The 265,758-nt window shown below is 42.2% G+C and overlaps 4 protein-coding genes across 4 annotated transcripts in view; 2 read left to right on the top strand and 2 right to left on the bottom strand.

The window, feature by feature from the left end:
- Positions 1 to 22,316: 22,316 nt before the first annotated feature.
- ADAMTS14 (ADAM metallopeptidase with thrombospondin type 1 motif 14) lies at positions 22,317 to 111,797 on the top strand. Its single transcript, XM_070753951.1, has 22 exons — positions 22,317 to 22,436; positions 30,876 to 31,261; positions 42,133 to 42,289; positions 45,352 to 45,542; positions 63,725 to 63,808; positions 66,662 to 66,818; positions 74,483 to 74,588; positions 77,516 to 77,659; positions 78,890 to 79,022; positions 80,172 to 80,285; positions 82,012 to 82,160; positions 83,964 to 84,139; positions 86,155 to 86,288; positions 86,773 to 86,896; positions 89,995 to 90,069; positions 92,332 to 92,495; positions 94,746 to 94,911; positions 96,807 to 96,939; positions 100,237 to 100,444; positions 104,631 to 104,760; positions 107,246 to 107,356; positions 111,144 to 111,797. Exons 1-22 carry the CDS (start codon positions 22,346 to 22,348, stop codon positions 111,752 to 111,754), a joined length of 3,744 nt encoding a protein of 1,247 aa, XP_070610052.1. The 5' UTR covers positions 22,317 to 22,345; the 3' UTR covers positions 111,755 to 111,797.
- A 9,645-nt stretch (positions 111,798 to 121,442) lies between these two features.
- Positions 121,443 to 158,966, bottom strand: LOC139167592 (microsomal triglyceride transfer protein-like). The gene is made up of 18 exons (XM_070752213.1): positions 158,815 to 158,966; positions 155,595 to 155,782; positions 153,728 to 153,856; positions 152,505 to 152,612; positions 151,155 to 151,271; positions 149,174 to 149,313; positions 148,692 to 148,842; positions 145,342 to 145,499; positions 143,338 to 143,506; positions 135,482 to 135,589; positions 135,163 to 135,375; positions 132,031 to 132,245; positions 130,235 to 130,335; positions 127,619 to 127,740; positions 125,872 to 126,093; positions 125,557 to 125,681; positions 122,960 to 123,130; positions 121,443 to 121,612 (listed from the first exon to the last, which is right to left on the bottom strand). The coding sequence occupies exons 1-18, from the start codon at positions 158,879 to 158,881 to the stop codon at positions 121,468 to 121,470; spliced, it is 2,649 nt and encodes an 882-aa protein (XP_070608314.1). The 5' UTR covers positions 158,882 to 158,966; the 3' UTR covers positions 121,443 to 121,467.
- A 39,360-nt stretch (positions 158,967 to 198,326) lies between these two features.
- Positions 198,327 to 261,431, top strand: SGPL1 (sphingosine-1-phosphate lyase 1). The gene is made up of 14 exons (XM_070752212.1): positions 198,327 to 198,752; positions 209,705 to 209,870; positions 215,356 to 215,423; positions 226,778 to 226,919; positions 228,498 to 228,577; positions 230,806 to 230,934; positions 238,482 to 238,570; positions 242,310 to 242,415; positions 242,619 to 242,717; positions 245,928 to 246,077; positions 248,663 to 248,901; positions 251,180 to 251,326; positions 258,391 to 258,511; positions 259,492 to 261,431. Exons 1-14 carry the CDS (start codon positions 198,750 to 198,752, stop codon positions 259,636 to 259,638), a joined length of 1,686 nt encoding a protein of 561 aa, XP_070608313.1. The 5' UTR covers positions 198,327 to 198,749; the 3' UTR covers positions 259,639 to 261,431.
- Positions 261,432 to 264,240: 2,809 nt separating this feature from the next.
- Positions 264,241 to 265,758, bottom strand: part of PCBD1 (pterin-4 alpha-carbinolamine dehydratase 1) — a 10,910-nt gene continuing 9,392 nt past the window's right edge. Inside the window, exon 4 of the mRNA XM_070753950.1 lies at positions 264,241 to 264,658. Coding sequence (XP_070610051.1) covers positions 264,560 to 264,658 — 99 coding nt within the window. The 3' untranslated portion in view covers positions 264,241 to 264,559. The remainder of the gene's footprint in view (positions 264,659 to 265,758) is intronic.

Raw genomic sequence — 265,758 nt, 5'->3', positions numbered from 1 at the left:
GCTTTGCTGAAAGAGGCACAAGTCAATCATACAGAATAAAGAAGGAGCAGAGATAGGCAACACAAGAGTATTATTTATTACTGTATTTATAACCCTCAGAGTGTGAGATGTTTTCCCCCTTAAACTCCAGGATCCAATTTGGACCATCTCATGGGTTGCAATAGCCCAGATGGCCATTAGATGGCAGCAGAAGGGCTTTGCTGTTGTCCAGCAGTTGTTTGTGTTTATGCCTCCCAAGCTGCAGGAGATAGGACAGTGACGGTGAACCTTTTCCCCCTCAGGTGCCAAAAGCGTGTGCGCACACACTATCGCACCCACACCCATAATTCAGTGCTTGGGAAGGGCAAAAATTGTCCCCCTTGACCCCTCAGAGGCCCTCTGGATGCCGGAAACCACATGTTTCCCAACTTCTGGTGGGCCCTGGAGCCTGGGGAGTGCAAAAAACTCTCTCCCCCATCCCCCCGGAGGCCCTCTGAAAGCCGAAAATGCCCTCCCAGAGCCTCCGTGCGAGCTGAAAATCAGCTGGCTGGTGTGCACATGAGTGCTGGAGTTGAGGTAAAGTAACAGCTCATGTGCCAGCAGATATGGCTCCGAATGCCACTATCACTGAGATAGGACATCAATAAAAGCCAGCAACTGTGGATTTCCTTCTTCTGAAACTCTTCATGAGTTATGTTATGTTTATGAGTTACCCTTCACTCCTCCACTCAAAACAGAATACCCTATGAAAATAGACTAACAATCCTGGGTCTAGAAAGCTTAGAACTACGGCGCCTAAAACCCGATTTAAGTATTGCCCACAAGATCATATGCTGCAACGTCCTACCGGTCAATGACTACTTCAGCTTCAACCGCAATAACACAAGAGCATGCAACAGATTCAAACTCAATACTAACCGCTCCAAACTTGGCTGTAAAAAATATGACTTTAACAATCGAGTCGTCGAAGCGTGGAACTCATTACCAGATTCAATAGTGTCAACCCCTAACCCCCAACATTTCTCCCTTAGACTATCCACGATTGACCTCTCCAGGTTTCTAATAGGCCAGTAAGTTCACTAGTGTGCCTTTCGTCCCCTGTCCAATTGTCTTTCCTTTATCTCATATATCATATATATTTTCTTCCTTTCATATATCCTCTCCTCTATTTTTACATTTATCTCTCTATATATTACTTCATGTCTGTTCTTTTTCTATGTATTTGTGTATTGGACAAATGGAATAAATAGATAAATAAATAAATAAATAAACAAACAAACAAACAAACCATTCAGTACTAATTTATAATCGAATCAAGAAAGATAAAGTCAGTTGCATGGTTCTCTGTGCCTTTCCTGCCTCAAGGATGGAAAATCTGTAACATTGGTTTGCAGTCATTTTATTATAAATCATTTTTGCCTGGTAATTGACACAAGCGAGGGAAACCACAGACATTTTCTTCTTATTACAGTGTAATTACTGAATTTGCAATCACATCGCTTGTTCTGCAACTTTCTGGGTGGTCTTAAGTAGGATTTTCAATTTTTGGATGTTACAAAAGTGCCCTCAGCTGTTTTACAGTATACTTATGGTCACTCATAGGAAGGAAAGGAGTCTAGTAATCGATGGAACATCATATTCTCCTTCAGTATTATTATAAGATCTTCTTGCAGAGAACCTTTTTTCCTCTTGGATGCTTGATTGATGGGTCCAGTTTTAAATGTCTCAGTTGTAAAACTCCATTCCACCATGAAAATCTCCCCATAGATACCCTCTATATGAGCAGTCCATTTGTTTATCAACTATTCAAGCCCCTCATATTTTATTCTGCTACTCATTGCTGACTTGAGGGTCATGCCCATCTCTATTTCAAGGCCATTGAGCCAGTGTTGTCAAAAGATGTTTCTGCATTCATGTGGCCAACATTACATCATGGAGCGCCATTACCTTCCTGCCGAAGTGATACCTATTTGTTCTGTCAGGCTCTCTGGTAGACTCCACCCAAAAATTCACAGGTACAAATTTCAGACACACACATATTTGAAAATTCAAAACAATGTTCTTTATAATGAAAATTCACTTAAACTAAGCCCTCTTTTGGTATAGCAAAGAGCACTGGTCTCCAAACAAACTGGTAATTTGTACAAGTCCCTTATCAGTTCTGAGATACTTAGCTTGCAGGTGTGAGGCAATTCACAGTCCTTCTTCTTTCACAAAGTGAAACACACTTTGCTCTGGTTTAGTTTCAAAGCGGGGGAAAATCAGCACACAAAAGGTCCAAGTCAGTAAAGCAGTCACGAAACACAACGATCAGATAATCCTCCACAATGGCCAAACCCACAGGCTGCTATTTATAGCAGCCTCACTAGTTACCACAGCCCCACCCAACCACAGGTGGCCTCATTTTCTTTGATAATAATCTCTCAGTTGTTGTTGCCTATGCATCGCTCTCCGCATGCGTGGCTGTATCATTAACTCTTGTTCTGAATCCAAGGAGGAGCTAGAGAATTGATCTCCTTCTGAGCTGTCTGCCACACTCTCCTCCTCCCTGTCACTCATGTCTTCTTGGTCAGAGGAGCCTTCATCAGCAGATTCCACCGGGAGCAAAACAGGCCTGCAGCATGTAGATGTCTCCCCCACATCCACAGTCCTTGGGGCAGGAGCTGGGCCAGAGCTAACCGCAACACCTATTTATCTACTTGCATTTGCATGCTTTTGAACTGCTAGGTTGGCAGGAGCTAGGTGAGTACCGGAGCTTACCCCATCATATGGAGGTTGGGTCTGGAATCTTTCCAACCAAGCCCAATGTTTTAACTACTGAGCCACTATGCTGCACTTTTCAAAGTTAAAATGGTACTAAAACATGTTTTATTATCTGCCCTCACACTTATGACCATTGCAGTATCTCCAGAGTCACGTGTTCAAAATGTGGATGCTTGGCAACCACATCTATAATGGTTGCAGGATCCTGAGGTCATCATTCATAAACTTCCCTTCTGCTGCACGAATCCCAGCGACCGGTTAGGTCCCACAGAGTCGGTCTTCTTCGGGTCCCATCAACTAAACAGTGTCATCTGGCGGGACCCAGGGGAAGAGCCTTCTCTTTGGCGGCCCCGACCCTCTGGAACCAGCTCCCACCGGAGATCAGAATTGCCCCCACCCTCCTTGCCTTTCGTAAGCTCCTTAAAACCCACCTCTGTCTTCAGGCTTGGGGGAACTGAACTACCCTTTTCCCCTTAGGCCTATACAATTTTTGCATGGTATGTTTGTGTGCATGTTTGGTTTTAAATAAGGGTTTTTAAATTATTTTAAACATTAGATTTGTTATATGCTGTTTATTACTGTTGTTAGCCGCCCCGAGTCTATGGAGAGGGGCGGCATACAAATCTAATCAATCAATCAATCAATCAATCAATCAATCAATCAATCAATCAATCACAGTTGGGGTGGAAGTTTGATTTACCGAACAATTGCATGCTTCACTTAACTGCTGTTTGTCAGGATGTGTCAGGACCATGATGTGAACTTGTAGGTGTGGGATCATTAGAATGAACATTAAACTGGGTGGAGACACCAACGGGACCTCAGATTCCGGTTTCTCACAGATGTGCTAACATGGCTTTTCTAATAATTGGACCTTTGAGAAAAGATACTCCTTGGACTCTGATTTAGTTTTGAATGCTGTTGGGAACCCTGACACTGTTGTTTGCTTATCAACCATGGCCCAAAAGGTTATAAAATCAGGTATGACTCATTTATGAGCCATCTTGCTTAGCAATGGAAATTCTGGTCCCAATGATGGTCTTAAGTCAAGGACAGTCTACAATGCAATCTATACAGGTTTTGAATATGCTAACTGGAATAATAGAAGATACAGTCTGTTGTGGTTAGCTCTGGCCCAGCTCCTGCCCCAAGGACTGTGGATGTGGGGGAGACATCCACATGCCGCAGGCCTGTTTTGCCCCCAGTGGAATCTGCTGATGAAGGCTCCTCTGACCAAGAAGACATGAGTGACAGGGAGGAGGAGAGTGTAGCAGACAGCTCAGAAGGAGATCAATTATCTAGCTCCTCCTTGGATTCGGAACAAGAGTTAATGATACAGCCACGCATGCGGAGAGCGATGTATAGGCAGCAACAACTGAGAGATTATTATCAAAGAAAATGAGGCCACCTGTGGTTGGGTGGGCTGTGGTAATTAGTGAGGCTGCTATAAATAGCAGCCTGTGGGTTTGGCCATTGTGGAGGATTATCTGATCGTTGTGTTTCGTGCCTGCCTTGCTGACTTCGACCTTTGTGTACTGATTTCCCCCCGCTTTGAAACTAAACCAGAGCAAAGTGTGTTTCACTTTGTGAAAGAAGGACTGTGAATTGCCTCACAGCTGCAAGTTAACTATCTCAGAACTGATAAGGGACTAGTACAAATTACCAGTTTGTTTGGAGATGAGTGCTCTTTGCTATACAAAAAGAGTGCTTAGTTTATTTGGATTTTCGATATAAAGAACATTGTTTTGAATTTTCAAATATGTGTGTGTCTGAAATTTGTATCTGTGACTTTTCGGGAGGATTCTACCAGAGACCTCGACAGAACACAGTCCAACCTATCTATCAGTTTGAGAAAAGTTTTTACTATGCCAAAGCCTGAACAAATCTAGTGGTATAGAGGAGGTGAAAAAAAAAACCATTATGAATTTTCCATAAAATCCTAATTCTAACCAGAGTTCCTTGTAAAGAGTTATAGCCCATAAAATTGGTAACAGATTTGATACTCCATCATGTTTTATTTTTGACTGTTCACTTTGGTAGTTATAATTTTAGGAGCTGCAAAAATCCTATTAGGATTCCAGGAATAACCCCTTCTCCAACTATTCCTCCTCATGCAACTGTTTGCACTTAATATCATATGGCAATGATCCTTCACTATTCATTATTTACATCGTGTCAAAACAGATGTTGTCAAGGCTCGACGCATTATTGTTCTGTACATGAAAAGGAAAATTTCTGTCATACAGAAGGGAGAACATTTTCCTTCCTTGAAAATATTGTGTGGCATAACTAATTTTAGATGAGCTGGAGCTCACTGGCAGATAACGCTGTTTATTTAAACATTTATAGGGCTCCTCAATCAGAAAATATGTCTCTGGGTAGAGTAATAAAAGGGAAAAAAGAGACAAATCATAGTCAACTAATACACAAAGGTGCTTTTTCAAGAGGCAGCTTTTCTTTGAAGACATTTCACTTCTCACCCAAGAAGCTTCTTCAGCTGAGAAGCAAAATGTCTTTTAAAAATAAGGAAATCCAGTTGCCTCTTGAAAAAGAACCTTTGGGACAACTATGACCTGGATGACTGAGAATTTCCATAGAAAATCAACGAATCCCAGCGACCAGTTAGGTCCCACAGAGTGGGTCTTCTCCGGGTCCCGTCAACTAAACAATGCCGCTTGGCGGGACCCAGGGGAAGAGGCTTCTCTGTGGTGGCCCCGGCCCTCTGGAGCCAACTTCCCCCAGAAATTAAAATTATCCCCACCCTCCTTGCCTTTCGTAAGCCGCCAGGCATGGGGGAATTGAGATACTCTTTCCCCCTAGGCCTTTACAATTTTATGCATGGTATGTCTGTATGTATGTTTGGTTTTTATATTAATGGGTTTTAATCGTTTTTATTATTGGATTATTATTGTACACTGTCTTATTATTGTTGTTAGCCGCCCCGAGTCTCCGGAGAGGGGCGGCATACAAATCCAATAAATAAATAAATAAATAAATAAATAAATAAATAAATAAACAAACAAACAAACAAACAAATAAATAAATAATTTACAAGATAACTTATTTCAGTAAAGATGCAACAATACCAAGGTGATCCAAACGGACATCTCCTAAAATTGTTCACATTGGGAATTCTGGTCATCCTGATCTCAAGGCTTGAGAGAAATAGAATAGTAGAATAGAATAGAATGGAATGGAATGGAATGGAATAGAATATAATACAATAGAATAGAATTCTTTATTGGGTAAGTGTGATTGGACACAGAAGGAATTTGTCCTTGGTGCATATTCTGTCAGTGTTCATAAAGAAAAGAAACATTTGTCAAGAATCATGGGGTACAACACTTAATGATTGTCATAGGCAAATAAGTATTCAGGAAACAATCAATATTAATAAAAACCTTAAGGATACAAACAACAAGTTATAGTCATACAGTCATGAGTGGGAGGAGATTGGGTGATAGGAATACAATGAGAAAAAAACTAGTAGTAATAGTAGTGCAGACTTAGTAAATAGTTTGACAGTGTTGGGGGAATTATTTGTCTAGCAGAGTGATGGCGTTTGGGAAAAAAACTGTTATTGTGTCTAGTTGTCTTGGTTTGCAATGCCCTATAGCATTGTTTTGAGGATAAAAGTTGAAACTATTTATGTCCAGGATGTGAAGGGTATGTAGATATTTTCACAGCTGTCTTTTTGACTGGAGCAATATACAGGTCCTCAATGAAAGGCAGGTTGGTAGCAATTGTTTTTTCTGCAGTTCTGATTATGTCTTGTTGGGTCGGAGAACCAAACCAGACAGTTATAGAGGTGCAAAAGACAGACTCAATGATTCCTCTGTAGAACTGGATCAGCAACTCCCTGGGTAGTTTGAGCTTCCTGAGTTCGTGCAAAAGGAACATTCTTTGTTGTGCTTTTTTGATGATGTTTTTGATGTTAGGTGACCATTTTAGGTCTTGATATATGATAGAATTTAGAAATTTTAAAGTCTCTACTGTTGATACTGTGTTGTGTAGTATTGTAAGAGGTGGTAGAATGGGAGGGTTTTTCCTAAAGTCTATCACCATTTCTATGGTTTTGAGTGTGTTCAGTTCCAGGTTGTTCCAGTTGCGTCATGAGGCTAGTTGTTCAACCTTCCATCTGAATGCGGTGATGACGATTGAGAGAATGATTGAGAGAAATCACCCTTCAGAAGGCTTGTAAGGTTGAGGCCAACTATATTCTGGAAAAGATCATTCCAAAGGACAGGATCACCAAGGAAAAGAAATTCCCCCTGAAGATCTGGAGTACAGTATAGCTGTGGAGATGGGCAACAGCCTGGAGAACAGGTAGTCCTGAAAGTAGTCTGGTACTACGTTATGTAGGGCTTCATATAGCACTTTGAGTTGTACCACAAAGTCTATTTAGAGGCAATGCAACCTGCAGAATAGAGGTGTTCCATGGATATAGTGAAGGCCGGCCATAACTATTTGTGTGTGTTGCTTTATGGAATGATTGAAGCTTTTGAATCATTTCAAGCACAACTCCATGTAGACTGCATTGCTGGATAGATAGTCCTTGACTTACAACTACAATTCAGCCCAAAACATCTGTTGCTAAAAGAGACATTTTGAGCTTTGCCCCATGTTACAATCTTTGCACAGTCGTTAAATGAATCATTGCACAGTCATTAAATGAATCTAGCTTTATTTATTTATTTATTTATTTTTACATTTGTATGCCGCCCTTCTCCGTAGACTCGGCCTGGCTCACAGCAATAATAAAAACGATGTACAACAAATCTAATATTTAAAAATACAGTATCTAAAAAGCAAGACATACACACAAACATACCATGCATAAACTATATAGGTCTGGGGGAGATGACTCAATTCCCCCATGCCTAACGGCAGAGGTGGGTTTTAAGGAGTTTATGAAAGGCAAGGAGGGTGGGGGCAATCCTAATCTCCAGGGGGAGCTGGTTCCAGAGGGTCAGGGCCGCCAGAGAAGGCTCTTCCCCTGGGTCCCGCCAGATGACATGGTTTAGTCAATGGGACCCGGAGAAGGCTAACTCTGTGGGTCCACCTAACTGGTTGCTGGGATTCGTGCGGCAGAAAGCGGTCCCGGAGATATTCTGGTCTGGTTCCCATTGACTTTGTCAGAAAGTCACAAAAGGAGATCACATGATCCCGGGACATAGCAACCGTGATAAATATGCGTCAGTTGCCAAGTATCTGAATTTTGGTCATGTGACCCTAGGGCTGCTGCAATGGTCATAAGTGTGAAAAAGTCATTTTTTCCAGTGCTGTTGTAACTTGAACTGCTGTTTGTTTGTTTGTTTGTTTGTTTGTTTATTTATTTATTTATTTATTTATTTATTTATTTATTTATTTATTTATTTATTTATTTATTTATTTATTTATTTATTTATTTATTTATTTATTTATTTATTTATTTATTTATTTATTTATTTATTTATTTATTATTTGGATTTGTATGCCGCCCCTCTCCGAAGACTCGGGGCGGCTCACAACAAGTGAAAAAACAATCCAATACATAATCCAATTAATTAAAATATTAAAAGTTTTTTAAAAAACCCCTATACTAACATACACACACACAAGCATACCATGTATAAATTCAGTTGGCCCAGGGGGAGATGTTTAGTTTCCCCATGCCTGACGGCAAAGGTGGGTTTTGAGAAGTTTACAGAAGGCAGGAAGAGTAGGGGCAGTTCTGATCTCCGGGGGGAGTTGGTTCCAGAGAGTCGGTGCCGCCACAGAGAAGGCTCTCCCCCTGGGGCCCGCCAATCGACATTGTTTAGTTGACGGGACCCGGAGGAGGCCCACTCTGTGGGACCTAATCGGTCGCTGGGATTCGTGCGGCAGAAGGCGGTCTCGGAGATATTCTGGTCCGATGCCATGAAGGTATGTTCTGGTCCGATGCCATGAAGGTATGTTAGGCGAGGACTACCCATAATCCATGTGGGATGTAACTAAGGCATGAATGAACCCCACCCCCAGTTCAGGAAGTGGGACAACTGATGCACAAGAATGAATCTTGCAAAACTAAGAGAGAGCTACCAGCTCTTCAAACAGGTGGTGTTGATTCAGGAAAACCCCAATTTGCACACTGAATCCAAGCAAAGTAAGGTAATAGCACCCAGATTTAAGAGTGGAACTTTTCCAATTGCAGGTTTTATTAGACACCCAAACTCTCAGCTACTTGATTTTAACAGAACCAAGCCAAAACATATCCGAAAACGCCTTATGGGAAATCCCAAATTCAAACCCTGGTATCTCCAATTAGGATTAAAACTTTTAAACCCTGGATCTCTAATCTGATTTAGGACATTGAAGTTAACTACAATTTTATTTTATTAAATAAATATTCCTGGAATCAGGTACTGTTTTCCATCCTCATAATTCCAAGCACATTTAAAGAATAAATAATGTCAGTTTATTCATAAAGAAGCCACAATGAATTCATTGGTGCTTGCACTCAGTAGTTATTCAGGACTGCAGCCTTTGTTAAATAGGGATTATTCTCAAGAATGTGTGCAAACACATGACTGCAACTTGATTGTAATTTCAGTCACTTGTGTAACAAATGTGATTAGTTTGATTGATTGATGCTATATTACCATCAATAACAATAACAATAATAAACAACCCGTATCAACCATAAGCACATCAGTGGTATTTGTGACACTTTTAAAAATGTTCAGTTGACTGAGTTTCATGTTTAATGAATAAAAGAGATGATAATAATAATGACAATAATAACCCTAACAACAATAACAACAACAATAATAATAATAGCAGTAAACTGCAATTAATTAATTAATTAAAATTAAAAATTTGCAGCTTCCTGCAATAACACCAGCAGAACTGCAAAAAACTGCGCTCCTTGAAACATCATATATTTTAAGAAGATACGTGGTTGGCAGCAACCCACATCAACCATTAGCACCAGTCAGTGGTATTTGTGACACTTTTAAAAATGTTCAGTTGACTGAGTTTCATGTTTAATGAATAAAAGAGATGATAATAATAATGACAATAATAACACTAACAATAACAACAACAACAATAATAATAGCAGTAAACTGCAATTAATTAATTAATTAAAATTAAGAATCACTAAGGAAATGGCAGTACTAGTAAAAAGTAATGCGATGGGAGAATTTAGAGAAATAAAAAAAGCAGCAATACAAAGCGCTCAGGCAGTAATAGTTTTGGGTTGGAAGGATGCGACAAAATGGACAATGCAAAATTGGTATAGGTATATGGTGGACCATATTCAATTTGAAATTATGGAAAAAAGGATAAATTTGGATAATGAAACTGAGTTGGGACAGCTGATGGGACGGTGGGACAAGGTAAGATGATATATGACGAGCAGAATCCGAGACCAAGCTACAAGAAATAAACTGGAATCACTCTATAATATGTAAACAGATATATTGCTCTTGGGTTAAGTGGATTATACAAGAAATACCCCCAATTTGGTGGTGGGGAATGTGTGTATGTCGGGGTGGTGGGCACAATTCACAATTCACTACGCACTGTTTTATGTTGTGTGATTTTAAATTGTTAAAAATCAATTAAAAATATATTTAAAAAAAAAAGAATTTGCAGCTTCCTGCAATAACACCAGCAGAACTGCAAAAAACTGCGCTCCTTGAAACATCATATATTTTAAGAAGATACGTGGTTGGCAGCAACCCACATCAACCATTAGCACCAGTCAGTGGTATTTGTGACACTTTTTAAAATGTTCAGTTGACTGAGTGTCATGTTTAATGAGATAAATTAATAATAATAATACAAGGAGGTATGTGTAATTTTATCTAAAGAAGCCAAGCTCAAGAACAATACTCTTAGAATTTTATAAAGCAAGGAAAAGGATGCTCAAAGGATTGTGGGATTTTTTTCTAAAAGAAATACTACTGGTATATGTGTTCATTATAATTTTATTTATTTATTTATTTATTTCTTTATTTACTTACTTACTTACTTACTTACTTACTTACTTACTTACTTACTTACTTAACTTATTTATTTTGTCCAATACACAATACATATTGAAGAGAATAGACAAGTAGTAATATATATAAAGAAAAGGATAGAAGAAAAGATATAAAAAATAGAGAAGATATATGAAAGGAAGAAAAGATATATGATATATGAGATAAAGGAGAGACAATTGGACAGGGGGTGAAAGAAATTATAAGATAGAAAAGTCTCTTGTTCCCTCTTCCATGAGGGAAAAATTCAGGACCGTGTTTTCAAGGAACTTTGGTTCTCCTATAGAAAAGTAAGTGGGTTCCTTACGTGCTAATAATAAATAAATAATAAATAATAAATAGTAAGGGGCGAGTACAAGTGCACTAGAGTGCCTTCCGTCCCCTATCCTATTGCTCTCCTATATCTCCTATATCTTTCTTCTATTCCTATATCTCTTCTTCTATTCTTTAATTGATATGTTCTATTACTATATCTTCTTTTCTATTATTTCTTAGATATATTTTACTATGAGTATCTCCTCTATAACCTTCATCATGTATTTTACTATGTGTATATAGATATACACCCACTAAAACCCTCATTGTGTATTGGACAAAATAAATAAATAAAAATAAATAAATTGGTTTCAACATTCAAGCAGGAGCAAATGGTTGGTAGCAACTGTTGCTCACATCCCAGAAGAGCACATGAGTTGCATTTGTTACTGAAAATGGTAATGATGAAGGCTATTTATCTTCATCATTAAAATAATTCCCTGCCTATCAAGGGGAGCTCCAGTCTAATAATCTAGCAATAGATTGAGAATTGTCTAGTGCTAGGAGCCTAGGACAATTAGACACAGTCAACTCACCATGGCCAACTCACTGTAGGACAAATTGCTGCAGCACAATTCAATGCTGTATTAATAATTTATTTCAGTTACTTTTATTATTAGTGACCACATTTTCATCAAAATTATTATAACTCTTGTATTTCTGCCTTGACTTTATTTATTATTATTGGCCACAGATCCTTTCAAATTAATTTAAGTTTTGTATTTGCTGAATTGTTCTGTGGTGAATTGTCCCACAATGAGTTGGCTGCAGTGAGTTCTCTCATACTGATTGAGGAAGGCTGAGAAAAATTATTTTATTCTAGGATCCTACTGCTCTGTTTGGGGATTCCTGGGTTAGATAGCTATCCTGTCTATAGTACCAGTCAAAATAAGAGGGGAAAATGAAGCATCCTGAAGTAGACCCAGAGGCAGGGTTTTGAGCAATCGGTACTTTTATTCAGCTCAGAGAACAAGTGACAGCTCAGCAAGGCAAAGTGACAATTCAGCGAGTACCGACTGGCTCTGCCTGGAGAAAACCGCTCCTTTTATACATTTGCGGTTCCCGCCAAAGCTAGAGCCGGCCGCGTCTGAGCCAATCAGGAGCGACTTCCTGCTTGGGCTCAGACAGCGCTGGAAAGAGGAACAAACTATTTACAGAGTTACAAGGTAGCCATTTCAGGATACAACACCCCTCCCCTCATAGTTGGACACATCCATCAAGAAAGCCATGTGACAAAGTCGTCCAATCGGTGGGGCCTCCGAGGAGCTCGCGCTGACCTGCGCAGTTCAATTTCTCCTTCGCCACTGACTGTGGAGGATGGCTCGCCGCTGTTCTCCCGGCGCGGCGGACTTGGCCTGGCGGGCCCAACGAAGGCTTCGGAGGACGAGGATGGCTCGGCGTCGCTGGATGGTTCCCCCTGGCCCGATAAGTCTCTTTGCGTGTTTCTTAGCTCGGGCAATGTACTAAAGTCTGTTGAAGGGGGAGAGTCCATGTCAGCGGTTTGTGGCAATTGATTCTCTGTTCGCTTCCGAATGTGGTCTATGTGTCGTTTCCACAAACGACCATCCTCTAGTTTTACAATATAAGTCTTAGGTGCATTTTGCTTAACAACAATTCCTTTCATCCAGTTTACATTTCCATCAAAACTTTTTACATATACATTTTGTCCCAAATACATTTCCCTTTCAGGTTTTACACACATTTGGTTATTATTAACACAGAACCTTGGGTTTAACCTGTCTAGTGGTGACTTCAACTTCCTTCCCATCAATAACTCTGCAGGGCTTACATGTGTGTGCGAGTTAGGGGTAATGTGTTGGGTGAGTAGGAATTGGTCCAAGTTTTGTTGCACATCCCCAGGGCCTGACCTGCGCAATGCCTCCTTTGCCACCCGAACGTAGCGTTCTGCCAATCCGTTAGCCCAGGGCGAATAAGGTGAGATGAGGGCATGCCTGACCCCTAGGCCATCTAAGAACAATTCGAATTGCCTGGCTGTTAGCTGTGGCCCATTGTCAGACACTAAGATATCTGGGCAACCATGGGATGCAAACAGCCTACTCAATACCTTGATGGTGGCACTTGTGGTTATGTTGTTCATTGCTATTATTTCCACCCATTTGGAGAAGGCATCAACCGCTATTAAAAAATACTGGGACCCCACTGGGCCAGCAAAATCAATGTGGATTCTAGACCAAGGACCACCATGCTGTTCCCACTCAGCCGGAGTTGTTTTGGGGGGACTAGGCCGTGACTCTTGGCACGGGTCACACTTTGAAACCCAATTTTCAATATCAGCATCCAGCCCTGGCCACCATAAATGCCCCCTTGCCAAGCTCTTCATCCTGACAATCCCAGGATGACCCACATGTAACATTTTGAGTACCTTTTCCCTTAGGCTTTTGGGGATGATCACTCTATCTCCCCACAACAGACAACCCTTTACATACGATAACTCAAGTCTTTTGTTTTTAAAATCACACAATTCAGGTTTCACAACATCATTTTGCCATCCCTTTAGAACACAGTTCACCACTTGTTTAAGGATTTGATCTTGCTGCGTGTGTGCAGCTACCTCTTTTGCTGTGGTTAGTGGGTTTTCCTCGAGTTCTATCATTAACACATCTGTGGAAGGAACAGGGTCTTCCACTAAGTCTGTTATGGGGCACCTGCTGAGGCCGTCTGCGTGATTGATTTCCTTCCCCCCCTTGTGGGTGAGCTCATACTGATACCCTGAGAGGAAAAGAGCCCATCTGATTAGTCTTGGAGACATAAAAGGTGGAGTGGGCTTGTTGGGGGCTAGCAGACCTAGTAGGGGCTTGTGGTCAGTGACTAGCTCAAAACTTCTTCCAAAAATATAATTGTGAAACTTCTTTACCCCTGCCACTAATGCTAGAGCCTCCTTGTCTAACTGGCTATAATTCCTCTCTGTGCTGGTCATGGTTCTTGAAAAAAATGCTATCGGGGCCTCTGTCTTATTAGGTAGAACGTGAGCTAGGACTCCTCCTATGCCGTACGGCGAAGCGTCGCACGTGAGCCTAATGGGTAGTGAAGCACTATATTGGACTACTACACTTTTAGAAGTTAATAAATTCTTTATTTGAGAAAAAGCTTCACGTTCAGTTTTCCCCCATGTCCAGCGGGCTTCCTTCTGGAGTAAACGATGGAGAGGCTCTGCTACTGTTGCCTTCTGCTTTAAAAAAACGGAATAAAAGTTAAGGAGGCCTAAAAATGCCTGCAACTCATTCTTATCTCGTGGCTCTGGGGCTTCTCTAATTGCTCTCAGCTTCTCTGTTGTGGGGTGGATACCTTCCTTATCTATTTTATATCCTAGGAATTCTATACTGTTGGTTCCCCAGACACATTTATCAGGCTTGATTCTTAAACCTTTGTCCTGTAACCTCTTAAGTACTTCCCTTATTCTTTTGTTTACTTGTTCCTGGTTTTCCCCTGCAATTAGGATGTCATCAAAGTATGGAATGGCCCCATTTACCCCTGACAATAGGCGTTCCATAATGCTCTGGAATATTCCTGGGGCTATGCTTACCCCAAACTGTAACCTCGTGCATTTGAAAGCCCCCCTGTGCGTTACAATTGTTTGAGCGTTTGCTGTTTGTTCATCGACCGGAAGTTGCTGGTAAGCTTGCGCCAGGTCGATCTTTGCGAACCTTTTCCCCTCCCCCAGGGAGTGTAGAAGTTGTTGCACAACCGGGATGGGGTAGGGGTGGTGTTGGAGTGCCTTATTCAGGGTCGATTTGTAATCAGCGCAAACTCTTAAAGAACCATCTGGCTTCAGAGGTGTAACTATTGGAGTTTCCCATGGCCCCTGTTCCACAGGGACCAAAATACCTTGGCTAATGAGTTTATCCAGCTGTATGTCTAGTTTGGGGAGAAGCGGAAGGGGGACCCTGCGAGGTTTTAGTCTGATCGGTGGGACCTTGGGGTCAATAGAGAATGATATAGGGGGCCCCTTATACAATCCCAAGGTGGGGCTGAACACTTCAGGGAATTCTTTAACAAAGTTAGGCATATTATCACAGTTTACATTATACACACCCGAAATCTCGATTCCCAACGGTTCCATCCACGCTAACCCCAGAAGAGAGTGCTTGGCCCCCGTTACAATAAGCATTGGAAGGGTACATTTAACATTCTTGAATGCAATAGGTACATTTGCTGTTCCCAGGACCGAGATTACCCCCCCTTGGAAGTCTCTGATCACCAAAGAGGTTTGATTTAGGTCAGCCTTAGACACATTAGGCATATACAGTTTAAATTTTTCCCAGGGCATGATGGTATATCTAGAGCCCGTATCCAGCTCCATTGAGCAAGGCTGGTTATTTAGTAACAATGAGATAACAATTTTAGCCCCCTTTTTGGTTGCCGTGTTATTCACGGAAAATTGAGAGTTACCTCTATAGTAGTCGCGGTTAGCGGTTGAGTAGTTCCGTTGACCCGAGTTGCGGAACGGTCTCCTTTCTCTCGATTGGGGGGTCTGGTTTTGTGGTCGCTGGTATTGTGGCGTGGCGAAAGTTTCTTCCGGTGTTGTTGCTCTGCAAGCGATGGCGATGTGGCCTCTACGGTTGCAGCGGCGGCATGTAGCGTCTCGGAAAGGGCATCGATGGCGCTGGTGATTTCCCCGGCAGCCCGCGCAGGGGGCTGGGTGAGTAGCTCTAAGGTGTCTTGGCTGGTCTTGCACCAGGAGGCAGTTGTCCCCGCTGTGAGTTGGTTGGTTGAGGTCGTCTGATTCCACGGCGCTGGAAGACGCGGAGTCAATTTTGGCAATGAGTTCTCGCCTTCCGTGCTCTTTCAATTCTCTAGCCGCTGCGTCGGCTGCTTCTGCGGTTTGCGCTAGTTTAATCACGGTTTGTAGAGTCGGCTCTTCTTCGGTGAGGAGTTTATTCCTCACTGTGCTGCTTTTCATGCCGAAAACCAAGGCGTCGGTTAGGCGAGCTTCCGGGTCTTTAAACTTGCATTGGGCAAGTACCGTTCGAAGCCGCGTTGTAAACTGGTTGATCGACTCGGTTTCCTTCTGAGCCATCATGGAAAATTGATGCCGAAAAACCATGGCCGGTTTGGTCGGCTTGAAGTGGCTCGCTAGCTTTTCCTGTAGGACGTCCCACGCTACGGTTCTTGCTTGCTCCGGTTCGGTGAGAGTCTGGGCAAGTCCACGGATTTCTGCGCCGCAGTAATTAAGGAAAATAGCCCGTCTGCGATCGGCTTCGGCGTCCTGTATTCCCGCCGCCTCGAGGAAGATCTCGAAGGTGGTCATGTATTCGTCCCAGGTCGTTTTCTCGGGATTGAAGAGTTCCGGAGCCTGGCCGATCTGGACTTTGTTCATTTTGCACGCGATGTTTCTTCCGTCCGTTCGTCGCCAGTGAAGTAGACCCAGAGGCAGGGTTTTGAGCAATCGGTACTTTTATTCAGCTCAGAGAACAAGTGACAGCTCAGCAAGGCAAAGTGACAATTCAGCGAGTACCGACTGGCTCTGCCTGGAGAAAACCGCTCCTTTTATACATTTGCGGTTCCCGCCAAAGCTAGAGCCGGCCGCGTCTGAGCCAATCAGGAGCGACTTCCTGCTTGGGCTCAGACAGCGCTGGAAAGAGGAACAAATTATTTACAGAGTTACAAGGTAGCCATTTCAGGATACAACACATCCTTCTCAACTATTTTTGGTTGCTACCAAACAGCATATTGTTAGAAATTGAATAATTTATGGCCTATGTTGAAAGGCACATTTGTAGGGTCATCTGGCTCACAGGGCAAATGGTGGGCAGTGGGTGGTGGTAAAATTCCATTGGACTTGAATGGGCAAGTGCTGTTTGCTTCTCTGATTTTTTATGGAAAATATTTGGGGCCAGTTGTGCCCATTTCTCAAGAAATGTAAAAAAAATTATGGGCAGAGAAATTGGGAGGCTCTTCCATGAATTTGTCCAAAGGGATGATAAAATATATCTTTAAAGAAGAGAATGCTGCTAGGTAGCCTTTTATTTTTAAGGAAAAGTAGTAAAAGAAAAAAAAATTAAAAGTTTAGCTAAGATCTATTTTTCTGGATTGGGATATAAGCTATTCACACTTAATTAATTGTGTATTTTACCAGGAGTAACTGCAACATGCAGCTGGGTCTTTTATGAAAATATACCCAAAAAAATGATATTCATGCTCATTATATACTTGCCAAAATATAGACGATAGCAAGATCAGATGAGTTGCCTTGAGTTGATCTTTTAATAATAGTTTGCTGTGTCCATTATTCTTTAGTTGTGTTAGGACTCTGTCCATAACTGTTGGATTGGCAATATATTGGCTGCAGGTGTTACAGACTGACGCAAGAGGGAGATAGCGGTCATAGGTTATTTCTCTGAGTTATCCTCTTTGTTTCTGTTTGTCTGGTTCAGTGTTTTTCAACCAGGGTTCCGCGGCACTCAAGGGTTCCACAAAGGACAGCCAGGGGTTCCGTGACTTAATAAGAAGGCAAGGCAAGGCAGGTCCCCCCTTCAATCCCACCTGCTTCTGCAGCGGGACAACCTCTTCCTCTGTCTCGCATTCGGCAGATAAATCATGGTCAGCAGCAGTAGCCGCCGAGCAGGAGGAGGAGTGGCAGTGGCAGCAGTGTTGGTGCCAACAGAAGCAGCAGCACCCCTCTAGCCCCTCTTTGCAGCAGTGGCAGAAGGAGGAGGAGAAAGAGGAGGAGGTGGGAGCGGTTGCCTCTCCAGCACCTCTGACATGGAGCTTCTCAGTCCAGGGCCGAGGCTCGCCAGGTGGCTCAAGATTCTCTCCCGCTCCTCCTCACGCCTCCTTCCCGCGAGTGTGTACATGCCACCGCGCTCAGCCAAGTGGCCAACTCGTTATCTCCCCTTTCCCTGCACAGGGCATTATAAGAGAGCGCACCCTATTACTCCTCTCACATTCGGGACCTGAGAGGGCAGGAGGAGCAGAAGGCGGAGTAGAAGGCATCCACTCTGGCTTTGCCTTCAATGCTACCCTCCCACTGTCCCCCGCGGCCGCCAAAAATGGGGAGGGAAAGCGGGTGGAATGGAGTGAATGGCCTCCGCTTATTGCCCCGCTCAGGCCCGGCACTTCTGCCGAGGGTACGTAGCACAGCCTCTCTCTCTCTCTCTCCCTCTCTCTGCTAATCAGCAGCCACGGAACCCCATGCGGTAACAGCACTTGCTGATTCTGCCTTCATCCTCTAAGGCTGCATTACTATTAGTTTTCTCATCATTCTTATCACCGATCTCCCACTTATGACTATGACTGTAACTTGTTGCTTGCATCCTTATGATTTATATTGATTGTTTCTTGATTGCTTATTTGACCCCTATGACAGTTATTAAGTGTTGTACCTCATGATTCTTGACAAATGTATCTTTTTTTATGTACACCGAGAGCATATGCACCAAAGACAAATTCCTTGTGTTTCCAGTCACACTTGGCCAATAAAATAATTCTATTTCAGCTTCAGGATGTACAGCTTAATGCAGTGTTTTTCAACCAGGATTCCGCCAGAAATCTGACAACACCAAAGGGTTCCCCTGAAGAAAAAAGGTTGAAAAACACTGGTCTGGCTACTCACTGTTAGGTTTGCTCTACATTTTCTCTGCAATCTCTCTGTATTGTAGTTATATATTATAGCTAAATATATTTAGGCTTGATATCCTGTTTGCTGATTATGACAATGTACTTGGTAATATTTGGATTGTTATTCTGATTTATTATGTGTATGACTTTAGATTGTTTATCTGAATATGTTATTTCTCAAACTAAACTTTAATTCAAGTTAGTATATCTGTGTGTGGCTGAGTAGCTATTCGTAACTAATCTCAATATAAACGTTTCTGTGTTTGCATAACTTGGTAAACAAGGATTATTCTGCTCATAAATTAACAAATTGGCTAAAGTTTTGAGATTTCCTGGTGTTTCTCCATCCTAATATAAAACAGATTCCCATTTATTTATTAAATGTATAGTATATACTTAGTCAAGATGGTCTAGGTGACTTAGTTGGTCAGGGGGCTGGACTAGAAGACCTTCAAGGTCCTTTCCAACTCTCTTCTCCTGTTATTCTATCAAGCTAATGTCTATGAGCAACATCTAAATTTGCAATGGAATAATTATCCCAAATCACAACTAGAGCAACTCTCAAGCAGGCATCCCTCTACATTCAGGCAAAACATCCTTAAATATTACAAACCTTCCCCTGGCAGACATACTAGAGAAAGTCAGTTGTTCTGCTTTTTCTGTGACAACATCTCCCGGCTGGGAAAAAATAGGAACCATCAGTCGGGAGAGACCAGGTCTATCTGTGAAGGCCCAATTAAGTTGATTTATTGCTAAAACACCTATGCACAGGAATCTTCTAAACTTAGGATTCACACCTGCTTGGAATTATAGCAAAAGGTCAAAGGAATTCAAGGGCTGGACTTAGTTTGTGGCTATGTAGGGATTCTACGCTGATCCCACTTTTAACTCCACCTCCCGGTTCTGCCATTCCTCCTTCTACAGGAACCTCTTGAGCAATCAGGAGCAACCTGTTCCAAGTTTCAATAAATGTGGTCTCCAATCCTGGGCAAGTCACCCAGAATTGGGTAAAAAATGGTCTTTCTTTTGGTAACCGCACACCGACCAATTGTCCATCAAAACAGGGACGCTTAACCAGTGAAGGGCTACCAAACTTTTTACTTATGCAGGACGCCCAGCATTTTCTTTCAATATCTTTCAGTGTAGATTGGGTGCTCTGGGGTGGAGCTCCATTTTCGCTACCCCACTGCGTTTCCCCCCCCCCCCCGCCCGGGCAGTAGCCCACCCCTGCATTTAACTAAAGACTTTCTGGTACTGCAAGCTGTCCAGTATCATTTGACAGTGAGATGGGCAGCATGCAGCTAGTTCTTGACTTACAACAGTTCATTTAGTGACCGTCCGAACTTACAAAAGCACCGAAGCGACTCATGACTGATGACCGTGGTGACATGCTATTGGTCACATGATCGAAATTTGGATGTTTGGCAACTGGCATGTCTTTATGATGGTTGCAGTGGTCCCAATGATCACCTTCCAAGAAGGAAAGCCAGTCATTTAAAAGCCAGGTTACTCACTCAACAACAGCACCAATTCGCTTACTGGGGGTGGCAAGAAAGGCCAGAAAAACGAAGCAAAATTCATTTCACCATCTTGCTTAGCAAGGGGGAATATTAGGCTCAGCGGGGGTTGTAAGCCAAGGAACACTTGTATACAGTGATGGGCTGCCAAACTTTTTACTGCCATGCTATGGGTGTGGCTTATTTTGTGGGTGTGGCTTGATGGTCATGTGACCAAGTAGGAGTAGCTTGCCAGCCATGTGACCAGGTTGGAGTGGCTTGACAATCATGTGATGGGCTTAAAGGTCATGTGACTGGGTGGAAGTGGCTTACTGACCAAGATAAGTTTTCAAATAGGTTCTTGGACTGTTTTCTCAGTCATTAAGTCACATTATTTGAATAGCCATAAAAAAGGACAAATGATAGACAGCTTTATTTGTTGAGGAGCACAGTAACATTTTAAGGTTCAGTATGATAACAGATTAGGCAAGCAGCTCAATTTTCTTGAATTGCTATAAAAGTTCAGCTCTAGATCATGATTAAAATGATTAAAGCGTTTATGGGTAAAACCTTACTATTTAATTATTTTCTATTTTAAAAGTAATTAAGGATCATACTAAGCAGAGGTGGGCTGCTAAGGTGGAACGGTGATGTGTGCTCGCCCCCGTGTGCAGACATGCAGGTCCCCCCATGGTGCACATGCATGTCCATGCACGATTTTGCCACCTGCCCAGGTGCAGTAGCATAATTGCGCTGGACTCCACTAACACTCAGAGCCACGGGGGCGAGCACACGTCATCATAGAAACATAGATGATTGGCAGCAGAAAAAGACCTCATGGTCCATCTAATCTGCCCTTATACTACAGTATTTCCTGTATTTTATCTTAGGATGGATATATGTTTATCCCAGGCATGTTTTAATTCAGTTACTGTGGATTTACCAACCAGGTCTGCTGGAAGTTTGTTCCAAGCATCTACTACTCTTTCAGTAAAATAATATTTTCTCATGTTGCTTCTGATTTTTCCCTCAGCTAACCTCAGATTGTGCCCCCTTGTTCTTGTGTTCACTTTCCTATTAAAAACACTTCCCTCCCGAACCTTATTTAACTCTTTAACATATTTAAATGTTCCGACCATGTCCCCCCTTTCCCTTCTGTCCTCCAGGCTATACAGATTGAGTTCACGAAGTCTTTCCTGATAGATTTTATGCTTAAGACCTTCCACCATTTTTGTAGCCCGTTTTGCACCTTAGCAGCCCACTTCTGATACTAAAGTACTACAGAAGGAAGGACAATTAAAAACTATTAAGTATTCAATAAGTGCATAAACCTACTACCCGCATTGCGCCCCCCCCCCCCCCACAGGAGCAACATCCCATTACGGCCTTTATACATTTAATAAACAAAATAAGCATTTCGGGTATTGAAGGAAAACGGTTCGGGGAAGCGCTTGCGTGAAGGACGGAATCCTTCACTCACCCCCCCCCCCAGACGGGACGCGGGCACGGCAGGATCCCACGAAGCAGCCGCGCCAAAAAGAAAGCGCGGGAAGAGCTCCGCGTCCTCTTTCCCGGCCGCCGCCGGGAGCCCACCGACGTAAATTCTCGGGACCCTTCGGCAGCGGGCCGGGCAGGAGGCAGCGCTTGGCTCGGGGATTGGCCCTCGGGCAAGGCGAGCCGCGTCGAAAGCGCCACGTGCAATGGAAAGTCCTCTTTCCCGGTCCAGGGAAAGGCGGGAGGTCTCCTCAGCACTAAACTCCCACCCCAAACTTCCACCACGCTCCGTCGCGCGCGGGTCAGGTTGCCGGCCTGGCTGTCACTCAGGAGGAGCTCCTCCGGGACCGCGCGTGCGCGTGCCTCCCCGGCTCCCCTCCCTTACCTCCCCGCGGCTCCCCTCAGCCTTGCAGCGGGAAAGCGGCGCCTCCTCCGCCCCCGCGGCCGTTTTCGCCTTTGCATGGAGGGGACGCGTCCCGGCTCGGGCTCAGTGCGCTGCCGGGAGGACCAGCTGGCGGAGCGGCTCCTTGTTCCTCCCGCGGGGCTTCTTCTGCTGAGGGGGCTCGGCGAGAGGCTAAGAAGGAAGGAAAGAAACGCAGCGGGGGCTCCGTTCGCCTCCTGGGGGAGCGGCGCGTCGGAAGGAGCCACTTTTAATATTTATTATTATTTTGCCCCGCTCTGGAACGGCTGGGAAGCGCGTGGCGACCTCCCGGGATGGATTCTCTCGTCTTTTATGTGGCGGTGCTCTCCTGGGTGATGCCTCGGCGGTGCTGGGTAGCCTCGGGCAGGCAAGCCAGGGTCCAAGGTAGGAAACGGGGCGGCGGTTGAGGAAGGCGGTGGATGGGTGGGAAAGAAGAGGACCGTCAAACTGGGCTGCGGACGGGGAGCCGATGGAGAGAAGCCGGGTCGCCCCTGTCTACTGACTCGGCTAGTCGATTGGGCGCGCCGGCTTTGGCTTCGTCCGGGTAGAGTCCTCGGTCCAGATCGTGGCGAGGAAAATAGCAATAGCATTTAGACTTATACACCGCTTCATAGTGCTTTAGAGTCCTCTCTAAAGCGGTTTACAGAATCAGCTACTTGCCCCTAACACTCATTTTACCTACCTCGGAAGGATGGAAGGCTGAGTCAACCTTGAGCCGGTGGTGAGGTATGAACTGCCAAATTGCTCCTTTGCAAAGAGGCTCTTTGCAAAGCCAGGGACGGTTTGGGGACCCGGCTGCGACAGAGTTCCATTGGGTGGCAGCGTGGCTCTGCGAAATCAAACCCGTTTGGCTTCTCCCGGCTAGTCATCCATCAATGAGTGTAACTCTGCTACTGCTTTTCAGTTTAGACGTTTTGGTGTGTGTGTGTGTGTGTGTGTGTGTGAGAGAGAGAGAGAGAGACAGACAGACAGACAGACAGACAGACAGACAGACAGACAGACAGACAGAGAATAACAGAGATGGAAGGGGTCCTTGAAGGTCTTCTAGTCCAATTCCTGCTCAAACAAGAAACCCTATATACCCCATTTCGTACAAGTGGTTGTTCAAACTCTTCCTAAAAAGCACCCACAACGTCTCATTCCTTGCCTCCTTGCCTCGATTTTATGGCCAAGGGTTTCTTATTCTTGAAATATGAACCACCGGAAAGTAAGCAAATGCTTGGCTTAGTAGCTTTAAGCAACAGGCAAAGCTGGAAACTTTGAAATTGCAGAAAGGGGCAATGCTTTGTTTGTTTGTTTGTTTGTTTGTTTGTTTGTTTGTTTGTTTGTTTGTATGTATGTATGTATGTATGTATATTTTCAATCAATCAGAATAAAGCTGGAAGTGACCTTGAAAGTTCTCTAGTCCAACCGCCTGCTCTGGCAGGAGATCCTATTCCCGTGATGCATGCCAGAGGTGGTATGCAGAGCCCTCTCTGTGGGCATCTGCACTGTCACCAGCTTGTCCTTTGGCTTCCGGCATTCCGTTGCACGCATGCGTGTTCATGCTCCAGTTTGGGCATCACTGTCCTATATCCAGTGGTGGGCTACAAGCTGGAACACTAAATTGTGCTCGCTGCCCTGGCTCGTAAGTTCATGTGGGACCAGTGCGATTTTGCTGCTGCATCTGTGGAGGAAGCAACGTTTTGCCCGTGTTTCGCCGAGGTTTTACCTGTGGCTCCGTGCATGATTTTGCTACCTCCACAGGTATAGCAGCAAAATCACGCTGGTCCCACAAGAACTTATGAGCCGTGGTGGTGAGAGCAATTTTGCGTTCCGGCGCGTAGCCCACCACTACCTATACCATTTCAAACAAGTGGTTGTCCTTTCTCTTCTTAAAAGCCTTCAGTGATGAAGCATTCACAACTTTGTTGTGGATCTCTCCTTGGCATCTTCACAATTCCCATACAGTGTTCCCTCGATTTCCACAGGGGAGGCATTCCGAGACCACCCGTGAAAGTCGAATTTCCGCGAAGTAGAGATGCAGAAGTAAATACACCATTTTTGGCTATGAACAGTATCACAAGCCTTCCCTTAACACTTTAAACCCCTAAATTACTATTTCCCATTCCCTTAACAACCATTTACTCACCATTATTACTGGTACTCACCATTGAATAAGACACTTAGTTATCCTGATATTCATAAACACAATTATTTATTAAAAATAATTATTATTTTTTGTTATTTAAATTTGCAAAAATTATTACTTTAGCGATGATTTATGATGTCATTGGGTGGGAAAAACCATGGTATAGAAAAAAAAACCCCGTGAACTATTTTTTGAAAAACTGTGGTACAGGCCATTCACGAAGTTTGAACCCACTAAAATCGAGGGAACACTGTATATTGAAAATGCTGACTATGGGTCCAAATTACTTGAGGGACCATCTCACCCCACTGGGATTGGCCCGTAGCATTCGTGGCAGCAAAGGAGGCATACTGTGTGTCCTGTCAGCCCAATTATTCCAGCTTTTGGGATCCATGAGGAGGGCCTTCTCTGCTGTTGCTCCTGCCCTCTGGAACATGTGATTGAAAAACTGCCTTTTCACGTAAAGGATAAATTTTGTCCTACCTGTGCTTGCCTTTCTGCAAACCCTCCTGCCCAGCTGATGGGTAGGATATCCCTTAATCCCAGTGGATATGGAAACAATTCCCTGTCTGCCACATGTTGCTAGTTACAGTGCTATTTGAGCCTTTCTTAGAACTGGCCCCCAAATTTCTAGGCACCAACTTCCCATTTCATGCAGTATCTGATCTGCCCTGCTTTAGCTTTCCTGTCTGGAAACTGTAAAGGAAGGCAGGACTTTCCTTCAATTATAAGGGGGAACACGACTGCCAATCTTTTAAAAATCCATCTTCAGCCTTGCAACAGACATGAAAATAAAGAACAGGTTTACATTTGACCATTGACTGTTATTTTTAGCCCCTGTCAATCCAATTTTCTCAGTGGTGTCAAACTTAAAAAAAATAAACATATCATACTAGACAGGTTTATGGATTTCAGCTGGATTGGTTTGTTTGTTACAGATTATAGTAGATCTCATGTTAGAGATCTTTGGGGTGTCCTTTTGATGTCATCAATAGGCTGTAAAGCAAAATAAAGTACAGTAATACCTCGTATTATGAACTTAATTGGTTCCGGGAGGAGGTTCGTAAGACGAAACAATGTTTCCCATAGGAAACAATGTAAAAGCGATTAATGCGTGCAAGGGGGGGAAATCGCAAAATGGCGCTCCGCTGGGCGCCGCCGCCCGGCTGTCACCTTTTGAAACAGCCGGGGGGCTTCTCGGCGTTTTCGCGAACCCAAACGTGAACCCGAACTTTTGCCGAATGTTTCAGGTTCGGGTTCAGGAGGCCGCCGAGAAGCGTCGCTGCCCGCCTGTCACCTTTTGAAACAGCTGGGGGCTTCTTGGCGTTCTCCCAAATGCCGAACCCGGATGTTCGGTAAAAGTTCGGGTTTGGGTTCCGGAGGCCGCCAAGAAGCACCCGGCTTTTTCAGAAGGTTACAGCCTGGCGCCGCCGCCCAACATGGCCTCCAGGAAGGACGTCTTCGTGACGTCAAAGCTCCGCCCATGGAATTCCCTATTGGGATTCCCCACCTCCGTTTGAGCCTCCAGATCGGCCAAAAACGCCACCGCCGATCTCAAACACAGCGCTCCGCTGGGTGGCGCTGCCTGGCTGTAACCTTCTGAAGTGCCCGGCTGTTTCAGAAGGTGACAGACGGGCGGCGGCACTTCTCCCGAACGCCGAATCCGGAAGTTCGGCAAAAGTTTGGGTTCAGGTTCTGGAGGCCGCCGAGAAGCGCCCGGCTGTTTCAGAAGGTTACAGCTGGGCAGCACTGCCCAGTGGAGCGCCGTTTATGCGATCGGCGGCGGGTTCGTAAGGCGAAAAAAGTTTGTAAGAAGAGGCAAAAAAATTCCGAGCCCCGGGTTCGTATCTCGAAAAGTTTGTATCACGAGGGGTTCGTATCACGAGGTATCACTGTACAATGGAGAGAGATATTGTTCGGTCATATTCTTAGTACTGTATGTATTATTTAAATGTTTAAATGTAAGGCTATTAATCTTATTTTGACACAAAGATACCTGCCTTAACAATAGTTTTCCTGGAATGAGAAACTGGAAACTGCTGTGGAGTGTATTCCAAGATTTTTCAGTTTTCTTGTTAACTTGCTGAACCATTATTTCATTTCAAAGCATTTCTCCAAAGTAATACATAATGTTACAAATACATTATGTGTTACTTGGGGGTTGCAGAATGAATCACTTGGATGCTTGGTGTCAGCCGTAAGCGGCAACAGTGTGTGTCAGCGCAATTCTCTTCTGCTGTGTTGAATGTACTGTATTCACTTGGCAAAACTTTGTTTTGTAACTGGGGATGAAACAGCAGTTCCTCTTTGCTTCAAAGCTCCTTCACCTGTGTGTGTATGTGTGTGTGTGTGTGTAAATCAGAGTGGATAAAAACTGATGATTTAAAGTTTAAAAAAATCAGATGTTTTAATTTAAATCAGGTTTTTTTATTTTTATCAAATTTATTTTAATAAAATGCTTTTGGAGTAAAAATCTATCCAAATATAATTTCTATTTAAGATACATTAATAATTTAGTTTCTTCAGTGTGAAATGGAGCTTATTTATATAGCATGAGCCCTTATATTCTTCAGTATTTAACTTTAACCTTAAACTGTCTACCGTCGACCTCACCCCATTCCTAAGAGGTCTGTAAGGGACGTGCATAAGTGCACCATTATTATTATTATTATTATTATTATTATTATTATTATTATTATTATTATTATTTATTAGATTTGTATGCTGCCCCTCTCCGTAGACTCGGGGTGGCTTACAGCAATGATAAAAACAATATATAATGACAAATCTAATAGTTAAAATCTAAAATGACAATAATACATTTAAAAAGTCTAAAAAACAAGAAACCCCAATATATAAAAAACATACATACAGTCATATCATACACAAAGAACTACATAGGCAGGGGGAGATGTTTCAGTTTCCCCACGCCTGACGACAGAGGTGGGTTTTAAGGAGTTTACGAAAGGCAAGGAGGGTGGGGGCAGTTCTAATCTCTGGAGGGAGCTGATTCCAGAGGGTTGGAGCCGCCACAGAGAAGGCTCTTCCTCTGGGTCCTGCCAAACGACATTGTTTAGTTGACCCGACCCGGAGGAGACCAACTCTGTGGGACCTAACCATCCCTCTCCTATTGTCCAAATTTACCTATACCTACTTTACTTTTGTTTATGTTTATACCTGTTATCTTGTACATGTTTTGACAAATAATAAATAGAATGGAATAAAATAAAATAAAATATTGGGTGTGTCAGTGAGTCAACAGGGAGCCAGAGGACAGAGATGACAGTTGCTCTTTAAAAATTATGATTTTTTTAGTGACTACTAAAATCATGTTTTAAATTGACTTGATTTAAAACAAATCCAACCTGGGGTAAATCAAAGATAATGGCTACAAATGGGAATGGGGGAATGCTTGAGAACAAAAAGCTGAAGATTAGGTACGTTTTTCTGCTGCAAGAATGAAGATAAAAGAGCAGAGTCATTTTCACAGGCTTGTACAATAATTAACACCACATCAAAATATTTTGTTGTGATGCCTGTATGCGTGTATCACTATCTGTACAATGTAGGGGGAAAAAGGTGCAAAATGCATTGTTGGGTGGTAGCATGGCACGGAATGGGCCTTTGTGAGCTTTTTCAGTTGAGAAAGCAAGAATTTATACAATACAAACTTTGGCAAAGGCCTTTGATGTGAAAATATGCTTTAAAGTATGCAGCAATGCCTGGCATTTTGAATTTTCAGTAGTCAAAAGGCCTATATCATTATTTTTGTCCTTTTTGGTGAGATGTAAACAACCGGAGGCGGGCGGCGGGGAGTTAGTTACATAGGAATTTTGCAAATTTGCAAACTTTTGCAAAATTACATAGTTTTGCAAACTACCATATTTTTCAGAGTATAAGATGCAATGGAGTTTAAGACACACCTTAGTTTTGGGGGAGGAAAACAAGGAAAAAACAAATTTGCCTTTTTCTCCCAGCAACCAGAAAACAGATGATATACAGTGATCCCTCGATTAGCACGGTCTCGATTAGTGCGAAACGCTACAACACGGTTTTTCACAAAATATTAATTAAAAAATACTCCACGGTTTTTTTGCTATACCACGGTTTTTCCCACCCGATGACGTCATACGTCATCACCAAGAGTCACTTCTCTGTCTCTTTCTCTTTCTTTCCTGTCACTATGCTTCAATCATTTTCTCATTTCTCTTTTTTCTCCCCTTTTTTCTATCATTTCTCTCTCTCTTTCTTCCTCTCTCACACTCTCTTCCTCCCTTCTCTCTCCCCCCCTCCACTTGCCCACGAGAAGAAAAAAAGCAGCCTCTGCCGGGCAGCTCCCCTTGTGCCCCCGCTTTGTGCCTGCCTCTTTTGGGGATTTTTTTTTCTTTTCTTTTTTGCGCTGGCGGCGGGAGCTGTTGGGGAGGGCTCTGCCGGGAAGGCCTCTCAGCTGCAGAGCCGAATGGGGGCGGAGGCAACAGCGGAGCCCGGCGCTGGGGCCATGCGAGGCTGTTCATCCAGGGGGGCGTGGACTGGCAAGTCGCCCTCCTTTCTCTCTCTTTCTCAAGATCGCTTGCCGCTTGCCTATTGCAGCGAAGGAGGCGAAGCAAGGCTCCAAGCTGCAAAGCGGCAAGCGGCAAGCGATCTTGGGGTTTCCCCTTTGCCTGGGCGGCGGGAAGACCAAGGGAAGGTTCCTTCAGCCGCCCAACACCTGATCCGCTCCGCAGCGCGGCAGCAGCGAGGAGCCGAAGATGGGGTTTCCCCTTTGCCTTTACCCCATCTTCGGCTCCTCGCTGCTTCCGCGCTGCGGAGCAGATCAGCTGTTGGGCGGCTGAAGGAACCTTCCCTTGGTCTTCCCCGCCGCCCACACGCAAACTCCACCATCTGCGCATGTGCGGCCATGAAAAAAATGGCGCACATGCGCAGATGGTGGTTTTTACTTCCGCATCCAGTATAACGCGGAAATCGGTTAGCGCGGGAGGTCTTGGAACGTAACCCCCGCGCTAACCGAGAGATCACTGTAGACTGTTTGGTGTGTATTTCTGTGCAGGTGTTTCTGACCCATAGAAATAGCAAAGAATTGTAGAAATGTACATAATGACAGTATATTAATGCCAGTAAGTTTTCTGTAGTCATACTAACTCCTCCCAATTATTTAAATAGATGCACTCGAAACATGACTAAATCAGGGTTTAACTCAGGTGCCTTACCGTAAAATTAAACAGGGCATTGCTACATTTCAGATTATACTTTTATAGAGCCTGTTAAAATTAATGTGGCTTTCTGGAAGTATAATTATTTTCTACTACTTAAAAGAAGATACAATTACACTGGGCAGTGGTGGGCTATTAGCTGGAACGCTAAATTGTGCTTGCCGCTGCGGCTCGTAAGTGCTTGCGGGGCCAGTGCGATTTTGCTTCTGCATCTGTGGAGGTAGCAAAATCGTGCACGGTTAACCACAGATGTGCCCATGTTTCGGTGAGGTTTTTTTTTTGCTTCTGTGCATGCTGAAACACGGGCACACCTGTGGCTCCATGTGCAATTTTGCTACCTCCACAGGTGCAGAAGCAAAATCCCACTGGCTCTGTAAGCACTTAAGAGCCGCGGCGGTGAGCGCAATTTAGCGTTCCGGCTACTAACCCACCGCTGTCACTGGGACTCTTCAGATCAAGCATTTATTTAAAAAAGCGTCTTCATTTTGTTAGGTTGTCTAAATCAATAATAAAGAGCCAGGGTGGAGCAGTAGGTAGAGTGCTGTACTGCAGGCCACTGAAGCTGACTGTAGATCTGTAGGTCAGCAGTTCAAATCTCATCACCGGCTCAAGGTTGACTCAGCCTTCCATCCTTCTGAGGTGGGTAAAATGAGGACCCAGATTGTGGGGGCAATATGCCGGCTCTATTAAAAAGTGCTATTGCTAACATGTTGTAAGCCACCCTGAGTCTAAGGAGACGGGCGGCATAAAAATTGAATGAATGAATGAATGAATGAATGAATGAATGAATGAATAAAAAAATAAATAAAGCAGTCTTTTAAAAATAAGCATAATAATTTGAACATTCTATAGGCATTTATAGTTATTGACTTATCTCCTTGAAGCAAACAACAAACAGCCAATTTTAGCACAGTGATTAGCACAAGAAAATAAAATTCTGCCTTGCCTCTCCCTGCCAGCAATTTTCCTCGGTACAGCTTTAGTTTTTAGCATGTGGGCTTGCCTGAAGATTCAATCAATCAGCTGAGGGGCAGGAGGCATATAATCAGTGGCTTGTGCTAATCAAGCTCTGGACTGCGTGCTGCAAGGAAGTAAATTGCTGGGAGGCAGAGACCAAAGTGTGGATGCACCCACATTTTCACCCTCTTTTTGGGGGTAAAAAGGTGCATCTTACTGTATATGAAAAATATGGTACATTTGCATTAACGTATCTGTATTCACCCATTTTAATCGTATTTTTTTCCTTTCCTGGGTACCTACAACATACAAAATATAAAATGGCCACACATACTAAATTAAAATATGATTTTGGGAGATCATACAAAATTCAACTTTCTTAGAATTTGCTATAACCAATGAAAAATGTTCCATGTTGCCAAAATTACAAGTGTGGTTATTTGGGGAAGAAAGAGCTCTTTTCACACACAAACGTTGTTTCATTTGAATGTATTGAAGTTTTTCTATTTGCATTATTTTCCATAGAGCTGCTCCTGTCTGGAAAGTTAAGTGAATATGATGTGATTGTGCCCTTCAGTGTAGATCACCAGGGACGGTTCTTATCACACGTGGTGTCGGACTCACCAGCTCCTGCACAACACTCAACTCGACACAGGACGGTTCGCAGCATCCCTGTGAAAGACACCATCTCTGGGAATCCCCTTTACTTCTTCAATGTTACTGTTTGGGGCAAGGAACTTCATCTCCGTGTGAAACCCAACCAGAAGCTGGTATCTCCTGGTGCTTTGGCTGAATGGCAGGAAGATTTCCAAGAAGTCTTTCGAGAACCCTTGAAACAGGAATGCGTCTTCACAGGAGGCATCACAGGCATGCCAGAGGCCACAGTGGCGATTAGCAATTGTGATGGATTGGTAAGAAAAAAGACCGACCACTTCATTCCATTCTATTTCTCAAGCAAAACATTTAGACTTTCTTCTTGTATTGCTCACAATTGCTTTATCGTGAGTTTTGCAGGTAGAAATTCCACATGTGGACTAATAAAAGATGTGCAGTCTTTGAAATAATTACCCATTGAATTTTTTTCCCCAGAGCAGAATAAGATTAGCATAAAAATGACATAATTGCAATATCTAGTTGGTACAATATTGTGGTGGAAAATAGGTAGGAATATTAGGCAGGTTTGCTGTCTTGAATCAATCAAAATAAATATATACAAAAGAGGTGGGATAAAATAATAATATCTCAGGTCCTTGGGAAGGCCTCGATAGGTGGACAAAAATGCAAAATCCAGTGTTCTGGTCCACCAGCGGCCTACAAAGCTGGCAGCAGAGTCAGATAGTGAGGAGGTTGGGGAGGATCATTGGCTGGGCCTGGAATCTAGGGAAGGCTCGGTGCCAGAGGGAGGGATTAAGCCTGGGCCATCTGGGAGGTCTATGCTGACTCCAGAACCTCTAGAGGCTGACATGAATGAGGCAGAGGAACAAGGGGTGCCCATTCCCAATGCACGCATGCACAGAGCTGCCGGAAGGCAAGAAAAGTTATGGAGGAAAAGGACTACTATGGAGTAAGGCTTGGAGATGATCGGCCCCTCCCATAGGACATAAACAAGGAGCAACCGGATGTTCTCATTGTAGGCAGCAACTTGGTTCAATTCTAGTCGGTGTACCTCAGCATCTCTGTTCTGACTTTGTGTTCTGTTTGGCCTTGCAAAGCTTCTTGCCAGTTAGGCCTTTGACAGCATGTCAAGAGAGATAAAGGTTAGTGCTTATCAGCCTTCTTCTGAAAGACTGTGGCAGACTTCTGTCGGACTAATTAACATTGTTTGGGACTTATTATGGCTGGGAATGAACATAATTCACAGCCGTTGAAATAAAACAGGTTTTTGGGGGGATTCCGCTTGTACTTTATGCTTTATAGGAAGCCTAGGTCAAAACATCCATTCTGAACATCTGGTTGACTGCACTGAACAATACTACTACTACTACTACCACTACTACTACTACTACTACTACTACTACTACTACTAATAATAATAATAATAATATAAACACATCAAATATCAACATCTGCCAATCCCAGGTCCTTAGCAAGGACTTTATAGGTGAATAAAAATGCTAAATGAAGTCTGATTGTTATGATGAATCATAACTATAAAGTGCTTTGAAAATAATTAGTAGCTTCGTGTAGCTCTTTAAAGCTGCTGCATCTTTTCCTGGGCTCATATGGCAATTTTAGAGGGGAATAGTGGAAAAAAGATGCAACAGCTGATATTGTAAAAAAATTCACTGACAAGCAGTCAATGGGAAAGCGACTCACTTAACAGCTATGTTACTAACTTTAACAACTCCCTCATTTAGCAATCAACATTGTAAATTGTACCCAAGTTACTTCTCTATAAACTTCTTATAATGAAGACTTTAGTATAAGTACATTTATATTAATATACAGGCGTTTCTTTAAGACTAAAAGAAAGACAGTTATTCCTCAATTTACCAACACAATTGAGCCCAACATTTCTGTTGATAAGTGAGTTTTGCTCCATTTTGATCACATGGTGATGCTGCAAAGGTCATAACTCTGAAACGGTCATAAGTCGTATTTTTCAATGCTGCTATAACTGAACAATCACTAAAAGTACTATTATAAACTGAGGGCTTCTGTAGTGGTGTCCAAACAGTAAAACTCAACACCAGGTTGTTAACATTGGCTAATCATTTATTTTGGAACATCATTCCTTATAGAAGAGAGGTCTTCAAACTTGGCAATTTTAAGACTTGTGGACTTCAACTCCCAGAATTCTCCAGCCAGTTATGCATCATTATGATTGTTATTACAGAGTAATAACAATCATTATTACGTAAACAAATAAGAGAGGGTAGTAATGATGAGGAGAATAATAGTAATACAGCCTTTTGCATGGGTAAATATATTTAGACTTATAATACAATCTTCAACCACATCTAATGCAATCTTCAACTGTATTTTTTTGTGCGTGCGCATGCGCGCGCACCCACACCCACACAGCATTTTTTGTATTTGTAGATGAGCAAAAGCAATGACATTTCTGTTTAGGAATTGCCAGAGATGCGATTTTATATTTTCCTGAGGAATCTGATGTATTGTAAATGATCTGTATTACAGATGTGGTATTTTAAATTACCGGTACCTATCATTGAGTAGACATTTCTGGAGCATTGTTTGGACAGGCTGGTACTTCATCAAAGAATCAGCTGGATTTTCTGGGTAGCAACAGCAGTAAAGTTAGAGTAGCATTTGATGGCTTTGATCTACATTAAAGGGAATTTTGTGATCACTGCTTTCCTCCTACCTCATTCATCCTTTTGCAAATCCTATTGCTGTGAGATCAGTAAACTTCTGTGGAGAAATTGGCTTTTACCCATGGTTGTGTGGAAAAATTCAGATGGCCATTTTTTTTATGGCAGTTGTGATTGTGTTTGTGTTCCTTCCATCTAAAGTTCACTTTACATAGTACTGTTCTGGAATGCATTAGCAGAACATTTCCTACTCTCAGACATAAAATAGAAAAAAGATGCATCAAAAAAAGGAAAAGAGATGGGGTGGAGTGCACACTGGAAGGAAGGAGATCTGTATCTATACTTAAATTTGGTGCAACTATGGTAAGTTGAATCAAAGCAGAATTGTGAAGCGTAAGCAATGCACATTAATTAAAATAGATGCCCATGAAAAAAAGAGCTTAAAAATATAAAATTAAAATTGCATTTAATTGAACGCTAAGTTGGTTCATGAGTTCCAGTTTGATCTAGTGGTTGAAACACCAGGCTAGAAACCAGGAGACTATGAGTTCTAGTACTGCCTTAGAGAACAATGCTTTTGTATTTCTGTATTAAATTTTGGAAGAAAGTATTGGAGTATGAAAACGTTGTATAACAAAAGCTAAAATTTTCAGATTCTGTTCTTTTGAACTACATACCTGGTACAGTACTTGGAATTTGACAACACACAAGATACATTTTAACCAAAAACTTTAATCTTAGATTGTCTACAGTTGACCTCTCCCCGTTTCTAAGAGATCTGTAAGGGGCATGCATAAGCTTACCATTGTGCCTTCCATCTCTGTCCTATTGTCCTAGTGTCCTTTTTAAAAAACTTATAAATGAATTCTCTGTGTCTTAATTATAGCCAAAAGACTGATACCGTACTGCTATACTGGAAAGATAAATGTATTGCCACATTCTCTCAATGGAGTGAAGACCTGATTACTTGCCACTTATGAGCAGATTAACTATAGATGTTCATTTTGTATTGATAAAGATAATGAAAGACGGGACTCATTTATACAAAATATAGCTAATACAGTATATATATATATACTGTATAGTTAAAAAGAATGGTAATTATATAAACTCCAATGCTCTGCATCTCGCGTGAAACTAGGAAGTAAGCAAAGGTGCTCAGTAGGGAAATATTAATGCAATAAAGTCTCCAACAAATTTATTTCCAATTCTTTTTGTCACTAACACTGTTGCATCACTGTTTAGAACTAAGATTCCTCTTCCCCTTCAGGGAGAATTCTTGAGATAAAACCTCCAAGCAGCCAAATGCATAGTCATATACTAATTCAAAACCTCCTGCAGAGTTGCTTGGATAGCATCTGCAAGTATCTGCAAGTATCAATAGGATTTGGCATGGAGGGTCACTTTGAGATTAGATTGTTGGCAAAATTCCCTTGTTGGAGGTGCCTTATGTTTGGTAAAGTATCCCCTTCCCACAGCTGCTGAATTTCTCTTCAGGAAGATCTACCCTAGGTTCAAACTTTGACAAAGAAAGATGATGCAAAATGGCTTTTGACTTTCTGACTCTGCTTTGGAATGTTTAGCAAATCTTAAAAACCATGAATTTGAAGTTGTAAAAAAAATTCAGAAAGGGCTGTTGTATGTGCAATAGATTAAAGCATTGTCTGTGTTCTGAAACAGCCTGCCTCCAGACCATATTGGCATGTGAAACAAGATCTCAGCAGGCTGGGCCATGCATTGTATCATTTGCTAGGCATTGTAATACTTGGTATTTTTGAATAACATCCAGTATCCAGTGGGAGTTGTGAGTTTAATGGGTAAGATTTATCCAGTAGCAAAGAAAATCACCTTCTGGATAGTTTCTGCTATCCAGACTCAGTAATAGACATTCCTTTATTCCTATTTTATTTCTTGGGGAAAAAAGCTAAACTACAAAGTAGCAAGAAGTAGATAGCAATGCATGTAGTAAGTGAAAAAGACACTGTTCCAAGAATAAAGTACAAACTCTTGAATTTAAGCAAATTATTATTGTTATATACTCCTTAGGAAGATTATTTTTAGAACTGTTTTATTATGACCGTATTTAGTCTATCCAGGAGGATTTGTGGAGGTAATTAAAAGAATTGTAATTAGTACTAAGTAAATGTGTATGTGTGAATTAAATGTATATAGGATAGAATTATAGCAGGGTCAGATTTGATTTGGAATTACGTTGCAGACATTGGTACATTGCTTGTTCAAAGATAAATGCAATTGATCATTTGAAGATAATTCTGCATGGCAGATTATGATTGATCACCTACACCAGCAAATCAATTGACTTGCATAAAGGATTTTACAGTGACACCGAGAAAGTCATAAAAGAGCTAATAAGGACTCAGACCAGGGTGAAATGCTCCTGGTTCACTCGTGCCTGTCAATTGTTGGAGAGCCAGTTGCAAAGGGAGTGTGAGGCTGTGCACACCCTCTGTGCATGCGCAAAGCATTCTGTGCATATGCAGAGGGTAAAAGAACCCAAATGGTGGCATCTGGCCTCATGCTCCCTTCACGAGCGAACCGGAAGCATTTCACCCCTGATTTAGACAAGAGATTAGGCAGCCTAGAGATTGAAGGATGCTTGAGAAAGAAACTCAGAATAACTTGAATCTGAACTGCACATAAATTTAAATAAATAAATAAATTGGCTTCCAAGATTGAGGTCAGTTTATAGCGGTAGTCCAGATCAAGATGTAGACATTGCAGAGATTCCCTAAGTGCTACTTTCTTGTTTTAGGATATAGTAGTATCTTAAAAAGTTTATCGGAGCCTAATCTCCTTAATTACTAACATGAGAAAGAAAGGAGTAAAGTACCAGTTTGTTGAATGAGGGTGCAATATTCTTATTTTAAATTTTGAACCAAAGACTTTTTTTTCTGGGCTGGTGGAATTGGCATTTTGCAAGTTAGGAAAATTCACATTCTGAGCTGTTCTTTTTTTGTATGCCTTATTTAAATGAAATCAATTGGCACACATAAAATTATTCCATTTATAGCGTAATGACAACTTACTTTATTTTGATAAAAGGATAATGATGGGAAGTTACTCTAGTCTGCAAAAATACTGTATTACCATATCTTCAGCTGGATAAAACCTGCCTTAATCATACCCAATAAATACACTATGTTAGACACTCTTTATTATAAGACTGAGCTAAAATAGTAAGGAGGAATATTTTTCATTAAATATTTTTCATTAAATATTTACAAAGGTTCTCCCATTATGCAATGGTGATCATAGTTTTAATGTCAGTGAAATGACAATAGCAAAGAATCATCAAAATGCAATGACAAGTCTTCAAAGGAGCAAATATTTGTTTGGTTGCTCTGATTGACAAGTCTGAGATTTCTAGTTAATTTTTTTAATCTCTACTCTTTTCTTTAAGAAAATGTATTGCTCTTGAATAAAAGGGGCAAATTGAGAGGAGGAGGATTAGTTTGATAAAACAATATATATGAAATTTGCTGGAATATTCAGAAGGAATATATTATTGATTTATGAAATTTGTATGCTATGTTTTCATTGTTGTTGAATAGTGCATTTGTTCTGTGTTGGGCCTAAGTTTGCTAATTGCAAAATCAATAATTGTTTGACCTGGGCTGGCTAGGAGTACATCACTGGGGAAGATAACATTATATGCACACTGTACTGCCCTATTCAGTATAATCTGAAATGTAACAGGGTCCTGTTTAATATTAAGATAAGGCAGCTCAGTTAAACCTTGACTTAGTCATGTTTGGAGTAGATCTCTTTAAATAATTGGGAGGAGTTAGTGTGACTACATTTAAGAAACTTTCTGGCAATAATATACTACCATAATGTACATTTCTCCAATTCTTTGCTATTTCTAATAAGTCAGGCACACATACACAGAAATACACAACAAACAGTGTATATTATCTGTACAGTTTGCTAGTTGCTGGGAGGCAAATTGCTGGGAGACAGAGGCCTTCTTTCCTTGTTTTCCTCTCCCAAAACATCTTGTAGTGCGGTGCATCTTATACCCTGAAAAATATGGTACATGATGTAATACAATGTTAGAGCAGCATATAATATTCTTGTAAAATAGTTGATTGAATGTAATGCTTGATTGATAAGGATTCAGAAAATGTTTTCATAAACAGCCACCTGAAGACTCCTCTATTATAAGTGAAAACTATTTCTTCAGTGGTTTACAGCAGTGGTTCTCAACCTGGGGATCGGGACCCCTTTGGGAGTTTGAACAACCATTCCACAGGGGTCACCTAAGACCATGGGAAAAGACAAATTTCCCATAGTGTTAGGAACTGTTGTGAATGCTCCTCATCCACCTTTGATAATGATAGATTCTGAGGAGGATAAGCCAGGCTCATCTTGGTACCCTGGGCCGGTGGTGTTGCCAACTGATGCAGAGAGTGAGAGTAAGGCAGAAATAGACCTGGATGAACCCAAATGACCATCAGAGGTTGCAGATATGCCAATGACAGTAGAGTCTGACTTAGAGGACGAGGAGGAAGATCTGGAACCTTTGCTAGATGCCTGCTTTAGACGAAAAAGAAAGAGACAGGAATACTTGTATGGAAAAAGGAAGTAGTCTATGGTTTGCTAACTCTAGGGAAATAACTATAGGTATTTAAGGGTGGAGTATGGTTAATTCAGGCTGGGGTTACAACATTTTGCAATGGAGTTGGATAATGATTTGAAGTCTCAGTGATGTTATGTTAATCATCTGTTATTTCCCTGCTAAGAATCCTTGGAGAAAAAGTGCCTTGTCTGCTGAAATGCTGGAAAACTGTATGTAAGTCTGTGAAACCGGAGAATCCTTATCCCATGAAGGAATTTGAACAGCTTTGATCTTTGGCAGCAGCCTAACCATGAAACTGTTAAATCTTAATTAGCCTCACTGAGAAACCGCCGAGATTTATCACATGCATAACTTTAGCTTGTAAAAATGAGACTTTATGTAGAAATATCTATGTGTGGATTCCTACTTTGTTTTCAAGCTGTGTAGGGCAGGATAGAACAGGAACTAAAGCTTCTATTCTGGTGCCTTGGAACATATTTTTACAATCCGACCAATCAGGGGTTTACAGTGGGGGTTCCCTCTGACCTTCCTGCCAATTAGCTTAAAGCTCTGTTGGGAGAATTGGCACTAGACGTATGGTTGGGGGTCACCGCAGCATTAGAAAGGTTGAGAAACACTGGTTTACAGGAAAGCAGTAGGAGAAGAGCAGGCAGAGTGGGGGGGGGGAGTGCAACAGCAGTTTAGAGTCATTATGTTGCCACAAGCAGTCAAAATTCAACCCCTCCTGAACTCTATTAACCTTTATTTGGCACCAATTGATTGATTAGAGTCTTGAATATAGGCTTCAATAAACCTTTAATGCAATCTGCAATCTGCAAACTGCAATCTGATGGATGATCCTGATTCTTTGCGCCTGACAAAAACCATTGGAATGAAATGAAAGTCTCTACTCTAGTGTATTGGGAAATACGTTGGTTCTGAGGTGGAAATAGTTCAGTTGCTGAAATATTTATAACTCTGTTACTTTCATATCAATAAGTTTTGGTTAAGACTTCAAGAGACCCCTGCCTGGAAGAAATATTTTTGGCTTGAGACAATTGCCAAAAGGGAATATGGCACCTTATCTAGATTTGTATAAGAACAGGATTCTCTTACTTGTGTTCATATTATAAAAGTCAGAGTAGAATTAAAATGACTGGAGAAAACATATAAGGAATTCCCCTCCCTCCCTCCTTCCCTCCCTCCCTCCCTCCCTCCCCCTTCTCTTTCACATATACAAATACTGTATATGTATATGTATATAGTTATTGCAATGTGACATAATATTGTCCATCCCTCCTAAGATAGTATGGTTTTGTTGTATTAGAAACCACAAAGATTAGAAACACCCATCTTAAATACACAATTAATACTAATAGCATATAGCATTTATTGTACAAATATTGCCAACTATTAGTCTTTGGTAACATAGACATACAAACAAATGAGACTGAAAATTTAATAATTACAGGGCCTCAGTGGCATGTACAGGTAACACTGAAGTAATAAATAAATGTATAAATAATGATAAATGGGAGGTCACCAAGTAAAGTAATATGGCTTGTTTTGGTGTCATGTTTCTGTTTTAGCAGGGCCAGGATATGTGTTAGAAAAGAAATTTTGCCTAAACGACAGATATAGTGAAAGAGTCTGGTGACCAAGCAGATTTAGTGATAGCTTAAGTCAGCACTGTGAATGTTAGCAGTCATGGTATAATTTGACCAGCCTCCCATTTCAGCTATTTTTCCATTTGCATTTCAGCTATTTTAATGCCTGCTAACATTTCTACTTAAAATATGTTGTTTCATGTAGTAACCTCTGCCTAAGGATGCTACTCATTAACATTTCTATAGCATGCTTTTTTGGACATATTTTTTAAAAACCTGAATAAAGCTGTCCTGAACTAAAACTAGAAATCCACTTCTCAATACAACTTTAATGAAGTTGAATATTTCAATTCCCGAAGCTCTTAAATGCACACTAAGAACAATATAGCGATAAATAGGAAATAACATATTACAAAAGACAAGAATTGCATTGGCACAAAGCCTCCATAGTCAGATAATTAACTCATTATTTATGAATAATATTCTCCTGATGCTAAATGCCCCTGAAGAATCACAGTTGTGTATTCCTGATTTTTTCCATACCTACAATTTCACTAATTAATATATTTTAATGGCTGTTGCATTGTTTTTAACTGTTAGTTGCAATGGTGGGTTTCTACCGGTAGGTCTGGTGTGCTGCTCTAGTAGCAGCCCGCCAACTGCGCAATTTATTTATTTATTTATTTATTGGATTTGTATGCCGCCCCTCTCCGTAGACTCGGGGCGGCTAACAACAGTAATAAAAACAGCATATAACAATGCAATATTAAAACAGTTAAAAACCCTTATTATAAAACCAAACATACATACAGACATACCATGCATAAAATTGTAAAGGCCTATGGGGAAAGAGTATCTCAGTTCCCCCATGCCTGGCGACAGAGATGGGTTTTAAGAAGCTTACGAAAGGCAAGAAGGGTGGGGGCAATTCTAATCTCTGGGGGGAGTGGGTTCCAGATGGCCGGGGCTGCCACAGAGAAGGCTCTTCCCCTGGGTCCCGCCAAGCAACATTGCTTAGTTGACGGGATCCGGAGAAGACCCACTCTGTGGGACCTAACTGGTCGCTGGGATTCGTGCAGCAGAAGGCGGTCCCTGAGATAATCTGGTCCGGTGCCATGAAGGGTTTTATAGGTCATAACCAACATCATGCCAATTCTGGCATGATGGCTCCAGTCTGTCTTTGCCAGTCCATGAGTGCCACAATCTTTTTATAATTTTCTACAATTTTTGACTCTCTGAGCATGTGCAGAAGGAAAATTGTCCCTCTGCGTGCACACAGAAGCAAAACTCACACTGTGGACATGTGTGTGTAGCAGGCATGCGCATGCACAAAACATTGCAATGCACATGTAGCGCACCGGTAGGAAAAGGTAAGAAACCAACCCCTGGTTTGTTGGTTGCAGGCCACACAGTCCCATTTAGTGATACGGGCTGCTATATAAATCTGGCTATGAATGTTTGCTTTTGACATTTGATCAAACTGCATGTTGTCTAATTTGTTTCCGTCAAGAAAATAGAGGGAGACACTACTGCTACATGGTTGAATTCATATTGTCTGTAATTTGTTTCCATCAAGAAAATAAAGGGAGACACAACTGCTACATTGTTGAATTGTGATAGAAAATAACATTTGAGTATTCCTTTAATGCCAAGAGAAATGATCAAACTTTTGGCAAGTGCAAGGATGTGTCTAAATAGTTCCTTTAGAACATATGCAGAAATTACTGGGATATGGGGTGGGGAGGAGAGAAAGAAGAAAAAATAACATTCCTGATAATATGCATCCTGGCAAGGACCAATATTTAATAATGATAATAAGAATAAATAATTTATTAGATTTGTATGCCACCCCTATCCGAAGACTTGGAGCGGCTCACAACAAAATAATAACAGTGTAACAAATCTAATATTTAAAACATCTAAAACCCAACATTAAAACCATACAACACAATCATACCATGTGTAAACTATATAAACCTGGGGGATCTCAATTCCCCCATGCCTGGCGACATAGGTGAGTCTTTAGCAATTTACAAAAGGCAAAGAGGGTGGGGGCAGTTCTAATCTCCGGGGAGAGTTGATTCCAGAGGGATGGGGCCACCACAGAGAAGGCTCTTCCCCTGCGGCCAGCCAGACGACATTGTTTAGTCGGCGGGATCTGGAGAAGGCCAATTCTGTGGGACCTTATCGGTTGCTGGGATTTGTGCGGGAGAAGATGGTCCCGGAGATATTCTGGTCCGATGCCATATAGGGCTTTATTTAATTTCTTATTTAATCACTAAGAAAATAACACAATAAATATTTTATTTTTCTTTTACCAGGCTGGTCTCATTAGAACAGACAATGGAGAATTCTTCATTGAGCCTCTGGAGAGAGGAGATTGGCAGAAGGAAGAGGATGGGAGACCTCACGTGGTCTACCGCAGGTCGGCTATCAAACAAGAGAGAACAGAAGCATTCAAAGATTATCATAATGAAGGTATGACCCAGGAAATAAACACAACAACGCATTCATCTTATTTAGGAGACTCTACAGAATTTATATCTGATCTCAATCTGCATAGCAACAACTCCAAAGAAAGTGTAATTGTTCTTGAAGGTCTCAAAGCAAAAACACATTGACAGAAATGTGTTGTTTGGTTGTTTTTTGAGTTAGTAGGTTGCATAAACCTAGTTTTGTAGTTTGAAAAGCATCATTTATAGTAATATGTGAATCCAGAGTCCATTTTGGGGAAGGGCAGGAGTGTCTATCTCAATTTCATTGAGGGCCACATCAGGGCTGTGGTTGACCTTGTGTGTGTGTGTGTGCATGGCCGACTGGGTGGGTGTGGCCATTCCCCAAACTGCTGGCATGTTTCCCTTTGCATTGGGTAGACTGGGCTGAAGCCATGCTGGCCTGATCTTTCCTCTTTGCACTGGGTAGACTGGACAGAAGTGACGTGGGCTGCCCCCTTACATTTTCCAGGACAGCCCCACAGATCGGATATGACCACATCACAGGCCAGATCAAGCCCGCGGGCCTTGTGTTTAACATCCCTGGCTTAGATCTTGTTCTTCCCATTGAACTGGCTCTTCAGAACCTGCTATATATATATACACATGTATTTATGTATGTATGTATGTATGTATGTATGTATGTATGTATGTATGTATGTATATATATATATATATACAGTGATCCCTCGAGTTTCGCGATCTCGATGTTCGCTAAACGCTATATCGCGAGTTTTCAACCCGGAAGTAAACAACACCATCTGCGCATGCGTGCCCTTTTTTTTCTATGGCCACGCATGCGTAGATGGTGGAGTTTCCCCACCGGGCTGAGCGGCTTCCCCTGGGTCTTCCCCCTCTTGCCCTGGTAAGTGGCGCGAGCAACGGCGTGGGCGCGCGCACGGGGCCCGCTTCCCAGCTGGGAAGCAACAACAGCAACCGGGTGGGTGGGGGAAGCCCCGGCGGCGCGCGCGCGAGGCCCGCTTCCCAGCTGGGAAGCAACAACACTAACCGGGTGGGTGGGGGAAGCCCCGGCGGCGCGCACGCGGATAAGCAGCAGCAGCGAGGCGGCGGGGAAACCCCAATCTTCGGCTCCTCGCTGCTGCGGTGGAAGTAAAAACACCATCTGCGCATGCGCAGATGGTGTTTTTACTTCCGCACCGCTACTTCGCGAAAAATCGATCATCGCGAGGGGTCCTGGAACGGAACCCTCGCGATGATCGAGGGACCACTGTATATATATATATATATATGTAGATCTATCCTAGTCTCCCTTAATTTTCAAATTCAGCTTAAACATATATATATATATCAGCTGGATAGAAGGAAAAGGAAAACATATGTATGTATGTGTGTGTTCCTTTTCCTTCTATCCAGCTGCTATATATATATATAGCAGGTCCAGCTCAGTCAATTAGCAGCAATTAAGCCCCAATGAAGACTTGGAATCCAAGCAATATGTACAATAGTCTTATTTACAGAGCAGCATGCTGAAAACAGTGAGGAAATCAAAGGAATAGCACTTCGCCTGCCAAGAATCCAACATTATTTATTTATTTATTTTATTTTATTTATTATTTAGATTTGTATGCCGCCCCTCTCCGCAGACTCGGGGTGACACAACAATTCATCATAACAAATCCAAATATAATTTAAAATATTTTAAAAAAAGAACCCCATTTTACTAACAAACACACACACAAACATACCATGCATAAATTGTACATGCCCGGGGGAGGTGTTTCACCAACTGATAATGAATGTCCAAAACAAAGTCTTAAATTAAAGCCATTAATTCTCAGTGTGAAACAGGTACTCAGAAATGTTTCTAAAGACTAGATTTTGCAGGGTGGCAGACAGAAAACACTTTGGCTATTAGCTCTCTCTCTCTTCAGAAAGGAAAGTTGCAATTCTGCAATGAACATCCCTTTCCCCCCCTTTTATGCTACCTCTTGATGTGATCTGCGTTGCCAGAAATACTCCTGTCTCCCTTGCATTTTCGCATCTAAAATGGGGCCTACCATATCCTCCTCCTCTGACCCTGACACCATCACAGGCCCCAACTCTCCCTCGCTTTCACTGTCCAACTCCTCTGACAAATAGACTTGCCTATGATCCCCCAGATGGACCCGGTTCATTCTCCTCAAAGTCCTTGACCACAGGAGCCGGACATGAGCCAAGAACAATATATATATCTATATCTTAGTTTGAATGCCTGAATGTGTGTATGTATGCAGGCATTATGGACCAATGCATTTTAAAGATACTAGCTGTTCTGTTGGGCTCTCTGGTAGAATCTTCTCAAAAATTCACAGGTACAAATTTCAGATACACACACGTTTGAAAATTCAAAACAATGTTTTTTATAATGAAGATTCACTTAAACCAAGCCCTCCTTTGGTATAGCAAAGAGCACTCGTCTCCAAACAAACTGGTAATTTATACAAGTCCCTTATCAGTTCTGTGATACTTAGCTTGCAGCTGTGAGGCAATTCACAGTCCTTTTTCTTTCACAAAGTGAAAGCTCTGGTTTAGTTTCAAAGCGGGGGAAAATCAGCACACAAAAAGTCAAAGTCAGTAAAGCAGTCATGAAACACAACGATCAGATAATCCTCCACAATGGCCAAACCCACAGGCTGCTATTTATAGCAGCCTCACTAATTACCACAGCCCCACCCAACCACAGGTGGCCTCATTTTCTTTGATAATAATATCTCAGTTGTTGTTGCCTATGCATCGCTCTCCGCATGCGTGGCTGTATCATTAACTCTTGTTCTGAATCCAAGGAGGAGCTAGATAATTGATCTCCTTCTGAGCTGTCTGCCCCACTCTCCTCCCTGTCACTCATGTGTTCTTGGTCGGAGGAGCCTTCATCAGCAGATTCCACCGGGGGCAAAACAGGCCTGCAGCATGTGGATGTCTCCCCCACATCCACAGTCCTTGGGGCAGGAGCAGGGCCAGAGCTAACCACAACACTAGCTTGCTTATTAAGGTGACCCCATTCCATCCATTTTTTATGCTTTCATTTATTTTTAACCCTTCTAATTCCAGATTTCACCTTGAGTCAGCTCCCCCAAGCTCTGAATCTAATTGAAGATCAGATTGGTGAAGCAGCGAGGAAGAGGCGCCATGCAAAGAAGGATGACTACAATATAGAGGTCCTGTTGGCTGTGGATGATTCAATTGTACGGTTCCATGGGAAGGAGCACGTCCAGAATTATGTCCTCACCCTGATGAATATAGTGAGGCTTTTATGTTTCTTGTCTTGAAGGGGAGGGAAGGAAAGTAAAAAGGAATTGGGCATAGTCACAGAGTGAGTGTGATCACACAGCCTTCACGGAAGCTTTTCACATTAATTGCCCACATAAGAGGCCAGATGTGTCTCCTAAAAATCTGTGTATCCAGGATGAAATCATAGTACACAATGTAATATCTTGAAGCATAGCATGACAATGTGGTACAGTGTTCCCTTGACTTTCGCGGGTCTGACATTTGCAAAAAGACTATACCACGAGTTTTCAAAAAATATTATTAAAAAAATACTCTGTGGTTTTTTTGCACCAAGGGTTTTCCAGGGCCGCCCGATGTACAATACTGTGTGTTTTAACTCTCCTCCCCCCCAGTTGTCCTGCTTCTTTAAATAAAAGTTCCGCTTCCACCCCAGCCTCCTGACCCCTCCCCTTTAATTCTCGGAGTGTTGGTACACTCCACTTGAAGCCTAGTCTTACTGCCGCCTGCTGCCACTTCAGTGAGCGCAGTAAAGCCCCCAGCTTGCCGCCCCATCGCTCCTGCGGGTTCTGGGGAGTAAGTAAAACCAGGAATGGAGGAGGGAGGGGGAGGGAGGAAGGAAGGAAGAGAGCGTCTCTATTTCACAGAAATTTGACTTTCGCGGGCAGTCTTGGAACATATCTCCCGCAAAAGTCAAGGGATCACTGTATTACACATTGCAGCCTTCCCTGATGCCTTCAAAGCATGTCTATGCCTGGAACATGTTTTCAGGTCTTGCTGCCTGAAAAATTTGATACCTATTTGGCGCTCCAAAATACACACAGAGAAAAATTGTCAGATGTTTTATAGAACATGGCATTCATGAAGAAAGGATCTACTTCAGTGAAGTATAACAGGATTGTAAGTTTTATGGAAGATATTAAAGAGTTTTGCATGCTTTGGAGCAGTTACAACCTTAGCCATAGAACTTTCTCCCTGTAAAAAATGTTTAAATGGGACTTTAAATATTCTATGCAGTTTTGGGGATGAGTCATTCTTGTATGGGTGGACTGAGCTAGGACTTTCTTCCAACCTATATCAAAATATATGAAAGCTGATGGGCTGTTGTCCATGGCATTCATTGGATTCATTGGGCAATACAGTGATACCTTGTATTACGAACTTAATTAGTTCTGGGAGGAGGTTCGTAAGGTGAAAAGTTCGTAAGACGAAACAATGTTTCCCATAGGAAACAATGGAAAACTGATTAATGTGTGCAAGCCCCCCCCCCAATCACAAAAACGGTGCTCCGCTGGGCACCCCCCCCAGCTGTCACCTTCCGAAACAGCCGGGGGGCTTCTTGGCATTCTCCCGAATGCCGAACCTGGAAGTTTGGCAAAAGTTCGGGTTCGGCGTTCAGGTTTGGAAGAATGCCGAGAAGCGCCGCCACCTGGCTGTCACCTTTGCAGAAGAGCCGTGGAGCTGTCGGCTGGTCAAACGGAGCCGTGGAGCTGTTGGAGGCTCAAACGGAGGTGAGAAATCCCAATAGGGAATTCTAGGGGCGGAGCTTTGACGTCACGAAGACGTCCTTCCTGGAGTCCACGTTTCGGCCAGCCAGGAAGGACGTCTCCGTGATGTCAAAGCTAGACCTCTGGAATTCCCTATTGGGATTCCCCACCTCCGTTTGAGCCTCCAGACCGGCTGACAGCTCCATGGCTCTTCTGCGAAGGTGACAGCCAGACGGCGGTGCTTCTCGGCATTCTCCCAAACGCTGAACCCAAACGTTTGCCAAATTTCCAGGTTCGGCGTTCAGGAGAACGCCGAGAAGCCCCCTGACTGTTTCGGAAGGTGACAGATGGGTGCCGATGCTTCTCGGCATTCTCCCGAACCCGAACCCGGGCGGCGGTGGGTTCATAAGGCGAAAAAAGTTCGTAAGAAGAGGCAAAAAAATTCCAAACCCTGGGTTCGTATCTCAAAAAGTTCGTATGACGAGGGGTTCATATCATGAAGTACTACTGTATTGATTATTTATTTAAGGTTAAATTTTTTAAAGATTTCAATAAAATATGGAGTCATGGGATAGGAGAATTCATAGACCTTTTCCCTCATTTTTTCCCTTGTAGATATTGAAAGTATATGTAGAAAGATATATACAGTATCACATTTCAAACAAACCTCCAAGTAGGTTGGTTTCTTTTTAAATTTTTACTTTGGAGCTTCCTACTTTGTTGGCTGATTCTATTTCTTCAGAAATATCCTCAAGATTATTTTCCTCTGCTTTCTTTATTGCATTGTAATGTTGGGATTTTTGTTTTGTTCGGTAGGGAGTACACATCCTATTGTGGTTGCCTAGCGTTTATTGTTGCATTGCTTTACCCAGTGAATTGCCTTTATGATTTTCAACCCTAGAAGTTGTCCCTTTGCAGTCTAAAAAGAATGAAATGCTGGATCAGCTTCACATGATAGTATGTGAATTCCCAACACAGCAATGAAAACAAAAGATGCTGCTTTCACTACCATGCCAGGATAGGTGAATTTAATGAACATATTTCAGAGAGGCAAGTGTAATGGAATGTAAGTGCTTACATTGGAGCAGGGTATGCCTAGTCTAGTGAAAAGAAGAATAGAATGTTCAATCCGGTTTTGGTCACCATATTATAAAAAAGATGTTGAGACTCTGGAATGAGTGCAGAAAAGAGCAAAAAAGATGATTAGGGGTGTGGAAGCTAAAACATGAAAAATGGTTTCAGGAATTGGGTATGCCTAGTCTAGAGAAAAGAAGGGGTAGGGGTGACGTGACAGCAGTGTTCCAATATTTGAGTGGCTGCCCCAAAGAAGAGGGGTTCAACCTATTTTCCAAAGCAGCAGGAGGCAAGATGAGAAGCAGTGGGTGGAGATTAAACAAAGAAAGAAGCAACCACGAGCTAAAGAGAAAATTCGTATCAGGAAAGACTTATGAACTCAATCTGTATAGTCTGGAGGACAGAAGGAAAAGGGGGGACATGATTGAAACATTTAAATATCTTAAAGGATTAAATAAGGTCCAGGAGGGAAGTGTTTTTAATAGGAAAGTGAACACAAGAACAAGGGGGCACATTCTGAAGTTAGTTGGGGGGAAAGATCAAAAGCAACATGAGAAAATATTATTTTACTGAAAGAGTAGTAGATCCTTGGAACAAACTTCCAGCAGACGTGGTTGATAAATCCACAGTAACTGAATTTAAACATGCTTGGGATAAACATATATCCATCCTAAGATAAAATACAGAAAATAGTATAAGGGCAGACTAGATGGATCATGAGGTCTTTTTCTGCCGTCAGTCTTCTATGTTTCTATTCCTGACAGGGAGAAAAATAAACCAGTGGAACTCCCTGCCTTCAGAAGTTGTGGGTGCTCCGTCATTGGGAGGCTTTTAATGGAATAGAATAAAATAGAATAGAATTAAGAAGAAACTAGATAGCCATTTGTCTGAAATGGTACAAGGTGGGTCTCCTGCTTGAGCAGGGGGTTGGACTAGAAGACCTCCAAGGTCTCTTCCAACTCTGTTATTCTGTAAGTCACATGTTCTAAAATTGCCATGGACAAATCGTCTGTTTCTGCTTGTGTACTTGGTCCGCTTTATTATCTATTTATGTATCCAGATGATGGTGATATACTAGAATAAACATTAACACAAAAACATTATAATTACACATATACATTTGTGTTGGTGTATAATGCTTTTGTGTTGAGGTTTATATATATATATATATATATATATATATATATATATATATATATATATATATATATATATACAAACCTCACATTTGAGATGACCTTTAAATCCAGCCTTCAGCATGAATATCTTTCATCCTATCCAAACGATAAACGGCTTTTCTCTTTTTCCACAAAGAAAAAGACCCTCTCCCTTTTCGGCCCTGCTGTTTATTGTTTTGCTGTCTCTCTCCCCCATCCCCAATTTGTGGCCGATAGCATGAGAAGCCCAAAACAGATCAGGTTTAATCCAAAACTGTATTTCCAAATCCATTTCATGGTTCACACTCAGAAAGCATTTCAGTTTGTCAGTATTTGGGACGCTTCAAGGATGGGCCCTGAAAGAGAGGTTCAGTGGTATTTGGGATGTGCAAAATCTCCCTCAAAGAGCTGAAAGAAAATAATAAAATAAAACATGACCTTTGCCGAAAGTGCAAAACGAATCGTTTCCCAATCCATTATCTCCTTTGCTAGCTTTGAGGAGGGTCTTTCCCTTTCCCTTGGCTTTGTTTCTGGTTTTGAGACTTTCTTTTTGCAACCTTGTCAAATTTCTGGCAGACTTGGTGAGTGAGGAACACCCACAGTTTCAGGCCCTCCTTACTTAGTTATCCATCAAGGCTGGTGATCTTTTCAGAAGTCTGTCTTTGGGCTGGATTCCCATTAAGTGGTCATGTCACACAAAGGGCAGCAGTGTTTCAAAAGGCATTTGTTCGAGCCCTTGGCAGCTTCTGAAGAAGCTTTTCCCCAGAATTTGACAAGGCCGCCTTCGCTTTTTCCTGCTGCTAAAATAATTGCAGAATAATAACTTCTAGATTTTAAAGAAAAACATGCCTTTAAAAAGGCTAAATAAATGGAGACGGAGCCCTGAGGGGCAACTCAGAATGCGGTAGGAGTTGGTTATAAAGCCCCCATTAAAAATTATGCTTTTGCTTTGATTGATTCAAGTACAGGTAATCCTCGACTCACAACAGTTCGTTTAGTGACCATTCAAAATGACAGTGGCACTGAAAAAAATTACTTATGACCATTTTTCATAGTTATGACCTTTGCAGCATCCCCCACATTCACGTGATCAAAATTCAACTGGTTCATATTTATGACTGTTGCTGTGTGATCCACTTTTGTGACCTTCTGACAAGAAAATCAACGGGGAAGCCAGATTCATTTAACAACTCAGCGATCAATTGCAATGATTCACTTAACAACTATGGCAAGAAAGCATGTAAAATGGGGCAAAACTCACTTAACAAATATCTCACCTAACAACAAAAATTTTGGGCTCAGTTGTGGTCGTAAAACAAGGGCTACCTGTAAAGGCGAGCAAAAATGACCTTGATTAATGAGTGGATAGATAACGAGATATATTCAGGTTTCCCTGAAAATAAGACCTGGTCTTATCTTAATTTTTGCTCCAAAAGATGCATTAGGGCTCATTTTCTGGTTAGGGCTTATTTTGGGGGAAATACAGTACTAAATGCAGTCGTCTGGCTGATCATCCTAACTGGTACTTATTTTTAGCGTTGGGGCTTATATTACGAACATCCTGAAAAAAACATGCTATGTCTTATTTTCTGATTGAGTCTTATTTTCAGGCAAACACGGTATCATTCTTAATATTGAGAACAATGGGTTGACATCCAATTTTTTTGAGTCTCAGAATGCTTAAATCCTTGAATCGTCTCCATTTTGGTTTTTCTGGTGAATTCTCATAACTGAGTTACAAGGCTTTTTTTCTGGTTCCTATCAGATTTGTTTATTAGAACATTTATTTTGGGGAAATAGTGCAACAAAAGCACAAAAAGCCTTAATAAACCTAATACCCTTCTCAACAATTAAGCGAGGCGGCTTAATAAGTTGTTATACACCATTAAAAACACAAATCATAATCAATAATATATTCTAAGGTTTGATCCACTAAAAAAATCTTGTTGGATAAAAATGGAAAAATAAAATAGTTCTTGAAAATCCTAACATTAGTAGAGGGAATAAGTAATGCTAGATGTTAAGTTTAATAATTAATTTTGAAAATAATTTGTAGATTGTTTAGAATTTTACCCTAAAATTATGAGCCATTTAGCATCTTGCAACTGTTGAAATTTTAATTGTACATAACAACACATTCTAAGATTTGATCCATTAAAAATCTTGTTGGATAGAAATGGAAAAATAAAAGAGTTCTTTAAAAACTTAACATTAGCACAGGAAATAAACAATGCTAGATATTAACTTCACTCAAAAACAAGATACGTTTTTTGTTTATTTAAGTTTTGTTTTGCTTTGGAATGGTCTTTCTTTCTCAAATAGGAAATAATTCAGTGGAATGTACACTTAAACCAAGTGGCCTGCATTTTTGCAGAGGGAGGAGAAAAACTATGTTCAGAATGTATCAGAATCTTGCCCACAAATACAAACTGCAACGTGATCAAGGCCTGACAAATTAATGGTAATCCTGTTAGTTCACACCGAGAGAATCTCCTGCCAGATTGTAAGAAGAAAGAAACTGATGAACTACCAACCTGGGTGAGCAGAAATTATAACACTGATAGCAAGGAGGCTTAAAAGTCTTTTAGAGATGTCTAGGTGTTGTGATGTGTTATTGAAGGAATCATGTGGGACCTTCACTGAAAGCTCATCAATGAATACAGAACATATTTTGTTTTTTATATTCCTTCAAGGATTCCCATGGCAATTAGTTGCCTTTGATGTGCGGTTTACTTGGAGAACATTCATGTATGGATTTAAGCAAGGTTTTTTAAAAATAGTCACACTGACCAAGTTATAACAGAAGCACTCATATCAGATAATTGTTGTGCTTAATTTAAGGAGTGTTTGTACTGCTTTAAAACAAAAGTTTTCATTCAGTGCATATCAGTAACTGCAAATTTAAGCAAAACTTAGGAGAACATCTTTCCCTTCAACTGAATTGGGTTTCTCCCTACTTTGCATTCAAATAATATTTACAGACTATCTTTGTGAACAGATAAACTGTTTCAAGAGCAGACTTTGTTTCTGAGAAGCAACATCTATAATGTTTCCAAAGAAATACCAGGCTCAATTCTGAAATGGACCCACTGGAGTTTTTCCAAAACCAGCCAACTTCAGACATAATTTTGGGGTCAACAAGTTATCTGATTTTGTTCAAGAGCAGCTATGAATGAGAGGTTTATACAATGGGAACACTGAGTAGTGTTCTTGTTGGAAGAAATATCCATATTGTTCATTTCTAAGCTGGGAGAAAGACATTGGAAACATGGGGGCTGCTTGGAAAGATGGTGTAATGTTGAGGCAGAACCACATGGATTCTGGGCAACTGACCTCATGGGGTTGAGAGTGAGGGGGTTTTATACCTTCTATTCGGCTGTGCACTTGAGCTTCCTGTTCCTGTGCTACAACATGTATTCTATTGGCTGTTGTCCGACTCTCCTGGGGCCATGTAGGAGTCATATTTGTCTGAGCTATGTTTGGTTGAAGTTTGCACTGCTGATGAAATGAAGGGGCGTTGGGAAATTCCTATTGTGCCTCAGGGCTAATCCTACCTTTGTTTGGACTTTGCTGCAGGGAATTTCAAAATATCCTATCTTAAATGGATTTCTGACTGCAGTATTTGCTTTGTCTATGAATTTAACTAACTATCTCTTTATCTCTTAAGGGCTGACATCTGCTGAGGGCTATTAAGAAAGTTGGGGGATGCTTTCTGCCTCCAAGGGCATGTTTCTCCATTCCTTCTTTAGGGAAATATAATATTCTGTCTTTTTAAATATTTCTCAAAATATTTTATTCTTCTAGGAGAGGCGTAGGTGGTAACTTTCTACATTCTTCTTACCTGAGATGTAATGTAATAAGTTCACAGTCCCATATAAAGGACTCACAAAACTAAGTCTGCAGAGAGGGGCAGCATACAAATCTAAATAATAATAATAATAATAATAATAATAATATACTCACAAAATTAATCAGAGTTAAATTTAAGTTTGTTGTCTGCAGTTGCAAGTTACACATATACATAGCATAGCATTTAGACTTATATAACCACTTCATAGTGCTTTTACAGCCCACTCTAAGTGGTCTACAGAATCAACATATTGCCCCCAAGAATCTGGGTCCTCATTTTACCCACCTCGGAAGGATGGAAGGCTGAGTCAACCTTGAGCAGGTGGTGCTATTTGAACTGTTGAACTACAGCTAGCAGTTAGCTGAAGTAGCCTTCAGTGCTGCACTCTAACCACTGCACCACCCCGGCTGGCTGAGCTGGCTATATTTTCTTATGCAGGCATGCTAATGAATTAAATTTATAGTCCCAAATAATGGATGTGCTCATATGTGCAGGTTATGTATGCCATTTCAGTTGAAGATTGTTTTTGACCATCACAATCTTTCCCTGCATGGAAATTGTCCAGAAAGTCTTGAGTTTGGCTATCCAAGATAAAGACAGGTTCCCCAGGGAGAGGAATCCCTCCCAAAACAAATTGTTTCACTGGATGATCTTCATGTTGTAAGGATATAATTGCAGGGCAGCGATCTCGGCTGGAAAGGGAGGCGTGGGTGGCGAGCATACCCTAATATAGGGTGGTAGCGCCTTTTGCAAATGCAGATTGCTTGGCCTTTCAATTCTAAAAAAAATCAATTTTTTTTAAAAAGATGGTGGTACACTGACGAGCACTGACCAATTTGGTTCGATGATGTCATCATGATGTGAGCCGGTCCAAATCAGGAGGAACCCACCTCTGGTGCAATTCTGTAGTTTCTGCACAAGAGATATAAATACTGTGAGAACTCTGGAAGTTCTGCTTTGCGTGAAAGAATGAAGATTAAGGTTGTTCTCTTCATCAGAGTAGATACAGTATTTTTAAAAAGACATATTTGTTATGGTTGGGAAAAACAACAGACACTATTGTTTTACATACAAGACTCTCAAAACATATTCTGGTCTTGAACCCAACAACATCTGGAGTGAAAGAGGACAAAACTTAGTCTTAGGACTTCCTTATGCTTCAGAAATACATTGGTCTTTCAAACAATTCATCAAAAATGTTTATAAACACTTGTTTGTACTATTTGAAGTAGTGCTGTAAACGCTGGTCTTTGCTTTTAAAAAAGCAAACAGGATACCTAAAGTACATTATTTAAGGGTATAATTATTTGCATACTATCTCAAAAGTGAATGTCATCAACAGTTTCTTGAACAAGCAAGTTCAGCTATTGCAGGACTATCCATGTGGCATTTTCATTAAAAATAATTCACTATGGGAATCAGTTTTTGCTTGCTTGCCTGGATTTTATGGCCAGAGATTTTCAGTCTCTAAATATGAAATAAATATCAGTCGTAATAGAGCTGGAATGGACCTTGGAGGTCTTCTAGTCCAATACTCTGCTCAAATAGGAGACCTTACTCTATGTCAGATAGGTAGCTTAAGTGATGAAACCCATATAACTTCTGAAGGCAAACCATTTCATTGGTCAATTGTCTTCGTTTTGGGGAAGTTTCACCTTAATTCCAGGTTGCTTTTCTCTTTGGTTAGTTTCCAACCATTATTTCTTGTCCTGCTCTCTGATATTTTGGAAAATATGTTGACCCTACTTCTATCCTGTCACCTATAGTCCTTCTTTTCTCTTGACTGGCCATACCCAATTCCTGCAACCATACTTCATATGTTTTTGTCTCCAGGCCCGTAATCAATTTTTAAAATTTTTAAAATTCAATTTGTATGATTGTCTATCTTACTAAATGTTTCTGAGCAGTTCACAACAGATTTTAAAAAGCGATCAATAAAAAAACCAATGTAGAATTGTATAAAAATTATCCACCAATAATTTAAAAAACACAAAATATGATCAGCAGCAAAATTCATCCTAGGACAGCTCCGTGCAACTATTGTAAAGCATTCCCCATCACTGCCAGCATTCCAGGCACAGTGGCACAGTCCTGTGCTGGTATTGCTTATGTATTACATTCCTAACAGTTGTGTTTACAAATGAAAGGATAAAGATCTTTACACATTGTTTGCCTACACGAAGCTGAGAGATGGCAACTAGCTCCAGCAGCTACTAGCAGTTCCTGCCACCTTAATCTGATTAGAGGGGAGGGGGTAGGGGAAACCTTCTTGTGATACTCTTGAAGAGAAAATTGTAACTGGTACATTTTAGTACTAATTAAGTTGCCTGATTACTTACTGTGCAGGAGTGGAGACATTTGTGCTGGGCTATCTGGAGTCCCATCGGAACCTGGGAAAATATTCAAGTAGCTAGTTTTTTAAAAAAATTACTGCCTTACTATTTATTGCACCTGTAAATCAGTTTTTCTCAACTTCGGCAACATAAAAATGGATGGACCAATTCCCAGATTTCACCAGTCAGCCTCGCTGGTTGGAGAATTCTGGGAATTAAAGAACTCCCATCTTAAAGCTGCAAAAATGAAAAAGGTCTTCTGCAGTCATGACATTAAGCCTAAGACTGAAAATCAGGCCTGTCAGATGTTGCATCTTTTCTGTCCTGCTCTATGCAGTGTGTTCTGTCTGGGTCACTCCGGAAGCTATGACCAACCCAAAAAGATAAGCCAAACACACCAGTAGAATTCACACACAGTTTTATAATGAGGAAGAGAAAAATAACCAACAGAAAATGTCCTTACAAGTCAGGAAACACTGGAATTCCAAACAAAGACACAGAGGCAATTGTCCATACAAAAACACAGGATTCTTGATGCCAAGAAGAGGCTGTAGATAACAGGCATACACCTCCCACGGGTCTTCAAGACTGCTGAGCCACGAGCCAGGAACAGAGACACCGAGAAACAATGCAGGTTACAGAAACTCCAACTGATAACACTCCACATGGCTTCAAGAGCTTGCCTGCCTTATAAACCCTTCCCTGCTAATGAGGACCACGCCCAAGCCCTGGTGTTCCTTATTCAATGCTGATAATATCTCTTCAGTTGCTGCCTCCTTTGATCTATGCGTCTCTGTCGCATATCAATGACAGCTTGTGCGTCATCATCCAATGATTCTAGAGACTCCAAGCTACTTGCTGAAGAGAGCCCTTCCCCAGGGCTCCCAGGCCCCTCTGCCTCGTCACATTCCTCTTCGCTCTCATCCTCCCCCGGGCATGGAGCCAGCAGAGACGCAGCTGGTCTTTCATCTGCCTCAGGCACAACACAGTGGAGAGTCTAGAAACCAGAAGCATTTGAAATGTGGATTTACAGATGGCTGTTACGTATAAGCTGGGTTAACAAAATCACAAATGAGGAGGTCACAAGCCATAAGCCTCCTCAAAGTAATTAAAAAGTGGAAGTTAGAATATTTTGGACATGTGATGCGACACCCAGAAAAATACAGCACTCTTCACTTTGAAGGTTAAAGGCAAATGAGATCCAGGCAGAAGAAGAGCATCATGGCTTTAAAACCTAAGGGACTGATTTGGACAAAACTCAGCAGCACTTTTTCATGCAGCTGTTGTCAAAAATAGGATTGCCAACATGATCACCAACGTCTGATAATGGATATGGCACAAGAAGAAGAAGATCCTCCACTTAGAGAATTTGTTGGTTTTTTCCCCATTAGTTTAATTATAGTCATGAGGCTTGTTATTTGTATCATGCTTACAATTTTGCTATTGGGATGGAACACTTTTTTTGTTGCAAATTGTTAGGAGGAAAAAAGCTTTATTTTCCTTGGTTTGACTATATAGGTGACAAAACTTTCCACTGTATTCCTTATGGGCCCCAACCTTTGGGCACAAGGGACTGGTTCCGTAGAGAAAGATTTTTCCACAGACCATGTTATGCCATGGTCTGTGGAAAAATCTTTCTCTACGGAACCAGTTATGCCAGGCCCTTCACTAAGACCCCCCTAATGAGTTAAGAATGTAAATTCAAACACACACACCATCTCAGAGTAAAAAGAAAATCAGTTTATCCAAAAATAGTGCTATACGCACGCACTTTAAACAAAGCCAAATTACTCTCACACAGATAACAGTCCTGGAATGCTGTGAGAGGCAAAACCAAACACAGCAGATAAAGGCAGCTGTGAAAGTGTCACAGCCACCCACCCCCTTCAATGAGTCCACAAAATGTACTTAACTGTGAAATATCCAAAAAGTCTGTGTAAGTCCTGGAACAGTTCAAACCAAAACAATGGTCTCTCTCCAAATGGATAAACGCCCACATGCGCACTCCGCAACATCCGTAATTTATCAGCAACCCCATTAACCTGATTGCCTCAGCCACAGGTGTTCTCCCTTATCTTCTATGATACCTGCGGCAGTTGTTCCCTTCTAGCTATGAGCCTGCGTCAACAGATCCTCCTCCGAGTCTGACGTCTCACTAATGGGGTCATTACCTAATGGGATGGCTGCATCCACCTCTCCGTCAGATTCCACTCCCCCAGCGTCTGACCTTGGCAATGAATCTGCACTATCAAAAGATACTGGCAATAAGATAAGTCTTTGGGAACCTAAGGATTCTCCTAAACCAACGTCCAAATTCCCCGTTGCAGGAGCTGGCCCAGAGCCAACCACAACAGACCGGAGGGTGTGTTGTTTTGCATGCTGCTTGCATCCCTCGGATGGAGCTTCGCTTGTTTGCTTGGGCCGGTTGCTGGCATGCAAGATGGTACCAATCTGTGGACCAGAGATTGGGGACCCCTGCCTTCTTGTTCTTGCACATTCAATTACAGCAGCAGGTTTTAGTTGACAATACATAGTCTCTTAAATTTCTTCCTATTTGGTTTATCAAATGGTGGACTAAATTCCCTTAGGGAAGTATCAAGCTTTTGACAAAGTTGAATCTTCCTCTGCCCTCTGTGAAAAGCCGAAATAAAGGTAACATCCTTTCATTATTAAGAAAAACTGTGGGGAGATGGGAGTTCAATAAAGACTGCTCCAGGATAAACAGTTACTCTTCCTTCTATGGTATTCTTCCAGCCCCAGTCAATTCTCCTTTTGTGCCAGATATTTAAACAGCCCGAGGCACAAAAAGACCTTGGAAACAAGAGGAGTAGAACAGAAGAAAGCCTTTAATTGTGATAGAATTTGGGAACGTAAAAAAAAAAAAGCATTTATGGGAGAATTAAATTCTGGAAGTTTCTTCCCATGTTCTCATTCTCATACTAAATCTTGTAGCATTTGTGCATTTCTACATCAGTATGATGTAAAAGTTGGAAAATGTAATCTATTAAATGTAATCTGCCCCGACTCCTTGGAGAGCGGCGGGATACAAATCCAATAAAATAAATAAATAAAATGTAGCCTTGGAAAGTCCCTTGTAGTTGTGAGGGGAAGCTATCTGAAGATATTTTCATATTGAAAATGCAGATAATGCACTAATAATAATAATAATAATAATAATAATAATAATAATAATTATTATTATTATTATTATTAGTGCATTATTATTATTTATTAGATTTGTATGCCGCCCCTCTCCGAAGACTCGGGGTGGCTCACAACAACGATAAAAACAATATTATAATGGCACAAATCTAATATTAAAAAACTAAAAACCCTATCATAATTAAAAACCAAACAGCACATACATACCAAACATAAATTATAATAAGCCTGGGGGAAAAGATGTCTCAAATCCCCCATGCCTGGCGGTATAGGTGGGTCTTAAGTAGTTTACAGAAGACAAGGAGGGTGGGAGCAGTTCTAATCTCCGGGGGGAGTTGATTCCAGAGGGCCGGGGCCGCCACAGAGAAGGCTCTTTCCCTGGGGCCCGCCAGACGACATTGTTTAGTCGACGGGACCCGGAGAAGGCCAACTCTGTGGGACCTTATTGGCCGCTTGGATTTGGGCGGTATTTTAATACAATTGCATCTCTTTTTTTAAAAAAAACCTGAAACTCTTTGATTTAACATTTTGAATATTTGTCCTTACTTGCCTGAAACTTACTTATAATTACTTGTTTTAGCTCGCCCTCAGGAAAGTGTACATCTAGGCACAGGTGTCCCCAAATTTCGCAACTTTAAGTCTTGTGGACTTCAACTGCCAGAATTCTTCAGTCAGCCAGCTATGCATAACTGGCTGGAAAATTCTGTGAGTTGAAGTCCACAAGTCTTAAAGTTGCCAAGTTTGAAGACCTCTGATCTAGGACGAACAAGAGATACTTTGCAAACACAGAGATTGATGCAACAATAAAATATGTTCACCGTTATTTGATTAGTGACAATCAAATCTTGTGAATGCCTTGATGTGCAGGAAATGCAACATACTGTATTATTGTAATTTTAAACTTTGTATCTAAATTGGGTCTGATTAGAGCTATTGAATGAGGCATAATGGATTTTCAGAGCAGAATTTCTTTGAAGAATTAATAATGTACTTTTCTATTCCGATATTTGACGATTCTTGATGTATGAATATTGCTAACTTCATCTCTGTCAGTCAGTCAGGTGATGACTTTTGACTTAGGAATCACAAATGGAATAACTTTTCTAATGATCTTAGTCCTTGATGAAGTTATTGTGCTTTTAATCCTAACAAAATGCTTGTGAGATTTTTGGAAGAATGAATGGATGTCAACAACGTAGAATTCTACATCCATTAACTTTTCACAATACAATGATACCTTGTCTTACAAACTTAATTGTTTCTGGGATGAGATTCTTAAGGTGAAAAGTTTGTAAGATGAAACAATGTTTCCCATAGGAATCAATGGAAAAGCGATTAATGCGTGCAAGCCCAAAACTCACCCCTTTTGCCAGCCGAAGCGCCTGTTTTTGCACTGCTGGGATTTCCCTGAGGCTCCCCTCCATGGGAAACTCCACCTCTGGACTTCTGTGTTTTTGCGATGCTGCAGGGGAATCCCAGCAGGGGCATCCCAGCATCACAAAAACGGGCGCTTCGCTGGCAACCGAAGTCCGGAGGTGGGGCATCCCAGCGGCGGTGGTGGGTTTGTAAGGTGAAAATAGTTTGTAAGAAGCAGCAAAAAAATCTTAAACCCCGGGTTTGTATCTCAAAAAGTTTGTATGACGAGGCGTTTGTAAGACGAGGTATCACTGTATTCCAAAGTGAAATTACAATTGAAAGAATTAAAATAGATTTCTTTTTTTAAAAATAAATAAATAAATCCCACTTAAGAAGTTTAAAAGTGTGGAATGCACATCATGTCACAAAGCAGTGTTTTCAAACTTTAAGATGTGTGGACTTCTCCCAGAATTCATCATTCCCATAAGGTTGCCAAGCTTCCTTAAAAGATAGTGATGCTTTTATTTTACAAAATATTTTCCTATGAAATCTTGGCCTTTTAAGAAGTTATCGAGCACTTCCTTGTTACCTGCAATTCCTTATTTGTTCCTCTGGCTTTGCAAAGCATTTAAAATGTTGTGGTTAAAATTGGGTACCTCTTAAAGCATTGAGGCAGTTGCATCTTCCAGAAAAGTCAACAAAGTTGGTCCAATTTACTTCTCCAGATTGTCCAGAAGTTAAGCAGCCCGGCATATAAATGCATGTGAATATCAGTTGATGAAGTTTGTGAGATAGCTATGTCAAGCCTGCCAAAAATATGTGCCAGAAAAACCAGCTCCCTCAATGCTTCTAGGACATGTCAGTGCACTTGTTTGGACACTTGACAACGTAGTTATGATGGTGGCAATGTCCCAGGGTTATGTGAACATCTTTTGGGATCTTCTGACAAGCAACTGCAGGGATTCACTTAACGACTGTGGCAAGAAAGGTGGTAAAGTGAGACAGAACTCACTTAATAACCATCTTACTCAGGAGATAGAAACGTTGGCCTCCATTGGGGTCAGAACAGAAGTCGAGGATTATCTGTCTGACCAGTGCACTCTTTTAGAAGCGGATCAGCAGATCAGGAGTCCCATTTTGAAGCTTTACAGAAAACATCTAGGGGGGAAGGCAGGTTGTCCTCGACTTACAAGGGTTCATTTACTGACTGTTCAAAGTCCCAACGGCCCTGAAAATTGTGATTTATGCACCCTTTTCACACTTAGGACCTTCGCAACAGCCCAATGATCGCAGGATCAAAACATGGCTGCCGTTTCATATTTATGACCGTTGCTGTGTGTCCTGAGGTCACGTGACCCCCTTTTGTTTCTAATTGATCCACGGCCAGGCATGAAAATGTGCTGCTCAGACATTATGCTTTTCCGCCCACACCGAAAAGAAATTAGAGGGAACATTGCTTGTGTCAATGCACTTTGAATCTGAGATGCAGATGTGTTGAATTATGATCTTTTTCCCTTTTTGCTGGCTAAGTTCCATTCACATTTTGACCATTTTATTTACAAAATCCTTGCAGGAAGTTCATGGCTAATGAACTCCCCATAGGGAATTGGCATGTACTAAGTTCATTTTGGTGATATGTCACCTGTTTTTTTCCCCCTCCCTAATTTGTACATTTTATTTATCAAAGGCTGATCTGTTTATTGTAAAGGAAAAAGGTTTCCTTAGCACCTGACAAAATAGGAAAGAAGAAATGTTAGTAATCCAATAACATTTTGAAAAAACAAACATATTTATACATGTGTTGTTGTGCTTTGAATGTTTTGTGTAAACTGTTGCTATGTCGTTAGATGTTTTGATAGATGAAAGAAGAAAAAAATGCTGTTTGTTCAGTCAGTGACCTGCCACACACACACACACACACACACACACACACACACACTGTATGTATCACATGTTTTTGCTGATTTTTTTTTAATTAAGGGAGACTAGGATAGCACTATTTTGGCCTTGTTCTGGCCTCATCAGCTAGCCATACCCTTACTGGGATTTGATCCTGCAGCTTCTGCCTTGTAAGGCAGAGAATTATCCTCTAGGTCAGTGATTTTCAACCTTTTTTGAGCCGCGGCACATTTTTTACATTTACAAAACCCTAGGGCACATTGAGTGGGGGGGAAGGGGGTGGCTAAAAAAAGTTTGGACAAAAAAATTATCTCTCTCTCTTCCTCCCTTTCGCTCTATTTCTCTCTCCCTTCCACTTTCTCTCCCTTCCTCTTTCTTTCTCTCTCTCTCCATCCCTCTTTCTTTCTCTTCCTTCCTCCCTCTCTTTTTTTGCTCTCTTTCTCTCTCTCCTTCCCTCCCTCTCTTTCTCTCTCTCTCTTGCTTTCTTTCTCTCTCTTTCTCTCTCTCTTGCTTTCTTTTCCTTGTTCTCTTTCTCTCTCGCTTGCTCTTTCTCTCTCTTCCTTTCTCTCTCTGAGCTTCGCGGCACACCTGACCATGTCTCGTGGCACACTAGTGTGCCACGGCACACTGGTTGAAAAACACTGCTCTAGGTCACAGGATCTGATCCCTTTCAGCTTTGTACCAGGGAGGGGCTATATGTTTTTTTTCTGTTGGATCACCCTGGTATATTAAAGGAGCGTCACAGTTCCTTTTTGCCTCAAATCCCAGTAAGGGTATGGCTAGCTGATGAGGCTAGATTAACATTGTTCTGGGACTTTCTTTTGCAGGATTGTAGAAATGTTTATCTAGTTAAACAAGTTAATTAAGATGGCAGGGCTTGTGTTAGTACTTCAGAGTTAAATTTCTATGGAGATTCTCAGCCATCCAGGTCATAGGTGTCTCAAAGGTACTTTTTCAAAACTGTTTTTTCCTTGAGGGAGAAAAATACTTTTCATTTCTGATACAGGAAGCTTCATTAGTTGTGACTGGATGGTGTGTGTGTGTGGAGGGAGGAGGAACTAGAAGGAATGTATTTTTTTGCAGTCATCTGGTCATTAGTACTCTCTGAGAATTGTTGAGGCCGCTTGAATGTTTATCTGTGCCCCCAGGGTCACCTGAATCAGTGCAAAAGGCTGTGGAATTTCCTTGGAGGTGTTGAAAGAACTGTGCTGTAGAAAGGAGATAGATGTGTAGTATTCTCCCTCTTATGTACTGACTATGGAGTATGGATTTGCATAGCCGCCGCTGATTGGCTGATCTAGCAGTGGGAGAAATAAACTGCTGTCAATGGCTAGCAAGTTGCAGGGAAGTCTTTAAAAGCAGCTTCCCTGCAGCCTGCCAGCAGTCCATATTAGTTCCAGTTAATAGACATTTAAAATGCTGGACTGTTCCTACGTTTTGCCTCTTCATTCCTGCGCTATTCAATTTTAACACAGATGGACTCTTTCACTTCTCTTTCAAACCAATGATCCTCTATATCCAAGATGTGGGGGGGGGGAGTCACTCTTTTGAAGACAGCAAAGTTCACATTTTGGATAGAGGGGATCAAGTCCTTGCAGTTTTCTTGGAGATGTTTTTGGAAGTGGTTTGCCATTCCCTCCTTCCTAAGGCTTAGAGAGGGTGACTGGGCTAAGGTCACCCAACTTTGACTTTGCGCTTAAGACAGGACTAGAGCTCATAGTCTCCTAGTTTCCAACCTGGTGCTGGAACTGATATTGAGACTAATAATCACAGGGTTAATGTGTGGTCAAGTGAGGGGAGGGGAATCTTTCATGTCCAAAACTGTTTGCATAAATAATTGTAATTTGTGGGTTCCTTACATGTTTTCTTTTGCTTTAGGTAAATGAAATTTATCATGATGAATCCCTGGGAGTCCACATAAATATTGTCCTTGTTAGAATGATCATGGTGGGATACAGACAGGTAAAATGCACACAGTGCGACTCTTGCCCACATATTTCATTTAAATGTTTGCTTATGATTTAGAGCAGTGTTTCCCAACCTTGGCAACTTGAAGATATTTGGACTTCAACTCCCAGAATTCCCCAGCCAGCAAATGCTGGCTGGGGAATTCTGTGAGTTGAAGTCCAGATATCTTCAAGTTGCCAAGGTTGGGAAACACTGATTTAGAGAGAAGTAAATATTTTTTTAATTTTTTTAATTTTTTTTATTTAATAAGTTTTTATTCACAAATAGAAAAACAATACAATTCAAAAAGAATAGTAAACGACTATTACAAACATGTAATTAAGAGAAATAAAAGAAAGGCTAGGGAGAAGAAAAGCAAAAGGAAAAACCTAGGAAAAGAGAAGAAAGAGAAACAAGAAAGATGGACAGAGAGAGAAAAAGAGAGGAAAGAAAATAGAAGAAAAGGAAAATAGAAAAAGAAAGGAAAATGGTTACATAGTACATCATTTCCATTTTGTTAGAGAGAAATAAAGATTTTTAAAGAAGTTTATAGTGGTGTAGTAATAGTGTTTCCTTCTCCCTCCCCTTTTCCTCCTGTAAAAGCTGCTTTTAAAGTGATGTAATACAAGCATTTCCATTGCCATAAATAAATAGTACTTGCCCATCATCCTTTAGGTGAGATGATGCCCAAAAATAAGGGAAAAAGGTGTGTGTCAAAGACAAAGAAGACATAGCCTTAGTGGTTATGTGTAATCACAGGATACTGGAGATGGAATTAGTCTTCCAAATGCTGCCTGGAGTTTTGTTTTGTTTTGTTTTAAAGGACATTCTTGCTTGAATGTAGAATGCATATTGGAAAAAGACTGAGAAAACCAAAGACTCTTTTTTTAAATGGAGTTTTATTGCTTTTCTCCATAACATATACCTTTATTCTTAACAAAATACACATAGCATAGCAGAGTATTTAGATTTATATACCACTTCACAGGGCTTTACAGTTCTCTCTAAGCAGTTTGCAGAGAGTAAGAACATTGCCCCCAACAATCTGGGTCCTCATTTTATCAACCTTGGAAGGATGGAAGGCTGATTCAACCTTAAGCCTATTGAGATTTGATCTGCCAAACTGCTGGCAGCCGGTGATCGGCAGAAGTAGCTGGCAGTACTGCACTTTAACTGCTGCACCACCGATGCAGTTATACGTTTCAATTTAATAGTATATGGACCAGTATCTTAATTTGCACTTTTATACATTAATTACCCACCTATTTCCCCCTTTATATCATAGCCGGGGTGGCGCAGCAGGTAGAGTGCTATACTGCAGGCCACTGAAGCTGACTGTAGATCTGCAGGTCAGCGGTTCAAATCTCATCACCAGCTCAAGGTTGACTCAGCCTTCCATCCTTCCGAGGTGGGTAAAACGAGGACCCGGATCGTGGGGGCAATATATATGCTGGCTCTGTTAAAAAGTGCTGTTGCTAACATGTTGTAAGTCGCCTTGAGTCTAAGGAGAAGGGCGGCATAAAAATCGAATAAATAAATAAATAAATAAATAAATAAATAAATAAATAAATAAATAAATAAATAAAATATTACTCCCCTTCCTCTATCTTCCTCTCTTCCCCCTACCTTTTTTCTCCTTCTCTTCCACTTCTTTACTTCCCTCCTCTCCCCTTCTTCCCTTCCTTCTCTACTTCTTTTTCTCCCTCTTAGCCTTTCCATAAGTACAGTATATGTGTTCACAGTACATCCTATAGTTAACAAACAGGTAACTCATGCCCATAATTCGGTGCGTCTCTTAAACTTAACCCCCCCCACCCCCCCCGCTATCCATATCTATGCTTAATTCTTAGAAAACCAAAGACCCTTAATGAAGGTGAAAGATCATACACCTGCTCTTGGCCAGTAAAGGACTTAATGGTGGCCAAAAGGTTCTGTTTCATGTGACAGAATCTTTTAATTTATTTATTAGATTTGGTTTTTTAAAAATAAGTTTTTATTCACAATTAGAAAAACAATAAAATTCAAAAAGAATAGTAAACGACTATTGCAAACATGTAAAGATGGACAGAGAAAAAAAGAGAGAAAATAAAATAAAAAGAAAATAGGAAAAAAAAGGAAAATGGTTACATTGTACATCATTTCCATTTTGTTTGCATTCCTGATGAATCAAAAAGCAAACTCTATATATCTCCTTATTGCTTTATCTAATCCATATATCAATTGTTTACATTTTATTGTGTTATTATCAATTATATCCATATATTATTTACTTGTTTATTAGTTATTTCTTCTGGTTTCAAGCCATTCATACAGATTTTCCCAAATTGTGTAAAAGTCTTCCTCTTGTTTATTTTCAAAAGTGAGCCTGGACATTTCAGCACAATCCGTAATTTATTAGATTTGTTATCGTCTTCAGTCCCCAAGGTTTTGGGTGGTGGTAAAACATAGGAAATAACTGTGATATAAAATGTAAACCTGTTTCTAGAAGTGTAAAATCCAAAAAATGTGGTTGATTTAGTCCTCCTAGATGGGGTGTCTGCAGAGAGGGTAGATAAAAAAATCCATCATTTGATTGCCTGGTTATGGCTGCCATTTTTATTTTTATTGACTCTTCCCTGGGGATATTCCTGCTTCTAGCCTTGTCCATAAGCATGGGATTTCCGGTACAGCTCTGTTTTTAAATGTTTCCCAAAAGGCAAACTTTTAACTTGGAAGCTATTCTTCAACATAAGTGATGTGACAGAGAAGTGAAAATGAGGGGCTAACCATTGGACAAATTAGTTGGATTCATTTTGGTTGGAAAAGGCAGTCAAACGTCAATCCATGCAGAGATGCTCCCTTAACCTTGTCTTTTCTTACTCCCTTTAGTCCATCACTTTAATAGAGCGATGGAACCCCTCTCGAAGCCTGGAGCAGGTGTGTCGCTGGGCTCATTCTCAACAGCGATCAGATCCTGCACATGCTGAATATCACGATCACGCTGTATTCCTCACCAGGCAAGATTTTGGTCCTGCAGGTATGCAAGGTACTGTATTTACTCCAATCTGATATGTGCAGTTTGGTGGATACCACCAGGAAGGCCCTTTCTTTCTTTCTTTCTTTCTTTCTTTCTTTCTTTCTTTCTTTCTTTCTTCCTTCCTTCCTTCCTTCCTTCATTCATTCATTCATTCATTTATTTATTGTTAGAGTTGGAAGGGACCATGTGGGTCATCAAGTCCAACCCCCTGCCTAAGCAGGAACCCTATAGCATCCTAGCCAAATGGCAGTCCAATTTCCTCTTAAAAATGTCCACAGTATTGGAGTTCACAACGTCCGCTGGTAGGTTGTTCACTGGTTGATCGTTCTGACCGTCAGGAAGTTCTTCCTTATTTCCAGGTTGAATCTCTCCTTGGTCAGCTTCCAGCCATTGTTCCTCGTCTGGCTCTCCGGTGCCCTGGAGAATAAAGTGATCCCCTCCTCTCTGTGGCAACTCCTCGTATACCTGAAGACTGCTATCATGTCTGCTCTGGCCCTCCTTTTCTCTAAGCTATCCATGCCCAGTTCCCGCAGTCTCTCTTCGTAAGTCTTGGTTTCTAGACCCCTGATCATTTTGGTTGCTCTTTTCTGCACCTTCTCGAGTTTCAATGTCTTTTTTGAAGTGTGACCAGAACTGAACACAGTACCCCAGGTGTGGTCTGACCAGGGCGTAGTAGAGTGGTAATAAGACTTCCCTGGTCTTGGAGTGTATTCCCCTGTTGATGCAGCTTAGGATTGTATTGGCTTTTTTGCCTGCTGCTGCACATTGTTGGCTCATGTTTAGTTGATTATCCACCAAGACTCCGAGATCTCTTTTGCCGTCACTACTGCTGAGAGGGGTTTCTCCCAGGCTGTATGTGTGTCCAGGTTTTTTTTTACCTAGGTGAAGGACTTTGCTCTTGTCGATGTTGAACATCATTTTGTTGGTGTGGGCCCACTGTGTTAGTCTGTCCAGGTCTTTCTGTAATTTGAGCCTGTCTTCAAGGGTGTTGGCTACCCCCGCCAACTTGGTGTCATCTGCGAATTTGATTAGTTGCCCTTCTATTCCCTCGTCCAGGTCATTGATGAAAATGTTGAAGAGCACAGGGCCCAGGACAGAACCCTTTTATTTGACCCAGGCCTTTGTAGTAGTGAGTACCGTATTTTCCGGCGTATAAGACGACTGGGTGTATAAGACGACCCCCTAACTTTTCCAGTTAAAATATAGAATTTGAGATATACTCGCCGTATAAGACTACCCCTCTTCTGACTGTCAAAAACTGAGTCTAGGTCTATGATGTACTTGCATTGAGAAAAAAATCATTTCTGAACATGATAACACAATATTTTAATTACTAATGATGAAGATCTTATTGTTAAAATTATGAATGAATTATTTAGAGAGAGAGAGCCAAGTGGGAGCACTCTTCTGTCTATCTCTCCATATGTCTCTGTCTATCTGTCTTGTCTGCCTCTCATATTTCTCCTCACCACAATTAAGTTTATTATTATAACTCATCATAATTTGTCAACACAAAAAGGTGAACCTGGCTATTTTTCTTTCTCCTACCATCTATTCTGTAGGTATCTTTCAGTCTAACATGCAGCATGCTGACACCTATGTGAGAATCTATTATGGAATGAGAATCTGTATGTGATATCATGATATGGCAATCCAAACAGCCCATCCATTTTTTCCTCTTTCTGCACTTTCTGTCTTTATCCACTTGCAATGTCACTTAAACAGATTTTAACTTGTCGGGTTTAATTAGTGACCCTGCCAATTTTCAGTACTGTGCAGTGTGCTATGATACAGAGCAGGGTGAATAATATGACCTCAGCTTTTAAAGTTATTTTAAAATGTTGCCTAAGAAATATGAAAAGATGATTCTTTTTGGAGGAAAAGTACATTTTCAATGGTTAAACATAAGAACAAATACAAACAGGCAGAAATAAATGCATCCAGTTTAACATTCAATCATTTCCCTGGCTCTTTTTATTGAAATGAACAAGTTCATACATTCAATTTTGCAACCACTAATAATGTTGGTCAAGTAGGTACAAAAATACCTGGGGAAATGATCAAAGTCTTTCTCTCCCCCCCTCTCTCTCCCTCTCTTTCTCTCTTGCTATCTCTCTTTCTCTCTTTTTTTTTGCTTTCTCTCTTTCTCTCCCCCCCTCTCTCCTTCTCTTACTATCTCTTTCTCTTTCTATCTCCCCTCTCTCCCTCTCTCTCTTGCCATCTCTTTCTCTCCCTCTCTCTTTCTCTCTCTCTCCTTCTCTTTCTCCCTCTGTTGCTACCCCCCTCTCTCTCCCTCTCTTGCTATCTCTTTCCCTCCCCCCCTCTCCCTCTTTTTTTCTCTCAGCAGCGGCAGCAGGGTGATCAGCTGTGAGGCGGAGCTACGGAACCGAGTCACGGACGGCGGCGGCTAGACATATCGCGTGTGGGCGAGCCTGCGCTTTGCGCAGGCTCGCCCAGCTGGGAGGCGGTGTTCTCGCCCCCCCCAGCTGAAACTGACGTCCGGCCGGGGCGATTCTTCCCCGGCCGGACAGGCACGCTTGTGCTGCCAAAGGCAGCGTGTGGGCGAGCCTCAGCGGAGCGCAGGCTCGCCCAGCTGGGAGGTGGTGTTCTCGCCCCCCCCCCAGCTGAAACTGACGTCCGGCCGGGGCGATTCTTCCTCGGCCGGACAGGCACGCTTGTGCTGCCAAAGGCAGAGTGTGGGCGAGCCTGAGCGGAGCGCAGGCTTGCCCAGCTGGGAGGCGGTGTTCTTGCCCCCCCCAGCTGAAACTGACGTCCGGCCGGGGCGATTCTTCCCCGGCCGGACAGGCACGCTTGTGCTGCCAAAGGCAGCGTGTGGGCGAGCCTGAGCCGAGCGCAGGCTCGCCCAGCTTGGAGGCGGTGTTCTCACCCCCCCCCAGCTGAAACTGACGTCCGGCCGGGTGATTCTTCCCCGGCCTGACTGGCACGCTTGTGCTGCCAAAGGCAGCGTGTGGGCGAGCCTGAGCGGAGCGCAGGCTCGCCCAGCTGGGAGGCGGTGTTCTCGCCCCCCCCCCAGCTGAAACTGACGTCCGGCCGGGGCGATTCTTCCCCGGCCGGACAGGCACGCTTGTGCTGCCAAAAGCAGCGTGTGGGCGAGCCTGAGCCGAGCGCAGGCTCGCCCAGCTGGGAGGCGGTGTTCTCGCGCCCCCCCCCAGCTGAAACTGATGTCCGGCCGGGGCGATTCTTCCTCGGCCGGACAGGCACGCTTGTGCTGCCAAAGGCAGAGTGTGGGCGAGCCTGAGCGGAGCGCAGGCTTGCCCAGCTGGGAGGCGGTGTTCTTGCCCCCCCCAGCTGAAACTGACGTCCGGCCGGGGCGATTCTTCCCCGGCCGGACAGGCACGCTTGTGCTGCCAAAGGCAGCGTGTGGGCGAGCCTGAGCCGAGCGCAGGCTCGCCCAGCTTGGAGGCGGTGTTCTCACCCCCCCCCAGCTGAAACTGACGTCCGGCCGGGTGATTCTTCCCCGGCCTGACTGGCACGCTTGTGCTGCCAAAGGCAGCGTGTGGGCGAGCCTGAGCGGAGCGCAGGCTCGCCCAGCTGGGAGGCGGTGTTCTCGCCCCCCCCCCCAGCTGAAACTGACGTCCGGCCGGGGCGATTCTTCCCCGGCCGGACAGGCACGCTTGTGCTGCCAAAAGCAGCGTGTGGGCGAGCCTGAGCCGAGCGCAGGCTCGCCCAGCTGGGAGGCGGTGTTCTCGCCCCCCCCCCCAGCTGAAACTGATGTCCGGCCGGGGCGATTCTTCCCCGGCCGGACAGGCACGCTTGTGCTGCCAAAGGCAGCGTGTGGGCGAGCCTGAGCAGAGCGCAGGCTCGCCCAGCTGGGAGGTGGTGTTCTCGCCCCCCCCTCCAGCTGAAACTGACGTCCGGCCGGGGCGATTCTTCCCCGGCCGGACAGGCACGCTTGTGCTGCCAAAGGCAGCGTGTGGGTGAGCCTGAGCGGAGCGCAGGCTTGCCCAGCTGGGAGGCGGTGTTCTTGCCCCCCCCCAGCTGAAACTGACGTCCGGCCGGGGCGATTCTTCCCCGGCCGGACAGGCACGCTTGTGCTGCCAAAGGCAGCGTGTGGGCGAGCCTGAGCGGAGTGCAGGCTTGCCCAGCTGGGAGGCGGTGTTCTTGCCCCCCCCCCCCAGCTGAAACTGACGTCCGGCCGGGGCGATTCTTCCCCGGCCGGACAGGCACGCTTGTGCTGCCAAAGGCAGCGTGTGGGCGAGCCTGAGCGGAGTGCAGGCTTGCCCAGCTGGGAGGCGGTGTTCTTGCCCCCCCCCCCCAGCTGAAACTGACGTCCGGCCGGGGCGATTTTTCCCCGGCCGGACAGGCACGCTTGTGCTGCCAAAGGCAGCGTGTGGGCGAGCCTGAGCGGAGTGCAGGCTTGCCCAGCTGGGAGGCGGTGTTCTTGCCCCCCCCCCCCAGCTGAAACTGACGTCCGGCCGGGGCGATTCTTCCCCGGCCGGACAGGCACGCTTGTGCTGCCAAAGGCAGCGTGTGGGCGAGCCTGAGCGGAGCGCAGGCTCGCCCAGCTGGGAGGCGGTGTTCTCGCCCCCCCCCAGCTGAAACTGACGTCCGGCCGGGGCGATTCTTCCCCGGCCGGACAGGCACGCTTGTGCTGCCAAAGGCAGCGTGTGGGCGAGCCTGAGCGGAGTGCAGGCTCGCCCAGCTGGGAGGCGGTGTTCTCGCCCCCCCCCCAGCTGAAACTGACGTCCGGCCGGGGCGATTCTTCCCCGGCCGGACAGGCACGCTTGTGCTGCCAAAGGCAGCGTGTGGGCGAGCCTGAGCCGAGCGCAGGCTCGCCCAGCTGGGAGGCGGTGTTCTCGCCCCCCCCCCAGCTGAAACTGACGTCCGGCCGGGGCAATTCTTCCCCGGACGGACAGGCACGCTTGTGCTGCCAAAGGCAGCGTATGGGCGAGCCTGAGCGGAGCGCAGGCTCGCCCAGCTGGGAGGCGGTGTTCTCGCCTCCCCCCAGCTGAAACTGACGTCCGGCTGGGGGTGTTCTCGCCCCCCCCCAGCTGAAACTGACGTCCGGCCGGGGCGATTCTTCCCCGGCCGGACAGGCACGCTTGTGCTGCCAAAGGCAGCGTGTGGGCGAGCCTGAGCGGAGCGCAGGCTCGCCCAGCTGGGAGGCGGTGTTCTCGCCCCCCCCCAGCTGAAACTGACGTCCAGCCGGGGCGATTCTTCCCCGGCCGGACAGGCACGCTTGTGCTGCCAAAGGCAGCGTGTGGGCGAGCCTGCGCTCCGCTCAGGCTCGCCCAGCTGGGAGGCGGTGTTCTCGCCCCTCCCAGCCATCGCAAATATTGGCGCCACTGTCCTATATCCGGCGTATAAGACGACCCCCGACTTTGGAAAAGATTTTCAGGGGTTAAAAAGTCATCTTATACGCCAGAAAATACGGTACATAAAAGTTTTAAAGCCAAAGTGGTGAACAGTTGCATTTATTCATTTTCCTTTCTGAACAACAAACTGGAACTGGCTTGCTATTGCCTTCTTCAGGACTTTTCAAAATTTTATTTTCCAGTCTGATCCACAGTTCTTCTATTCCAGGCGATGGGCAGAGTGATGGGTTTGGACAAGATGGCCATTTAACCTATAAATAAATGTTATGGGAGGTCCATTGCAATAAGCTCTCAGGGCGAATTTCAGAGAGCAAAGAGGTCAGAGTTATTTGCAAATATTTTCAAAAAATGCAGCAACTGTACAATATTTGGATTTTGCGAAGGGACATTCATGACTGATTTTCCAACTATATTTGTAAAAAAGATGGAGACCTCTGTTATGCAGAATGTAATGCTTAGGACAGTTGTTTATGTGGAAGGGAAAATATGTATTTCTTTACCATCTCCTTTCAATTATGGTAATTTTGTTAAACTCCTTCCACTGCTTAATATTGCTTAGTGTATTGGGTCTGTTGGTTGAGAATTCTGGAAGTGCAGACTTTTCACAGTACAGATTGTTCAAGTACATTGACTTTGTAGAGATTATCTCAATTGGCTTGAGGGAGGAACAGAACAGAGAATAAATGGCAGTCATATTTTAAATTATTGCCTCACTGGTGAAGGCTATTAACATTACATCATGGAAAAAACAAGGACTGTAATGTGTAACACATTTCCCGTCTTGTTCTTCGAAATGAAAGCAGGATGATTTAACAAGAAATTTAGTCTTCTTTGCCCTCTTGACAATTCACCAAACCCTTCACCAAAGAAGATATTTGGCAAAGTCCTTTGGCATGTGCCTCTTCCTTAATGACATTCATTGTGCCTTCTATCGATAGTTCTGCCAGCTTTTTTCACGCATGCTTTTTCCTCCTAGATTTTTCTGCCTCTACAAATATTCAAGATTCAAATTAGGGTTAGTGAGTATCTAAAATTACAATAGGAGATAGATAATAGGAAGGATGAGAAGAAAAATAGTAATGCAATCTTAGTAAATAGATTCAAGTCAAGTCAGAGAACATAGTGCTACAAATTATGTTGGCCTCTTAAACCCATTTGATTTGATTTGATTTCTTATCAAATGCACTGTAAACTCTATTCTAACAGTTCTCAAGCCAACATAATCAACATTTTTGGAAACACCAAACTGGGAAATGCTATTTTGTGATATAAAACATCTCAAGAAAAAAGGAAAAAGCAGGCATGGGGATGAGTAATATAGAAACATTGGTGTAGAATATGTATTTCTTTTTCTGCCTGTGTTAAAATGTGAAGAGACAGATACAAAAGTCATTTGTGTCACGCTGAGTATTGCCAGCCACAGAGACATTCAGTAATTAAAGAGTTAACATGTGTGCCTTGTCATTAACCACTCCCATATTACATGTCATATCCTCCTATATCACTTCCGTCCTCCTCCTGTTGTAGTTCTGCCTTTATACTCTTCTTCTCCAGACGCCATCATGTGAGCGGTTTACATTCTTTTGTCTCTCATGACATTGTTTGTTTTCTACTTTTGTAATAAAGAAATGCTTGTTTTAATTACCACTGATTGGATATCTAAAATCCATCACCTCCGCGGGAGTAGAAGTTCAAACGGACTTTTACTATCCGTGACATGGTAGCAGAGGATGGTTGCGATGCACGTACACTTTTCTCCCCTTGCCAATGGGCCTTGTTTTTTGTTTCCTACTATAAGCTTACACAGCTTGTAACTCATCAACCTGAATGTAGCACACAGCCATACATGTTGGTCCATAAAAGAGCCATTGAAGTTTCTGCTTTTTTGCTTTCTGCCTGGGGCCCAAGAATCTAAACTGGCAACAAGACCCTAGAAGGTCAAAATAACTTAGTAAGTGCTCTATATTTTGCTAGGGTATGATTTGGGGGCAGGAGGGGATTGATATTTTTTCCTGCTATTAGATAAAATTTTGAGGGAGAGGACTGATACAGTATAAGCATGTCCTTAGATTTAAGCCATTTATCATTTGATTAATGATGCAAAGCATGGTTGCTTTTATGAAATATGTGGAACAATCTTATAGCTTCCTTTTATCTGGCTATGTAGCTTTGAAACACATGTTTTTCCCAGAGGAGAGCTGGGTATGAAATATGATTAAAACAATTCCAACATGAGATTCCTTTTTTCTAATATTTTTTTTCATGTCCCCCTCTCTCTCCTTCTCCCTTTTTGACTCTCTATTTTGTTCTTTGTTTTATTCCTTCATCTTATTTCAGGTTATGCTCCTGTCACTGGTATGTGCCACCCTCTGCGTAGCTGCACTCTTAACCATGAAGATGGATTTTCTTCAGCCTTTGTAGTTGCTCATGAGACAGGACATGTGTAAGTTACTGGAGAGGGTTATTCTTTAGTTATCAGGTGTCCTTTGTTGTGGGTTGTTGCTTCTTTGAGGGAGCAGTGGTAGAACACAGGATGTCTCAAACTCCAGCTGCTGTTGAAATTTTCCAGAATAATGAGAACTTCTCTAATAGCAGGGCCTTGTTAAAAAAATCCGCAACTCTTGAGGTCAACTTCTGGCTGTCAACCATCACACTAAAAAAAATTTCTCATGCAAAGCTGTGGAAAAAGCTATTAAGTGTGCAGTCTCAGGTGTGCTTAGAAAACCTTGAGCTGACTTGACCTCTGCCCATGTAATTTCTCCCAAGGCTGTGAAATCAAGTAAAGGAAAATTGTACATTGCTGCTCTCATGGGTCCTGCATAGCTTATAATACATTGACTGTGATGGTTTGAAAACTCAGCTGTGGAAATTTGATTATGGAACTCATCCCGTGAGAACATTCTTAGAGGGTTAAAATGAATTTTTGGCTTTCGTTGGGTCAGAAATCTTTCAGTAGATGTCATCCACAGTTCAGTATATAGGTAGCCCTGGTGTTACAATCACAATTGAGGGCCAACATTTATGTTGCTAAGTGTCCCATTTTATTATTTTTCTTGCCATAGTTGTTAAGCAAATCTTTGCATTTGTTAAGTTAATAACATGGTTGTTAAGTGAAATTGGTTTCCCCATTGATTTGGCTTGTCAGAATGTTGCAAAAAATGATCACATGACCTCGGGACACTGCAACTGTCAAAAATATGAACCACTTGCCAAGCATCTGAATTTTGGTCACATGACCATGGGGATGCTGCGATGGTTTTTAAGTTTGAAAAATAGACATAAGTCATTTTTTTCAGTGCCATTGTAACTTTGAACAGTCACTAAATGAACTGTTGCAAGTCAAGGATTACTGTATTCGCTATCTGGAAGGCAACTGATTGGGGAAAAGAGTCTTCACATTGTAGCAACCTTTCCTTAATACAGTGATCCCTCGATTTTCGCGATCTCGATTATCGCGAAACGCTATACCACGGTTTTTAAAAAAATATTAATTAAAAAATACTGCACGGTTTTTTTGCTATACCACGGTTTTTCCCACCCGATGATGTCATACGTCATTACCAAGAGTCACTTCTCTGTCTCTTTCTCTTTCTTTCCTGTCATTCTCTGCTTCAATCATTTTCTCATTTCTCTTTTTTTCTCCCCTTTTTTCTATCATTTCTCTCTCTCTTCCTTCCACTCTTCTCTCTCTCTCTTTCTTCCTCTCTCTCACTGTCTTCCTTCCTTTCTCATCTTTCTTTCTCTCTCTCTTTCTCTATCTTGCTTCTTCCTCTCTCACTCTCTTCCTCCCTCTCTGATCTCTTTCTTTCCTTCTCTCTCTTTCTCTATCTCTCCCCCTCTTGCTCTCGAGCGGCAAACGGCGGCCGGGCGGGCGGGTGAACAAGCGAGCGGCAAACGGCGGCCGGGCGGGTGGGTGAACAAGCGAGCGGCAAACGGCGGCCGGGTGGGCGGGTGAACGGGCGAGCGGCGAGCGAGCAGCCGGGCGGGCGAGCGGCGAACGGCGGGTGGGTGGGTGCTGGGGGGCGGGGGCAGCCGGCATTCAAAGCAATCTGTCGGCTTCCGCACTCTCGTCGCTCCCTGCCTCCACCATCTGCGCATGCGCGGCCATGGAAAAAAGGTGCGCATGCGCAGATGGTGTTTTTACTTCCGCACCACTATACTGCGGAAAATCGATTATCGCGAGAGGTCTTGGAACGTAACCCTCGCGATAATCAAGGGATCACTGTATATAGATCAGGGATGTCAAACTCAAGGCCTGGGAGCTGGAACCAGCCTGCGGGGCCACCCTAGAAATAGCGAGGGTGCTTCTGCCAGTGAAAATGGAGCTTAGGCTTTGTTTTTCCTGGCAGAGGGTTGCAGGAGGCCATCACTGCCAGAAAGAGAGCTTGAAAGCCCATTTTCGCTGGCAGAGCACTCAGGCCGCCAAAGGTGCCCCTGACACCTGTGACGTTGAGCTGGTCATGCCCACCCAGGCCATGCCTGCCTCAGCCCCCCGAGATCAAACACATTTCTGCTCGGAACAGAATACAGTGGTACCTCTGCTTAAGAACTTAATTTGTTCCGTGATGAGGTTCTTAAGTAGAAGAGTTCTTAAGTAGAAGTAATTTTTCCCATAGGAATCAATGTAAAAGCAAATAAGGCATGCAAGCCCATTAGAAAAGAAATAAAAACTTGGAATTTGGGTTGGAGGAGGAGGAGGAAGAAGAGGAGGAGGTCAGTCGCTGCCGAAGGAAGAAGGTGGTGTGAGGGGAATTTTAAAAATCCAAAACTTTAAGGCTTAAAAAAAGGGGGGGACTCTGAGGCGGCGAGGAGGAGCACACACCTCCCATACATTGCGCCAGAGAGAGAAAATCAGGGGGAATGGCAGGAAACTGGCCGGACCTTCATGCCGTTCTCAAATTTCCTGGGAATTTTTTCTGGGCTTGGGTTCTTAAGTAGAAAATGGTTCTTAAGAAGAGGCAAAAAAATCTTGAACACCCGGTTCTTATCTAGAAAAGTTCTTAAGTAGAGGCGTTCTTAAGTAGACGTACCACTGTACCTTACTCCACCAAACTTTGGTCTTATAAAATTTAGAACTATGTCGCCTTTGATCTGATGTAAATGTAGTTCATGAAACCATCTGCCACAGTGTCCTAGCTGTCAATGACTCCTTCAGCTTCAACCACAACACACAATAGATACAAACTTAATGTAAACTGCTCCAAACTCGATTGCCGGAAGTACAACTTCAGCAACAGAGTGATCAATGCCTGAATGTAATGAATGTGCTGGGATACTCCCTGGTATTCAGAACACTGGCATCATTTCATGATTTAGTGCTTCATAGACCTTAGGAAATACTGTAAAGCCCCTCCCCATATTTTTTAACAGGTTAGGTATGGAACATGATGGCCAAGGTAACCAATGTGCTGATGAGACTGGCATGGGCAGTATTATGGCACCACTGGTGCAGGCTGCATTTCACCGTTATCACTGGTCCCGATGTAGCAAACAGGAGTTGAACCGTTATATACAGTAAGTTTGCCAATGAAGGAGAATATTTGTAATTCGGGGTTGGAACGAGGGGTTCTTGCTGCTCTGTGAATTTGCTTGTTTTCTTGCAAACTTTTCATTACCCAAACTAGGTAACATGTTACTGGGGAATCTATTTTGGGTAATGAAATATGTGCAAGAGAACAATGAGGCTCAGAGAACATCAATTGACCCCTAATAAAGTAAGTTTAACTTCTTTTTTGTTTTGCTTTGAAATCATTCTGTTTCATTTTGTATAGGATAAATTATTGCGTATGACATGACTGTATGTATGGGTTTTTTTAATATATATATATTGGGGTTTCTTGTTTTTTAGACTTTTTAAATGTATTATTGTTATTTTAGATTCTAACTATTAGATTTGTCATTATATATTGTTTTTATCATTGCTGTAAGCTGCCCCGAGTCTACAGAGAGGGGCGGCATACAAATCTAATAAATAATAAATAATACAACAACAACAATAATAATAATAATAATAATAATAATAATAATAATAATAATAATAATAATGGGTAGAAAGAATACAGTTGAAATAAAAAAGCATTTGTTAATTTACAGAACCATTAGGATGGCAGAATCTGATACAAAATACTAAACAGCTTGAATATTGGGGTTGGAGAAAAATACCACTTAATCCAAAGTTTGTTTTAGGTCAGCTGACTAATTAGGAAACAGTTCTTAAAGTTGTGATGTAGTTTGCAACTCATGTAATGTACACTGCTCAAAAAATAAAGGGGACACTTAAAGAACACAACTCCAAGTAAATCAAACTTCTGTGAAATCAAACTGTCTACTTAGGAAGCAACACTGGTTGACAATCAATTTCACATGCTGTTGTGCACATTCAACTTTGTACAGAACAAAGTACTCAATGAGAATATTTAATTCATTCAGATCTAGGATGTGTTATTTGAGTGTTCCCTTTATTTTTTTGAGCAGTATATATGTATTTAAGAATACTGGAGAAAATTTGCCCATACAAATATGGATAGAACATGCATACAATGCATATGCATGGAGTTTCTTGCAGATAAGAAGAAAATATATACATAATTCAGAAACCGGGCGAAATAAATTTCTCATCTGGAAAAAAAAAAGGAAACTTATAAGTGTGCCAGGATTTTTAGATCAGTTGAATCTTTAATCTGCAATCTTTAATCTCTAATGCACAATCTCTGGTGGTTATTTGTTTGTTTGTTTGTGCTGCAGTTCTTACGACTGCCTCTTAGATGACCCTTTTATGCAGGACTGGCCCAGACTCCCAGAATTGCCAGGAATTGATTACACTATGGATGAGCAATGCCGCTTTGACTTTGGTGTGGGATACAAAACATGCACAGCTGTGAGTATGGAAATGTTGTTGCTTGAGGGACCATTTCTTCTTCCTTCTGTTAATTCCTAGGGTTTCTTTTCTTAATGAATCACACGTTGGCTTTGATCCACTGGTGGCTTTGCCTTAAATTTGTCCACTTGCCTTGTCCTGCAGCTGCTGATGACCTATTCTTTTCAGTTCCACAGAATCCTTTCAGGCTCTGGAGTAGATTTTCATTTATTTATTTTATTTTATTTTATTTTATTTATTGGATTTGTATGCCGCCCCTCTCCGTAGACTCGGGGCAGCTAACAACAGTAATAAAAACAGCATATAACAATCCAATATTAAAACAGTTAAAAACCAAAACATACAGACAGACATACCATGCATAAAATTGTAAAGGCCTAGGGGGAAAGAGTATCTCAGTTCCCCCATGCCTGGCGGCAGAGGTGGGTTTTAAGAAGCTTACGAAAGGCAAGGAGGGTGGGGGCAATTCTAATCTCTGGGGGGAGTTGGTTCCAGAGGGCCGGGGCCGCCACAGAGAAGGCTCTTCCCCTGGATCCCGCCAAGCGACATTGTTTAGTTGACGGGACCCGGAGAAGACCCACTCTGTGGGACCTAACTGGTTGCTGGGATTTGTGCAGCAGAAGGCGGTCCCTGAGATAATCTGGTCCGGTGCCATGAAGGGCTTTATAGGTCATAACCAACACTTTGAATTGTGACCGGATACTGATCAGCAACCAGTGCAGACTGCGGAGTGTTGGTGTAACATGGGCATATTTGGGAAAGCCCATGATTGCTCTCGCAGCTGCATTCTGCACGACCTGAAGTTTCCGAACACTTTTCAAAGGTAGCCCCATGTAGAGAGCATGATAGTGTGACGTTTATGTACAGAATATGTACAGAATATAGAATAATCTCTGACAACTGACAGGCACGAGCGAAATGGGAGCATTTTACCTCTGATATCAAATCTATTGGATCAAGAGTTGTGCAAATAAATCCTTAATTTATAAGATTATTTTTTTAGTGGATTGCACACTATTTTTTTAAAAAACCCTTTAATAATGTAAAGTTTAAGCTGCACTAAATGATAAAATATTGTTCAAAGCAAAGTGCACATTGGCTTAAATGGAGCAAGAGCAATAAGCTTTATGTGGTCTTTCTCCTTTTCAGTTCAGAACTTTTGAACCTTGCAAACAGCTGTGGTGCAGCCATCCAGACAATCCTTATTTCTGTAAAACAAAAAAAGGACCACCTTTGGATGGAACGGAGTGTGCTCCAGGCCAGGTATGTCTGCTGTTGAGTGGGATGTCAGTCTCATTTCAGCAGGAGGCCGAACAGTTTTACATCCCTATATGGACAGGCAGACAGACAGACATTCTGTATGTCTTATGGGCCATAATAGACAATGTTATACATTTTTTTATCCTTTACCTCATATGCATATTTCTTTTCTTTTCAAATTGACAGTATAAGTAGTCCTCATTTAGCAACAGTTGGGACTGACAACCCAATTACTAAGTGTCACATCAAAAGGAAGAAGGAAGAAAGGGGAAGGAAATAAATTGATCAAATAATTAAATAGCAATATTGGTTCTTATTTTTGATGAATTGGTTAATAATTGTTTTCAGTTTTAACCAATTATGTTGATTAGCTGTTAAATTTGTTTGCCTATTGCGATTCATATACCCATATCTCAAGGTCCATCTTTAAAATGGATTTTAGAATGCTTGAGCAACCTTCAGTCCTGGTTAGATGCAAAAAAAATTGGGGGTGGGAGGAAGAAAGCTGCATCTAAAGTCATGGAATTCCCAGAATTTACTTCTAAAGTCAAAGGAGTAACTTCCTTACTTTTCTTTATAGCCTTTCCCAAGCTTGGTATTTCTCACAGATGTGCATTTAATTCATGCCATTCCTATTCTGGCATTTTGTGCAGTTTGAGTGGCTGAAAATAACTGGGCCTTCATTTAATTTTTGAGTTCCTGAGTCAGCTGGATGGGGTATGCATAGCAATATCAACAGCACTTAAACGTATATACTGCTCCACAGTTTTTCACAGCCCTGTCTAAGCCCCTTTTACAGAATCAGCATATTTCCCCCACAATCTGCGTCCTCCTTTTACACACCTCAGAAGGATGGAATGCTGAGTCAACCTTGAGCTGATTAGGATCAAACTGCTGGCTGTGGGCAGAGTTAGACTTGCAGTACTGCATTCTAACTACTGCAGAATCATTGCTGATAAATAACTAATGATTGAAGTCTCACGTTCAACCACTTTGCACATTTTCCTAGCACTTTGCACATTGTTAGTTTGCACTGATAGGTTTTCCTTGATATTCCCTGCAACATTAAAATGCTACAGGTGACACCGCCTGGTCTTACTAACTAGGAGGTGTCACCTGAAGCATTTTAGTGTTGCATATGATTATTGCTTTTTTTAATGTATGGCTGTTGGCTGTTTGTACTTTGTGTTCACTACGTTCATGAAAGATAGATATGAAAGTTAAATGCAGGGGTCTCCAATTTTGTTAAGATTTGTGGACTTCCACTCCCAGAATCCCCCAGCTAGCCATGGCTGGCTAGAGAATTCTGGGAGTAGAAGTCCACAAGACTTAAATTTGTCAAGTTTGAAGTCTCCTAGTTTAATGCCTTCCCACTAAATCCTTTTGGTTTTCCCACTGGCAAATACAGATGTGTGTGTGTGGAGGGGGGGGGAAAGGAAAGTACGGATAGGTGTCAGCATGTTGTTGGATTGTGCTAAGATTCAGAGTTGGTGCTCTAGACGTGATAAGGTTTTTTTCATGACTATCCTGTGCCACCCAGGCCCCCCTGAGACCTTTCTTTATTGCTCCACAGTCATCCTTGTCTGCCTGACCAATGAAAGTGGGAGGAACAGATCCCGAACCCTATTGTAAAGCTGGGTGCTTCTGTGGCGGTAGAACTGCTCACTAACACTGGACAGATATGAAGAGGCAGGTGTTCAGGTAACCCTTATTTCTTCTCCTGTTCCAGTGGTGTTTCAAGGGTCACTGCATCTGGAAGACTTCAGAACAACCTTACAGCCAGGATGGCAGCTGGAGTTCCTGGTCCAAATTTGGCTCCTGTTCCAGGACTTGTGGGGGTGGGGTGCGTTCCCGCAGCAGGAACTGCAACAGACCACCGTAAGTCTGGTTTTCCGTGGGATAAAGGTGTTGAGAGCACCTACCCTGTTTAGCAGAGTAACTCTATATAGTTCTCTGAACCTCTGTGGGTGTGGATGTGCCTTTGAGTCAATGTGGACCCCTGACAACTTGCTGGATATGTGTCTGCAATTTTCTGGGCAAGATTTTGGAAGTAGGTTGCCATTGCCTGCTTCCTTGGGTCTCAGAGAAAGTGACTGGCCTAAGGTCACCCATATGACTTTGTGCCTAATAATATGGGACTAGAACTTATGGTCTCCTAGTTTCTGACCTGGTGCCCTAACTACTACTGTTTTTCCCAAAATAAGACCTTGCCTTATATTTTATTTGAACCCTGAAAATAAGTGCTTGACCTTATTGCCATGCACGCAAAATCCTGATTGCTCTTATTTTCAGGGGACGTTTTATTTTGGGGGAATCAGGGTACACCAAATAGCTTTCTTCCCAATACCATCTTCTTCTTATGCCATATCTGTCATTGGACGATCATGTTGGCGTTCCTATTTTTATCAACAGCCGCGTGAAAAAATGCTGCTGAGTTTTGTCCAAACCAGTCCCTTAGATTTTGAAGACATGATGTTCTTCTTCTCCCTGGATATTGTTTGCCTTCGATCTTTCCCTGGAGAATTATGTGAAGTATGCTGTATTTTTCCAGGTGTTGCATTACATGTCTGAAATATTCTAACTTTTGCTTTTTAATGGTTTTGACGATTTCCCTTGGCTTTCCCAGTGGGTTTAACACATTAACAGAGTTGGAAGGGACCTTGTAGGTCATTTAGTCCAAACCCCCCCCGCATTCATGCAGGAGACCCTACACCATTTCCGACAAATGGCAGTCCTGTCTTTTCTTGAAAATCTCAAGTGATGAAACTTCTACAGCTTCTGAAGGCAACTTCTGTTCCACTAGTTGATTGTTCTCACTGTCAGAAAGTTCCTCCTTCTTTCCAGGTTGAATCTTTCCTTGATCAGGTTCCATCCCTTATTCTTTGTCTGGCTTTCATGTGTTTTGAAATGCCATCTCATTTCTGATTATAGCCAACAATAAAGAGAATATTTTGTGCTAAAAATCATAGAGCAATTAATAAAGGCCAAAATATGAGAATATTCTCTCTTCCCCTTATGGCCTTTTGGTATATGACTGTTTGCAATGTCAATTCTAACAAAATCAGATCTGTAAATATTGTGCATTTTTATGGATTCATATAAATAAACTATGATGTACAGCTAATATAAAGCTGGAGCTGGAGAGTGGCTGCTTAGCTAAGCCAATCGTAATTATCAGCAAACATCTTCTCAAAGTTAATTCCTTCATTAACTTTGGTTCTGCTCCTATCTTCAGAGCACTGTTCAAAGAACAACATATTTTCATTAGTTAGTTCCACAGCAGGATGCACTGTTCTTTCTTCAGGGAATGTAAATGTTCATAATATGCTATATTCTGATTATGATAAATCAGTTCTATTTGCCTTTAGTCAAAGGATGATCGGATGAAGCTACTGTAAAACTGAATCTCATTATAACCTGAGATACTACCTGTATCTTCTTGGAGCTTATTGTTAATAGTAAATATGCTTTACTTGCAAATATTTTTTTTACTTTTTTTAATACTGCATTTACGTGCATTGTATGCCTGCTTTGAGATTTTTTAAAAATAATAATGTAGAATATAATTTGTATAGATTTATATAAACCAACAAAATAAAAGATTAAAATGAATGCTCTTCCTGCTTGCAGAACCTGAGTGCCCTTAATTGACACTTAATTGGCTCTTTGTTTCTTTTCCAGCCCAGTTTATGGTGGCCGCCAATGTCCAGGTGCTATGTATGAATATCAGGTTTGCAACACCGAAGAGTGCCAAGGTGGCTATGAGGATTTTCGTGCTCAGCAGTGTTCCAAGCGGAACTCTTATTACACTTATGAAAACTCTAAACACACCTGGCTCCCCTATGAGCATCCTGAGGGTAACTTTATTTATTTATTTATAAATTCCTTATAACTGTTCATTTCAACCAGTGACTCTGGGTGGCATGCATTACAAAACATAAAAACAATTACTGTACAACAATACAAATAAATAGATATGGCACCAAGTAAAACTGTCACTGTGGATATAAAAACAATGATAAACACGAAAACAAATTAAAATGGCAACACAAATTGGAAAACAAAGCCTCCATGGGTTTAGAGCAGAGATAGTGTCTTCTCTATCAGTGCACCAACCACCTCCAGATTTAAGAGATTAACAGAGTTGGGAGGGACCTTGTAGGTCTTATAGTCCAATCCCCTCCCCAAGCAGGAGACTCTAGTGTTGTCAAACCATTTCGACACTGAGTGCTGAAACAGGACTATGTGCACGCATAGGGGAGAACACCGGAACCCGGAAGAGCAGCTTCCTGATGCACATGTTCTGGAGTGCCGGAAACCGGAACAGTAGTTCTGAGCTGAGCTTCCTGTTTCCAGTGTTCACATGCGTGCCAGTCACCTGGTCTTCCGGTTTCTGGCACATGCATGCCAGGGAGCTGCTCCTCCAGTTTCCTGTGCTCCTGGGCATGTGAAGACCAGCTGGTTGGCATGCATGTGCATGCTGGAACCCGGTCGGGAGGCTCAAACGGAGGTGGGGAATCCCAATAGGGAATTCCCTGGGCGGAGCTTTGGACATCCTTCCTGGAGTCCACGTTTCGGCCGGCCAGGAAGGACGTCTTCGTGACGTCAAAGCTCCGCCCATGGAATTCCCTATTGGGATTCCCCACCTCCATTTGAGCCTCCCAACCAGGCCGACAGCTCCATGGCTCTTCTGGCAAGGTGACAGCCGGGCGGCGGGGCTTCTCGGATGCCTCCCGAACCCGAATGCCGAACCCAAACTTTTGCCAAACTTCCAGGTTCAGCATTCGGGAGAATACCGAGAAGCCCCCCAGCTGTTTCAAAAGGCGACAGCTGGGTGGCGGGGCTGCTCAGCGGCCTCCCAAACGCCAAACCCGGAAGTTTGGCAAAAGTTCAGGTTTGGCGTTCGGGGGAACGCCGAGAAGCTGCTCAGCTGTTTCAAAAGGTGACAGCCGGGCAACGGTGCTTCTCAGCGGCCTTACCAACCCAAACGCCGAACCCAAACAGTTGCCGAACGTCCGGATTTGGCGTTTGGGCGGCGGGTTCGTATGGCGAAAAAAGTTCATAAGAAAAGGCAAAAATTTTCCGAACCCCGGGTTCGAGTCAGGAGTGCATGTGTAAATTTTGCGTTTCTTCAGACAGATAGTGTAGCTGCAGCAGTGTTTCGAAATGGCGTCTGTAAGTGATGTGCGTTACAAGCAGTGTGTCATCATTGACTTTCTCACTGCGGAGAAAGAAACTGTTGGGAACATTCACAAACGTTTGTGTACAGTTTATGTTGAATCTGCAGTCCACAGAAGTATGTTTAGTTGCTGGGCACAGAGGGTGAGGCCATTAGAAGACGGTTCGGCAGAGCTCCAAGATTTGCAGTGTTCGGGGCGGCCAGCCACGGCTGTCACACCTGACAAGACGCAGCTTACTGATGTGCTCATTTGCGAGGACCGATGCATAACGACTCGGTGCTGTTGGCGCTGAAGCTCTCAATCAGCAAAGGAAGTGTGGAAGATGTGATTCGCACGGTGCAGAAATGGCTTTGTGATCAGAACAAGGAGTGGTACCGACAGGACATACACACCCTTGTGTCTTGCTGGAGAAAGGCCATAGAACGGGACGGAGATTAGGTGGAAAATTGGGAGTGTAGAAGAAACATCATTCTTTCTTGTGTGCGAGTTTCATTGGGTTCAATAAATAATTGTTGAAGAAAAAGTTTTGGTGCATTACTTTCTGGGCAAGCCTTGTAACGTACATCACTTAGATTGGTTTTCTTGATTTCCAGGAAGTTGAATTGTAAATACTGAGTTCCACTTTGCATCTCAATTTACCAGAACATAGAACCAATCTTTTCCACATACAGTATTTCGTTTTTTTCCTGCAGATGCCCAGAAATGTGAACTGATTTGCCAGTCTGAGGAAACTGGGGATGTGGTATTTATGAATCAGGTTGTTCACGATGGTACAAGATGCACCTACAGAGACCCATACAGTATCTGTGTAAGGGGTGAATGTGTGGTATGTAAACTTGCCGGTCTATTCAAGTTTTAGAAACTTTTCTGAAGGACTTAAAATAGATATGGGACAGACGTTCTCTGATTTCAATGCCAGCAGGAATAAATCACGAGGAATATCTGAATAAAATACATTGGCAAACCAGGAAATGCAATTATATAGATTTTTTTTTTAAAAAAATTAAATTTTAAAATAGTTTTATTGATTTGTTTAAAGTATAAACATAAATAGGCTTTGTTGGTTACATTTGATCATCTGATGGCTGCCCACAAAATAAATCAATGCTGACTGGGGAATTATGGGAATTGAAGTCCACATAGCTTAAAATTAAAAAAACCCCACTGAAGTAGATCATCCCGTTATACAGAGATAGAGAGTTAAAAGTATTCTGCAAGGCCTGTTCTGTGTTCATTCGGGAGATTGCCATTTTGAATTTGCACCCTTAACTCCATTTCTTAATTTTGTGTTTTTCTTCTTCGAATGGCAGCATGTTGGGTGCGACAGAGAAATTGGCTCTCTGAAGGAGGATGACAAGTGTGGTGTTTGCGGGGGTGACAATTCCCATTGTAGAACAGTGAAGGGGTCTTTGGTCAAAACCCCCAAGCAGTCAGGTGAGAATGGAAGAAGAAATGTACTTGATTTGGTATCACAATTAAAGGTAAACACAATCTTCTATTCTTCAGCATATGTTTGACTACTTGGGATACCACAGCAGTCTTTAACATCAATAATGGGCTTTAGCCCTCTTTAAATTTGTTGAGGTCTTAATAGTTATGGGGGATAATATAGGGCAGGGGTGTCAAACACAAGGCCTGCGGGCTGGATGTGGCCTGCGGTGTGCTTAAATCTTGCTTGTGGGGCTGGCCTGGAAATAGCAAAGGACTGGCCTGCAGTGTCTCTGGCAGTCAAAATGGAGCATGGGAGACAACAGCATTCTGCTGGCCAAAATAGAATGTGTTGCACACACGCAAGGCCACCCATATCTCATTTTGTGCCCTGGATAGCCTCCTGCAGCACTTTGCCAGCCAAAATGGGATGCGGGACCCTATGCAAAATGGGGTGCTGGGGGTCCATGTTTTGGCTGGCAGGGTGCTGCAGGAGGTGTCTGACCCATCTCCTTCCCCTCCCCTCAGGCCAGCCCATGAAGGAGAACTACAGTGCTGATCCAGTCCTTGAAGAATTCCCCTTCTATAGGGAACGCCTATGGGCAATTGGCAATAATATGAAAATGGCTGATTTTTTGAATGTTTTCTCAGCTAACTAGTTTAGCTAATTACAGTGGTATCTCTACTTATAAACTTAATTCGTTCCATGACCAGGTTCTTAAGTAGAAAAGTGTGTAAGAAGAAGCAATTTTTCCCATAGGAATCAATGTAAAAGCAAATAATGCATGTTATTGGGGAAACAGCAGGGAGGGTGGAGGCCCTGTTTCCTCCCAGGAGATTCCTAGAGAGGCCCCATGGAGGCTTCTCCCTGCCTTTTCTGGCTGTTTCCTCCCAGGAGATTCCTAAAGAGGCCCCACAGAGGCTTCTCCCTGCCTTTTCCGGCCCTGTTTCCTCCCAGGAGATTCCTAGAGAGGCCCCATGGAGGCTTCTCCCTGCCTTTTCCAGTTACAGTTTTGGAGGCTTGGTCTTGTAAGTGGAAAATGGTTCTTGAGAAGAGGCAAAAAAATCTTGAACACCCGATTCTTATCTAGAAAAGTTCGTAAGTAGAGGCATTCTTAGGTGGAGGTACCACTTTACTCTGGCCATCCAAACCATCATTTTTTGATAGTGCAACCCTGTTTAGATGTTTTTAAGATAAGCTAAAGTCAGCTAGATCCCGCTAGTCACTCTACTTTGGATAGAATTTTAGACATGAAATTTTTCAAAACATGAAATTGCTCAAAAAAAGTAGCAATTCCATTTTCTTGCAATGAATGCCATATCTAATCTGCTTCTAGTCTCAATTTTGATTTTGGGCAAAATTCTGGTATTTTCCCCATGCAGCAAAAAAGTTTTTAGACATGACATTTTTCAAAACATGAAATTGTTCAAAACAGGTATCAATTCCATTTTCTTACTCAGAATACCATCTCTACTCAGTTTGTGGTCTCAATTTTGATTTTGGGCAAAATTCTGGTATTTTCCCCATGCAGCAAAAAAGTTTTTAGGCATGAAATTTGAAGTACCTACAGAAAGTGGCAGGCTTTTGGAAAAAAGACAATTGGAAAAGTTCAGTAGTAGACATACAGTAGGTGGTAGTTATTGGCAGTCTGAGTGGAGATCTGAACTGAATGTACTACAAGTGAACTCAACTGTAAATAAAAGTTTAGCCAATTGTTTTGCAGATAATCTCCATTACAAGAGATAAAGCTCTAGAGCATGTCTTCTTTCTCCAGCAGAATATGGATGATGGGCAAAAAACAAATGAAAGTTTACAACCACTAGTTAAAATGGAACTTTCCAGTAAAATACTATGATTCTAGGGCTGTGTGAAATTAATGAGCAAAGATGCAATTTCTGGTAAATTGTTGAATGAAGAGCAAGCTGTTCAATGACAGGTGAAGGGACATAATGGAATGAAATAGGCCATCTTAGGTGACTGCCATGAGAATAACGTTTAGACTTTTATTTGTGATAGTTCCCCAGGAATTTTACTCAAGGACTATATGGACAAGGGATGCATCACTCCGAGTGAGATTAGAATAAATGTAGATCTTGATGTTTGCTATAATGTGAGGCTACTAGAAGATAGCTACTAGAAGATGGTAAGCACAGCTGCAGCTTTATTTACCTCAGAAAGGGAGAGAAATATATCCAGTTTTGGTGCAGTTCCTCCTATTCCCCACAAAAGTGACCCACTAAACATGTACCGAATGCCCACATACGAGCTCTGGTTTTGTTGAACATGGATTGAATCAGTCAGAGAATGAATTTCTCTTCTTTTCCTAAAAGTCCCGACCATGAGGAAATGGGACATACTTTGCTGGCTACAGACTACAGACTTTTAGTTCAGATGCATTAATGTATATGTATATGTTGAAGCATCAGTCTTTTGTTAACATTAAAAAAAAAGAAGTAACTTGACTTGAGTGAGCCTGTGAGAAGTTTATAAATGTCCCACATTCTTGTGGTTAGTTCAGACCACACTAGGGTATTCTGTGCCTTGCAGGAATCAGTACTGATGCCAACAAGCCTGTTTTATGCCAAATGTCCTTACTAAAAGAAAAGAAAAATGTACATACATGGGAAATATTATTCATCAATTTCTGAAAGATTAAGGGGCTGCCTGACAGTTCTGTAGTAGGGTACTACTATATTTTCAAACTTAACTCCCATGTTGGCAATTAAAAGCAGCTAAATATTCCTCTTAACCCTTGATTCAGGAAGTGGCTTATTCCTAAAAGTCTCTGAAATATGTGACCAAGGAATAAAGGCACATAAGCACAGAATATTTGCTCACTGTGATGTGAAGAAACCAAAGCCTTACATTATTTTTTCCCTTCAAACTATTTGTAATCAATGCATTCTTTGTCATTTTCGTTATCAAGAATGCATTGTGACCATTTTCGTTACCAAGACACCATATCTGGGTTAACATAACAGTTCTTTGTCGCCTAGAATTACTGGTTCCTGTCTCAGTGGTTTCACTTTTTTATATGTAGGACTCATCCCCAACGATACACACTGCCCATGTTAAATATGACTTATTTCTTTTGCAATTTCAGGAGGTCCTCTGAAAATTCCAGTAGGTGCCAGGCATGTTCAAATTGAGGAGATGGCGCCTGTATCCCATACAATTGGTAAGAACAGATTGCTAGGAAATAGTTATGTATTGTACTGTGTAGTCTGAGGGATGTTTTTTGCTCATCAAAAAATAGAAGGGTTGAATCTAGTCAAAATTCAAGTTCAAATAAAAAAGATATTTAATTGACACAGTGAACTCATTGAGGGTGATTTTCGTCTGAGTTAATGATTTTTTCAAAGGCTGCCTTTGCATTTAGCCAATTCATATTTTAATCAGTCTCTTTATACCCTATAATCTTCTTTATCCAGTTGTCATTTCCAAAATACAGTGGTACCTCATCATATGAACTTAATTGGTTCCAGGAGGAGGTTCGTAAGATGAAACGTTCGTAAGATGAAACAATGTTTCCCATAGGAATCAATGTAAAAGCAAATAATGCATGCAAATCCTTCAGGAAAATCTCAAACTTTAGAAGGGAGGCGAACAGAGTGCAGGGAGGAGCAGCTAAAGGGGGCGGGTGGAAGAAGCAAGGCTAGGCTAAAGGGTGAGTGGGAAGGAAGAAAGGCAAGGGGGGCGCCCCTCCCTTTTCTTTCTTCAAAAGACACCGTTTCAGTGCCTTTGCAAGCATGCAAAAGCTTTACTCCTCCAAGCTGCCCCTCCCTTTTCTTTCTTCAAAAGACACCGTTTCGGTGCCTTTGCAAGCATGCAAAATCTTTACTCCTCCAAGCTGCCCCTCCCTTTTCTTTCTTCAAAAGACACCATTTCAGTGCCTTTGCAAGCATGCAAAATCTTTACTCCTGCAAGCTGCCCCTCCCTTTTCTTTCTTAAAAAGACACGGTTTCAGTTCCTTTGCAAGCATGCAAAATCTTTACTCCTCCAAGCTGCCCCTCCCTTTCTTTCTTCAAAAAAGGGGAAAAAAAGAAACCCCTTCATCCCAGCAGCAGCTGCTTGGGTTCGTAAGGTTAAAATAGTTCGGAAGAAGAGGCAAAAAAATCTTAAACACCGGGTTCGTATCTTGAAAAGTTCGTTAGAAGAGGCATTCGTAAGATGAGGTACCACTGTATAAATAGGCACTGCAAGATTAAAGTAGGCAATATTAGAGTAGGCATTCATTAAAGTAGGCAATATGCAAAAGTTAATTTTATGTCAGTAGTATTTCAATCCCTAGTGACTGTATGGAAAATGGCTTCTAACAACAACAATGAAATTTCAATATAATAAAATAGAAAAATTTGTCTCCAGCTAGCACTTTGATGGAAACTAAGAAAAGTGGCTTGCGTATTCTACTGCTACTAGAAATTCTAATTAAATTATAGAGAAAACATGCTTTTTCAATGCACTGTATCCCCTTCTTCTTACAGTATATTGGTACTCAGTAAAAGACGGAGTGCACATATCACATTCTGTTGTTTTATAGGTGCAAAAAAAAATACTGAAATGGCTGCAAATTTTAACTAATAATCAAAATAACATTCAACAGGGAAAACATGTTCCTTTGTGACTTCAGGGCTTTCTGTATTTAAACAATGCCTGTATCATTTTATTCTCTTCCTTTTGAAGGATGTTGATGGGAGTCATAATCCAAATAATGTCAGGTACAAGAAATCAGGACCATGGAAAGAGTTCAAAAATACTACTGCTACCTATATACAAGAATCTGAGCTACAAATGGTCAAGACAAATTGGTGCTAGACTAGCATGGAATTTCTGGCGGTTGTACAGTGATACCTCGTCTTACAAACGCCTTGTCATACAAACTTTTCGAGATACAAACCTGGGGTTTAAGATTTTTTTGCCTCTTCTTACAAACTATTTTCACCTTACAAACCCACCGCCGCCGCTGGGATGCCCCGCCTCCTGACTTCTGTTGCCAGCAAAGCATCCGTTTTTGTGCTGCTGGCTCCCCTCCATGGGAAACCCCACCTCCAGACTTCCATGTTTTTGTGATGCTGCAGGAGCAGTGCAAAAATGGGCACTTCACTGGCAACGGAAGTCCGGAGGTGGGGTTTCCCAGCGAGGGGAGCCTCGGGGAAATCCCAGCAGCGCAAAAACGGGCACTTCGGCTGGCAAAAGGGGTGAATTTTGGGCTTGCACGCATTAATCGCTTTTCCATTGATTCCTGTGGGAAACATTGTTTCGTCTTACAAACTTTTCACCTTAAGAACCTTGTCCCGGAACCAATTAAGTTTGTAAGACAAGGTATCACTGTACTTAGATCTCTTGTGAGAGCCTAGTGACTCCAAACTGATGATCCATCTGACCCTGCCCTCAGACCTAGCCTATTGTCTGCTACAAATAATTTATTTCCCTTTTCTAGCTGTTAAAAACCAAGTCTCTGGTGACTTCATTTTCAACCCCAGCACCAAAGTTGTCAAGAACCATACCTTTCTAAAGGTGGGTTTGGAATGGGAATACATCACTGAGAATGGCAAGGAAAGCTTGAGTACTAGTGGCCCCCTTCATGAAGCTATCAATGTTCTGGTAAGTCCTAAAGACAACTTAGGCTGCCACACGTCTATCCAAGAAAAGCACAAGTATTGTTTTATTGTTTGGAACCAGGGATGAGAGAACAGCAGCCTGCATTACTTTCTGTGATCCTTCCCCAGCTTCCCCCAAAGGGTGTTGGACTGAAAGTTTGGATTTCAGATCTTTTGTAGTGTTAGAAGTAGGGGGAGTGATGTATGCTTGTTGCTGTTCTGAACAAGTGGAAGAGAACTACTTGAGCCACAGTGACCTAGTGGTTAGAATGCAGTACTGCAGGCTATGACTGCTGGCTTCCAGAAGTTTGGCAGTTTGAATCTCACCAGCCTTCCATCCTTTGGTAAAATGAGGACCAAGATTGATGGGGGCAATATTCTGAATCTGTAAACCGTTTAGAGAGCGTTGTGTAAAGACTGTGAAGTGGTATATAAGTCTAAGTGCTGTTGCTATTGCTACTTCCCTCTTCTGTTTGCTGTTCTGTCCCATCTACAGGTAGTCCTCAACTTATGAACCACAGTTAGAGCCAGAATTTCTATTGCTAAGCAAGGCAGTTGCTACATTAAGTCATGCCAAATTTACGAGCTTTTTTTTTACCACTGTGAATCACGGAAATTTTTAAGTGAATCATTTGGGTATTAAGCAAATTCAGCTTCCCCCATTGACTTTGCTTATCAGAAGCCGATTGGGAAGGTCACAAATGGAGATCACATGATCCCAGAACATGGCAACTATTGTAAATACATACCAGTTACCAAGTGCCCAAATTTTGATCACGTGACTGTAGTGATGCTATATGATGGATATAAGTATGAGAGTTGTCCCCTTTTTTAAAACACTGTTCTAACTTTGAATGTCACTAAATGAATGATTACAAGTCAAGGACCACTTTATATTAAAGAAGAAAAGGCCATATTATTTGTTTCATATCAGTAGAGGGAGCTACGATACTGGAAGTCTTCAGAGAGGGGCGGCATACAAATCTAATTAATAATAATAATAATAATAATAATAATAATAATAATACCATAGTCCCCCCCACCATACTTGCTAATGACATAAAACCTTGTGCAATAATAAAATAAAGCAATGAATTTAAAATAGATTTTAAAAGATGCCATACTCATTAGGGAGTGCATTTCTCAAGACGCCTATACAAATCACACTAAACAGCCCTGAAGGGGATAGAAGTTGTGTACACTAAAAGTTGTGTTTCGGCAATAAATCTCTCTTGATTTTGTATGTGCGTTTGTGTGTGTCTACTTGCATGTGTTCACCTTCGAGCGAGCTTTTGACTCCTGGTGACTGCTTGGACTAATGTGTTGAAGTTTTGTTGGCAATTTTTTTTTAGTAGTGGTTTGCCATTGCCTCTTTCCCAGAGCTGAGACAGAGGGACTGGCCTAAGACCAACCAATTGGCTTTGACTTAAGAGAATAGAATAGAATTTTTATTGGCCAAGTGTGATTGGACACACAAGGAATTTGTCTTGGTGCATATGCTCTCAGCGTACATAAAATAAAATATACATTTGTCAAGAATCATGTGGTACAACACTTAATGATTGTCATAGGGGTCAAATAAGCAATGAAGAAGCAATATTAATAAAAATCTTAGGATATAAGCAACAAGTTACAGTCATACAGTCAACATGGGAGGAAATGGGTGATAGGAATGATGAGAAAAACTAGTAGAATAGAAGTGCAGATTTAGTAGAAAGTCTGACAGTGTTGACGGCATTATTTGTTTAGTAGAGTGATGCCGTTTGGGAAAAAACTGTTCTTGTGTCTAGTTGTCTTGGTGTGCAGTGCTCTGTAGCAATGTTTTGAGGGCAGGAGTTGAAACAATTTGTGTCCAGGATGCGAGGGGTCATTAAATATTTTCCCCGCCCTCTTTTTGACTCGTGCAGTATACAGGTCCTCAATGGAAGGCAGGTTGGCAGCAATTGCTTTTTCTGCAGTTCTGATTCTCCTCTGAAGTCTGTGTCGGTCCTGTTGGGTTGCAGCACCAAACCAGACAGTTATAGAGGTGCAGATGCAACCAGAACTCTCTTAGTTTCTGGCTTGTTGTCTTAACTACCACATCAGACTAGCTCTCCATCTCTGTTGGACAACTAGTTCAGAATCCTTGTACACAGTTATCAGGTAAGCAAGTGCTGGTAAAACAGCCCTCCAAGAAAGCTAGGAAGAAAGGCAGGAAGAACTTAAGAACATAAAGGAAGCATTTTCTTTATTATCCCGTTTCCTTTGATTCCAGGTCATCCCACAAGATGATAGTGCCAAAAGCAGCTTGATGTATAAGTACATAATTCATGAAGATCTTCTCTCTGTCATCGGAAACAATAATGTCCTTCTTGAAGAAACGGATATCTATGAGTGGGCTCTTAAGGGCTGGTCTCCGTGCACAAAAGCTTGTGGTGGAGGTATCATTCTCTCTATGCTTAGAACTAATTTAGATATACAAGTTTGTCCTGGAATGGCCCAACTCAGATAAGTCTATATTTAAGTATATATGGGAATTCCTTTCTAGAATAGGCCCCTTAATTATCAAGGACAAAGGCTAGAGGATCTGGAGAATCAAAAAGCAATAGCACTTAGAGTTATATACCGCTTCAAAGTGCTTTACATCCCTCTCTAAGTGCTTTCACAGAGTCAGCCTATTGCCCCCAACAATCTGGGCCCTCATTTTACCCCCCTCAGAAAGTTAGAAGGCTGAGTCAATCTTGAGCCTGGTGAGATTCGAACTGCCAAATTGCAGGCAGCCGGCGGTTAGCAAAGGTAGACTGCAGTACTCCCCTCTAACCATTGTGCCACCATGACTCCAACACCAAAGGTTTACAATTTTTTACATTTCATTCTTTTTTTAAAAAAAGAAAATCAATTTTCTTTTAGAGGTATTCAAAAATACAATACCCCCCAAAAAGGATAATAAGACAAACGAAAATAAAAAAGACATACATGCACAATGAGATTGAACAAGCATTTCAAAGTAACATTAGATTAGGGTACATATTAACATTTCAGAACTATATTGAAGAAAGTCAATAGATCCTAGAAAGGGTGCAGAGAAGAGCAACAAAGATAATAAAGGGTCTGGAGACAAAATTGTATGATGAACAATTGAGGAAAATAGCTATGTCTACCCCATTAAAGAGAAGAATTGGGTGGGGGACATAACTCTCTTCCAGTGTTTGAGGACCTGTCACAATGAAGAGGTGATTGACTTATTTTCCAAAGCACCAGAAGGCAGGAAGCTATGGGTGGAAGCTTATTGAAGGGAAATCCAACCTGGAACTAACTGGAGGCTTTTTAAAATAGACTGGGCAACCGTTTGACTAGAGTGATAAAAGTTCTCCTCCCTTGAAAAGGGGTTGGATTAGAAGACCTCCAATCAGAAAGATAGCTGCTAATCCATTTCGAAGTTGATTTTGATTTTACAACTACAATTGAGACCAGAAGTTTTGTTGCTAAGCAAACAGTTGCTAATTGAGTTTTATAACCTTTTCTACCCCTTGCTGCTAAATGAATCACTGCAGTTGTTAAGTGAATCTGGCTCCCTCTCATTGACTTTGCTTGTCAGAAATCAGCTGCAAAGTTGGCCAATGGCAATTCTGTGACTCCAGGTTCCTACAGTCACAGGAAAATGCATGGCAGTTACCAGGCACCTGAATTTTGTTCACATAACTATGTATATGTATCATGTAACTCTTGTCTGTGTGTGTATGCATAAAAGGTGTAAATTCCAACTTTTTTTCATGCAGAACACAAATAGTAAAGTTACAGCCTCGGTTTTTTACTTCTACATATTTAGTAAATACTAATCATTTCTATAACAACAAACTAATCAACAAATTCCAAAGTCAAAATTTTTATTTTTCCCCATCTCAAGCACAAAACCTAGAAATGGATTCCAAGTAGAAACAAAGCCGGGTATATTCTTTTCTTCAATCAAAACACTTAATTTGGCTATCTCTGCTAGTTCCGTCAATTGTTCCATCCATTATTCCATTGTGGAGATTGACACAGCTTTCCATCTTTGCAGATGAAGAATTCTTGCTGCAGTCCACATATACGGGAACAAAATTCCCATTTTTATTTTTATTTTTTTGCAAGTTTTTTATGGGCTAGTCCTAAGAGAAAAAAAATCTTTAGTTTCAGGTTTATATTCATTTTAGGAATCTTCTGCATTAAAATACTCAGCTCAACCATACTCAGTAAAAATGCTTTCTGATCCAACAAAGAGGATAAAGCATTCCTCCGTTGCAATTGCATTTCCAACATGCATTTGAAATGTCTTTATCCTTCTGTGATCTTACAGGAATACAATATGCTAAGTATGGATGCCGGAAGAAGAGTGATAATCGAATCTTACACCGGAACTTCTGTGGCAATGGAAAGAAACCAAAGCCAATCCGCAGACGGTGCAACATGCAAGAATGTTCTCAACCGATGTGAGTGCTGCTTTCATTAACTGTACAAGTGGTCATCGACTTAAAATCTTCCATTTAGCGATCGTCTGAAGTTACAACAGCATGGGGGGGAAGGGGGACTTATGACTGTTTTTCCACATTTACGACTTTTACAGCGTAACCCGCGGTCACGTGGCAAAATTTAGGGACATGGCATCTGCTGTGTATTTGCCACAATTGCAGTGTGATGGAACCATGAGTTTGTAACCTTTCAAGCAAAGTCAATAGAGGAAGCCAGATTTGCTTAACAACTGCACGATTCACTTAATGTCCACAGTGATTTGCTTAACAACTGTGGCTATAAAGTCATAAAATGGGGCAAAACTCAATTGGCCGTCTTGATTAGCAACAGAAATTTTGGCCTCCCTTGCAGCCATAAGTTGAGGACTATCTATTTTGTTGGAGGGGAGAAAGAACTGATGTGTTACAATCCGCAAATCACTATTGTCCATTCATGTCATTTCTTTATTCTCCTAAATGTGTGTAACAAGTCTAACTTGTAAGCTTACATAAATGCATAAGTAGCATTTTTGGAAGATTTGTGAAAAATCTTGGATGCCAGGCCCATTGAGAGAGAATTGAGAGGCTGGGTGAAATCATCGCCCGGCCGACATTTGCGGAGGTAGGGAGGGGCAATAAACACTGCCTCCCAGCTGATGCAGCTGATGCATTAACTCCCAGCTAATGCAGCACTCAGATGCATTAAAGGGGCCAGACGAAAACATTCCTATGGCTGGGAGGGGCGATAGCACCGCCTCCCAGCTGATTGCCTCCTTCGGGGAGCGCCCTCAAGCCATAATTGGCTCGCAAGGGCTGCCGGGAGAGAGGGGCGTGGTTTTCAGGCCTATTTCAGGGCCTGCTCTTCTCCTCCTCTCTCCTTTTGCTCTCTGCTCACCTCCCGATTGGTCACCCACCCACCGTCCACTATATCCAGGATGTCTTTCAGAAGTCGCCCGTAGGGGCCGAGAAGGAATTTTTTGCAATCTAGTAAGTTTGTCAGATTGTTTTTTCGCCTTCTCCATCCTGGTCGGGTGTGAGGTTTAAGGGTTTAGAGTTCTATTGGTTTGTAAATAGGTTGATATGAAATTTATTTTATTATTGATCGCTATTTGGCAGAAACGGGGCGGTAAGGGTGTCAATAGCAACTGTGTTTTCTCCCTTGGGCATCTTTTGAAAGATGATGGGTTCCTTGGTCACACAACTCATGCTTCCTCTCCGGACGGAGCGGTGTGAAGGAGGAACGCTTGGGGCTCATCCACATCATTTCCGGTTCCGGGTCATGGGGGAGAGCCCTGCCACACGCTGGCCATGGCTTTCACGTTTGAGTGAATGCATGTCATGCTTCACCCTTACCAAGCAAGGAATTATGCCCATTAGTTGCCCACGTATGTTGTGTTCATGTATTCCGCCCCATTTAGCTTCCTCTGCAGGTCTCTTTCTGTAATTCAATAAAGTGACCCATTTTCATCCAGCTCTTGTGTTTGAGTGTTCATTCCCCATCCAACGCAAAAAGAAACCCATGTTTTCTTATTTTATTGTATAAATAGGGAACAAATTGAACTAGTGACCAGTTAATCTTTATATGTATAATAAGAAAATATATTTTCAATGGACAATTTCCTGCACACTGGTATAATATTTTTGTAACACACTGTATGACAGAATTGCAAATCAGCAAATCTTGAATACCAAGAAAAATGTAGTTCTAATTGTGAATATTAAGACCAAGTACCATTCAGCTACAACTTTAAAAAAAATGGCTTTACCAAAAACAGCTTTTTTGTTGTTGCTCATATTAAAAGTTTATTCTCTGGTTAATAGCCTTATTTATTGCTGACAAGCAACTCATTGTTTCCCAAATTCAATGAGGTTAAATAGAGGTCTGTTTAAGGAGTTCCTTTCTTTTTGACTGGGAAATTCTGAGGGTTGAAGTCCACACATCTTAAAGACTTCGAGGTTGAAAAACCCAGATTATATGAGCTCCCAAATACAATCTCAAATACAAGTAGTCCTCAACCTTCGACCACAAATGAACCCCAAATTTCCGTTGTTAAGTGAGACATTTGTTAAGTGAGTTTTGCCCCATCTTACAACCTTGCCACAGTGGTTAAGTGAACCAGTACAGTTGATAAGTTGGTAACATGGTTGTTAAGTGAATCTGGTTTCCCCATTGACTTTGTTTGTCAGAAGGTCACAAAAGGTGATCACACGACCCCAGGGCACTACAACCGTCATAAATATGAACCGGTTGCCAAGCATTGGAATCACATTATACCACAACGGTTGTAAGTGTGAAAAGCGGTCATACGTCACTTTTTTTCAAGTCCATTGTACAGTGGTACCTCCACCTAAGAACGTCTCTACTTAAGAACTTTTCTAGATAGGAACCAGGTGTTCAAGATTTTTTTGCCTCTATTTAAGAACCATTTTCTACTTAAGAACCTGAGCCCAGAAAAATTTCCCAGGAAATTTGGGAGTAGCACAAAGGCCCGGCCAGTTTCCTTCCATTCCCCCTTTAATCCCGGCCATCTGGGCTGCCAGAGGAGCCTTTTGGTGGCGCTTAAGGAGGCTGTGGCAGTCCAGAGCGAACAAAGCATTTTCCTTTCTCTGGGCACTTGGACAGGGAATAAACCTCTGCCAGTGCCCAGAGAAAAGAAACGCTCCCTTCGCTCTGGGCAGCCGAGGAGTCACCACAGCGAAGGGAAGGCGCCGGCTACAAAGCGAGCATGTGAGAGGGGAGGGGAGCCCTTCAGCCTGGGAAGAAAGAGGCAGCAGGTAGCAGCAGCAGCAGCAGCAGCCAAAGTATGGGAGGCAGTGTATGGGAGGCAGCCTCGTGCCGGGTGTATTGGAGGCGCATGCTCCTTCTCGCTGCCTCAGAGTCCCTCTTTTTTTTTAAGCCTTAAAGTTTTGGATTTTTTTGATTCCCCTCCCCTCATCTTCTTCCTTCGGCAGCGACGGTCCTCCTCTTCCTCCTCCTCCTCCCACCCAAACTCCGAGCTTTTATTTCTTTCCTAATGAGTTTTCACGCATTATTTGCTTTTACATTGATTCTTATGGGAAAAATTGCTTCTACTTAAAAACATTTCTACTTTAAGAACCTGGTCATGGAACGAATTAAGTTCTTAAGTAGAGGTACCACTGTAATTTTGAACAGTGACTAAATGAATGTGTAAGCTGAGGGCTACCTTCACTACCCCAGTTGACATTGGTCAGAAATAATTAGGATATTAATTGTTAGGAATTCACAATCCTGTTTTGTTTTTGTTGTTCTCTTGGCAGCTGGGGGACTGAGCAGTGGGGTGCTTGCAGTAAATCCTGCGGCAAACTTGGGGTCCAGGCCAGAGTGGTGCAGTGCATACAACAGCTACAGAACGGTACCAACCGGACCATGCATTCAAAATATTGCGCAGGAGAGAAACCAGATACTCGGAGGCCTTGCAGCCGCATCCCATGTCCTGCACAATGGAGGACAGGGGCGTGGTCTCAGGTAAGATCCCATCACTGCCTTAACAGCTTATGGAGATACTGGATCTGGCATCACCTCCTCCCACGAGTACTCAAGAAATGGAGATGGAAAAGAGGCTTTGTTTTAATCATCTCAAAACATCCTGTCCCAAGCACAATCTGTGGAAACATTTGGAGGTGGCTCTATTTCCCCAAAACAAAATGCAAACTGTTTTTGACTGTTTTGGACCTAGGAAACATAGTAACAAAGCTTATAGGAGAGCCATGTTAGTATATGGTGGTAAAATAAGAAATCAAGAGTCTAGTACCCTGTTTTCCCCTAAATAAGACCTCCCCTGATAATAAGCCCAATTGACCTTTTGAGTGCATGGCAGTAAGGCCGAGGACTTATTTCAGGGTTCAAAAAAATATAAGACAGGGTCTTATTTTGGGAAAAACACGGTAGCATTTTATCTACGTAACTAACAAACAAAGCCCTACAGGACCTTGGACCAGAATACCTCCAGAACTGCCTTCTACCGCACGAATCCCAACGGCCGATAAGGTCCCACAGAGTTGGCCTTCTCTGGGTCCTGTTGACCAAACAATGTCATTTGGTGGGCCCCAGGGGAAGAGCCTTCTCTGTGGCGGCCCTGGCCCTCTGGAATCAACTCCCCCCCAGAGATTAGAACGGCCCCCACCCTCCTTGTCTTTCGCAAATTACTCAAGACCCACCTATATCGCCAGGCATGCGGGAACTAAGACATCTCCCCCAAGCTTATTATATTTCACGTTTGGTGTATATGTGCTGTATGGTTTTTAATTGCTGGGGTTTTTATATATTTTATTCTTAGATTTGTCCCATTGTTATACTGTTTTTTTAAAAATATATATGCTGTTGTGAGCCACCCCGAGTCTTCGGAGAGGGGCAGCATACAAATCTAATTAATAATAATAATAATAATAATAATAATAATAATAATAATAATAATAATAAATAATAATAACAAATGTTATGGAAAGGCATAATCTTTCGGGAATTGCAGCCTACTTTATCAGGTGGCTTCAGTGCTGTTTGCTATACATTTGCTAATTGGGTCAGGAAATGCTACCTGCTCCATTCTTTTCACTCTATAACCAGATTAACTCATGAGATAGCAGTTCCTAAAATCCAGTTTAAAAAAAAGGCAAAAGAACAAAAATTGATTATATATATATTTGATGGTGGGGAAACTTTAGCACCACCTTCCTCTTGTGTTGTCTTTCTCAAACTCAGCAACAAATGAATCCTCCTTTTACCCTGGGGGTAGACTGATTGAAAATAAACTAAAGAAAGATTAGTTGTCTGGTTCCCCTTTCTCTCTCTTTTGTTTCTTCTGTTTTTTAAAAAAGGACCCTAATCTCTCACTTTTTAATCAATCGCCATTACCAGAGGCACAAGATGTTCTGCAGAAACTGAATTCCACCAGGCCACTAATATAAATGCAGTCTTCTTTTTTTAAAAAAAGATTGATGTACATCTGTTCTTACAGGGGTGTGACTGGTCTATCTTGATCAAGGATCAGAAATGAACATTCAGAAAATAACACTTAAGTTCCAAGAGGCGAGATAGCTTTGAATTACATCAACTGAAATAGTACAGAACATCCAGTTGTCCTGCTTAGAATGGCTGTGTTTTTGTGTCACCCGCAACCCCATATTCACACAACACTAGTGTTTTGTTTGGAATGCAAATCCCTGAGACCTCTGTTTTACACTTTAAACATGTTGAGTTTGATCCATTTTGTAAATCCTTTCCACCAGAGATGGGTTCCAATTTTTTTTACTACTACCACTGTGGGCGTGGTTTATTTTATGGGCATGGCTTGATGGTCATGTGACAGCGGGCATGCCTTTGTGCTCATGTGACTGGGTGGGAGTGGTTTGACAGTCATGTGACTGGGTGAGAGTGGCTTTGCGGTCATGCGGCTGGGTGGGAGGGTTATGCAGAAGGAATTCGTAAAAAAAAATCTTTTTTTTTTTAAAAAAAAAAGATGGCAGTGTCCATGGACTGGCTCCAACCGAACTGGATCCATGACACCATTGTGACATCACCAACAGGTTGCTACTGCTTTGGGTGAACCGGTCCAAACCGGGAGGAACCCACCTCTGCTTTCTACCTAGTGATTGTATCAAGTGGTGGCTTCTCAAAATGTAATGTGAATGTGTTTGCAAATGGAATTTGTCAAATCCAATCATTTATGTACTATTCTGGTACAAATCAACTTTTCCCAGTCAGATAACTCAGCACAATGAAATATCACAGATCATTTTATTACAGGCATTCTCACAATAACTCACAGTTATGATGCGATTCTTCTGCAGTATAATCTTTCCCATTGTGCAGGTAAAAAGAGGTTGAATTTACCTGGGCTCTAGGTGTAGTATCTACATGCTGGCTGGCTTAGTGGGTGAAGACAAAGACCCTCTGGAATGTTCTCTTCAATTACCCCTCATGCCGAGTCAGAGCCAATAGGAATACACAAATGTGGTCACATGTAGAACTACATTACCCAGAGTGCAATTTCACTACATTTCCCCTAATGCAATATCTTAAAGAGACATGCCTAAATACAGTCCAACTATCTCTGTCTCTGGGGACAGCACATGTACTTTACTTGGAATGTTTTATTCCAACTTTTTTCACTGTGTATTCCACAACCTCTTCAGATATATTGGATCAACAATTTATTTCAGATAACGGAAGAGAATGTAATGACAGTCCCCATCTATTTCCTTCAGCTGATTGCATGGTTAGAATTAATGCTGATCTGATATTTCTCCAAAACTTTGACTTGGCACTATACTTTGGAGTGTAAACACATTGTTATTTTATCTCTAAACCTTGGTGAGCATTGATCCTAGCATTGTTAACATGTGAATCCTTTAAATCAGGGGTCCCCAACCACCGGGCCGCGGACCAGTACCGGGCCGCGGGGCATGTTGCACCGGTCCGTGGAGTCAGCAGCTGCCGGCCCTCATGCCACCACCCCCTCCCTCCAGCGCTTCGCCTCCCGCCGGGCAAGAGGCCTCGGGAGGCAGGTTCTGCCGGCCACAGGACGATGGATGGGACAGAGGGGCGGGAAGGACCGAGAGGCTCAAGCCTCTTTTGGCTTCTGCCGCGGGGCACTTTTGCGTTTTTGGCTGGGGGGAGGCAGGAGGGCCAGCCTGACCCCCTCTCTCCAGCGCTTAGCTCCCGCTGGGCAAGAGGGCTTGGGAGGCAGGTTCTGCCGGCCACAGGACGATGGCGGGAAAGAGGGGCGGGGAGGACCAGCACCCCCATGCTTAATCCCGCCTCCAACCACGCCCCTTTCCGCCCCCACTGGGCCATAGAAAAATTGTCTTGCTGAAACTGGTCCCTGGTGGAAAAAACGTTGGGGACCACTGCTTTAAATGATTAATCCTCATATTGTCAATTTTAATTAATGTTTTTAATTTTTTTATGCTTTGGTTTGGTATTTTTTTTGTATTGTTAGATATCTTGGCTACTTGTGTTTTAATTGGGTCTGCCACCCAGAGTCACATCAATACAATATAAATTCAACAAATAAAAAGGGGAGTAGAGAAAGGAAAGAGGGAAAAAAGAAAGGAAAGAAGGAAAGGAAAATCCAGCTAGAGCAGCATTTTTCAAATTGGGCTACTTTAAGATGTGTGAATTTCATCTCCCAGTATAATGGCTGGGAAATTTTGAAAGTTGAAGTTCACACATCTTACAGATGCCAAATTTGAAAAACACTGAGCTAGGAGAACTGTTTGTGTACCCGTTTCTAAACATAATTACATTTGTGGAGCCTCTGCCTTATTTGTTTATTCAATTTCATTGAGGGTTGCATCAGGCTTGTGTTTGACCTCAGTGGGGAGCTGTTGTGTGGCCAGGGGGCATGGCCAGCTCAACGTCACTCCTGTTGGGGGCGCCTGAGGCGGCCTGAGTGCTCTGCCAGTGAAAACAGACTCCCAAGCTCCGCACACAGCCCTCGCGACTTCTGTTTTCAATGTCAGAGGGTTGCAGGAGGCCGTGGCAGCCAAAAATGGAGCTCGGGGGGGGGGGGGTTCCATTTTCCCAGCAGAAGCACTATTGGCTGGTCCTTCACTGTTTCCAGGCCCCTGGGCCTTGAGTGTGACAGCCCTGGAATAGCTACAGCTTTCCTTCTTTCCACCTCCTTGATGGATCTGTTTTCCTCCTCCGGCAGTGCTCAGTCAGTTGCGGAGAAGGCTTACAGCAACGCCAAGTGGTTTGCAAGTCCAGTGACAACAGCATTGGTCAGTGTGACAGTGAGAAGCCAGAGGCTTTCCAAGTTTGCCAACTGGAGGAATGCCAAGGTGAGAGAACCTGGAATTGTGCAAGGAATTAAATAACTGTGTCTATACATGTGTAGTGAAATAAAATGGATCCATTGTTAGAAACAAAACAAACCAGAATGTCAGAATGCTGATCAACATATATGTGAATGGCTTGATGGTTGCACAGACATATCAATACATGTTTACATTTTTCTGTGGCTTTTTTGCTCTCTGTTTGGGAGTCTATATTCAAGGCTTTCAGGGACAACTTGGTGCAAGAAACCCCATACCATTTCAGACAAGTGGTTATCCAATCTCTTCTTAAAAGTATCCAATGTTGAAGCACCCATAACTTCTGGAGGCAAGTCATTCCATTGTTCTAACTATCAGAAAATGTCTCCCTACTTCTAGGTTGCTTCCCTCCTTCATTAGTTTCCATCCATTGCTTCTTGTTCTGCCTTCTGCTTCTGGGGCTTTGGGAAATAGGTTGACACCCCCACCACCCCCATCTTAGTGGCAACCCCTCAAATATCAAATCACCCCTAGTTCTTCTCTTCATTAGTCTAGACCGGGGGTGTCAAACTCATATTGTCATCACATGATATATCGCAACTTTCCCCCCTTCACTAAAATGGGTGGTGGTGACTAGCATGTGACATACCCAATCCCTGAAATCATTTTTCACAAGATTTATAAAGAGAGTTACAAATAAATGCTACAAAGGCTGAAAACACTTTGTAGGCATCCATCTGTCTTGAACGAGCCACATCTATGGTAATGTATTTGGGTGTCTATATGTGTGGGGAGATTGTGAGAGTAGTGTGGCACTATTATAAGTTTCACCCATTTTATATGTTAATTACGCATCGCATATATATTTCAAAGAGGTGGGAGCTTATATCGATAATGCAATGCTTAAATTATGTTAATGAAAGTGGTAGAGTCTACAGATACAGTACTTTTGTCGTGATATCCTTGGAGCTGCTTCCAAAACAATTATTTTAAGGAAGGCTACAATAAGTTGTGTAAAGTAGAAACATAGAAACATAGAAACACAGAAGACTGACAGCAGAAAAAAGACCTCATGGTCCATCTAGTCTGCCCTTATACTATTTCCTGTATTTTATCTTAGGATGGATATATCCTAGGCATGTTTAAATTCAGTTACTGTGGATTTACCAACCACGTCTGCTGGAAGTTTGTTCCAAGAATCTAATACTCTTTCAGTAAAATAATATTTTCTCATGTTGCTTTTGATCTTTCCCCCAACTAACTTCAGATTGTGTTCTCTTATTCTTATGTTCACATTCCTATTAAAAACACTTCCCTCCTGAACCTTATTTAACTCTTTAACATATTTAAATGTTTCGATCATGTCCCCCCTTTTCCTTCTGTCATCCAGACTATACAGATTGAGTTCATTAAGTCTTGCCTGCTACGTTTTATGCTTAAGACCTTCCACCAATCTTATAGCCCGTCTTGGACCCCGTTCAATTTTGTCAATATCTTTTTGAAGGTGAGGTCTCCAGAACTGAACACAGTATTTCAAATGTGGTCTCACCAGCGCTCTATATAGCGAGATCACAATCTCCCTCTTCCTGCTTGTTATACCTCTAGCTATGCAGCCAAGCATCCTACTTGCTTTTCCTACCGCCCGACCACACTGCTCACCCATTTTGAGACTGTCAGAAATCACTACCACTAAATCCTTCTCTTCTGAAGTTTTTGCTAACACAGAACTGCCAATACAATAATCAGATTGAGGATTCCTTTTCCCCAAATGCATTATTTTACATATCATTTTACAGTAACAGTCTCAGGAACTATTTTTTGGTGCCAGGGACTAGTTCCATAGGGTACAGTTTTTCTGTGGACCAGTGGGGTAGTTTTGTGCATGACCTGGATCCTTCGCATGCACATGTGGGACTTTGCTCGCTTGGGCCATCCAATTTCTGGTGAGCCATGGAATTTAGCTGGTCTACAGCTGGGTGGGGGTGTTAAAGGTTTAAAGAAACAAAGTACCCTGTACATGTAATCCTTGATCACAATGGGGACTGGAATTTTAATCGCTAAGCATTGCAGTCATTAAGCAAATCATCAATGACCAGACCCAGTTTTATGACCATTTTTAGTTAAGTGAATCATCACAATCATTAGGCAAATCCGGTTTTCCCAACTGATATTGCTTGTCAGAAGTCGGATGACCATAGAATGCTGCAGCCAGTTGCAAATGCAACCCAGCTGCCATGCACATGAATTGAGATCATGTAACCATGATGCTGGTTCAACAGTCACAACTTCAAGGATGGGTGTCATAAATCACTTCTTTGGCACTGTTGTAACTTTGAACCATCGCTAAGCAAAAGGTCATAAGTCACGGACCTATATATTTGTTTAAGATTTTATTCAGAAGGCTTAAAAAGTATTCCCACCAAAAGTAGAAGATTATTCTGGAGAAAGGTTTAGTGACCCTTCTACTTCCAAGCTGAGATCCAGATGTCTTCTTTTACTCCTCTTCTTTCAGGGAAGCCACCAGATGTCACAGCGAATGCAAACACCAGCAATCACGTGACTCCACAGGTTCAGTGGGTTTCCGAGGAGAGTGTCAAATATCCCGTTAGCAAGGTATCATCAAGTAAGTACAGTCTTTCATATTCTGAGTCAACTTCTCTTAACTCTTCTATTCTCCTCATCATAAGAAGATTCAGTTCAGGAAACCTTAGAATTTCCATTCAGGTTGTGACAGCTTTACCATAATTTCCTGTACTTAGTCTATGTGAAATAATAAGATAGAAGAAGATTTTTCTCAGAACAAGGAGAATCGATTCCCAAAATGCATTTGGGGTTTCTTGTCATGTGTCTGATCCCCAAGCTGAATTTTGGAAAGCTGCCTTCCAGGAAATGCATTATCCCAAACATTTTCTGGAATACTGAGAAGATGGAATGTTTTCAATCTCATTGTATAAATGAATGAATACATTTACTAAAATCTACTAAACCCTTTTAAAAAAACAATTGCTTTCTAAACCTTTGTTGTGAGCTGGCCCGAGTCTCCGGAGAGGGGCGGCATACAAATCTAATAAGTAAGTAAGTAAGTAAGTAAGTAAGTAAGTAAGTAAGTAAGTAAGTAAGTAAACAAACAAACAAACAAACAAACCATCAAACATAATTTGGTTTGCTAGCTATCCAAGTGTGCAAGTGAATGAAGCACATTAAATTAATAAAAAGCGTAATAGCCAAAAATGGATCTTTGTAAAACAAAATCCTAAAGATGCTGCTCTTATTGTACAGACAACTATCATCTGACTAACCACTAAATGGAAATAATGAGAGAAACAATTCTTGAGAAGAACAGAACGATCTTATTTTCCTGGGGACAATAAATTGTTCCTTATGTTACAGTACATCAAGCTTAGTAAATACTTTTATAATGTGAAAACTATTTTATTTGCTTCCACTAAAAAAATGTATAATCCCAAGTGAGATTAACACGGGTTCATTAGTATAATTCTTTATACATGTTTATGGCACATGTTACAAGTGTTTGTGGCCTTATATTTATGGCAGTGACATTTATTGCTAGAAAAACCATATAGCCATGATGGCGAGTGGCATGGGGAGCTATATCTGAGGGCACATCAGCTGTTGCCCCATGTCAGCTCCAGAGGACATGTGTGTGATGGCCAGCTGATTTTTGCCCTCCCCAGGCTTCAGGAGGCTTCCCTGAAGTTGGGGAGGGCGAACAATGGCCCAACAGGCCTACCAGAAGTTCAGAAACAGACTTCCGGTTTGCCTGTTTGGCTGTTTCTTGTACTCCAAAGACTTCAGGGAAGCCTCCTGAAACCTGAGAAGGTGAAAAACAGCCCATGCATAGGCAAGTGCGCATCCACAGTGTGGCACACGCGGAGAGGATTTTGTGCTGGCATGCACATGGTCTAGCACATGTTTTCCAACCTTGGCAATTTGAAGATATTTGGACTTCAACTCCCAGAATTCCCCAGCCAGCGAATGCTGGCTGGGGAATTCTGGGAGTTGAAGTCCAGATATCTTCAAGTTGCCAAGGTTCGGAAACACTGTGCTAGCGCACATTTGCTAGCTCACACATGCACTCCCATTTTTGGCACAGAAAAAGAAAAATCACTGCCATATAAGATTAAAGCTTTCCAAGACTTCATTCCTGTTTGTTTAGTCATATTAGGCTAATATCTCCTCGGAAGCAAAGTGGATGAGTTAGGGAGGCGTAGTCCAAGATAAATATATGCAGATCACAGCTTTTCTTTGAATTTTTTTCTCCATTTTTTTTTTCCTTTTTAGTAAAACACACTGCCATCCTTTTAGGTATTTGCAAATAGCGAGATCTATCTATTCTGTTCCAAAAGATGTTTCTTTGCATCTAGTCTAATGACATCTCCGTGTTGCTGTTTATGCTTGCCTGGTTTATATTTTGTAAGCCTTCTTAAGCCAGATTAGTGTAATGGTTAAAGGCGCTGTGCTAAAAGTCAGGAGATATGAGTTCTAGTCCTGGTTTAGTCACAAAGCCAGATTATTTTGGCAAGCCATTTCCCCTCAACCCTAGGAAGGAGACAATGGTGACCACTTCATGAAACTATACTAGTTGCTCATAGAGTGAAGATTGACTCAAAGCTACGACCCCAAAAACTATAAAGATGTTCCTCAGTATCTTTTCTGTTCATCTCATCATCATTTCTTCTGAGGCTTCTATGTAATATTTTAACTTGCTGTGCTACTGATAAATTTAATGCTGTTAAAGTGTTTTGTTCTTGTCTTCCATAAGCAGTGAAGGATAGCGTGTTTTTTTCCTGAACGGGCATCAGTTTAAATTGAATGTCTATTGTTGCAAACTTCATTTAAAAAAATTGTTTACCATGAGAAACAGAAAATGCATACCACACTTTTAAAGCCTATATAACAATATTTAAAGCCTAAATATTGTTTTTATTATTGTTGTGAGCCGCCCGAGTCTTTGGAGAGGGGCGGCATACAAATCTAATAAATTATTATTATTAATAATAATAATAATAATATCATTAGAGCAAGGCTTTTGATGTTGGAATTGACAATTTCTTCAGAGCAAAAGATTATGCGAATGCTCATTACTCATTTATGAATCCTGATGGAAATTGTTAGTAACAAAGATCATATCACAAATACCATTGACGTCCTGAATTTCTGATAATCCTGTTTAGTTTACTCCATATGTTTCTTTTGAAGGTTATTATGTAGTACTAAACAAATCTGTAGCTCCTCTTTTGTCTAATTATGTCTTTCTTCTTTTTCTTTCTCCTTGTTAATAACTCCTGCTTCTAGCCATGTTCTAATTTATTTGGGTATGCATCCATGCTACTCTTTCATTATTGCAAGAACAATCTAGATGTGGTTGATTTAATTTGGATGTACTTGTATATAACAGGGGGGTTGTATTTGCACAATAGTGTGCCATGAAGATTTGTATTTTTTTTTCCTGTCGATGATTGTACAATCCAGAACGTTCATTAGCTATATTTGAGATAGTTACAGGTATTCCTCAATTTATGATCACTATTGAACCCAAAATTTCTGTTGGTAAATGAGACATTTGTTAAGTGAGTTTTTCTCCATTTTATGACCTTTTTTGGCCACAGTTAATAACATGACTATTAAGTGGATCTGGCTTTCCCATTGACTTTGCTTGTCAAGAGTTTGCAAAAGGTGATCTGTGACTTTGCAATCGTCATAAATATGAGTCAGATACCAAGTGCCTGAATTTTGATCACAGGTCTGTGCTGCAATTGTTGTAAATGTGAAAAACGGTCATAAGTCATGTTGTTCAGTGTTGTTCAGACAGTCACTAAATGATCTGTATTTGTATTTGTATTTATTAGATTTGTATGCCTCCCCTCTCTGAAGACTCGGGGTGGCTAACAACAATAAAAAAGACAATGTAAACAAATCTAATATTAAAAATAATCTAAAAAACCCCAATTTAAAGAACCACTCATACATACAAGCATACCATGTATAAATTCTATAAGCCTAGAGGGAAGGGAAATTTCAATTCCCCCATGCCTGACGGCAGAGGTGGGTTTGAAGGAGCTTGCGAAAGGCAAGGAGGGTGGGGGCAACTCTGATATCTGGGGGGAGCTGGTTCCAGAGGGTCGGGGCCGCCACAGAGAAGGCTCTTCTCCTGGGTCCCGCCAAACGACATTGTTTAGTCGACGGGACCCGGAGAAGGCCAGCTCTGTGGGACCTAACCGGTCGCTGGGATTCGTGCGGCTGTTATAAATCCAGGGCTACCTGTATGGTTGGTTTTTTAAAACCCTTCCAACTCTGGGCATTGGGCAGCAGACAGTGTGCCTGAGCAAAGAGTATTTTCACTCCACTTCAAGAAACCTTTTTGTGATTTTTTCTCTCTCTCGTCACAGAGGTGTCTTGCCTTGGGGACAAGTCTGTATTCTGCCAAATGGAAGTCCTAGCTCGATACTGCTCCATTCCTGGCTACCACAAGCTGTGCTGTGAATCCTGCAGCAAAAGAGTTGCCACCACTTGGCCTCCTGGTGTTGACCGTACAGCCCCCGAGACTGAAATACAACAGGGAGCTGTCCTTCCCAGCCCTTTGCCACCACTGCCTTTCTACCCCACGGCTGCGAGTCGCCTGCAAAGGATAATGGCTACCACTGCAAAGGAGACAGGGGCGGTTCGTCCCTTGCCCACCATGACGACCAGTTTAACAGCCCACAGTATATGTCGGGCGACTATCCCCTGGCACTGTCCCGGCAACATCACCACAAGAGTTAGAAGATCAGTCCGCCTGCCTTCTCCTCGCCAGCTGACGGCTCAATGGATTCCTGAGAACCTCCAGATTAACTCAACACTTCAGGGGTTCCCTGTGATGCTGGACAAAATTTTAGCAGCATCGCAAGGAGACAGCAAACCATCCCGTGTCTCTTCAGGTGTAGCAGAACGGAGAAAGGACAATGGGGTATCCAAAGAGCCAGATGCCATTTCCAGAACCACTTCCTTGACATTGACATGAGCATGGCTATTCTTTGCTAGAACTTCCTCCCCCCTCCCTCTCCCTCTCTCTGTCTTTTGCTGTCTCTTTCTTTCTTTCTCTCCCCTTCTCTCTTCTTTCTTTCTTTCTCTCCCCCTCTCTCTTCTTTCTTTCTTTCTTTCTCTCCCCCTCTCTCTTCTTTCTTTCTTTCTTTCTCTCCCTCTCTTCTTTCTTTCTTTCTCTCCCCCCTCTCTTCTTTCTTTCTTTCTTTCTCTCCCCCTCTCTCTCCCCCTCTCTCTTCTTTCTTTCTCTCCCTCTCTCTCTTCTTTCTTTCTTTCTTTCTCTCTCTTTCTTCTTTCTTTCTTTCCCCCTCTCTCTTCTTTCTTTCTTTCTTTCTCTCCCTCTCTCTCTTCTTTCTTTCTTTCTCTCCCCCTCTCTCTTCTTTCTTTCTCTCCCCCTCTCTCTTCTTTCTTTCTTTCTCTCCCTCTCTCTCTTCTTTCTTTCTTTCTTTCTTTCTCTCCCCCTCTCCTTTCTTTCTTTCTTTCTTTCTTTCTTTCTTCCTTCCATCCTTCCTTCCTTCCTCAACAGATTCTTTGGGGCACCATCAAGACATTCTCATTTGAAGGATTCAAAGCAAACGCCCATTCATTTATAATAGCATTAACATTTTTACTCTTTTGTAGCACTTTTCTAAAGGCTTAAAAAAGCCAAAGAAAACCAGAAGCAAAAGGATACAGCTGCCATTTTGCTTACAACAAGAAGCCAAGAGTCACTGCCTCTAGATTATTTAAGAACATTATCTTCAGTAAGCAGCTTTTTCCTTTAAAGGTGCTAACAAGGTATTTTTTTAAGCAATAAGGGAGCACCCAAATCCAGGGATCCTGTTTTCTTCCTCTTTGGTTTCTTGCCCATTTCTGCTGCTATTCCTGTCATTCTGAAATGGGCCTTTTATTCCATAGCTTTAGCCTGAGAGGAGCATGGACATGGCAGTTTTAGGCCACATAAGGGAGGAGGAGATGTGGAGGAGAACAATGAAGAGAATTACAGTAGCTTAAAAAATAGGAGAGGTGTACATGTACCATTTAGATTAAGTAAGACTCCTAAACCCACAACACAGCATCAAATCTGATTGGTTGGAAGTCTTTGGGAAATTAAAATCTTTATTCCTGTGTTTCCCTGAAAATAAGACCCTCTCTTATATTTTTTTGAACACCAAAATAAGCGTTTGCCCTTATTTGGGGGGGAGGTCTTTTGGGTGCATGGAGCAAGATTATTAATTATTAATTACTAATTACTAATTATTAATTGCTAATTATTAATTACTATTATTATTAATTAATATTAATAATTATTTAATAATTATTATTATTAATAATTATTTACTATTTATTATTAATTGCTAATTATTATTATTAACTATTATATAATAATAATAATAATAATAATAATAATAATAATAATAATTTTGGGTGGAGGTCTTTTGGGTGCATGGAGCAAGACGGGGCTCCTCCTGCCATCTTACCTGGTTCCCAGGTCTGTCTCCCTAACCCTAACCAGAGGAAACGGTGGGGACTGGCTGCACATGCGTTTAAATATTTTCGGAGAGGGCTTATTTTCAGGGGAGGGATTATTTTTGGAGGGAAGGGTTTATTTTCAGACAAGGACTTATTTGGGGGGATGTCTTATTTTGGGGAAAACACAGTAGAAACCAAACAGGGAGAACGTACGAACATAATGGTTAATTGGCTGGATCAGATCAAATGACCATTTGTTTTAAATAAAAAAAGGTTGTCTAGTTGCCCACCTTATGAAAGCTGATTTATTTTTAAGGCATCTCACCTCTGTGCTCAACCTTTAGTGGGACATGAGTAATGCATTTAGAAGGGCAGAGGGGCAGTGGGTTGAGATGGTCATGGGTGCCAGACTAGAAACAGACAGGATGCTGCCCTCCTTGCCTGGAGTCTTCATGGAAGAGTCAATCTGTCTACTGTAGGATGCAATATCTGAACGCATGTTTGGCTTGGGCCAACACTTTACCCATTCAGGAAGTGCTTGTTACCTAATTCAGACAACATCTCTGATTCCAGGACTTCGTCTATAGCAGCACTTGGCTAGACAACCACGAGCAATGGCTTTCATAGAAAGAAGCAAGGATGCACTAGACTGGTTTTGCTTCTGAAATAATGTTAGAGGGGTAAATAGGTAGTGTGGAGGACCATTTTTTAATTTTTAAAATGTTTTGGTTTCTTTTGTGTTTCACGGTTCAATTTTCTTTGAAAGTATTATTTTACATTGGTATGGTGCTGTTTTGGATTCTGCTGGAGGTGGAAAATGAGAAGCCCAATCTTCCTACTTTTAGTACGATATGTGCATCAAGACATCCAGTATACATTAGATGTCCAATCTTGGGAACTTTAAGATATGTAGACTTCAATTTCCAGAATTCCTCAGTTACCAATGCTGGCTGGGGAATTCTGGGAGTTGAAGCCCACAGGTCTCAAAGTTGCCAAGGTTGGCCATGATTAATTAGATAATTGACTGCAGGTCCATTTAAAAACTGCTCAGGGTGACACATAACCAAGAACATTTGGTAACTTTGACCTTGATTTTATTAAGTATAAGAACATAAGAGGCATGTGTTATAAGATTACTGTCTACATACAGGGAATGATATACAGGGAAGCTATTAACCTACGTATTTTAATGACTAAATCAAGCCTGTCTTAATTCCCCATTTCATTCCATTCCATAGATGACTTTAAATCTCTTTATTTTCAGGCGATCTGGTTGGTTTAGATTTTATAGCAATCACTTTTCCCTTTCCTAGGAACATATATTTGCATTACACATGCAAGTTGAAAGTCCTAAACTATCTAGCCTTTTTTGTCCCCTTTTAAAATGGTACGAGCATAATCTCAGGGATCAGAACAGCTTTTATTTGCAGTAATCGAGGTTAACTTCTCAATTCTCACATTTTTGGGGGCTCTGTGAGTTTATTTGGGTATTGCTATGAAAAGACTTCCTTTTTTAGATGAGTGGGACGAATACCATGTTTTTCTTTTTTGCAAAAATAAATAAATTACTAGATCTCTGACAAACCTATAGTTGTTTGCATTCAGAATAGACGTTTAACATTTGTTTCCAGTGAAACTTTAGAAAAGATAAAAGTATACCTGTCACATTTTGAAAAACTGTCTTGAAAGTCTGCTGTTATGGGAAACTGATACTGATTATTTAAAATTGTGGGAAAAGAAATAGAAAGAAGATTGGCATCATAGTTTTATTTGGTTGAAATGATATAGGAAATCCCTTGTTAGCAGAGGTCAGAAGCATTCGTATATTTTCAGAGCCAGCAGCTAAACACTTGGATGGCTAGTATTTCATTCAATATTGTGAGGCTTGGTGAGGCCACACTTGGAATATTGTTTCCAGTTTCGGTCAAAATAATACAAAAAAAAGATACTGAGAGCCTAGAAAGCATGCAGAGAGCAGCAACAAAGATGATAAAGGGCCATGAGGCTAGACCATTTGATGAACAATTGAAGGAACTAGGTACATCTAGTCCAGTGATGGCGAACCTTTTTTTCCTCGGGTGTCGAAAAGGCATGGGCGTATGCTATTGCACATGTACAAGTGCCGACACCCAAAATTCAATGCCTGGGGAGGAAGAAAACAGCTTCCCCTGCTGCCTGGAGGCCCTCTGGAGGCCAGAAATGTACTGTTTCCCAACTTCTGGTGGGCCCAGAAGGCTCGTGTTTTGCTCTCCCCAGACTCCAAAAGCTTCCCTGGAGCTGGGAGAAGGTAAAAATGCCTTCCCCCATCCCCCTGGAGGCTCTTTGGAAGCAAAAAACACCCTCTCAGAGCCTCTGTGTGAGTCAAAAATCAGCTGACCAGCACACACATGTACGTAGGAGCTGAGCTCGGGCAACAGCTTGTGTGCCAGCAGATATGGCTCCATGTGTCACCTATGGCACCCATGCCATAGGTTCGCCATCATTGGCCTAGTCTAACAAAGAGAAGGATTAGGGGTGACTTGAATCTTCCAATACTTGAAGGAGAGACACAGAGAAAAGTTATTGACTTATTCTCCAAAGCACCCGAGGGCAGAACAAAAAGCAACAGGTTAAAGAGAGATCCTGGTTGGAAGTAAGGAGAAATTTCCTAGCAGTGAGAGCAGTAAACCAATAAAACAGCTTGCCTGCCAAAGTTGGTGGCTGTCTCATCCCTGGAAGTTTTCAAGAAAAAAAATTGGAAAACCATTTGTCCGGGATGAGCGGTAGGTTGCTCCTGATTCTGCAAACTGGTAGCAGTGGCAATGGGAGGCTCTGCCCATTCACCCAGGATGCTTCTGCACATGAGCAGAAGCACCGTGCATGCCCACGAGCATGTGAGCATGCACAAGCAAACTGGTAAAATGATGGGATTTAGAACTCACTACGGTCCAGGATGGAATAAAGACCCTGCATTGGGGAGCAGGTTAGACTAGAGGTATAAGGTCCTTCCATCCCTATGATTCTAAGAAAAGAATGTGATCTTTGGCTTCCTTTAATCTCACATGCTGCCCTTCTCTGTGTCCACTTTCCTTTTATCTCCTTTTATTCCACTATTCACTTTATTCTCATTCCTTTTATGGCATCATGGCCTTTAATAAGTTCTGTCTTCTAGCTTCATAGCAGACATGCTTATATGCTACAATTTTAGTTTCATTCCTCCTCCTCCTCCTTCAGCCTTATCTAACTCTTTTTTCATCACAACAGCTTAGTCAACAGCCAGTAGAAATTCAAGATAGAGAACAGGAGGATAAGAATAAAATTCATTTCCCAACAGTTACGTCACTGTTGGTAAAAAAAAGAATTCTCCTTCTGATCCTCCCCGTATCGCAATGCTGCGATAAGAGCTTTCATCCTAGCTATAGTCAAGTTCTTTTATTATAATGTAAATACTTATCCAAATCTTTAAGAGCATTTGAAAATTCTTGCCTTTGGGATCCAGTTTTCACTTCATCTGTTCCTCTTGAGTGTGTCAAACTGAGTTTGAATTATGAATGCTAATCCATTGAAGCAAAAGGGACTGGTGCAATGAATGTCATTTAAATTTTATCAAATTATTGAAAGCTGCTGTGAATCTATTAGCAAAAAATGCCTATGTTAGCTATGGAGTTTTTCTCTTTCCTAACAATTTTCATCTGCTCTGTTCACCATTTGTAGTAGAATCACCAGCAAGGTAGATAAAATTGATGATTTTAAAAAAAATCAAAATCAGATATTTTTGTTAATTTCAAACAGATTTTTTAAAAAATAAATTGGATTTTTTTTATTTTTATCAAATTTATTTTAATAAAAGGCTTTTGGAGTAAAAATCTATCTAAAGGTAGTTTTCCATTTAAGATACATTAATAATTTAGTTTATTCAGCATTAAATAAAATTTATGTAGCATGAGGCTGTATATTCTTCAATATTGGGACTGTTGGGGAATCAACAATGGGTCAGAGGAGGAGCTGCTGAAGGACAGAGATGACACTCTGTAAAAGTTATGATTTCAATTGAGCTCTTTTAAATCAAGCCTTTTTACTAGTGATTTAAATCATAATCAACTTGATTTAAATGAAATCCACCCTGATCACTAGCCTCAAAAGAGTCTACCTAAATCTTTGCAGCCTTCTACTCTGGACTTAGGTTCCCCCAAGACGGGGTTGCAAAGAGTGGAGCATGATTCTCTGCTGAAGCCAAATGTATGTTTACTCTGCCACCTTATAGAAATAGTTTTGGATCTAAGAAAATGTGCTTTTAGGGCTAAATGCATTAGAGCCATCAATGTAAGTACAGTGATACCTCATCTTACGAACCCCTCTTCATACGAACTTTTCATGATACGAACCCAGTGTTTAAGATTTTTTTGCCTCTTATTCCGAACTATTTTCACCTTACGAACCCGAGCAGCCGCCGGGATTTCCCTGAGGTTCCTCGATTCCCTTCATTTTTGCCAGCGCTGCTTTGAATCCCAGCGACAAACTCCCCCCTTCCAAACTGCATGGGGAAAAGACTCATGGAGCTCAAAAGAGGAGAAAGGTGTGGGAGAAATGAGCAGAACGGGATGGGCAAAAACGGGAGGGAAAGACTCATGGAGCTCAAGAGAGGAGAAAGGTGTGGGGAAAATGAGCAGAATGGGGTGGGCAAAAACGGGAGGGAAAGACTCATGGAGCTCAAGAGAGGAGAAAGGTGTGGGAGAAATGAGCAGAATGGGGTGGGCAAAAACGGGAGGGAAAGACTCATGGAGCTCAAGAGAGGAGAAAGGTGTGGGAGAAATGAGCAGAATGGGGTGGGCAAAAACGGGAGGGAAAGACTCATGGAGCTCAAGAGAGGAGAAAGGTGTGGGAGAAATGAGCAGAATGGGGTGGGCAAAAACGGGAGGGAAAGACTCATGGAGCTCAAGAGAGGAGAAAGATGTGGGGAAAATGAGCAGAGCGGGGTGGGAAAAAACAGGAGGGAAAGACCCATGGAGCTCAAGAGAGGCTCTTTTCACCTTGCTTGGGACTGCTACCTCTCCCTCTCTCCCCCCACTCTGTTCGCCTCAGCTTCGTCTGCCCGCCACTTTTTTTTTTAAAGCCTTAATGTTTTGGATTTTCCTAATGGGCTTGCACACATTATTGGCTTTTCCATTGATTCCTATGGGAAACATTGTTTCATCTTACGAACTTTTCACCTTACGAACCTTGTCCTGGAACCAATTAAGTTCATAAGACGAGGTATCACTGTATATAAAACAGTTTCTGAATGCCAAACTATGTTGTGTCAGGGTTTATGTCACTGAACACTAAAAAACAAGAGTATTTTTAGTTTGATCAATGATCCCATAGTTCTCTTCCCATTCTCAGTTGCTTGGGTCTGTTGGTTGCTCAGTAACATTGAACTCCTTATTGGAAATTGTTGGTTGAATATTTCTTTTGTAAGGAATGCAATTTTATCAACAAAATTATATTTGACTCTCCATTTGACCTTTAAGGGCTGAAAAAGAATCTGGTGACAATTTTGACATCAGTTCTTGTAGACCTCTTAATAACCACTCCAAGCAAAATGAGTGAGGATGTGGCACAAGTGGCAAGTATGTTCTCTTAACCTTGCATTTGTGAATTCAAACTGTCACCTCTTGGACTAACTGGAGTGTTATTTTCAAGACCAGCCTGAGAGTGACAAGGTAATTCTCACACTTCAGCAACTTTTGTAACACAAAAGTAGATTTGTATGTGGGAATGTTGGGAATGTTTCTTCTCTTTAACTCAGAATGTTCCTGAATTTGTTCCATTAACAATTAGGGTGTTACCTGTACCAATATAATAAATAGAACTCTTGCTTCAATGGTCCATACACAAAGAGTTTGGCATCCTTACAAAGAATTGTTATCCCTGGCCAGGCTATTATTTCCTCAGTCTGTCATAGTCTCAGCCATTTTTCCCTAACAAAGTTTTTTGTGCCCCCACCTTCTATTTATTCTTATTTTTAAACCATTTGGACATGATCCAGAGACCTGTTTCTCAAAATAGTACTAAGCATTGAAAAGTTTGTTGCAAAATCAAAGTAAAATGTTCTACCTTCATGTTAACTCAACCCTTTGAAGATCTCTGGGCAAAGTAAACATTAGGTGAACCCACTCCAATAGCCCCCAGAAGACAATTGTCCATTTATATCACTGCTACCAGGGAGAGAAAGTCTCAACTGACATGAAAATAGGCAGAAGAGTCCAGTTAAACCATTTTATTAAAGACAGATTTTTTTGTCTCTGGCTTCCATTCAGGGGAATGCTATCAGACAAATCCAATAAATGAAGAGTTGTAAACTTAATGAATATTATCATATGTAAGACTTTTGTAAATATGAGATTTGGATTTTTAATGGTATTTATTATTTTTATTATTTGGGGGCTGGGGGGTGAGAAGAGATATGTTAACTCTGTAAAAGAAAATGGGCAATTCATAAAGGACTAATGTTTTCTTTATAAAAAGAAGGAATACAAACTATGAGTAACTTAAAGTGACTGAATGGTCATTGATATAGGGCCATTTATGTTTGATTTCGGTGGCATGGAAGGATCAGCCTAAAGCTAAATTGCCAAGGGATTATATGGAATATTGGAATTTGTATAGGATATATCACATGCTGTGAAATATTGAAGCTTGGATAGACCTCAAGAAATATCCTCAAGTGTTAGTTGAGGTGGGGGAGACATCACCACCACCAAAAATTCAAAAGAAGCAGAGATTCTTTATTCTAAATAGAGAGTCCTCCATCCATACGCAACTGATTAATGGGAAGTAATATTCAGTATTTCTGGAAAGACAGGTGAAACAAGGGTGTAGATCGTGGGTATCAAACTCAAGGCCCATGGGCCAGATATGGCCTGCTTAAATCTGACCTGTGGAAATAGTAACGGACCAGTCTGTGGTGCCTCTGGTTCTTTGAGGCCTCTGTGCCCCATTTTTGGCCTTGATGGCCTCTTGCAGCACTCTGCTGGCCAAAGGACGGCATGAGGGGCTGTGTGAGACCCTCTCATGCCCTGTTTTGGCCAAAGAGTGCTGCAGGAGGCCATCCAGGCGAATAATAGGGTGTGGGTGGGCTTGTGAGCCCCCCATACCCTGTTTTGGTCAGCAGGGTGCTGCAGGGGGCCATGTAGGCCAAAGATGGGCTATGTGGAGATCCTTAGCCCGTGCCCCATTTTGGCCCAACAAGATATTGCAGGAGGCCATCTATGCCAAAAATGGGCATGGGGGGCATGTCTGGTCCCCGCAGTCCATTTGGCTGCCAGAGGCACTACGGCCCAATCCTTTGCTATTTCCAACATGGCCCTGTGGGTCAGATTTAAACACCCTATAGGCCTTATCCAGCCTGCAGGCCTTGAGTTTGACAACCCTGATCTATAAAATTTTAGATTGATGGTAAGAAAATCCATCCAGTGTCCTACTTATAGTGGAAAACCAAGCATGAAGACAATAATTGGTCTCAATTTGAAATGTGACATTTCCATAGAAGCATTATTACTCAGCTGCTGGAGGAATTATCTTCCTGAATTCAAATGCAACTGACCTAATATTTGTGGAAATTACATCTGGGAGTGTGATTTCCACTGAGAAATAATGAATTCATTACAATGATTTTAAAATTAGAATACTGTGCCAGTATTATAAACATAAATCTAGATGGCATGGATTCAGACTTTTCCTTAGGATTTCTTAAGGTTTCCACCCATTTAATTTCTCTGCATTTCGATGAAAATGCATGAATTTTCATATTTCATCAAAACTTCAAGCCAAATTATGTCCCTCTGGAGTTTCAGGAATACGTTTTTCTCACTTGAACAGTTTTAACTAAAAATGCCAAATGTCTTTAAAATACCAAAAGCCAGAATAGTGAAATAAAAACATTGGGAAATGGTATTATGGAGTATGCACAAAATGCATTTTTATACAATCAAGCTGTGTGAAGCGATGCTGTTTTGAAATAATATTATGAAAGGAAGGAACTTATAGGCTTCTGTAGATTAGTGATAGGTGTGACCATTGCAGCACAGATCGACCAAGGATTGGATAGATGGGCTTCAAAGATTCCAAGTCTGCTTTGTGTGATATTTGGCTTTGTTTTATCCTCCCAGTTAAAATAAGGCTCTGGATTCCCCATTTTAAAACTACAACGTAGATCAGATATGAAAGGAGAGAAAAGGACCAGTGAGCCTGCAATATAACAAATCAACACTGCTTTTATTATTATTTTTTCTCTGCAAGCAGGAGTTTACACATTTCAGAGTTGGCTCTATGGAAAGGAAATCCATGCCCAGGTATCGTACCTGATCTCCCTTTGCGAACATGAGTGCTGTAGTTTGCAGATGATTCAGAGATGAAGAATTTTTCCCTGCAAGGAGGAAATAAGTGAAACATACATGAAATTAATCTCATCTAATATGTAGCATCTGGACAGCATACTAAAAAGCAGAGACATTACCCTGCCAATAAAAGTGCATATAGTCAAGGCCATAGTTCCCTCTAAGCTGAGCAGTGAGCTCACTTAAAAATCATCATCAACTCAGAGTTTTTCAAACCTGCCCAGAAACCGAGAGGGAAAGAGTGAGAGGGAAGGAGAGAGAGAGGAAGAGAGGAAGAGAAAGAAACAGATAGAAAAAAGAGAGGAAGGAAAAGAGAAAGAAAAAGAATGGGAGTAAGGAAGAGAGAAAGAAAATCAAAATCTAATTTGAAACTAGCTCAACTATTTAAGTGGCATTTTGATATTGATAGAGTTGCCCTATTATGAGCTCACTGTTATAGACACACAGTACAGTATTTTATTTTGAAATTCTCTGAGGCAAAACAGGGTGTTTTTTTTTATTAATTTGTTTGTTTAATATTTCTGTGCCGCCCAGTCCCGAAGGGACTGCTGCTCAGACACTATACTTTGTTGGTCTGATGTTAATCTTGAAATTAATCTATCCTCACTAACTAATTAATTAATCACCCTCACTAACACTGACAGGACAAGCTTCTAGAATATAAACTGAGAGCAAACCCCATTCCTTGCTAACGCTGTTGATGTTACCTAGTTTGGCTAATGAAACATCTGCAAGAAAACCACCAAGCTCAGAGAGAATCAAGAACTCCTCATTGCCATTTGGCTTAGAATTTTATGGGTTGGGGTTTTTTTTAATACTGTATTCTTGAAATTTACACCATGAAATTTCTTGACAAAATCAGGTGGTTTAGCATCTGGACTGAACCTGTTTTGAAGTTTGATCTGCGGTGATCCTTACATGTGCTAGAGCCTGTTTAGTTCTTTGGCAATTGGGATAGACATTGCATGCTTCAACTGATCTATGGCTACAAGTCAGGAACAGCGCATGCTGCAGTGCTCACAATGGGAAGGTCATAATTACTTAGGCGATTACTTTTAAAGCAAAGTAAAGCAGTATTCATAGCAATGTCTAAGATTACTTCCTGGCCTTCTGGAAGGCTTTAAAAATATGGCTTTGCCTGCAGGCCTGGGGCTGTTGAGCTATGGCACTATGCTCTGGCCTAGAAATGATGAATGTTTTTGGAAAGGGGTTTTATTGTTGTACAGTATATGGTTTTATTATGTAAGCCGCCCAGAGTCCATCAGGAGTTGGGCGGCCTATAAATTAAATTAAATTAAATTAAATTAAATTAAATTAAATTAAATTATAGTTTTGGACACCATAGTGTCTTGCCTTAAAATTTAAATCTAGTTTACCTGTAAGAAACTGGTTGCTCTGCAAGCTGAAGACACATGGGCATAGGGCCCAAAGAAAGCCTAGCAAGAATGTCAACGTTTGTGCCCAGTTCTATGTCTGATTGGCTTTTGAGTGTGGCTTGAAAGAAGGAAGTATCCACTTCTGTTTGGAAATCAACAGTCATAGCACCTCTGTATTTGAGAGAAAAAGAACAGATCAATACTGACACCAGAGGGACACTTTTTGTTTTTTCTCCCCTTTAATTTGCTTTCTAATTTACAGAAATGTAAGAAGATTCCTGCCGGATCAGAATAAACATCAATTTGGTATTTGCCATAATGGGGTAGTGGGGTGGTTAAAACACTGGGCTTGTTTGAGACCTGAGCGCCACGGGACAAGAGGAGTTCCCATTTTTACCTCCGCTCCTGCCTACTTAGCAGTTTGAAAGCATACAAATGCAAGTAGATAAATAGGCACCACTTCAGTGGTGGGAAAGTAACAGTGTTCCGTGCTGTCATAATAATAATAATAATAATAATAATAATAATAATAATAATAATAATAATAATAATAATAATCCGCGGAGAGGGGCGGCATACAAATCTAAAAAATAAATAAATAAATAAATAAATGAATAATTAAAAATTATTATTATTATTATTATTATTATTATTATTATTATTATTACTTGGATTTGTATGCCGCCCCTCTCCATAGACTTGGGGCGGCTAACAACAATGATAAAAACAGCATGTGACAATCCAATAATAAAACAACTAAAAACCCTTATTATAAAACCAAACATACACACAGACATACCATGCATAACTTGTAATGGCCTAGGGGGAAGGAATATCTCAACTCCCCCATGCCTGGTGGTATAAATGAGTCTTGAGTAGTTTACGAAAGACAGGGAGGGTGGGGGCAATTCTAATCTCCAGGAGGAGTTGGTTCCAGAGGGCCGGGGCCTCCACAGAGAAGGCTCTTCCCCTGGGGCCCGCCAAATGACATTGTTTAGTCGACGGGACCCGGAGAAGGCCAACTCTGTGGGACCTTATCGGTTGCTTGGATTCATGCGGTAGCAGGCGGTTCCGGAGGTAGTCTGGTCCAAAGCCATGTAGGGCTTTAAAGGTCATGACCAACACTTTGAATTGTGACCGGAAACTGATCGGCAGCCAATGCAAGCCACAATGTCATCCTAGCCACACGACCACGGTAATGTCTTCAGACAGCGCAGGCTCAATGGCCTTGAAAGGAAAATGAACACTGTTGCCTATAGTCAGCAATGACTAGTGGAATAAAATCCACAGGGACTCCTTTTACTTTTTACTTCTCATAATGGCCAGATGGAGATCACCAAGCAGACCATGAGTGCATCAGTCTTCTCTTATTGTCACCCAGCAACTGATATTCAAAGAAATTGTGTCTCTGATATGGCCAATCCTGTAAGGCCATCTTTCATATTTACTGTTGGATCAATTTGAATATAAATGTGGAGAAGAAGTAGTTTAAAAATAAAGTGGGCCTTGTAGCTGACTATGTCATTGCCAGGGTAAATTTTCCTTGGAATGACACTTAATACTCTGTACATTTCCCCATTTGTTGGACAAAGTTTCCCAGATTCCCATACAAGTATGGTGTCAACTTCGAATTGAATCTGGGAGAAGCCATTTTTCTATTACTCAGTTGCCACACAGAGTGGGGAGGGGGAAGGAGGATGAAATGCGTGGCTAGACAAAACACAGAATTTTCTTGTGAGAACCAAGGTCATCTCTAGTGCCTGGAGAGCCCGCCAATTAATCTAATTGGCGAACATAACCTGTGACTTTTGGGGAATGTGACTTATACTGAAACCATGGGAAGTTGGTTTTGCATATGATTTTGCCGATATTATGTATCCAATAAATTCTTTGAGGAAAAACTTAGTATCAGAGTTCTGATTTGCTTGGAACCATGACATATTGTTCTTCAGCAGGAATTCTCAAGAGCACTGGTATAGGTCATCCGAAGGGCACCATATTGGCGAAAACTTCCATGATAAATAATGATATCTCAGCAGTGGCAGCCACTTGACCAAATTGCTATCAATGACTATTTGACCAAATTGCTATCAATAATAAGTGTATAACCAGAAAATTCTTCCTATACGTTTTCATTAGTGGATACAGTATAAAGACTTGGTTTCATGAACTTTGTCAGATAACTTTCATGAACTTTGCCCAATAAACTGTTTCAACTTGTCCCTCAGGATACCACAACAGAGCATTGCACACCAAAACAACTAGATACAGAGACAGTTTGTATCATCACTACTGAACACTTCAATCCCATATACCTATGTCTAAGTATATTTACCCATATAGGATAACTATTGCTTTTATTCCTCTCATCTGTTCTATTACCTTCTCTTTTGATATCACTGTTATGCTTTGTTATTATGCTTATTATTATTTTGTTGTTTTGCATGTACACTGAGAGCTTTTGTACCAGAGACAAATTCCTTGTGTGTCCAATCACACTTGGCCAAATAAAGATTTATATTCTATTCTTCCTATTCCTCAATCCATTCTATCCCATTCCCATGGTTTAGAGGTGAAATTGGTACCTATTCACATACCTTGATTTAATACTTGTATTGAATTCCTGCTCCCACATATTCATGTTGATATCAGCTGAAATATCTAAGCCCAGTCCAACTTGAAGAGTAATCACAGCTTGCAATCCAGATTGAAGTGGAACTGCCTGGAGCAATAATATTCTGTTACAGTTAAGTTGCCTTGGACATAGTCAGTGCAATCACTAAAGGTGCACAACCATTCCAAAATAAATCTAAGTTCAATTGGGCTTACTTCCAAGTACAGATATAAAAATTTCCTATTCTTAATGAGGTATAAATTTTAGAGTTGTCATAAATATCCTATGGGACTAATACCTGTTGATGATCCACCAAGAGCAGGTTCCCTTTAAGCACGTTCAAAGGCTCTCCTGAGCTCATAAACATTTTCGACATTAGATCTGAATATCCATCAAAGAAGACCATTGGCCGCAATGGGACATCAAGCAAACTGGCAGACATGCCAGCTGAAAAGTCGATTTGTTCCTCAGTTGCATCTCCACCCAACAATCCTTCAAGCCCTTTTGCTTCAACAACCACCTGCAGGATGCACAGAAAGTATGATAGCAATAGCACTTAGACTTATATACTGCTTCATAATGCTTTGCAACCTTTTCTTAGCGGTTTACACAGTCAGCATATCTGGCTCTAACAAGCTGGCTCCTCATTTTACTGACCTCAGAAGGATGGAAGGCTGAGTCACTCTTGACCCTGGTGAGATTTAAACTGCCAAACTGCAGATAGCTGGCAGTCAGCAGAAGTAGCCTGCAGTACTGCATTCCAACCACTGCGCCACCATTGCTCTGATGCACAGGTTTTTTTCTATATATATTCTGGTATGTTTTTAAAGGTTATGTACCTCTGTTTCCAAATTTCTACCAGGTTAGCCCATTAAAGGCCATTTAGGTCTTCTGCTAATGCCTGCTAGATTCCCCCTGCTAGTAGAGAAACTATTGATGACTAAAGCAAATGAAAGGCTTTGGTAGAAAACTAGGATATCTTTCTTCAAGTTGTTGTTAGACCAGGTGTCTCCAAACTTGTAGACTTGTGAATTTTAACTCACTGAATTCTGCAACTAACATAGCTGGCTGAGGAATTCTGGAAGTTGAAGTCCCACAAGTCTTCAAGTTGCCAGGTGTGGAGAACCCTAGTCTAGACAAACCCTTGGATTTCAACTCCCATCATCTAGAACTATACCATGGTGGGTAGAGTTCATAAAAACAGGGACCCAAAATATTTGGAAGGATCCAAAATAAGGAAGATAGACCCCAAACAAGTGACAGGAGTACAAGCATCGCCATTAAATTATGATATTTAATATGATCAAAAAGACATGTTGTTCCAGTCTACTTCTAGAATATCATCCTCAATATGTCACTTGGAGCAATGTAAATTGGTTTGAAAAAAAATCTGCATCATTGTTCCATAGCTAATGAAGCACTTTAAATTGCAATAAATTGTAATTAAAAATAATAATATTAATTTTAAAGCAGCTTGGATGATATCTGAGCAATCAATTGTCTATCTGGTTCCTAGTTAGTGAGTATGGATATTATTCAGGGCGTTCAGAAAAATTTTGGAATGACTTTATGATAGAAATACATCTTGTAGAAATTTAATGGGACACTAAGTAGCTGCCAGAAGGTGATGGCTAGGTAGCTAGCAGAAATCTTAACAACTGTGTTTGGACAGAGTCCTTATGTTCTTTTTCTCTGATCATAGCTTGCTCTCTCTGATATTTTCTCTCTAATATGTTTTGTTAGACATTCTATGTTGTAGCTAAACTGACAAAGAAAACTGGTAAGAAGACTTTTTTATTTGATATTCTTTGGACTGTTATTCTGACTGTGTATGATATGGACTGTTTATTCGATTGTGCTATTTCTTAAAGTAAACTTTCACTTACGTTAGTGTATCTGTGTGTGGCTGAATGGTTATTCATACCTACTCCAATACAACGTTTCTATGTCTATATCCTTGCTATTCAAGGGTTATTCTGCACATACGTTAACAAATTGCCTTCAATAACAGAAGAGACATTGATCAACTACATAAACTATCTGACCTGAGCTAGTTGGAGGTGGTGGCCGTGACTTTCAATATCAAAATTAGTGGTGCTCCTTTGAAGTAAACCAAAATCTGAGAATAAGAGTTCCACACCAAAAGTAGAAGATGCGTCTTCAGTGGCTAAAGAGGTGGGAATGGAGACAATAATGAATATAAAGGTTGCTGTGAGGTTTTATAAAGCAAATAAGAACTCCATCACTTTTTCAAAAGCTTTCCTAAAAGGAAAACCACATAGGATGTATATATTGTAGTGTAGGGAAAAACACATTTTAATACCAGCAGCAATTTTTAAAACTATTTTAGATGCCTGCAAACAAGGGTTGTGTGGAAAATGGCACCATGAATATCACATGGTAAGTAAATTTTTAAGAGTATTTCTAAATGTACAGTGGTACCTCTACTTAAGAACTTAATTCATTCCGTTACCAGGTTCTTAAGTAGAAAAGTTCTTAAGTAGAAGTAATTTTTCCCATAGGAATCAATGTAAAAGCTAATAATGCGTGCAAACCCATTAGGAAAGAAATAAAAGCTTGGAATTTGGGTGAGGGGAGGAGGAGGAAGAAGAGGATGAGGACACTCGCTGCCAAAAGAGGAAGGTGAGGTGAGGGGAATTAAAAAAATCCAAAACTTTAAGGCTTAAAAAAAAGAGAGGGACTCTGAGGCGGCGAGGAGGAGCATGCGCACCCTTCCGTTGGCTCTGGACTGCCAAAGCCTCCTTAAGTGCTACCGAAAGGTTCCTCTGCCAGCCCAGAAAAGTCCAAGATGGCCGTGATTAAAGGGAGAATGGCAGGAAACTGGCTGTGCCTTCGTGCCACTCTCAAATTTCCTCGGGTTCTTAAGTAGAAAATGGTTCTTAAGAAGAGGCAAAAAAATCTTGAACACCCAGTTCTTATCTAGAAAAGTTCTTAAGTAGAGGCGTTTTTAGGTAGAAGTACCACTGTATATATCTTTTATAAGTTCTGTCTCTCTAGAGTGGGTGAAGGATTGATAAGAGCAGTGAAATTTGACAAAAGGAGTTCAGGGTATGTGCAGCCCATGGCAGAGTGTTTTACTAGAGCACTGAAATCCATCTCAAGTAAAATATCAAACTCTCTCTCACGCTGGAAGTGTTTTTGCATAAAAGTACTATTTAGGATTTCTAAATGGTGAAATCCTAGAGAGGAGTCTATACAGTGATCCCTCGATTTTCGCGTTCTCAAGCTTCGCGAAACGCTATATCGCGATTTTTCCACCCGATGACGTCACTCCTTTCCTTTCTCATCTTTCTTTCTCTCTCTCTTTCTCTATCTTGCTTCTTCCTCTCTCACACTCTCTTCCTCCCTCTCTCATCTCTTTCTTTCCTTCTCTCTCTTTCTCTATCTCTCCCCCTCTTGCTCTCGAGCGGCAAGCGAGCAGCCGGGCGGGCGGGTGAACGGGCAAGCGGCAAGCGAGCGGCTGGGTGGGCGGGTGACGGGCAATTGGCAAGCGGCAAGCGAGTGGCTGGGTGGGCGGGTGAACCGGCAAGCGGCAAGCGAGCGGCTGGGTGGGCGGGTGACGGGCAATTGGCAAGCGGCAAGCGAGTGGCTGGGTGGGCGGGTGAACCGGCAAGCGGCAAGCGAGCGGCTGGGTGGGCGGGTGAACGGGCAAGCGACAAGCGAGCGGCTGGGTGGGCGGGTGAACGGGCAAGCGGCAAGCGAGCGGCTGGGTGGGCGGGTGACGGGCAACGGCAAGCGGCAAGCGATCTTGGGGTTTCCCCTTTGCCTGGGCGGCGGGAAGACCCAGGGAAGGTTCCTTCGGCCGCCCAGCAGCTGATCTGCTCCGCAGCACAGCAGCAGCGAGGAGCTGAAGATGGGGTTTCCCCTTTCCCCTTTGATACTCGAGGGATCACTGTATATTTAAAATGTATTTTCTGTGGTTATTTTATTCCATTAATAACCATAGCAGTACACTTAGGGATAAAATTGACCTTCATTTTCTGAAGGTCAAATACTATTTGTGATTATGGCATGTAGCATATTCATTGAGAGAGAAAGATGAGAGACAGAGAGACAGAGACAGAGAGAAACAGACCTATCATTGAAAAATAGTGATGAAGATAGATATAAAGACAGACAGATGGATGGATGGGTGGGTGGGTGGGTGGGTGGGTGGGTGGATGGGTGGGTGGGTGGGTGGGTGGGTGAGTGGGTGGGTGGGTGGGTGGTAGGTAGGTAGGTAGGTAGAGAGAGAGAGATAATAGATAGATAGATAGATAGATAGATAGATAGATAGATAGATAGATAGATAGATAGATAGATAGATAGAACCAACTAAGGGTGCTGATGCTTGATTAATACTTGGGAGGGAGAGTATCAGAAACCTCCTAGATTGGTTTGCAAAAAAATTAGCAGAAAATAATGGCAAGATAAAGTTTTATTTAATTGCTAAGAAAATTACCCAGATATATTCCATGAAATCATCATTACTGTATTTGACTTCAACTTTAAAAGAAACTTTACTTTAGCTCATATTCTTGATTGGCTAGAGCATTTTTTACCACATTGATACAGGACATCTTCATATATACTTCTGAATATCAAGGGGATTATTCTCTCATTTTTTTAGAGACATGATTAAATAGTACCACATTACTCACCTGCTAATAATCCTGAGAAAGAAATGGATCTGCCATCTTTAGGTGAGAAGTAGTGGTAATTATTTATCCTTGCATCCTTCATGACATCTTTGATCAGCTGCCTAGATCAAAAGGAGAGGTGGAGAAAAAATCAAAAGAAGTCATGGATGGACTCCAGCAGACAATGTTAAAAAAAAAGAAGACCACCTGCACTTTTTTGCCAAAATTTGTTAAATGAATCACTGCAGTTGTTAAGTTAGTAACACGGTTGTTAAGTGAATCTGGCTTCCCCATTATTTATTTATTTATTTAATTGGATTTGTATGCCACCCCTCTCTGAGGACTCGGGGTGGCTCACAGCATGTCCCAAAACAGAACAATAATATGAATCCATTTAATAATACATTAAAACAACCATTAAATTGTAATTAAAAGAAAACCTATCAAACCAATCATTCAGCAATCCTACTGAAAACATTCATTGTTCAGGGGGAAGATCTAAAAAATCCAAGCCTGGCGGCAAAGATGAGTTTTTAAACTCTTTTGGAAGGTGAGGAGGTTGGGGGCAGTGCGAATCTCTGGGGGGAGTTGATTCCAGAGGGCTGGCCCCCCCACAGAGAAAGCTCTTCCCCTAGGTCCCCCCAGCCGGGACCCTAAGGACACCAACTCTGTGGGAACTCACTGGTTGCTGGGATTCATGCGGCAGAAGACGGTCTTGGAGATAGTCTGGTCCTATACCATGTAGGGCTTTATAGGTTATAACCAACATTTTGAATTGTGCCCGGAAACAGATCAGTAGCCAACGCAGTCCGCAGAGTGATGGTGAGATATGGGCATTTCTTGGAAGGCCCAAGACTGCTCGCGTGGCTGCATTTTGGACGAGATGAAGTTTCTGAACACTCTTCAAAGGTAGCCCCATGTAGAGAGCATTGCAGTAGTCGAACCTTGAGGTGATAAGGGCATGAGGACCTGGATTGTGGGGGCAATATTCTGGCTCTTTAAAAAGTGCTATTGCTAATATGTTGTAAGCCGCCCTGAGTCTAAGGAGAAAGGCGGCATAAATAAATAAAACAAACAAACAAACAAATAAATAAAATTAAATTAAAAAAAACAAATAAACAAACAAGCAAACAAACAATAAATAAGTGACCGTGAGCAAAGACTCCCTGTCCAAATAGGGCCACAACTAGTGCACCGGGCAGACCCGGGCAAACGCCCCCCTCGCCTCAGCTGAGAGATGGTGTTCTAAAGTTAGCTGTAGATCAGGGGGACACCCAAGTTGCAAAGTTGTGAAAGAAGAAGGACTGTGAATTGCCTCACATTGCAAGCTAAGTATCACAGAACTGATAAGGGACTTGTACAAATTACCAGTTTGTTTGGAGACAAGTGCTCTTTGCTATAAAAAAAGAGTGCTTCGTTTATTTGCATTTTCGGTATAAAGAACATTAGAAACATAGAAACATAGAAGTCTGACGGCAGAAAAAGACCTCATGGTCCATCTAGTCTGCCCTTATACTATTTTCTGTATTTTATCTTAGGATGGATATATGTTTATCCCAGGCATGTTTAAATTCAGTTACTGTGGATTTATTTACCACGTCTGCTGGAAGTTTGTTCCAAGGATCTACTACTCTTTCAGTAAAATAATATTTTCTCACGTTGCTTTTGATCTTTCCCACAACTAACTTCAGATTGTGTCCCCTTGTTCTTGTGTTCACTTTCCTATTAAAAACACCTCCCTCCTGGATAATGCTGGTTGTCATGGAGAGGTAATATTAGGTATAATATTATGTAATGACATTCAGTATATAGTTTACCTGGTTGGATGGTTATCAGAAGATATAATGCCTTGAATTTTGGACAATATAAATGTTTGCATTTCTGGTGAAAGTCTTCTGCTGGCCAACAGGATATTGATGAAGTCCATGTGTGAGGGACTGTTATCCAAGAGAATTTCTGCAGCTGCCAACCTTGAATTTCTTTGATACTTTCTCTTAACTTGATGGAAAATGCGTCTCATTGCCATTTTAACCTGGTGCCAGAAAGCAGAGATAAACCATTGGGGTTTTTTAGTGCAATGACAATAACTTGATTTGAATGGCAAATTTTCTTCCATTCGAATGAGCTTAAATCCTTGACATGCTAGTTTTCTGTATTTCAGGAAATTGTTAAACTCCACTTTCTTCCAGATCTACGTGACATGGCAAAGTGCAAGGGATAATGGGGACATTATTTAAACATTAGATATTTTTAAATCCCTTTTTTGGTTTGGTTCAATCAAAGTATGTATATATCTAATTATCCTACCCCTTTCTTCCCCTACATCAATAGTCCTATGACTCAGTAGCATGGTGGCCTAATGGTGCAAATGCTTGCCTGCCACTTAGAAGGTTGAAAGTTGGATCTTAGGGAGCATTACATGTTTTTTCTCTCAGGGTGCAAAGAGAAAATATCTGTTGTGAACTCTGCATAGGTATCAGGAAGGGGATCTGGCCAGTCAAAGCTCCATCCAGTTGCCCTGACTCCAGCCCGAATCAAGGGATTACAGGGCTGTTAAAAGAAAAACAAAACAGTCCAACGACTGGTTCAAATGCAGTTAATAGCACAATGAAGGCCATGCATTATCTATTTCTAGCAAACCTATTTTCTGAAGTGTTAATGTCTGAAAAAGACTATGTCAAATACTTTTTTCAGAACAATAATACTGTCATTTAAGTCCACTATTCAAAGTCTGAGACTCTTTAAATCTGTGGCATTGCAGTTCTCATAACTGCAGTGCCACAGTTGATCTATTGTAACCTGTCTCTGGATTCAACCAATAGGAGAAACAGTCAAAAGTCCAGTTAGGAATAATAGAAACATAGAAACATAGAAGACTGACGGCAGAAAAAGACCTCATGGTCTATCTAGTCTACCCTTATACTATTTCCTGTATTTTATCTTACAATGGATATATGTTTATCCCAGGCATGTTTAAATTCAGTTACTGTGGATTTACCAATCACGTCTGCTGGAAGTTTGTTCCAAGGATCTACTACTCTTTCAGTGAAACAATATTTTCTCATGCTGCTTTTGATCTTTCCCCCAACTAACTTCGGATTGTGTCCCCTTGTTCTTGTGTTCACTTTCCTATTAAAAACACTTCCCTCCTGAACCTTATTAAACCCTTTGACATATTTAAATGTTTCGATCATGTCCCCCCCTTTTCCTTCTGTCCTCCAGACTATACAGATTGAGTTCATTAAGTCTTTCCTCATACGTTTTATGCTTAAGACCTTCCACCATTCTTGTAGCCCGTCTTTGGACCCGTTCAATTTTGTCAATATCTTTTTGTAGGTGAGGTCTCCAGAACTGAACACAGTATTCCAAATGTGGTCTCACCAGCACTCTATATAGCGGGATCACAATCTCCCTCTTCCTGCTTGTTATACCTCTAGCTATGCAGCCAAGCATCCTACTTGCATTTAATAAAAAATGTAAGGCACTGTGGAAACAATGGAATTAATTGCTGATGAAAATCAAGAAACTATCAAATTACTGTATATAGCAGTGATGGATAACCTTTTTGTTGTTGCGTGCCAAAAGCACGCACGTGTGCTTTTGCAATGCATGTATGACCCACCCCCTGTGTGCCTGTTGTGAGTGCTCCTTGTCCACCTCAGGTCATGTCAGATTCTGAGAAGGATGAGCCAAGCCCCTCTGGATACCCTGGGCCAGAGGGGTTGCTAGCTGATGCAGAGAACAAGAGTGAGGGAGAAAGTGTCCCGAGTGAGCCTGAGGAACCACTAGAGGGGGCTTGATATGACAATGAGGGAGTGGTCCCAGCCAGAGGATGAGGAAGACATTAGAGGGGATAGCCAGTAGATTGACCCTCGCTATAGGAGATGGTTGAGAAGGCGAGAGGAATTATTATTATTATTATTATTATTATTATTATTATTATTATTATTTATTAAATTTGTATGCCGCCCCTCTCCGTAGACTCGGGGTGAATCACAACAATAGTGGCAAAACAATGTTGCATAGTAAAAGGTATTAACTTACAGCCTGAGCCTCTTTGGGGTGTGATGTCACTTCCAAGCAGTATAAAGGCAAAGGATTTTGGGTAATTTAGTGTGGGATTTCAACGCCATTCATGGAAGAGGTTGTAGAGTGGGGATGTGCTTGAACAAGGCTTCATAACCATGATTTCTGCCTCAATAAAAGACATTCTCCACTGGAGGATTTTTGCTCGGAATCTTAAGGAGCTGATTCATATGTTTAAATGATAAGTGGACTGGTTATCTAAGGAATTCCAATTAGGCTGAGTTTGGTGCCTTTCCTAGACTATGTTGAAGCTTAGCTCTGGAGAGAGAGAAATAACTCCCTTTCCCTTGCCGTTTCAACTCTGCTTGCCGCTGTATGTGCTTTTATCAATAAAGAGTTTGATTTTACCATGAAATAAGGGTCTTTTGAGTCGGTGGGTTCGTTCTAAGGGCCTTGCACAGAACAGTGCCCTGCCCTTGAGCATGCAAACATGACACCTTGTGACCCTGTGACCCCCCATGCATGCATGCATGACCCCTGTGCTCCCTCTGCCCCCGTGCATGTGTGCATACCTCTCATGCTCCTCCATCCTCATGCATGTGTGCGAGACTTCCCTGCATGCACCCCACCCACTATGTATGTGCATAAAACCCCCAGCATACATTCATGACGCCCCCCTCTGTGCATGAGTGGCCGAGACCTGGAAACCAGCTAGCGAGCAGGTAGTGCACATGCACGCATGGTGGAGCTGACTCAGGTGACGGTTTATGTGCCCGCCTGTGGCCCATGTGCCATAGGTTTGCTGTCATGGGTATATAGCTTCTGGACTTCCTGGCAGAGAATAGCAGCAATGTTTCATTAAAGCATTGGCTTTAAGGATTAATTCTTAGCAAGGTTTGTTTTAGCGACAGGACATTCCATACCATGCTTGTGATGTGCTCCGTGCTGAATCTCTTTAGAGCTGTCACCGCTGCAGCTGACATGGTGGGTGAGCCTTCCTCTGCATAATACAAGAAAGTGGGGATGAATTCTGGGAGCAGAGTACTTTTCAGAGATGACAAGTGTATCATCTTCACCGAGTTTGTCTTGGAGCCATGAAGCTTTTTCAGGATGGCTTCCTTTGTAAGGCTGACTTCCTAGTTTATTTGAGAGATGGAAAGAACGAACCAAAAGGAGCGACATTAGTCAAAACTCTAATTGGCAATCCAAAGTGGAAAGGAGAAGAATGCTTTATCAACTCACCTCCAGGTCACATTGATTCATCTGACACAATTTGCCCACGAGACTGCCAATGATGGTGTTTCCTGTTTCCCAAGTGGCTTTATTTTGGCCTTTTTTGTTTAGTCTGTCCTATAAGAAAGAGAGAGAAGGGCCATGGCAGTGGATCTCTCTTCATTCAAGGGTGCATTAAAGCGGATTATCATCTCGAATGGAGTTGAACAATTGTGAAGAATTTAAGGGTGGGTTGTTTTTCTTTTTCTTTTTTGCACTCGGCATTTGATTGAGATGACAATACTGAAAATTCTCCAATCCAGATGCCCTCCCAGTAGTGTTAACTTCAATCTCCAGAAGGGGAGATGCCCAAGTTAGCAACATCTTGCAAATCTTGACTTGATTCCCAACTACTAAGCACAGTTGAACCTGATAGGTACTTGGATGGTAGATCCTCCCAGAACATTCAAAGGCTGTAGGGACTATTGAAAAGTCAAAGAAACATCCCATTAAGTTCAAAAATAGTAATTCAAACACACACAGTTGCAAAGTCAATAACACTGTTTTATCGAAAGGAAAATATGAGCCAAACACACTTTTAGTCAGTCAAAGTGCTCACCTTCAAAGCGACAGCCTTGAATGCTGTGAAGAACAATAAACAAACACAAAGCAGATAAAAGGCAGCTATAAAGACGTCACAGCCACCTTCCTTCAAGAGTTCTCAAGTCACAAACCTAACTATGATTTAGTTCAAAAGTCCTGGAAACAGTTTAAAGAGTCCTTGGAGAATCCTGATGCAAAGTACATGTCTCTCATTCACCGAACGGATAAACTTCCATGCCCAGAGGAAAGAACATTGACAATTTAACAGCAGCCCCATTAGCCTAATTTATGCCCAGCCACAGGTGATCTTCCTTATTTCCTGTAGTATTTACTCAGTTGCTCTTTCCTAAACATTGCCCTGCATCTGCGTACATCAATGAATGTCTCCTCTGCCAAATCCAGTGATGATAATGATGATGAATCACTCACCGGGCGTCTATCTAATGGGCTGCTTGCCATTACCTCCTCTGAGGATCCCACTTCACTTTCACTATCTGCTACAGATGCTTCGCTGTCAGAAGCAGTCGGCTGTAAAACTGGCTTCTGACAATGGGAGGATTCACCCACATCAACCCCCACAGTCCTTGGAGCAGGAGCTGGCCCAGAGCCAACCACAACAGAATAGAGCAATGCACATCTGACTCGCTGCTAAGAAAGCTACAGAAAACTGTATCCATGGAGTTGCCAAGAGCTCAAGGGAGTATTTACAGTCTGGAAAGACTCTTTTATGACAACAGACACTCATAAATAACTCAGGATCAACCTGGCAGGAGATCTCAGGTGAACCATACAGTAACTGTTCTATTCAACAGTTTTATACATCAGTGGTCCCCAATTCCCAGTCCACAGACCAGCACTGGTCCTTGGCTTGTTAACTGGGCAGCACAGCTGGAGGTGAGTGGCAGAAGAGCAAAAGCTGTACATGTATGGAATCCAGATCACATGCTCCTCAATGGGAAAATTATCTTCATGAAACCAGTCCCTGGTGCCAAAAACTTTGGGAGCCACTACTTTACAGTATATGATTTGGATGAAAGTGTGGAAAAGTTGCATATGCCATGGAGCTTGAAAGTGTACCTGTTGTTATGAAAACAGAGTGAAAGTTTGTAATGAATTTGGCAAGCTGAAAATACTAGGAGGAAATCAACAACATGAAATTCAAGAAGTGTTTGTCTGAATTATAATACAGATCTGTGGTAGACACCCATATTTCAGATTTATTTATTTATTATTTATTTATTATTTGGATTTGTATGCCGCCCCTCTCCGAAGACTCGGGGCGGCTCACAACAAGTGAAAACAAATCATAAATAATCCAATTAATTAAAATATTTAAAGATTTAAAAAAACCCATATACTAACAGACACACACACAAGCATACCATGTATAAATTAAACGTGCCCAGGGGGAGATGTTTAATTTCCCCATGCCTGACGGAAAAGGTGGGTTTTGAGGAGTTTACGGAAGGCAGGAAGAGTAGGGGCAGTTCTGATCTCCGGGGGGAGTTGGTTCCAGAGAGCCGGTGCCGCCACAGAGAAGGCTCTTCCCCTGGGGCCCGCCAACCGACATTGTTTAGTTGACGGGACCCGGAGGAGGCCCACTCTGTGGGACCTAATCGGTCGCTGGGATTCGTGCGGCAGAAGGCGGTCTCGGAGATATTCTGGTCCGATGCCATGAAGGGCTTTAAAGGTCATAACCAACACTTTGAATTGTGACCGGAAACTGATCGGCAGCCAATGCAGACTGCGGAGTGATGGTGAAACATGGGCATACCTGGGTAAGCCCATGACTGCTCTCGCAGCTGCATTCTGCACGATCTGAAGTTTCCGAACACTTTTCAAAGGTAGCCCCATGTAGAGAGCATTACAGTAGTCGAACCTCGAGGTGATGAGGGCATGAGTGACTGTGAGCAATGAGTCCCGGTCCAGATAGGGCCGCAACTGGTGCACCAGGCGAACCTGGGCAAACGCCCCCCTCGCCACAGCCGAGAGATGGTTTTCTAATGTGAGCTGTGGATTGAGGAGGACGCCCAAGTTGCGGACCCTCTCTGAGGGGGTCAGTAATTCCCCCCCCCCCCAGGGTAATGGACGGACAGATGGAATTGTCCTTGGGAGGCAAAACCCACAGCCACTCCGTCTTATCCGGGTTGAGCTTGAGTCTGTTGACACCCATCCAGGCCCCAACAGCCTCCAGGCACCGGCACATCACTTCCACCGCTTCGTTGACTGGGCATGGGGTGGAGATGTAAAGCTGTGCATCATCGGCATATTGATGATACCTCACCCCATGTCCTTGGATGATCTCACCCAGTGGTTTCATGTAGATGTTAAATAGCAAGGGGGAGAGGACCGACCCCTGAGGCACCCCACAAGGGAGAGACCTCGGAGCCGACCTCTGACCCCCCACTAACACTGACTGCAACTGGCCAGAGAGGTAGGAGGAGAACCACTGAAGCACAGTGCCTCCCACCCCCAACCCCTCCAACCAGTGCAGAAGGATACCATGGTCGATGGTATCGAAAGCCGCTGAGAGATCGAAGAGCACCAGGACAGAGGATAAACCCCTGTCCCGGGCCCGCCAGAGATCATCCATCAACGCGACCAAAGCGGTTTCCGTGCTGTAACCAGGCCTGAAAGCAGACTGCTGGGGACCTAGATAATCGGCTTCTTCCAAGGACCGCTGGAGCTGGAGTGCCACCACCTTCTCGACAACCTTCCCCATAAAGGGAAGGTTGGAGACTGGACGATAATTGTTAAGTACGGCTGGGTCCAGGGAAGGCTTCTTGAGGAGGGGGCGCAGGAGCGCTTCTTTATAGAGTGTTGGAAAAACTCCCCTCCCCAAGGAAGCATTGGTAATCTCCTGGGCCCAGCTCCGTGTCACCTCCCTGCTGGCCGAGACCAACCAGGAGGGACATGGATCCAGTAGACAGGTGGCGGAACTCACAGCTCCAATGGCCTTGTCCACTTCATCAGGTGTCACTAGATCAAACTCTTCCCAGACAGGTGGACAAGTACGTGCCCCAGTCACCTCGACTGACTCATTGTCAGTCGACTCTGTTTTACAATTGGAGTCGAGGTCGGCCCGGATCTGAGCGACTTTATCAGCGAAAAACGTGTTAAACTCCTCGGCGCTACTCTGCAAGGGCTCCCCAACTCCCCCCTGGTTAAGAAGGGAGCGGGTCACCCTAAACAGAGCGGCCGGGCGGGATTCTGCTGATGCAATCAAGGCGGCATGGTACGCGCATCTTGCCGCCTTGAGCGCCACTTTGTAAGTCTTAATAAAAGCTCTTACAAGTGTTCGATCAGATTCAGACCTACTCTTCCTCCATCGCTTCTCTAGACGTCTCTTTTGGCGTTTCAACTCCTGGAGCTCCTCGTTGAACCATGGGGCTCTACGGGGTCTAGCACCACGGAGAGGTCCCAAAGGCGCAATCCGGTCAAGAGCCTCCACAGCAGCCATATTCCAGGCCTCCGCAAGAGACTCCGCCGAACTGTGGATGAGTGCCTCTGGAATAACCCCAAGCGCCGTCTGAAAGCCCTCTGGGTCCATCAGGCGTCTGGGGCGGAACATCTTCATTGGTTCCGCCTCCCTGCGGGGAAGGATTGGAGCCAGGAAGTCAAGCCGTAGTAGAAAATGGTCTGACCATGACAAAGGCAATGCTTCTAAGCCCCTTAGTCTCAGACCATTTCTCAATTGCTCGGAAAGGAATACCATGTCAGGTGTGTGCCCTCCCTCGTGAGTCGGACCCTGTACTACTTGAGTCAGGTCTGTCTCAGGTCTGTACTACTTGAGTCACCCTGTACTACTTGAGTCAGGAGTTCATGGCTGTCATGGTGGCCATGAACTCCTGTGCCAACCCAGAGGTTTCGCCGAGTGACGGCAGGTTGAAGTCCCCCAGGACAATGAGTCCGGGGAACTCCACCGCCAACCCGGCTACCTCCTCGAGTAGCACAGGCAGGGCTTTTGACACGCAGCTGGGAGGCAGGTACGTGAGAAATAAGCGCACCTGGACCCCTAAGTCCAACTTCAACAAGAGAGACTCGCAACCCGCAATTTCCGGAGCAATGAGTCTACGCAGGCAAAGGCTCTCCCTGGCTATAATAGCCACTCCTCCCCCCCTTCCCTGGGGTCGAGGTTGATGCCATATCTGAAACCCGGCTGGGCAAATTTCAGAGAGAGGAACACCTCCCTCCGGGCCCAGCCAGGTTTCAGTAATACATGCCAGGTCGGCCTCCTCATCCAGGATCAGATCCCGGATGAGGAGAGCTTTATTTACCACCGACCTGGCGTTAAGCAGCAGCAACCTGAGTCCAGGGCCAGAGTTACACTCATCACCAGTACCCAAGATTGGGCTCACAGAGCCAGAACAAGGGACCGTTATTAAGCAACGGTCCCTCGTTCCCCTGGAACGGCTAGCTCTGTGGCCCCCGCCATATCTGCCTCTCCCCAGCAACACAGGGATATTCCGACCCTCTGCCACCCCAGAGATCGGTGCCCCTTCCTCTCCTGTCTCCCGAGCGTCAGGTGGGCCAAATCTATCATTCACACTACTATCAATCAACTCATCCATACCATAACCCCCCCCAACCCAATTATACCAATCATTCCATTTATACCCACAAGTATACTTATCCCAGTCATCCATTACTTAGCACCCCAATTATATTAAAAAACAATTAAATTAGTAACAGTATAAAATAGCAATTGATAAAAATTTAAAACACTAAAACATTAAAATTATACTTATATAAATATAGGATAAAAATTATAAATTAGTGATCAGTGGTCACCAACCTTTTGGGCACCAGGAATTGATTCTGTAAAAAAAACAATTTTTCCACAGACTGGTTTGTGTGTGTGTGATTTTGCATGTGCAGATGAAGCTTCACTCGTGCGGTCTGGTTCCTAATGGGCCATAGATCAGTACCCGTCGACAATCTGGGGGGAAGGGGGTTGGAGACCCCTGTTTCAGATTGAACACTGACATAGTGTACATTATCCAGGGCATGGTGATCAGGATCATGTGAGATATAAAAATATTATCTGATGAGTTAGATGGGTTTGGTCTGGGGCATATTAACAGAAGGAAGCAAATAATCTTCTACGACTATATGAGCCGCGATGGCACAGTGTTTAGAGTGCAGTACTGCAGGCTATTTCTGCTGACTGCCAGTTTGATTTGATTTGATTTTATTGGATTTGTATGCCGCCCCTCTCCATAGACTTGGGGCAGCTAACAACAGTAGTAAACAGCATATGACAATCCAATAAAAACAGTTAAAAACCCCTATTGTAAAACCAGACATAGATACAGACATACCATGCATAAAATTGTAAATGCCTAGGGGGAAAGAGTATCTCAATTCCCCCATGCCTGACGACAGAGGTGGGTTTTAAGAAGCTTACGAAAGGCAAGGAGGGTGGGAGCAATTCTAATCTCTGGGGAGAGTTGGTTCCAGAGGGTCGGGGCCACCACAGAGAAGGCTCTTCCCCTGGGTCCTGCCAAGTGACATTGTTTAGTTGACGGGACCTGGAGGAGACCCACTCTGTGGGACCTAACTGGCCGCAGGGATTCGTGCAGCAGAAGGCGGTCCCTGAGATAGTCCTGTCCGGTGCCATGAAGGGCAATTTGGCAATTCAAATCTCTTTAGGCTCAAGGTTGACTCAGCCTTCCATCCTTCCGAGGTGGGTAAAATGAAGACCCAAATTGTTGGGGGCAATATGCTGACTCTTTAATCCGCTTAGAACTGTAAAGCACTGAAAGGTGATATGTAAGTCTAAGTGCTATTGCTATTGGTACATCAAGACTGAATTGTAAAAGATGGAACAGATTTGATTTTTTTGAGTGGACCAACCGGAACCAATTGCTGAACATCACAAAGAAGCAGATATTAGTAGACCATTAGGGATAGAACTTAATCTTAAGAACCATTTTTTTCAATGGAATAGCTTCCCTTTAGAGACAAGGAGCTGGATCTCTGCTTGTCTGAGATATTGTAATATAATTTGTGCAGTGAAGTTTTTACTTGTTTTATTAATCTCATTAAGCTCTTTGCCATGGAATTATTCTCTTTCAATGTAGACAGCTCAAATATTCATCAGAAGGTACCCAAGTACTGAACAGAAAGCATCGGTGAATATATGGGACGACCATAGAAAAATCATTGTAGTGTTCTACTTTTGTCAAATTCAACATTTTGATCAAATCTGTATGCCATTCTTCTATGGGGCTGCTTAATATAATTGTTGCTGTGTGTTGTGCTTGGCTCTGGGCCAGATCCTGCTCCAAGGACTGTGGGGGTTGATGTGGGAGAATCCTCACATTATCAGAGGTCAGTTTTACTGCCAATAGCTTCCGACAGTGAAGCATCTATGTCAGGGGAAGATTCTGTAAGTGAAGCAGGATCAACGGAGGAGATAATTACAGGCAGCCCATTAGCTAATTACCCCATTAGTGAACCATCATCATCATCATTATCATCATTAGATTCAAAGGGAAAGGCATTCATAGATGTTCGCAGAAGCAAGTTGATGTCAAAGAAGGTTGATACACTGAGAGCCGCCCCAAGTTTTTGTGAGCTGCCCCGACTCTTCGGAGAGGGGCGGCATACAAATCTAATAAATTGTTATTATTATTAAGGAACAAATGCACAAGTATTATAGGAAATAAGGGAGAACACCTGTGGCTGGGGCAATTAGGCTAATGGGGCTGCTGATAAATTGCCAGTGTTGTTGCCTCTCGGCGTGGGAGTTTATCCGTTTTATGAGAGAGAGAGACTTGTGGTTTGCTTTGGGATTTACAAAGACTTTTGTGAACAGCTTCAGGATTTTCAAGGACTTTGTGGAACAATTCACAGTTAAGTCTCAGTGTGAGGACTCTTGAAGGGGGTGGCTGTGACGTCTTCACAGCTGCCTTTTATTTGCTTTGCTTTTGTTTTATGTTTTTCACAGCATTCAAGGCTTGTGGTGTGTGGGAGAACACTTTAGCTGATTAAAAGTGCATTTTGGACAGTATTTTCCTTTTGATAAACTAACTTTACTTTACAAATGTGTGTGTTTGAATTTCTCCTTTGGACTTTATTGGGGGCTTGTAAAGTGAAGCCCGCATAACACTATGTAACTTGGGCATCTCACAGCCATATCAAAATCTTTGCCTAGATCCATGCATCCATCCATTTTCATTCATTCACTCACTTAAAAGTAAAAGGAGGTAAAAGCAATATCGAACCATCAAGATATGGAAAGAGCAGTAGAGCAAATAGCAGAAATGACTTGGACTTACAAGCACCAGACTGAAAAGTTCCTTGGAAGGACGAGGAGACAAAGCTGCAGCATAGAGGAAGTTTTCCAGCAAGGACATTTGCTTTCTACCCTGCAAATCCATAAATTCAGTCACTGCTATTAAGGAAGGTGTTGAATGGGCAGCTATTGCAGCTTCAATGTAGAAGGGTCTAAAATTGGGATAAGGCAAAAATTTAAAATATTGAGATAGCCGAGGATAGAATGATTACGTTCAGGGTGTCTGCAGAATTAGTTAATGTTGTGTCTGGTAGACAGTTAGGTTTAGTTACCCGCCCTTATTCTTTGGGTGGGAAAATACACATACCTGATTGGTTGGCCCAGCCTGGCAGCAAGAATATAAATAGCTGCCAGGCACGGCCATGTTCGTTGTTGTTGTTGTTGTTGTTGTTTTTAAATAAATTTTATTGATTTTATAAGTTTACAAAAAACAAACGTATAACAGTGCACAGTGCATGTGCCCATCACCAAACAACACACACCCCCCATCACCCCCACCACCCCTATAGATGGATTCAAAGACTTTTGAATTATTTGTCTATCTATTGATCCTTGGCTCTATCTTGAACGCTTTTTTTTTTTACTAAAAGAGTGATTGTAGTTTATTTTTCGTATTTACATCACAGATTCTACTTAACATATAATCTTTTACCTTGTTCCATCGCACCATCAGCTTCTCTAGTTTATTCTCATCAAAATTATTTAATCTTATTTCCATAATTTCAAAATGTATGTAATCCACCATGTACCAATACCAATTCTGTAGTGTCCATTTTGTAGAGTCTTTTCATCCTAATACTATCACCGCTTGAGCACTTTCCAATGCTACAGTTTTAATTTCTTTAGATTCTCCTAGTTCCCTATATTTAATTAAGATTTCGTTGTTGTTGTTATAAGCTCTGTTCCAGTAACCGTTGCGTTATTGCTCTGTACTTAATAAACAATTCTTAAAAGTTTTGAATTGTTAAGTTTAGGGGTACAATATCTGCAGGGTGATAAGAATTATGATGGCAGCCAAAGGTATACCATCAAAGTCGCATTGCACACATATGAAAAGGGTGTGGAACTTTGATTACTTGCTTATGAGTTTTACTTTTTTGATACTTCCCTGCAAGTACCACACATTCATTTCCTAAACTAATTAATCAGCACTTGCTTTAAATTTCTGTAAAAAGGGAATAGCAGTACTTTGGATGTCCTCAGGAAAGTGAAAATAATAATAAGGCATTGACAAATCACCACACACACACAAAATATTACTTGGAACAGCTTATATCAGTGATGGCAAACCTTTTTTGGTTCGTATGCCAAAAGGATGTGTGTGTGTGCCAGCACATATGCCTGTGCCCATACCCATTCCCTCTTCTTGATGCATGTGCACCATCCTCACTGCCCATACATATGTGCACAACCCCACCCCCATTGCACGGTTCCTGCACCATGCAGACAGGCCTCACTGGAGCCTGGGATGGTGAAAAAACAGCAAACCGAAAGTTCAGAAAAAACAATTTCTGGTTTGTGCATTGTGCTGTTTTTTGCCCTCTGAGGCTTCAGGAAGCTTCCCTGAAGCCTCTGGAGTGCAAAATACAGCACAACGGGCAAACTGGAGGTCTGTTTTTCCAAACTTGCGGTTTGCCTGTTAGGCCATTTTTTGTACTCCGGGACTTTAGGAAGCTTCCCTGAAGTCGCCAGAGGGCAAAACGGTCGTCCCCAAGGCTGAAAATCAGCTGGCCAGCACGCTCGTGCGTGCTGGAGATGACAGAGGCTAATGCCTCACATGCCCTCCAATATGGCTACATGTGCCACCTGTGGCATATGTGCCATAGGTTCACCATCGGTTTACATCCAGCAAAGATAGTGGTAACAACATCAAACAAGAACAACTGATTATCCCAGGTCCTTGGGGATAAAAATGCCAAATCCAATCTAAATATCTGGTCAACTGTGCAACAAACCATAATAGGAATAATAATTTTCCTTTACTTACAACATACTCTCTGGAGCTTTTTTCAGTAGTAAAAGGATATCTTTCTTCTTGGCACTACGCAGCATCTGCACAACTCTGGAAAAATGCCAAGTAGTTGATGCTTTAGAGAGATCAAGTTTGATCTTCTTTTTGGCAAATGTTTTCAAGTAGGATCTGAGCTGAAAGAACAAGAACAATTTGCAGTGCCCTCTAGCTAATCAAACATTCTTGCCACTATAAAACATAAGATATTTACAGCCTTATGAACAATTCAAACTAAGTAAAGAGGTAGCCCTCAACTTATGACCCCCACTGAGCGCAAAAAATTCATTGCTAAAAGAGAAATTTGTTCAGTGTCCCATTTTATGACCTTTTTTTGCCATGTTTGCTAAGTGAATCACTGCAGTTGTTAAATTAGTAATCCAGTTATTAAGCGAATGTGCCTTTCCTCTTGTTAGACGTTGGCAAAAGATGGTAATGTGACCCCAGGAAACTGCAACTGTCATAGACATGAACCAATTGTGAAGCATCTGAATGTAAATCATATGACCACGGGAATACTGCAATGGTCCTAAAGTGTGAAAAATGGTCATAAGTCACTTTTTTCAGTGTCGTTGAACAGTAGCTAAACAAACTGTTTTAAGTCAAGGACTACCTGTATTCAAACCAAAGAAATTATACATGAATGTGTGAAATGTGTGAACGTGTGAATTTCTATTCCATTCCATTCCATTCTATTCTATTCTATTCTATTCTGTTCATCTTCCCCTTTGTAGATTGCCCTGTGGTCTGAGAATGTTCATCATTCTCATTGATATTCCTGGAGCCGTCTGTAATATGGTAAATGATTTAGCTTTACTAGATAAATGGTCAAAGCAATGGAAACTGCAGTTTAATGTTTCCAAATGTAAAATAATGCACTTGGGGAAAAGGAATCCTCAATCTGAGTATTGTATTGGCAGTTCTGTGTTAGCAAAAACTTCAGAAGAAAAGGATTTAGGGGTAGTGATTTCAGACAGTCTCAAAATGGGTGAGCAGTGCAGTCAGCCGGTAGGGAAAGCAAGTAGGATGCTTGGCTGCATATCTAGAGGTATAACAAGCAGGAAGAGGGAGATTATGATCCCGCTATATAGAGTGCTGGTGAGACCACATTTGGAATACTGTGTTCAGTTCTGGAGACCTCACCTACAAAAAGATATTGACAAAATTGAACGGGTCCAAAGACGGGCTACAAGAATGGTGGAAGGTCTTAAGCATAAAACGTATCAGGAAAGACTTAATGTACTCAATCTGTATAGTCTGGAGGACAGAAGGAAAAGGGGGGACATGATTGAAACATTTAAATATGTTAAAGGGTTAAATAAGGTCCAGGAGGGAAGTGTTTTTAATAGGAAAGTGAACACAAGAACAAGGGGACACAATCTGAAGTTAGTTGGGGGAAAGATCAAAAGCAACATGAGAAAATATTATTTCACTGAAAGATTAGTAGATCCTTGGAACAAACTTCCAGCAGACGTGGTTGGTCAATCCACAGTAACTGAATTTAAACATGCCTGGGATAAACATATATCCATCCTAAGATAAAATACAGAAAATAGTATAAGGGCAGACTTGATGGACCATGAGGTCTTTTTCTGCTTTCAGACTTCTATGTTTCTATGTTTCTATCAGACAAGAATTGTAAGGATTATCATGAACTCCTATAAATCATATAAAAACTTTCTTTGCATCCTTTCTGATACATTCAAAGTAATCTGCCAATGAATGTGAAATGATGTCAAAAGAAGCATAGCCAAGGAAAGTTCAATGCCCATATTCCTAGTTAGAGGAACTGGGCATGGCTAGTCTAGGGAAGAGAAGGACCAGGGGAGACATGATAGCAGCATTCATTCCGAGGGGCTGCCACAGAGAGGACGGGGTCAAACTATTTTCCAAAGCACCCGAAGGCCAGACAGGGAATAATGGATGGAAACTGAAGAAGGAGACATTCAACCTGGAAATAAGGATAAATTTCCTGACAGTGAGAGCAATCAACCAATGGAACAGCTTGGCTTCAGAGGTTATGGGAGCTTCATCACTTTAAAGAAAAGTTTAGACTGCCATTTGTCAGAAATGGTATAGGGTCTCCTGCTTGAGAGGGAGGTTGGATTAAGAAGACTTAGAAGATCCCTCCCAACTCTGTTAATCTGTATGCCTGGTAGACCTGTAAGAAGATCTGCATATCTGGATGAAGAGCGAGGAAGAACTTCATCTTAAATATTTTCATTTCAAAACCAGGGAAGGGTTCTTCTAAATCATTTTCATTGAAGCTTGCACAGCCCCAACAAATGCTCTACCCTCCACATCGGCAAAAAGAATCCAAACCGCACATACGAACTGAATAAACAATCTCTCACGGCCAACCCACACTCAGTAAAAGACCTTGGAATACTAATATCGAATAACCTAAGTGCTAAAGCCCACTGCAACAATATCGCCAAAAAGGCTTCTAGAGTTGTTAACCTGATCCTATGCAGCTTCTGCTCAGGCAATCTCACACTACTCACAAGAGCCTACAAAATGTTTGCCAGACCCATCCTAGACTACTGCTCATCTGTCTGGAACCCATACCCCATCTCAGACATCAACACCCTTGAAAATGTCCAAAGATATTTCACCAGAAGAGCCCTTCACTCCTCCACTCGAAACGGAATATCCTACGAAAATAGACTAACAATCCTGGGCCTAGAAAGCCTAGAACTACGGCGCCTAAAACACGATTTGAGTATTGCTCACAAGATCATATGCTGCAACATCCTACTGGTCAATGACTCCTTCAGCTTCAACCGCAACAACACAAGAGCACGCAACAGATTCAAACTTAATATGAACCGCTCCAAACTTGACTGTAAAAAATATGACTTTAACAATCGAGTTATCGAAGCGTGGAACTCATTACCGGACTCAATTGTGTCAACCCCTAACCCCCAACATTTCTCACTTAGACTCTCCACGATTGAACTCTCCAGGTTCCTAAGAGGCCAGTAAGGGGCGTACATAAGTGCACTGGTGTGCCTTTCGTCCCCTGTCCAATTGTCTTTCCTTTCTCTCACTTATCATATATATTTTCTTTCTTTCATATATCCTCTCCTCTAAGTTCACTTTACCCTTATATATATTACTACATGTCTATTTTTCTTCCTATGTATTGGACAAATGAATAAATAAAATAAATAAATAAAATAAATATACATTATATCTTAGCATCTTTTTGGTGTTCTTGCATTTGGGTTTCAACTCCCATTATAGATTGTTTGGAAATTATGACGGGCACATTCAGACGATGTCAGAACAGCCGTCTAAACTAAGATTAAAATTTCTGTCTCACTCACCGTTGGGCACTCACTGCAGATCCTTTTGAATGGCTGGCTTGTTATGTTAATGGGCTGAGGTTTCCCCAGGAGAGAGTTCAAAGTTTTCTGAAGATTCTTTCCAGGTAATTCTTTGGATCCAGGCATTTGAGTCAGAAATTCAAGATGTTGCCTAGGGAGAAAAGGGAGAGGCTGGTAACTGGACCTTTAGTTTTAAATACAGGAAGTCTTCAACTTATGACCAGAACTGAGCCCCAAATGTATGTTGCTAAGTGAAGCAGAAATTAGTTTTGCCCCGTTTTGCAATCTTTCTTGTTAAGCAAATCAGTGCAGTAGTTGTGTTAGTAACACGGTGGTGAATTTGGCTCCCCCATTGCTTGTCAGAAGGTTTGCAGGGAGTTGGACTAGAAGACCTCCAAGGTCCCTTCCAACTCTGTTATTTTGCTATTCTGTTAGACGTCCCTAAGTTGCAGATCAGCTGAATGAACCCCTACAAAATTAACCTGGAGGTGATATCGACTCCAACAGACGACTTTATGCCTTGATAAATTATATGATTTTCCTCAGATGAGGCTGACTTCATGAGATTTCCTTCCATAACATAATGGCTTTTACTTGTGGGATGCCACAGGAGTCTAAAAATCTGTGAAAAGAACAGAAACATGACCAGTTTGCATTTTCCAACAGGAGAGAATATATGTAGCTCAGAATTGAACTGTGGGATCCTTGGTGCTCTCTGAGTTTGGTTGTTTGCTTGCAGATGTTTCATTACCTGATTGGGTAACAATATCACCAGTGCTCCAATGCTGTTATCAGGCTACGTAATAAAATGTCAGCAAGTGAATAAATAAGCTCAGAGAGCACCAAACACCCTCACATACTGCATTCTGGTGGGAAGAAATGCAAAAACTCGATCCATAGGCTGATTGTCAAACATTACTTTTAAAAAAAACCAGAGCCATAGAGTGATAATGGTCAAAAGTGTCTGATTTATGTCCTTAAAAATAGAAGTGGTCATGTTACACCATCAGTAACCTTTCAGTTTGTTGTGGTTAGCTCTGGCCCAGCTCCTGCCCCAAGGACTGTGGATGTGGGGGAGACATCCACATACTGCAGGCTTGGTTTGCCCCCGGTGGAATCTGAAGATGAAGGCTCCTCTGACCAAGAAGACATGAGTGACAGGGAGGAGGAGAGTGTGGCAGACACCTCAGAAGGAGATCAATTATAAGGATTCAGAACAAGAGTTAATGATACAGCCATGCATGCGGAGAGCGATGCATAGGCAGCAACAACTGAGAGATTATTATCAAAGAAAATGAGGCCACCTGTGGTTGGGTGGGGCTGTGGTAATTAGTGAGGCTGCTATAAATAGCAGCTTGTGGGTTTGGCCATTGTGGAGGATTATCTGATCATTGTGTTTCATGACTGCTTTACTGACTGACTTTTTGTGTGCTGATTTTTCCCTGCTTTGAAACTAAACCAGAGCAAAGTGTGTTTCACTTTGTGAAAGAAGAAGGACTGTGAATTGCCTCACAGCTGCAAGCTAAGTATCACAGGACTGATAAGGGACTTGTACAAATTACCAGTTTGTTTGGAGACAAGTGCTCTTTGCTATACCAAAAGACGGCTTAGTTTAAGTGAATTTTCATTATAAAGAACATTGTTTTGAATTTTCAAACGTGTGTGTGTCTGAAATTTGTACCTGTGAATTTTTGGGAGGATTCTACCAGAGAGCCCGACAGAACACAGTTTAGGAAATTACAGACTGTAAATTTGTAAATTACAAAGTCAGTTGTGCTTTCTTCTGTGTGGATGTGTGTGCGTGGTTTAACAACCAAAAAATAGGGGCTCTAGGACATGACAAATGGATCAGACCTGGCTTCTCATAAAGCAATAAACCAAATTAAATATCATAAGTTGCTTCAATACCTTTATTTCAATGTGCTCCAAATAAGGTTTGAAACCCCCCAAATAAATATTGATTTAAGAGTACTTAGAAGCCTGGGCCTGTTTGGCAAAAATAAAAATAAAAATCGTATTCCTGGCTTCAGATTTCAAGAAAAGATAACAAAATGTATATGACAAAATTAGAAAAGGAGGTAGCACAAGATAAATGATATATACCAAAACAAAACAGATAAATAATTAAGAATTTTGATTAAGAATTTGGCAATTGATACTATATTGCATTGTATTCTAATTTGAAGTTATGTGAATTTGTATTTCTGTAAGGTGTGGAGGAAAAAAATTAAAAAATTATACCTGGAAAAAAAGAAGAAAGGATAACATTGCTGGGTGGGTTAGTTTTATTTGTAGGTTATGAAAGATGAATGAAATTTGAGGTTTGTCCACCGACAACTTTTCTGATCATAGTAAACCAAGATAAATGAGAACTTACATCATGGGGGAAGAGTTCTAATAGACAGACTATAGTATATCTGAAATATGTATAACCCATAATGTGATAAAAAGAAATTCACTTGCTTTGTTAGCTGTGCTGAATCCAAATTTCGGTCTTATGCAGCTCTGTAGGTCTTTTGTTTTCAAAACAGTATCCTTAGAGACAGCATAGGTAACCTGACATCTCCCAGAAATGTCCTCCTAAACAATAAAAATGGGTGTACTGTGATTAAAATAGCAGATGTATCATTAGCCCTTTATATAATTCAAACATCTTTTTTGCTTTGTATTGCTTTTTTGAAAAAAGATTTTACCTATGAAATTCTGGCTATTTTGCATGTACTGTGTTGGATTGCTTGTTATAAAACAGATTCTTCTGGGTTGAATGTATATTAAATCCCCTTTATTCCAATGTGTTCCAGACTTAGAGATTCCCACACAAAATGCAGAAATTCCCACACAAAACGAAACTGATTCTCTAGGATCTGGAAATAGTCGTCCTTGTTTTTAGAAACAAAAGAGTATCTGAGAAGGGTAAACCAGTTATGACCTGTTTCTGTGTGAAAGTGTAGGATTTGCCCTGTGATTTCATATTGTAATTTTAGGGACTTTTTTTGTCATTTGGGTTTAGCAACACATGCCTGTAATAAGTGCCGTTTATTCAGTGTTTACATTTTTCCTGTTTCTGGAAGCATAATCTAGAATGATTATATTGTTTTACTATTGATGACTTTGCCTTTGCCCTAGCTGTGGTTTATATGTTTATTGTCTTTGCTTGTTTCTGTTTTGTGCTTTTGAAAAATATTGTTAGCTGTGCAGAGTACTGGATTTAAGAAAAGCAGCCCATATGAATGGAAATCAATGAATTGAATGAATGATCATTATGGATCAGTATTGTTCAAATAATCATGAACCTAAGCCAGAAGGCCTGACTTATTTCAATGTATGAAAACACTCTTTAGCCAACGTGAAGTGTAGTTAGAATCAGTATTCAGGTAAAATGACAGGCTTGTTAATACAGGTGGTCATCAATTTATGAACAGACATATGACTTACAAAGTTATGACAGACTCCAATGATACTTATAATCCAGTTCTGAAATTCTGACAGTCATTCTCCATAGCCATGTGACTTGGAAACCAGCCTACATTTAGAGTATTTTGTAGTATGTTATGGTCTCATGATCAGAATTTACAACATTTTTGTTGAAGCATTTACTTCCCCAGAGCAAACAATGGCTTCACTTAATGACCATGGAGTCATTTAATGATCATTTGCTTAATCGGGCCTGTTATGTGGGTGACTGGCTTTATGACCATTACGACTTATGACTGTAAATGGGCAAGGTCCATTATGGTTGTAAATGGAGGACTACCTGTAGAGAGATGTCAGAATTGAAGATGCTATGCCATTCAGTGAAACCTTACATTGTACCTCAGTCATTGTTCCAGAATGGGTCTGAAATTGGAGAAGGCTGAGAAGACCTCGCTTTAATTCCAAAGTTAAAGCATTCTCTTCTTTGGCTATGTAAAAAGCTTCGACCTGCAAGGTGAAAGTCAACTTTTAGAGGCATGTCCAGAGGTGGGCATTACATAATTTGTTTATGTATTTATTAGATTTCTATGCCACCCTTTTCCTGAGACTGAGGGTGGTTTACAATAAGACAAGTACAAAATATGCGAGATATCTAACGTTTAAAATACTAAAAAGCCCATTAAATCTAGAATCACATAAAATATAGCAAGAGTCATATTCTAAAAACCTAATTCATTTAAAAAACCAATCATCCACATCCATACTAGCATACATTATCATAATGTAAAAACGGGTTCTCTCAGAACTGAAAATGTGAATTTGCTCATGTAGGCAGCACCAAAAACATGGATTATATAGGACGTGATAGTCCCAGGGCAGGTGAGCGGACCCAACCATTGGTCAGAACTACCGGTTCACCCAAACCAGTGCAAACCAGAAGCAGTCCACCTCTGGGCATGCCTAAGAAAGAACAACAAAGTGAACAAGGGATGCATAGTAGGATATAATGGCAGGAAGGACCCAGATCAAGTGAAGAGGCATCCACAATTTGCTGTGGTAACTCCCTTCCTCCTCTTGTTCTCTCCCTGTGTTAGAGGAGTTAGCTGAGGATTTCAGGACCTGTCATCCAGGGGTGGGCTGCTGCCTGGACAGGGGGGAACTCAGTGGGGTAGCAAAAATGGAGTTCCATCCCAGAGCACCCAATTAGCACTGAAAGTTGAAAGAAAATGCAGGGCATCCTGCATAAGCCATGCCCACACTGTGGTAGTAAAAATTTTGGTAGCCCTGCACTATCTCAATTCAACTGGAGGGCAACTTATTGGGGAAGGTGGGATGTGAATATGGAGCAATTGATGCATTCGGTAGTAGCAGAATCAGGAGCTACCCATTGATATTAATCTTACTCCCATTAAAAAAAATAGCAATGCTCGTCCATCCAAAAAAGGAGTGACTTCTTACTAAGCACAGTAACATTCTTGTGTATTGAAAGCTATGGTCTCAATACGCAGTTGAGGATGGATGCCCAGAAAAATGTGCTTGAACATGAAGCTGAAATCAGCACGAAACAAGTCCGAATGAAAAGGGGCCATCAGCTGCTTGTAGGTAGAGAAATATTTACATACCTTTCCCTTATTCCAATGGAGGAAAAATGGTTCCTGGAGTTCGGTAGTATTCTGTGAGCCTTTTACAGAATGGCCTTGGCTACTCTGATCCTCCTTTTCCAAATCTTGATTGATGCGTAAGTTATGGAACTAAATCCGCAAAATGAGTGGAATAAAATTGGGACACTTCAAATCATCAATAACATTATGAGGTGAAAACTGTGTCATAAAGCAGTATACAAGAATGCAGTTTCAAGCAAAGAGTTAGATCAGATTTTAAAAGAAGGAAGTTTGAAGCCCTGGTTTACTGTTGCTAAATAAGTAGACTTGCATTACGCATAATTAGTTTAGTCTGCGGAGAGGGGCGGCGTACAAGTCTAATAAATTAAATTAAATTAAATTAAATTACATCAAGATGCTGACCTGGAAACCAGGAGACAGGGAGTTCTAGTCTTGTTTTAGTTATGAAAACCAGCTGGGTGACTTTGGCCAGTCTATCTATCTATCTATCTATCTATCTATCTATCTATCTATCTATCTATCTATCTATCTATCTATCTATCTATCTATCTACCGTGTTTCCCCGAAAGTAAGACAGTGTCTTACTTTCTTTTTATCCCCAAAAGCCCCACTATGTCTTACTTTCGGGGTATGTCTTATATTGGAAAAAATTTGTCGAATTTTTTGTTTTAACCATAAAATTAACATTTATTAACAACCTGAACAGACGGAGGCGGCAGACGCGGTGACGTATGGAGGGGGGGGGGCGCGGAAGTGGGCAGGAGGCAGCGCTCATTAAGATCAGAGGGAGGTGGCAGACGCGGCGACGTATGGAGAGGGGGACGGCGCAGGCGTGGGCAGGAGGTGGCGCGCAGCTAGATGAGAGGGAGGCGGCAATACCCCCGTGTTTCCCCGAAAGTAAGACATATGTCTTACTTTCGGGGTACGGCTTATATTAGCCGACCCCCCTGAAACCCCTGATACATCTTACAATCAGGGGTGTCTTACTATCGGGGAAACAGGGTATCTATCTATCTATCTATCTATCTATCTATCTATCTATCTATCATCTATCATCTATCATCTATCATCTATCATCTATCTATCTATCTATCTATCTATCTATCTATCTATTTATTGGATTTGTATGCCACCCCTCTCCGTGGACTCAGGGCGGCTAACAACAGTGATAAAAACAGCATGTAACAATCCAATACTAAAACAACTAAAAAACCCTTATTTATAAAACCAAACATACATACAAACATACCATGCATAAATTGTAGAGGCCTAGGGGGAAAGAATATCTCAGTTCCCCCATGCCTGACAGCAGAGGTGGGTTTTAAAGAGCTTATGAAAGGCGAGGAGGGAGGGGCAATTCTAATCTCTGGGGGGAGTTGGTTCCAGAGGGCCGGGGCCACCACAATCCCACCTCATTGGATTGTTGTGGGGAAAATAGGAGGAGGAGGGAGAAATATGCCTATCTGTTGCCTTGAGTTACTTACAAATTATTATTATTATTATTATTATTATTATTATTATTATTATTATTATTATTTAGACTCGGGGTGGCATACATGGTGGGTTAAATTTTTAATAAATGAAAGCTATCTTTTTGGCAAATAGTTCTTTAGAAGGAATGAAGGAATGAAGAAGTAGCTTTTGAGTGGAATTAAATAAAAACAAAGGACCTGTAGCAGGGCTGTCAAACTTCCGGTCCGTGGCCAGATGTCTCACATGCCCACAACCAGTTTATTGAAGGGGAAAGAAGGCCCGATATGTCATGTGACGCCACCGTGACGACTTGAGTTTGACATTCCTGGTCTATAGAATGGCCATGTTTTCCTCAGAAGCTGAAAAACCAAGAAAACAGAAGAGCTGTACTAACTTGGATTTGGAGCAGTTGTTCGCCTGCATTGCTGGTGTTGCTCCACAAGAGATTGACATCAACCACAGCTTCTGCATGAAGTCTGCTCCTCTGCAAAGTTGGCCTGGATAGGAAACTTAGTTGGCTATCTAGTGAGTATCGGTACTGATAGAGAATTCCTGAGCCGAAAGAAGGTGTTTCCAAGTTTCCTGTAAAAAATAAAAAAAGTTCCAAACTGATGTAACGTGGAAGCTTTTAAATAAGATATTGAGTCATTGATACTATTATTGATACATGGCAATTGAGTCATTGATAAGTGAGAAAAGAATGGTTAGTCTGAGTTCATTTATTTTTCTAAGCCATTTTTTTTGTCTTAATCATATGTTTATTGAATAAGCTGGAAATGGCTTCACACAACAGGCTACGTCTGAGCAAGCATTGTGCCATTAAAACAACATACACAATTTAATGTCCTCAACAACATAGCTTGCTGGAAGAATGGTCAACGTTTCCTGTACCCTTAGTATTACGTCAAAAACTATGTGTCAACATTTTACTATGAAACCCACACTGAATATAATGCCTTCCCTAATTACCATCAATAGCTATTTAGCTTTAGGAGAAAATAACACAGATGCAGAAAGACACAACTGTCAAACTCCTGTCCTCCAAATGTTTTGAAACTCATCTGCTCTAATCCTAAAATAGCTGAGATCCAGCACATTTGGAGGTCAACAGATAGGGAAAAGATGTGTTTGTGATCAATGTGTCAAAGGTTTTGTTTATTACTATGAAATTTGTGTTTGTAGGTATATGTGACATACTACGGTATATATATTGCAATCATGACGGTTGATGTGGTATAGTGATTATAAGTGCCAGGAGTAGAAATCAGGAGAGTTTAAGTACCTTAGAACTATGGTATATATATCTCTCTTTCTCTTTCTTTCTTTCTTTCTTTCTTTCTTTCTTTCTTTCTTTCTTTCTTTCTTTCTTTCTTTCTCTCTCTCTCTCTCTCTGTCTGCCTATCTATCTACCTACCTACTATCATCTGTCTGTCTTTCATTCCGTCCATCCATCTATTTATCTATCTATCACTTATCTACAGTAGAACCCCGACTTACGAGATTAATTGGTGCCGGAAGGAGGCTCGTAAGTCGGAAAGCTCGTATGATGAAACATTGTTTCCCATAGGAAACAATGTAAAGTCAATTAATCCATGCAACAACAAAAAACCCCGCTGCCTCCCGGCTGTCACCTTTTAAAACAGCCCGGGGGCTGTTTTAAAAGGTGACAGCCGGGCAGGGGGGGGGCTTCCCAGCAGCCAGCTTCCAAGCAAAGGGGGGAAAGGAGCGGGCGGGGGAAAGGGGGCAAACCCCACCATCGGTGTGATTGCGACTCCCCTCCCGTGGCTGCTGTTGAGGCGGCAGCGGCATCAGCCTCCGGCGCGCGGCTCTCTCTCCATTCTTCTCTTTCCCCCTCTCGGGCTCCGAATGCGGCAGCGGGAAGAGGAAACGAGGCAGTCCCGGATCGCTTGCTTCCCCGGCCAGCAAGCCGGCTGCCTGGGAAAGCGCTTTTTTCCTCCGTTTTTCTGCACTCTTTCCTGCCCCATTCTCCCCTCTGGATCTCCATGGGTTTCCTCCGTTTTTCTGCACTCTTTCCTGCCCCATGCTCCCCTCTGGATCTCCATGGGTTTCCTCCATTTTTCTGCACTCTTTCCTGCCCCATCCTCCCCTCTGGATCTCCATGGGTTTCCTCCGTTTTTCTGCACTCTTTCCTGCCCCATCCTCCCCTCTGGATCTCCATGGGTTTCCTCCGTTTTTCTGCACTCTTTCCTGCCCCATCCTCCCCTCTGGATCTCCATGGGTTTCCTCCGTTTTTCTGCACTCTTTCCTGCCCCATTCTCCCCTCTGGATCTCCATGGGTTTCCTCCGTTTTTCGGAGCCCGAGAGGGGGAAAGAGAAGAATGGAGAGAGAGCCGCGACGCACCGACACACGGTGAAGAAAGAAAGAAAGAAAGGCAACTTCAAAGAAAGGCTCACTGAGTATCTCTCACTCTCTCTCTCTTTCTATCCCTCTTTCTTTCTTTCTCTTCCTTTCTTTCTCTCCTCTTCCTTTATCTCCTCTCTCTCTCCCCCTCTCTCTTTCTCTCCCCTCTCTCTCTTTCTCTCTCTCTCCCCCTCTTTCCATCTCTTCTTCTCACTTTCTCTCTCTTGCTATCTCTTTCTCTCCCCCCCTTTCTCTCACTCACCCCCAAGCAGAAGCCAAGGACCCCCAAAGTGGGGCGGCAGGGGAGGCGAACGCCTCTCCGCTTACCAAGTGCCAGGATACGAGCCGAGAGGAGCCGGGCGCTGGATTGCCTTCCTTCCTTCCAGCGTCTTCGGAAGTTGCCAAAAGCGTCAGGGGGGCGCGGCTCCTCTCGGCTCGTATCCCGGATGTGAGCTCAGGAGACGAACAAAAATGTCGCTCCCCTCCCAGCTCTTATCTCGAGCTGCTCGCAAGTAGAGCAGCTCGTATGTCGGGGTTCCACTGTATTCTATATAGCAATAGCAATAGCACTTAGACTTACCAGTATATACTGCTTCACAGTGCTTTTAAAGCCCTCTCTAAGTAGTTTACAGAGTCAGCATATTGCTCCCAACAATCTGGGTCCTCATTTTACCCACCTCGGAGGGATGAAAGGCTGGGTCAACCCCATCCTCTATTTTTTTACTTTCATTTTTAGTTATAGTAAAAATACAGATATTTTTTAGTATAATACGTTTCAATGAATTGTTTGTATCTCTCTCTCTCTCTCTTAATAAATTGAACATTTAGTTTCATTATGCAGTGATGCAATTAGGTACTTATAATTTCTGTGGAGCTTACTTTTTCAATGCTCTCTGTTGCTAATTAGCATTTCAATTGGGGATTTAGGTTTTTCAATTATATACAATGTCCGCAGCAAATCAACCATTTTTGAAACATTGAAAACTATAGTCACAGAAAGCTATACATTTATTTATTTATTTATTTATTCATTCATTCAATTTTTAGGCTGCCCTTCTCCTGAGATTCAGACATGCTCAGAGTTTGCAAGAAAATTCCAAAGCAAAGTTTTTAATCCAGGGATGTGAAATTGGAAGCATTTTTTTTAGATCTCACATTACAGGGAATGTCTGGCATCAGGGGTTTGGGGTTAATTTCCAATGATGCTCTAGTTTCTTCTTGTTCCCTAAAATAACAGTACTGAGTCTCTTACCTTCTGCTGTAGCAGCTAATAAAAAGAAAAGCCACCAAGAATTCCGGGAAGCTGCCTGCAACTTCATGGTGTGTTTTGAGGGTGCAAAATTGAATGCGCCAATGAGCAGAGAACCCAGCCGGGAGGAGGGCAGCGAAGGTTGTCCTTTCAACACAGGCTCAGTCCAGCTCAGATTCCCATATTATGTGGCCACAGCCCCATCTCGCTTCCTATCCCCAACTTACACATCACAAGGAAGAGCAAATGATTAATCGTTCACAGCCGCCCAAATGGGGAAAAAAAAGGCAAAAGAAAGAAAATAGAAAACCTGAAGTGTTGAAGGTCCAGAGAGACGGCGCTTCAAATCCAGATAGGTTTGAAAGAGAGCAAACTGAGCTTTCTTTAGAAACTGTGAGTGTCAATCAGCCTCTCTCTTGAATGGGCCCTTTTTAATTCCCTGCACAATCGGTGCAAACTCACCCTCCCCTCTCCTGCTTTCATCCCCTTATCCGTCTCAAGAGAGAGAGAGGGGTTGCCAGTTGTAAAAGGAGCCCTCTCTTTCCCTGGTGTTCACTGAAAGACTCTCTGTCCCACTGGAATTAAAACAAGAAAAGGGATTTTTGGAACAAAAGCTTTCAGGGAGAACATGCCATCTCACCAGCCCACCCAGGTGAAATGCTACCAGTTCGGGTGTACTGATAGTGGCGGCTCTACTGGTTCAGAAAACTGGTAATGACAGCAGCGCGAGGCTCTGCCCACCCATCTGGACGTCACCATTTTCCTCTTTTTAACCCCCTGTGCATGCACAAAGCCTTCTGCGCATATACAGAGGTTGGAAAAGCACACGCTTCAGAACCAGTAGGGAAGGTGTTCTGTCTGGGTCACTCCAGAAGCAATACCAACCCAAAAAGAGAAGCCAGACACACTGGTAAAAGGCAAAGGCAGTTTATATAATTCAAGGAAGACACAGGTAACAGAAAATGTCTTTACAAACAGGAAAAACGCTGGAACTTCAAATATATACACGAAGGGAATAGTCCATGAAGCAATACCAGATTCTTGCTGCCAAGACGAAGCTGTAGATAGCAAACAGACGCCTCCCACGAGTCTTCCAGACTGCGAGGCCACAAGCCAAGATCAGAGACGCTGAGAATCAAAACAGGTCACCGCAACTCCAATTGATAACACTCCACATGGCTTCAAGGCCTTGCCTGCCTTTTAAACCCTGCTGATGAGGACCACACCCAAACCCAGCTGTTTCTAATTCAATGGTGAAAATATTTCTTTAACTGCTCCTTTTGTTCTCTGAACGTCTCTGTCTCATGTCGATGACAGCTTGTGCGTCATCACCTAATGACTCCAATCTACTGGCTGGGGAGAGCCCCCCCCCTCGGGGCTCTCATGCTGTTCTCCTTCATCCCATTGCCGACTCTCCTCTCCCCCGTCCGACAGTTCAGCCCCCTCCTCTGCGCTGTCATCCTCCTCTGGGCATGGAGCCAGCAGAGACACAGCTGGTCCCTGAGCAGCCTCAGGCTGAATCACAACAGAAGGGAAGTAGATTTCACCCCTGGCCCAGCCCGATACATTTCATTACATCTCCTGCAAGAATTTTTTTCCCCCAAGCCAGGGAAGATTTTCTAAGACACGCATCTTTCATACAGGTAGTCCTTGACTTATGACCACAATCAAGCCCAAAATATTTGTTGCTAAGCAAGACAATTGCTTATGAGTTTTACTTCTTCTTTTTTTGGTCACAGTTGTTAAGCAAATTGATGTAGTTGTTAAGTGAATGATGCAGCCATTTAACGAATTCGGTTTTCACCATTGACTTTGCTCATCAGAAGCCAGCTGGAAAGGTTACAAATGCTCACATGGGACATGAGAGTTGTCTAGCGCCTGAATTTTAATTGTGCGACCATGAGAATGTTGCACGGTCATAAGGGTGAAAAATGGCCATGTCACTTTTTTCAGTGTGGTTGTAATGTTGAACAGTCACTATATACAAATGGCTGTAAGACAAGGATTATCTGTAGTCAATTATTTTATTTGGGGGGAATAAATTTGAGGCAGCACAAGGCAGAATTCAGTTTATCAGAGGAAAGTTGCGCTGGTCGATGATGGCAAATCAGCTGACCTTTCTCACAAAAATGAGAAAAAGATGCATATAACGCAGTAATGGCGAACCTTTTTTGGCCAAATTGGGTGTGTGCATGCCACACCCATTCCGTCTCCCTTCCCATCCATGCACCTGCACACCTCCCTGCCCTTGCGTATGTGCAGAGGCCTCATTGAGGCCTGGGACAGTGAAAAAATGGGCAAACAGGAAGTCAATTTTCCTGAACTTCCAGTTTGCTCATTGAGCCATTTTTTGCACTTCAGGGCTTCAGGAAAGCTTCCCTAAAGCCTCTGTAGGGTGAAACGGCCTTCCCCAAGGCCGAAAATCAGCTGGCCAGTACACACATGCATACTGGCACTGACATAGGGCAACACCTCCATGTGCCCTCCGATATGGCTCCTTGTGCTACCTGTAGCATGTGCGCCATAGGTTCGCCAGCACTAATATAACATATCTGGTTAAAAACAACAAAAAGGGGGGTCAAGACAGTCAGAAGAACAAATTGTGGTTCATAGGCCTGCCACTTGTAGGATTCTGTGCTCTTCTAAAGAGCGGCAGGTAATTAATTTTGTTACTTCATTGGTACTTATGGAAAGTGTTGGAAAGTGTTTGCCTGATTTTAGCCAAGCATAGTGCCAAGGTAGAAAATGCAAACAAACTGGTCCGAGTCAAAGATCACTTTGATTAGATTAATGCTTTTGGACAAGGGCCAACATTCCATCCCCCCCTCTCGAGGGAGGCTCTCTAAAAGTCTGATTTTGTTTGGGAATGAAATTATGACAGGTTTCTCCTTTTAAAACCTACCACTCAGCAGGCCATTTAAATTCAGATAAGGTTGGTCTGAAGAATAAAGTGATTTAATTAGAACTGACATCTGAGAAACTGAGAAATAATGGGCAGGATGGCAAAGCTATCATTTTTCACCAGGCACAGAAGTGGGTTCCTGCCAGTTCAGACCGATTCTATAGAACCGGTAGCTGGAATCTCCCCTTGCTCCCCAAACCGGCAGCAATGGCCAGCTGGACATGCCCCTGAACTGGCTCTCTCAGTTGCGCCATAGACCAGCCATCTTGTTTTTCACTTCTGCAGATGCACAGAAGCTGTTTTTCACTTCTGCGTATGTGCAGAAGCTGAGTTTTTAACACTGTGCAAGGTAAGCCAGAACCCACACTGACAAGACAATGACGTAGGTTGAAAGATGTCCCTCAATTTTAAATGTCAAAAGAGCCAACAATTTCTATTATTTCCAACCAGCTGCTTCTGATAGGGGCAGAGGTGAGTTCCTTCCGGTTGGAACCGGTTTGCCTGAACTGGTAGCGACCAGCTGGTAACATCGCGATGATGTCCCCAAACCAGATCGGTCGGTGTTGGTCTGTGGGCGCTGCCATCTTTATAAAAAAAAATTGATTCCCCCCAATTTTTTCTTCCTCTTCTGTGCAGAAGCTGAGTTTCCAGCACTGTACATGTGGTCGCCAGTTTGTTTTCAGTGGTTTTAATTTTAATTTTTTTTGTTTTGCACTGCGCATGTGCACAGGCGTCCATGGGGTGTGGCTATGTGGTGCAGAAGGAAGCAAACCAGCAGTGAGGTAAGTTGGAACCTGCCCTTGGATAGGAGTTAAGGGAAATTATAATTTACATATGGATGGCCCAGATCAGGGGTAGGCAAACATGTGGACTTCAACTCCCAGAATTCCTGAGCTAGCAAGATTGACTCAGGAATTATGGGAGCTGAAGTCCACAAGTCACAGAAGAGTCAAGTATGCCTAGATTACAGAAGTCTAACTGATACGTGGTCAGAGCAGTGGTAGGTTCTTACCAGTGTCGTCCAGAGCCGTGCACCAGTAGGAGCCCAGTGATGATGTAATTTTTGGTGATTTTTTTCCAGGTTTAGATGGCATCTCTTCGTTGAAAAAAGCCCTCCCGCCTGCTCTAGCATTAATGCTTACTTTTATTCTCCTGTGTTTTGGCTTGTAATGTCGTCCTGAGTATGCACGGAAATTAAATCACGTTATGGGACGCACTTGCATGTGCGAATGTGCACCGGTAGCAAAATACAACTGGATCCTGCCCGTGGATTAGAGTAGAAGTTGAAAGCCAAATACATTCTGTTACGTACTTAACCTTCCAGCAGCTAAGCAGGGTATATCTTCCAAGGCATAAATCTTATTGCATGGCATAGTCTTCAGGAAAAAAGTTAGAGATTTCAAATCTAGTCTCACTGATGTCTATTGTGTCTACTCAACCTGGCATTACCTCTTGTTCTGATGTGCTTGATGCTGCTTCCTATTATCCAGGTGAGTATCCTAACCTAACCCTCATATATGAGATAAGACAGGTGTCCTCAACATCGGCCCATGAACTGCCACTGGACAGCAACCCGAGAGGAACTGGGCACACAGGTTGGTGAAGCCTCATTTGCGCATGTGTAGGATGCAGGCCCTTCGGTCTGCAGAAAAAAATGCTATCTGTGGAATTGGGGAGGCCGCTGAGATAAGGAGACCACAATATATGTTTTATTACAGAAGAATGAAAAAAGCAAAAACTTACATTTCTATAATCCAATCACCTGGAGAAATGTCTTTGAGAAAGAGAGACCAAATTCACAGAAGATAAACAAAATCGAAATAACAAACTTACACAAAATGAACAAAACTAAACTATGATTATCTGTTCGTGACAATGTGAAGTCACAGTTACCAGTTCTTTAGCTTGGGTTTGTTTGTTTGTTTGTTTGTTCGTTCATTCATTCATTCATTCATTCATTCATTCATTTATTGGATTTGTATGCCGCCCCTCTCCGTAGACTCGGGGCGGCTAACAACAATGATAAAAACAACATGTAATAATCCAATCCAATACTAAAATAGCTAAAAAAACCTTTATTATAAAAACCAAACATACATACAGACATACCATGTGTAAATTGTAAAGGCCTAGGGGGAAAGAATATCTCAGTTCCCCCATGCCTGACGGCAGAGGTGGGTTTTAAGAAGCTTACGAAAGGCGAGGAGGGTGGGGGCAATTCTAATCTCTGGGGGCATTTATATGTATCAACCCGTCCCAAGAACCTACCAGTAGGATCTCATGACCTGTGGGTGTAATATATGTCTTGATCCAAGCAGTGGGGCCTTTTCCAATTGACAAATGGAAACGTTATCTATTTGGAAATCCCACAATATTTTAACCTGCTCATTCTCAACTATTTTCAATTATATACTCCCACCTATTTTTCATTACTGGCACAGCATAATTTTTAGAGATGTTCAAGTGAATCATTTTCACAACTGTTACTATTCTATAAGAAACTTCTTTAAAAATGCTGAACAGAAAAATCGAAATGCAGATCTATTGCTCCAGACAAATCACAAGGTGTTGGAAGTCCACTACAAATTGCTCAGTTTTTGCACAATGTCTTCCTAAAAGTTAGCGTCATCGATCATAACCTTAACAAAGCATATCTTCCCTGGTTTGAAATTATACAGTTGCATAATAGGAATGATCACAAATTACATAATGTCACAATGATAGTTACACTCACCCTTCTGTCCAACTCTTTCACTAGTGGTGAATAGCTCCTGCTGAATTATAGCCATGAAATGTAACAGGGATGTGTTCCTCCCGATTCGGACTGGTTCTATAGAACTGGTGACATCACAATGATGTCACAGAACCAGATTGGTTGGTAATGGTCCATGGGCATTGCCATCTTTTTAATTTTATTTAAAAAATTCTTTTTCTGAACATGTGCAGAAACTGTGCATGCGGTCGCCATCTTCTTTTTGGCTTTCTTTTTATTGTTTTTAATTAAAAAAATATTTTATTTTATTTTATTTTATTTTTTCTTTCAAGCATGTGCAGAAGCCGAGTGTCCTGCATTGCACATGTCGCCATCTTGAGGAAGCAAGGCAGTTCACATGACCATCAAGCCACCCCCACAAAATTGAGCCACTCCCACAAAAAATTAAGCCATGCCCATAGAGCAGTGGTGGGTTCTTTGGGTGAGGTCCAGAGTACCGCACCAGTACCAACCTATTGATGATGCAATTTTTGGCCATTTTCCCCTCCGATGACTCCTGAGAAGGAGCTTCTCAACTGTGCTTCTGATGAAGAATAAAGGTCAGCATTAAGACGAGAGCGGGCGGGAGGGTTTCTTCCAACACGGAGATGCCAGAAAAAAAATTGCCAAAAATCGCATAATCATTGGGTTCTTACCAGTGCGGCACTCTGAACTGCATTAGTAGGAACCCATCCCTGGTCAGTAAAATTTCATCAGGTCCCAAAAATTGTTGAAAGAAGTGGATGGTGGAAAGGGCAAGATGACAGGTCACAATGACCTTCACAGTAGATAGCTAAGAAGCTAAATACACACACTGGCTCCTGTTTTATCTGAGTCCCCGTGTTTCACTATGAAGGACTTTGCCCAATTTACAAATTCGGTTGCACTTTATTGAATCATTTCCAATTGTCACCCTGCAGCTCCTCCAGTCAGTCAGTTAAATTAGGCAGTTTCAACAACTCTGGTTGGGCTGATGTACCCTTAGGCGCCCCAGGGAGCCTGCCAAACAATCTGTGAATCTTTCCTTCCCATGTTCCTTTTCTTAAAATATAAAATAGGAAGTTGGAATGACTTAGTGATGCAACAAAGAGGGCATGGAGCTCCTACAAAGTACTGTGGAAGTAACCTGTAGGTATTTGAAAGAACCGAAGTAAAGAAGATTAAGATGGGTAAACCTCGGTTTACGGCCACATTTCTGTTGCTAAGTGCTGTGGTTAGCTCTGCCCCAGCTCCTGCCCCAAGGACTGTGGATGTGGGGGAGACATCCACATGCTGCAGGCCTGGTTTGCCCCCGGTGGAATCTGCTGATGAAGGCTCCTCTGACCAAGAAGACATGAGTGACAGGGAGGAGGAGAGTGTGGCAGACAGCTCAGAAGGAGATCAAGTATCTAGCTCCTCCTTGGATTCAGAACAAGAGTTAATGATACAGCCATGATGCATAGGCAACAACAACTGAGAGATTATTATCAAAGAAAATGAGGCCACCTGTGGTTGGGTGGGGCTGTGGTAATTAGTGAGGCTGCTATAAATAGCAGCCTGTGGGTTTGGCCATTGTGGAGGATTATCTGATCGTTGTGTTTCATGACTGCTTTGCTGACTGACTTGTTGTGTGCTGATTTTTCCCTGCTTTGAAACTAAACCAGAGCAAAGTGTGTTTCACTTTGTGAAAGAAGAAGGACTGTGAATTGCCTCACAGCTGCAAGCTAAGTATCACAGAACTGATAAGGGACTTGTACAAATTACCAGTTTGTTTGGAGACCAGTGCTCTTTGCTATACCAAAAGAGGGCTTAGTTTAAGTGACTTTTCATTATAAAGAACATTGTTTTGAATTTTCAAACGTGTGTGTGTCTGAAATTTGTACCTGTGAATTTTTGGGAGGATTCTACCAGAGAGCCCGACAGAACACTAACTGAGACATGAATTAAGTGAATGTTGCCCCATTTGATGACCTTTCTTTCCACCGTTGTTAAGTGAATCACTGCAGTTGTTAAGTGAGTAACAAAGTGGTTAGGTGAATCTAGCTTCCCCACTGAGTTTACGTGTAAGAAGGTCGCCAAATGTGAACAGATGATTCATAATCTCGTCATAAATACGAGTCAGCTGCCAAGGCTCTGAATTTTAATCGTACCACCATGGGAATGCTGCAATGGTTGTTAAATGTGAAATGATCATGAGTCCCTTTTTTCATTGTCTTTGTGACTTCAAATGGTCGCTAAACAAATGTTGGTAAGTCAAAGACTACCTCATTCAGAGATCATTTTTGGATCCAGTCATACTTCTGGACTCTGAAAGGAACATGTTCACTTTCACTGAAAATGAAAATGTGGGAAGGATCCATTTCAATGTTTTCTTTGGAAGTCTGCCCATTTAACTGGGGTGATGAGGTAAGGGAAGCCAGAATGATAAAGAGACTATGGATAAAGGTGAGGAAGAATAGCAAGAAGCTAGGTTTCTCACTGCAGAGGTTTTGTGAATAGAAGACCAAAACCTATGGACTAGCATACTTTGACACGTGCCCGTCAGATTATTTCAAAATTCTGGATTGTCCACCAGTCAGAAATGGTTGAACGTTGTATTATATTCAAAGGAGGGACTCTTAGTTATTTTTCTCGAATTCCCCCCCCCCTCAGTATAATGATACTTTAAAGTTTTCTCAATTGCTTCAGAACTTTTGCATTAATTAAGCTGTATTAACAGAGGGATAGAATCAAGATCGTGAAGTGTTAATATCGTTTTATAATGCCTTGGTAAGGCTACATTTGGAATACTGCATCCAGTTTGGGTCGCCACGATGTAAAAAGAATTTTGAGACTCTAGAAAGAGTGCAGAGAAGAACAACAAAGATGATTAGGGGCCTGAAGGCTAAAATGTATGAAGAACGGTTGCAGGAACTGGGTGTGTCTAGTTTAATGAAAGAAGAACTAGGGGAGACATGATGGCAGTGTTCTTTGTGGATTGCCACAAAGAAAAGGGAGTCAAACTATTCTCCAAAGCACCTGAGAGAGAACAAGAAGCAATGGGAGGAAACTAATCAAGGAGAGAAGCAACTTAGAACTAAGGAGAAATTTCCTGCCAGTTAGAACAATTAATCAGTGGAACAGCTTGCCTCCAGAAGTTGTGAATACTCCAATCCTGGGAGTTTTTAAGAAGATGTTGGATAACCATTTGTGGTGTAGGGTTTCCTGCCTAAGCAGGGGGTTGGAATAGAAGACCTCCAAGGTCCCTTCCAACTCTGTTATTCTATTCTATTTTGTTGAGCAACACTCATAGGTGTCTACAAGCCAATAAAGTTAAGATGGTGATGCAATGATAGTGACTGTTTTTATCTTTATCTTTATCTTTCGTTTTATAACATTTTAGTTAGAAATGTTCAACTTCTTTTATCTTTTGTATCTGTTTTACTGTATTTTTATTACTGTTGAAAGCTGCCTTGAGACCTTTGGGATTGGGTGGCATAGAGGTCGAATAAACAAATAAACAAACAAACAAAATATAATAAATTAATAAATAAATAAGATTTTTAAAAGGGGTAGGGCACAGCAGTTGGCTTCTCCCTGTTTGGCCCAGTTCTGTGAATTGGTAGTGGCAGCGAAAGTTCCGGCCACCCACCCATAACACTTCTGTGCATGTGCAGAAGCAGCGCATGCATGAATCTGTAGCAATGGCATTTAGAACCCATTACTGGTAGGGCCAAGATCAAAAAGTCAAGATCAAAAAGTCAAGATCGCAGTTGCCATGTTGACTTTTTGAACATTCTCTTACCAACAATTCTCATCCACAGAACTCATTCTAGCATCATTACATAGTATTTAATATGCGTTCTTAGTATTTAATAACTTCTCCCTCTCAAAATATTTCAAATGAAACAATTTGTTAGTTCAGCTATTTTCAATTTGACGCTCAGTTGTACTAAGAGGGCAACTTCCAGAATTCCCAACCAGTGAGGCTAAAGCAATTGCCTTGGACGGGAAATGAACACTCGGACACCAAGCTGGGTAAAATGGGTCACTTTATTAAATATTAACAGAAAGACCTGCAGGGGTCGCTAAATGGGGCGGAGTTTCCTGAACACAACATACTTGGGCAACTAAATGGGCGTTACTCCATGCCTGGTCAGGGTGAGGCGTGCCCCGCCTACTCCGACCCGGAAGCCACGCCCAGCATGTGGGAGGGCTCGCCTTGCATGACCCGGAACCGGAAATGACGTAGGTGAGCCCCAAGGGCACCCCCTTTACACCTCTCTGTCCGTGGAGGAAGCATGAGTTGTGCAATGGGGGTGCCAATCATCTTACAAAAGATGCCCAAAGGAGAACACACAGTTGCTACTGATACCCTTTCCGCCCCGTTTCTGCCCTATAGTGACCAAGAATATAAACATCAAATTGCTGAATCAGAACCTATTTACATACAGATGCACCCCGTAACCACAAATCCTTACCCTCGTCCAGGATGGAGTAGGCGAAAAACAATCCGTAGCAAATGCCTAAAGATTGCAAAAATTCCTACTCGGCCCCAACCAGGCGACCTATAAAAAACATCCTGGATTGAGCGGAGGGTGGGTGGGTGTCCGTTCTGCGGCGAGCTCGGGGGGGGCAAAAGAAGCCGGGGGGGGGCAAGCAAGCCCTGATAAAGGGCACACGCCCCGCCCCTCGGCTTTCCCAGAATGCCCGAGCGGCCGCTGATTGCTCTGGGGCGTTCCCGCGCTATCGCGGGGAACGCCCCACAGCTGATGGGGGGAGCCGAGTTGCTTCCCGCCATTGGCAATTTTCGGCCCGGCGTTATTTCGCCTGGCCTTTCATTTGCCTTGGACGGGAAATGAACACTCGGACACCAAGCTGGGTAAAATGGGTCACTTTATTAAATATTAACAGAAAGACCTGCAGGGGTCGCTAAATGGGGCGGAGTTTCCTGAACACAACATACTTGGGCAACTAAATGGGCGTTACTCCATGCCTGGTCAGGGTGAGGCGTGCCCCGCCTACTCCGACCCGGAAGCCACGCCCAGCATGTGGGAGGGCTCGCCTTGCATGACCCGGAACCGGAAATGACGTAGGTGAGCCCCAAGGGCACCCCCTTTACACCTCTCTGTCCGTGGAGGAAGCATGAGTTGTGCAATGGGGGTGCCAATCATCTTACAAAAGATGCCCAAAGGAGAACACACAGTTGCTACTGATACCCTTTCCGCCCCGTTTCTGCCACAGCAGGGGGTCAGATCTCTATCTTGGCCCCCTGCTCCCCGCCTAAGCCTGCCCCAGCTCACGCAGGCACCACTGCAGGTCTGTGTAAAATTGCCACTCCTGACGTCTTCCTAAATTGACCCAGTGAAAGCTGGGGGGGGGGAGGTTTAAAAACACATGCCCGTTTGTCAGATCACTTTGCCTCCCCCTGCCATGTTAACCCATATCCTGGTCCCGTCAACAGCTGTTGGTGTGACGGCGACTCCGCGTCCCCTCCATGTGGGGGTATCAGAACCACACACCAGAACCACACACCACGGCCGTAGGCCCCGTACGACCGGTGGTTCACCATGACATGACATCACTGTGCCAAGTCCTTCACCGACACCAGGTCGTTGCCACCAGTGTGCAACACCAACAATCTGTTCCATATGCTCTGCAAGCCCCGGGGGACTGCCATGACTTGACGCCACTGAGCCAAGTCCTTCACCACCACCAGGTCGTTGCCACCCGTGTGCAACACCAACAATCTGTTCCATATGCTCTGCAAGCCCCGGGGGACTGCCATGACTTGACGCCACTGAGCCAAGTCCTTCACCACCACCAGGTCGTTGCCACCCGTGTGCAACACCAACAATCTGTTCCATATGCTCTGCAAGCCCCGGGGGACTGCCATGACTTGACGCCACTGAGCCAAGTCCTTCACCATCACCAGGTCGTTGCCACCCGTGTGTAACACCAACAATCTGGGTCCGGCCCATCACTGCTCCCGACTTTTCACAACAGAAGAGACCCGTCTCAAACGAAGACCTCCGAGCTCAAGCCTTTCCTCTGAAGCCCCAGCGACTCAGCAACCTCCACATTCCTGAAGATAATGTTGCAGCTCAACGTTCAGCCACCAAGCCACGCTGTGGCTGCAGTTCACTACTGTGGGCAACGGAAGGGCAGCTCCTTCGCAGTTCGCACGTAACAAAGTGGAGCAGGGCCAGGACCTAGAGAAACGATAAGGATACAAAGACAGTGTTAGCCACCCGATCCCCAAAACACTTGTACTCAGGTGCTCTGAATATACTTCATGAAAACCACTGACTTCCATCCGCCACTTTGCTGAGAACTTGTTGAAAACTGCATTCAGTATTGCTGAGGGAATCGCACCCGATATCCTGCCAATCCTCCTGTGGAGGCCTGTCTTATGGTACCAAGGGCACTATTCCCTGGCTTCCTCGCTTTACTTGCACTGAGTCCATCATACCCCGGCATATATCCTTGTTTGATATACCCGGCAGTGATCAAACCACCATCTGCGTTACTGGTCAGCCACCGTGCATAACCAACGCGGCTGCCGCAGCCCCCATTTAACCTCGGTTTGCTGGCCCAGGGAACCTTGCATGATCCACTACTATGTGATCATGACAGCATTTTGCAGACCTACCATGTCCCCAAAGGCCCTTTTTTATGGCTGCCATGTGAAAAAACAGCCTCGCCTCGTTGGGTGAGGATCTGGGTCTCATCCAATGCCCGCTGCCCCTGAAACTGGGTAATGTAAAGCGGCTTACTAATGTCTCCCCCATCTGAGTCCTTTCCTTGGACCATCTCCTGATCATTCCCCTTATCTTCAAATAGTTTGACACCGAGGTCTTTTGTTAGGAGAGCTAAGTCCACCTGCTGCCCCTATGTGATGGCATGTAACCATGTGGTGCAACCTGCACTCCTTTGCTTGATGGTGCCATCTACCAATTCTGGGTACCCTGCGCCCCAGCCTATGCCATGTGGCTGCCAATCGCCTGCCCAAGCACACATACTCCCTGTTAACGGACTGGGCCTCCTGTTGCTGGCTCGCTTCACTCCACTGATGGGCCAGCTGTACACCATAGTTGCAGTCCCATGTTCCTGTATTCCTCTCAGGAAATCATAATACTCTTCCTCCAGCATTAAAATGCCAGGGAGATTAGCCAATATGCTCCGTGGCCTTGCCTGCTCACCCAGGGAGTAAATAATTACAAAAAATTTATGAAGATAAGCAAAGGCCCATGCCAATGCTTTCTTTACCGTTAGCACATGGATTAGCTTTACCAACATGACTTCATCAATATAACCATAATATTAATGGTACCATCCTGACACCACGACTTCAATATTGTTTATGATAATAACATTTTCTGAATTATTCATTAAAAACAATTAATATAATGCTTAATACTTATATTAAGCTTAAAATCAACTCAAGCATGAATTTGATTCAGATGACCTCAATGCTTAGCGTTCTTACAAGCCCCCCATTTCTTATGAACAAACTAAAGGGGGCTGAGATAAACTGACTAATTTATTTATTTATTTATTCGACTTTTATGCCGCCCCTCTCCTAGACTCATGGCGGCTCGCAACATGTCAGCAACAGCACCCTTCAAACAGAGCCAGGCCATTGCCCCCCCAATCCGGTTCTTCATTGTCTTACTCCTGAGGGGATTAGCCAGAAATTAGGAGATTTCCAACCTTCAGCATGGTAATGACATGGGAATCTGCAGGCTGTAGTTATGGCATTAATAGTATCTTTCAGTTTTGTTGGTACAGAAAAAGGCCTGCTACCAACTGCACCCGTACTGTTATAGCCTTCAGTACCATAACTTTACATTTGGAAATGTGGCAAAATTCAGAATATTAGTAGCACCATTCATGGAGACATAATGACTTCCATGCGCAACTGCTCCAGGATCCGGCACATCATGAAAATAATAATAATAATAATAATAATAATAATAATAATAATAATAATAATAATAGTAATAATACTAAAATACCCAGGAGCAAGCACATAAAAACCTTGTTACCAAGTAATCCCTTAGTGCAGTACATCACTAGTTAAGTATGTCCATAAAATTAACAAAGGTAATTCCTCAGGAAAAAAAGGGGGGGCATATTTGACCAGGAGGATTGCCATTAAGCCAACTTGAAAGTGCCGAGGAAAACATACAAAAGTAAACCTCCGGCCTGATAACATGTATATATTCTCAACAAAAGCTTTAATAAGCAAATTTTTACTATGTAAGGTGTAGAACCTAGCTCACTATGTTCCATCTGCCATAACAGTTTAAATTAACACTGTTAACCCTTATTAAAGCGTGAGAACCATTGTTTATTTATTTATTTTAAATTGAGGGTAAGGAAGCAGCATGAGGCTATATTTACTTACCGTCCAATAACCTAATTGCTATTTTCAATGTGATAAAGAAACATATGTCAGACCTGTCAGCCAAACAGGTTCTTAGGTCCCCATTCCACAGTGCTTCAAAGAAAGGCCCAGATATATTTCTGCACAGAGCTCTCGGTAGGAGATCCTTACATAGGCAGAAACCAATCCTTTATATTCAGCAGCGCTGTTCCAAATGAAGTGCAGGATTTCTAATGTTTGATAAAAGTGTAATAAAGATTAACAGCCTCCCAAGTAGCAGGAAAACCCTCATCATTTGTTGCAATGTTTCTTCTAAACCCGCTTCTGAGCAGAAGCCAAGGTTTTAACTGCCAAGTTGCTGTCAGAAGCCAGCTAAGTCCCCTGAAGCTATGATGAACAAAAGGGGGCCAAGGTCTATAATAATGCTACAGTCTTTTGATCACTACAAGCCATTCTCACTGACAAAGCAGTCTTTCCATAGATCCAGTTGCTCAAACACCACCTAACCTGGTTTCATGGCTACTATCCCTGATTGTTATTGTCCCTCTTGTGAGAAAATGCCATAGGAGGGTGCCATTATCCACTGGGTATGAAAGAACTGTTATCAAATGGTAGTGAGACCGGGCTGCTGAAAAGCGTTTCAGAATATGAAATTTTAATCCCCATACCATTTCCATGTCCACCACATTATGGCTCAATTATATATCCCATTCTAACCAATGCTCATAACCCAGTGGCTTGTTTGGCCTACCCCACTATTTAACTGGCGTACAGAAGCCTTATTTCTCCAAATTTGTGTACGCTAAAAATTGCCTTAAAGGGATGTTCACATTGCCCTGTGGAATTGGAGGGGCGGGCAGAGGGGGGGGAGTTTGCCCCACCACCCCCGCTGTAATATCATAACCCATGTGTTGTGCCCCCCAGTAAATCAGTTTACTTTCAAATTAATTCATTTTAAGCTCACTCAATTCAAATACATTAACTTAATAAATTAAATCATTTTGATAATTCATTAAGCACAATCCCTTCCCATACACTGACTTAATAACCTAAATCATTCTTTTTTTTTTAAAATAAATCATTTTATGTTCAACTAATTCGAATACTGTATAACCGTTTCAATAAATTAACTCATTTTAATTCATTCCTCTTAGTATCAATTCATTCAAGTATACTAGCTTAACTTAAATTAAATCATTTTGATTCATTCATTTTATGCTCAATCAAAATCTACTGACTTAAATCGATTAAATTTTAATAACTTAATTCAAGCTCAATCAATTTCACTATACAGTACTGACTTAATAAATTAACTTGTTTTTACAAATCAGTTTATGCTAAACCACTTCAAGCATACCAGTTTAAATAAATTAAATCGTTTGATACAATCAGTTTATGCTCAATCAACTCAAGTACTATACTGACTTAAATAAATGTGGGCTTCAGTAGACCAAATAGATAAGATCTGCCAGCAGCTGGAACTATTCTCCTACAGATCACTATCGTTATGAACTGATTTATGTACTAAATCTATTACCCAGAAGCAACATACATGTAAACCTCCGCTCCATCAGGGGAACGGGGCCCAAGTCGGCAAGAGTGGGGGGGGGAGATGTGTGTCTGCCTGGTCCCCACAAGGGGGGGGGGCTGCCATAGGCAAGAAAAACTTACCTCCCCCCTAAGCTGTCATGCTCAAGTCATTATTCTACCCTACCTACCTAGCTCGCGCTGTGCCGGAAACAAAAAGGGGTGTGTGTGTGAAAGGCTCACCACGTGGATCAAGCCAGGCGCTGCCCCGCGCGCGGCCCCACTCGAGGCCCCTGGACTCTGCGGCCAAACACCAACCACGTGGGGGGACTATACTGTATTCCTGGACGCAGGGTGTCCCCGCCGATGTTCCCCCACCGCCCCGCTGCAACCCGAGCTGCCCCGGGCGATCGCCGTCGATCCCAGGGGTTCCGAAACGGTGGCAGCTCGCAGGAAGGACCTCGCACGCAGCCAGCCGCCCCCGGCCGCGAGTCAAGACTTCTGAAGACGGCGGCAGCACAAACCACGTGGGGACCCCAGCGCTAGCCCTGGCTGCCCGGCACCGAAACGCCTTGGTGCGTTGCCAGCCGGGCCGCCGGAGCCCTTGATCACCTGCCTGGGCGGGCCCACAGGCCCCGAAGCCCGGGCTGCTGCTCCCGAGACTGGCCGAAGAAGGGGAGAGCCGTCCGCAAGTGCGACGTCCTCTTCCCGATGGGCGCCCGGCGAACAGCATGTTCCCGGGCGCTGGATGCCGTTGCCCCCTGCCCACCCGCAAACCTGAGCTGCCCCTGGCGATCGCCATCGATCCCAGGGGCTTCGAAAAGGCAACGTCCTCAGTCTCTTCCTTCCTTCCGTCGAGGAGAAAAGGCTCGCTGGTCACCTCTCTGTCTGTTCTGCGGTGAGCTCGGGGGGGGGGCAAAAGAAGCCGGGGGGGGGCAAGCAAGCCCTGATAAAGGGCACACGCCCCGCCCCTCGGCTTTCCCAGAATGCCCGAGCGGCCGCTGATTGCTCTGGGGCGTTCCCGCGCTATCGCGGGGAACGCCCCACAGCTGATGGGGGGAGCCGAGTTGCTTCCCGCCATTGGCAATTTTCGGCCCGGCGTTATTTCGCCTGGCCTTTCATTTTTGGGAGCTGTAGACCCATATATTTGGATGTCACCAAAATGCCAGATGAAGCAAATATGCTTTGTTTGAAATAAAAGTCACTAAATACTTGATTGCAATATCATTTTTTATTGCTTACACAAGCAAATCTTACTTTCCAGTAATGTTTAATAAATTGTATGTATCTGATTTAATTTCTCAACATATTTATCTTAATTTCTTCTACTCCAACTACTTAATCTGGCCTTTCCAGGTCATCTGCGCATGAAAGAATGCTAAGTCTACAGTGCATCATAGCTTTTATGTACGGCTTGTATGTTAGCTGGGAAATAAAAGGTGGCTGCTCTTGTATTTATGCTTTGCTTGAGACTCTCTGATTCTGGAGAGAGAAGTTAGATCCATCTCTGCCTTTATTTATAGCATTGTTTTGAAACATACAATAGAATGGGGAGTCATGGCTTGGGCGGCAGGTAGATTGAAATGTCCAGTTTCTTCCAAGGTCTGTTTTTCTCCCTCAGACTTTTCTGCCTTCAAATCCAGAGAGGTAAAATGACAAGAGAAAGAACATGAAATAGTAACAGAAGAATAAAATAACACAGAACTGAGTGATTTTTTCAGTGTTTTAGGGTTTTTATTCCAGCCCTCTCCGGATACATTGGATTCAAAAATTTTATTTATTTATTTATTTATTTATTTATTTATTTATTTATTTATGGTTTGGTTTGGTTTGGTTTGGTTTGGTTTGGTTTGGTTTGGTTTGGTTTGGTTTGGTTTGGTTTGTATGCCGCCCCTCTCTGCAGACTCGGGGCGGCTAACAACAATAAAAAAGACAATGTAAACAAATCTAATATTAAAAATAATCTAAAAAACCCCAATTTAAAGAACCAATCATACATACAAACATACCATGTATAAATTCTATAAGCCTAGGGGGAAGGGAAAATTTCAATTCCCCCATGCCTGACGACAGAGGTGGGTTTTAAGGAGCTTGCGAAAGGCAAGGAGGGTGGGGGCAACTCTGATATCTGGGGGGAGTTGGTTTCTGAGAGTCTGGGCCGCAACAGAGAAGGCTCTTCCCCTGGGTCCCGCCAGACAACATTGTTTAATCGACAGGATCTGGAGAAGGCCAACTCTGTGGGACCTAACTGGTCGCTGGGAGTTGTGCGGCAGAAGGCGGTCCCGGAGATATTCTGGTCCGATGCTATGAAGGGCTTTATAGGTCATAACCAACACTTTGAATTGTGACCGGAAACCGATCGGTAACCAATGCAGACTGCGGAGTGTTGGAGTAACATGGGCATATTTAGGAAAGCTCATGATAGCTCTCGCAGCTGCATTCTGCACGATCTGAAGTTTCTGAACACTTTTCAAAGGTAGCCCCATGTAGAGAGCGTTACAGTAGTCGAGCCTTGAGGTGAAGAGGCCATGAGTGACTGTGAGCAGTGAGTCCCGGTCCAGGTAGGGCCGCAACTGGTGCACCAGGCAAACCTGGGCAAACGTACCCCTCGCCACAGCTGAAAGATGGTTCTCTAATGTAAGCTGTGGATCAAGGATGATGCCCAAGTTGCGGACCCTCTCTGAGGGGGTCAATAATTTCCCCCCCAGGGTTATGGACAGACAGATGGAATTGTCCTTGGGAGGCAAAACCCACAGCCACTCTGTCTTATCCGGGTTGAGTTTGAGTCTGTTGACACTCATCCAGACCCCAACAGCCTCCAGACCCCGGCACATCACTTCCACTGCTTCACTGACTGGACAAGGACAATTTTACTTTCAGAGTAGAATATGTGAACAATGAGGCTGGCTGAACTTCCCTTCGTGACCTATAAATCTCATAATTCCCACCTAGGATTCATGCTGAAAAATGTTTCTACATTCCCTGTCACCTTTCCCATCATCATGGGCACAACTATGAAATTTTGTGCTCTTTTGAAAAAAACAACAACCATGCTCTCCATAGGGCTGCTTTTAGAACAATTTGGCTGTGTAAATATCAGCCTTGCAGTTATCTGCATGGACACAATGTAAGTAAAGTGTTGCAACACAACTTTGTACAGTAGGTCAACATTACAAAATCCTCCATTGGCCTACTAAAGAAATTGCTTCCAGAAATGTTGGATTTTCCATTTCATGTCAACCCATCTATTGTGGCCTTTTGGGGTTGTTGTTCTTTATATATAAATGAGGTTTGTGAGCCATCTACTGGTGATGGATAATTGATGGAGAAATCCTCCACAGTTTCCTCAGAGGATTGATCTTCAAGAGAATGCTTTAGTTACCAGTGGATATTTCCAATTTATAGCACAGAGGTGAATTGAGTGGGATGTAACATGTTCCCCACACGTTTGACAATTAATTTTGGCCCATAATTTCCTCTTTTGATTTAATAATTTTTTCCAGTTTTTTTCACTCGTTATTTCAAACCTCTGTCCACTCATATACTGTCAACAACATGTCTATATTAATAATTAAAATATTAACTATTCTGCCCAACTATATAATGATGTACAGTGATCCCTCGATTTGCGCGTTCTCGATTAGCGCGAAACGCTGCAACGCGGTTTTTCAAAAAATATTAATTAAAAAAATAAAATATTAAAAAATAAAAAATAAGTCCACGCTAGTTCTCTCTCTCTTTCTCTCCCTGTTGCCGGCGTGGTATATGAGAGAGAAAGAGAGAGGCAGAGGTCGGGCGCATTACCGGGAGGTGGAGGCGGCGTGGGGGACGCTGGGTGCCGGGGACACCGAGGAGGGGGTGGACGTCTGTTCCCTGAATGGAGACCGCCGGCCGCTCAATCGGGCCGGCAGGGAACAGAATGGAGCCTTCCGCGGCGGGGCTGGTAAGGGGGGGAGCCGAGGGGGGAGCCGAGCCCAGCCCCGTGGCATTCGCTTTCCTCCCACCCGCAGCCGACTGATCGTGGGCTCCTTCGCAACCTCGGAGAGCTTCCTGGTTTTCGTGAGCTTTCATGCCCTGGAAGCTCTCCGAGGTTGCGAAGGAGCCCACGATCAGTCTCGGCTGCGGGTGGGAGGAAGGCGAATCCCCCGTGGGCTCCGTTACATCTTCCGCTGCCAGCCAGGCCATGCTGGCGGCAGCGGAACAATCGCTGGCTGTCAACTTTTCTTTTTAAAACTGGGCAGGAGCTGACTTGCCTCCCCAGTGCTAAAAAGAAAAGTTGACAGCCAGCGCTGCGACTGACGGAATGCTGAGCCTCCCGTTTTCTCTCCCCCCCCTCGCCCCTTCGCCTCCCTGTGTTCCTAGGAGAAGTGCTGGGGATTGAGGCAAGACAGACCTTCTTCTCCTCACCAGCACTTCTCCTAGGAACAAAGGGGGGCGAAGGGGCGAGGGGGCGGAGAGAGAACGGGAAGCTCAGCATTCCGTCAGCCGCAGCGCTGGCTGTCAACTTTTCTTTTTAAAACTGGGCAGGAGCTGACTTGCCTCCCCAGTGCTAAAAAGAAAAGTTGACAGCCAGCGCTGCGACTGACGGAATGCTGAGCCTCCCGTTCTCCCCCCCCCACCTCGCCCCTTCCGGTTTCGGCGTTCGGCAATGGAGTCCGGCGCTGGGGCCATGCGGGGCCGCTCATCCAGGGGGGCGTGGACTGGCAAGCGGCAAGCGGCAAGTGATCTGGCGGGAAGACCAAGGGAAGGTTCCTTCAGCCGCCCAACACCTGATCCGCTCCGCAGCGCGGCAACGGGGAAACCCCATCTTCGGCTCCTCGTTGCTTCCGTGCTGCGGAGCAGATCAGCTGTTGGGCGGCTGAAGGAATCTTCCCTTGGTCTTCCCCGCCGCCCACACGCAAACTCCACCATCTGCGCATGTGCGGCCATGAAAAAAATGGCGCACATGCGCAGATGGTGGTTTTTACTTCCGCATCCAGTATAACGCGGAAATCGGTTAGCGCGGGAGGTCTTGGAACGTAACCCCCGCGCTAACCGAGAGATCACTGTAATTCTTTTTCGGATCCAAAATTCCCATCTCTGGCATAGTTTCAGAATATATAATTTCAAAATATAAATTCAAAAATATAAGAGATTTCGGGATTCGCTTTTGAGTATAGGATACAGAACAACAGAATTGGACGAGACCTTGAAGATCACCTAGCCAACCACCTGCTCAAGCTAGAGACCCTATATCATTCTGGATAAATAGCTGCCCAATCTATTCTTAAAAACCATTAGTGATGGAGCACCCACAACTTCTGGAGGAAAACCATTTCATTGATCCTGTTCATTGAGCCTGACAGGATCAAACCATCTTGAGTCTTGGATCTTCAGGCCTGCCACATTGAGTGCTGTGGGAAACTGGGAGGGGGGATTATGTGAGTAATGAGATATAGTCAAAATAACATTCCTTTCTTTGAGAGTCAAGGTCACTCTGCCCTGTATGTGAATGGTGTTCCTGGGAGGCATTTCCAGTTGGGACGGTGTATTGATTGAAAGATGTGATGGATTTGTGGGTGCTCGGTTAGGGACTTGAACTTTCTTTTGCGTGTGGAAAACCGGAAGCTTTCAGATTCGGGTTTCCCCACATGTGCCAATGTGACATCTCTAATAAAATGGAACTTTGAGGAAACTCAAGCCTTGAGTTTTCTTTTCTTGGGAGTGTGACTTGGTACCTTGACAGATTAATTGTTCTCACCGACAGGAAATTTCTCCTTATTTCTAGCTTGAGCTTGGCTCTCTCTTTGTAAGCTTCCATCTGTTACTTTTTATCTTGGTCTTCAGGTGTTGGACTGGACATCCCTAAAAGAGCTGGGATGGCATTACAAAGGAGTTTGACAGCTAGTTTGTGAATTATTTATTTATTTAATTTATTTATTGCATTTATATGCCGATCACTTCAAAACGGACTCTGAGCGGCTAACAACAGTTATAAATATAAGTAAAAATTCTGGCTTACACACTCTCTCCAGACCAAAAGAGATTGTGAGATTGCCAAGCTGTACTCCAAATAGCTATTCATCATGAGAAGACTGCAGGAGATTTTTTGCAGTCAACATGTGAGTTGAACAGTTTGGGGTTGAAGTATATCAAACAAACTGATAGCTGTAATGCAGCTTATATGGAGGCAAGGTTTGCAAAAGCCTCACATTCTTAATCGCTATCAGATGTAAATATTTTACAGCTGTAGAGATGTCTTCTGAGCATCAAAATAAAAGAAATACACTTGGTGAGTTAGCAATGTTTCTGGAGAAAGGAAGAAAAATCTAAATTTTCAGCAAAAAACTTAAGAAGAATTGAGTTTCTTAAAATTTAAAACAGTTAGAGGGGACAGTATTTTTTGATTTTTTAAAAAAATGTCTTTGAAAATTAAAAAAAATTAAAGTTTGGTAAAAGTATTCTTAAAATGTTGAAATTAAATAGTCAGATGAACCTGGCTTTGATGAGAAAGTTATTGTTTAACATTAAGCAGTGGAGAAAACACTCTCGTGTACGTACTGCTCTTTCAATGCCACACATGCCTGCCATGATCTATCATCCCCCTCCCCAATTCTGTGAAAAAAGTGACAGACTTTGCACAAAAGAAAATTAATGGATATTTATCTATCTATCTATCTATCTATCTATCTATCTATCTATCTATCTATCTATCTATCTATCTATCTATTTATTTATTTATTGGATTTGTATGCCGCCCCTTTCCGGGGACTATATTTGACATCAGAAGTAAAAAAAAGAGAAGAAGATTAAAATCAGAATATATTGCCATGCACTCAAAAACCCGATTGAGGACGTTTTATTTTGGGGAAAACAGGATAGCATAAAGGTAAAAAATTATATATGCAGTGCTAGATGTAGATCTATAGATGTCAAAAGGTTTTTGTGGCTCCTGGTGTTTTCTTTTCTGTGGGAAACAGCTCCAAATGGCTCTTTGAGTGTTTAAGGTTGCCAACCCCTGGTATAATTACTTCTCATTGAATTGTTTCCTTCTCTCATACTGAGAGGTTGATGCCACTCCTTAGTAAAGTGGAGTTTTAATAACATTTAATGACATTAAATTACATTTAGTGATATTTAATGCAACTTACTGTTTCTTTCTTCTCTGACTCAATAGAAGATGTAGTACCTCTGGATCTCATGGTAGACTTCTTGAATTCTTTTCTTGATGTGTCTGATAATGGACCTCATGAGAATAAAAAAAAGAATGAGAAATGAATAACGATTAAGCATCAGAAGTACCAACCCAGTTCAATGGTACAAAAGAGATCTTTTGGCAAATATCTTCTGGAGTCTTTAGAAAAAAGACTTATATGTTATATTAGTTATCTATAGCAAGGGTTCCAAAGCCCTAGTCCAGTGACTAGCACAAGTCCATGGCCTGTCAAGAACTGGGTTGCACAAACAAGCAAGCACACGAGATGCATAAAAACTGGGTTGCACAAGCAAGCAAGCAAGCAAGCAAGCAAGCAAGCAAGCAAGCAAGCAAGCAAGCAAGCAAGCACATGAGATGCATAAAAACTGGGTTGCACAAGCAAACAAGTAAACAAGCACATGAGATGCATAAAAACTGAGTTGCACAAGCAAGCAAGCACATGAGATGCATAAAAACTGGGTTGCACAAGCAAGCAAGCAAGCAAGCACATGAGATGCATAAAAACTGGGTTGCACAAGCAAGCAAGCAAGCAAGCACATGAGATGCATAAAAACTGGGTTGCACAAGCAAGCAAGCAAACAAGCACATGAGATGCATAAAAACTGGGTTGCACAAGCAAGCAAGCAAGCAAGCACATGAGATGCATAAAAACTGGGTTGCACAAGCAAGCAAGCAAACAAGCACATGAGATGCATAAAAACTGGGTTGCACAAGCAAGCAAGTAAACAAGCACATGAGATGCATAAAAACTGGGTTGCACAAGCAAGCAAGTAAACAAGCACATGAGATGCATAAAAACACATTCCCCTGGTCCACAGGAAAAAAACTCACCGTGGAACCGGTCCACAATGCCCAAAAGATTGAGGGCCACTGATCTATGGAATTAACTGGTTTCAATAGTGAATTTAAAATTGGAAAGTATAATCAGAAAACTGTCTAATTTATTTTGGCCATGTCATGCGGAAGAATTCACTGGATAAAGCAACTATGGAAGAGTAAGTGATAAAAGGAAACCAGGCTGCCAAAGAACACAGTGGCTGGACACTATCAAAGCTAAATTGCCAAGAGTCACCATCATCATCATAATCATCGCCATTATCATCATTATTGTTAGTTGCAAACAGGCAATACTCAAGATATTCTATCTATCTATCTATCTATCTATCTATCTATCTATCTATCTATCTATCTATCTATCTATCTATCTATCTATCTATCTACCTACCTACCTACCTACCTACCTACCTACCTACCTACCGCCACCCTTCTCCTTAGACTCAGGGCAGCTTACAACATATTAGCAATAGCACTTTTTAACAGAGCCAGCATATTGCGTCCACAGTCCAGGTCCACATTTTACCTAGCTCGGAAGGATGGAAGGCTGAGTCAACCTTGAGCCGGTGGTGAGATTTGAACTGCTGACATGCAGATCTAGCAATCAGCTTTAGTGGCCTGCAGTACTGCACACTACCCACTGCGCCATCTTGGCTCATCATTATAATTATAATTGAAATTCTTATAGACTGGTGAATTTGCAAAGAAAAGTCTTCTGGAATGAATGAAACACAGGCACACACACACACTTGATTTCATTGATTATGTGTCATCAAGTCAGTAATAAGATATACTGTACTGTACTTTTGGCACAGGATCTGTCCCTAACCTTGTCCCTCAGACCTTCCACTACAGCTATAGTCCAGTCACCCATCTTGTTGCTGTACAGCTAGACTCCAGTCACCCATCTTGTTCTCTTTCTTCCTACCTTTACCAACATAACAAACTTTTAAAGATATACATATATAAAATCAGTGTTGTGCCCTTCTTTGCTATGGGTCCACTCTATTTGCATAGCCTTGCTTAGTTGAAGACATAAATGCATGGTAAGACAATATTATTGTTGTTTTCCCCAGCTTGGCTTTTTGCAGAGTTGATTTGGGACTAAGAGGGAGAGAGAGAATGGTTGACCCAAAGCCAACCCATGAACTTCCTTGCCTAATGGAGAATAAGATTCTGGATCTCTCCACTCCACTCCAGTACTTTAAATAATTTACTCTACTATATGCCATCTATTTTATAGATAGATGAGACCTATCTAGAAATTAGATCTACACATCTCAATCAAATGCTGAATTCTGAGTTGGATGATTGGCTAGATAATAAAAATCAAATGATTTTCTACTGTTCTTACATTGGTTCAAATGCAAGAAACCTTACAAATTTGTAATTTGTAACTGTCATAAAGCTTATTGGCCTATAGGCACTTTGCCTATTTAGTACATAAATGGGCAATATTCTCATATCTGGGCTCTATTCCAAGCTGGGCAATTTGGAAGTTAAATTAATGGCTCAAGTTCAAAGGCCACAGGAAAAATGGTTACTAATTCAATTTTGGGATTGGGGCCTAGAATGACTTAAGAACTTGCGAATGATAAACTAAAACAAACCAATGAAAAAACCAAAATAGATGAATTATGTTGGCAAAATGTGCCATTTTGCCTCTGCACGTACAGTAGGTGATATGATCTTAAGATGCTGTGGGGACTGCAAAACAGGTGTTGTGGTTCACACATGGCATGTAGCTTGTTTTGGTTTGCTAAGTTTTCTTTTAACAAATCTGCTTTAATTACATCCCTTATGTATTTACAGGTATGGACAGCTGGCAGATTCCTGCAAACCACTGCATAAAGTGATATAACTGGATTGAGTCAGGAATGAAGTGGAAAGGAGTTGTGGTGGCACAGAATACAATCCTTAGCAGTTGCTAACTATTGTTTCTAATTTACATTTTTAAAGCGAAGAAACAATGACAGTGGTTTGAAAAAATAACAGAATAACTGAGTTTGAAGGAACCTTCAAGTCAGAATGGGACAATTGGCCACATCCAACTCACCATGGCTAATTTGCTACAGCCAATTTGCTGAGGGACAATTCCCAACGGCCAACTTATTGCAGGATAACTTAACAATTTAATTAAATTATTTAAAATAAACAAATAAATATTTTAATGTTTGTCATTCGCATTTCATTCTATCTACGCTGTTTCCCCAAAAATAAAACCTCCCTAGATAATAATCCCAATCAAGCTTTTGAGTGCATGAGCTAAAATTGGCTGTGGCAAGTTGGCCATGGCAAATTATCATAGACACGCTTCAAGTACTCTTAACCTAAGGCACTACTCAAGCAGGAGAAGATGGGTCCCAGATCCACATAAACCAGTTCTAATTGCAGCACCCTGGTTATTGTGGTATTCTTTAATCTGGTATCCTTTAGATATGCTGGACTCTCCATTGTTGGGGATGCTGGTAGCCAGATTATAACCTCTCAATCCCTAAACAAAGCATAAAGGTTTCCATACTAACCTACTGAAAGCCTGGGGACCGGAAAAGGCAGTGGGTCACCAATTGGCATTTGGACTCCAGGCATCTTTGAAATACAAGTCTTAATATGAGTTTTTATCATTGCCTTTTCTGACTGTTCGTGGTTATTTATACAACCAGAAGCATCATTCAAAGCTGCAAAACAAACAAAAATGTTTCCAAACAAAATGTTGAAGAGTCTTTGGATTTAAAATTGCATAAAATTCTATGGATCATAGGTTGCTTCATCTGATGCTCTTATATGTGTAACTAGCAATTTAGAGGAAAGAAGGGAGGAGGAAAGGATGGACATGGTAAAGATATGAGAGAAAGAATTACTGATAAATAGTGACCTACAAAAAAAACCATTACTTAGGTGTGGCACTGATATTCCTGCCCTGAATTAATTTGTGGTTTTTGCTTTAATTTATGAGAAAAGTTGTCTGTTGTTAGTTGAGGCTAACACAAGTTGCAGCTCAACAACTTGGGGCAAAAGACCTGAATTTACTTTTGAAACAAATCGAATAAGTTCCAGATAATCATCTCAACATTTGTTGTATGCCTAACCTTCTTGTTTCAAATTCTGTAATCCTCCAGATTTGTAGAGGTTTATGGAAAGAGAAGAAATCTGGTAATACATTTTTCATCTAACAAATGTTATGAAATGCATTAAAAAGTTTGATTATCCAGATACAGGTTACATGTCAAGACAGATAAAATTCTCTTTATGTGTTCAGAAAATCTTACTTCCTTTGTTGGTCTATAATGGCAAAAAAAATCAAGAGTATGTTAGCACTTTTTCCTCGTAGCAAATTTTATGAACAGCGATTGCCAAAAGTATATGTCTTTTCATAAAATCTGTTCGTTAGAAAAGGTACCACCAAACTCCTGATTTTTGTTGTTGTTGCTGTATTTCATAACGGCGGCCTTCAGAATCATGCAGGATACAGTCTAGAAAGTCTGCTATCCATTGTTTGGTACAGAACTTCAATTTTCAAAGACCACTTGAGGTAGTCTCTGTAATGGCACAGATAGACGCCCTCGGTGAGGAAAAAACAAAAAATGATTGTGTTTAAATTTTGTTATCCTTAAAGCAGACCCTCTTCCCCTCACCTTTCTCTCTCGATCTTTCCTTATTTCTTCCACAATTGTGAATTTCATGCATATATCAGTATTTGTAAATCTGATTCTTATGGTTTTTCTCAATTTAGGATTTTTCAGAATGATGATTCTAATACAGTACTGTATTTCCACATGTTTAGAGGGAACAACTAAATAAAGGATGGCCTTGAGTCCTTCTCTAAGCCCCCACTGCATACTAACCTAACATTCTTCCTCAGAACATGTAGGAATATATATACACCGATGTGTGTGTGTGTGTGTGTGCGTGCGTGTGTGTGTGTGTATGTATACAGTGAAGGGCTACCAAAATTTTTACTACCACACTGTGACCGTGGCTTATGCAGGACGCCCTGCATTTTCTTTCAACAGTTTTCAGTGCAAATTGGGTGCTCTGGAATGGAGCTCCATTTTTGCTACCCCACTGCGTCGTCCCCCCGTCTAGGCAGCAGCCCACCCCTCTATGTATATGTGTGTGTGTGTGTGTGTAACATATTTTTGCTGATAATAAAAAAATTATATTTAAATATATATATTTAAAAAGCACACACTTTATCCTATTTTGCTCCAATTAAAAGTTCAATTATTGTTTTCTTTCTTTTCTTAAACGCTCCTCAAAGTTCTTTGACTTTTGGTGACTTTAAGGTTTTCCTGAAAATAATACAGATGTGGTTTTACTCTACTTTCCTAGAGGAAATATTTCGATTTTCTAGTTTAGTTTTAACAGTCCTGGTGTTCCGCATCTGTCGCTCACCAAAATGCTGACCAAGTCAACTTGTGCTTAGCTTCCAAGGCCAAACAAGATGAGATAGACGCTGACACTTAGGTGTATTTCTAATATGTTAGTTATATTATAAAATACAGAGAATAAATATATACCTGAAGTTTGAGACAGATATGCTTAGGATGGGTGGTTGAGCTTTGAAATACTTACCTTGGATTTGGATTACTTGGTGAGAGTTAGTCAAAGAATGCTGTCTGACATTATCAAATTGAGAAGAGGTTCTCAAATGGGTCTTCAATGACTGAACATTGAACTGGTCAGGACAATCCAAGGAGATTTGTTCCAGCTTCTCAGCTAAGGAGGCAATATTGTCAGTAATCGGACTCTTCTCTGTTTCCCTTTTAGCCACCATAGCCTCAGTTCTTGAATTAAAACAAATAATAACAAAGATGTAATATTCTATGATCTGACAGAGATTTAAATCTTAGTTTCTGTAAGCCAAGTGGTCAATGATTTCCATGTGGTTTGATGCTGAGGTTTAGCAACAACTCAGATTAACTTTGATTTTGACAATCTGCATGGACTTCTTCCAGGTTTGTGTGGTTTATGGATTACTGACTCTTGGGTTTACCGCATTCTGTACTCAAAAGTATGTAAATATAAAATCAACATGATTCAACTTATGTTTAAGCCCTATAAATTCTGACTTTAATGGAACATTTAATGCATTTGTGTTCTTTCTCTTTGAAATCAATTTTGAAAAAAAATGAAATTATTCCTAATCAGACCCTTTTCATGCATTCATTTGTTAGATTTTTAAATCATATCTTTATTACTTTATAGGTAACTTATTATGCCATAGTATTGTTATTATTTATTCATTTCTATGGCATGGTATTCAGCCCTGATAGAATTTCCTGTTTAGAAAATAATTATTTTCATTTTTTTTCATCCTCCCCCAGACAAAGGTTATATTTCTGAAACTTGTACTTACCTAGAGGTAAGGACTGGAGTTTATTTAAGTGTTGTAGGAATGAATGGTCTGAACGCTTCTGTGTATTTGCAATGAAGATCTTAAATCATAAAAGTTTGCTGTGGTTTTATGAGTAATTCTAGTTGTACAAAGCTGGAACTTGGAACACCCTCACCTCCCAAAAATGACAGCTCATGATATTTCCATCATTTTGATTGATGACCTTACTGAATGACCTTACTGATGACCTAACTACTGAAAGCATATTCTGAAGACTTGCAAAATTCTTCTTGGACTTTTGCTATCTGCGCAACGTTAAAATAATTGACAATAATTGGCGAACGTTAACAGGTAGCTTTGTGAGGAATCACTGAAGCATATTGGTTCTATGGGTTCGGTTTCAAAAGCAGAGAACAGGATATAACAACATTGCAGTGACTGTGAAAAATGCACAGCTCAGCATGACCTGGCTTGGAAATGAAGTTGCTACATAGCTGGCACTTGTACAGCTTCTATTATGTGAAAAGGAGAAAACCTATGGGGTTAAGATTGGGGGAGAGGGGAAGCCCAACAGTAAATATATATCCTATTTCTGGAGAACAAATGCTGTAAACTGCCTTTGTCAGTACCAAGAGTGGAAGTTTCATGTGGCAAATGGATTGCACGGCAACATTCTTATTAATATCTGCCTTTGTTAAAGAGCTGTTATAAAGGCTTACCATATTCTATGTCTATGAATAAAAAAAATTAAAGTAAGACCTGTCGGTGAGCAAATTATTTTTAGTTCCTTTTTTGACTTGTAGAAAGTTAGCACCCACCCCTCTCCTAGAAGAATGAAATGCTTTAGGAAACATTAAAAAGGCAGAATATTTCCCCTAAAAGAGAAATAGAAATCTTAAGGAGACAGAAATTCAGAGGTGCATCTCCCTGCTCCCAGCAGATATTTGGTGCCCATTGAGCAAGACTGAGCCAGCTTATCTACAAGACAATTAGACCCTCCGCTCCAGGGGAATAGGATTAAGACATGACCTTCCAGGACATTTATTTTTTATTTATTTTATTTATTTTGTCCAATACACAATACACAATACACATTGAAGAGAATAGACAAGTAGTAATATAAATAAAGAAAAGGATAGGAGAAAAGATATAAAAATAGAGGAGAAGATATATGAAAGGAAGAAAAGATAAAGGAGATAAAGGAGAGACAATTGGACAGGGGACGGAAGGCACACTAGTGCACTTATGCACGCCCCTTACATTACATTAATGCAATGCTCTGTACATGGGGCTACCTTTAAAGAATGTTCAGAGATAGCAGCTAGTCCAAAATGCAGCCACACAAACCATTATGGGTCTACCAAGGTACACCCATATATCACCATCACTCCATGAGCTGCAATGCCTACTGATTGGTCTCCGAACACAATTAAAGTGTTGGTTATTACCTATAAATCCCTACATGGCTTAGGACCAGAGTACTTATGGGACCGTCTCCTGCCTCATGTATCCCAGTGGCTGGTCCGATCCCACAGAGTTGGCCTTCTCCAGATCCCGTCAGCCAAGCAATGTCTCCTGGTGGGGCCTAGGGGGAAGGGCCTTCTCTGTGGCAGCACCAGTCCTTTGGAATCAATTCTCCCCCAAAATTCGCACTGCCCCCACCCTCCTGACCTTTCAAATTTTAAAAACACACCTTTGCCAGCAGGCCTGAGGCCATTGAGCTTTGACATTCTGCTCCGGCTGATAGTATGATAGTGATTGGGATGAATTTGGATGCATGATTTTAAAGGTTTGGGGTTTTAAGACTTAGGCTTTATTGTTTATAATTTTGTATTCTGTGTTAATTTTATCTTGTAAGCCACCCTGAGTCCGCTGGAGAAGGGCGGCCTAGAAATCCAAATGAATGAGCGAACGAACGAACGAACAAACAAACAAACAAACAAACAAACAAACAAACAAACAAATGTAGGATTATCCAGTAGCAGGGCTTATTGCATTTGGGAAATCACCTGGGGACATTACATCAACCCAAGGTTCAACTAAACTTGATTCAAACAAATATGACTCCACATTGGAGTCTGACTACAACCAATAGAATATGTATGCTCACACAGGAATAGGAAGCTCAAGTTTGAAGCTCAAGAGAGCTGCCCAGAACTGCAAATTCATGTGGTCCTGCTCACCATTAAACCCTCTTTCCAATTAGCCTCCATGTTTCCAGTGTCTTTCTTCCCACTTGGAACTGACCCAGATGGATATTTCTTTCAACAGTCAAGTCACTAAATAGCAATCCATCAAGTTATTTGATCTGTTTGACCAGGGTATCAGAACGATTATTAAAAGAAAAAAAACACCTTATTATGTTTTATCCCCTCTTTCTTTTTGATTCAGAAGTGTTTGGGAGATGGTAGTTCAAAAGGCAAGATGGTAGCCACAATTATAAAATCAAAGTCTTGCCTACTTTTGATGTATGTTGTGAGGGATATTTAAAAAAGGAGTGGGCCTTTGATTGCATTCTTGTGGCCATCTTGATTACCTATGGACACTTGTGTTTCTATTTTTTCCCATAGGAATCAATGTAAAAGCAAATAATGCGTGCAAACCCATTAGGAAAGAAATAAAAGTTCAGAATTTGGGTGGGAGGAGGAGGAGGAAGAAGAGGAGGAGGACAGTCGCTGCCAAAGGCAGAAGGTGAGGTGAGGGGAATCAAAAAAATCCAAAACTTTAAGGCTTTAAAAAAAAAAGAGGGACTCTGAGGCGGCGAGGAGGAGCACGTGCCTCCCATGCCAAAGCCTCCTTAAGCGCCACTGAAAGGCTCTTCTGGCAGCCCAGAAAAGCCCGAGATGACCGGGATTAAAGGGGGAATGGCAGGAAACTGGCTGGGCCTTCGTGCCACTCTACAATTTCCTGGGAAATTTTTCCAGGCTCGGGTTCTTAAGTAGAAAATGGTTCTTGAGAAGGAGCAAAAAAATCTTGAACACCCGGTTCTTATCTAGAAAAGTTCTTAAGTAGAGGCGTTCTTAGGTAGAGGTACCACTGTATATATTTTAGATTGCATGTCCAAATATAATCCCTGCATGATGTTCTTGAAAGCTTTTTGATTAAAGAGCAGAGTAAAAAAGGTTTTGAATAAAAACAATACCTCTTCAGACACATTCATAGGACAAACGTGACTGAGGATCTGAATCGGTCATCTGAATCCTTGTTGAGGTGCTGATTTGATTATATAAAACCAAATAGCTGCTAACATTGAACAGTACCTTTCTGAAATGTGATACAATATCACATTTCAGAAAAGGTGACAAAATGTACATCAGCATTTGGCAAGAAAAGTGATCCCCACTTACTGCCAATATTTACTATGCAAAATAATTTGCTGATAAGTTTGCAAAGTATGAGTCAGTATAAAACCCTTGTATAAAATTGCATTTTAATTGAATTCAATTGAATTGTGTAAAAGTCTTTCTGCTTGCCAGGTTCTGTTATTTCTGCACCTGTATAACTTTCTTTTCTTTTCACACATCTCATCATTGTAAACCCTACATAGGACCAGGCCGTCCAGCCACTCTATACACCTGAAAAGACCAGAAGCAACTTGTGAAAACTTATTGCATTTTAATAACAGTGCTCAGAAAGTACTACCAGACTGCTCCAGATTTTCTAAGAAAGGTTATTTTTAAAGGTTCTTCAAGGATTGTGTAGCCTGCAGCAATAATATTTGGACAAAGACTACCAGATGTTTCTTAATCAAAATTTAAGAAGTTAATTGCCATTTACACTGTTGCTACAGTTATAATGACTTGAGTCAATTTTATGTCCTTTTGTTTGGTGAATGGCAAAATACTTTCTAATCTGTCTGTTTTGTTTCGTTTTGTGTTAAAGTTGCTGGATAATGTTTTTTTCCCCCTGACAAAAGCCAGACACATTTCTTTTATCCCCTTTCCATTTCATCTGACCTCCCCCTTTCTAATTCTGGTTTTTTCCCCCTTTCTAATCAATCTTGTCTTCTTTTTCTTGAAAGCCTGTTCTTTTTTGGGACTCTTTTCCTGCAAATTTGATTAATAGGGATTCGCAAGAGCCTTAAGACCTATCTATGTCGCCAGGCATGGGGCAACTAGCACATGCCCCCCCCTTCTGACCATTAAAAGTTATGATTGTAATATTGATTGTTGATTGTGCACTATTGCTTGGTTTTTTTTTAAGATAATAGGTTTTAGCCATAGTTTTAATTATTAGATTTGTATTTATATTGTTTTATTGTTGTTGTGAGCTGCCCCGAGTCTCCGGAGAGAGGCGGCATACAAGTCTAATAAATTATTACTATTATTACTATTATTATTACTATTATTATTACTATTATTATTATTATCTACAGTTGTGCAAGTATACAGGGACTGAATACAGTGTACAGTGGTGTAGAAAGGTTATTTTTTAAAGAAGTGAAGATGGTGGTGATTCATTTTAAGGCCTGCCCCTTTTTAATCTGTCTTCCACATGGAAAGGAGCTGTGGAGTTTCAATTACTGGGTGGCAACCCTTTTGGATTCTCTCCTGTATTCACCTTAATAGATGGAGGGATAAAACCTGATCAAAATTAGAGTTGTGGAATAGGGCAACTTTTCTGTAGTGATCCTGTCTCTCATCCTGCTTGATTCTCTGATGACGATGTCTACTTCTTAAGATTAGAATAATGGTATGATGCAGTTTGGTGGTATTTGGAAACACTTTTTAACATCTCTGCATGTCTCTGTAAAAAAAGAATTTAATTCAACATATTGGCATGAAAAAAAGGAGGAATGTAGATATACTGCTGTTGCCCTCTTTTGCACCAAATAAATAAAGATCAGACTAAGAAAGAAAAATACATCATCATTCATTCCATGCATATACACATACATACCGCATATATAAACTGTATACACACCCACACCCACACCCAACCTACTGGTACATATTATACTGTACATAAGAGTCAAACTGCTGAATGGATAGAAGGAATGAAAGAGACTGCAAAGAGGCTTATGGTGGTTTCATAAATTTTGTGCACTTTTAACAAGTTTAAAAACGGTTTGGTCTGGTGCTGCTTTATAATCAAACACTTTTCACCTGTAGTTTTAGAAAATGTTTAAACCAGGAGACATGAATTCTAATCCTGCCTTAGGCACCAAAGCCAACCTTTTGGACCAGTCACTCTGTTTCAGCCCAACCCATCTCCCAAAGTTGTTGTTGTGGGGAAAATATGAAGAAATGTTAGGCATGTTTGCTGCCTTGAGTATTTTATAAAATAAATAAGGGGGAGGGGGATAAAATATAATTAAATTATAATCTAAATTAATAAAAGGCAAGAAATTGTGTTTATTATTTTTAATATTATAATTGTTAACTGCAAATATGCACGTCGTGGTGGAGGGTTCTTGCTTGTATACATCAGCTTTGCATAAGTGGATTTTGCTGTATTATGTAAGAACAAGAAAAGTCCAGCATTTCCCTTATTAAAATTGTCTCATAATACACTCAACAAAATTGGTGACTTCTACCCAGGAAGGGTTGAAACTCAGGCTTTGTTTTTGCATCCTATATTTATTTCATTTTATTTTATTGAGCAGAATAGAATATAATAGTTCGTTATTAGTCAAGTGTGATTGCACGCAGAAGGAATTGATCTCTGGTGCAGAAGCTCACAGTTTACATATAAGCAGCAAATAATGAGTCATAGGCCCTAAATGATCATTACAATCATTAATCATAAGTTACAAACAACAATTTATAAATTTTAAGAAACCAGTAGGGTAATAGGAAAGATGAGAAGATGAGAAAAGATAAAAAATGAGACAACGCTGTAGAAATGAAGTATTCAGCAGAGTGATGGCATGAGTGTTAGATTCGCACGTGAAAGAAAGGGCAAGTCACAGGAACAGTTCAGCACCTTTATAAGTTAGAGCTGATATTGTTATGTCGAGCTCTCTGGTAGAATCCTCCCAAAAATGCACAGATACAATATTCAGACACAGACACGTTTGAAAATTCAAAACAATGTTCTTTATACCGAAAATGCAAATAAACAGAGCACTCCTTTTGTATAGCAAAGAACACTTGTCTCCAAACAACTTGGCAATTTGTACAAGTCCCTTATCAGTTCTGATACTTAGCTTGCAGCTGTGAGGCAATTCACAGTCCTTTTTGTTTCACAAAGTGAAACACACTTTGCTCTGGGTTAGTTTCAAAGCGGGGAAAAATCAGCACACAAAGATCAAAGTCATCAAAGCAGTCATGAAACACAACGATCAGATAATCATCCACAGTGGCCAAACCCACAGGCTGCTATTTATAGCAGCCTCACTAATTACCACAGCCCCACCCAACCACAGGTGGCCTCATTTTCTTTGATAATAATCTCTCAGTTGTTGTTGCCTATGCATCGATCTCCGCATGCATGGCTGTATCAATAACTCTTGTTCTGAATCCAAGGAGGAGCTAGATAATTGATCTCCTTCTGAGCTGTCTGCCACACTCTCCTCCTCCCTGTCACTCGTCTTCTTGGTCAGAGGAGCCTTCATCAGTAGATTCCACCGGGGGCAAAACAGGCCTGCAGCATGTGGATGTCTCCCCCACATCCATAGTCCTTGGGGCAGGAGCAGGGCCAGAGCTAACCACAACAGATATGGACTGCCGGAAGGCTGTAAGGAAGCCGCTTGGAACAATGGGAGTGGGGAAACCCTACCTTTATGTCTGGTTATTTTGGTATGCGATGCTCTATAGCAGCATCCTGTGGGGAAGAGTTGAAATAGATCATGTCCAGGATGTGAAGGGTCTGTAGCAAAGGTGGTATTCAGCTCGGGTGAACCAATAGTGGAAACTTGCGGGTGGGTCTGGCCTGCCCATCTGCCTTGGTGTTATGCCATCCTATTTAGGCACATTATGAAGCCGCACACATGTGTGCACACCACACACGCTCACATTTGCGAACTGTTAGGGAAGTACGTGAATACCACCTCTGATCTATAGATATTTTCTCAGCCCTCCTTCTGGTTTGTGCAGTGTAGATATTAAATGAAAGACAGCCGATGGTTTTTTCCCTGTGGTCTTAACTGTCCGTTGAAGTCTGTACCTGTCCTCTTTAGACACTGTGCCAAACCAGACAATTACTGAGGTACAAATGACAGACTCAATAATTATTCTGTAGAACTGCATCAGCAGATCGTTGGGCAATCTGAGCTTTCTGAGTTGGCACAGGAAAAACATTCTTTGTTGTGCGGTTTAAAAGATAGTTCTAATGCTAGGTGTCCATTTCAAGATCTTGGAGATAATGGAACCTAGAAACCTGAAGGTTTCTACTGTTGATACTGTGTGTTGCTTAATATTGTAAGAGGTGGTAGAATAGGAGAGCTTCTTCTAAAATCTATTATAAAAGTATTTGCACTTTAAAACATTTAACATTTCAACCATGTATACCTCAAAATAAAGTTTCACATTAATAAAAACTAAAATAATAGGAAAGAAAGAAGGAAGGAAGGAAGGAAGGAAGGAAGGGAGAAAGAAAGATTTCATTCTCTATCACAATCCTTTACTTAAGATTTCAGGATGTCTGTCATTCTAAGATTCCATAAATAAACCTTTTGGATAGATCCAGTTTTTTCCAATGGGCATTGTTTTTATCTTAATACATAGTGTACTTTGTGACGGTTGAATGAATATAACAGTGATTTTTCTCACATTTTCATATCTTAAGTCTATCAAAAACCTGTGCTGTTATACTGTTACTGAAGTAGATGCCTATTTTTATTAAATACATATTTATGTTCTGAAAGATGCTTTATTACATTTACGCACAGAGGGAGGAAAGAATTAGATGATTTACAACACCCCTCCCAATTCCTGGGATTTAGTATTTAGCATTTTAGACTTATATACTGCTTCACAGCTCCAAGTAGTTTAAGAGTCAGCATATTGCCCCCAACAATCTTGAGTCCTCATAAATTTATATTTATCTTCTATTATTACTGGATTTGGAAGAAGCAGGATATGAAAATACTTTTGAATTTTTATGTTGGAGAAGAATTTTGGTGTTGGAGAAAACAAAGGACAACTAAGAAAGCAAATGAATCGATCACTGAACATATCAACCCAGAATTTTCAAGCAAGGCACAAATCACAAATTTTTCCTACTTTGGACATCCAATGTTGGGTTTTAGAATGTTTTTACTATTAGATTTGTTACACTGTCAGTATTTTGTTTTGAGCCGCCCTGAGTCTACGGAGAGGGGCGGCATACAAATCTAATAAATGATGATGATGATGATATGACCCAGCCCTCTTGAAAAGGGGAAGAAAAGATGCTGATAAGCAACAAAATGGGTGGTCTCAGTTACAGAGATGGGGACATATTAGAAGACCATTAAGGATAAATGTCATGGATGAAATCCATCCGTACATTTGCTAAGAGTTAGCTATGACTTGATGGCCCATAATTCATCCATTTTATTTATTTATTAAATGCGTATGCTTATGTAAATCCATCCATCAATGTAATCTATCTACTCATCTGTTATGATATCTACCATTTAAGTATGATGCAGTCAAGCTAAATGATGCAAATCAGAAAGTTTGTACAGATGAAAACAGGAAGTGTGAGATTTTTTCCAAAACACAGGCATTCAAGTGACCATCCCAAGAGAAACAGTGGCTTCAACCATTGAAACCTGCTCTCCTAGATGGGGAGGAATCATGATCTTGCTAAATCCAGCTTTCTGTTTTACAGGACTGGGCAGTTCTGTAGATGGCCAGGAAGACAATGCCTGTCATCCATCCCAGGATACAAGGATAGGCAATCTTATTTATTTATTTGATTTTTTATGCCGCCCTTCTCCTTAGACTCAGGGCGGCTTACAACACACTTTTTAACAGAGCCAGCATATTGCCCTCACAATCCGGGGCCTCATTTTACCCACCTTGGAAGGATGGAAAGCTGAGTCAGCCTTGAGCCGGTGATGAGATTTGAACTGCTGACCTGCAGATCTAGCAATCAGCTTTAGTGGCCTGCAGAACTGCACTCTACCCACTGCGCCACCTCAGCTCAAATCTTTCAAAGATTTCATGGAAATTGCAGTGACTTATCCTGATTATTTCTTAGCCCCTGGTATTAGAGGTAGTCCTCAACTTATGACCGCAACTGAGCCCAACATTTCTGTTGTTAAGTGAGGCATTTGTTAAGTGAGCTTTGGCCCATTTTACAATCTTTCTTGCCACAGTTGTTAAGTGAATCACTGCAGTTGATTAATTTGTAACCCACCTTGTTAACTGAATCTGGCTTCCCCATTGACTTTGCTTTTCAGAAGGTCGCAAAACTTGAGACACAGCAATGGTTAGAACTATGTGCCAGTAGCCAACTGTTTGAATTTTGATCACATAATCATCGGGGCACTGTAAAAGTCACAAGGGTGAAAAAAAGGGTCATAAGAGCCACTGTCCAGTGCCCTTGTAATTTTGAACAGTCCCTCAATAAACTGTTGTAAGTCGAGGACTAACTGTATTGGAAAGGGTGGGGGAGGAGGAATAGCAATAGCAATTATACTTATATACCACTTCATAGTGCTTTTACTAGCCCCCTCTAAGCAGTTTACAGAATCTGCATATTGCTCCCAACAACCTGAGTCCTCATTTTACCCACATTCATCAAGAATCAAGGAGGGAAGGCTTCCCTCTAAACATGTCAACCTTAATTAATCTGAAAAAAATAAAATAAATCTATTTATTTGTTTGTTTTGTCACATATATATTGGTGGTTTACAAAGGTATAATATTTATATACATGATACTAGTAAAAGAGAAAACATTAGGACAGGGGACATAGTTCCCTCTAAGCTGAGCAGTGAGCAATCGCTCACTTAAAAATCATCAACTCAGAGTTTTCCAAACCTGCCCAGAAGCCGAGAGGGAAAGAGTGAGAGGGAAGGAGAGAGAGAGGAAGAGAAACAGATAGAAAAAAGAGAGGAAGGAAAAGAGAAAGAAAAAGAATGGGATTAAGGAAGAGAGAAAGAAAATCAAAATCTAGTTTGAAACTAGCTCAACTATTTAAGTGGCATTTTGATATTGATAGAGTTGCCCTATTATGAGGTCACTGTTATAGACACACAGTATAGTATTTTATTTTGAAATTCTCTGAGGCAAAACAGGGTGGGTTTTAGGGACTGCCGCTCAGACACTATACTTTTCTGCCCACCCCCCCAAAAAATTAGGGGGAACACTGACGGGGAAGGCACTCTGGTGAACTTATGCACTTTTATAAAATAAAAAATAAAGATTCAGGCGCTAGATTGCTGGGGGGGGGGATTAAAAGGAAAAGGAAACCACGGGGTGATTTCACTCCAACGCTTCACACTCCTATGCCTGGCCCAGCTAACCGGGAATCCTGCTCCTCTGCAACGGGGAGTCCCGGGAGGCTTCTCCCGTTTGCCCCAATGTCTCTCGGGCGCGCAGAAATCCTCTCAGGACCCTAAGCAGACCCTCCGCTTCTCCCGCCCAACGGCTGACCAGAACAGGTCACGAGGTCTGCACCAGGGGGCGCTGCCAGTCCCCAACTCGGCCCGCGCCAGATGATCTGCGTGAGGGGAGGAGGGAGGGAGGAGAAGGAGGAGGAGGAAGAGAAGGTTTGGTACAGCGCCTGCGCCTCTTTTTTCTTCTTCCTTTTTTTTCCCGGGCCGGCCGGCCGGCCCCGCGCCGCAATCGTCAATCTGTGCACGGCTGAGGAAGGAACCCTTCGCGCGGGCCCCGCCCTCTAGACCCCGTCCAGGCGCGCGCGCGGCTTTGAAGAGGGGCGGAGCAGTCCGCGGGAGACTTATTTTTCTTGTCCCCTCCCAGCCCCCCCCCCACCTCAATTACTCTACTTCTCCTCTCCCCCCGGCTCAGAGAACCAGGCGCTCTCGCTGGGTGGCCGCGAAGAAGTGGGCGAGAGCCGAGCCGGGCAGGCCGGGACGAGGCTTTGGACGGGGAGCCGCTTTCGATCGGGCCACGCCGCGGAAAGGAAAAGGGGGAACTCCGGGTCGCCATGGTGAGTCCTCATTTCTGCCCCCCCCCCGCCCACATCCCACCAAGCCCCGGTACTTTGATCTCGACTTTGCAATTCTTGGTGCTGTGATTGGGGGGGGGGATCTGCAAAGCCCCCCCGCACCCTGTTTTTTTGCAACTTGCCCGGGACGGTTCAGCCGGAACCGAACTCCTAATAGGTCTGGATCCCTCTCCCCCCACCCCCCCGCAAGCAAAAAGGGAAAAAAAGGATGCAAAGCGAAACAGTCGATCTTTATTTGACTTTATTTTATTATTTTATTTTATTATCTTATTAATATCTTATATCTTATTAATATTATCTTATTATTATTCATTTTATTGTTTTAGCTATCCGTGGGTCAAATTAAACTGAGTCAAATAAAACAACAACGCTGCCTATAGGACACTGCATACCAGAACAACTAGACACAAGGATAGTCCCCCACCCCCATGCCATCACTCTGCTAAACAGCTAATTCTTGCAATGCTAACTATTTACTAAGACTATATTACTATTCTTCTTCTCATCCTTCCTATTACCTATCTCCTCACACATATGACTATAACCATGTTGCTTGTATCTTTACAATTTGTATTGTTTCTATTTGCTTCCTAACACGATTTGATTGCTTATTAGTAACCTATGATTATCAGGAAGTATTGTATCTTATGTATCTTCTTGATGAATGTATTTTACTTTTCTTTATGTGCACTGAGAGCGTATGCGCCAAAGACAAATTCCTTGTGTGTCCAATCACACTTGGCCAATAAAGAATTCTGTTCTAAATAGCGAAGGGTGTGGAAGAAACCCTGTTGCTTTTCCTAAATCAAATGGGGCTTTTAAGCACAATTCTTTTGGGTTTTGTTGATGGTTCAGGCTCTAGCTCAGGATAACAAGCAGCAATAGAAAGCGCTCAGGCATTGGATTGAATCCCACTAATAACCTAAAATCTCAATGCTGCAATAAGTTGTCCAGATTCATTTCTGTGTAGTTTCTGCTGTGCCTGAAGAACAACCTGGTGCTTCCTGTTTTGTGTTTCACCTCTGGGGAAACAAGAAACCAGAGGTCTTTTGCTGACCACAAAGTGAGAGATGGAGAAAAATCCTTGAAACACATTCATTTTTATTGAATCTGGTGAATGTGATGTCAGTGCACAATTGCAGACCTGTAACTGACATTCCTCCCTCTAGACCAGGGGTAGGCAAAGTTGGCTCTTCTATGACTTGTGGACTTCAGCTCCCAGAATTCCTCAACCAAGCATCCTAGTTTAGGAATTCTGGGAGTTGAAGTCCACATGTCATAGAAGAGGCAACTTTGCCTACCCCTACTCTAGACGTTTGGTTGAAAAGTTGAGAAGAACATCACAGGAAGATTCCAAGGCGATGAGGTGGAACACTTTTCAATGCAGGAGACTTCATAACTAATGAATGCTAATTACAAACACGCTATTGTGCACCTTTGGCAGTTTTGGCTAATTGTATTGAGATGCGTGTTTTTCCAGTGCATACTGAATAATGCCTACAACCATTAGATTAATTTGCCTAGAAAAAATATTGGTTCACATGGTATCGGCAGTGACCTTTACATGGTTAGAAAACTCTTCTGACTAGCTTAATAATTGTGGATCTGTATTTTGGTATACAGTATTGCTTTTTCCATAGTGACGTGAAAACAATAGAAACTGGTCTCATACAGGTGTCTTATTTGTTCCCTTATTCTTAGATTTCCTCCCCATATTATAGGCATTCCTCAACTTAAACCATTCCTTGTGTGACCATTTGAAGTTACAATGACATTGAAAAAAGTGACCTTTGCACACTTACGACTGCTGCATTATCCCCATAGTTACATGATCAAAATATGGACACTGGGCAACTGGTTCATATTTATGATGCTTGTAGTGTCCTAAGGATCACTTTTTAGGATTCTTTGACAAGTAAATTCAATGGGGAATCCCACCATCATTGAACCAATGATACACACCCACAAGTTCACCACATGGACTATTCTGGTTCTCTCAATGGCCATGATCCTCCCCTCTACTTCTGTCTGGTGCTGAACAAAGGATGACCTTGAATCACTGGAAAGAATTTGTTGTGGCTAGTATCTTCCCTTTCATGCAACCACTCCTCTCCAATTCTCACAGTAGTTTTCTACTTGTGGCAGGCCAACGTCTCTAACTCAAAAATGATGGCTTTGAGCTGACAGGCACCCCCCCCCCAAGACAAAAGTGTGAAAACAAAAGAACAGGGGTTAATATCATCTTCAACCCCCCCCCCCCCCTGGTTTGCTTGGGTATTTTTCATGGAACTGTTAGTTTGTCAGCTTCTGCATTCCAATTTTTGATCCAAGTGGCTTCAGACAAAGGGGATCCCTTCCAATGAATTAAATGCTGTAATTGACCTCTAAATATACTGGATATATGTTGTAATTGTATATGCTGTAATATACTGGATAAATGCTGCAATTGACCTTTATTTTATTTTTTTTAAAATAATTTTTTTTAAAAAAGGTTTACAAATATACATTAAATACATTGGTTACAATTAACAACATAGACATGTCAAATTACTAAAAGTGTGAATAATGAGTAATTACAGATTAAAGCAATAATCCTGTCGAATTATAATTTAAACGGTATGCATTTGACAATGAACAGAGACAATAAAACAGAGAACGTCGACGGACATACAAACATACAGAAAAAAGAAAAAAAAGAAGAAGAGAGAGAGAATAAAAGGAAGGAAAGGGTGGGCGGGTGTACGGTAGATCTGTGTTACAATTGTGAACTAGATATACAGTGTTCCCTCGATTTTCGCGGGTTCGAACTTCGCGAAAAGTCTATACCATGGTTTTTCAAAAATATTAATTAAAAAATACTTTGCAGTTTTTCCCCCTATACCACGGTTTTTCCTGCCCAATGACGTCATATATCATCACCAAACTTTTGTCCATCTTTAATAAATATTTTTTAAAATAAACTTTAATAAAGAAACATGGTGAGTAATAATCTAAATGGTTGCTAAGGGAATGGGAAATTGCAATTTAGGGGTTTAAAGTGTTAAGGGAAGGCTTGTGATACTGTTCATAGCCAAAAATAGTGTATTTACTTCCGCATCTCTACTTCGCGGAAATTCAACTTTCGCGGGCGGTCTCGGAACGCATCCCCCGCGAAAATCGAGGGAACACTGTATTTTCAGTAGCTCATTCCCTTATATCTAATATTTAAAATTTTAGATAAATAAGAGAAAGTGTTGAATGAATCAAATTAAAGAGGTTTTAAGAAAGCCAGTCTAATTTTAGTATATATATTGATGTCTCATACATCTGTTAAAAAAAAAGGAAGGATTAGATACCAAATTTGTATCTGTTTGAATATATACAATTCTTAACATTTATTAAGCAAGTTGTTCTTTTTTTTCTAACCAGCAGTAGAAGGCATCCCACCAATTGTTGAATGAGGATTCAGCTGTAATTGACCTTTAAATATACTCTCCCTTTATTATCACTGGGGGAGGTGGTGGTTCGGTATGAGGTCTTATACTGGGCCCAATTTCTGGCTTAAACAAGCTGAAATAAAATACAGGGTTAATTTTCCCTAGAATTTTAGGTAATGAAAGAACTCATTCCAGAACTTTGCAGTGAACTGTGCTCCCAGATCAGAGATGACTCTCCTGGAGACTCCATATAGTCTGTAAATATGTTTCAGGAAGAACTTGGCTAAGTGTCTAGCAGATGGCAATTCAGAACAGGCAATAAGATGAGCTTGTTTGGAGAACAAAACAATGACAATCCAAATCACTGTGTTCCCTTTGCTCTGGGGGGAGTTCCATTATGAAACCCATCACTATTTCCTCCCAGGACTTGCTGGGGTCAGCAGTTTGTTTCACCAGTCCGGGTGGTTTACCTGTCTGTATTTCCGAGTGGCACAAATGGCACAACTCCTTGCATCAGGGGGTCTCAAACTCGCGGCCCACGGGCCAACTGCACCCCTCGGGACAATAGTTTGCGGCACCCACCTCAATATCAAAGTTTAATGTTAGTGCGGCCCAAGTTTGATATGAATGGCACTTTTCAGTGTTGTGTGCGGAGTTGAATGTGGTTTCTTCAGTCTTCTATATCTGCTGTATTATTATTATTATTATCATCATCATCATTTTACTTTTCATTTTATTTATTTATTACTCATTTATTTTTATTTTCTTATGAATTTGTTAATTTATTTTTATTTTTAACACAAAATAAGATGAAAAAAATAAAGACATTTGATAACCCTGGAATGTTTTGGTAAGAGCTTTTCTTGTGGAAAACCTGATGCAGCCCAGCCTCACCCAGATTCTACCTCCAGCGGCCCCTGGGTAAATTGAGTTTGAGACCCCTGCCTTACATAGTCTTCCAATTCTGCTTTCATCCTTGGCCACCAGAACTGTCTTTGAGCCGCATTTTTAGAAACCCAAAATGCCCTCCTAGTTTGTAGTCGTGAAGCATCTCTAGTCAGAGACTGACAGGCACATATAGCTTGGTCCCTTTCCAAGCCAGTCCTTGCTTCAGGGTTGTTGTGGTTAGCTCTGGCCCAGCTCCTGCCCCAAGGAGTGTGGATGTGGGGGAGACATCCACATGCTGCAGGCCTGTTTTGCCCCCCCCCGGAATCTGCTGATGAAGGCTCCTCTGACCAAGAAGACATGAGTGACAGGGAGGAGGAGAGTGTGGCAGACAGCTCAGAAGGAGATCAATTATTTAGCTCCTCCTTGGATTCAGAACAAGAGTTAATGATACAGCCATGTATGCGGAGAGCGATGCATAGGCAACAACAACTGAGAGATTATTATCAAAGAAAATGAGGCCACCTGTGGTTGGGTGGGGCTGTGGTAATTAGTGAGGCTGCTATAAATAGCAGCCTGTGGGTTTGGCCATTGTGGAGGATTATCTGATCGTTGTGTTTCATGACTGCTTTGCTGACTGACTTTTTGTGTGCTGATTTTTCCCGCTTTGAAACTAAACCAGAGCAAAGTGTGTTTCACTTTGTGAAAGAAGAAGGACTATGAATTGCCTCACAGCTGCAAGCTAAGTATCACAGAACTGATAAGGGACTTGTACAAATTACCAGTTTGGTTGGAGACGAGTGCTCTTTGCTATACCAAAAGAGGGCTTATTTTAAGTGAGTTTTCATTATAAAAAACATTGTTTTGAATTTTCAAACTTGTGTGTGTCTGAAATTTGTACCTGGGAATTTTTGGAAGGAGACTACCAGAGAGCCTGACAGAACAAGGGTTAGGATTTCTTTGTGGTTATTGAACCCGGCGGTCGTTAGGCAAGGCTGCCTTTATTTTGCCCCCGCACTCTTTTTGCCTCTGTAGATTGGCCCTTCTGAATTGGCTTGTGGGCTTGATTGTGTGTTGTACCTGTATTTCCATTTGTTTTAATCACATCCCTATGGTTAAACCCAGTGTTCCCTCTAATTTTTTGGGGGGGTGGGGGGGAAAGTATAGTGTCTGAGCGGCAGTCCCTTCGGGACTGGGCGGCACAGAAATAATAGACAGACAGACAGACAGACAGACAGACAGACAGACAGACAGACAGACAGACAAACAAACAAAAAACCCACCCTGTTTTGCCTCGGAGAATTTCAAAATAAAATACTGTACTGTGTGTCTATAACAGTGAGCTCATAATAGGGCAACTCTATCAATATCAAAATGCCACTTAAATAGTTGAGCTAGTTTCAAACTAGATTTTGATTTTCTTTCTCTCTTCCTTACTCCCATTCTTTTTCTTTCTCTTTTCCTTCCTCTCTTTTTTCTATCTGTTTCTCTCTCTTCCTCTCTCACTCTTTCCCTCTCGGCTTCTGGGCAGGTTTGGAAAACTGAGTTGATGATGATTTTTAAGTGAGCGATTGCTCACTGCTCAGCTTAGAGGGAACTATGGTTAAACCCGTTATAATGTTAACTTTCTGATGGTTCAACCTAGACCGGGATGGACAACATAGCTTGGTGTGATGCATGCCAGTCAATCTTATTAAGTCTATAGCAGGGATCGGAGCTTGAAGCTGCATTTCTTAAAGTCCTTGCATAGCTGAGACAAACTCATTCTCCAAGATGCACTAATTAATAAAATGTATTATTCTTTCGGTGAAGGGTAAATAAGATCTAACAGGTAGAACCCAGTTCAATGTGACTGTAGTCGTATTAGAATGATTGTTTGTTAATATGTGCAAGAGGCTAAATTAGGGCAAGAGTCTAAATTGAGAGGCTAAATTAGGGCAGATGGAATCCTTGCCTTTCGGTACCTGTTCTACATTGTGCAAAATTCCTGTAAAAAGATTTGGCAATATAATACACGTGAGGCTAATTATGGAGCCATAGTGCAAGTCAGAGATTTGCTATCTCAGGGTAATCTGATTGAAGGTATGACAACATGGTTTACTGATTAGATCTGTGTAAATAGCCTAATAAGCAGCAGATGGAATTTGAACCTCTCTAAAAGGAAATTTTTTTAGATAAAAGGTGCCTGTGCACAAAACAGAGAGATTTTACTGGTTGGCTTTCTTCAAGATGGACAGCATACAAATCAAATCAATCAATAAATAATTCTGTTAATATTGCCTTTTAAGGAACATCAAAGATATGCAATTCGTTTACTGCTGCAGACAAAACAGATTGGTCTACAGGTGTTGCTAGAAAAAGATAGAAATGTAGAAGAAATTTAAATGTACTCAAGTCAACTTTGGAAGGCAAGAAAACAAATGGCTTGGGGACAAGCCAAGGGATCAAGGCACAGTTGGTTGTGTAGATCAGTGTTTCCCAATCTTGGCAACTTGAAGATATCTTCAAGTTGCCAAGGTTGGGAAACACTGGTGTAGATAGTTCCAGATAGCCCTAAAGGACTGTTATTGCTTTCAGCTCGTTTTGATACAGGTATTCCTCAACATATAACCATTAATTTAGTGACTGTTTAATCTTTAAAAATGGCACTGAAAATTGACTTATGGCCGTTTTCACCCTTATGAACATTGTATCATCCCCATGGTCATGTGATCAAAATTTGAACAATTGGCAATTGAAAGTATTTGAAAGTACCAAATTGGCTATCAACAATGGAGGCGTTTATATATCCTAACACAATCGATAAGACCAAGGTAATTAAATACATACAAGGAAATTTTTGACCTATCTGGCAAATTAAAAAGTAGAGAAGATTTGGCAAAGCGAAACATTAATGTAGATTGGTGGGTTTATTTACAAATTCAATCTAGATACAAAAAAGATTTGGAGGGACCTGGAATTGATATCCAGACGCAACAACTAGATAAAATACTTATGGGCCCAGAAGGGAAAATGATATCAAAAATTTACAAATACATGATTGAACACGATAAACAAGAGGAAATTGTCAGTGATTGCCTGGGCCAAAAACACTGGTCATAATATAACCCTGGCAGACTGGGAGCAAATTTGGAAAAGGAATATAAAATTAACTAAATCAACAGCATATAAAGAAAAACAACATAAAATGTTTTATCGGTGGCATTTGGCCCTGAAGAGATTGGCTAAAATATATCCAAATTTCAATTCGCAAATTGCAAATTGCTGTGGGAAATGTAAAAAAGAGCAGGATTCCTCCTTTCATGCATGGTGGACATGTCCCAAAGCAAGGAAATATTGAAGAAAACTTCATAATTGGCTACAAGAAATAACAGCAATTAATATTGAATTCACCCGGGAACTATTTTTGTTAGGAATTGTAAAGATAACTTACTCAAGAAACATAAAATATCTGCTGCTACATATTGTGACAGCAGCAAGAATTATGTATGCACAAAAATGGAATGATCCAAAAATACCAGAGGATAGAGAAATAATTAAGAAAGTATATGATTGTGTAGAAATGGATCTGTTAACTATGGCAATAAATGATAAAAAAGACTCGGACTATTATGATATCTGGACATTGTGGTACAAATGGATAGGAAAAAGGAAACTGACTTGCAATAAAAATGTGTATGATATTAGAATATATGTATAGATATATAATCTTATAGTATATGGATAAGAAGGAAATAATTGGATGTTAACTTACTTGAAAAATAGCTGGATTTGTGTTTGTGTTGATGTTTGTTTAAATGTTGTGTTTGTATAAAACTCAAAATTATTTTTTTAACAAAATGAACAATTGGCAATTGACTCATATTTATGACAGTCACAGTGTCCCGGGGTAATGTGATCATATTTTGAGAAGTTCTGACTAGCGCAGTCAATAGGGAAGCCAGATTCATTTAACAAATATGTTAATAACTTAACCACTGCAGTGATTCACTTAACAAAAATGGTAAGAAAAGTTGTACAATGGAACAAAATTCACTTAACAACTACCTTGCTTGGCCTCCATTGTGGTTGTCAGTCAAGAACTTCCTGCATTGTGTCTTTTTCCTTAAGTAATTTGGACCACTATCTAAATAGAACAAGCAAAATATCAAGTAAATCTGTATAATTTAATCTTGTCCACTGATTGGTAGTGCCAGTGTAGTGTTTTGATTGATGTTCCTTCCTTTAAGGTGCCCCAGACCAAATCTTTAGCACACTTCTTGGTCTCCCTTTGTTTTGATTCATCAAGATAAAAGAGTTTGAAATTATATTTTTCATAGCTTTAAAATAAGGGATAAAAATCTAGGAACTCATGACACTATGGGAAAAGCAATATGTATTATTGAATTAAATAAACAGAATGAATAAAGAGGCTGTAAACCTCAAGGTGACTTTAAACAATTCAACTAAACAAATTCCTAAATGGGATTTCAGAGTTGTTGAGAGTCTGACAGCGTGCAAATTTAAATTAGATGATGGCTAACATTACAGCAGTAAAACAAAATTGAATGAAGCCTTATTTGTTAATGTAAATATAAATACTGACATTAATAGTCCTTTCCCTAATCAGAAATATTTGTCTACTGTCTCATCTAATATACTTGCTAGCTAATGAATTCTGGGAGTTGACGTCAAGAAATCTTAAAGTTGCTAAGGTTGGACACTCCTAGTCCAACCTAGTTTTAAAATTTAATAGTTGACATGGAATATCCATAATATAGGGATTAAGCTTGAAGCTGCATGGAGTAAATCTCTGGGAGTCATCCTACTCTTGATTCCTTCTAGATCGGGGCTGTCAAACTCGATTCCATTGTGGGCCGCATCAGGGTTGTGTTTGACCTCGGGGGGCCGGGGTGAGCATGGCCAACTGGACGCCACTCATGTCAGGGCGCCTGTGGCAGCCTGAGCACTCTGCCAGTGAAAACAGGCTTCCAAACTCCGTTTTGTGATGGCCATGTTGTATGGAAATGATGCAAATCCTTGTTCAACATATTTGAAGAACATGCATTTGGGAAATGTTGTTTATGCATTTTCTTGTGCATAGTAAAGCAAAATACCACACCTTGGTAAGACCTGCTCCAAAATGAGCTTAAGTCAGCTGAAAGTTGTAGAACAGGTTTGAAGAGTAGAATGAGCCAATACTAATGTGTGTTTCTGGAGCAAAGCTTTCCCGAGAGCTGGATAAAATAGACTTCATTGACAAAGCTTGGGGAATACCGTGTAATCATAAAAGGCTATAGAAATAGAAAATTATGGATCTGCTTTTATTGCAGCTCGTGATGTTCTTCAAATGATCTTAAAATAATTTTATTTTAGCACAGTTCTTGCAGTAGAGTATTGGTTTCATTTGCTTACAGAGTATAATGATAGTCAGAATGTAAATTGTTGTTGGTTCTCAGGGTCATCATGCAAAACATCTTGCATTGCATATCGATGTTATCTAGATTGAAGTTACAGTAGTACCTCGACATACGAGCTGCTCTACACACGAGCATTTCGAGATACGAGCTAGGAGGGGAGAGACATTTCTGTTCTACTCCCGAGCTGAAATTCGAGATACGAGCCGCGGGCTATGCCCCCTCCGAGCGCTCACCGCCCCCACCCGGGAAACCGGAGCATCCTTCCCCTCTACACACTTTGCCCTGCCTGCCTCCTGGCTCAAGCGGGTGGCGGCAGGCCGCCTTTGGGTTTTCGGCTGGGGGGGAGGGAGTTAGGAAGGTCTTCCTGCTCGCCTGTCATTCTGCATGCCTGTCAATCTTGTGTGCGCCGCAGAACGGGACGAGCCGGCGATGCGCGCCCCGCCTTCCCCACCCTGGCTGCGGGCTATCCGCGCCGCTGCTCCGCTTGGTTGGAGCGCTCTGCCAGGCGGCTCCCCACACTCCGCGCCTCCTTTGTCTTTGGGTCTGCGGAGGGAGGGAGGGAGGGAAGCAGAGCAGGGCGGCAGGCGAGGCGACTGCCTCTCCGCTCGCCAAGCAGCGCGGGGAAGGAGGAAGAGAGAAGCAGCCGCTTTCCTGCTTCCCTTCCTTCCTTCCCAACCGGCCTCTTGAAGGCAGCGGCGGCGGGTTCCCGGCCTCGGAGCTAGCAAGGGGGGCGGCGGCCGGGTCCAGCTCCCGCCGCTGATGCAGTTGCAAAGCGCTGTGCCCCCCTGACGGCGTCAGGCGGCTTCCGAAGCGGCGCTGGGCGAAAGAGGGCGGGTGGGCAACGGCGGAAGGCGAGAGGCACTGGGCAGTGGCTTCTGAAGCGGCGCTGGGCGAAAGAGGCTCTTTCAAATGGGATGTGGTACAAAGATTCTTAAAGCTCTGTAGGTTTTTGTTGTAATTTTGACTCCATACAAGTTTTAGTTAATAGTTTGGAACCAAAGTTTTTAAGGTATTTAAGTTCCTCAGAAATTCCCCAGAATAACCACCGCGTGAGCCTCATTTGTTTGAAGTGCCTTTTCTCTGGGACACATTGTTACTCTCACCAGATCCCTTTCTGTTTTTGTGCAGTCTTTTTTGTGTTTTTGTTTTTAACTTGTCTAGGGAAGTTGGATAAAAACGTTGTTCAGTGAAGTGGTTTCATTCTATGTTGTGGTTTGTCTCTTCTCTTCTCCAGGAGACTCTTACTCTCTACCATCAAATCTTCCTGCAATACATAAACCAAACAAGAAATGTGGTGAATGAAAAATGCTCCGGGATGGAACCATGGCAAGTCATTGCATCAACAGCTGCTGCTACCTTGCTGATTGTGAAGATACACATGTTTCTTTTCCAGTCAGAAAGTAAGGGTCACATCTCCTTCATGTGAGGAATCTAACAAATTCGCAATGCTTTGGAGTGTCATAATATTGTACTGTTCTTAATCTTCATGCATGGTTTCTGCACCCCAGTAATTCCTTGATTGCAGTCTAATCCCAAAATTAAAAGATAGGAAATAGCAAGAGAGGAACACCTGGACATACTGTGTGTTAGAATAGTATAGAATAGAATAACAGAGTTGGAAGGGACCTTGGAGGTTTTCCAGTCCAAAACTAGAGACGCGGAAGTATGAATCTTGGTGGCGCAGTGCTTAGAGTGCAGTACAGTGTTCCCTCGATTTCCGTGGGGGATGCGTTCCGAGACCACCCGCTAAAGTTGAATTTCCGCGAAGTAGAGATGCGGAAGTAAATACACCATTTTTGGCTATGGACAGTATCACAAGCCTTCCTTTAACACTTTAAACCCCTAAATTACCATTTCCCATTCCCTTAACAACCATTTACTCACCATTATTACTGGTACTCACCATTGAGTAAGACACTTAGTGATCCTGATATTTATAAACATAATTATTTATTAGCAATAATTATTTTTTTTGTTATTTATTTGCAAAAATTATTAGTTTGGCGATGACATATGACGTCATTGGGTGGGAAAAACCGTGGTATAGGGAAAAACCTGCGAAGTATTTTTTAATTAATATTTTTTAAAAAACCATGGTATAGGCCAGTGATGGCGAACCTATGACACGCGTGTCAGCACTGACATGCGTAGCCATTTTCGGTGACACGCCGCTGGGGCGAGAACACCGCCTCCCAGCTGGGCGCGCCTGCGCAGAGCGCACGCTCGCCCACACGCTGCCTTTGGCAGCACAAGCATGCCTGTCCGGCCGGGGAAAGAATCGCCCTGGCCGGACGTCAGTTTCAGCTGGGGGGGCGGGGCGCCGCCTCCCAGCTGATTGGCGCGGCGCCAAGCGTCGGAGCCCACCACAACGGTGGTTGGCTCGCAGGGGCCGCTGGGAGCGAGGGGAGGGCTTGCAGGCCTATTTCAGGGTCTGCACCCCTCGCCCTCGCCCCTCTGCTCCCTGCTCGCCTTCCAGAACGGTGTTATAAAGGGAGAGAGGGAGAAAGAGAGGGAGGGGAAGGAAGGAAAAGAGAGAGAGAAAGAGAAAAAAGTGGAAGGAAGAGAAAGAAAGGAAGGGAGAGAGAGAGAGAGAAAGAGAAAAAAGTGGAAGGAAGAGAGAAGGAAAGAAAGGAAGGGAGAGAGAAAGAAAGAGTGAGAGAGAGAAGATAGGAAGAGAGAGAGAAATGATAGAATAAAGGGGAGAAAAAAAAGAGAAATGAGAAAATGATTGAGGCAGAGAATGAAGTGGAGTGTTTGGCATAAGAACTTTACAATCCTAAAAACTCATTATTGCCTTTAGTTACAGTACTTAGCATTTTCTTTGGAAATTGGGCAGCATATCAATATAATACATTACTATTTTTCCCAATTAGTTTGTGCTTCTTTATCAAAGTGGGGTCAAACATTTATTTATATGCAACAAGTTATAATGTCACTAAATCAGTGATGGCGAACCTGTGGCAGTCCAGCTGGACTGCCACAGGTTCGCCATCACTGGAAGAATTCCCCCTCACTTATCTTAGTTCATGGCACCCCCCACAAGTTAAATAACAGCAAGACCAACAAAAGAAACCAACTGACAGATTAACAAAGAAGTCACTAAGTAGGTAAGTTAAATAATTATGCATATTTGTTATTTAAACTATAAATATCACAAAATTATGTTTTTTTCTCAAGGTTACACACCACCCGAGTTATGCTCAGTTTTTTGGCGAATTTTGACACACCAAGTTCAAAAGGTTGCCCATCACTGGTATAGGCTATTCGCGAAGTTCGAACCCGCGAAAATCGAGGGAACACTGTACTGCAAACTGCTTCTGCTGACTGCTGGCTGTAGTTCACCAGTTCAAATTTCACCACTGGCTCAATTCAATTCAATTCAATTTATTACATCTGTATGCCTCCCCTTTCCGAAGACTCGGGGCGGCTCACAACAATAATAAAAACAATATAACAGTAAATAAAACTAATATTAAAAGAAAAGATATATAAAACCCCAACAATTAAAACCATACAACACATACATACCAAACATAAAATATAAAAGCCTGGGTGAGGTGTCTCAGTTCCCCCATGCCTGGCGATATAGGTGGGTCTTGAGTAATTTGCGAAAGACAAGGAGGGTGGCGGCTGTTCTAATTTCCGGGAGGAGTTGATTCCAGAGGGCCGGGGCCGCCACAGAGAAGGCTCTTCCCCTGGGGCCCGTCAAACGACATTGTTTAGTCAACAGGACCTGGAGAAGGCCAACTCTGTGGGACCTTATTGGTCGCTGGGATTCGTGCGGTAGCAGGCGGTTCCGGAGGTACTCTGGTCCATTGCCATGTAGGGCTTTAAAGGTCATAACCAACACTTTGAATTGTGACCGGAAACTGATCAGCAGCCAATGCAGGCCACGGAGTGTTGTAGAAACGTGGGCGAATCTAGGAAGCCCCACAATGGCTCTCGCTGCCGCATTCTGCACGATCTGAAGTTTCCGAACACTTTTCAAAGGTAGCCCCATGTAGAGAGCATTGCAGTAATCAAACCTCGAGGTGATGAGGGCGTAAGCGACCGTGAGCAATGACTCTCTATCCAAATAGGGCTGCAACTGGTGCACCAGGCGAACCTGGGCAAACACCTTCCTCGCCACTGCCGAAAGATGATGTTCCAATGTCAGCTGTGGATCGAGGAGGACACCCAAGTTGCGAACCCTCTCTGAGGGGGTCAATAATTCCCTCCCCAGGGTGATGGACGGACAGATGGAATTGTCCTTGGGAGCCAAAACCCACAGCCACTCCGTCTTGTCTGGGTTGAGTTTGAGCTTGAGTTTGGCTCAAGGTTGACTCAGCCTTCCATCCTTCCGAGGTGGATAAAATGAGGACCCAGATTGTTGGGGGCAATATGATTACTCTGTAAACTGCTTAGGGAGGGTTGTAAAGCACTGTGAAGTGGTATATAAGTGCTATTGCTTAGGCCGGAAACCCTACACCACTTCAAGCAAATGGTTTTCCAACATCTTCTTAAAAACTTCCAGTATTGGGGCACTCATAACTTCTTGAAGCAAGCTGTTCCATGGATTAATTGTTCTAATTGTCAGGAAATTTCTCCTTTGTTCTAAATTGCTTCTCTCTTTGTTTCCACCCAATGCTGCTTGTTCTACCCTCAGGTGCTTTGGAGAATAGTTTGACTCCCTCTTCTTTGTGGCAACCCTTGAGATATTGGAACACTGCTATCATGTCACCCCGGTCCTTCTTTTCATTAAACTAGCCATGCCCAGTTCCTGCAACCCCTCTTCATATGTTTTAGCCTCCAGTCCTCTAATCATCTTTGTTGCTCTTCTCTGCACTGTAGAGTCTCAACATCTTTTTCATATACATGCTATATTTTAAATATACACGCCATATTTGAGTATGATCAGATCAGTTTCAAATGATAAGTTGCTAGCCCTTGTTGTAAATGGATAATCAGAAAGCATTGTAGCAGATAAATTAAGCTGTAGAAAGAAAATGAGACTTAAATTTCCATAAGATATTTTTAAATGATTAATTTAATTAATTTAATTGACTTATTATTAGTACAGTGATCCCTCGATCATCGCGAGGGTTCCGTTCCAGGACCCCTCGCGAAGATCGATTTTTCGCGAAGTAGCGGTGCGGAAGTAAAAACACCATCTGCGCGTGCGCAGATGGTGTTTTTGCTTCCACTGCCAGCCGCCCTTCGCCCGCCCACCCCGTTGCTCGCGCCTGGGGTGAGCGCGCGCTTGGGGACATCCCAGCTCCGCTCCCCAGCTGGGAAGCGGAGCTAGGGAGTCCCCACCGTGCGCGCGTTGCTGGGGAAAGCGCGCGCGCTTGGGGACTCCCTAGGTCCGCTCCCCAGCTGGGGAGGGAGTCCCCACCCCGCGCGCGTTGCTGGGGAATGCGCGCGCGCTTGGGGACTCCCTAGGTCCGCTCCCCAGCTGGGGAGGGAGTCCCCACCGCGCGCGCGTTGCTGGGGAATGCGCGCGCGCTTGGGGACTCCCTAGGTCCGCTCCCCAGCTGGGGAGGGAGTCCCCACCCCGCGCGCGTTGCTGGGGAAAGCGCGCACGCTTGGGGACTCCCTAGGTCCGCTCCCCAGCTGGGGAGGGAGTCCCCACCGCGCGCGCGTTGCTGGGGAAAGCGCGCGCGCTTGGGGACTCCCTAGGTCCGCTCCCCAGCTGGGGAGGGAGTCCCCACCCCGCGCGCATTGCTGGGGAAAGCGCGCGCGCTTGGGGACTCCCTAGGTCCGCTCCCAGCTGGGGAGCGGACCTAGGGAGTCCCCAAGCGCGCGCGCTTTCCCCAGCAACGCGCGCGGGGTGGGGACTCCCTCCCCAGCTGGGGAGCGGACCTAGGGAGTCCCCAAGCGCGCGCGCTTTCCCCAGCAATGCGCGCGGGGTGGGGACTCCCTCCCCAGCTGGGGAGCGGACCTAGGGAGTCCCCAAGCGCGCGCGCATTCCCCAGCAACGCGCGCGGGGTGGGGACTCCCTCCCCAGCTGGGGAGCGGACCTAGGGAGTCCCCAAGCGCGCGCGCTTTCCCCAGCAACGCGCGCGCGCTGGGAAGCAGAGCTAGGGTGTCCCCAGGCTCGCGCGCACCGCCCGCCCGCCCACGCTGTTGCTGGCTCCGCTTCCCAGCTGGGAGGCGGAGGTGGGGTTTCCCGCGCGCGTGCCGCCCGCCCGCCCACGCCGTTGCTCGCGCCGATGCTGTCTTACCAGGGCAAGAGGGGGAAGACCCAGGGAAGCCTCTGCCCGGCGGGGAAACTCCACCATCTACGCATGCGTGGAAGGGCACGCATGCGCAGATGGTGGAGTTTACTTCCGGGTTGAAAACTCGCGATATGGCGTTTCGCGAACCTCGAGATCGCGAAACTCGAGGGATCACTGTATTTGACCATCATGATTGAATGTATGTATGTATGTATGGATGCGATTGATTAATTTTAAGTATTGGGGTTTTAACACAGTATTTTAAATGTAGATTTTATTGTAGATTTCTAACGTGTTTTGCATAAATTTGCTGCAAGCCGCCCTGAGTCTCAGGAGAAGGGCAGCATAGAAATCGAATGAATGAATGAATGAATGAATGAATGAATGAATGAATGAATGAATGAAGCACGGAACAAGTGAGATTGAATTTTCAGTTCCTCCAGCCTCTTTTTTGATTAACAGCCGTTTTGATGTGCTGCAGCCTTATAATGTGGCCAGTTTGAATTATAGTTTGCAAAAATAACCACCTTTATAAATAACATCTGATTTTCCACCACCTACAAATCTGCCTTTCTACCTTTTTTGTGAAAGTTTTCACATTTTGTAAATGTGCGTGTTGTATGTCTCAGAGCTATTTTTGGATAATTTTTCCTTAATTTTTTTTTTTACTATTTTTCTTTTTCCTTAGGTTTAACAGAACGATTTAAAAAATGGTTCTTCAGATTTATACGCAAGCTGCCTATCATTGGTCGCATTGTAAGTTTTCTTTTATTTTATTTTTAATTAAAAAAAATTATTAGTACACACACACAGCATAAGCAGACATACAACAAACATTTGGGATTTGGGGTATTTACAACCCATTTCTATCAGAAGTTCTTATTGGAGATACATTGCTTTGTTAGCATTATAATTGCTCATTCTTTATTTGTACTGTAAATGTACCACATTTTTCGGTGCATAAGACACACCTTTTTGACGCAGAAAAGTGTGTCAAAAACTGGGTGCGTTTTATACACCGAACATTGCATGGGGTGTGGGGAGTTGGGTGGGGGTCAGCAGCGGTGGCAGCGGCCTTTCTTGGCTGGAGGCCAGCGGCTCAGCCCCGGAGATGGGAGGGGTGCCCGGCATTTGGAGGAGAGGATGCCAGCTTCAGAATTCTGGCGCTTCCACCCCCCAGCGGGAGACCAGCGATCATTGGCTGAGGAGCTGTCCCAGCAGCCAAAAAGCAGCTTGGGCGAAGAAGCTGTGGCAGTGGCCAGACAGCTGCCATCTCTTCCCAACTGAGGCAGTTTAGGGCAGCGTTTCCCAACCGGTGTGTGTCGCGAGACACGGTCAGGTGTGCTGCGAAGCTCCTAGGGAAGCTCCAGCTGGGCGGGGCGCTGCCGGTGCCGGTGCCTCCGACCTGGAGCTCCCACTCGCAGCTGTCCCCCGGCTCCTGCCCGTTGCCACTGTTTCCGGCGCTCTCCTGCTGGGTCCCAAAGAAGGAAGGCGGGAAAAAGGAGAGCTTCATTCTTCGCGCCTCCTTTTTCCTGCCTTCCTTCTTTGGGGCCCAGCAGGAGAGCGCCAGAAACCGCGGCATCGGGCAGGAGCCGGGGGGCAGCTGCGAGTGGGAGCTCGGAGGCACCGGCAGCGCCCCGCCCAGCTGGAGTTCCCTGGCATCGGCGGCAAGTGTCCTTTGGGGCCCGGCGGGAGGGCACTGGCGGTGGGAGCGGGAGCGGGAGGGTGCCGGCTGCAGCGGCCCCAGGCGGTCGCGGGGAGATGGGGGTGGCGAGAGGGAGCTCCAGGTCGGAGGCACCGGCAGCGCCCCGCCCAGCTGGAGTTCCCTGGCGTCGGCGGCAAGTGTCCTTTGGGGCCCGGCGGGAGGGCACTGGTGGTGGGAGCGGGAGCGGGAGGGTGCCGGCTGCAGCGGCCCCAGGCGGTCGCAGGGAGATGGGGGCGGCGAGAGGGAGCTCCAGGTTGGATGCACCGACGATGGCGGTTGGACGTGCTGCTGGACGCCGTACATGCTGGCTCTGCAGGGCTGGCATATAAGGCGTCCAGCAGCACGTCCAGCTGCCATCGTCAGGGCTCCCGCTCGCAGTCAGCCGAGAGAGAGAGAGAAAGAAAGAGAGACATAGCAAGAGAGGCACAGAGAGAGAGAGAAAGAGAGACATAGCAAGAGAGGCAGAGAAAGAGAGAGAGAAAGAGAGACATAGCAAGAGAGGCAGAGAGAGAGAGAAAAAAAGAGAGACATAGCAAGAGAGGCAGAGAGAGAGAGAGAGAAAAAGAGAGGCAGAGAAAGAGACAGAGAAAGAGAGAGAGAAAGAGAGACATAGCAAGAGAGGCAGAGAGAGAGAGAGAAAGAGATATAGCAAGAGAGGCACAGAGAGAGAGAAAGAAAGAGACATAGCAAGAGAGACAGAGAGAAAGAGAGACAGAAAGAAAGAGAGAGAGAAAGAGAGACATAGCAAGAGGCAGAGAGAGAGAGAGAAAGACACAGAGAGAGAGAGACATAGCAAGAAAGACAGAGAAAGAGAGAGTGAAAGAGAGACATAGCAAAAGAGGCAGAGAGAGAGAGAAAGAAAGAGAGACATAGCAAGAGAGAGAGAAAGAGAGACAGAGAAAGAGAGAGAGAAAGAAAGAGAGATAGCAAGAGAGGCAGAGAGAGAGAAAGAAAGAAAAAGACATATAGCAAGAGACAGTGAAAGAGAGAGAGAGAGCAAGAAAGAGAGAAAAAAGCAAGAAAGAGATAGCAAGAGAGAGAGAGAGAGAGAGAGAGAGAGCAAGGGGGAGAGAAAGACATAGAGGAAGGGAAGGAGGGAGAGATAAAGAGAGGAAGAAAGAAAGAAAGAAAGAGGGATGGAGAGAGAGAAAGAAGGGAAGGAAGGAAGAGAGAGAAATAGGGAGAAATAGAGCGAAAGGGAGGAAGACAGATTTTTTTTGTCCAAACTTTTCTTTAGCCCCCCCCCCCCATTCAATGTTCCCCAGGGTTTTGAAAATATGAATAATGTGCCGCGGCTCAAAAAAGTTTGGGAAACACTGGCTTAGGGGGCGTATTTGGGAGGGTGTGGCGGTTTGGGAAGGGCGCTCTGCAGCACCTGCCCGAATCGGTACACCATGGGCTTGTGGGGGTGGGGGGGGGGAGAAAGAGGGATTCCCATGCAGAGGAAAGCAGCAGCTCACCTCCAAGCTGGCAAAATTGGCACAGAAGTAGGACACCATACCTCTCATGCCCTCTCCGATACAAAGTCTCACTTAGAATTACCTCAACAGCTCAAAAGGACTTGGGTTGCTGAGGTGCCGAGGAGAGATTGTTTTTGGGCTCTCCAGCACCCCACAGCATCGTGCCTTTCAAGGAATGAGAGATGTGGCAGCAACAGAGTCTGCTGCTTCAGTACCACGCTCGCTAATTTTCCCCACAGCTGAAGAGTCTGCCGGCTTTTTAAATGCCCCTGCCTCTCGGGGCGAGGAGAGGCAGCCCGGCCAATCCAAGGAGGGGTTTTCTAGAAGTCTCTGAAATTCTTAAGACTTTCCTGAGATATCTGTTTTTCTTGCTTTTATTTTCTCTTGTCTTTTGGGCATTTTATTATTATTGTTGTTGTTGTTGTTTGTTTGTTTGTTATTGTTGTTATTGTTTTATTGTTGTTATTGTTGTTATTATTATTGTTGTTATTGTTATTATTATTATTGTTGTTATTATTATTATTATTATTATTTATTAGATTTGTATGCCGCCCCTCTCTGCAGACTCGGGGCGGCTCACATCAGTGATAAAACAATATACAGTGGTACCTCATCATACGAACTTAATTGGTTCCAGGAGGAGATTCGTAAGGTGAAAAGTTCGTAAGATGAAACAATGTTTCCCATAGGAATCCCAAACTTTAGAAGGGAGGCAAACAGAGGGCAGGGAGGAGCAGCTAAAGGGGGCGGGTGGAAGAAGCAAGGCTAGGCTAAAGGGTGAGTGGGAAGGAAGAAAGGCAAGGGGGGCGCCCCTCCCTTTTCTTTTTTCAAAAGACACCGTTTCAGTGCCTTTGCAAGCATGCAAAATCTTTACTCCTCCAAGCTGCCCCTCCCTTTTCTTTCTTCAAAAAAGGGGAAAAAAAGAAACCCCTTCATCCTAGCAGCAGCTGCTTGGGTTCGTAAGGTGAAAATAGTTCGGAAGAAGAGGCAAAAAAATCTTAAACACCGGGTTTGTATCTTGAAAAGTTCATTAGAAGAGGTTCGTAAGATGAGGTACCACTGTACAATAACAAATCTAATATTAAAGAGTCTAAAATAACAATTTAACATTAAAAGCCTAAAAACCCCATTATTTAAAAAGCATACACACAAACATACCATACATAAACTACATAGGCAAGGAGAGATGTCTCAGTTCCCCCATGCCTGACGGCAGAGGTGAGTTTTAAAAGTTTACGAAAGGCAAGGAGGGTGGTGGCAATCCTAATCTCTGGGGGGAGCTGGTTCCAGGGGGTCGGGGCTGCCACAGAGAAATCTGGGTCCCGCCAGACGGCATTGTTTAGTCGATGGGACACGGAGAAGGCCCACTCTGTGGGACCTAATCGGTCGCTGGGATTCGTGCGGCAGGAGGCGGTCTCGGAGGTATTCTGGTCCAATGCCATGAAGGGCTTTAAAGGTCATAACCAACACTTTGAATTGTGACTGCAGACTTCGGAGGGTTGGTGTAACATGGGCATACCTAGGGAAGCCCATGATTGCTCTCGCAGCTGCACTCTGCATGATCTGAAGTTTCTGAACACTCTTCAAAAGTAGCCCCACGTAGAGAGCGTTAGAGTAGTCGAACCTCGAGGTGATGAGGGCATGAGTGACTGTAAGCAGTGACTCCTGGTCCAAGTTTTCCAGACTGTTGGGGGCTTGCCTCCCCCGCTGCAGAGGCCCGCTTTTCAAAGTTTATCCCCATTATTTTTGCATTATTTAACATTGAGAGATCAGAATGTGACTTGGACTTATACGGGAGATGCTTTGGATTACAAGTCCAATCAACCACCTCTGGGGTGGGGGTGTTGATAGGGATCGTCCCTTCCTGCAACAGAGAACAGTATAGATGCTTTGGACTACAGTTCCCATTATCCAGTCTGTTGCAAAAGAAGCAATCCCCATCAGCCCCCTCTCCAAGAATTAATAATGGAACTCTAGTCCAAAACATCTCTAAAATTCAGAACTGAAGAATTTATTTACATTTACATATAACATTTAGCTGGAAAGGGAGAGGGAGAAAGATACCTCTCATTTTATTTTTAAAATTAGTTGGGACCTCTAATCTTTTGTGTTTTGTTTCTATTTAGGAACGTAGCAGAAGAATCTGAAACAAGATTTTTTTTGTTACATGCATTGGGTTTTCTAGGAAGTGTGTAGGTAGATAAACATTGTCCCTGCTCCAATTTTACAATTTCACCAAGGATCTCTGGCGGATGGGGCAACAGGAAGGAAAGGGCAAGGGTCTTCAAACCTGGCAAGATTAAGGCTTGTGGACTTCAACTCCCATTCTGAGCTAGCATGACTGGTGGAGGAATTCTGAGAGTTGAAATCCGCAAGTCTTGAAGCGGTCAAGTTTGAAGTTTGTAAAATGTGTACATGGTTGTAAAAAGTATTCTGCTACACTGGTATTTTATTAAACAGTGTAATACTACACCATTTGGTTCAGAATACTTTTTTCCTTGTTTTCCTCCTCTAAAATCTAGGTGTGTCTTATTCATCGGTGCATCTTATACACCGAAAAATACGGTAGTTACTTCAACTATTAAACTCTTAAAGAATATTCTTATGTAGTTTTACTTCATTTATTGTTTCTTTCTTTTAATCAAATTTTATAATAGTCTGAATCCTTTTTCCATTTCAGTTTCCTTGTGAGCATGTCCATTCCTGCACGCATTATTTTTTTAATAATCACTCCCTCCAAAGAGGTCGCATTGTAAGTTTTAAGATGCTTAATAAATTTAAGGTATTTGAACATGAATATTTGAACCCTTCTAATTTTTTTCCAGTTTGTTCAGCTTTAGTCTCTACCATTTTTATGTGCTGTTCGGGTTTTTGGGAATTTCCCTTGTATTTAATACTATCCTATTGTCCAGTTTTGAAATATCTAATTTCAGCTCAGCATGGCTTTCAACATGGTGTCCTGCATGATTGCAAGAGTGGCGTTCATATTTTGTATAACCGATGTGCTTCCTGGTTTTTTGGAGGTCAACATCTTGATAGAATGCTGACTAGTGGTGGATGCTTTCCTGCCATAGTATTGGTTGTTGCCTTCTTCCCTCCACCCACTGTTGTTGTAGTAACAGTTGTCATTTACTTTAATATTTTGTTTTGCTCTCCTAATATTTTGTAAATCCCACCTCAAATAACCATCCAAAGTTTTTTTTGTTCTCGGCTTTTTAAAAATTACCTTCTCTGTATCTATATACTAAATCAATAACAATGTAGTTTCACTAATGAGAATAAGTAGATTATTAAGTTTTGTAAATATTTCTCAGTTATAATCATTGCAATAATGTTGTACCTAAAATGTTTGTTACATAATAGTAAATATCCATTATTATATATTTCCTTAATAATGTATTTGTATTTGTCTATATATTATAAATATTTTAAATAGGCAAAGATCAATTCATTCAATATATTATATGTAAATTAACTATATTGGTGTTACTATTAATTAATAGTACAGTGCTCAATTACGATGTTGGTTTTTTAAAATAGTGAATTAGATAAGTAGAAGGAAAAGAAGAGGGAAAAGAAGTAGGAGAGAGGAGAGTTTAAAGAAGGATACAAAGAAGAGAAAAATAAGAGAAAGGAAGGAGAGTAATGTATCCCCTTTGACACATAGTGAGTCGACTCCACAGCAGTTCAATTTATATTTTTTTAATTCCGCAATTGCTTGCTCATTTGGTAGTCTTATACTGCTTTTCCACAAATGCTGACTTCAGGCTCCAGAGTCATCCAAATTATATATTGCAGTCTCTCCCTTTGCACACTCATCCGTCGCTTTCAAAACTTTCTATTTGACATTTTATTTTAGTTCCCCTGCCTCTCCTATCCAGCTGACTCACTGATAGGTTGACGTGCGTTCTGCTCTAGTCCTCTTTGCGGGCACTGTTCTCCGTATCTCTCTCTTTTTACGTTCACTGTGGGTTTCTTGCTCTGTTTGAGTCCTTTCTTTTACTTGGCCCAGTCTCCATCTCGGCATTAGTTTTTTGCGATTTCCCATTTTAAACTATATTCCGCAATTCATGATTTCAGGAAATCATGAATTGCGGAAAGGATGGAACCTGTCAATGATGCCACAAAGCAAAAGGATGTTTGATTGTATTGGTATAGACCAGAGGTCTCCAGCCTTGGCAACTTGGCAACTTGTGGACTTCAACTCCCAGAATTCCTCAGCAAATCGTAAAGTTGCCAAAGTTGGAGACCCCTGATTTAGACCATAAAGTTCTTGGATTCTTCAGACAGAATTCAAAAAGATGAAGGATTCCTCAGTGTTCTGCTTAGCTAAAACAGGACACTGTTCTTGGAGGGCACTCAATACTGTATGTCTCTTTCCAAGGTCAAGAATTCTAAGGCTAAGATAACTCTTGAAGGGAGCATACTGAAGATGGGGTAGAACAGTGATGGCAAACATATGGCAGGAGTGCCACAGGTGGCACGCAGAGCCATATCTGCTGGCATGCGAGCAGTTGCCCTAGCTCAGCTCCAATGTGCATGTGTGTGCCGGCCAGCTGATTTTTGGCTCATACAGAGGCTCTACAGAGGGCGTTTATGTCTGCCAGAAAGCCTCCAGGAAAGATGGGGGAGGGTGTATTTACCCTTCCCTGGCTCCAGGGGAGACTTTGGAGCACGGGGAGGGCAAAACATGAGCCTACTGGGTCCACCAGAAGTTGGAAAACAGGCCATTTAAAGGAATAATAATGGAAACAATATTTTTCTTAAAAAACATAAGAACAAAGAGGTGATTATATCTGTTGGACACATTTTCTCTATGGCAGCCAAGAAAATATATGGATATGCAAGAGTGTTTGGTTTGAAAGATATTTGATTTCAGGTGGTTCTAGTACAATGATGACGAACCTATGGCACGTGTGACGTAAGTGACATGCAGAGTCATTTCTCCCAGCATGCGAAGCCATCACCTGTTGCTCTTCTGGATTCTCGTGTAGTGGCCAATGAGTTTTAATTTGCACAGGGATGTCGAAAACCAGAAGAGCAGTTGCCTATTGCAGATGTGCAATCCAGAACATAAGAAGAGCCATGCTGAATCAGGCCAAAGCCCATCGAGTCCAGCATTCTGTGTCACACAGTGGCCCACCAATTGTACATGGGGATCTTGAGCAGAAAGAGAAGACAAAACCCTCCCTTTCCCTTGACCCCCAACAAGTGGTACTCAAGGGAATTGTGCCTGCCTCAACCAACATAGAGGCAGCACATGGACATCCGTTCAATAACCACAGATACACTTGGCATCCATGAATCTGTTTAATCCTGCTTTGAAGCTATCCAGGCTGACAGCTGTCATGACCTCTTCTGGAAATGAATTCTATAAACCAACGACCCTCTGGGTGAAGAAATATTTCCCTTTATTTGTCCTCACTTTCTTACCTATGAGCTTTAGGGAGTGCCCCCTCGTATTATGTGATAGAGAAAATATTTTTTCTCTATCCACCTTTTCTATCCCATGCATGATTTTATGCACTTCGATCAAGTCACCCCTTAAACGCCGTCTTTCAAGGCTGAAGAGACCAAGGCGTTGCAATCTGGTTTCACAAGGAGGTGCTCCATTTCCTTGATCAAGGAGGATGATCTTCCTGTTTCCAGAGTGTGCATGTGCACGGGGCAGCTGGTCTGGTTTGGGGATCCCAGTTTTTGCTTCCTCAGGGAGCAGAGCAAGATAAGCCAAGGCTTCCCTAGCTTGCTGCCCATGTGAGCCTCTTGCATGGCCCCAGGTGTTTTGGAGCAATGGTGGACCAGCAGCCGGTGTGGGCGGGGAAGGGGTGGTGGGCTGCCTGTGCAGATTACCCCATTGCTGTGCTCCTCCTTGCTAGGAGCTGCCGTTCCCCAGCCAGAAGCAGCATTGTTGGATTTCTGTGTGTTTTATGGTTATAAGAGATTTCTTCACTTCATCCAGCAGAGCCTGTTCATAGCAGAACCGTGCTTCTATGTTATATTGGGTACAAATACAATGACTGCAATATAAAACTTATGGTTTTATTTATTCTTTTATCATTGAACAGGTTTCATATTTACACAAATAAACAAATTGACAGTATTTCTGCATTTATCTGCTCTCTATGATGCAGATTCACCAACAGTCAGCATATGAATCCCCAAGAATTCTAATCTTCCAACTGCCAACACCTGGCCATAATGCCAATATGCAAATTAGCTCTCTCTCAACATTCCATTTTCCTTTTCCATGCTATATGCTAACAAGCATTCTCAGCCCCACCACTTTGAGCGAAGCCTCATGGCTTGGTCCACCAGCCACACGGGACCTCAAGGTTGTGGCCATTGCCACCTTCCTTTGGCCATTATTTCCATCCCTCCCTGCCAGAGGCTTTTTTCCTTTCTAGACCAGCTCCAAGCAAGCAGTGCACAAACTACGACAGCTATTGTGCTGCCACCTGCACCGCTTACTTGGAGCTGGTCCCTTCAAATGGGTCTCCCTATGTAGCCTCCCCACTGAACAACACCAGTGATTGCCCGTTCAGAAAGAGCCCACCCTCCAATCTCTTCTGTGTTTTGGGGGTTTGCAGTCGGTTCCTCCTCCCTTTGTCCTGATCCAGGATTGGATGAACTTTCCAGCCGGGGGTGGGTGGGGTTCTCAGTGGTTAGAGTGCAGCACTGCAGGCTACTTCAGCTAACTGTGGTTCAGCAGTTCAAATCCTTACCTCCTGACCGCACTGCTCACCCATTTTGAGACTGTCAGAAATCACTACCCCTAAATCCTCTTCTGAAGTTTTTGCTAACACACAACTGCCAATACAATACTCAGATTGAGAATTCCTTTTCCCCAAGTGCATTATTTTACATTTGGAAACGTTAAACTGCAGTTTCCATTGCTTTGACCATTTATCTAGTAAAGCTAAATCATTTACCATATTACAGACGCCTCCAGGAATATCAACCCTATTGCACACTTTAGAGTCATCGGCAAATAGGCAAACCTTCCCTATCAAACCTTCCCCTATGTCACTCACAAACATATTAAAAAGAATAGGACCCAGAACAGACCCTTGTGGCACACTACTTGTAACCTGTCTCTGCTCAGAATACTCGCCATTAACAATAACTCTCTGATGTCTACGCTTCAGCCAGCTGCAAATCCACTGAACTACCTAGGGATTAAGTCCAATCTTCACTAATTTATCTATCAGCTTTTTATGTGGAACCGTATCAAAGGCTTTGCTGAAGTCCAGATAGGCAATATCCACGGCACCACCTTCATCCAACACCTTTGTGACATAGCCAAAGAAATCAATGAGATTAGTCTGACATGATTTGCTTTCAGTAAAGCCATGCTGATTTTGTCCAATAAGTTATTGTTTTTTAGGTGCTGATTTATCCTCTTTTTGAGTAGAGTCTCCATCATTTTAACTACAACTGATGTCAAGCTAACTGGCCTGTAGTTACCAGCTTCTTCTCTACTGCCCTTCTTGTGGATAGGCACAACACTGGCCATTCTCCAATCCTCAGGAACATCTCCTGTTAACAGGGATTGGTTAAACAAATCAGTCAGGGGGGTAGCAGTGACAAATCTGAGTTCTTTAAGAACTCTGGGGTGGATGCCATCTGGACCCATTGCCTTATTTATCTTTAATCGTTCAAGTTCTTCTAAGACATCGGCTTTTAAGATCACTGGAGCTGAATCCGTACAGCTGGAAGCATTGCTATATCCATCTATAGTATTGTATTGTAAGGTGTCTTTTGAGAAAACTGAACAGAAGTAGCTATTGAAATCGTCAGCGATCTCCTTATTCCCTTATTGAAGTGGTATATAAGTCTAAAAGCTATTGCTATTTCCTCCCACCCTGCTTGTGCAGTCCAGTGCCTCACCTGCATTTTTTCCTATCTCCCATCCTTTCCTTCCTGTTGTCCCTCCCACCCCCACCATAGTTCCCTCAAAGCTGAGCAGTGAGCAATCGCTCACTTAAAAATCATCATCAACTCAGAGTTTTCCAAACCTGCCCAGAAGCCGAGAGGGAAAGAGTGAGAGGGAAGGAGAGAGAGAGGAAGAGAGGAAGATAGAGAAACAGATAGAAAAAAGAGAGGAAGAAAAAGAATGGGAGTAAGGAAGAGAGAAAGAAAATCAAAATCTAGTTTGAAACTAGCTCAACTATTTAAGTGGCATTTTGATATTGATAGAGTTGCCCTATTATGAGCTCACTGTTATAGACATACAGTACAGTATTTTATTTTGAAATTCTCTGAGGCAAAACAGGGTGGGTTTTTTGTTTGTTTGTTGTTTGTTTGTTTATTTGTTTGTTTGTTTGTTTGTTTGTTTGTTTATTTTATTTATTTATTTATTTATTTATTTATTTATTTATTTATTTGTTTGTTTCTGTGCCGCCCAGTCCCGAAGGGACTGCCGCTCAGACACTATACTTTTCCGCCCACCCCCCAAAAAAATTAGAGGGAACACTGACCCCCACCCCACTGGATTTATAAACATAAGCATGTCCTCTGGGCTGCAAAGTTGAATATCTTCAATTCCTTCCAGGAAATGGCTTTTCCACACCCTAAATCCTCTGGCGGTCTATTTTTGAGAGTTTTCCCCCTCTCTTTCCCCTCTCCCCACTCCCCCACTGTCAGAGTCCCCAAAATTTTTTCATCGCCACTTCAGTGGGCATGGCTTAGGTGGGGGATCACGTAACTGAGTGTGCGTGAGTGATGTCAAGTGATGTCACACCTACTTTCCCACCTAGCCACGCCACAGAACCATTGGTAATAATAAGAATAATTTGAACTCACTCCTGGCTATTCTAGCTTAGAATTATGTGAGAACAAGCCTTATGATTGTTGTTTTTAACAAAAGATCTGCAGCTAAAGGGTGCCTTTAAAAAAAAAAAATCTATTTTATTAGTAGTTTTACATGTGTTCTTTGCCATTTATAGATCCAGCAACAGATAAACAAGACTTTGGATGAGATGTTTGTCAAATTGCCCTTTTTGCAAGACAACTACCTCAAGAGCCTGCCAGCAACAGGTCTCAGCCAGCCAGAATTGATGAAGAAGCTGAAAGAGTACAGCACTTTGGGTATGATACTGAGGATCTATTGGAATGTGAAAAAAAAATCTGTCATCCTTTGCCAATCCTATGACTGTAGATCTGAATAAGAGAAAAGATGTGGTATTATCTAATAACCGATATAGAGGCCTTTAAAGAGGTCAAAAAATGTAAGATCTGATCTGTTTCCATTGTGACGTTGACTGTCATCATGATTCTCCCAACTCATAATAAATCTTTCGTTGAAATCTGAAAATGATCTATCATTGTTTTAGGTGCTTTAGAATGTAAAAATCGGTTGCCTTTCCTTGTCTTTCCCCACTGCCAATTGCAAAAAAGTAAACCTATAAGTTGCATGCTGAAGATGTAGCTGTTAGGTGTGTCCTACAGAAATTTGCTCCCAAAGTTATGAATTCCAACTTCCAGCTCTAAATGTAGCTAGACATTCTGTGCTTAACTATACAGGTAGTCCTCAACAACCACAGCTGTGCCCAAAATTTCTCTAGTTAAGTGAGGTTTGCCCCACTTTATGACATTTCTTGCCACCATTGTTAAGTTAATCTGTCTTTCCCATTGACTTATCTTGTCAGAAAGTGGTACAAGGGAATCATTTGACCACAGTACACTGTGACTATCATAAGTATGGATCAGTTGCCAAACATCTGAATTTTGATCACGTGACCATGGGGAGCCTGCAAAGGTGGTAACTTTGAAAAACGGTCATATGTAACTTTTTCCAATGCCGTTGTAACTTTGAATGGTCATTAAAGAAACTCTTGTAAGTCAAGGACTACCTGTGATTAGAAGACTTAGTTAACTAACCAATCTAATTAATTAGAATTAGAATGTAGTGGTACCTCTACTTACGAACTTAATTTGTTCTGTGACCAGGTCATTAAGTAGAAAAGTTTGTAAGAAGAAGCAATTTTTCCCATAGGAATCAATGTAAAAGCAAATAATGCGTGCGATTGGGGAAACCAAGGGAGGATGGAGGCCCTGTTTCCGCCCAGGAGATTCCTAGAGAGGCCCCACAGAGGCTTCTCCCTGTCTTTTCCAGCCCTGTTTCCTCCAAGGAGATACCTAGAGAGGCCCCATGGAGGCTTCTCCCTGCCTTTTTTTGTTTACAGTTTTGGAGGCTTGGGTTTGTAAGTTTTTTGCTTCTTGAGAAGAGGCAAAAAATTCTTAAACACCTGGTTTTTCTCTAGAAAAGTTTGTAAGTAGAGGCGTTCTTAGGTAGAGGTACCACTGTACAGAAAACCAGTCTAACGTTTCACCCAGTAACTGGCAATGCTTTCAGAAATGCATATGTGTTAAATTGGTTTATCTAGGATTAAGCTGCTGCTTTTGCAAATATAGGAAACACCAGCATGCCAAACTGACAATTACTAAGATAATGTGAACTAGAAACAAAGTATGGCAGAGGTCTTCAAACTTGGCAACTTTAAGACTTGTGGACTTCAACTCCCAGAATTCTCCAGCCAGAATTCTGGGAGTTGAAATCCACAAGTCTTAAAATTGCCAAGTTTGGGGACCCCAGAAGTATGGCTTTGATTTCCAAAAGAGCTTTTATGTAATGAGTCAACATTTCCTCCCCCCTTCCATTCTTAGGTAACGTACGTTGGGAAGACCGCAAAGTATCTGGGACCGTGTACAGTGGGGACGATAAACTCGTTAATCTGCTCGTTAAGGTAATAAAGCACAAAACTCTTGCAGAATCGCCTTTTATAATCTCTGTGTATAATTAAAAGCTGTACCAGTGCATTCCAGATGAGATTGATTGGTTGATTGCAACCAATATTCCATTGCAATCCAATAATTCTTGATGGCTTATTTGATACCTAATGTAGAAAAATAGTAACACTTCCACCGTATGATTAAAAATGCTGATAAAATAACAGTCATAAAACTACAAAATAATAGAATTGAAATACCAAAAAAGTAAAAGAAAGTAGAAACCATACAGTATAGAGTTCAGTGATCTCCAGTGTTAGTTCTTTTCTAAAATTTATTCAGAGTTTACTTTCATTAAAGTCAACAATAGATGTAAATAAAACAATAGTGCTGAATATTTAGCTACTGTACTTTGTTTCTTTAGTGACATATGAGTATAAACTGTATTGTCTTATTTGAACTAGGTATAGGATGCAAAAACAAAGCAAAACCCAAAACCCTCATCCTAAAAAGCAATACGAGAACTAGAAAGGGACCTTCATATATTTTTGTGCCATTTACATTTTTTAAATTAATGTTTCATATCTTTGGGTTGTTTAAAATAATGGTCCTTCCTTGCATAAAATTGAGAGTTAGGGATGCAGCTCCAGAGACTGTTGGAATCCCATCAAACCCATCAGATGAGTGTTGCTGTCTTTCAAGGACTGCAATTTTTCCTCATCCTAAAATGCTTAAGTAACACTGTATTATTTCAGCTTTGTAATAGTAGGTAAAATCTGAGAAAGGAAGTTGAGGCCACAATTGTGTTGCAAAGATCCTGATAACAATTAATTGACCATTTTGTCAAGATTCAGTTTCATATGCTTATAATGTCAACAAAACTTTGCTGTTTTAAAAATGTAAAGACTTTGGAAACTGGTTCTTTAAGCGGTGAAGGGTCAAGAAGAGGAGAGCTCAGTTTTTCTGCCAGTTGATTCAAGGTTAAAAGTTAAAAAACTTCTTCCCCAGGAGTGCTTGGGACACACTAAACAAGGACAGCATCCCCATGGTCATGTGATGAACATTCGGATGCTAAAATTCTCATTTATGACTGTTGCATGACTTACAGCAGGGCTCAGCAATCCGTGACTCTGGAGCTGCATGTGGTTCTTTCAACCCTCTGCTGTGGCTCCCTGTTGACCGTCGGCTCCACAGCTTTCATTTAGGACAGTAGAGGAGAAAAGAGGCTATGCTAAGAGGAGTCTCTATGGCAGGGGAAATAGATCCAGTTGGTTCCAGAATTGAACAGGGAGCTTTCAGTTAAGACTTTTGTGGCTCTTTGAGTGTTTAAGAAGTGCCGACCCCTGTCCTAGAGTCATGTGATCACCTTTCATGAAGTTCTAACCAGCAAAGTCAATGAGGAAATCAGATTCACTTAACAACCATGTTACTAACTTAACCACTGCAATGATTCACTTAACTGAAGGTTGCAAAATGGAGCAAAACTCATTTAACAACAGTCTTGCTTAGCAACAATTGCGGTTCTATTGTGGTTGCAAGTCAAGGACTATCTGTAATTCTCTATGAACTGAAAATAGAAAGAGGTTGTTGCATTTTACATATATTATTATACAATACAACACAGCAAACGAGATCACTCTGCTGGATTTCGTATTTCATCACCAGTCAGGTGGTGGTGATGATGATGATGATTATTATTATTATTATTTATTAGATTTGTATGCCGCCCCCGGAGTGGCTCACAACAACAAAACAGTACAAATCCAATGATTAAAACAATTTAATAAAAAAACAATCATACATCTCATACAAACCATACATAAAGCGGAAACGGCCCAGGGGAATCAATTTTCCCATGCCTGATGACAGAGGTGGGTTTTAAGCAGTTTGCAAAAGGCAAGGAGGGTGGGGGCCGCCCTAATCTCTGGGGGGAGTTGATTCCAGAGGGCCGGGGCCGCCACAGAGAAGGCTCTTCCCCTGGGGCCTGCCAGACAACATTGTTTAGTCGACGGGACCCGGAGAAGGCCAACTCTGTGGGACCTTATCGGCCGCTGAGATTTGTGCGGCAGAAGGCGGTCCTGGAGATATTCTGGTCCGATGCCATGATGGGCTTTATAGGCCATAACCAACACTTTGAATTGTGACCGAAAACTGATATAGCTGGACAATAGCATCTTTACGAAGGGAAAGGAAGGAACATAGGTGGCAGCATAGTTTCAAGGGACTATTTTTCTTTTTCTTCAAGGTTTATGAGGAATTTGCATGGGCTAATCCTCTTCATCCAGATGTGTTCCCAGGTGTGAGGAAAATGGAAGCAGAGGTTGTGAGAATGGCTTGCACGCTTTTTCATGGTGGACCTGAATCATGTGGAACAGTAAGTAAGAGCATAAATGTTATCATAGTAGCCTTGTCCACTTAAGGCAGCTACTGGGGTTTTTTTACATTTACATGTTAAACAATCCATAGACCAGTGATGGCAAATCTTTTTTCCCTCAGGTGCTGAAAGAGCGGGTGTGCACTCTAGCACACATGCTTGAGTGCCCACACCCATAATTCAATGCCTGGGGAGGGCGAAAACAGCTTCTCCCACCCCGCAGAGGCACTCTGGGGGCCAGAAATGGCCTGTTTCCCAACTTCTGGTCAACCCAGTAGGCTCGTGTTTTGCCCTCCGCAGACTCCAAAGGCTTCCTTGGAGCCGGGAGAGGGTAAAAACACCCTCCCCCATCCTCCCGAAGGCTCTCTGAAAGCCAAAAATGCCCTCCCAGAGCCTCTATGTGAGCCAAAAATCAGCTGGCCAACACACACATGTATGGCTAGGGCGATGACTCGTTTACCAGCAGATATGGCTCTACCTACCACCTGTGTCACCCTTGCCATAGGTTCGCCATCACTGCCATAGACATTTGCATATTTTCCAGGATTTCTTTTCAAAAGTATCCTAAAAAGAAATCTAGCTTTTGCATCCTGAATTGGTTTAGTTACGTGAACGGATATAAAATGTCCTGCTAATCATTACAGAAACCTGCTAGCTAGCTTTTTATTTATTTATTTATTTATTTATTTATTTATTTATCTATGTATGTATGTATGTATGTATGTATGTATGTATGTATGTATTCATTCATTCATTCATTCATTCATTCATTCATTCATTTAGATTCAGCCGCCCTTCTCAACTGACTGAGGGCGGCTGAGTCAGTTGGAAACATTCTCTAACAAACTGGTTGTGCACTAGATTTCCATGCAATCTATCGTTGTAACAAAAGAATTGGCAGAAAGAATGCCAAATCGTAAAGGTAACTTGAATTCCTGTGGATCTGCAGGAATGTTATTTGTTGTCTCTTCCAAGCTGCAAACTGCTGACCTAGTTAGGGTCCCTTTTTTGAGGAGTGTGTGTGTTTTCTAGTTGGCAGCTGAAGTTTCTTTGCCAGTGTTTTCGGAAGTGGTTTGTCCTTGCCTTCTTCCTAGGGCTGAGAGAAAGTGTCAATGGTTTTGGACTAAGGTGGGTTTAGAACTCATAGTTTCCTGGTTTCTAGACAGATGCCTTAATCACGGTGCCAAATAATATAATTTAAAATGTAATGTTCAAAATGACTATGATATTCTTCCACTGAAATTCCCATGGGTGCATTGTATCCTGCATCCATTTAATCATGCAGTCAGTCATTGACCTATTTGGATTCTTCATTTGAAGTTTTATAAATCTTATCTAACAAATGATCTTTACTGCATGTTAAAGGGTTTTCAAATGTAGTCAAATGTCTCAGTATATAAATTGTTTTTGTAATGTTTTATTGCTCAATGGTTATCTCAAGATTCTGAAACCAATTAAATCTAAAAGAGCACTATGTAGTAAGGGACACAAAAGATGTTATCTCTATTCTCTTATTAATAACATCTTGCAATCAAACAACATTATATTTCACTGATCAAATTTCTTTGACCTTTCATCTCCATAAATGAGCCCAGATTGAGTGAGCAGGCAAAAATTAAGAATATTTAATCATAACCGTCATTCATATTCCCATCCCATTCCTACTCTATATATAGTTTCAGTGTAAAATACCTTGAAGTCAGCAAAATAGTGAGTAAAAAAATAAAAGCTTGTCAGAGCCAAAAGGGACATAGCATTTGTATTTAAAAGTTCAATCAAAAACTTACTTTACTCATCTGGTATAGTATATCTATGCTGTGCTCATCAATGTGCCATAATTATAACAATATTATATAAATTACTGACTTTGCCCTGACATAATGACGGGACTGCCAACAGCTATCAAACAAAGCAATTGCAGTAAAATCAATAAATCATAGGATAAAGATAAGCATGTAAGACTTCAGGAGACTTATAGTACATTCTTATGCTGCAGTTAGCTGATTTCAAATAATATTGGCTCTCATAAGTGCCAAAACAGTTGCTTACAATTTTTACTTATAGAAGAGGAAGAAGCCACACTGAGTATCTGAGAAGCAGAGCAGAGTTGAAACTAAAGGACAGTGATGGCGAACCTATGGCACGCGTCCTAGAGGTGGCACACGGAGCCATATCTGCTGGCATGCAAGCCGTTGACCTAACTCAGCTCTAGTGCACATGTGTGCGCCAGCCAGCTGATTTTCGGCTCACTGAGACTGTGGAAGGGTGGTTTTGGCCTCTGGGGGGCATCTGGGGAGCCTCCGGGGGCAGGGGAGGACATTTTCATCTTCCCCAGTCTCCAGGGAAACCTCTGGAGTCTGGGGAGGGTGAAAAACAGGCCTACCAGGCCCACTGGAAGTCAGGAAATGGGTTGTTTCTGGAGGGCGTCTGAGGAGGAATGTTTTTGCCCTCCCCAGGGCTCCAAGAAAGCCTCTGGGGCCCGAGGAAGGTAAAAAACGGGCCTACCAGGCTCACTGGAAGTCGGGAAATGGGGGGAGATGGGGTCATATGCACATGTGCGGTGGCAGGGGGGCATTGAATTATGAGCGTGGGCACTTGCACGTGCACAATAGCAAATGCGCTTGCAATTTCAGCACCCAAGGATTTGTTTTCCTTGGGTGCCGAAATTGCAAGCGCACCTGCTATGGTTCGCCATCCCTGGTGTAGGACATGGCTATCTGCTCTAGTCAAATCTTCTTTCTAGTTTATGATTCTTCCTCTTCTCAGGAAATATATTTGTTCTTGATTTCCAGAAGGCTATTGGTGTTCATCTTTTGCAGCAATAAATAACATGGTTCCTTATGGCCCAAATATTGTTGCCCACATTTTGTTGGTCAAGGTCAACTCTATTTGTCTTGGTCCTTGTAGCTCTTGCCACATGAACTTTCAACTTCTGCTTTTCACTACCTTCACTTACCCTATAGTTGCAGTTCGAACATCCTATTTTCCTGTACTTACTTCTTCTGAGATTGTCTTCCACCAAAGTGAGCTAAAAAAACGGCCCATCAACTTCTGTTTTTTTCATTGTCCTTTTCTCTCAATGTTCAATTTTCCATTATCTCATCTTCCTAGCTGGGTAGTAACGCAGAAAAGGAAGAATTCAAAATAATCTGACCAAGAATAATGCTGAGGAAAGAAATGAAAAAGATGCAGGGGTTCCTCCATCACCCCCCCCCCCCACACCCCGGCAGTGGCTCATGGATTTGACTTTTCCCTATTTTCAATTCTACGTTTATACAAGATGGCTCAAGATACCTGGAGTTATGATCTATGACCACAGTTTACTCTAGTGACAAATTTCCTCTTACACAAGGGGTCTGCTTCACCAAAGATAAGTTCTACCATCTCCCGTCACCAGTTATGTCCAGCGGGGTTTATGGGAACGGGGTTTATGGGAACGATAGTACCAATGATCTGAGCAGGCCCTCTGGAAAAGTCTGGTATAAAGATTACAGATCTCGTTGTTTTCTTAAACCCAGCAAAGCAAGAAAACAGAATTTCATTGTAGATGATGAAACCCTAACTATGCTGTAGTAGGAAAATGCCTTGCATTTTTTCTCCTTTCAAAGAAAGCCCGCCTTTATCTTTCAACCAGCACGTGATAATGCAATGACCCAATACTTCACTCCATTGTTAGGAGAAGAATGTTAGCATTGGGTTAATGGGATGCTGACTTTAGCAACGTATTGTTCTCTGTCAGTATTTTCACAATGGTTAGGATTCTTCTGCAAACAATGAGTTAGGAAACATCAAAACATAGTTGCACAAGACGATAACTTCTTAAGATTGGGAATGGCATGTTGTTGTCTGATTTCAGCTATGCCAAAAACAAACAAACAAAAAGAGTTAGTCAGAAAGACAAAAAAGGAAGGGAACAAAATAGTGTAATTTTCATCTGAGTTTGATAGGGAATAAAGTTTCCTAAAATGATTTATATATGGAAATGGATTAATATAATTTTGCTCTTTCATGCTTACTGAATATTATTTGCATAAGGCCTGAAATCCCAAATTCATAAGAATTTTGTAATATATGTGAACATTTTTGGTTATGTTTTACTTATATACTGTACATAGTTGCTTCCCATAAACTTCCCATAAACTTTAGGTAATTTTTTAATTTTTATATATAATATATTCAGTTCAAATTTTTATGTCAATAATTTATCAGCATAAAATACAAACATCTAGGAACCCACAGCTTGTTCTGGGATTAGCAGTCTTCTCTGTAAGCAGAGATCTCTCGACCCGAAAACTAGTCTATCTGTCAGAGTCTTCTATATTGCTGAACTCACAGTGAGCCGTGAGTTTTGCAGAGCTGCAATATACTGATTTATTATTTCACCTTCCTGTTGCATCCGGTGGTAGAATTCATGCTTATATACCATGGGAGAGGATATGGGTGCATAGTGTGCCTTTAGCAATTCTTGTAGCACCAACTATGTTACTGGCTGTATTGGTTCTGGTTCCGATAGTGCTTCAGCCATTTCGATGACTTCTGGTCCACAATTACTGAGGAAAAGCGCTTTCTTCCTCAAGTGCGGCAACTCCGTTAGACTGTTGGGTTCCAGAAAGCACTGAAATCGGAACATATATTTGTCCCAGTTCTCCTTTGTTGGATTAAATGGAGGTGGTGGGGCGTGTGTGGTCATCTTGATGTCCGATGCAGCGTAGCAACTTCTGCAGTGATGGCCAATGCCACATGGATGCCGGGTCCGTTTCCTTTGTCCTTTGTTCTCCTCAAAATCCCACCTTCGTCGCTAGTGTTAAGTTGGGAGTTTGAATGAAGAGACAGGACTCCAGTATAGTCACTTCAGCTCTTTATTGCAAGTACAGTGGTACCTCATGATACGAACTTAATTGGTTCCAGGAGGAGGTTCGTAAGGTGAAAAGTTCGTAAGATGAAACAATGTTTCCCATAGGAATCAATGTAAAAGCCAATAATGTGTGCAAATCCTTCAGGAAAATCCCAAACTTTAGAAGGGAGGCGAACAGAGGGCAGGGAGGAGCAGCTAAAGAGGGCGGGTGGAAGAAGCAAAGCTAGGCTAAAGGGTGAGTGGGAAGGAAGAAAGGCAAGAGGGGCACCCCTCCCTTTTCTTTCTTAAAAAGACACCCCCCTCAGTGCTTGCAAAAATGCCGTACTCCTAGTTAATTCAGTGGAGTCTTTTCCCCCCTCCAAGCCACCCCTCCCTTTTCTTTCTTAAAAAAAGGGGGGGGGAAGAAACCCCTTCATCTTAGCAGCAGCGGCTTGGGTTCGTAAGGTGAAAATAGTTCGGAAGAAGAGGCAAAAAAATCTTAAACACAGGGTTCGTATCTTGAAAAGTCCGTTAGAAGAGGCGTTCGTAAGATGAGGTACCACTGTATAGGCAATACAGCTCTTCAGGCTGGCCACTGACATTGTCTTTATTTTTCCCACTGCTAGAATACACCAATGAGCTGTGGGCATGCTAATTCTACCATTTAACTTGGACTGGAGCAAAGCCTTTGTTCTCGGCTTCACTCCTTAGTTACATATTCAATACAGTTCCTCAAGAATTGGAAATTGGTACAGCCAGAGGGGAAGGGAGAAGTACGTTTCATGGATTTTGTGTATGTAATTGAATGTAATCCACCCAGAAAAAGAGAGAGAAAAGAGACAACAGGAAGTTTTGTTCTCTATGCCTCTTTATTCCTCTTTATAAGGACATACAGTACCATCCTCCCTTTAGGTTTCTCACCGGTTTTTGATGTGGCATGTTAAAGCAACTTCCCCTGTCTTGTCTTTTTTGCTTACACGTTGTGTTTTCCTTTTAATCTGGGTATTAGTTGAAAGAATCAGACATCTGTGTTTGAAAAAACTGTAAGCTACTCATGAGTCAACCGGTGTTGGCTGAATGCCCAGTGTCCTGCAATAATCAAGCAAAAAAAAAAAAAGGTCTTGTGAGAATGATTCATGTGCTCCCAAGTAAGTGACAAGTCATTTGGAAAACCACAGCTTTTAAGCAGGCTTTAGAAAGAGTCTTGACTCCTGTTTTATATCGAGCCTCTATTTCCTTGGCCTAATAACGTGCCTGTCTTGTTGCCCAGCAACGGAGGTGGTTCAAAGTAATAATAATACTCAAACGCTTTAATTAACTAATAGACATTTCCTTCCTTATTCAATAGTGATTTAAGATGAATATTCTGAGCTTGAAAATTCCAAACTCTGTCCTTTGCCCAGATACATGATCTTAATCTGAACCAGATAGCTGTAATATTGTCTTGATTATTATGCCTACTCATCCATCCATTTCTTCCAGAGTTCAGGGTGGTACAAATAACACTTCCTGTTCTTATTTTTCCTCCAAATCAACAGTAAGACAGAATGGCTGAAGGTGTCGTTAAAACCAAGCCTCTTGAATGCTAGTCCAATTCCTTAATTATTATAATTCATTGTCTGTCGATATTTGTCTATTGAATCAGTCCAGAAAGAAGAACAAAACATTGCTTAAAATGTTTGCTGCCCTGTACGTAAATGCATCTTCAGTTGGAATTAGACAAGATCTTAGGACACAAGAAATCATTTGTAGAGATTTATTAGGATTGCTGTGGCATGTAAAGATCAACGATTTCCCTTCAGTTTTTCTCATAGTGGGTGGGCATGTGACCCCGTGGAACATGGGGTTTTTTTGGCACAAGGAGTACGGGTTTTTTGCACCAAACAATAACACACAGCACAGAGTAGAATATATGAAGTGCAGATAACAAAACCTTAAGAGATATCATGTAAAAATATTTAACAGGGATGAAAAGAAAGGAGGAGAAAGATGGAGATAATGAAACAAATGTAAGTCTCCCGAAAGCTAAGATGAGGAAATACATTGAAGCACATGTAGCACTTGGCTTCACTATGACTATGGTGGGAGACAAGGAAAGACCAGTATATTTACTCTGTCTAAAAATGTTGGCAATGGACAGCATGAAGCCAAATAAATTAAGGTGTCACTTAAACACATTACACCCCAATCACACCAATAAGCTGCTTGAGCTTTTTCAGCGAAAATGTGTTGAATATTGCAAACAATCGTCCCGGTGGAGAGTTGGGGGGCGCAAAATGTTTACTTCTTCCGGGGTGGGGGTGGGGGTTTGGTTTAACAGAAAATAATTCAGAAGCACTGTCCTAGATATACTCTACACTGGTGCTAACTACTTAGAAGAGTTTGGCAACTTTAAGGGGTGTGGATTTCCGATTCTCAGAATTCCCTAGCCAGCATACTGGGAATTGAAGTCCATCTCTCTTAAAGTTTCCAAGTGTGAGAAACACAGGTGAGAAGGTTTTATGAAAGAAGGCAGATATATGTATCTCAGAATAATGCTGCAGTAGCTAATCTGTATCAGCCAGTTTTATTTTTTATTTTTTTTTTAAAAAAATGTTTACCGTTTCAAATTTTTAAAAAAGTTTTTTTGAAAATAGAGACTAAGCGTATGTTCTGTTATGGCTTTCCCATGATCATTTGCTCACCTGATGAGTTTTTATTTCTTTTGTTATAGATGACATCTGGGGGGACAGAGAGCATCCTGCTGGCCTGTAAAGCCTACAGAGATTTGGCTTATGAAAAAGGGATCAAATATCCAGAAATGTATGTAACTCTTGTCTCTCTAGTTGTCCCAGTGGATTCATTATGAAGGGAACTAGTTTTATTTTTAAGTAGCACATTGCCTTGCTCTTTTTTCTGGCTTGACCTCAAGAAGAGCGAAACAAAAACAAATTATTATAATCAAGAGCTTAAAACAAGCCAATTGGAAAGCATAGATCATGAGACTGATTTGCCTGAAACCATCATTACATTTAGTGACTAATTTAAGGTTGGAAAGTACCCTGAGCTATAGAGAAGTGAAAGCAATACTGTCTTATTGCAGTACAGTGATCCCTCGGTTAGCGCGGGGGTTACGTTCCAAGACCTCCCGCGCTAACCGATTTCCGCGTTATACTGGATGCGGAAGTAAAAAACCTTCTGCGCATGCGCGCCCTGGCCGCACATGCGCAGAAGGTGGAGCGACGCAAATTCGGAGGCTGGCAATGCAATGGTGATTTTTCCGGGCTCCTTGCCGCTACCCCCCGCCCGCCCGATTCGCCCCGCTCACCGTCATTCTTAAAAGCTCTGAAGGACGAAAGGAATGGAGAATTGCCAGAGCGCCATGAGAACAACAAACTGGAGGATGTGGATGGTGAACCGCGGGCCGCCTCGCCTACGCTCTCCGGACTGGCGGCGGCTGAAAGAGAGTCCAACCCGAGGGGCGCCGGGCCGAGAAGCGGCGACGCGGGCTGGCCGGCCCGAGGCGCCTCGACCCCGCGTCCTCCCCTCTGCTTTCCGCGGCGTTTGGTCTCGCCCGCGCCTCCGCTCCCTGCCATGTTCCTTGCCGCCGCCCCCCTCCCCTTCCTCCCGCTCTGTATTTACAATGGGGCGAGGTTCCGCAATCCCCTCTTCGGGCTTTTTAAAGAGAGAAGGGCGGAGTCTTTTCCGGACCTATTCGAAGCGGTGGGAGGGAAAGGAGAGAAAGACGCGTACCCGCCGATTCCCTCCAGCGGAGGGATACGGACTTTGGACCTTCGCCTTCCGCCCGCTCTCCCGACAGGCACTAAACTTGCACGGCCGGCGCCGGGGAGAAGTTGCAAGTTTAGTGCCTGTCGGGAGAGCGGGCGGAAGGCGCGAGGATTTCCCGGCTGGCTCGCGCGGGAGCCCCCTTCAGGAGTTGCTGCCGCCGCTCCGCAACCCGCTCGCGGCACCCCCTCAGGTCGCCGCCCCGATGCGGCCGCAGTAAAGCGCGGGGGAGGCAGGCTGCTGCGCCGCCACCCTCCAGGAGACGCGGGGCCCGACCCCCCCAACCGCCCCCAGGCGAGCTTAAGAGAGGCAGCGGCGGAAACAACAGCCAGCAGCAACAGCAGCAGCCCCCGCCGCCGCGGAGGGTCTCCAACGTGGGCTCCCTGCTGCTCCCCCCTCGGCTCCCCCCCTTACCAGCCCCGCCGCGGAAGGCTCCATTCTGTTCCCTGCCGGCCCGATTGAGCGGCCGGCGGTCTCCATTCAGGGAACAGAATAAAAAAAAATTTTTTAAAAAAAAAAATTTTTTTTTTAAATAATATTTTAATATTTTATTTTTTAAATAATATTTTTTGAAAAACCGCGTTGCAGCGTTTCGCGCTAATCAAGAACGCGCAAGTCGAGGGACCACTGTAATGCCATGCAAGAAAAGGGAAGTGAGGAGTCTGTGGACTTAAGCAGATACTATATTTGTAAACCCTTTTTTATTTTTTCTCTGTTACTCTGAATCTGGCTTTTAAAATTGCATTAGTTTACTTTCATAAAAATAATTTCAGATGGGCAAAGTCTCTTTGAGGCGGTTACTATAAATCTAAATGTTCTGCCGGGCTCTCTGATAGGAGCCTCCCGAAAATTCAAGGGTACAAATTTCAGATACACACGTTTGAAAATTCAAAACAATGTTCTTTATCACAAAAGTCAAAATAAACTAAGCACTCTTTTTGTATTGCAAAGAGAACTCTTTCCAAAACAACCGGGTAGTCTGTACAATTTCCCTTAAGCAGTCATTAAGTACTTAGCCAGCAGCTGTGAAGAAACTTCACACCCCTTCTTCTTCCAACAAAGTGAGACACACACACACACACACACACTTTGCTCTGCTTTGGTTTCAAAGGCGTGAAAAAGCAACAAAGTCCAGCACACAAGATTCCTAACGAACTGCGAACAGATATTCTTCCACAATGGCCAAACCCACATGCTGCTATTTATAGCAGCAGCCCTAATTACTGGAGCCCCACCCAAACACAGGTGGCCTCCCTTATTTCCTGTAATATGTTCTTACTTGGTCTCTTCTACGCATAATTCTGCGCTTGCGTGGATCCAAAATGTCATCATCTGAAGCAATAGAAGATAAGGAAGATTGACTGCCTTGGCTGTGTGCCAAGCCCTCCTCTGCCGAGTCACTCCCACGTTCTTCTTCGTCCGAGGAAACTAAACTCTGAACTGATTCTGTCGGCAATAACACAGGCCTGTGACATGTTGAAGTTTCCCTTGCATCCACCTCCCCATTCCCTGGGGCAGGAGCTGGGCCAGAGCCAACCAGAACGCTAAAGAACAGCTCTGTGTGCCTTTGAATAGGAGATCATTTGCTATAGGTATTGTGTGCTGCTTTGGAAACGCTTTGGATTTTCAAAGTTGGTTTCTAATTCTCTGAAGACTACTCTCTTGCGAATCTCAATACAGTGAACTACTGTGTTTTCCCAAAAATAGTACCTACCTCAAAAATAAGCCCTAGCCTGATTTTTAAACCTGTGACTAATATAAACCCTACCCAAAAATAAGCCCTAGCTGAAAGGGGTGGACATAGCCAACCTAGGAGGTGGTGAGCACATGTGGGATGACAATGTCTGGCAGCAGCCGCAACCCATGCAGTGCAGGTAAAATGATTACCTGTCCAAGCAGTAGACGGAGGCAGAGGTGTGATGAGGAGGCAGGTGATCTGGATATGCTGCACGGGCTTTGGGGAAAGCCAAGATTCAGTGTGCTGGAATGGGCATGTGGTCGTGGGAGGCTGCCTGCCTTCCGCCCCTCACCCCTGCCGCCATCTGCTTATAATAAACAAACAACAAAACAAACAAACAAACAATGAAACAAACAAGCAAACTCTTGCCAGGAAATCTTGAATGGGAAAACTCTAGTTTTTGCTGCAAATGGGTAAGGTGAAATGTGCAGTGTTTTAGAATGCCAGAAGGCTGTGGATAATGGGCATTATTTTCGAGTACAGACTGAGTGGATCGTGTTGGGAAAGGTGACTCTTGATTTGAGATATTATCTGTCCTTTGGTTCCATCAGTAATATTAATAAATACAGTAGTACCTCTAGATACGAGCTGCTCCACATGCGAGTATTCCAAGATACGAGCCACGAGGGGAGAGAAATTTCTTTTCGAGACCCGAGCTCAGATTCGGGATACGAGCCGAGCGTCCACTAGGTGGCGCAAGAATCCTTGCTTCTGGTTATCTCGGAGGGGAAAAACAAAGTCTAAAGCCATTTGTTCCAGATACGAGTTGTTCGACATACAAGCTCCCTTCAGGAACGAATTAAACTCATATCTAGAGGTACTACTGTATATAGTTTAAAGATTAAAGGTAGAAAGATGGAACTGATCTTTGAGGTTCTATGCGGGTGTGCCTATTAATTTAAGATTTTTCCTCTCCTCCATTAGTCTTATCTCTACCAGTCTTATTTTTGTCTAGAAAAGAAAGGAAAGCAGCTTGGTCTGGCGTACTGCCAATTTTTCCTGACATGCATTATTTTCAGTGTCGGTTTTGTTTTTTAGGTTGGTGCCCTCAAGTGCCCATGCAGCATTTGACAAGGCTGCCCATTATTTCAGAATTAAGATTCGGCATGTTCCGTTGACAGAATTGATGCAGGTGGATGTGAAGGTAAACCCCCCCAACCGCTGACATTTCCAGATGTTTCCAGTACATTTTGAGTTGAACAGAGTGATGGAACCTTTGAGAGAGGCGGGTGGGTAAAAGGAAAGGAAGTAAACTAATATAAGGAGTTCTTACGATGATTCACTTTTCCTCCCTGAATTTGCACACAGGTTTTATGGATCCGTAATGACTTTGTCCTAATTTTTTAGGCAATGAAGAAAGCCATTAACAAGAACACAGCCATGTTGGTCTGTTCAGCCCCACAATTTCCTCATGGAAGTATTGACTCCATTGAGGAAGTAGCGAAGGTAATATTTTTGCATTTATAACAAAGATGCTGCAATTCCCGCCCTGAGTCCACATGGAGAAGGGTGGCCTATAAACTTAATTAAATATATATATATACAGTGTTCCCTCGATTTTCGCGGGGGATGCGTTCCGAGACCGCCGGCGAATGTCGAATTTCCGCGAAGTAGAGATGGCTATGAACAGTATCACAAGCCTTCCCTTAACACTTTAAACCCCTAAACTGCAATTTCTCATTCCCTGAGCAACCGTTTAGATTATTACTCACCATCTTTATTTATTAAAGTTTATTAAAAAAAATATTTATTAAAGGCGGACGAAAGTTTGGCGATGACATATGACGTCATCGGGCGGGAAAAACCATGGTATAGGGAAAAAAAGAGCAAAGTATTTTTTAATTAACATTTTTGAAAAACCGTGGTATAGCCGTTTCGCGAAGTTTGAACCCGCGAAAATCGAGGTACCACTGTATATATAAATTCCGACCACAGTTGAGCCCAAAATTTCCATTGCTAAGCATGGCAGTTGTCAAGTGAGTTTTACAACTTTTTCTTTTGCCCCAATTGTTAAATACAATTGTTAAATTATGCAAAATGCAGCCGCATGAACGGCCATGGGTATGACCATGTTTCTCCAGCACTTTGCGGACTGCATTGGCTGCCGATTGGTTTCTGGATGCAATTCAAAATGTTGATTATGAACTACAAAGCCCTACATGGCATCAGACCAGATTACTTGCGCGACCGCCTCCTGCTGTATGAGTCCCAGTGACCGGTTAGGTCCCACAGTTGGCCTTCTCCAGGTCCTGTCAACTAGACAATGTCGCTTGGCGGAACCTAGGGGAAGAGCCTTCTCTGTGGGGGCTCTGGCCCTCTGGAATCAGCTCCACCCAGAGATTTGTACTGCCCCCACCCCCATCACCTTCCACAAGAGTCAGAAGACTCATCTATGCCGCCAGGCTTGGGCCATTAGACTCTAGTCCCCAGCCGACCAATGTAATGTATATCAGACGATTGAATGGGGGGTGTTTTTTTAATGGTCCTGGAATTTTAGATTAATTAATTTAAACTAATTGGATTTTGGATGTTTATGTTGTTTATTTTATATGTTGTAAGCCACCCCGAGTCCTCTGAGAGGGGCGGCATATAAATCCAATGAATAAGTAAGTAAGTAAGTAAATAAATAAGTAAATCACTATAAATTGTTAAGCGAATCATGCAGCTGGTAAACGAATCTGCATCTTTCACTTGCTACCATACATTTAGTGACCATTCAATATTACAACGGCACTGGAAAAAGTGCCTATGGCTGTTGTTCACACTTAACAAATGCTGCAGCATCCTCTTGGTCATGCGATCAACATTTCAGACATTTGGCAATTTGCATGTATTTGTGATGGTTGAGTGTCCTGGGGTCAAGTATTGCATTGCTACCCGGTACGCACCACACTGCGCACTCATAGCAAAAATGGAGCTGCGTGTGCAGCTCCACGTCGCCGGTGTGTAGGCATCCCTGTGACATTTTGTTTCTGCGCATGCTCAGGAAGCAAAATGTCACGAGGCAATACGCGCGCAAAAGAGAATTTGGCAATTTTTTTGTTTCTGTGCATGCGTGGAAGCAAAAAAGTCACTGTAATACAGTGGTAACTCTACTTAAGAACTTAATTCGTTCCGTGACCAAGTTCTTAAGTAGAAACGTTCTTAAGAAGAAGCAATTTTTCCCATAGGAATCAATGTAAAAGCAAATAATGCGTGCACACCCATTAGGAAAGAAATAAAAGCTCGGAATTTGGGTGGGAGGAGGAGGAGGAAGAAGAGGGGGAGGGCAGTCACTGCCGAAGGAAGAAGGTGAGGGGAGGGGAATCAAAAAAATCCAAAACTTTAAGGCTTAAAAAAAAAAGAGGGACCCTGAGGTGGCAAGGAGGAGCATGCACCTCCAATATACCAGGCGCAAGGCTGCCTCCCATACACTGGCTGCTGCTGCTGCTGCTGCTACCTGCTGCATCTTCCTTCCCATGCTGAAGGGCTCCACTCCCCTCTCACTCGCTTAGCGCCTTTCCTTCACTGTGGTGACTCCTTGGCTGCCCAGAGCGAAGGGAACGTTTCTTTTCTCTGGGCGCTGGCAGAAGTTTATTCTCTCTCCAAGCACCCAGAGAAAGGAAAATGCTTTGTTTGCTCTGGACTGCCAAAGCCTCCTTAAGCGCCACCGAAAGGCTCCTCTGGCAGCCCAGAAAGGCCTGAGATGGCCAGGATTAAAGGGGGAATGGTAGGAAACTGGCCGGGCCATTCGTGCCGCTCTCAAATTTCCTGGGAAATTTTTCCGGGCTTGGGTTCTTAAGCAGAAAATGGTTCTTAAGAAGAGGCAAAAAAATCTTGAACACCCGGTTCTTATCTAGAAAAGTTCTTAAGTAGAGGCATTGTTAGGTAGAGGTACCGCTGTATAAAGAAATGGGTAAAGATCTTGCTGGGACGCATGCATGTGTACACTGGCGACCCGAAGCTGCGCACGCATTGCAGTGGTAGCGGTAAGTAGCCACCCCCGCCTGCTGGGGTCATGTGATCCCCAGCAAGAAAAGTTGTTAAATGGAGCAAAGCTTGTTGTCTTACATTGCCACAGAAATGTTCAGCTCAATGGTGGCCGAATGCCAAGGACTATCTGTAATGAATGTGTTTATTAAGCTTCAAGCTCTACTACGTAGTAGTTCATTAAGCTCTACTAGTAGTTCACTAAGAAGAAAATGACGGCCTCCTGCCGCACGAATCCCAGCGACCGGTTAGGTCCCACAGAGTTGGCCTTCTCCGGGTCCCGTCGACTAAACAATGTCGTCTGGCGGGACCCAGGGGAAGAGCCTTCTCTGTGGGGGCCCCGACCCTCTGGAACCAGCTCCCCCCTGAGATTAGGATTGCCCCCACCCTCCCTGCCTTTCGTAAACTCCTTAAGACCCACCTTTGCCGTCAGGCATGGGGGAACTAAAACACCTCCCCCTTGCCCATGTTGTTTTGTTGATTGATTGACTGTGTGCCTGTTTTTTATATATACTGCTTTTTATGAGATTATTAATTTCAATTGGAACTGGATGGGTGGGCATTGGATTTGGTATTGTGTACTGTACTGTTTTTTATTATTGTTGTGAGCCGCCCCGAGTTTGCGGAGAGGGGCGGCATATAAATCCAATAAACCTAAACGTATGTTCTCCTCTTGTCTTGATGCAGCTTGCTGTGAAATACGATATTCCCTTCCATGTGGATGCCTGCCTGGGAGGCTTTCTCATTGTCTTCATGGAGAAGGCTGGGTTTCCCTTAAAGCAGTGCTTTGATTTCCGAGTGAAAGGGGTCACAAGCATTTCTGCAGACACGCACAAGGTGAGCCAAGGAAGATTCGTATGAACCTCTGATGGGGGTTGCTAGAGCCGGGGTGGCGCAGTGGTTAGAGTGCAGCACTGCAGGCTACTTCAGCTAATTGCTAGTTGTAGTTCAGCAGTTCAAATCTCACCACTGGCTCAAGGTTGACTCAGCCTTCCATCCTTCCGAGGTGGGTAAGATTGTGGGGGGCAATATGCTGATTCTGTCAACCGCTTAGAGAGAGCTGTAAAAGCACTATGAAGCGGTATATAAGTCTAAATGCTATTGATATTGTTTTGAAGCTGCACTAAGCTGGATCAGGCATATTTCCTCTAAATTGTTTCTAAATGTTCTGTCGGGCTCTCTGGTAGACTCCTCCCAAAAATTCACAGGTACAAATTTCAGACACTCAAACGTTTGAAAATTCAAAACAATGTTCTTTATAATGAAAATTCACTTGAACCAAGCCCTCTTTTGGTATAGCAAAGAGCACTTGTCTCCAAACAAACTGGTAATTTGTACAAGTCCCTTATCAGTTCTGTCATACTTAGCTTGCAGCTGTGAGGCAATTCAAAGTCCTTCTTTCACAAAGTGAAACACACTTTGCTCTGGTTTAGTTTCAAAGCGGGGAAAAATCAGCACACAAAAGGTCAAAGTCAGTAAAGCAGTCACGAAACACAACGATCAGATAATCCTCCACCATGGCCAAACCCACAGGCTGCTTTTTATAGCAGCCTCACTAATTACCACAGCCCCACCCAACCACAGGTGGCCTCATTTTCTTTGATAATAATCTCTCAGTTGTTGTTGCCTATGCATCGCTCTCCGCATGCGTGGCTGTATCATTAACTCTTGTTCTGAATCCAAGGAGGAGCTAGATAATTGATCTCCTTCTGAGCTGTCTGCCCCACTCTCCTCCTCCCTGTCACTCATGTCTTCTTGGTCAGAGGAGCCTTCATTAGCCGATTCCACCGGGGGCAAAACAGGCCTGCAGCATGTGGATGTCTCCCCCACATCCACAGTCCTTGGGGCAGGAGCTGGGCCAGAGCTAACCACAACACTAAATCAGTATCGTTTTTAAAAAATGTTTCTTTATTTGATTTATATGACGCTGGGCAGAATATCTGTGGAGATTCTCAATCATCCAGGCCATTGTTACCTCAAAAGTGCATTTTCCAAAGGCAACTGGACTTTCTTGTGAGTGGTGCGGTGGGCTAGAGGTGGAGCTCTCGCCTCACAATCAGGAGGCTGTGAGTTCGATCCTAGGTGGAGGCAGATATTTTTTTTCTCGGGGCACACTGAGAATATATTTACCAAATAAATTTTCTTTGAGAATATTTTGTTTCTCATCCAAGAAGCTTCTTCAGTTACAACTTTTAGTTAGAACTTCTTGGTTGAGAAATGAAACATTTTCAAACAACCCCTCCCCTAAAGTCTAATTGATTTTGCAAAAAAAAAAAAAGCACCTTTGGGGCCACTCCAGGCAGCTTAAGCAATAGAATAAATGAAATACAGAATTAAAAAATACCCCAGACAATAAGTATATGATGTCAGTTGTTTAAAAGTGCATCCCTATACCAAAGTCCATCAATGGGAATGATTCCTGTTAAACATCAAATACTTGTTTGCTATTGAGAGGATATGGGATACTCCAGTGATTTTCAACCTTTTTTGAGCCACAGCATATTTTTTACATTTACAAAATCCTGGGGCACACCACCAACCAAAAAGACACAAAATGACACCCTAAGACACTCTCCTCTCTTTTACCATCCCTGTCTCCTCCCCACCCTTGTGTGTGTGTGTGTGTGTATACACACTCTTGAACCATTTCAAAAAACAGGTGAGGGCTGGAGTTTTTTTCTCTCTTATTCTTTGGGTGCTTTTTACCATATGCTTTAAATTAAGAGTCACTTCTCTCTCTCTCTTGTTTCTCTCTCTTTCCTCTCATTCTCTGCCTCAATCATTTTCTCATTTCTCTTTTTTCCACCCCTTTTTGCTCATTTCTCTCTCTCCCTTCCTCTCCTTTTCTCTCTGTCTTGCTTTCTTTCTCTCTTGTTTTCTTTCTCTCTCTCTTGCTTTCTCTCTTTTTCTCTCTTTTCTTTCTCTCTCTTGCTTTCTTTCTCTCACACACTCTCTTTCTCTCTCTTTCTCTCTTGCTTTCTTTCTTTCTCTCTCTCTCTCACTCTCTCTCTCTCTCTCAGCAAAAAGTTGCGAGACCAGAACCTGAGCTTCCTTCTTCGCGGCACACCTGACCATGTCTAGCGGCACACTAGTGTGTCACGGCACACTGGTTGAAAAACACTGGGATACTCCACCTTTGGAGCAAGACACAATTTCTTTCCACCACTTTACTCTTTACTCTTTAGAATTACACTCTGGAAGAATTCTGAATACCTCTTAATTAAAACAAACAAACAAACAAACCCAGTGGCAAGGCTTCACCAACAGTGATAATAGCACATCTCTTATTTGATAAATCAATAGAGAAGGATTTAATTTAGCAAATCTTCTAATTCCTGTAAAAAGGTATTGAAGCTGCAATGGTGATTTTTTTGGGGGATTATTTTGAAACTTGAGTATTGGCCCTTTTTCTTCTTTTGCAGTACGGCTACGCTCCAAAGGGCTCTTCAGTGTTACTATACAGCAATGTGAAATACCGGCAACACCAGTTCTTCGTTGCTCCTGATTGGCAAGGTGGAGTTTACCCCTCGCCCACTATTGCTGGTTCCAGACCTGGATGCCTTATTGCAGCTTGCTGGGCAACAATGGTGTCCATAGGAGAACAAGGTTATGTGGAAGCCACCAAGAAGATCATCTCAACTACAAGGTTCATCATATCTGAGTATGTATATGATTTCAATTTATTCTCTATATTTTATTCTTCCTTTCCTTCTCCCTAGGTGCCTGTGTCTGTTGTGTCTAATTCACAGCCGGCTCAGCTGACCACGGATTTTGAAGAGTGAGAGATGGATGCTATTGGTATCCTAGGCCAGTGTTCTTGACATTTGAGTCTGAGAGAGAGTGATGAGGCGTTAGGGACTGAGGATCAATTAGAGACTGTAGCACCACCAATTATGGTATCAAGTGAGTCAGAAGAGGATGAGGAGGAGCCCATGTTAGATGCCAGAGTGAGGAGGACGATGTCCAGACATGAGTATTTGAGAAGGAAAGGGTCTTTGCATTAGTAGCTTTATGGAACTTCTTGGCCACGCCTTGTCCCTATATAAGTGACAGGCTTGGGAGAAGTGGGCATGGCGAACAACGTGTGAAAAATCATGGCTGTGTGTGAGCTTCCAAGTTTCAGATCACTCTAACTCCTCTAATCTACATCTACTGAAAAGACTGAAGAAACTGTAAGTCCAGTTGATTGACAGAATCACTGTAAAGGAATTTCCCCTAATGAGTTTTGGCTTCCAGCCAGGACCTGTTCTTATCTCAGAGACAATTATGCTGGGAACACTGCTAGAATAGACTAATTTTGAATTGAAACTAGTATCCATTTTCTACCTGAACTTTTTGTAATCAATGTACCTTTTATCTATTATCTTTTGAGTGTGTGTGACTCTTAATTGGATCATAGACCTGACTAGACAGAACAGTGTCAACCAACTCTACAACTTGTACTCTTTGCAAGCATTAAATAGGAGTGTGCTCTTAGCTATTAGTGTGTTAAGATGTTATGCATTAATAAAAATTATGCAGAGAAAACGGTAACATTAAGCAACTGGATTTTTTGGGGTGTGGGGAGAGGGAACATTAGTGAAAAACCAGTCCTTTTTTGAAGCTCAGATAAAGATAACTTGTACATGGCTCTCTGTTGGTGATTGGCAGAAAGAAGAACCATATTAACTGAAATAGTAGAAATTAGATTTGTACCGTTCAGAAGACTTTCATGCGTAATTTCTCCTCCTATCTCCTTTTTTCAAAATATTTTTCATATTTAGAAGAAAGATGAGATTTTAGAATATCTCTCAACAAACCTCCATGAAATAATATTTTAATTAAACATGGCATTTCTTTTAATCAAATATCAACTAACAATGTCTGCTAAAGGATTATATGGTGTATTTGGACAGGACTGCGCGGCATGGTGGCTCAGCACTTAAGATGCTGGGCTTGGTGGCTAAAAAGCTGACAGCCGAGGTTTGAGACCCAAGTGCTGCAAGATGGGATGAGCTCCCATTCTTACTCCAACCTAGCAATTCGAAAGCATGCAAATGCGAGTATATAAATGGGTACCACATTGGTGGGAAAGGTAATAACGTTCCATGACATCATGCTGGCCACATGACTGCAGAAACATCTTTGAACAGCCCTGGCTCTGTGGCCTCTTAACGGGAATGAGTATTGCCCTCTATGGTTGTCTATGACTATAGGAATAAAATCCGCAGGAACGCCTTTATCTTTACCTTTACATTGGTCAGGACTAGACACTCTGGCATTCACTAATACTGGCATTCACGTTTGATTGACCATGCCATTCTGTTGCGTGATCAGAAAACACTATCTTACTGGAAAAGAGGCAACATTTTTTAGGGGAGGGTTACTGCCATCACCCTAGATTTGCATCACTACAAATGTCAGATAAAGCAATATTTGATGAATTCCGTAATAAACTTTCAACAGAGGTTCATCTTCTGTTGGAAATAAAATGGCCCTCATCCTTAGATGTCACTGCTATTTCAAAAAGTGCAAATATCTATTGAGTTTTTTGTTTTCTAGAGACTTGATGGAAATCTGTGGCCTTCCGGATCACTGTTGAATGAAAATTTCCAATTACTAGCAACCCCAGTTAGCGTAGCCAGTAAGGAAGGATGTTAGGTGTTTGTATTTCAGGAAATATAATAATAATAACAACAACAGCAGCAGCAGCAGCAGCAGCAGCAACAACAACAACAGTAACAACAACAACAACAACAACAACAACAACAGTAACAACATAAAATAAAAATGAAACGAACCCACCCCCAGCCACCTCAATTTTCTCTGGGTCAAAAAAGGGACAAGTGCTAAAATTACTTTTCACAGTGGCCTTTAAACAGCATAAATTACAGCATTGAATGTAACATAGAGGGCCACAGTCTAGATGAAACATATTTTTAACATGTTTCTCTTTTAAGATTGCAGAAAATTGAGCACATCAGTATCTTGGGCAAACCAGATGTTTCTGTCTTTGCTTTGAAGTCTGATTCATTTGACGTTTACCGATTGTCCACCCTGTTAATAGCCAAGGGATGGAATCTTAATGTTTTACAGTTTCCTCACAGGTGAGTTTCTGTTTTTTCCCCGCACTTCCAGATTTTTTATATTGTACTATTATTGTTGTGAGCCGCCCCGAGTCTGCGGAGAGAGGCAGCATACAAATCTAATAAATTATTATTATTATTATTATTTATTATTTATTTATTATTATTATTATTATTATTATTATTATTATTATTATTATTATCTCATCATTCCTATCATCCTTTTCCTCCCACTTAGGATTGTATGACTGTAACTTGTTGTTTGTATCCTAAGATTTTTATTAATATTGATGGTTTCTTCATTGCTTATTTGACCCCTATGACAATCATTAAGTGTTGCACCACATGATTCTTGACAAATGTCTCTTTTTCTTTTATGTACGCTGAGAGCATATGCACCAAAGACAAATTCCTTATGTGTCCAATCACACTTGGCCAATAAAATTCTATTCTATTCTATTCTATTCTATTCTATTCTATTCTAATTATTAGTGTAAGTTGCTAACCAAATTGTTTGATACTTCCTTATTAGCACTAGAACAGTGACAGCTAACCTTTTTGGCACTGAGTGCTGAAACTGGAGCAGGCGCATGCGGTAGAGCACCAGAACCCCAAAGAGAGCAACTGTCAAGTGCGCATGTGCAGGGCCAGATGCTTTTCTGGGTTCAATCATGTGCATGTGCACTGGCCAGATGCTCTTTTCCAGGTTCTGGTGTGCACATGCACGCCAGAACCCAGAACAGAGCAGTTCGTTGGTGCACATGTGTGTGACAGAACCTGGAAGAGCAATTGGTGATGGCACTAGAATATACAATTTATTAATTTCCCCCTCAAACGAGGGAATAGAAGGGGAACTTGTCAAATTTGCAAATAATACCAAGATAGAAGGAATAGAATTAGAATAGATTAGAATAGAATAGATTAGAATAGAATAGAATTCTTTATTTGCCAAGTGTGATTGGACACATAAGAAATTTGTCATTGGTGTATATGCCCTCAGTGTACATAAAAGAAAAGATACATTTGTCAAGAATCATGAGCTGCAACCCTTAATGATTGTCATAGTGGTCAAATAAGCAATAAGGAAACAATAAATATTAATAAAAATCTTAAGGATACAAGCAACAATTTACAGTCATACAGTCATAAAAATAACCAGCTATAATAATATATACTGCTTAAAAAATAAAGGGAGCACTCGAGTTACACATCCTAATCTGAATGAATGAAATATTCTCATTGACTACTTTGTTCTATACAACAGAATGTGAAATTGATTGTCAATCAGTGTTGCTTCCTAAGTGGACAGTTTGATTTACTTGGAGTTATATTGTGTTGTTTAAAATATAGGCTCAAGATCCAAATAGATCTCAACAGACTTGAACATTGGGCCCTACCTAACAAAATAACATTCAATGGTGAAAAAAGTAAGATTCTACATTTAGGCAAGAAAAACAGAACACACAGATGTAGTATCTAAGTGCTACCTGGCTCAACAGTAATAACTGCGAGGAATCTTGGTGTACTACTGGACAATCACTTAAACATGAGCCATCAGTTTGATGCAGTCAGCCACTAAAAAAGCCAATGCAATCCTAGGCTGCATTAACAGAGGGACAGAGTCCCAATCACATGAAGTGTTAGTACTGCTTTATAAGGCCTTGTATGCAGAAAGGAGCAACAAAGATGATTGGGGCTGGAGGATAAAAGATATTTGTATTTGTATTTATTAGATTTGTATGTTAGCCGCTCTGAAGACTCGGGGCGGCTAACAACAATATAAAAAGACAATATAAACAAATCTAATATTAAAAATAATCTAAAAAGCAGCAATTTAAATAACCACTCATAAATAGAAGCATACCATGTATAAATTCTATAAGCCTAGGGGGAAGGGAAATTTCAATTCCCCCATGCCTGACGACAGAGGTGGGTTTTAAGGAGCTTGCGAAAGGCAAGGAGTGTGGGGGCAACTCTGATATCTGGGGGGAGCTGGTTCCAGAAGGTTGGGGCCGCCACAGAGAAGGCTCTTCTCCTGGGTCCCACCAAACGACATTGCTTAGTCGATGGGACCTGGAGAAGGCCAACTCTGTGGGACCTAACCGGTTGCTGGGATTCGTGCGGCAGAAGGCGGTCCTGGAGATATTCTGGTCCGATGCCATGAAGGGCTTTATAGGTCATAACCAACATGATATGAAGGATTGGTTATGCCTACTCTAGAGAAAAGAACAATATGTTCCAATATTCGAGGGCCTGCCGCAAAGAAGACAAGATCAGCCTATTTTCCAAAACATCAGAAGGCAAAACAAGGAAAGAAGCAGAATATCTCCGGGACCGCCTCCTGCCGCACGAATCCCAGCGACCGGTTAGGTCCCACAGAGTTGGCCTTCTCCGGGTCCCGTCAACTAAACAATGTCATTTGGCGGGACCCAGGAGAAGAGCCTTCTCTGTGGCAGCCCCGACCCTCTGGAACCAGCTCTCCCCAGATATCAGAGTTGCCCCCACCCTCCTTGCCTTTTGCAAGCTCCTTAAAACCCACCTCTGTGGTCAGGCATGGGGGAATTGAAAATTTTCTCTCCCTTCCCCCTAGGCTTATAGAATTTATACATGGTATGTTTGTCGGTATGATTGGTTTCTTAAATTGGGTTTTTTAGATTACTTTTTAATATTAGATTTGTTACATTGTTTTTTATTGTTGTTAGCCGCCCCGAGTCTTTGGAGAGGGGCGGCATACAAATCTAAATAAACTAAACTAAACTAATACCAAGGAAAAATTTCCTGATAGTGAGAACAATAAACCAGTAGAATGACTTGTCTTCAGAAGGTGTGGACGCTCTATCACTGGATGCTTTTAAAAAGAGCCGGAAAAATCACTTGTCTGAAATGATATAGGGTCGTGATGGCGAGCCCAGAGGTGGCACCCAGAGCCCTCTCTGTGGGCACTCGTGCCATTGCCAGCTAGCCTTTGCTGTGCCAGAGCGCTGGAAAACAACTAAAAAACCAGGCTGTTTTGAGGCTATGGTTTGGATTGGAAAAACGGCTAAAAAACAGGCTTGCATGCACCATCCAGTTGGTCTTTGGGTTTCCAGCGCTTTGGCACATGCGTTCCAGTTTGGGCACTGGGTAGTGAAAAGTTTCTCTATCACTGATATAAGGTTTCCTGCTTGAGCTTCAAAGATGCCTTCCAATTCTTATTCTGTCCCATTACTCTGTTAAATTTGCTTAAACAATAAATAGCCTGTCTTATTTTCTGTCTTGTGGGGATAGTGATAATTACAAGGCGTCAAAAGGATATACTATTTTTTTCTTCACACTCAAGCAAAAATTAGCTTCATATTTTTAGATTTTATTTTTCACAGCTCTTAAAAAATTAGCCTTTGCCCCTCTCCAAATAATTTTTTTTAGTTCTGGCCATTTTCTTAAGACTTAAAATGAGAAAGCTTGGATTAGAAAATACAGTAACTATATTTAGAAGAAGCCCTGCCATAAGTAGCTTTCTTAGTTTTTGAAAGAATATATAAACAGTTCAGTCAAAATAATAACTAATCTGTTAATTATTTTTTTTTTGCATCATCACAATTAGATTAGATTCCTTCTTAAATTATTTTAGGTTTATTATTCTAAACTGTCAGAATTTCATCTGTGAAAGGTTATTTTAAGTATGATAATTGCCATGAAGAAAAAAGATGAAAGCGTGACATTTTCTCAACCACCCAACACAAAACAAAGCAAAATAAGCAAACCCTCAGCATATTTTGCATTGAAAGAAACCATTTGTTTGATTGGAGTAAATTAGCTCCAATCATATCGGAAACAAAACCAGGTTGCACACAAATCTCCCTGGAGGAAAGAACTGGAAAAGCCACTTAGCTATTTCATCATTTTCCTCCCAATTTTATTTAATCACCAATATGCAGGAAGTGAAGAATGTTTGCCAAGTTGTCAAATAATTAAAAAGCTGCCTGGTGTTTTGGAGAATATAACAGTCGAGGGTATGGGAGTTGAGATATTTCTTTTGAATCTTAATTTTGAAATGTCTGCATCTTCTTAATTATGAAGGATGTGAGAATTTTTGCAGATTTAATCTTTGATGACACAAAATGGTATGAAAGTGTGGTGTGACTTTGGGGGTAATAGGACTGTGTTAACTTTGGAGGACGGCATTGTAGAAGTTAAAAAATAGGTAATAAAATGTGTAACCTTCAATTTATAACCATAATAAAGACTGGTGTAGGTAAAGTTGATTTTACAACCTTTTTAACACTGGTCGTTAAGCAAACATTTACATTTATTAAATAAACATCTCAGTCATTCAAATAATTCATTGCTTGCTGTGGAATGGTTTTTCTGAAAATTGGAAATGTTGATTTTTAATTTTTTTTTTTTAAACTGCTGCAAAGCACAGTAAAGTGATCATGACATGCCACAAAGCGGCATACATGTGGTCATTTTGCCTGAGGTTTGGACACGTGACAGTGTAGGGGCCCTGTTGAGAAGAAATTGTACCTCTCCTCCTACTTTGCCTATAAATTTGTTGGGAGAATTATAAAATTTCCTTTGTGCTCAACCTGTGGCCCGCTAGCTGCCAGTAGAGCTGGGGGCAGCTCTGATGGATGCCCTGCGTCAGACACAGAGATAGATCCAGGGCCTTTTGACATTTCCCAACCACTGGAGAGGCAGCTATCTTTTGGAGGCTGAGATGAATGAGGAGGAAGAACAGCTGGGACCTGTTCCAGATGCACCTATATACAGAGCAGTTAGGAGAGATGAACAATGGAAGTCAAGGAGTCGACTCGGAAAGTAAAGCACATGGATGCTGAATGGCCCCTCCCTGTCTGGGGAATAAATAGAAGGAAAGAGGAGTGGTGATGGTAGCAACAATTTGTATTTCTCACGATTTTGCTTATTGGGTTTTGTGCCACAAAGACTGCTTGCCAGAACATAATTGTTAGGTGTTAAGGAGTAAGCAGTGCTACTCTTAGGAGTTACAAAGGATACACAAAGGAACACGTGGAGGTAGAAGACATCCGCTAAATATCCCAGAAATAAGAGCAGTACAGTAGTACCTCTAGATACGAGCTGCTCCACATGCAAGTATTCCAAGTTACGAGCCGCGCCGCGAGCGAAATTTCTGTTCGACACCCGAGCTCAAATTTGGGATACGAGCCGAGTTTCCACTAGGTGGTGCAAGAATCTCCTTGCTTCCAGTTATCTCGGCGCGAAAAACAAATTCTAAAGGCATTCGTTCAAGATGCGAGTTGATCGAGTTACGAGCTCGGGTCTGGAACGAATTAAACTCGTATGTCGAGGTACCACTGTACTTCAAATAACCAGACTACATACATTAAATGTATAAATATTATTTACATTAGGCAAATATCGTAGTCAGTAACAGTCCTAATCGTTCACAAATACAGCAGTCAATATTCTCAATACATATACAGTGCAAGCCTTAATACATATACAGACCAACATTATTTCTTGCTACACACAGTAGTCCTTACAGTGGAATAGTCACATATACAAACCAGCATAGAATCAGAGAGTCTCAATAGGAAGAGAATCTCATTAGGCTCTGAGAAAGAGAGATGCTGCTGACTTCCTTTTATAGCAAATTGCAACACCTGCTCTTAAAGCAATAGTGTGCTAATTCCTTTAAACGTACATTGCTGGCTTAAGTTATATTTTGTAAAACTCAACTAATTATACACACAGTACTAATAGTAATTTGCAGTCTTTTGGCTGGGAGCCCGTGGTCTTGCAATTATTGCAAGGAACTAATAAGATCTGTTACTGCAGTTAACGCCTTGAAGGACTATTGCCTGGACTTTTTGGTGGGTGAATGCCATTAATTCACAAGAGGCAAATAAGGAGAGTTTTTCCTGACAAGGGGTCTGTTTCCTGCTTCTCCTAAGGCTGGGTCAGAACACAATCCTGGCTAAGACTTTAAGATGACATGAAGTGAAACAGGCTTTTCGGAAATCTGAAATTATAGTGTCATAATATACTAGGCCAATGATGTTATTATTTAAAACCTATACAGGGTTTCCTTTGTGTGATTTGCATAATAGAGCCATGGCAGTGCAGTGGTTAGTGCAGTAGTGGAGGCTACTTCTGCTGAATCAGCACAGACTCTGGAAACTTTTGCATCTCATTTGGAAACCAGGGACCCAGAGTATGGAGGAAGAATGGAAAGGCACACACAGCAAGATTCTTGAAGTCTTATGTGAAGTTTCCACAGTCTATGTTGTTTTGGAGACCCATGTCATTTGCTGGTGTTGGTCCACTGTGCTTCATTAAGTCCAGGGTCAATGCAGCCGTCTACTGGGAGATTTTGGAGCACTTCATTCTTCCTTCTGCAGCCGAGTTTTATGGGAATACTGATTTCAATTTTCCAGCAGGACTTGGTACCTGCCCACACTGCCAACAGCACCAAAACCTGGTTCAATTATTAGGATTATTGTGCTTGATTGGCCAGCAAACTCACCTAATCTGAACCCTATAGAGAATCTATGGGGCATTGCCAAGAGAAACATGAGACCAAACAATGCAGAAGAGCTGAAGGGCATTATTGAAGCATCCTGGTCTTCCATAACACACCAGAAGTGCCACAGGCTGATAGCTTCCATGCCATGCCACATCGAGGCAGTAATTGCTATAAAAGGGGCCCAAACCAAGTTCTGAGTACATATGCATGCTTATACTTTTCAGAGGTCCGATATTGTTCTACGTACAATCCTTGTTTTATTGATCACATGAATATTCTAATTTTCTGAGATGGGTGAGATTTAGGGTGTTCTTGAGCTGGACCCCATAATCATCACAATTATGACAAATCATGATTTCAACTATCTTGTCTTGTATGTAATGGGTCTCTCTCATATTATGTTTCACCTTTTAAGTTGCATTACTGAAATAAATGAACTTTTGCACAATATTCTAATTTTTTGAGTTTCACCTGTAGCTGGTGGATCAACATCATTTCTCCATACATTTTCCGATTGTGGATAGAATATGATCAGGAAACAAAAGGTCCTGATTGTAAAGAAGAGCTAACATTTTACCTTTCTCCATCTTTTTCCAAGTATTCATTTTTGCATCACGCTGCTACAAACAGAACCTGGGGTGGCTGCCGAGCTGCTAAAGGATATCAGAGAGTCTGTCTCTGAGATCATGAAGAATCCAAAGGGAAAGACGACTGGCATGGTAAAAGAAATTTTGCATTTTTGTTTTTGATGTTTCCTATTATGAAAACATATAGAGATAAGATGGTGGCACTTACATCTGGTAGAAAGCAAATTGGAGAATAGGACTTAAAGCCTATATGTAGTCTGAAAAATCAGATTGCAAGATTGGAGATCATTGCGAAGTTTATACCCAAGACACTGTGATACCTATATTTCAGCTGTTGGCCAAGTATTTTTATTTAGTTGAGGCTGGCAAGTCTGCTAGATTCATTCAAAGAGATGTCAGATCTGACTGTAATTCACACATTCTTTAATTACATCTTAATTAGCTTACTGATTAATTGCACTGCATTTACTTCAACTTATTGTTGAATATGTCCAGTCAGTACTAAGCTAGTTAGGACGCAGAATATTTCTTTGCTTAGCATAGTTACTTGGGCTGCCCTTCCCATCCAGGTACGAATCATGGAATTGATTAGAGAAATACATTATTTGAATGTAAACTAGTTGGGGGAACTCCCTTCTCTAGCATTAGTTTACCGTTAGCCTGGAGGTCTTTCAGAGAGGTCTTATCTGGGTGCACTACAATCTGGTGTGCAGTGGATGAAAATTCAATAAAGTTTCTCTTCCCCCCACAACCCCCCCCCCCAGATTCTCTCTGTGTTTAAGCATTTCACTTGTCAATTTCTGTTATATCTTTACGTTTCAGCTTTCTTTAGAATTTTTGTAGGTGATCTGGCATCAGTACACCACCCTTTTATACCTAGGGATTGAAGATAATCTCTATTTTAATGTTTTTAAATTGGCTTTCATTTTAATCTCCTGATTTTTAAAAATATGTCTTGTGGTTGCTTATTTCATAAGCACTGGATTTTATCATTAGCTACTTTGGGTATTATTTATGCAAATACAAGTAACACATTTCAGAAGTAATGTTGCATGGAATAAATCTCATCTGATCATTGTGTTCTGGTTTTTTTCCCCCTTTTCAATTAACAGAGTGCAATCTATGGTCTGGCACAAACCATTCCTGACAGAAACCTGGTTTCGGAAATCGCTGGTGGTTATTTGGACAGCCTCTACAGCACAGGTTCAGAGTCCCCCTTGACTGATACGCACATGAATGGTTCTCCAAGCCCCCACTGATTTTTATATACAGTATCTCAATTGTTGGATGAAGACACACTAAACAATTCAAAGGAAAGGTAATATCACTTGGAAGCACGTCTTCTGCAGGTGCAGCTCACAACAAGGCAGTTTGATCTGTTGGCGTAACATTCCCTCTTAGGTTAAACACAGGTTCAAACCCCTAGCTTAGATTGGCTGTTCAGATCTGTGGAAACTTCAGGAATCCCCCTCTCTCTCTTTCTCTTAACTTCTGATAATTATTTGTATTTCTTATGACAACTCAACTGCTGCTTCTAGTCCTAGAAGAAACAGCAAGCTTGTTCATGCTCAGGTGTTTTGAATTACTTCAGTGGATAGATACAGATCTCTTGGTTGACCTTCACACTGAGCAATGAAGTCAATAAAAGATTGCTACACATCCTTCACAGATGATAGGATAAAATCAGGGTGGCTGTTTGGTTCACTCTGTGGGAATTTGCTCTGAATGAGAGGAAATGGATCAAAGGAAAAAAAGGGACATGTCCTTCTTTCCTTGTACTTTCAGGGTGCTTTTCTCTTTCCCTAAATTTCTTTTTACTGTGAAATACCCCCCCCCCCCAAGTCTTTGAGCCATGGAGATCCATGAAAGGTACTAAGGATAAAACGGTTCTTCCGCTACAGTAGGACAAAGCAAATCACGTTTCTTCAGTGTCACTGTTTGAGAAGTTTGGCTCCTTCAACTGTTCCAGTTCCTAGTTCTGCCATTTTGTTAAGCACCTTTATGGACTCAAAAGAGAACCGGTGACTCAGAATGTAATTATTTGTAGGACCCAGTGCTCCTTTCCAAGGTGTTGCACTGATTTATCAGACACATTCTCAAGAGAGCACACGCAGATTTGCCTTAAATGCTGAGAGTTTCTCTACTCAAGAAGCCAAGCGATGGTCAGCTCCGTTATGGTACTACAATGAAAATAACCTCAGCCTCAGGTATCACATAACCTTCCAGTGTTTCATGACGTCTCAGTTGAGTCCATCTGTAGGTAGCACTTTGCAACTGTGATGGGAATATCTCTAATCTAGAAGTTTGATCTCTAAGTGAGTTAGAGACACTGCTTCTGCCTCATTGTTTAGTTTGCTTCTAGAAGTAACTGGCTCCAGTGGGCCAAATGGCAGGCATGTTGACTTTTTATTCTAGGGCTTGAGCTGTAAAAGCTAGGTTCACAAGCCTAGTTTTATAGAGGTGAATGGAGAACATTCAGCCTTAAACTTCCTCTATAGATGATAAGTAGGTACTTTGCTAGATCAGTTAATGTCTTATTACATTCAGCGGTAGTTCTCTGGGGGGAGAAAAAGAGAGCATAGAATCTAATATTTTAGTGGCATAGACTCATGTTCCTTTCATTTATTATTGTACAATCCTTTGTGGCTTCATGAGTTCACGGTCTATGTTATGTGAATCTTTGGAATAATCATGTATTTCTTCATGGCTATCTTTCTATTTAAATTTTAAATGGAGTGTATACAAAATAATTTGATTTTTAATTTCCTAAAACATGTATGTGTATTGACTACTTTGATGCGGTTTCCAAATTACATAAAGAAAGGAAAACTCGATTGCATCGCTCGCACCTATGTAATTTAAGGAACTGTTTTCATTCATGTTCTAGAACGGAATGTTAATTTTGTAAGATCTTAATTTCAGTTTAATCATGATACATGTTCAAAATTGCTTTGTTTCGATACTTAACCCATGTATACTTTGTCATGCATCTTATATGTGTTTTCGGGTTTAAAATAAATGTTACTTTCTTCCTCAACTTCCAAGTTTAAAATATTGGAAGGTAGTTTTTTCTGTCTAAGTTTGTTTCTTGGAAAGCCAACCTCACCAGTCAAGTTTTCCTTAGCCACCAAGATGATTAGGACCCTTGTCTCTGAAATTTCTGGCAAGCTAGGGTCACTGAGATGGTTAAAAAAAATCCCTTAATAAAAGAATTTATCAAAGTTTTATTTTATTGTGGCAATTTTACACCCCTTCACTTACAACTCTCAAGAATCTTTGGAGCAATTTGATAAGGTCGTCCCCAGCCTCTCAGAGGGGCTGCAGCTTCAAAGAGCCCACCCAGATGACTCTGACCACAGATGCCAATCTGTTCGGGTGGGGGACTCTTGCCCAATCCCAGGTGGCCCAGAACTGCTGGTGACCATCAGACTTGGTCAACTCCAATATCAATCTGTTGGAACTGCGGGCGGTATCCCTAGCTCTTCAACGTTTTGAGTCGTTGGTGAGAGACATTCACATCTTAGTACTGACGGACAAAATGGTGACCCGGTCCCACATCAGCTGCCATGGGGATACAAGATCCAGGTGCCTCATGAAGGAAGCAGAGAATTGGCCTGTGGACAGAGTTGCACATGAAATCACTTTGAGTGGAACACCTCTCGGGCACTTTGAATGTGCAGGTGGACTGGCTGAGTCGCTCCAGATGGATCCAGCGAGTGGTGTCTGCATCCTGACTTGTTCCAGACACTGGCTCGGATGTTTGGTCAACCGGTGGTGGACCTGTTTTTGACTCCAACCAATACGCAACTACTGATTTTTCTCCAGTTTTCCAGTGCAGGGGGTGGATGGGGACAATGCCCTCGGTATTGGCCTCCAGGGAGATTCGGAAGTTGCTGGTGGAAAAGGCAGAACTGATCCTGGTCGCTCCCCATTGGCTCTGGCGCCCTTGGTTGCAGATCTGGTGGAGTTCTCAGTGTCACAGCCTTGGAGGAATCCAGACCACTGGATTTCCCTCAGCCAGGGTGCTTTCCTTTATCCAGACCCTCAAAGGTTATATCTGACCATCTGGCTCTTGAGGGGAGTTATCTCTGGGATGACAGATTCTCTGATGATGTGATTGTCATCATCCAGGCATCTCAGCGGGACTCCAATGCATGCATCTACAACGTGACCTGGTTAGCCTACTGCAAATTTTGCTCCCATTTATTTATTTTATTATTTATTTATTAGATTTGAATGACGCCCCTCTCCGAAGACTCGGGGCGGCTAACAACAATATAAAAAGACAATGTAAACATTAAAAATAATCTAAAAAACCCCAATTTAAAGAACCACTCATGCATACAAGCATACCATGTATACATTCTATAAGCCTAGGGGGAAGGGAAATTTCAATTCCCCCATGCCTGACGACAGAGGTGGGTTTTAAGGAGCTTGCGAAAGGCAAGGAGGGTGGGGGCAACTCTGATATCTGGGGGGAGCTGGTTCCAGAGGGTCGGGGCCACCACAGAGAAGGCTCTTCTCCTGGGTCCCACCAAACGACATTGCTTAGTCGACGGGACCCGGAGAAGGCCAACTCTGTGGTACCTAACTGGTCACTGGGATTCGTACGGCAGAAGGCGGTCCCGGAGATATTCTGGTCCGATGCCATGAAGGGCTTTATAGGTCATAACCAACACTTGGAATTGTGACCGGAAATTGATCGGCAACCAATGCAGACTGCGGAGTGTTGGTGTAACATGGGCATACCTTGGGAAGTCCATGATTGCTCTCGCAGCTGCATTCTGCACGATCTGAAGCTTCCAAACACTTTTCAAAGGTAGCCCCATGTAGAGAGCATTACAGTAGTCGAACCTCGAGGTGGTGAGGGCATGAGTGACTGTGAGCAGTGAGTCCCGGTCCAGATAGGGCCGCAACTGGTGCACCAGGCGAACCTGGACAAACGCCCCCCTCGCCACAGCTGAAAGATGTTTCTCTAATGTGAGCTGTGGATCGAGGAGAACGCCCAAGTTGCGGACCCTCTCTGAGGGGGTCAATAATCCCCCCCTCCAGGGTTATGGACTGACAGATGGAATTGTCCTTGGGAGGCAGAACTCACAGCCACTCTGTCTTATCCGTGTTGAGTTTGAGTCTGTTGACACCCATCCAGACCCCATTCCAATTGGGAACTGCTGGCCACCTCGTTTCCACAGATTTTGTACTTATTGCAGGCAGGCTTAAGAAAGGGTTGGCTCCCAACGTGCTCCACTTAGCAAGTGGCAAATTTGTCAACTGTTCTTCACCTAGACAATCTCTGTTCTTTGTATTACTATCCTGCAGCGCAGGATATTTTGAGAAGAGCTGCTAATTTGAGACCCTAGATTGTCCATGGATACTCCTCTTGGTCCTGCAAACTCTTGCGTCCTCTCCATTTGAGTCGTTGAGGATAGTTTCTCTCCAGTTCCTGATGTTCAAGACTGCCTTTTTGGTCGCTATCACCTCGGCCAGGAGGGTTTCGGAGTTGGCAGCGCTCCATGTGTCGTGAGGTCACACTCCAGACTGTCAGTCATTGGCTGAAGGCATGCATTGCCTGGGCCTACAAGGGCGTGTTTAAATTAAGTAATTCAGTCCCCATGACAACCAATTAAGTTAACACATGCTTGGACTCTCCCTGCAGTGCGCAAAGAAGACCGTTCAGGTAACCCAACGCCACTTCTACATTGCCAATCCAATGTTCTGCCCACCTTGGTTTAAGATTAGGCAATTAAGATTATTTCAAGATTAAGCAAGATTAAGCAATTTTAGCATTTCCCTGTCTACTCCTTCCATGAAGTCAGGCAATACAAGAAACAATGCTGAAGAGAAACGCACAAGGAAACAAATTTCTAATACACTGTGTAAGAGCAGGTTTTATTAAAACTGACAACCACATGTGATTTCTCCTGCACCTACTTAATACTGCTAAACAGGGTTACAGACTAAAGAACCCTAGAGACAGATAGTGACACAAGACAGATTTATAATGGATAACAAATGAATCCACAGCACTGGTGCCAATTGAGAGTGTGACCCTACAGTAAGCAAATACGAAGCTTCTTCCATATTAACTGGGTACAGAGGGCAGGTTATATTTGTCATGATATTTTCTGACAGGTTAAGATGCAGGAGCTACCTTTTACAGACAAAGATGGGATGAACTCTTCAAGCTAGTGTGTTTGCAACTTGCTCTATAAAACTGGCCAAGTTGATGTCCCGTTCAGATAAGCCAGCACACTCGTGTGTGCTTAAGGTTATATGAACCTAAAACAAAAAAATAGGCTCAATTAATACAGTAATTAGGAGAATGCCTAGCTGCAAATAGAATAGAATAGAATAGAATTTTATTGGCCAAGTGTGATTGAACACACAAGGAATTTGTCTTGGTGCATATGCTCTCAGGGTACATAAAAGAAAATATACATTTGTCAAGAATCATATGGTACGGCACTTAATGATTGTCATAGGGGTCAAATAAGCAATGAAGAAGCAATATTAATAAAAATCTTAGGATATAAGCAACAAGTTACAGTCATACAGTCAACATGGGAGGAATGGGTGATAGGAATGATGAGAAAAACTAGTAGAATAGAAATGCAGATTTAGTAGAAAGTCTGATAGTGTTGAGCGATTTATTTGTTTAGTAGAGTGATGGCGTTCGGAAAAAAACTGTTCTTGTGTCTAGTTGTCTTGGTGTGCAGTGCTCTGTAGTGACGTTTTGAGGGTAGGAGTTGAAACAGTTTGTGTCCAGGATGTGAGGGGTCAGTCAATATTTTCCCCGCCCTCTTTTTGACTCGTGCAGTTTACAGGTCCTCAATGGAAGGCAGGTTGGCAGCAATTGCTTTTTCTGCAGTACTTGAAAGAACTAAAAGATCATTTTTTAAATGATACAGAATTATAAATGTTTTTAGTAACGCCATTCACTGCTGGCCTCAGTGCTTACCGATGAAATTTCAAAACGCTCTGTCCCATCAGGATTAGGGAAGTCGGTTACTTTGGTGTAGAATTTTTTTTTAAAGAAAGAGTTATATTGAAATTGCAAGGAGTGAGCCACTACTGCGAACTCCTTCCACATTAACTGGGTGTAGTTGATATACCCAGTTGCTATAATCCACACCCCTCTCCTCTTGCTCCATTATGAGACTGGTAGTTGCTTAATTGTATTTATCATTGTATCAAGCACTTCAGATAAGGCTTAAATAGCCACACACACCAGCACCACTACCACCTGTTTGCGCAAATGTAACCTCTGCTATAGGTTTGGACACCTAGAAAGGCACAAACGCTGTGGGTTTAATGGACTTATGCTACAATTGTCTTATATAGTTAACATATACTGTAGTTGTCTAAGCTTGAAAAGGGAG

This window comes from Erythrolamprus reginae, chromosome 5 (assembly GCF_031021105.1).
Source record: "Erythrolamprus reginae isolate rEryReg1 chromosome 5, rEryReg1.hap1, whole genome shotgun sequence".
Classification (NCBI taxonomy): domain Eukaryota; kingdom Metazoa; phylum Chordata; class Lepidosauria; order Squamata; family Dipsadidae; genus Erythrolamprus; species Erythrolamprus reginae.
This window is presented reverse-complemented; position numbering and strand designations above follow the sequence as displayed.

Bases quoted from the DNA above. Each gene is read 5' to 3' on its own strand.
- LOC139167592 (XM_070752213.1), bottom strand. From the start codon at position 158,881: ATGAAGTTGCAGGCAGCTTCCCGGAATTCTTGGTGGCTTTTCTTTTTA. The intron at 149,314-151,154 runs GCAAGTGAATTT...TTCTTTTCACAG, and splicing joins GATTCAGCACAGCTAACAAA to ATTTTTAGACTCCTGTGGCA. The intron at 127,741-130,234 runs GTGAGTAATGTG...CCACCTCTTTAG, and splicing joins TTTCTCAGGATTATTAGCAG to CCACTGAAGACGCATCTTCT.
- ADAMTS14 (XM_070753951.1), top strand. From the start codon at position 22,346: ATGGATTCTCTCGTCTTTTATGTGGCGGTGCTCTCCTGGGTGATGCCT. The intron at 90,070-92,331 runs GTAAGAACAGAT...TCCCTTTTCTAG, and splicing joins GCCTGTATCCCATACAATTG to CTGTTAAAAACCAAGTCTCT. The intron at 107,357-111,143 runs GTAAGTACAGTC...CTCTCGTCACAG, and splicing joins CGTTAGCAAGGTATCATCAA to AGGTGTCTTGCCTTGGGGAC.
- SGPL1 (XM_070752212.1), top strand. The intron at 230,935-238,481 runs GTAAGTAAGAGC...CTTTTGTTATAG, and splicing joins GACCTGAATCATGTGGAACA to ATGACATCTGGGGGGACAGA. The intron at 246,078-248,662 runs GTGAGCCAAGGA...CTTCTTTTGCAG, and splicing joins TTTCTGCAGACACGCACAAG to TACGGCTACGCTCCAAAGGG.